At 35.4% G+C, this 243,793-nt stretch overlaps 1 protein-coding gene across 2 annotated transcripts; it reads right to left on the reverse strand.

Annotated features, from left to right (window-relative positions):
- Positions 1 to 10,606: 10,606 nt before the first annotated feature.
- LOC150104987 (trafficking kinesin-binding protein 1-like) lies at positions 10,607 to 242,570 on the reverse strand. 2 transcript variants are annotated; one of them, XM_090396090.1, is made up of 17 exons: positions 242,447 to 242,570; positions 202,732 to 202,942; positions 202,012 to 202,113; positions 197,198 to 197,299; positions 186,158 to 186,234; positions 180,870 to 180,986; positions 178,179 to 178,267; positions 172,027 to 172,114; positions 168,411 to 168,489; positions 146,660 to 146,790; positions 125,683 to 125,957; positions 117,844 to 118,050; positions 84,798 to 85,021; positions 55,234 to 55,383; positions 49,943 to 50,045; positions 38,415 to 38,529; positions 10,607 to 12,111 (listed from the first exon to the last, which is right to left on the reverse strand). In XM_090396090.1, exons 1-17 carry the CDS (start codon positions 242,459 to 242,461, stop codon positions 11,494 to 11,496), a joined length of 2,703 nt encoding a protein of 900 aa, XP_090252216.1. In that variant the 5' UTR covers positions 242,462 to 242,570; the 3' UTR covers positions 10,607 to 11,493. The 2 variants fall into 2 exon arrangements, with proteins under 2 accessions (XP_090252216.1, XP_090252215.1); XM_090396089.1 differs by having other exon boundaries at positions 38,415 to 38,535.
- Between the last annotated feature and the right edge of the window lie 1,223 nt (positions 242,571 to 243,793).

The following is a 243,793-nucleotide window of genomic DNA, read 5'->3' on the forward strand; positions in this document are numbered from 1 at the left end:
TTTTTTTGTTTAGAAAATAAAGTAACTGAAATCAGTTAAGTTAAAAAAACAGCTAACTCCTTTTATTTTCCCTACAGGGAGTAGGCGAGGCCATTTTTAGTCCTACCTAACTTTTGGAGACTGAGGGGAAATTTACTCTCCATCGGTAGCCAATCAGAGATAGCTAGCCCGAGACTATCACTAATTATACACAGAACCAGTGAAGATATGCATCTGACAAGTGCTGCCATCTCGTGGTCTCTAATCCTAACACTATTTTTTACCATCTGAAAATGGAACTCTGTATTCAACATGTCGGCCGACGATTGGCGGATTTTACATATTATCCTTCATAACACCCTAGTCACGTTCACTGAGTGTGGTGAGTCGTCCACTGGTGAAAAACGGGTAGCACTTGCAGTTGACTCCCTGAGCTTCCATCTCAGTATGATATCACTCACTGTTTATCTGCGATGGCCAATTTGTCAACAATTTGCTGAACCGATAGACCTTCGACATGGCATCCATCATAACGCCTCTTTCAAACTCTGTCAGTTCCCTCCTCGCAGCCATTTCACCCGAAAACACAATTGCACTGACTTGAGAGCATCATATTCTTCTAATTTGTTCCGGCTATAAACGTGACTCTACATGGCACGATGCATCTTGCCCATGGGGGGGGGGGGGTTCATTAACTTCTTTCCAAGCAGTGTATTTTTGAAGAATAGTTAGCTTTATTCAGTATTTTGATAGGTATGTGAACAATTTGTGAACAAAGGAAGATGACTTCACTGTCCAGCAACTGGGACTGACGGAATTCATTATTTAAGGAAAGATAAGCAAAAGGATCGAAAGTGAAATTTTAGTACATAGGAGCGAACATACACATAAATACTTCTTCGACACGAAAAGAGTCGAGCCGAGACGAGATGTTATTGGCAAAACTGAGATGAGTATTCCTTGAAGAAACTAAAATAATTTGAGTTTCTGTCAGGAAAAGTAGCTATGGTTTAACAGACTGGAAATGGATGTGAACATTGTTGAGGTTGAAACCAAGATCACACACATATATGGGATACAAAGGGCAACTCGATGTCTCGATCTCCATATAGAAGCAGCATAGTCTTGAAGATACTTCAAACACTGACTATTTTTATACACTGTGAATAAATAAATGAAAGGAAGGATATAGAATTTTTTGCCAAATATATGAAATGTTGGATACTATTGTTACATTATACACCCACGGAGTCATCGAGGGAAGCCACTCTACAACTTCACGTCTCCATCACATCACTACCATCATCTACACATAACGCCATCTACTGCTCGCCACCACTATTATTTTTTCTATAAATTGCGTGTGTTCTTCTGGCCATTTTGTCTATATGCAGGGGAAAAACTTGAGTTTTCTGAGAAAAATACCTTATTACCTATGTATGAGATCGCTTAACTGACATCATTTGAAAAAGCTCATATAAAGATTCCTCTCGTCACGACGAGAATCGAACTTTGGTTTTTTACCGTCGTTTTTCCAATTGCTACGGAGGCGCACATCAGAACAAATTAAACTATGAATGTATTAAGTCTGCTGATATTTTAGCGGATTCAAAACTAGCATCCTCAGAACGCAAAAGCACTTATCAGAAACATGAAGCACTGCTAGACACTGTAACCAAGTATCTAGAAGAAACAGTTCTAAGTTGTAGGAGGAAACTTGAAACATAGCAAACATCCCACAGAATTAGAGATGACTTATGATTGATGGGATGCAGGTAGTCCTTAAATTAGGTGGTGCTTTCCAAATTTTGTATAAATGAATGTATTATCTCGTTCATATTACTGACGTACACCCTCGCTGCTATTGATTTCAAAAATAGCCTTTGGATAGCATTGTTATGTCCTTCCATCTGTGGAGGAATGTTCCAAGTTCAATTGTGTTGAAAGACTTAGATGTTAGCTACAAGGCTGAACAACACTAAAGGAAAAAACTAATTAAATGATTTAAGTTGCTAATATTTTGATTGGTTTAAAAACTAGCATTTTCAGAGCACAAAAATAAACTTATTAAACAAATAGAACTCACTTCGATAGTTGTGGAAACTATTAAAATTGTAACTTTTTTTTAAGGAACTAATGTCCTTTCATGATATTGTCTATTGTTAGAAAAAGGAAGTTATTCATTGATGTTAGGTTATACCAGAAGTGGACTTGGGACTAAAATAACTAGGGAAATAACTTGAGAACGATAGAACCCACTGTTTTATATAAGATTGTTTAAAAATTATTTGTAATGCTGATTAGTTAAAAACATCCTCATTATATATTGTCTTTTTCACATGACATTAACATGATTAATGATGCTATACATATTCTAATACAATTTTCATATAAAATACATTGTTTTTAAAAACTTTGTTTGACAGTAGTTTATTAAAACATCATCGTTATTTTATGAAGTCTTTTTTGCATGATATTAACATGAACCACTCAATTGATTGGATTTTAACGGTATAGATGCGAACACAGATTGATAAGAAAATAACTGTTTATTAACTTAACGCTAATATTTCACTGTTATTATATCCAGCATCTTCAGAGCATACAAACAAAGTTTGTTTAGTAGCGAGACAACCGCAATCCGGTGTAACGGTGGGACCAGTATGAGAGTAATTGTAGCGTGCAACACAAAGACTAAAGTCCTAATTAGGCGCCAAGTAAGTTATTAAATATATATATATATATATATATATATATATATATATATATATTAAGTTGGTCTAGGATTACTCTCCCAAATCTTTGGTAGATTTATACAGCCATACTTGATGAGGTTTGGAGTATGTTTCAGGGCTTCTGTTGATTCCAGGAACAACCTCTCTGACTTGTAAAAGCTTCTGTGCAGTACTTTTGTTTTTTTCCAATTGATCCAGTGTGCAGGGGTATCCAAAGCATGGTCTACTAGTCATGACTTGCCATAGCGAAAGTGCCGGATATATTTTTTGTATTCATCGAGGCGGATGTCCACAGTTCTTCCTGTCTGTCCACAGTAGGCTCGATGACATGAACAGGGCATTTCATAGACTCCTGGGTGTGATAAAGGAGAGAATCTGTCCTTAGGTGAACGGATGAGAGCTGCCAATTTCACATAAGGTTTAAATACAGTGCGTATTTGGTGTTTGTTAAGCACCCTAGATATCTTTTCTGATGTTCCTGTAATGCATGGGATGGTTATAGTTTTGTTGTAGTCTTCTGTGGTAGTGGGGGGGGGGGGGAGCACTTAGTATTTTATCTATCTTATGGGAATTATAGCCATTGGTCAGGAAGGTGTGACGCAGGTGAGAAAGTTCAGCAGTGAGAGCAATGTCATTGGAACAAATTGCTCTAGCTCTATGGGTTAGTGTTTTTAAGATACCATATTATTGAGAAGGGTGCGATTGTGGTGTGATTGTTTGTGTAAATATCTCCGTGTGTGTGTGTGGGGGGGGGGGGTTCTATAAACCGAGGATGATAAGGAACCTTCTGGAAGACGTGTGATAAGTGTGTCCAGGAGGGGTAAACAGTCATTGGCATCTAGTTCCATTGTAAAGTGGATTTTAAGGTGTTGGCTATTTAGATGTACTAAAAATGTATTCAATGTATCTGACCATGATACATGGCCCAGATACATTGAATAAATGTATCTGGGCCATGTATCAACATAGTAGCCAGAGACTAGGTTTAAGAATGGCTGTATTGACAGCTAGCTTTTCCAGATGTTCTATATAGAAGTTGGCTAAGGGGGGGGGGATCCCATAGCTGTCCCATCTAATTGTTTGTATATTTTCCCTTTCCATGTAAAATAGAAAGGGAAAATTTCCATGCCTGTACTAGGAATTTAAATAGCTGAAATATATCAGGGGAAAATTGTGAATTTAATAAGTTAAGAGTTTCAGTTAATGATATTTTCGTGAATAATGAGGTGATATCAAAACTCATCATTAAGTCTGAACTTTTTAAGGTGTGGTTTTCTAAAATACTTTTTAGGTGGGTAGAATTTTTAAAAAAAGAGGGAGAATTTTTTTTTTTTGCAAGTGGCTAATAGTTTGGCTAAATGTTTAACAAGTTTATATGTGGGACTGTTTATACTATCTACAATAGGGCATAAAGGTGTACTTTGTGAATTTTTGGAGCTCCATATATCCAGGGTATTTTAACGTGGAGAGGTTAGACAGTCAACAATAAAAAATATATCCGGCACTTTCGCTATGGCAAGTCGGGTCTGGTAGACCATGCTTTGGATACCCCTGCACACAGGATCAATTGGAAAAAACAAACAAACAAAAGTACTGCACAGAAGCTTTTACAACTCAGAGAGGTTGTTCCTGGAATCAACAGAAGTCCTGAAACATACTCCAAACCTCAACAAGTGTAGCTGTATAAATCTACCAAAGATTTGGGAGAGTCATCCTAGACCAAATTAATATCTTTTTTTAAAAAAAAAAAAAACTTACTTGGTCCCTAATTAGGACTTTAGTCTTTGTGTTGCACGCTACAATTACTCATACTAGTCCCACTGTTACACCGGATTGCAGTTGTCTCGCTACTGTAACAAACTTGGTTTATATATGCTCTGAAGATGCTGGATATAATATAATACCAGCGAAATATTAGCGTCAAGTTAATAAACAGTTATTTTCTTATCAATCTGTGTTCGCATCTATACCGTTAAACTCCAGTCAACATGTGTGATGAACACATAGCCTTTCCACACGAACCACTCAAGATGCAACTGTGTAAAGACAATGCCTCAATCTGTACGTATTAGAACGTATTTTAGATTTCGAGAAATACCTCTTACAGGATAACTTGAAGATAAGGTATGCCAATAATAGCATGGCAAGTAGATTTTGCAGGAGTTATAATTTTCAAAAGAGGTAACAGGAGAGTGGATGAATGTGTGGAACACATTGCCCGAGAGTGTTATGGGGAATTTATAGTCCGACATGATAAACTTGTGTGCAGGTGTGACCAGCTATGATGAGTCTTTTGACTCCATGGAAATTTGATAAGTTTCATCTAAGTGATCATTATCAATTTCAATAGTTCCGTATCCAAAAGCTATAGATGAACTACATTTCTTATCTGTATATAAAAAAAAATTTCATGACTACAGCCAAATATAGTCATAAATTTATTGCCAGCATACTAATAAATTATATTACACACACACAAAAAAAAAGTGTTATTAATTTGTTACAAATTAAATTGCAATATGTATTGGCAAAAGTTACAAATTTCCTAAGGACGTAATTAAGGAATTAATGTACAATGCCTACAGAAAAGTATGCGTACAGACATTGCAGTATGGAATATGTCCACTCCGAACTGCGATGCAGCTCTCGCAACATCGTACCATGCTTAGCACCAAGTGACTCAGGAGTTCTTGAGGCAATCTGGTCCACTCCTCCTTCAGCGCAAGGATTAAAAACCTTTTTGATTTTTTTTTTGGAGGGGAATTTCAAGCAGCAACGTGTCTCCCTATTGCGCCCCGAACGTGTATTGGATTGGGATCTGGAGAGCATGCTGGCCAGTCGATTCGATATAATCGAATATATATTCGATATACATGCTGGCCAGTCGATTCGACAATATATATCGAATCGACTGGCCAGGGACTATGAGTGGTGAACGATTTGCAAAATCGTTCACCACTCATAGTCCCCTTTTCCAGCACCTGTAGCTCGGTGCGTCCATTAAGCATAAGGCTTCTCCACACCATGATCCCAGCACCGCTGTATCTATCCCTTTCAAGAACATACTCGCGATGGTAAGCAGTACCACTTTCACGCCATATCAAGTGTCGTCTAGAATCGGAGGAAAGACTAAAATGATTCTCATCTACAAAGAGTACATTAACCCAGTGATGCCTTGTCAATGGTTATGGATACAACGCCGCTGAAAACTGCTCTACAATGAGCTATGGATAAATGGACGCAAACTGCAGGTCTTCGGACATATAGGCCTACTTTGAGCTCAACTTGCAAACTGACCTGCCGTGGTGCATCGATTAGGTTTTGCTATTAAAAACGAAAATCTGTCTTCAGGCTCTTTGTAGAGCGAGGGCGTCCTCTTAGCAAACGTCCATCGGTTTGAAATGCTGCTCAGTTTGGATATAACGCTGAGATTCCAAATTCTCTGGCAATATTAGTAATTCTGCAGTCTTCTTCAATCTTTCCAATAATTCTTTCACGCGTAAAATCCTCTAGATGATGTCTTTGAAATAGTGCAAAACATCCAAGTTTGCAATTTTATTCCTTCACGAAAAGAGCTTCTTCCAACCAAAATTTGCTTGGCGCAGCCTTTTCCCTTTTAACCTATTGAGTGCTACTAGGTTATTCCTTTGCGCACAATTCGAAAATTTCAATGTGTACCCCCTTACTACTCAACATTATGTTATGCAAATTGTACCACAAGTTTATTCGTCAGAATTTGCGGTTGCAATTTTCAGAAATAGTGTTCTCCCTTAGGTTTTGGACACCAGTGTGTGTGTGTGTATATATATAAGCGCCTCCATCGCACTGTTGGAAGAACGACAGTTGCATTGCGCCTCGAGTAAAAAGAACCGAGTTCGATTAATGTCGTGACGAAAGGAACATTTATATATAGGCTTTTTTAAGCTGAGTTATACGATCCCATACGGAAGTAGCAGGGTTTTTCCTCCCCGAAAGTCTGATTTTTCATCACGAACAAGTAAATTGATCATGGGAAGACACAAAATTTACACTGTTGGTGGTGGGTGGTTCACATTAAGGTTCTGTAATATGCTATGCACCTCCATTTCATTTACCTCAATTCCTATATACATTTTATTGATTTTTTTTTGGAGGGGAATTTCAAGCAGCAACGTGTCTCCCTATTGCGCCCCGAACGTGTATTGGATTGGGATCTGGAGAGCATGATGGCCAGTCGAATACGGCTTTGGTCTCTCTCTCTTTCATGCAATATCACCATGCAAAGTGTTCACTTAGATTCTACTATTTTGACTGATTCAGTTACTTCCCTTACTTATGATTTTAAGCATTCCTTAAAATCATTCTGTCATATGCACTTTCTTTTACTTGCAGCATATCAAAAGGACTGTTTGAGATTCTCTTTAGCCTGCATTGCTTTCTTTCATAATCTGCTTTGCCTTTCTTATCACACTAGTTACCCTTCTGGCCTGTGCTTTGTATTGTTCAAGTGTCTGCAGATCGCCTTTCTCCTTAAATTCCCTCCACAATTTTTTCTTTTTTCTTTTTTTTTTTGCAGCTGCAGCTTAATGATGATATTCATCCATTTAACTCCAACTTGATTTACTCTCCTGACTAGGTAGGTAGTCTGCCATTACTTCCTTCAAACACTCTTCTACCACTTCCTATGCACTATCAACATCCAGCCCTTGCAGTTTTACATGCCATGGCACTGATCCAAGCAATTCCTAAGCTTGTCATACTTACCAGCCTGGTAATTCCACATATACCATGTCTTAACTGAAAATTCCACACATTTAGCCACCTCCCAGGTCAAGACCATATGATCACTCTCACCAATTGGTGGCAACATTAGAAACAAATTCTCAAATGCAGTTACTAGATGATCAAGCACTCTCAAACCCATAGTATATTCCATCACATGCCATCTCAGGTAATTATCCCTTAGTAACTACATAAATTCCATTTCCCTCTTCCCATGTGTCCTCTCTTCTTTCTAATCTATGTTCTGAAAGTTGAAACCCCTCCCCCCATAATAATTACTTTCCCTCTACTCATTCAGTCTATTTGCTAATGCATACTATTCTCATCATCTTTTCCATCCCCTGGTCTACAGCAGCATCCAACAGTATATTTTGTTTTTTGTTCTGCTGGCCTCTATTTCACACCAGATAGCCTCAAATGTGCTATTTTCCCTTGCCTGCAGTTGAACTTCTACTCTCTTTGATTGCAGTTCATCAGCTATCATCAATAACAATCCCCCTCCCCCTATTCTTTTCTCTCTATCCTTCCTGAACACACTATACCCTTCACATTCTATCCCACTATATATCATCTTCTGTCAGCCATGTCTCACTAATGCCTATACCCTTTGTTGTGGTATGATCAGAACAATGGCCCATGAAGGTATAAAAGGAAGCATGCCATCTTGTAACCTTCAGAAAAACATTAACAATAAAATGGACCATACTGAAGAGCTCAATGACACTTTCACCATGGCACTATCATAAGATGTCACTTTTACAGCAAGTCGAATCATGAAATATTTGCCCTGATCAACTGTAAGTGATGTTATTTTGAAGTGGAAATGCCTAGGAGCAAAAACAGCACAATAGTGACTTAGTAAGCCACATAAAATCACAGAGCAGGACCTAGTCCTGAAGCATGTAGCATAAAAATATTGCGTCCTTGGTTGAATGCTCACTGCTGAGTTCTGAAATGCCTCTACAAGCAATGCCAGCACTATGACTATCATTGGGAGCTGAAGAACATAGGTTACCAAGGCTGTTCAGCCACAAGCAAGCCTAAAATCAGCAACTGCCTCTATATTAGTGCTGTGAGGAACTTGGAGTGGGATATGGTTGTTCACAAGGATGGCAACTTCTCCATAGATAGAACCATCCCCTATCTTGCTCTTATGAAACATAGGATATTCAGCAGCTTTTAAATATCTCTTCTGCAGGAGGGCTTTGATCAATATTTTGATAGAATTCATGACAATTCCACCCAAAACAAATGTTTTGGTGAAAATGTGATTTGCATCACATGCTTCATTATTTTTGGTTGATAAACTGGACTTCACTCTTGTAAGATCTTGTTATCAGCCTTGGAGTTCCTTTTTGAGGAATGGATGAGTAGTGTTCATCTCTTCCTCAGAAAAAGTATTCAAGATGTAAATTTAACTCCATCCAGGATACTGGATACTTTATAGTTTTTTTTTTTTTTCTCCTCTAAGGATATAAAGGTATCCATCTCACCAATATAATTAAGTGGGTCTAAAGGCAAGTTCTTAATTCTTTCAGGTGCACATTCCATTAATTTTTTACTGACACATTTTGATGCAATGGAATCATTTTTGGTGTATTTTCAGGAGTAAGGTCATATTCATTTTTCTTCTTTTGCATTCACTTCAATGAGAATGCAAATAAATCCTACTGTTCAGGGATGACATAATTGTAAAAAGGTAGGACAGTCATGCATGTTAATGCAAACTTAATTTTTTTTTTTTTTTTACTGTTACTTTTCTGTGCAAGAGAATTTCCAGTAGATGTTATGGTATACTTCTTCTTTGCCTCCTGATATGTTCTGCTCTGTCTTGATTTTTTGAATTTCTTTCTCATCCTTCTACCTCTAGCATGCTCAGGAGTAGGCTCTGATCTCCCTCACTGTAGTAGTGTTTTGCTTTTTCAATCTTCATGTTCATGCTAGGTACTATCACAATGGACACAGATGACAGGTCTAGCACAACTGTATTATTTGACACTTAAAGTAGTGCAAACAATTCAGAATGTGCCTGGCAGTGGAGTTAAGATATCCTACTTTCACTGTTTTTTTTTTTTTTTGGACTTTAAATGTGAGGATGATATTCTTAGTCAGTACCAGGATATTATCCCTACATATAAGACTTTTTATTTTGACTGCCATTCCTTAACTTAGGCAAGTCTAACCAAGAATATCAAGGAAGAGGAAGTCCTCCCACTGCAATATTACTCCTCTCAAAAATAAAGTTTTGTGTGTGTGTTGGGGGGGGGGGGGGGTGATGGGGAGTACCATAACTAGTATTCCTCCATTTGATGTTGCACAAAAGAGTTTATCTGATTGTAGTTGAAACAACTTGCCAGAAACAATGTCTCATGAAGATTTTTTTTTCCCCAAAAGATTTTGGAATCTCTCAATCCTTCTGACAAAGGATAACATTTTCCCAATAGGACATTCCCCTGTTGAATGTATTCAGAAAAATGATGGCATGCAGCTGTAGGTGTTGCTGATGTTCTGTTTCTTATTTTTGCTATTTGATGTTACAATGGTTTCTGAAGTTAGTTGGGGCTTGTTGAGGGGGGGGGGGATTGATAAACATGAGAATGGAAGACATTGACGAAAAGGAAGGATTCAGTACTGGGACTCCCAGCCCACCACAGAGTCATACATGGAAGCTTATTATCTGGTAAGTAATGACCTTGTAAACTGAACACCACAAGATAAGCTACCCTAGATGCCATACTGGTACGGAAACCTTGAGTCTCCTTCCTCAGATCATTGGGAAAGAAACTTAGTGCATCATTGTTGATCCTCGCAGGCAAATCCACTAGCTGATCCTAGCTGAGCTAACGAGGACTATCTTGCCAAAGCAGCGCAAGACTATCAGAATCACCTCTTTATGGACGTTTGTGGATCATAAGCCACAGCAAACATGGCAATCATTGATGATGCAGTCATTATCTGCATCATCAGTGGATGGAGACAACTGCTACTATATATAAGATGAACTGATTAAATAAGAAACAATCTTTTCATAAAGCTTTAGTTCATCATCACAAGAAAGGTAGTAACTTTTGAACCATTTGGATATAATATGCAATACTGAAAAAAAAAAATTAGAAACGAGTTTTTTTTAAATCTCATTTTATTTTATACTAAATAAATAAATTATACCATGCTAATTCCAAGGTGGCAGTTCTCCATTATAACAAACACTGGTCTATATCTTTTTATCTAACAAATTGCAGAGATATGCACAAAAATGTATAGGTTTTACATTTGTGCAAAGGCTTTTCCACTTATCTAGAACTGCTACACTTCTAAGATTTCACAACTTTTTTTAAAAAATATATCATCAAATACCCGTATAGACATCCTAGAATTTTCTACATTTCTCTGACATGTATATACTTGTGTATATCTTCCCCTTCGAATATAACAGCTAAATATCTACAAAACTAAGCTTGCAAACTTAATCACATAAATTATCCAAACATAATTGGAAACTAGTTATGTACAACTTTTCACAACTATTTACATGATACATATCTACAAAAAACTTAAGTAAAAATTTGCATTGCACTTTTAACAGACATAGCTTGTTCCATCATTTTTCTTTCAAAAAACGGAACAAAATATAACAGGTTATTTTACTCCACAGGAAAACGTTTTTACATCACATTAATATTCATATCACGAAATACTCGTATTATGCTAATACAAGCTTAATGTTGAACATTATCACAGACAATATAACCATGAAAGTTTTAAAGCAGTAGTGTGCAAGTGTAAATTTGTTACACAATTTCATTAAAGCCTCTTTAAAACCAATTATATAAAAAAGCATTTTGCATCCATTTAAAGTCTTTATGATAACCTACCATTAAAATTACATTCTATCCAAAAGGTTTAGAATATAAAATGTGCAAATGCGGATAATGCTAGCTACTACTATAACTTGAATAAATCAAGTTAAGACAGCTAAACTAAGCTGAAATATTTTATGATGATTACAATGAAAGTTTCAAAGGGCATATCCTCCCTTTCTCAATGAATGAAGCGTTTTCAATGGTCCCACTGTATTTAAACTTAAGTATCGAAGACTATTAAGTTGCAAAATGGGATTAGGCATATGAGAAAGTGGTGGCGATACAACTGGCGTCATATTTCTATAGCATTCCTTTTGGATTACCAACTTTGGCACAAATCCCCAGGGATGCTGCAGAGCAGACCTCTCATTTCTTTGATTAGTAAAATCAGCACACTGTGCATGAATGTTTTGATTTTTAATGGCATTTGTTCTAATCATTTGTTCATTGATTGTGGAGTGCCCTGATATACCAAGGAATGTATGAAGTGCAGGAAAAGTATTATTTGCAGAATAATTGCAGCTGGTAACATTAGCTAATATATATGCAGAATCAGATCGCATTTTGTTTGAGTCACTTCCTGTTTTGCTTTCTGATATATTAGAGAATTTTCCAAAAACGGAAGCAAGTCCAATTGTAGGATTATATGAATGATGCAAAATACTATTTCCTTTTGGGATTTTTAAGTGCTGGATCAAATTAGGAATGTTAGAAGAACTAGGAATAGGTGATAAACTTCTTTCTGGTGAAGGAGGAGGAGTTTTAGGAGTTTCCTAAAAATAAACAATAAATAAGTATATGTTAACTGAAAAATAAATTGAAAAATAATAACATACTAAGTAATAACATTTTAAAAAGATACCTAAAGTGATGACAGTTTCCTATGTTGAAAAAAACTTCACAGAAAAGAAAGATTATGAAAATTACATTTTGTTAATGAATAGAGAAGAATGCATGAAAAGTGCTAAATATGCAGAAGAGGAAGGGAAAAATTTTCATGGAATTTCTTGGTGCATAGAAATTTTATTTATTTTTTTGATAGGCATTATTGCATAAATTAATGACAATATAAAAATCCTCTAACACCTTTTTTATTCTTTTAAGTAGATGGGCAGAACACTTTTAGCCCTAACTACTGTAATTTGTAAGCAGCTGATTTCCACCTATAACTTTCACCAATGAGTGAGCCTCTATCTCCATGATTTTGAAGACTTCTAGACAAAAATACAATAGACAACTGCTGCCATCTTGGAATCTTAACTCTTACCGCTATTACTTTTGAAATAATGAGCTTCATGGTAATTTTTCTAAGTTACAGAGTTTAAAAACTCAAGTTTCTGAGAGAAAAACTCACTTCCCTATGCCAAAGATTATCTAGGAAACTGGCTGATAGAAAGGTGTAGAAAAGTTCTAGTGGAAGCTCATATATAATCAAACCTATAATTTTTTATTTTTATTTTTGACAATTCAGCATTATGGAACCAAAAATGTTACAGGACTATGCATACATGCACTAATATTTTTAGGTACACAACTGCTGCCATCTCAGAATCTTAACTTTCACTTTATTTATTCATATGGGGTTCCTCCCATTCGGCCGCTGTCCCTTAAGACTGGTTGTGCGCTCCTAAACAGGGATTAAGTATGTATTTTATGACTGCAGACATGTGTGTTCATGGACCGGTTTGCCTGTTCTGAGGGATAAAAAACCCAAGTTTCTGGGTGAAAAAACCCTCTATCTTCGTATGAGACCTTTAGTTGAAAGGTCTCATACGAAGGTCTCATATCGTAGACGGGAATCAAACCCAGGTCTTTCCAACCAAAGGGCTTCATCTATACTGACTGAGCTACAGAGGCTCTGGTCACTGACTAGCTGCTATTACTTTTGAAATAATGAGGTTCATGGTAATTTTTCTGAATTAGAGTTAAAAACTCAAGCTTCTGGGAGAAAAACTTACTTCCCTATGCTAAAGATTATCTAGGAAACTGGCTGATGGAAAGGAGTAGAAAAGTTCTAGTGGAAGATTTTATTTATATATATATATATATATATATATATATATAAGCAAACCTGTAACATTTTTATTTTATTTTATTTTTTAGCATTGTGTATTTAGACAATTTAGCATTATGGAACCACAAATGTTATAGGACTATGCATACATGTACTAATATTTTATTTATAACATTTAAAAAAAAAAAATTATTAAGTTTTAATCTGTATTAATTTTGTGTACTTTATTGTACACTTCTACAAGAGAACAAAGAAATTAAACTGATATTACTTAGGTGAATTTTGCAAGCAAGCTAATGACAGTAATACAAAATATTTGAAACAAATTAACAATGTTGCATGTGCAAGTAATTCATACTGTATTATGACTAGTGATGTGATGCACAGAATGTCTGAGATCCAGGTCTTGATGAAAGATGACCAAACTTGATGTAACATATACCTTAATTCTTTGAATGTTCTGATAAAAAAAATTTAATTAATATAGGACTTTATATATACTGCCATATTGTGCTGCTAGTCCTGATTTGCATTTTCATTTTTTTACTCCACATCTTTGATATGTTCTGACATGCATTGTGCTTCACTGGTCTGTTTGCTCCACATGAACATCTGATTTTTTGAGATGGGTTTGGAATGGCAAAGGAGATCAGAGATTTTATTTACTAGAGAGAAAGCCATTTTTATTTCTTGTTACCAAGCTTTTTATCCATGAGGTGTATATAAGAGTAATACTGCTCCTCTATATTCCTGTTTTTCTGTTCATTTGCTAGGAGGCTCTTTTAGGATGTTCTCTACTATTTTTTGATATAGCTATTTAGTGGAAGGATAAGGGATGTTTGAGTTTTTTAGTACTGCTAGAAGTGTATAAATGCTTTACCTCAAAAGGTTTTTATAGTACAAGTTGTTTTTGTGTGTGTGAGATGAATTATGGTAGGATATTGCATGGAGGTATCTTCTTGTGTGCATTGTGATTTTCTATAGACCAGGTAGTTAAATTTATAATTTATTTTGTTCAGAGACGTGCAGGAGAATCTCTAAAAAAAGATGAGAAATCTGTTGTTTTCTAAGTTGATAGTGAATAAATTTATGCAGGGATGAATAAGCAAATTAAATGATCAGCAAAATCAAATAATTATCTTGACAAACTGGGCCATATGATTAATACATTATCCACATAGCATTGTCAAAGTTCAACTCATAATTCATAGAAGGATTCTTGAACAGGTTGGCTAAAAGTAAAGATAGTGACAGTCCACAACTAGGCATTATTTCTACTAGTGGTGTATCTTTTATATCGAAAAACTTGTTGATGAAGTACTCACGTAACTCTTAATAATCTGGTGATAAAGCTAATATGTTGGATATTTATATCATCTAAGGAAAGTATAATGCACTTTACATATTACTTAGAAAAAAATTTAATATTTCCAGTATTTCAGCAGAGTCAAATTCCAGTTTATTGTTCCCAATCATCAGGGAACAATAAACTGATATGTGTATGCAGGTAGTATACTGGGTAAGTAAGACTGAAGCAGAACAACAAAGGCAAGCTAAAGTCCTAAAATGTGTCCTCTAGGGATTAGGATAGGATTGGTTTTCGGGCTGAAGTTCTAAGAATGAGCCTCCCAGATTTGAGACAATTTCAAGGGACCAAATTTGTTTGCAGTTTGAGTGGTTCCTTAAGGCTCAGGTAAATTACTGAAAAATTCTTTTGTAATTTGCTCTGGTGAAGCAAGGTGTCCCCCCCCCACTATCTTATGGTGAGTGTCCATCAGTTAGCCTTGACTGGCTGTAATGAAACTACATGTAGTCCTTGTGTTCAGCAATTCCAATGCTAGCTGTCCTTCCCATCTGACCATAGTAGGACAGCTTACAACTACATGATACCTGGAAAGCCTGGGGATTGTGGCTGGTCTCTGGGAAAGCAGAGATAAGGGATACCAATTTTTTATGTGGTCTGCAAGTGGTTATAAGGTTGTATCTTCTTAGAATTTTTGTCAATTTTTCAGATGTGCTTCAGTGTAGTCTGTTTTCAAAGTGGGAAGTGTAGTTTTAGGATTTTAATATTTTTTGGATTTAGTGGGGATTGTAGCCATTGGCTAAAAATGTGCTGCAAATGTGTTTAAGTTCAGTGGTTCCTTGATCCTAAAAAGTGTCGCCCCAGGACATTTTTAGGACTTTAGGATTGTCTTTGTTATTTTGCTTTGACATTACTTATCCAATGTAGTGTAACAATTTGGCTTTGCAGAATAGTGGAAATATTAAGTTTTTCAATATATATATATATATATATATATATATATATATATATATACATATATACACACAGTAGGCCCCCCTCTATCCGTGGGGTTTAGTTCCATCGTCTTCTGCGGATAGTAGCGAACCCTATATATATATATATATATATATATATATATATACTATGTTTTTTCCTATGCATAAATACCTATGGCAAAGTTTAATTTATAAATTACGCACAGTAAGAGATTAACAACAATAACTAATAATAAAACAGAACAATTATAACCACATACTGTAATAAAGCTATCTGAATGTGAATGGAATCTTAGCAACCTCAGATGTGTGTGTAGCTTTCTCCAACTTTGCAATGAGTTGCCCTGGTGTTGGACAATCTCTGCGATCAGCCGAACTGTCTATTACTAAAAGAAAAAGCCATACGGCTTCATTTCGGCAATGTAAAATTACATAAGCAAAGTGGATATTAGATCCAACATTATTTCAAAGCTGAATGTTTGTAGACACTATGAAAGTTTTGTAAGTTGACCTTCCGTGTGTTAATATCTTCGGATCAGGGTTGACCGTGGATACGGGGGTCCTACTGTATGTATGTATGTGTGTATATATATATATATATATATATATATATATTATTAGGGTTACCAAGTAATTTTATAAGCTTGGTTATTTAACTCCTAATCCCAAGTATGCAAACAATTAAGTTGCGTCTGAAACATAGTTCAAGTCTAAAGATGGTACAACACCAGGGCAACTCACTGTAAAGGTGGATAAAGCTCTGATCACTATTCTTAGTATTTTCCCATAATGTAAAGTACATATCACTAAAAGATGTATACTGCAATACATTATGGGTGGGGTCACTACCCAGACCAGTTTCAACCTTTTTTCAGGTCTCCTCAGTGAGTAGCTAGACCCTAAATACCAAGGTTTTAGTAATACAGAGCCTTATCAACTTTACCTATAGAAGTTGCTGCAAGGTGTTTTTATTTTTAATAAAAAGGAAGTTAGGAAGTTAGTAATGATGTAATTTTTTTCATGTAGTACTATCATATCCTGTACATCCCTTGAGGGTACATGGCAGGAATTTGATGATGATGGTTATTTAACTCCTAATGTATTGCGGTATACATCTTTTAGTGAGATGTGCTTTACATTATGGGAAAATACTAAGAATAGTGATCAGAGCTTCACCCACCTTTACAATGAGTTGCCCTGGTGTTGTACCATCTTTAGACTTGAACTATGTTTCAGGCACAAACTTAATTGTTTGCATACTTGGGATTAGGAGTTAAATAACCAAGCTTATAAAATTACTTGGTAACCCTAATAATATACAGTATCCTCAAGTTAAAAAAATTAATTACATACACTATATATATATATATATAGTGTATGTTGTAATTTCCTTAAATAATGTTATTATAGTGATATCTAGTGGTGGAAATAGCCTATCGGAAATAGCTCTCTTACTTCAAGGTACATTTGATGAACAGGTTGATGGCATCCAGGCTTGCTAGCATGTCACAGTTGGTTTTATTACAGTATGCTTTGATATTTTCTGTGAAGTGTACAATGTTGTTTTATGTAAGTTTCAGACTTGTCTATAAACAGAACTACCCAGCTGTGCAAGATATTTAGAGAGAAGAGGATGGGTGAATAAATCTCTGGCATCCACTATGGGCTGCTTATGCATCTTTGGAACTCTAAAATTCTGAGAACTAGTGGATGTCTAGAATCAAGATGTTTATTGGCATTCTCAAGCCGGTTCACAAGGCTTAAGCAAATTGCTAGTCATGTGGGCGTGCCAGGTAGGATCATATTCTAGTAGAATGTTTGCATTATTAAGCAAGTTCTGCATTTTAATAATATGATGTTTCATGTCATTTTTTCCTCCCTTCAGCATTCCGGACATTAACTTTCAATAAATATTTATTTACAGAAATATTGCTTTATTAATGAACTCAGAAATATGCTATGGTTTGTGTCTTTTATATCACATCTCTCTCGTTCAGAACCAAATTTCAAAAAAGATATAGGTTTTATTTTGCAGTATCTCTTAGCAAATGCTGACATGGATGAAGAGATGAGTCTTATAAACTTGGACACTAGCCCAAGTTTATAGGACTACTGTCATCCCATATGGTTACAGGACATGGACAATATACTTGAGACACCTAACAAATACTACTAATGTTGCTTTTGAAGAACCTTTATTAAATGGAAAGACAGGTGCACTAATACCGCATTCTGACTCAAAGTGCATAAGCATTGATCGTCTACTACCAACTTCGCTGGCTGGTCATGTCACCTGTACATAAGATGCTCATCCCCAAAAACATGTCTCAGCAATGAGGAGGGCAAGATGCTAAAAAACAAAAGGAAACAAAAGTGCTTCAAAGATAACCTCCAATCAAATATGAAAGAAATACAATATCAACATAAATCTCCTCTTGACTAATTGAAATTAAGCAGTGTAGTATCTACATGATTTCAGTATTGAAACTGTGTAGCATGCCAGGCAAAAAAAGAAAAAGAAAGAAAAGAGTATCAAGTCAAATGGGAAAATGTTTCTTAACCAAACTGGCATACATTCCCCACACTTTTGCAAATGCATGCCATAACAGTAAATCATCTGAACAACATATCTGGAAGACTCTATCAAGAATGGATTGAGTTGTAAGTTACAAAATTTACACTTGAAACAACAGAAGAAATTTCAGTTTTAGGGATAGGAAGGAGGAAAGGAGTCACCACTGGAATTTGTGCAAGAGTATGGTTAGCAGTGACCGAGATTTTATTTTTGTTTGAAGAGTAGAATGGGTTATTAGATGCAATCATAAGCACTTTTATCAGTGAATGATTTTAAGGACAGGTATGATAGGCGTAGTAATTCCTCATTTTATTCAAAATTAGGCTTACCTACAATCCAAGTCTTGGATTTTAGGTGAGATTGAGTATATCTGTTAGCAAGTGTGCTAAGGCAGCATCCCCCCCCCCCTCAAAAAAAAAAAAAAAAAAAAAAAAAAAAAAAAAAAAAAAAAAAAAAAACAGAAAAGAAAAACATTTTGTCTCAAGCCACTTAAGACAAAACTTCAGTTTTATTTTCAGCCTAGACCAAACATATAATAGCTAGCAAAAAATCAATCCATATAAAGCTCTGAAGGGATAGAATGCAGAGAGGCTGGCTCCTGCTCAAATGGTAGCCATATGCTCTGATCTCTTGCCATGTCTACTGGATGACTGCTCTTTTTATACTACTCCCTCTCTATATATATATATATATCACACAAAACATTCTTCATAACATCACTCAAAGAAAAAGTTCAGCTCCTGGCTTTATTCTCCTCTAATTCCTGTATGGATAATTGACAAATCACTCTTTAATACATCTGGAATTTTACACTGCATATTACCTCTGATCAATCAACAATAAGCCTTCCTGATCCTGATGGTATCATGAAGACTTGTGTTCTGAAATTAACAGCCCTCCAATGTCATATCTACTGTATACACTTCCTTATTTATGTAACAAATACCTTACAATGTGGAAGCAAGCCTATATTCAACGAATTAAAAAAAAGAAAAAGGGCTGAATGGTAAGCTGTCATTTCACTGTCTTCAGTCCAGTTCTCTCCGAAATAATCAAGGTCAACAGCCAACTTAACTGTGTGAAAGCCCAACAAATTAACTAACAACCATAGTATACCATCTACCACTCTTAATCCAGAACAGATCTCCTAGCCCACATTCACTTCAGGACATAAGCCATTGAAATAAATTTTTCTGATGGGAAAGGTTTGGAGAAACCCACACAGTCACTCTTTGAAATTTCTTAGGCATCTGATCAGCTCTAGCACACAGAGACCTGCTTACTGAACTACCATCTTATGGTCTGCCTTTTTCACTTGGGTCACCAAGAAGCTGGTGACCCAAGTGAAACTTCACTGAGTGTTAGTGGATAGTTTGTTTCCTTCAAATTTTCATGTAAATACTGGAAAACTCATAGCTTTGTATTTCATCTTTCTCTTCCTGTGGACATTAATGTTTCATCTCAGACTAACTTCAAATCCTACCCAGTTTTGCTGAATAATACACTCCATTCTACTTTTTCATTCAGTAAGCCTTGGAGAGGTAAAAGATTGAAATTGAAATCTTCCATAAACTTCTTTAAATACTGACCTCCTTACTATTCTCTAGTATAGTAAACATAGTCTGGCAAACACTACCAGAACACATTATTTCTCAGAGGATCTCACTTTCACTCCACTACCCATTACCTGTGTTGATATTTGGATCTTCCTTCAATCAAAAATTTGATTTTTGTTTTTCTTCTTGGATTGAAATGTACCTCCATTCATTCCTGTTGCAAATGTTAGACTGAGTCTTCTCAGCCCTCCAATAAATTCCAAATTTACCTCAAATTTAATGTATCCCCTATATTATTAAATATGTGATTTAAAAAAAAATAAAATCCACCAACACCTTTAATTCTCTTATAGGGAGTAGGCAAGGCTATTTTAGCCCCATCTAACTTTTGGAAACTGTGTGGGCAGTTCAATCTCCACCTTTACCTAATCAGAGATAACTGGCCCAAAACTATCACTAATTTTAAGCAAAGAGAGAGATGTCAGATAAGCTGCTATCTCAGTGTTCATAACACACTGTTATTGTCTGAAATAGTGTGGGTTCAATGGATCGATTTTGAGTTTATGGGAAAAAAAGAAAAAGAAGCTTGCCTGTGCCAGAGAATGACTAACTTGGAAATGATTGAACTTAGGTCTTTCTGCAGACAGCTTAGTGCTGTGGATGCAAATACACACACACACACACACACACACACACACACACACACACACACACACACACACACACACACACACACTAGGGGGTTCTGCCCCCCTACGGCACCCAACCCTCTGTGTTCCAGACTGGTAGGCCGGTTCTCCTTGAATTCTGATGACTCGAATTTTGAGGACTCTACACTCAGGGTAGCCCTTGAGTGTCGAGTCTTCAAAAAGGGGGGGTAGCACCCCCTGGCACCCAACCCCCCATGTTCCAGACTGGTAGGCCAGTCATCGGACTTGAATTCCGATAACTCGAATTTTGAAGACTCAACACTAAGGGTAGCCCCTGAGTTTCGAAACATTTCAAATAACTTGACAAAAACGTTACATAAAAACGTTACAGCCTACATCTGTTTCAAGCTGAAGTCACATCCGTTTCCAATTTCAGCTTTTCATTTTATAGTACAGAGTAGATATATTGTTGTAACACTATTCATCCCATTAAATAATATCGAGAGGAATATTAAATTATGCAAAAAAACAGATAAAAATTGATCTAGGACATGAATCTTTATATAGACTTTTTTAACTGAAGGCAAGTTAGTTGGCTTTATAGAGTGGCAGGATTCTTCCTTCCTGAAATTTGGGTTTTTCATCCAGCAAAACAGGCAAACCAACTACAAGTGCACATGCATTTAAGAGACATGGTATGCTGGCCTCAACTGTTACACTTCCTTATTTATGTGCACTCAATGACTTTAAGGAAAATGAAGATTAAAACAGTATAGATGCTATATTTCTGAAAACTTTCAGAAATATATTTATGTTCTGAAAACCTTTTTCAGAAAAAAATGTAGCTCTGCTGAATAACAATCAATACCATATAGCAGGCCTGCACAACTTGATTGTCTTTGAGGGCCAAACCCAACTTCAACCACCTGAGCAGGGCCAGACCACTTTGGACCTATAATCTTAGACTAGTCCACTGCAGCTAAACTATAGTAAATTTGTTAGTAAGTCTACACAGTAAATAATAATAACAGTAAATACTAATTAATATGCATATTTAAATTTTTTAGAGAGTTACAATTAAAATTATAATCAAAATTATTTACAAACAGATATAATTGCAAAATTTCTCAATAAAAAACACTTAAACATAAACACAAAGTTTACTAATAATTTCACTGAGAATATCACACTTATTCTCAGTGAAATATCAGTGACTGAATGTCACAATGTGATACATTGCATTTCTTTGTTGCCACTATTTTATCAAAGTTTGGTGTCATGTTTGAAGTGGCCATTCTTAATATGGCCTCTAAATTGATATCACTTAAAGATGAACGCTGTTTGGTTTTGTTCAAGTTCATGACCAGTTCACGACAAGTTCCAGATCGGCTGCTAGAGGGCCAGACGGTTGGTCGTGTTTTCAGGGAGCTCCCAAAAGCTAAGTATAATTTTGAATGAAAATTAGAATATAAGTTAAAATCATAACGTAATATTGTCTAATTTTGGTAGCTTGTGGTGTCTGTGTGATTTTGGTGCAAATTCCGTTATTTAATTTAGTATTTAACAATACGTTTCATAGATTTGAATATGGCGCCAATGCGACGTAAGATAATGGCGTCCAAAAATACGACGGCATTGTTCAAAAACTATAATGTGAGAGAATTTGTCCAATGTGCTGTGTGTGGAATGTATGCATTCCCGAATGAGGTGGGAGTTTGGATTGAAAGTGATAGTGGTGGGAGAATGTGCAGAAAGTGTAAGCAAAGTGAGGAGTTGAATTATGTGTCAGGTTGTGAGACAGCTATGGTTGAAGAAAGCCAGAATGTGAGTGAAAATAGTGGCATGATAAGGAATTGTGATGTACAAGATGGAAATGAGAGCAGTGATCTAAGAAAGAGTGAGAGCAACTATACAGAGAGAGAAAATGGTTTGAATGATAAAAAAAAATGAGGAATTATTTGTAGGAAGTGAGATCGCTAGGTTGCGCGCAGTGATACAAAATGCGCAGTGGCAATTGGAGCACCTGCAAAACTCTTTCCAGAGTGATTCGGCTAACGTAAATAACCAGCGTAAGAGTGGGCAAATTTCTGAAATGAAGGAAAGAGTGTTGCATGGTGACTCGTTATTAAGAGGCATGATAGATGGGAGTGTAACTAAATCATACTTACCGGGTGCGAAATTTAAGGATGTAAGTGAGAGTATTAGAGTGCAAAAACAGAGGGTGAAAGAATTAATAATGTGGTGGGTACGAATGAATTGAAAGGTGATAAATTTTTTATGAGAGAGGACTTGAAAGTATTGTTAAAGGTAGTGAAAGAAAAGAGTGACAGAGTTAGACTGGTGAGTCTGTTGCTGCGGTATGACGGAGAGGAGTTTAGAAGGAGGACCATAATCGCAAATGACATTATGAGAAGGTTATGCAGACAGTGTGGTGTGGAATTCGTGGACGTGTGGAATGAGTTTGATGGGCGAAAGGACTTATACAAGATGGATGGCTGGAATTTGAATGGATTTGGTGTGCGTAGACTGGAAAAAGTGTTGCTGAATGAAGTGAAAATGGATGTGCAGAACCAGGGAAACTAGAACTACCAAGGATGGGGGGGGGAGTGGATATGCAGACATCAGTGAGACAGTTGAGTGTAAAAATGTATATAATGTACCTGAGCCAGCACTAAGGACAAAAAATGGGAATGGGACATTTAGAATAACGCATCAAGATAGGGGTGGGACAAAGGGATCACTGCATTTCATGTATACTAATGCCAGGAGTATTAGGAACAAGAAGGAAGAATTTTTGGCCTTGATTGGCTCTTCCTGGCCACAGGTTATTGGCATTAGTGAAACATGGCTGACGAAAGATGATATAGTTAGTGGGACAGAATGTGTAGGTTATAGTGTGTTTAGGAGGGACACAGAAAATAAAATGGGGGAAGGGGTTTTATTGATGATAGCTGATGAACTGCAGCCAAGGAGAATTGAAGTTGTATTGCAGGATAGTGAAAGGAGCTCATTTGAGGCTATTTGGTGTGAGATTGAGACTAGGAGAATAAAATATACAGTTCAGTGCTGCTATAGACCAGGTGATGGAATAGATGGTGGAGATAGTATGCATAAACAAATTGATGAAATGAGTGGAAGGAGGGTAATTATTATGGGGGATTTTAATTATGGTAACATTGACTGGACGGAGGAGAGGACACATGTGAGGAAGGAACTGGATTTTATTCAATTATTAAGGGATAACTATCTGAGACAGCATGTAATTGAAAATACTAGGGGTGAGAGAGTGCTTGACCTGGTAATAGCATCTCACAATTTGACTAATGAATATGACCATGTAGCCACCTATTGGTGAGAGTGATCATAAGGTCTTGACCTGGGAGGTGGCTAAAGTGTGGAATTTTTGATTAAGACAGGGTATATGTGGAATTACCATGCTGGCAAGTATGACAAGCTTAGGAGATTGCTTGGATCAGTGCCATGGCATGTACAACTGCAAGGGCTGGACGTCGATAGAGCATAGGAAGTGGTCAAGGAGCATTTACAGGAGGTTATGGCTGATTGTATATACCTAGGATCCGAATAGTAAAACAAGTAGTGGTTAAATGGATGAATAACACCATTAAGCTTGAGCTGCAAAAAAAGAAGCTACTGTGGAAGGAATTTAAAGAAAGGGGTGACCTGCAGGCACACGAATGGTATAAAGTGCAGGCCAGAAGGGTAATGAGTGTGGTAAAAACAGCAAAAGCAGATTATGAAAGGAAACTAGCTATGCAAGCAAAAGAGAATCCCAAACAGTTCTTTCAATATGCTGCAAGCAAGAAAAAAACTGTACATGGAAAAATGATTTTAAGGAATGATGATGGTAAGGAGGTCACTGAACCAGTCGATACAATGGAGTGTCCAGGTGGTAACATTGAAAAATTGAAGGAGCCATTAGTTTATAACGGGAATTGTGATGAATGAAGTGGAGGTGAATTACAGAACCTTAATGTGAATACATCTGTGGGATTGGATGGTATACCAGCACGGATCTTGCGTGAAGCAGCTAAGGAATTATCAGTGCCCTTGACCATGTTGTTTAATCTGAGTCTCGGGTCTGGTTTAGTCCCAAAGGCATGGAAAGAGGGGGAAATAGTTTCACTGCATAAAGGAGGATCCAAGACTATGGTTGCAAATTACCGACCGATCAGCATATCAGGAGTTGTTGTCAAGGTCTTGGAGAAAGTAGTCAAGAGAAAAATACAGGAATGGATTGATGAAAATGAGATACTGTACAGGGGACAGCATGGCTTTGTAAAGGGTAGATCATGCCTGAGTAACTTGCTCAAGTTTTATAACAAGGTGACGGCTGAACTGGATAAGGGAAATGGGTTTACAGTGATACTGCTGGACCTGGCAAAGCCGTTTGACAGGATACCACATGGAATTCTAATCCATAAACCACAACATATGGGAATGGATATAGGGTTGGTGAGATGGATAGATGGGTGGTTGATGGAGAGATATCAAAGAGTGGTTTATTCAGGAGTGGAGTCCAAAAGACGGCCTGTGACTAGTGGTGTGCCGCAGGGTTCTGTTCTTGGACCACTGCTGTTTAATCTGTTTATTAACGATATAGGGAAGGATCTAAGTGGAACAGTTCATTTGTTCGCTGATGATGCAAAGTTCGGGAGGGCGATAGTGAATGCAGAAGATGTCAAAGTCTTGCAGGATGACTTAGATAGATTGGAGTTCTGGGCTAAGGAGAATGGATGTCAATTTAATGTGACAAAATGTAAGGTTATGCATTTTGGGGTGAAAAGATTAGCAGCAGTATACCACATGGGTGGAACTGTACTCCAAGAGATTGATGAGGCCAGGGACTTGGGAGTGTTGGTGGATAGGGAGATGAAGTTTAGGGGGCACATTGCGAAAGTAGCTAAATCAGCTCATCAACTCACTTGGTTGTTGAAAAATACCTTAACGAGCAGAGACAAGCAAGTTATTGTACCTCTGTACCGAGCCTTGATAAGACCTCATCTTGACTACTGTGCCCAGATTTGGTCACCTCAGTTCCTTCTTGATGGGGAGGAGGTGGAGAGGATCCAGAGGCGAGTGACTAAGATTCAACCTGTTCTCATATGGTTCATTCCATAGCAGGTCTACGTAATGAACCACATGAGAACAGGTTGAAGATTTGTGGGTTGCAGAAACTGGTTGATAGGCGGAAAAGGGGAGATATGATTGCGACATTCAAATTGCTAAAAGGATTCTATAAGATTAATTCAGAGGATATTTTTGAGATCAGGACTGGTGGTGGGAGAACTAGGGGACACCTATGGAAGCTGGGCAAGAGTGTGGTTAGCAGTGGTGTTAGAGTTGGGTTCTTTACTTTTAGAGTGTTAAATGAGTGGAATAAGCTGCCAGAGTCTGTTGTGGGTGCTATGACAGTGAGCGAGTTCAAGGCAGGGTATGATAGATACTGTGAGAATGTCATATAGTCGTGTGGACATGATCTTAAGGGCCTCCCTCGATGAGTCTAAGGACTCCTTGGAGTAGCCCGAAAATAATAATAATGACCGAAAATGTTGTTTCACAAGTAAATGTCCTCCCAAACATACAAAATACTTGGTAGGCAGTATCTAACAAACTTTTAAATTTATCCTGATCCACAATAGAATAAAACTCTTGTAAAGTACTCTCCATATGCTTGATCGGATAGTTTTCAGAACACTGGAGATCAATAACTTCCATCCGGAGTTCGACAGAAAATGGATCCTCAATCACTTTTATGCGGACTTCGTCTTCATTACTCAATGGCATTCTTTTCTGAAACTCCTACCTTAGAAGTGATATGTATTTCTTATATTTTCCACCTATCAATGAATGATATTCTGATGGAATATTCTGTCGACAAGTTAAGAAATGTGACATATCCCCCTTAGCAAATTGATTTTCAAACATTCATTTCATTTTGAATGCCTTTATAAGAGATGTTAACTGAAAAACAAACTTATTTTTTCCTTGAAGCTGTAAGTTAAGGTCATTCAAGTGACCCAAAATATCACACAAGAAAAATAAATCTTGATTCCATTCTTCATCCATTATTTCTGGGAATTTTTCCATATCTTCTTGAGATTCCAAAAATTCAACTAGTTCATTTTTTAGAGCGACAAAGCATGACAAAATTTTATGGCTCAACCAACGTACATTAGTGCGGTATGGTAGATCCCCATACACGGCATCATTTTTTTCTAGAAACACCTGAAACATTCTGTGTTTCAAACCACGAGCTCAAATATAGTTGACCAGAGCAAATACTACTTTAGTCACATGATCAAACTGCAAAACCTTTGAACATAACACCTGCCGATGTATTAGGCAGTGAAATTTTGTCAATGGTTTACCTGCATACTGTTCAATAAATGTTACAGCACCAACATTTTTTCCACACGTAGATGAGGCACCATCAGTGAAAACTGCTACTAAATTGTTGAAATTTAAGGATAGTTTTTCGGTTACACACATCTTTACATTATCTGCGATCTCCTTTCCAGTTATTCCTTTCATTAAACACAAACCAGCAAGCTCCTCTGTCACCTCAAAATTCTTATTAACGCCTCTTACATATATTAAAAGCTGTGCAGTATCTTTCACGTCAGTACTTTCATCCATAGCAAGCAAATAATAGACAAATTCACTAGCCAATTTTTGCAGGTTATCTTGAAGATCCTCGGCAACATCAGCCACCCTGCGCTGAACAGTCATGCAGGACAAATTGAAATTTTCAAAATTATTTTTCTTATCAGGACACAATTCGGAAACAGCAATCATCAGACACTTTTTTTTTATCAACTCTCCCTCAGTAAATGATTTGCCAGCACAAACAAATGCTCGATGTTCTGAATCTATTTTACGCTTTTTACTTGTGATATTTTTAAGCTTACCTTTGTGGCAACTTTATTTGAAGATGTCACCACTTTTTTAAAGGCTTGTTGCTCACTGCTAAGAACTTTCAATACCTTTGCTGCTTTTATTTGCTTTTCACTTGCATCCAACTTGCCAAGGTTAGGATGTTTTGATTCAAAATGACATCTCAGATTGTACTCTTTCAGCACAGCGATAGATTCCCGGCAAACAGTGCACACTATTTTGTCCTTAAACAACGTAAAAAAATATTTGTTTGTCCACTCAGGGTTAAATGCTCGATGTTCCAAATCTATTTTACACTTTTTATTTACTTAAGCTCATTGTGTCGAGATTGACAATATTAATTACAAAAATCTAATGATGAAAAACTCACAATAATGCAAGTTATGGTAACAGTTATGTAATGTATTGCTCCAGATATCACATTATCACAGAGATGTAACTTTGAATTTCCCTGCAGCAACACTAGCGCTAACAAAATATCGAAGCGATTGTAATAATTTGTTACTAAATACGACAGTGGGAATAACTCCAAATGCAATTTATTGTCGAGTTGAAAGAAACCTGGTTGTAAAATTAATCCCATGAATGTAAACATGCAGAGTCTTAGTAAAAATTTAATTCAACAATAGGAAAAAATAGTCTAATTTCATATTCTCCCATATGATTAATAATTCAATCAGGCAGACGGGTCAAATTAAATAGCATTGCGGCCATATGTTGTGCAGGTCTGCCATATAGCAATGCCTATTTTCTTAAGGAGCTCCTTAAAAAAATAAATATTGCTATATGGTATTGATCAGTACACTATAGTTTAAATAGTACCATATTTAAAGCAATATATAACTTAAATTTGTCAGCAGTTTAGATATTATATGGACATCTCTATGGATGTCCAAAGATATTCCAGGAGACACACATACACTAAACATTATTCACACACCTTTCATACTTCTCCTTAAGCTCATTCACTGACAAAGCAATCTAACTGCCTCTGCAATCCATTCCACTTATCCACTAATCTCTCTCTCTCTCTCTCTCTTTCTCTCCCCCCCCCATGTTCTGTATTAAAAAATTTCTCTGCATCAAATCCTATTAAAAACATTTTTTCATTATACGTTCCCTTCTGCCTATCAATTAAATTTTGTAACCCACATGCCTTCAACCTATCCTGAGAGGGTATAATTACACATCTCATCCTCAAATCCAGGCAACCAAATTTGCGCATCACAGAAGATGTGATTGTATCAGTCCTCATAAAAGCAAGATAACCTCCTTATTTACCTACTGCTCAGTGTTTTTATTCAAATGATCCTTTTGAGCTATCGTGCTGAATTTTGTAAAATGTCCTCTGAACTGCAACTCCCCTATCCACCAACTCTATGAAATTACCCTCATCAATTTTCTGCAGTCCAGTTCTGTCAGTGTAATACACAGTTCGTAATTTTTTCATTCCCAAGTACATGACCTCACGCTTTGTTATATCAAACTGAAAAACATTATCCTCCACTTAATCTTGCAAGATTTCTACATCACGATTATTAACTATTCTGTTTCTAGTTCTGCATCATAAGCAAACAGATGAATATTCTCCCTCAAATCATTCCATATATCATTAATTATAGAGAATGAATAAAATGTAAAGCAGAGTAAATAAATTATACAGAAACTGTACTGGATTATCATGGTATCTACACATCTCTTAAAGGTATGTAATAAAAAGAAAGTCATTTGATATGAACTCATGTGAATGGCAGGCTGATACATTATCTTTATTGTTATTTACAATCTATATAGATCATGTCATTAAGGAAAGGAATAAATCCAGCTCTTTATATGCAGATGAATAAGTTCTGCAGACTAACTAAATTGAATAACTACTGAAAAAAACTGATATGAAAATCAGTATGATATGACAGTTTTAATACTGATTTTCATACCAGTTATAATAAAAAAGGTGAAATACAAAAAAAAGTTAACAGAAATCCATTCTGAAAAATGATGAAACCTAAAAGTCAATAACTTAATTTTATCAACACTCACAAATGCATAAACAATCTAATTAGGGCAGTCATTAATTGGAAAGCAATTAATCATTAAGCAAAACTGGAAGAAAACCCATGAGATAGATAGATGGACACAATTAGGTGTGCTATAGAAGCTAGTAATACATAATTAAAAACAGTCTGAGAAATAAAACAAAAAAAAAATTGAAAAAAAGTAGTAAATTGTATTAGATTATCAAGGTATCTGCACATAAAATTTTATTTAGATGATAGATGAATTTCATAGCTTAGTGAGACCATCACTTATTACATTATATTAATGTACTATAGGCTAATAGCTTTTTGTGGGTGAGATTCACATTAAAAAAACTATTGTGAAGCTATTATGAAAATTATAAACATTCACTTCTCTACTAATATTCTTTCAACTCTACACACTTGAAATTCAGGAGAAATAAATGTTGTAATCCACAGGTAGTGCCTGTCTTCATGGCACTACCTATGGATTACAACATTTTGCATTTGTATAACTACAAACCTCTAGATAGTTATACACGGTTATAGCTCTACTTCTAGATAGCTATACATACTTTCACGTTATAATTTTTTTAATTAAACATTTTTACATGTTGTAAGGCTATAAATAATCAAGTTTTGGATGACTTCAATTTATAACTCTTTTATTTAAGTATTAATGCAGACAAACAGAAATCCTATGTATATGCATATTCATTGAGACTAGAAAAGAGGAAAACTGAGAAAGATAACCTTATTTTTTTTGTTGTTTTTGCTTCTGATATTTCCAAATATATCATTTTTTAACACTTTGTAAAACTAGCTAAACAAAAGTCATGGGAGGACTTTGGCAAGAACATAGAAAATAAATATCAAGAAGGTGTGCAAAATATTCTGGACGTTGTTGAAGAAGCTTAGAAATGGAGGAAAGAGTGCTGTAAAAGGAGTTAGAGATGATAAAGGTGACATAAAAATGGGAAAAAAAGATATCCTTGGAGTATGGAGTAATTACTTCGAAAAATTGCTAAATGAAACAAGCAGTGATAGTACAGTGGTAAATAACACTCAACAGGCATACATTTCTACTTGAAATAGAAAATGTTACATTTCTACATACTTTTTCTACTTGAAGTAGAAAAAGCCATCAAAGGCTTGAAATGTGGAAAGGCAGCAAGCGTAGATGATATTCGATCAGAAATGCTGAAGTATGGTGGTACAAAAGTCTTACAGTGGCTGCACTGCATAGTTCAGAAGGCCTGGACAGAGGGGCCAATTCCAGATGATTGGAGTAGAGCTCTCATAGTACCCATATATAAAAAGAGAAATAAAACTGAATGTCAGAATTACAGAGGTATTTCTCTACTGAATGTTCCTGGTAAGATTTATGCTATACTTGAGAAACGGTTGAGAAGAATTGTGGAAGATAAGTTTGGTGAAGAACAACCTGAATTTAGGCCAAATAGAGGCTGTCAGGATCAGATCTTCACTTTATGACAAATAGCGGAGAAATCATGGGAATATAACAAAGATCTGTATTTAAGTTTTGTTGATCTGGAAAAGGCATATGACAAAGTGTCAAGAGAGAAGCTATTCAATATGCTACAGTTATATGGTGTCAATGGGCATTATATCAATAAATACTCAGTCTATATTTGAGTTGTAAGTCAGCAGTTAGAATTGAAGGAAGTACAGGAAAATGGTTTAATGTTAAATCTGGTGTGAGACAGGATGTACATTATCCCCTCTGTTAATCATTATCTATATGGATCACATTATGAAGGAAAGTGGTATTAAACATGATATCAAAATTGGAGATGTTAACGTCAGCTCTTTGCTTTATGCGGAAGACGTTATACTTCTAAATAAATCCGCTACAAGTTTGCAAGATTCCCTGACTAAATTGAATAACTGTTTTAATAGATATGGTATGAAGGTCAGCAATAAAAAGACAAAGACAATGAAAATAGGCAGAATCATTGAAAATGTCAACTGCCAGGTTGGCAGGAAAACAACCCAGAGGAAGATCAAGATATAGGTGGATTGATACAGTACAATGTGCCTTAGACGATAGAAATATAAGATCTGATAATGTTGGAGTCTTGACAAGTAACAGACTGATTTGGAGGAAAATTGTAGATAGGAAGTTAGTAATGATGTAAATTTTTCATGTAGTACTCTCTCATATCCTGTACACCCCTTTGAGGGTACATGGCAGGAATTTGATGATGATGATCATTTTTTAACTTATAGCATCTTAACACTGTGAATGGATTGAGGAAGAAAAAAAAGTCATTAACATTGTATTCAAGTATCTACAGACTAATTTAAAAAATATTCTTATATAGAAAGCTTATTCAAAACTACAGAAGGTGAGGTATGAAAGCTGGTGTAATGAGTTTGAAACTGAAAAGGTTTAGACAGTGGCATAGCAATGGGGGAGGGGCAGGTCTGCCCAGGCAGCACTTTTTTTGGGTCTCACCTGAGAACACAATTTTATTTGTCGATGATTCTTTTATTTATGTTAACTTAGTAGTTTTTATTACTTAATTAATAATTAGTTTTTAACAACTATACAACTAAAATAAATAAAATATAAATATAACAAAACTGTTACATTTCCCTATCATACTATAATTCAAATTCTTAAAAATAAAACAATAAAATTCATGGCAAGGCTATTGCTTTATTGGTTTATTGCCTATACTGTGGTAGCTGCTTCTCAGCAGCGGGCACCGCACAGTCAGTACACATTTGCGGAACGTAATTTTTATTTTTTTTTTCTTCTCCTAATTTTGCTTATAACAGGCGATCGACAGGATTTTAGGATCCCTGGTAATAATAACATCTCTGTGTTTCTCTATTATATCAGGGTTTTTGCTTAATCCCTTTGATGCGTTTATGCAGTGTATAAAAATTAACAAACATGATTTCATTTTTACCCTAAAAATGCTAAAATGCCTGATTCATCATCATTAGTTTTTTTCTAATCTGTTACATTTATATCATTTGTCTTGTTATTGAAACCGTTGAAAAAATATTTATTATATTCTTTATGTATGGTTAGTCTTGAGCAGGGGTGACAACCCTTAACATGCCTGCCAAACATGGCACGTCAACAACTTTCTTCCGGCATGCAACCCAGGGCTCATCTTAAAAAATAATTAAATAAAAAAATACATTTTAAACATCTTCGCTCATACATATTTTAACTTAATATAATACAATTTTATTAAGTACAGCGATACCAAATAAAAATGCAATAAATAATTAAACCCAACCAACTGTTTTCAGTAATAATAAGTAATAAGAAAATTAGAAACAAACATCCTATTTCTAAGCTATCTATATCTCTGCGATATACTGATGTACAAGTTTTGTCCAGTTCAGTTGTTGCATCAATCGTCAGGCAGCCAGACTTGGTGTGACTCCTTTACCATCATTTGATATATCTTTTCATGTTTCGTAAAGAACATATCCGTTTTCTAAAGTGTATTTGGATTTTATTAAATCATAAATCATTAAAATATGGATTGGAAGTATTTATTGTCAATTAATATATTTAACTTATTAGATATAAAAGCAAATTTCCTCTACATTGCCATAAACATACTGTATTTACTCGATTATAATTCACACTTTGTTCCCCAAAAATTAAAGCTAAAAATCGTGGTGCGAGATATATGTAGGGATTTTTGGAAACTAAAGTTTTCAGTTTTTTTCGTAAAATCCCCGCATATATTGCAATTGCTATTTCCTGCCTACAGATCAGTTTCCTTGTGTGCATCCTTCCCAAATAACACTATCTGCTTTTCCATTATTTCAAGCAAAAATTACCAGTAGTTTACAAGACTTGAGATACTTAATGAACAATCCTTCACGAATGACTAATGAACAGACAGCTATAGTACTAGGCCAGTAAAGATATGTGCATATGATTGGTGCGGTATTAACAAAAGATCGCACGAGCCAAAGATAAAAGTCAGCAGACAATTTTTGAATTGAAATGCTAATTCTCCTCAACCAAATTCAATATCTGAAAGTGCCATAACAATATTCACTACATATTTCTTAGCTTTAACACGTTTATGAATTTTAACACTTTCTGTTGATTTTTATTGTTGCTCTGCATTTGAGCTGGGGGACAGACTCCCACACATCTAGTTTTTAGTGTTTGCCAGTGCAGCATAGGGTTTTGCTTGAGGCTAAATAGCATAGGTTCTGTGGGAAGGGGACATGTGATTCATTTGTTAGTGCCATTTTTATTCCAGCTGTCTCTAATTGCACTATTTGTTGAGAAATATATTATACAGACTGCAAATGTTTGTACCTTATTCAGTGATACAATAAAACGACCTGGGTCTGCAGACATATTGGGTAGTAGGGAGTCACTATTGCCTTGACGTGAACGTGATTAAACTTTTGTTTTCTGTGCGAGGTATAAGCGAAACTTTTCAATTTTTTTTTTCCGCAAAGTAAAATCAGGTTTTGCAAAACAATATCAAGTTATACACGAGGGCCAGTTATATTCCAGTAAATATGGTAAGTTATTTTTAAAGCTATGTGAAATGTATTAACAATATTCAGGATTATGAAGTGTTGTCTGCACGTGGTTAGATTGCATGTGTACCCTTCTCTTTCATTTGAATGTGTATAGGTCGGCTTATAATTCTACTAATTTTTGGTTTGCTTGAATTTAGTTGGTATATGCAGAGAGTGATTATGATGAGATCGAGTCCAAATTATAATTTTTGTTAGTGTCTAAATGTTTCTGTCCACATTTTTATACCCCATAATCCGATTTTCATTAAAGTTATAAGCTGTATGAATAAAGCAATTATTTAATTGCTTCCTTATATATATATTTGCTTCCTGCTCTTTACAGATTGAGCACAACCACCTGCAAAGAAAGATAGACATTCAAATGAAAAGGATATTAGACAATTTAAAGAATACTGGACTGAAAAAATGTGGCATGATTAAGAAAGATAATAAAGCATTATGCATTTTATGTCCCGAATCAGTTGTTTGTAATACTTCTTCTGTAAAGAGACATTTTGAAACTGTTTATAAGAAATTAAGTAACAAAAGTGAGCCAAGAATAAAGAGAATTAATTTCTCATGAGCTGAGCAAGACAAAAAAAAAGTCCTATACTTTGATGAAATTCATTTCAGGTAGGCCTAGTTCCAATTTAATTATTGCTAGTTTTGAGGTTTCAAAAGTTATTGCCCAATGTGGAAAACCTCAGTAATGGGGAGTATATTAGGGAAGCATAGCTAGAATGTGCTCTATTCCTTTTTGATGATCTTTCAGAAAAGGTAAAAATTATTCAGCGCATTAAAGAATTGTCTGAGTAGAAAAACAATTAAGGATAGAACACGTAAGTTGGAAAGGAATACAGCAGAGTAATTAACAAAAGATTTGGCTTCATGTAAGTTCTTTTCTATTTGTGTTGATGACAGCAAAGACATTATATCATCAGCTAGGCTGGCAATCTTTGCTCGATTTTGTAGGGATGACGAATTATGCAAAGAGATGATTAACTTTATAACACTACATGAGCGTACATGGGGTTGAAATATGTAAAGCAGTTAGGAACGAATTATCTATTCGGCAAATTGATATTTCAAAAGTGGTATCCATTACAACAGATAGTGTGCCCAGCATGATTGGTAGGGAAGCAGAATTTGTAAATCTGTTTGCAAAACATGTTGATCATACACTAATAGGTTTTCATTGCATCCTACATGAGAAGAATTTATATGCAAACGCTGGCCTAAAGGAACTTCAAGAAGTGATGCAAACAGTAACCAAAGTTGTTAATTACATTTCTGCACTTGCTTTGAATAAAAGACAATTTCAGTATCTATTGAACGAAGTGGATTCAGTGTACAATTGACTAATAATGTACAACAATGTCTGTTGGCTTAGTCGAGGTCTTGTTCAGAAACGATTTGTTGAATGCCTGGATGAGATAAATCTCTTTTTGACTGATCAACAAATGTCTTATAAAGAAATGTATGACATCGTGTGGGTTTGTAAACATATTTATTACAGATTTTTGTGAACATTTAAATAACTTGAACCTCAAAGTACAGGATACGAAATTATCTTCAAATAAACTTGCAGATGTTTTCGTGGATAAATATGGAAGATTTTGAAATGCAGTTGATTGATTTTCAAAGTAGCTCAATTTGGAGGCAGAAATTTGTTTTCAAAGTTGACTTAGAAAATATTGTAAAGGATCGATTAGAGACGGGAGTAACAGAGAGAGAGAGAGAAGTGTGGAAAAAGGGAAGAATTCTAAGAATTGGAATCCTATTCCCGAAAGTTTTGTATGTTTAAACATCCTTGCAACAGCATTAATAACAATTTTTGCATCTACCAATTTTTGCATCTACGTTCTCAGTGATGATCTTTGTTAAGTCTTGTAAGTCAGGAGTAGCCTTAGATATGAAACTAGTAGTGCATGTATATCTCTAAAGGTTATAAAATATAAACCTGATATAAATTAATTGTCATTAGTGATGCAGCAGCAACAGCAGAAGTCTCATTGATGCTAAATAAATAAAACGTCCACTATTTTTCTTTCTCTAGTTTTGATTTGATGTTTTCTGCTAAAAATAGTAAAGATTAACTTCTGTTTAATATAATATAATATGTAGGTAAAATAAAATTTATTTTCTTTGTATTTTTATGTATTACTCATAAGGGATTAAGAAATAATACAATTTTTATTTTCTTTTATTGTGGTTTAGTCAAGTAAAACGATTATGAGATTGTGCACTGCAATATATTGGAAAAACTTGAAAAAAACTTATGTCTGATTGATCTCTATAAAAAAAGCAGAATTATTGTTGACTCTTCTGCTGATTAAAAATTACATCTTTAAATTGTGTGGCTTTACATGGCAGCTAGAATTACTTAAGTGCAAATAAAAAAATATTCATACTAACAACAGGATAGGACTTTTAAGTAAAAATTCTGTCACTAATTTTTTTAACATTCATTCAATCTTTACAATAATCACTCTTACAACATTCTTTGATTTTACCATTCTAGTGTGATTTTTGATTATTTGAAAAGGTCTTCTCAATACTTAAAAGTCACCAAATAATAATATGTTCTCCAAAATTTCGGTTGGCACGTGAGAAAATTTTGCATCAAAGATTTGGCGATTTTGGCATGCACAAGTTGCCCACCCCTGGTTTAGAGTCTAGATTTAAACAAATCTATCATACTACTGCTGCGCATTTAGGAGTTTACGGTGATCAGGGAGCTGTGGCGAAAACGCCAGCTAGTCTTACCAGCGGTGACGGTGACTAAGCCTCAGATTGTCAGAAATGCTACATGCAGTGGCGGCCCGTACATAAGTACTGCGACACTGCAGCACCCCAAGGAAAAATTGAAAAAATTAAATTTTGTTTGCGTTTATAAATAATAACATGCTTATAACATTATATAAATGCAATACAACATGTTAAAGGTTGCAGCTTATGTTTTGACATTGATTGAATAGTTAATAATTGGAATTGTTCGATTAACGCTTTAGATTACAAAACAAATGCACTGCGATCTAACGCCGATATTTGTTCGCGCTTGTCATTGCACGTTACGTCATTCCCACACTGCTCAAATGGCAGTGTATCTTTAGTATGCTTACGTGCCTTTTTTCTGTGAGAGATGAAACGTTTATTATTGGTGTGTGTGCGTGGTGAATTATTTTTTGTAAATCTTATTTTATTTTGTTAAAATAACATAATTATTTATTTATTATAGATACAAGTCTCATCATAATTCAGCCTTTCTGTATTATTACAATATGAAATATAATTCTTTTCATATTGTCATTGTTGAAAATATTAAAAGAATTATATTTTTTCATTTGTTTCATGTAACGATAATTGTGATCGAAAGCTGATAACAATGCTTATTGTTATCGGCTTGGTGAGGATGAAATATTTTTAATAAAGCAATTTTTAATATGGAAATTTATTAATTACTAAATTCGTTACTGATTAGAGAAAAAAAATGTTTTTGTTTTTTTTTTGTATATGCAGCACCCCCCCCCCACTTAAAATTTTCACTGGCCGCCACTGACTATACATCTTTTTGACTTTTTTGTAGTATTTTTGGTGTATCTTGAGAAGGGCAGCAAACTCAGGGACCATCCCAGGCGGCAAAAGCTCTAGCTACACCACTCAGTTTAGAATACAGCAGGAAAATTAAAAATTGCCAATATAAATTAAAATTTCATAAAACATGCAATACTGACTCAATATAACTGGAAAGTGCAGTGAATTAGCTTTAGAACAGTCACTACTTAAGGTAATTCAATGCCATGACAGAGAGCAAGTGTCCCTCCCTTCTCCCACCAAAAAAAAAAAAAAAAAAAAAAAAAAAAAATCAAAGTGAAAAAGTCATTTTTAATGCAATTAGCAAAAAAGTCAATTTTGTTTTGTTTCAATATTTCTTACATGTTTTAACTATGCTTAATTTAAGAAAGAATTTACCAAAACAAAATGCCTTCTTCATCCAAAGAATGAAGAATGTTTTGGTGGGGTATATCTTGTGTTTCTTTCTGCTTTAAAATTGGTTGGACTGGCATGGGGAAATACTCATAAGCATACAACATATATAAAAGATAAATGAATACTGAGATACCATGTTGTAGCCTGACAGGAAAGATAAATGATGGGGGGGGGATTACTTAAGGATAAGAAAAATATAAAATGAGAAAATTTAGAATAAACTGAAGCAGAATTAGAAAAAAAGAGAAATACAATTAGAGAAAAATATATAGAGAATATAAGTGGAAAAATTAATTAGTGAAGGAAGACAAGTTCCAGAAAGGAAAAATATAGAACTAATTGGAAAGTAAATATGAAATGAAAATTATAATGCTAGGAGTGGAATTGAAGATATGATGCATGGCAGTTGATAGAGGAAAATAAAGTGTATAAAAGCCATAAATACACCACCCCCCAGGTTAATTTATTTTCGAACAAAAAAAAAAAAGTCAAATCTGTTAATGTATAAATACTTCATTATAGAGTTCATAAAATCTCACCTTTAAGTCATATGAACTGGTTGTTGGTATTGCACCATGAATACCTTGGTCAGCAAGGAGTTTATTCAGTCTAGAGGACAAGCTAAAAATACTTCCAAGATGCGAGTTTCGGGAACTGCAACTTAAAAAGAAAAAATACTTGAAGCATGTATTAATAACTTCTCATTAGTCTATCAAGAGTAGGTTAATCTTTTTAACATTAACCATTATTATAATCATGCATATATAAAAGAAAACATAATACACAGAGGGCTAATTTGTGTGAAACCTGGTACTGACACTAATATTCACCATATCACTGAAATATGAGCTTGCACAAGAACAAATGATCATGAATGACAATCTAATGATACAATCTGCACTACCACTGCTGTTTTTAGAGACATACAGCTGCAAAATTTGAAAAATCTATACTCGATATCTCAACTAAATTTTATAATAGGTGACTAATGTTTTGGACAGAGGAGATGCATATATACAGTGTTTTTTCTGGATTTTGCAAAAACACTTCATAGAGAACATGCTGAAAGTGAGCAAGGTGGAGATGGATAGTCAGTTGATAGCTTGGTAACTGGAACAGCTGACTGACAGAACCCAGCAAGTTGTGTATGGAGTGCAGAGTCTCATGGAAAGGGATAAGTGGGATGCCACAGGATTCTGTTGTATGGACTACTGTTATTTAATTTATATATCAATGATACAGTTTAAAATTTGAAAGGAGATATTCAACTGTTTGCTGATGATGCTAAATTAGAAAGAGCAATGTCAGTAAGTACTGACATGATATTGGAAGACGATTTGAATAGGTTGATGCTTGAAGCTGAAGAATGTGCCCTCCATGGAGTCGGCAGACTCATCGTGGGAAGTTCATTCAACTTGCAACATATTTATCATACTGACTCTTAAAATCCTTAAAACTCCTCGCATTAAGAACACATTCTGGTAATGCATTCCATTCACTGACAATTTTCAACGTAAAAAATCTACTCCTCACACCCTCCTCTTCACCACATTTTTACATAACTTCCAGGAATGACCTATGGTTCTTCTCTTCTCACCTTCTATCATCATCATCATCAAATTCCTGCCATGTACCCTCAAGGGATGTACAGGATATGATAGTACTACATGAAAAAAATTACATCATTACTAACTTCCTATCTATAATTTTCCTCCAAATCGGTCTGTTACTTGTCAAGACTCCAACATTATCAGATCTTATATTTCTATCATCTAAGGCACTTTGTACTGTATCAATCCACCTATATCTTGGTCTTCCTCTGGGTTGTTTTACTGCCAACCTGGCAGAGAACACTTGTTTTGCTAATCTTTCTTCGCCTATTCTGTTTAAGTGACCATACCACCTGCGATTAGCTCTGCTAATGCATTCTTGGATGCTGACGTCAAGTTCTTTCCTAAAATCCTCGTTTTTAATATGATATTGCCATTGATGCCATCTGTTCACGCCTCTAATCTTTCTTGGGACTCTCATATCTGCAGTCTCTAGTCTTTGGTCAAGTGTTTTACTTCTGATCCAGCTCTCAGATCCATAAGTTAAAACTGGTTTGAACACTGTCTTGTATACAGCTAATTTAGTGTTTAGACTAATTTCTCTCTTATTCCATATGAATTTATTCAGTTGACTTCCCACCATACCAGCTTTGCTGATTCTGTTATCTATTTCTATATTTAATTTACCATCTTCAGTAAAAATCGTGCCTAAGTATCTGAAATGATTTACTTGTTCCACAGGTTCTCCATTCACAACACAGTTGACATTTTCAATGATTCTGCCTATTTTCATTGTCTTTGTCTTTTTATTGCTGACCTTCTCACTTTCTACCCTTTTTATAATTCCCTCTGGATTATGATTATAAAATTTCAATTGGAACACTTCAGGAGGTTATTATAACAGCATTTTCTAGAGTGAGTGTTGATTGTATCTTTCTGTATGAGGTATCTTTCTTGAACTCAAAATGATAAGACACTGTTGAGATGCTATATTAATTTGATTTTTATTTTCTTGTTTTATGGTAATCTATATTCTAGAATGTTGGCTACTAAGATGAGAGAGAGAAATATAACGAGAAAGTTCGCAGTTTCTATTTGTGTGCAAGTTTTGTTTTTCCAGATGGCACTTTATCATCACTATTGGATCAACTGTCATTTTAAATAACATAGTTTGCTACTTTGTAATTAATAACAGTACATTTTAACCCTTATATCACCATCACAAGTACAAATATACAAGAATCAACATAACCAGACAAGAAATTATATTCTTATTTTAATCCTTTACCTAAGCATAGGCAAACGAAGTTTGCATGTGAAGTATCTTCACAATTGGTAGTGGCTGTTGACTTCACATTGCCTCAGTATCCCATAATGCAAAGCACACACTTCTGAAAGGAAGTGTATATTTTTCATATACAAGTAGTAAAACTCTAAATAAACTATCATTAAAATACTCTGGATCAGAGATAGCTGTAGAAAGTTTTTCTGCTTTGTAAAGAAGTAAATTATAATAGACACGAAATTATATTCTTTTTTTAAATCACTTACACAACCATAAGCAAAGTCTGCACATGAAATATGTTCATGACTGGTCTACTTGATTTAACATGAATTGCCTTAGTATCCACAAAATGAAAAGCACACTTCCTTTCAATGCATCCAAAAGGAGGTGTGCTTTGCATTATAGGATACTGAGACAATTAATGTGAAGTTAACAGCCTCTATATATACATGCAAACAAAGATACTTCAGATGCAAACCTTATTTGTTTATACTTGGGTAAGGGATTAAAACAAGAATATAATTTCTTGTTGGAGGGGAGGAAAAAAGGAGATATGATAGAGAACTTCAAGTTAGTTAAGGGATTCTATCAGATTATGCAGAAGATATTATAAAAAAGAGTGAATGTTAAGATGGGGAGAACGAGGGGGTGGCCATCCCTGTATAGGGATGTGGTGAAGAAGGGAGTGAGGACAGATTTTTAATGTGGAGAGTTGTTGGTGAGTGGAATGCATTGCCTGAGTGTATTGTGGGTGCAGGTAATGTAAATAACTTCAAAGCTCATTACAATAAACATTTTGCTGGTTGAGTGGACTTCCCACAATGAGTCTGTTGACTTCATAGAGGTTACCAAATAATAATATAATTTCTTAAAAAAAAAAAAAAAAAAAAAAAAAAAAAAAAAAAAAAAATCAATGCCTTTTTATTCCCATATAGGGAGTAGGTGAGGCCGTTTTAGCCCTATCTAACTTTTGGAGACTGAGTGGGTAGTTCAATCTCCACTGGTACCCAATCAGAGATAATAGCTGGCCTAAGGCTCGCACTAATTAAGCGGCATGCAATGATGAAAGATGGCTCAACAAGTGCCACCATCTCGTGGTCCCTAACACGATATATTTAATGTCTGAAATAATGTGGGTTCTACAGTCAATTTTCTTGAGTTTACACGATGAAAAACCTGAGTTTCCGGGAAAAAAAACCCGCTTGCCTGTACCAGAGATTGACCAACTTGGGAACCAGTTGAAAAAAGGCTTAGAAAAATTTCCTCTAGTCGCCGACTAGATTCGAAAGCAAGTCTTCCTTTGTGCGGTCAAGTGCTGTGGTGTGCAAACGCCACATCCACTGAGCTACACAGGCTCTTATATAATTTCTTACCCATTATAATTTACTTCTTTACCAAGCAGATAAGCTTTTGCTAACCATAAAATTTTAACTCACTCCACTAACTACTCATGGTAAAAATACGCCAAGTAGAATGACAGAATGACTTAGCCGCAATGCCTACACATCCACATGATTTGACTGCCTAGGCCAAACTGAGTTATGCAGCATAGAAATGTGAGCCTTATAAATGCTTAGAAGCAGCAGTGGCACATAAGCAAATAATGGTTTTTCGCTTTAAAGCATCAGTGGCATTGAATGCACTAACCATCCTCTGATAGCATGTTCTTATGAATTTGACACAAAAATGTTGACTTGGAATCTTAATGAAAAATTAAAAACATCCAATAGGATTAAGAAATACATGCTTTCAGGTGGAGCTGTCTGAACGACCCAGGTGTTAGTATGGACTTGAGGTGTTAGTAAATACTTATAATACTGAAGAATATGTGGAAAAAGAATTAACAATGCTATGTAAATTATATTAAATTTAATTTATAATATAACATAGTTTTAATTCAAGTGTGCAATCTTTTATTGTTGAGTTGGCATGTTTTTATTTTATGTTTTTATATTTACAAGCTTTATTTTTATATATTATGGTGAAGCTAATGATTCCCAAGTCTAACACAATGGCAGCAGACATTCAGAGAATTCAGTATGAATGAGATAATGTGTGCATGTGATTTGTTATTGAAAGTGGGAGGTTTATCAGTGATAAGCATAAAGGATGAGAGAGAGTAGTATTACGAAAGTGAATGTCAGAAGTGTTCACATCAAAATTGAAACAGCAATGTGAAGAATGATTGTGGGAGAAAAGGCAGAACACAGAGGAATATAGAAATGGGCAAAGGTGAATTTACAAATAATAAAATTGAGTAGGAAGAAAAAACTTTGTTTGCTTACACTCGGATAAAAGATAAAACCAATAAGATAATTTCTTGGTATCTTTAATTTATAGTATACCAAGTGAAAAGCACTTTCAACGGTGTTTTAACAAGTGAAAACGAGAGTAGGGAGACAATACTGTATGGATGATTCCAGAGTTAGGAATATGTCAGATGAGTGTAATGAAATCATGCTCTTTAGTGATGCTGATAGAATGTAAAAAGGAAAAAATGAAAGAATAATTTTAGCAGGTAAACATGATTTAAGATGAGTAAGGAATGCAAAAAGATGTTGGCCTAGCTGCACACAATGCTTTAGTGTTACATGTGTAGTGAGGCCACTTTTTCCCCCCCCCCCATACTTTGCTCTGGCATTTTTTTTAAAATGATCTCGGAGCTTTCTCCAGTCTGTCCAACATAAGCTTTGAGGCAGGTATGTGGCATCTGCTTTACCCAGAATGCTTTGCAAAATGCTGTCTTTTGGTGAGCGAAGAAAATTCTTGTAGGATGTGAACAGGTTTAAAAGTAATTTCTAATACTGACTTGGCTTAGGAAATGAGCTAGATATCTTGTAACTTTGCAAACGTCTTCTTCCAATTCCTATCATGGATTTTAGGCTAAGTGGCTTGTCCTGGTCTCATGCCATTGCTTTCTTGGTCTTCAAATTCTTCTTTTCCATTTTTGTTTATATTTACTTATATAGTGGTTAATTGATTTTATATTCAGTGATTGTAAAATTTTTTTCATTTGTTTTTATGGTCCCACTTGGTATATCCAGCTGTTTTTCTGAGAAATTTCATTTCTGCTGTTTGAATCCATTTTTCATTCATTTTTATGGGACATTTCACTTCCACATAATAAAGTTGGTTTAGACAGAATATTATAGACTGATTCTGGTGTGTTTTTATACCAATGATGGCTTAAATATACTTTAACAAAATTTGATATATTTTAATGTTTATATCTTTTTCATATTCATATGATAAGCTGCATCCCAGATATGTTAAAGTATTTACTTGTTCTAATATTTTATTATCTATCACTATTTTACTTCTTATTGGGTTTTCTCCTTTGAAAGCCATTATTTTGTATTTACTTTTGATATTCTTATATTATGTTGTTCTGAAATTTCATTGAATGATTTTACTGATCTCTGTAGATCATCTTCTGATGTAGCTAATACAATCTGATCATCTGCAAATAATAGTATATCAAGTATCAATAGCATATACTGTTTCCAAATTGCTATTATATATATATATATATATATATATCAGGTGCATAATAAATAGAAGAAAAAAGAGACACACACACACACACACAAAAAACATTACTTAGGTACATCACTAAAGATTTAAATTATTAATGGATTTGTAGACCAGCTGTGTTGCTGTTCTTGTGCACAAGGACGTGGTCTTGAGACCGCCATAGCTGAATAGCAGAGGAGTACCAATCAGAAAGGTTGAGGTCGATTAATTGTTAATTCCAAGGTTTTTCTTTCAACTTCATCATAACATTTATAAATAATTTTGGATCTATCCCAGTTCACAATGTATAGTGGACTGATGGTGATTTGGATCAGAAGAATTAATATATATATATATATATATATATATATATATATATTCATATATACTGACTATAACCGAGACTAGAATAACAATTAAATTTATTCAAAACGCAACATGCTTCATCGGATTGTCTGACTTCTTCAGGCATGGGAACATAGAAAGCAAGTAAACACTATAAGAAACATCGTATCACTATAAAACGACTATTATAAAATCAGTTATAATGTGAACATATCCCAGTACCGATTTAATACTACAAATTGCTATATATATATAATATATATATAAAGGAGAGGCGATAGGGTACATCCTTGCCATACTCTCTTGATATGTCTTTCCATTCTGTTATTTGTTCTAATTTGACTGCTGTTTTATTTTCTGTGTATATTTCTTGAATAGACTGTAAGAGCCGGTTTGGTATCTTTAGATAGGTTAATATTTTAATAACTTTTGTCTGTTAATTTTATCAAAGGTTTGTTCATAATCAATGAAGGTCATGTGTGCTTCTTTTTTTGAAATTCTCTTTCACTTTTCAATTAATATTTTAGATTGAAAATTTAGTCTATGCAAGATCAGCCTTTTCGGAATTCATGTGATAGTGATGGAAGAACAAGAGGTCATCTCTGGAAATTAAAGAAGAGTGTGGTTAACAAAGGTGTCAGAACAAGGTTTTTTGCCTGGAGGGTGGTGAATGAGTGGAATTCATTGCCTGACTTAGTTGTGAGCTCTTCGTCTGTAAATGAATTCAAGAAGAGATATGACAGATATTGTTTTGTTAGTTTGGGTCTCCCGTGATGAGTCTACTGACTCCATGGAGATACCCGTAATAATAATAATAATTCCATTGTAAAAGTTTACTACAATACTGTTTAGTTTCGCTTTTAATATTCTGTACCCTGCATTTAGCAGACTAATTTCCCTATAGTTATTGCAGTCATCTTTATTATCTTTATTTTCTTTTTTATAAATTGAGATAACCAATGCTTTTTTCCCAAGAGTTTCGAATTTTTCCAGAAATCCAGACCATGTTAAAGAATTTCAGAAGTCTTTCATTCAAATTTTCACATTAATTTTTGTACAGTTGCAAGTTTATATTGTCTTCTCCTGGTCTTTTCCTATTTCTCATCTTATTTATTATATATTTTAGTTCTGACATGATAATATTTTCTGCTAAATCATTCTTTGTTCTATAAAAATTTACTTTATTATCAGAACAGATATTTTGAAAGTAAGTTACCCATTTTTCTAAATCTATTGTTTATATTTTTATCTTTTCCTTTATTTCTTTGTTCATGTATTTTATAGGTTTTTGGTTGTAGCTTTTCTAGTTCAGTCACAAAATTTTTCCTTACTTCTCATTTTGCAATTGCACTATTTCTTTTGTACTCTATTTTTGCTCTACTGTCTTGGAATTGAGCCAATTCTGATAACTCGCTTTTTTTGTTTTTCCTACCTTTTCTATTTCTTTGTCCAAGTTTTGTAGTACTCTTTATCTATTCCATTTTCTCTTTATTCCCAAGCTTACCTTTGCTGTTTTTGTCAGGATTTGTTTCGTATTTTCCCATTCCTCTTCTATGTCATTTGATTCATGTATGGTTTTTGTTCATTTTGGAATCCTTTCTTTTAGTGTTGCATGGTGATCAGCATTCATTTTGGAAATTATGAACTTTACTATTGTTTTTGTCTTTAAATTAGCAAATTTCTGATATTGTTGCCTAGTCTGAGGATCTTGTAATGAAGAAATTTTTTTAACTCGGTTGATAGTTATTTCCAACTTTATTTATTATTTTGTTATTTTGGTTTAAAATGAATTTTTGCCAATACCATAAAATGATCCGAGTTTATTCAAAGCCTTCATATACTAGGATTAACTCGGCTAATTTAAAATTTGCAATAATATAGTCAATAACTGACCATGTATATATATGCATTTCTTTATGTTTAAATACAGAGTTCATTATTCTCATATTATAAATAAAATCTTGCACTTTGTGTCCATTTTGATTGTAAGTATCTTCACCAAATCTCCCTAAGTTTGTTTTATATTTCCTGTTTCCTATTCTGGCATTTATATTCCCTGCTAGTAGTAAACAGTCTGATTTATTTGTCTCATCTATGACTTTCTGCAGTTCTTTGTAAAAGGTTTTACTGTCTTCTTTTCCCTCTTCTGGTGCATATGCCCTGATTTATTGCCATGTGACCTCTTAATATTGAATCTAATTTCTATTAGTCTTTCAGACGAGTAGTTATACAATATTGTATATTTTCTTTCTCCTTTTTTAACTCCATTATAGATTTGTGTATAGTTATTTCTTTCTTTGGTACCTTTCTTCTGTTTCTGTTTCTTTGTTTTTTACTATACATATCATTACATTGGCTTGGAAAATCATTCCAAGTTATGATTTTCATTATGTTTCCTCCTTCCAGTTTCATTTACCTTTTCATGAATCACGGTCATTTTCCTGATAGTCCATCTAGCTTTTCTTTGGCTGAGATTTGAAAGTATATTAAATTTTCCCCAGGACAGGTTACTAGCCTTTCGCTGTGTAAGTCCAGTGGTAGGGTTACTACCTAATGCCTCTGGATAGACAGTTCTAACAGCATTTGTTCTGTTAGGATTTTACTGCCCACACCAGGTCATAGTGCTTTGTTTGTATCTTTAGAATGGGTTGGATCACAAGTAGGTGAAGTTAGCATTTGAGTGGGAGAGGCTATTGCATCTATTTGAACAACAGCGAGTTGGTTTTTCAGAAAATAATAATTTAAAGACCATTTCTTTACCTAATGTTGGCAAAATTTCAAGATATGCAGCTAATTTTCTAAGACCTAGTGATAAATAAGCTTTCAACATCTTTCTCTAAATCCAGAGTAATTTATTAAAAAAAAAAAAAGGTGGCAAACCTTTTGGCAACTCCTATAGGTAAAGATGACCTTGCTACTGCTTCTACCTGGTATCTCCAACTCTGGGCCTGGCTCCCACTGAAGAGACCTCAATAAAGGTTGAAACTAGTCGGGGTAGTGGCCAATCCCTTAATGCATAACAGTATACATATCCACAAGGAGATGTGTTTTGCATTATGGAAGAGACTGGGATAGGAGTGTTGGTATCTTGCTCCACCTTTGCTACGAGTTGCCTGGTGTTGTACTACTTACCCAAGTAAGATAGTACAACACTATATTCAGTCCTGAAGATATTTTCAGGTGCAAACTTTGTTTGCTCTCACTGGGATAAATGATTAAACTAAATTTATCATAGAACTGGACTGTTTGCACCCTCCAGAATTTTCTTTGTTTGCCAACAGACAGCATTCCTTTTGAAAAATATACTGGGTATAAAAGAGTATATGTTCTATGTACATATGGCAAAGCTTATGTCAGACAAACTGGAAAAAGTTTTGAGATCCATTTAAAAAAAAAGGCAGAGAAATATTCAGTATCGAGGTAGGGAGTGGCCTCACTGACCCTTAAAAAAACAGGAAGATAAATATAAAATAAAATTAAAAATTGCTTCATTGCACACATTTCCACAGAACATCATGAAAAGTATTAGTCTTCTATCTTAATAGATGAAAATCTTTTTTCAAGGACTTTTGTTTTTTAACCTTATATATATATATATATATATAAAAAATCTTCTTCTGCAGCTTCTCCCACTTAAGTGTGGTCACTGTTGATGATGAGTCTCCTCCACATCCTCCTGTCTTGGGCTGTCACCACATCCAAGTTCTTCATCCTCAAGTCCTCTTCTACCAGCTCCCTCCATCTCTTCTTTGGCCACCCACGCTTCCTCCTTCCTTGCAAATCTATCTGCATGACCCTTCTTCCCACATATTCATTCTCCCTCCTCATCACATGACAAAACCATCTCAACCTTGTCTCCTGTATCTTCGCTCCTGAGTTCGTAATTTTAACTGTTCCCCTCACATAGTCATTTCTCAGATGATCCTTTCTGGTCACACTGCACATCCACCTAAGCATTCTCATCTCTGCTACTTCCATCCTGCTGATGTTATTTTTCCTCAGGGCCACAGTTTCTATAGCATACGTCACAGCTGGCCTCACTACTGTCCTATAGATTTTGCCTTTCAGATTGATCGGCACCCTCTTATTGCATAACACTCCAGCCATCTCCCTCCAGTTCCTCCAACCCGCTTGTATCCTGCATCCCACTTTCTTCTCAGCTCCTCCATCTTCTTCCACTGTTGAACCTAAATATATAAAATACTGTGTCAATGGATTACAAGGAAATATTTAGTTATTTGCAGATGATGTGCAGTTTGGCAGTGTTATTGGTAACAGTGACAATGTTGTGATCCTTCGAGGAAGATTTGAATATTTGAATCTGGACAGGTGAGGAGAATAAATGGGGATGTCAGTTTACTGCAATTAAATAGAAGATTTTGAAATGTGGAAGTTCACTGATGAAAAGTTACACATTCTAATGGTCAAATTATATTAGAGGAAGTGGAGGAGGCAATGGATCTTGGGGTGATGTTTGATAAAAATTTGAAGTTTGGAGGTTTGTTTTCACTGGCCAACCAACCGGTTCAAAACAGCTATTTTGAACTGGTTGGCTGTCTTCAGAGGTCAGGCAAAAATCTTATGAGGGAAAAAAACCTCATTCAATACCAATGCAATACTATGTCAGAGAGTTGTATATTTCAAATGCACTAAGAAAAGGTAAATATATGGATGCCTGGACAGCGCTCGTGTCAAGTAGTGCAAGCTAAGGCAACTCTGATGCTGAGGATTGTATTCTCATAAGCTCATTAGTCAATTTTCAAAAAACTTTCAAAGTTTCTACATATTCAGCTTTAAAATAAGGTTAGATCTTTACTATCCCCTATTACTATTTATTTTACATTGCTGAAATGAAGCTTTATGTCTCTTCCTTTGACAATTACTGCTGAACACCAACCAAGAGTTCACTTATGAAAAATACAAGTCTCTAACATAGGATTGCTTTAGTATATTCAATAAGGCTTTTGTTTTTGCTTAAGGTTTCTGCCTGGTCTCTGAAGAGAACCAATAAGTTCGAAACAGCTGTCAGACCAGTGAAACCTTTATCAAAGGCACTAATAAAAGGTGAATATACAAGGCAACTTCAATGGTGAAAATTGTATTCATATAAGCTCTCTGGTCAAAATTTTAAAACTTACCAAGTTTCTACATATATTTACCTTTAAAAGAAGGTTGGATCTTTAATATTCCCTATTTCTATTAATACCATATTACATTATCTGTTTACTGAGTTTTTGTTTCCTAAATGAAAAATTAAGTTACCTTATAATACATCATGAAATATTTTTCTACATAATAACACTGTAAATTTAACTGACAATGCAATTCATGGATATAATGATAAGTAAAATTAAATATGAAAACAAATGCTTACAAAGAGTAATCAGCATCATCAGAGGAAGGATGCAAGACTGTAGTGTCTGTGTAAGTGTAAGAATAATTGGTCTCTGTAAAACTCTTCACTGGCAAAGAGGGCTCTGGAATAATAGAAAATTAAGAAACATAATTCACTATTATTTGATAACAAAAATTAAATTAAAAATTTTTGAAAGAAAAAGAAAAACATTACACATTACTCATTGTTGTCATTATAAGAATTATAATTAATCGGGACAAAAATAACATCCCGACAGAAAATTCTTTAATAAGGAAGGTAAATGAATAAAATAGGGAAGGAAGACACTTTTAGGGAGGAATAAGAAGATTGGTTTTGTTTATTTAGATTTACAGCTGAAGCAACTCAGGCAATGAGGCCAGTGTATTATGTATGTATGTGACCAGTTAACTCACCTTCATTGAAAAGCCTTGATAAAGGTTCTTTATGTCCTAGATGGGATTTGAACCTAGGTCTTTCCAACCAAAGGTAACTGTTGAAATCGAATCAGCATTCATGGTTGAGAATTTAGGGAGACAAAACACGCTGTTAAAATGCTGACCACCATGTAACCTTAAAAGAAAGAATTGTCATAATACATGGAGATTTGATTTGACCCACAAGCAGTGCAGCCTCTACAGTAAGATGAAGATATGTGTGTCTATATTAATTAATTGACTAGCCTTTCTAAAATGACGTAGAGACAGCAACTTAATACCTAACTGCATTAAACTAAAAAAGAAGTTTACTTCAGTTAAAGCACTCCATATTTATGCCTGTTTAGAAAAAGCTTTGTTAAGAGAACAGATCCACGAGGCCTGCAAAAACTTAGCAGTTATCCAAGCCAATATGTTACAACAAAAATTAGAGCCATCAGCTACATTAATCCCGATATTTGGGATATTCTAGACAAGATCACAGACGACTCGGCCAAGCACATTTTACTTAAAAACAAAGAAAAACTAGTAGCAAAGTTCCAAACATTAAAACAACAAGAAAGCAACAGACAATCAGGATGCCATATCCAGAGGAACAGCTAATGACAAACCAACATTATTAAGAGCAATCAGTCACCCACAAGCGAAGTCAGAAGCAATCAATCACCAACAGACCAGAGCCAAGTTATTAACAAATCAAGCTACAATCTCAACCAAGGAGAACTCTCTGCTGGAAAAAGATTTGAACTACGTCACTGCACCGAAGTCATTTAACAAATTAGATTTCATTTATCATATTGAAAGAGGTTTAAGATCCCCTCCCCCTCCAATCTAGCTGACAAAATATGTATGGAAACATCATACATATTAAACTCAAATAAAAAACTAAGTTGCAACCTTAACAAAACAGAGAAACCTGCCATCAAATCCTTAAAAAATAACAAAGATATCATGATCACAAAAGCAGATAAAGGTAACGCTACCGTTTTCCTAGATCAGACAGCCTACCTAGAAAAAACGAACCATTTGGTATCGGACCACAACACTTACCAAATGGTGAACTACAACCCCACTAAACGCATCAAAAAGAAAACAACAGAATTAATTAAATCCGTGATCACATGGTCAGAAGAAATAACAAAAAAAAAAATAATAATAATACGTCATCATGGCTGTGCTCCCAGAATTTATGGCGTCCCAAAAATACACAAAACAAATACACCACTATGTCCAATAATTGAAGGAATTGACAGTCCAAATTACCACTTAGCCAAGTAATGAGCAGCCACACTCAAGGAGTTGGTAGGTCATTCCCCCTCCTACATAAAAAATACACAACATTTTATAAACAAAATCATAAACATCACACTCAACAACCAAGATTTATTAGTCAGCTTTGACATAACTGCCCTTTTCACCAATGTCCCGATCAACGATACTATTATTCTCCTACAGAACATATTTCCACCTGACATCACAGCTCTCTTTGCCCACGTACTCCACTCCTGGTATTTCATGTGGCAAAACAATCTTTACCTACAAAAAGAAGGTATGGCTATGGGCTCACCCCCCCCCCCAATAGCCAACTTTTACATGGAAGACTGAGCAACGAGCTCTAGATTTGGCCACCCTAAAGCCCAAAGTCTGGCTAAGATATGTCGATGATATTTCTCCATTTGGCCCCACAGAAGCGAAACACTAAATACACCAAATCCTCAGCCACCTGAACAAAAAACATAAATGTATCCAATCCACCATTGAAATAAAAAACAACCACTCCTTTACTTCTCTAGACACACGTCACGTCTTCCCTCAGGCTGTCTCTCCTTCTCTGTTCTACTGCAAACCTACACATTCAGGCCAGTACATACACAAAAATTCATACCGTCACCCAACACAAAAACTAGGAGTCATAAGCACCCTCAAACACAGAGCACTAACTATTTGTTCGAATGAGCAAGCACTAAACCAGGAATTCAAGATCATTAATCATACTTTATAAAAAAATGGCTATAATAAAAAAACAATTCACAAGATACTCCACAAAAATACCACTAAAAACAAAAAAGATTTTAAGGATGTGATATCCATACCATATATCAGAGGCATTTCAGAAAAAATAAACAGAACACTACACAAATACAACATCAAGACTATCTTCAAACCCCTGACAAAATTAAGAAGTCTACTCAGTTCTTCCAAAGATCCTCTTCCACACCTGGCCCACCCTGGAGTTTACAAAATCCAGTGTGCATGTAACATGGGAAACAGGATGCACTACACCAATCAGGAAAGAACACAAACGACAAATTAAATACCTCCATTATGGAAAAACTGGCCTATCGGACCATGCACACCATATATACCATAGAATCGACTCGAAAGGCACCAAGACCCTACCTACACTGCACCAAAACATGATTTGAGAGGAAATTTAAAAATAGCATGTGAAATGTTTAAGCACAATCCAGACCTGAACAAAAATAACAGACTAATCATTCCAAGAATGTGGAGGCCTCATCTGCAACCATTATAGTAACCGGAACAAGCCCAGAAGGAAATCTCAATACGAGAGGACTTTAGGAATCTTTATTCTAGTTCTGTTTATAATTTTTTTTAACTTTATTTTATTTTATTTTAATTAATTTATTTTTTTAAACTTTGTTTTATTTTATTTTATTTTTCTCACTAGAGGTCAGGCTAGATTACAGATTGATAAGCAGCTTAGATTCATTTTACCTTCGTAGAGTACAAAAGCATGTAGCTTGTTTTCTTATACATACATATTTTTCTGATGATGACCTCAACACAGGGATCAAAACGTCAATTGTTACTTTCTTAGTATTAAGTATTTATTTTAACACGTGTTTTGTCTCCCTAAATTCTCAACCATGGATTCCTCTGGAAAGGTTTCAAGTTGTTTGTGTGTGTGTGGTGGTGGTGGAGGGGAGACAGTAATTGGTATTTCTCTCCAATAGATGTTGCATGAAATAACTGTTCTGACTGTCTTAGTTCATGCTTCAATAAGTATGGCTGAATGTATTATTAAGAAAAGTGATTGATTGCTGCCTCTGATGTTTTGTGCTTCTTATTCTGATTTTCTGTTGGTGGTTTCATGACATGGTTGGCATTTGTTGAGGGATCCTAATAACCAAGAGGTTGAAATAATGTTCATTCTCAGGAGAAGTTTTGTTCGGCACCAGAGCTCTCCATCTACCATGCAGCCACAAATGAATGACCACTCTCTAGCAAGTAATGACTGCACTCAGGAATAGAATACTAGGACTACCCCCTAGAAAGTCTTGGGTCCTGTTCCCAAACCATTGGGGAAGGAGACTTACTACAACATCCTTGACTGTTGCGGAATCCTCCTTTTCAGACGTCCAGGAATCATATTGCATGGCGAACATGACAGTAAGGAGGTGATGGTGATCCGAAGACAGGATAGTAAAAAAGAGTCAGAAGAAATAGAATAAAGAATATAGGAAGAAAAGCAAAGAAGAAGGAAAGGGGGGGATACTATAGTATTATAACTGGAAGCTCCCTCCACCACAAACAGGTGTGCCATGAGGAGAGGATCTTTGACGTGGACTAGTGATCGTGTTACCCTTTCCATTTGATGGAAAGCACTGTTTTAGAAGATGATTAGGGAATGCCTTATGCCAGAGAAGCTCAAGACCATTACTTACCATCAAACTTCACATTCACATTTGGGATGATATGCAACTTTTGTACTTCAAGAAGAATGAATGACAGCAAATATGCATCGCTTATAGATAACAAAATGCATTATATGTTGTGGAAATTTTAGACCCATGCATGACCATGGGTCTAAAATTTCCACAACATATTATACTGAAATGTTATTGCAACACATTGTAGAAAATTATGCAAAAAATTATTATTATAATTACGGCTATTTTGCCTGCTTCAGTTTAGGAGTGCCCCAGGGATACTCCTAAACTGAAGCAGGCAATATAGCCGTAATTATAATAGTTTATTAAGAGGAGTAACATGGGAGTTTTCCCAGAAATAATATACATGCAAAAAATATTAACTGGGTTACAAAAGATCCCATCCTTAACCCTGGAAAACACATTGGAATGAACTGAAACATCAGATGTGAGCCAGGCCAGAGTGTTCAGCAGCAATAAATTTACTTGTGGTCAAGTGGAATGAAGAATGGCTCAAAATACCCAACTCATTATCACAGACTGGTGGGGAAAGCATATCTAGAAGGTGGAAAGTGTGTGTGTGTGTGATCAGGACCAAAGAAAAGTGCACATTACTGAATAAAAAATTCATCAGTCTGGTTGGCTGAGTGATTAGCATGTTACTCTCAAAACAGGATGCAGATATTGAATCCCACTATGGGCATGGATGTTTGCCATTTTCTTTAGGCTGAATTTCACTGCCTAGTGAGAGACCGCTGCCTCACTTAATGTAGATCTGAAGTGGCTTGAATAAAGTTCCATGTTTGGTCTCTAGAACAGGGTTTCTAGATTATGAGTATGTAAAAAATAAAAACAAAATAATATAAAATCAATAAAAATAGAAAAAAAAAATCCTTAGTGCACCCACAGCACTACAGTTTGCCTTTTTTTTTTGTGGTTCAGATTCATATTAAAAAGAAAAACTTAAACTTTGTAACTTGTATTTATTAAGGGAAAAATATTTCACATGGGATATAACACAGAATTATCTTAAAATATTAAGTAGCAATTGCAGAAAACTGAAACCACAATTTTTGACTTCAACACCATGATAGAAGAATAATTAAGTATAATTTGCATCAATAATAAAATGTATAAATTTTGTAAAAATGTACAAGTAGCAAAGCCAAGGGATTATTACCTTCATCCTCCTCAACATCAGCAAGACTGTATACCTCATCTAAACAATGAACTTTCTGCTGTCCTTTCACTTGTATACCACTTCGCTGTTCAAATATTTTGTTCAAATCAGGAGCTGCTAACCTTTGCCAATGATGGAGAGTCTGTGATCCTATAAAGTTTTAAATCCATGCTTTACACAACTTCTACAATATTAATGGCTTAAATAAGCCATAATATTACAAAAACAAAACATAAAACAAATAAATAAGCAAATAATTTTGATTTGAATAAAAAAATTCCAACCAATCATCATAATCAATTTTCTGATATAAAGCAATGGACTTTATATCAGAAAATTGATATAATCTCCTATCAACAATTTTCCTCCAACTTGTCTATCAGTCAGCACTCTGATATTAGCAAATCTTATATTTCTATCACTAGACATTGACAAAGACATGCATGTTACATACAGTACAATGCTTTAAATAATGGCTTCATCCTTTTAACAGAAAACTGAAAAGAATTTATTACTTCTGTATAATTTGTTCAGTATGTCCTGAGCTTCATTCAGGGAGACAGAAGAATTGGTTATGACATTTAAATTATGAACACAAGAATGAGTCATACAGCATGTGTATAATATTATGTGTTTTGGTCACAGCTATTATGCAGGCAGGAGGAAACTATTACAGTTCAGAGAAGAAGGTATAGATGTATATTTTAAAAAATATATATAGACAATTAACGGTAATCACTTCCCAAAACTTAGAAGCATACAATCTGTATGATTAAGATTAGGACAGTGGTGTAGGGCTTCAAACAACTGTAGCGTAACATCCTGGTTTGGTTCTAGTGAACTTTGTGTCTAGTGTTGACGGCAAAAGAAGCAAGATCTGACTGAACCTTCATATTCCAGAAATCTTATATAATCCTGATGTTCATGAATTCCAATTGTAGCAGAATGGCCAGTCTACCCAAAGCAGCAAAGATGACAAGAACAGGGTATTTGGTAAACACCAGGCAGGGAGAGAGGTGACAATGTATCTTTAATAGGCAGTAAGAAAGATGACCACTTCTGGGCTGGTTTGAAGATAGTATAGAGATTATATTTACAAAGAGTCCTTGGTATTTGTTCATATATTCCTTTAAGGTAAGGTATGCAGATCCTTTTAATATCAAATTGCATTCTTGGAGAGGGATGATAATTATCAGTTATTTTCTATATCGAAGCCTTCCTAGAGTGCACAAATCTGGAATTGAATGTAATGTTATCCGTTACATTCAATAGTTGATTTCATAGGATCTCTTACTTATTATTTGGCAAAATATCTTTCAAGACTTTTACAAAACTTTACTAGAAAAACCACCTCTTATATCAAAAATAGTTTTCACTTCAATGAAAAAAAAATTAAAGATCTTCATCCTCAAGAACCTAAAATGATGGTTTCCTTAGGTGTAGTTTTACTATTTAAAAATATACCACTTCAAGAAACTTCATCATCATCTGACAGTTTTTACTAATAGATTTTCCTGATGACAGATTAATCAAGTTTACTATCAATGCTGGTTATTTTACTTAGTGTAATAAATTGTTTCAATAAATTGAGGGTACTATAATGGGTAAGTCCATTATCATCTGTTTTGGCTGATTATTTTACGGAGCATTTAGAGGATCAGATTTCTAACACCTTTCTCTTCAATCTCTCATTTAGCTAAGTGTTGTGGATGACATCTATGCAATCTGGTTTCACTCTGAAAAAGAACTACTTCAGTTTCTAGATAAAATTAACTCCTTATAACTCACATCAAGTTCACTATCGAATAAGAATCTAACAACAAGCTTTCCTTTTTGTATAATTTAATAGATTGTAACTTTGCTGGTAATATTGAATTTTCTGTTTACAGGAAGCCATCCTTTACAGGCCAATATAGCTATGCATCTTCAAATCATCATCCTACACAAAAAATAGGTATTATCAAAAGCCTTGTACACCAAGCACACACACACACGTTCTTCTGAGTCTCATCTATTAGAATTAAATAAAATAAAACTTACTATATTTCTTAATAGGTACAGCAAAACATCGATACAGAGAATAATTGATAATTATCATCCCTCTCCAAGATTGCAATCTGATATTAAAAGGATCCTCATATCCTACCTTAAAAGAACATCTGAACAAATAGCAAGGACTCTTCGCAGATATAATCTGTATACTATCTCCAAACCAGCTGGGGAGTGGTCATCTTTCTTACCAGCTATCAAAGATACATTATCACCTCTATCCTTGCCTGGTATTTATTAAATACCCTGTTCTTGTCATCTTTGCTACTTTAGCCATTCTACTATGATTAGAATCCAAGATCATCCAGATAATATACATTTTTTTGTAATTTGAAAGTTCAGGTCTGCCTTCTCATGCCATCGACACTAGACACAAAGTTCACTAAAACCAAACCAAGATGCTAGAGTGGGTTCAAATCTGATCATCTATTTTTTGATGATCAGATTTGTGAATCCCTATGCTATTGTCCTAATCTTAATCGGATAGATTGTTTTGAAGCAAGTTTTAGGAAGTGATTGATATTAATTGTTTATATTTAAAAAAAAAATTAATTGTACATCTATACCTACTCTCTGAAACTCAAATAGCATTTTCACCTGAAATGTGACTGAAACACGCATGCTGTATGACTTGTTTTTGTATTTATAATTTAAACATTGTAGCCAGTTCTTCTGTATTCTCCCTGAATGAAGCTCATGATATATTGAAATATATAGGAGTAATAAATTCTATTTAGTTTTCTCTTACATATGTGAAGCCATTGTTTAAAATGTTATATTTATACAGCAATCCCTCGATTGGTGCGCCTAATGCATTCTTTAAAACAGGCGCATTAATCAAAAATGCACTAATCGAATATAATAACCTAGGGGAAAAAGTATAATTCATTCCTCAAATTTCTTTTTTGAACCTTAATTTTTTTATAAAAGAATTAAGGTATGTCTCAGGGCCTAGTTAAAGGAAAACCATGAAGCTGAAAGACAATAAAACATATTCAGAATATAAATTTTATTATTCTACTTCTTAACAAAGAATTGAGCTAACGTAGTTTGGGGGACATTTTGTTACTTTTTTTTCATACAACCGATGGTACAGTCCTATTGCCTCTTCTACGCTTCTGCAAATTTTACTGCTTCTCTCTTCATCAGGCTCAGCCTCTAAGTATTGCTGCTTAAAAACTTCGACTGTACGAAAAATATTTTCAAACTGTTTCTATGAAATCTGATTTGGCTGACTATCAGTGGTTAAATTTTCTTCATATGTATAGGGGATTCCTTAGTAAGAGGTGTGTTAGTTGAGAGTTTAACAAAATAGTACCAACCCAGTGCGAATGTAAAGAATGTAAGTGAGTCAATTAGAATGCAAAAACAGCGGGTGAAGGAATTGCTAGTAGTAGCGGGTACAAATGATTTGAAAGGAATGCTATGAGTGAGGATGTGAAGGAATTGCTTGAGGTAGCAAAAGAAAAGAGTGAGAGAGTTAGGATGGTGAGTCTGTTGCCACGGTATGACAGTGAAGAGTATAGAAGGAGGGCCATAACTGCCAATGACTTTATGCGTGAATTATGTTTGATGAGTGATGTGGAATTTGTGGATGTGTGGAATGAGTTCGATGGGCGAAAGGAGTTATATAAAATGGATGGTTTGCATTTGAATGGATTTGGTGTACGGAGACTTGAAAAGGTGTTGTCGAATGTAGTGGAAGTGAATGTACAGAACCAGGGAAACTAGAGTTATTAAGGGGGGGGGGGGTAGATATGCAGATTTTAGGGAGACAGTTGAGTGTGTGAATGTGTGTAATATGCCCAAGCGAGTGAATCAGAATGGGATAGTTAGTATAGGGCATCAGAAATAGGGATGGGACAAATCGGCTTCTGCAATTCATGTATACAAATGCCAGAAGTATTAGGAACAAGAGGAAAGAATTTTTGGCCTTGGATGGCACTTCCAGACCACAGATCATTGGCATTAGTGAAACATGGCTGACAGAAGATGACACAGCTAATGGGATTGAATACGAGGGGTATGGTGTGTTCAGGAGAGACAGGGAGAATAAAATGGAGGGAGGTGTGTTATTGATGATAGTGGATGAGATACAGCCAAGGAGAATAGAAGTCGAACTGCAGGATAGAGAAAAGAGCACATTTGAGGCTATTTGGTGTGAGATTGAAACTAGCAGAACAAAATATGCAGTTGGGTGCTGCTATAGACCAGGTGATGGAATAGATGGTGGAGATAGTATGCATAAGCAAATAGAGAAAAGAAATGAGTGGAAGGAGGGTAATTATTATGGGAGATTTCAACTATGGTAACATTGATTGGAAGGAGGAGAGGACACGTGGGAGGGAAGAATTGGATTTTATGCGGTACTTATGGGATAACTAACTGCAACAGCATGTAATGGAAAATACCAGGCGGGGTCAGAGGGTGCTTGACCTGGTAATTGCATCTGAGAATTTGGCTGTAACAAATATGACCATCTTGCCACCAATTGGTGAGAGTGATCATGGGGTCTTGAATTGGGAGGTGGCTAAAGGTGTGTAATTTACAATTAAGACAGGGTACATGTGGAATTATCAGGCTGGTAAGTATGACAAGTTTAGGAGATTGATTGGTACAGTGCCATGGCATGTACAACTGCAAGGGCTAGAAGTTGACAGTGAATGGGAAGCGGTTAAAAAGCGTTTGCATAAAGCAATGGCTGACTGTATACCTAGAGTCCGAATAATAAATCAAGTAGGAGTTAAATGGATGAATAACACCATTAAGCTTGAGCTGCAAAAAAGAAACAACTATGGAGGGAATTTAAGGAGAAAGGTGACCGGCAGGCACGTGAACAGTATAAAGCCCAGGCCAGAAGGGTAATGAGTGTGGTAAGAAGAGCAAAAAAGGATTACGAAAGAACATTGGCCATTCAGGCTAAAGAGAATCCTAAACAGTTTTTTCGATATGTTGAAAGTAAAAGAAAAAATGTATATGGCAGAATGATTTTAAAGAATGCCGATGGTAGGGAGGTAACCGAATTAGTTGATATAGTTGAATTACTGAGCGAGCACTTTGCAAGAGTAAATCATCCAGGTGGTGACATTGCAGAAATGAATGAACCAGTAGATTATATGGGAATTGTGGTGAATGAGATGGAAGTGAGTAGTCTATTGCAAAACCTCAATGTCAATACACCAGTGGGACTGGATGGTATACCAGCTCGTGTCGTACGGCTGAAGCAGCTAAAGAATTGTCAGTACCCTTGACCATTTTGTTTAATCCGAATCTCGGGTCTGGGTTAGTGCCAAGGGGGTGGAAAGAGGGGAAAATAGTTCCACTGCATAAAGGAGGTTCTAAGACTACTGTTGTAAATTACCGACCGATTAGCATATCAGGAATCATTGTCAAGGTCTTGGAGAAACTAGTCAAGAGAAGAATACAGGATTGGATAGATGTAAATGGGAATGGGATACTGTATGTGGGGGGAGGGGGGCAACATGGTTTTCTGAAGGGTAGACCATGCTTCAGTAATTTGCTCACGTTTTATAACACAGTGACGGCTGAACTGGATAAGGGTAATGGGTTTACAGTGATTCTACTGGACCTTTCCAAAGCCTTTGACAGGATACCACATGGAACTCTAATCAGTAAACTGGAGCAAATGGGGATGGATATAGGGTTGGTGAGATGGATAGGAGGGTGGTTGATGGAGAGATACCAGAGAGTGGTTTATTCAGGAGTGGAGTCTAAAAGACGGCTTGTGACTGGTGGTATGGCGCAGGGTTCTGTTCTTGGACCGCTACTTTTCAATTTGTTCATTACCGATATAGGAATGGATCTGAGAGGAAGTGTTCACTTGTTTGCTGATGATGCAAAGTTGGGTAGAGCAATTGTGAGTGCTCAGGATGTCAAAATTTTGCAGGATGATTTAGATAGTTTGGAGGACTGGGCTAGGGAAAATGGATGTCAATCTAATGTGGCAAAGTGTAAGGTTATGCATTTTGGAGTGAAAAGATTAGCAGCAGTATATCACACTGGTGGAACCATACCCCAGGAGATTGACAAAGCCAGGGATTTGGGAGTGTTAGTGGATAGGAAGTTAAAGTTTAGGGGGCGCATTGCAAAATTAGCTAAATCAGCTCATCAAATCACTTGGTTACTGAAAAATACTTTAACAAGCAAAGCAAACAAGTTATTGTTCCTCTATATCGAGCCGTGATAAGACCCCATCTGGACTACTCTGCCCAGATATGGGCACCAGGGTTTCTTCTTGATGTAGAGGATGTGGAGAGGATCCAGAGACGAGTGATCAAGATGGCAGCAGGTCTGTGGAATGAACCTTATGAGAAAAGATCGAAGATTTGTGGGTTGCAAAAATTGGTTGATAGGCAGAAAAGGGGTGATATGATTGGGACATTTAAATTCCTGAAGGGTTTCTATAAGATTAATCCAGAAGAAAATTTTTGAGAATAGGACTGGTGGTGGGAGGACTAGGGGGCCATACATGGAAGCTGGGCAAGAATGTGGTTAACAAGGGTGTTAGAGCTAGGTTTTTTACTTGGCGAGTGGTAAATGAGTGGAATAAGCTGCCAGAATCTGTTGTGGGTGCTATGACCGTGAATGAGTTCAAGCTAAGTATGATAGACACTGTGTGAATGTCGAATAGTTGTTCTTGACATGATGTTAGGTCCTCCCTCGATGAGTCTGTCGACTCCTTAGAGTTGCCCGAAATAATAATAATAATATTCTTCGGGATCTTCTCGCTGTGCATTTAAATTTAGCAGGTCAGAATCACTCAATTCTTCAGAATGAGATTTAATTAACTCTTGGACGTTATCATTGAAGGGGAGAAAGAAATGAAGGACGTATGAATTGGTCACCAACACGCAAAATCACGTGCTTTAAAGATAAAATTTCCTAACTGTTATATGAGCAAAAGTTTTTAAAGTTCCCACTTTAAAAACTACAATGATCATAAAAGAAAAGTTAATTTTCCGATGTGTAATAATAAATAGCTCATCCCAGAAGACTGACTGATTACCCTATTATCGAATGGATTCTCCTTTTTGTGACATGCGCAGAAGTGTTGAAGGATCTCGAATCTGTGGATGCACTATAGCAGACAACATAAATTTTGGCGGCAAAAATTTGGAATGTAGTATACATAGTGGACATGGAAGTAGTGTAGAATGCCATTAAAAATAACTTTGTAAAATGTTTTAAATCGGTAACTAAATTATTTTATCCTGGTGAGTGATTTTTTTAAAATAGTTAGCCATAAAAATAGAAAATATATAGATAGAAAATTTTTAAAATCTGTAACATTAATTTTTAAGATGTATATAGACGCACTAATCGAATTTGGGTATCGAAAAAAAATGACGCACTACTCGGTGGCGCATTAATCGAGGTATTACTGTATTTCTGTCTTCTAGGAGAATGCATGTTATGCATAAGTTCACCCAGATTCTTGGTTTTCCATTGGATCTTATTCCTGACATCTTGACATTAAACAGCTGTTCTGCTAACCTTTCCTATCCCACTCTGTGACCATATCACCTTAGATCTGCTCACACATTCTCCAATACTACAATGTTAAGTTCCTTTAGTATTTTCATTTTGTAACATCTGTGAAAAGCATATGACAAGATGTCAGAGAAAAGCATTTTCAGAATACTATTTGAAAAAATGGATCATCGTACAGAGCAATACATAGTCAATATTTAAGTTGTAAGTCTGCCATTAGAACTGAAGAAAGTACAGGAAGTCAGAACATATGTGTGGTCTAGTCTTTGATCAACTATGTTTTTCCCTAACTCAACTCTTGAATCTAGATGTTAAGATTGGTTTGAACAATGCCTGATATACTGCTAGCTTAGTGTTTTGACTTATTTCTCTCTTATTCCATATAAATTTATTCAGCTGCTACCCATACCAGCTTGACTTGTTCTACTGTCTACTTCCATAATTAATTTACTGTCTTCACCAAAAATTGTGTCTAAAGAGCCGAAATATTTTACTTGTGCTACAAGTTCCCCACTGAGAATAGATTTGAAATTTTCCATGTTCCTGCCTATTTTCATAGTTTGATTATTTTGTTACCGATTTTCATGCTGAGTTTGTTACAGTTGTTATTCGATTTAATTTAAAAATTTCTGGAGATTTTTAAATTAAAGTGAATTTGCTTAGGTGTACAACATTCTCTTCATAAAGCAAAATGATTCATATATATGATGAATAAGAGTGGAGATAGTGTGCATCCTTATCTTACACCTGATTTTACATCAAACCATCTTCCTGTACGTCCTTCATTTCTGATTGAGGACATACAACTTAAATATTGACGATGTATTGCCCTGTATAATGTTCCATTTAATATAATACTGAACCTTTTTAAAATGTTTTTCTCCTGGCACCTTGTCATATGTTTTTTACAGATTTACAAAATATTAGTAAACTATGATTATTATATTCTTACGATTTCTCAACTATTTGTCATAAAGTGAAACTCTGATCTCAACCCCTATGTTGTTTGAATTCTGCTTATGCTTCTCTTTTCCAAGTTTCTCTTCTACAGGTTTTTTTAGCCTCTTCAAGTATTCTTTAAGTCCAAATTATTAGTGGTAAAACTTATGACTCAATCAATCAGTTGTCTATAATGATTTATCTTAATACTTTGACAGTCACAGACAACATACATAACCCATACACAGCATTGTCCATAAAGCATCATAAATGATATATCACTAAATATGAGGGACTTGTTTAGATAATTTCAGAATGAAGCAAGAACCACAGTTATCTTCTCACACTATGTTTCAGTATGACTCTCCAAACTTTGTTATTAGTAGGATTCTTTTTTTTAACGTTTTTCTCTAAAAGAGAAACTGGATTTTCAACAGCAGTGCTCACATAACTCTTGTTTACAAAATCAATGTGAAAAGAATGACATCGGTACTGTTAATACTGCAGTCACCACTTTAAAAATGGCTGGTCAGAGTAGAAGATGCTTGATTTTTTATAACATCAAGATACATTTATACGATTCTTTGCAGCACAAACAACATATCAAAAGTGATGTAGATATTTGTTGAGTTTACAGGAGTACCATGGTCAGAACACTGATAGCACTTTGTAACCATCACTATTTGCATCTATGATTTAATTAAAAATGGTGTCCTATAATAAAAGAAATAACAATAATGGCTGCTCTCAATCATCTCCTTCTAAAGGATCCAGTTTATTTAATCTTAAAGATCCAATAAACAAAACTCCAAAACACTGGCAGAGCATTGCCTATCAAATGTACCCCGTACTGAGAGTGAAGGTTTTACAGGGGAAATGGGATATTGCCTGTGCAAGAAACAATATAAGAAAAGAATCTGAATATTGTCTTGAGTGCAATGCTGAATGTGTAAGCCTCATGTTTTGACTTATTTCCTACAAAAATCATAAAGGAATAAAAAAAAAAGGATATTATTATTATTCAGGCCTCCATGGAGTCAAAAGACTCATCGAGGAAGGTCCTTCCTAGGAAACACAAAGTCTACCATACCACTCCTTAAACACATTGACGGTTCTCGCTCTCACCACTCTATCAGGCAATGCATTCCATGGTTCAACCACCCCCAATGCAAAGAAACCACTCCTCACCCTCTTTCTCACAGTTTCCTTTTGTAACTTCCAGGGATGGCACCTTGTCATGACTCCTTCCACTGTTCAACCAAGTGAAAGAACTCCCCAGTGTTAACCTTGTAACCACCTCTCAACAGTTTACAAGTCTCAATCATATCACCTCTCCTTCTTCTATCCACCAAACTCTACAGTCCACACTCCCTCAGGCAATCCTCATAACTAACATTGTACAGTCCTAACACCATCTTTATTATCCACCTTTGTACCCTTCCCACAGTTAATTTATCCCCATCAAATCCCGGGGACCAGATCTGAGAACAATAGTCTAAGTGTGGTCTGATTAGAGTCTTATACAACAGAATGATAGCCCTTTTATCTCTGTAGGTCAGTGTCCTTCTCATCATTGCAGCAATCCTCTGTGTTACCTTCACTACCTTTGCAATATGTCCCCTAAATTTCAGGTTTCTATCAATTATCAACCCCAGATCTCGTCTCCCCTACTTCCTCCATTTCAACTCCTGCCATAGAGTATGCAGCGTCCCATCAATGTGTCCCAAACCTAAAGACCTTACATTTTGCTGAATTAAACTGACATCCCCTTTCATTTGCCCATCTATCTAGCTTATTCAAATCCTCTTGCAGGTCTACCACATCTGCACTAATACTAATATCCCTTCCCAGCTTTGCATCATCCGCAAACAGCTGAATATCCCCTTGCAATCCATGGACAATGTCATTGATATAAAGGTTAAACAATACAGGTCTCAGTACTGAACCCTGTGGAACCTCACTTGTAACCTTCTGCCTCTTTGATATTGCTCCACCATACACAGCTCTCTGATACCTATCGGACAGCCAATCCTGAATCCAGTTGACCAATCTGACATCCAGACCCATGTGCTGCAACTTGAATATCAGCTTTTTCTGTGGCATCCTGCCAAATGCCTTTGCTAAGTCTAGGAAAATGGCAGTATATGCCTTTCCCTCATCTAATGCTCTTGTAACTTTATTATAAAAGGCTAACATATTACTAAAACATACCTTAACAAATCCATGTTGACTCTCACAGATAACATTACCCTCATCTGCCCAATGCTGTATACGATCCCTCACTACTTTCTCCAAGATCTTACTAACTACTGATAACACACAAACTGGGCTATAATTAGACACTTTCAGTCTGCTACCACCCTTATTCAATGCCTATCTTACCTTCCTTCCATTCTATGGGCACCTTTCCCATGGCCAGACTTTCATTGAAAAGCCAGGTCAAAGGCACTGTCAGTTCCCTAGCACATTCTCTCAAAACTCATGGTGAAATACCATCCAGTCCCACAGCTTTACTGACATCCAGAGTACTCAGTATTTGGAACACACTCTCCTTCTGCACCTCTAAAACCTCGAACCTGCCCTATCCCTCTAGTATTCAAATTGACTCCTCCAGGATGAAATACTCCAATAAAATGTTCATTGAACAATTTCACCATGTCCTCTGCATCAGTCACCCTATTCCCATTTTTATCCGACAAGTCATTTTTTCCTCCTACTGGCCATATAGCTAAAAAATTCCCTAGATTTTCCTTGGATCTAAGGGCCAATCTTTTCTCATATTCCAGTTTCGCCTTCCTTATCATACTAGTCACTCTCCTGGCTTGTGTCTTATATTCCTCATGCAACTGCTCTTCACCTGTCTCCTTATATCTCTAACATAGCTTCTTTTTCGCATACAGTTCCTGTTTAATATTGTTTGTCATCCATTTTACTCCAAATTGTGTCCTCTTCTTCACTCGTGGAATACAACTTACTATTGCTGTTAAAAAATATCCTTCACAATTTCCCAAGCACTAACGATATTGTTGGATCATATATCTTACTTCTTCGCTGTTTTTACTTTACTATTATTGGTTGATGCTCATCTGAATATAAGGAAATTTATATTATACTGTGCCACCCTATATTCAGATTAGTCTATATAATATAGACGAACCAATCACCAACTATGCTCATATTATCACATTATCTTTAGGCCGAGGCTATTACTAATATTTAAGGCTTCTGCAAAGGTCCGATTAATTGTTATGAGCGGTGCAATGAAAGAAAATCAGGCAAACACCAAGTTTAACTCAACAAAAGAAAACATTTAATGTGGAAAAATACAATATATACATTTAAGTATAACTATCTGCAAAAGGTTATCCAATTAAAATATTATAAGAATTCACATTCATACATTAATAACTTCTCAATTAGGTTTGAGGATTAATATTTCTCTTATTTCAGTATTTCAATTAGTATTTCTCTGACATATTTCACTCTAACCAATTGGATGAATCATATCATAAATATATGTGAGATAGTTGAGTTACTGAGTGAGCACTTTGCAAAAGTATATCATCCAGGTGGTGACATTGCAGAAACGAATAAGCCAGTAGATTATACGGGAATTGTGGTTAATGAAGTGGAGGTGAGTAGTCTATTGCATAACCTCAATGTCAATACATCTGTGGGATTGGATGGTATACCAGCTCGTGTTGTACGAGAAGCAGCTAAAGAATTGTCAGTACCCTTGACCATTTTGTTTAATTTGAGTCTCGGTTCTGGGTTAGTCCCGAGCAGGTGGAAAGAGGGGAAAATAGTTCCACTGCATAAAGGTGGTTCCAAGACTGCTGTTGTAAATTACCGACCGATTAGCATATCAGGAATCATTGTCAAGGTCTTAGAGAAATTAGTCAAGAAAAGAATACAGGATTGGATAGATGAAAATGGGATATTGTATGGGGGACAACATGGTTTTGTGAAGGGTAGATCATGCCTCAGTAACTTGCTCACGTTTTATAACACAGTGACGGCTGAACTGGATAGGGGTCATGGGTTTACAGTGATACTACTGGACCTTGCCCAGGCCTTTGATAGGATACCACATGGAACCCTAATCAGTAAACTGGAGCAGATGGGTATAGATATAGGGTTGGTGAGATGGATAAGAGGGTGGTTGAAGGAGAGATATCAAAGAGTGGTTTACTCAGGAGTGGAGTCTAAAAGACGTCTTGTGACTAGTGGAGTGCCACAGGGCTCTGTTCTTGGACCACTGCTTTTCAATTTGTTCATCAATGATATTGGAAAGGATCTGAGAGGAAGTGTTCACTTGTTTGCTGATGATGCAAAGTTGGGTAGAGCAATTGTGAGTGCACAAGATGTCAAAATTTTACAGGATGATTTGGATAGTTTGGAGGACTGGGCTAGGAAAAATGGATGTCAATTTAATGTGGCAAAGTGTAAGGTTATGCACTTTGGGGTGAAAAGAATAGCAGCAGTATATCGCATTGGTGGAATCATACTCCAGGAGATTGATGAGGCCAGGGATTTGGAAGTGTTGGTGGATAGGGAGTTGAAGTTTAGGGGGAACATTGCAAAAGTAACTAAAACAGCTCACCAAATCACTTGGCTTCTGAAAAATACTTTAACATGCAGAGACGAACAAGTTGTTGTTCCTCTGTATCGAGCATTGATAAGACCCCATCTGGACTTCTGTGCCCAGCTATGGGCACCAGGGTTTCTTCGTGATGGGGAGGAAGTGGAGAGGGTCCAGAGACGAGTGACCAAGATGATAGCAGGTCTGTGGAATGAACCTTATGAGAATAGGTTGAAGATTTGTGGGTTGCAGAAATTGGACGATAGGCGAAGGAGGGGTGATATGATTGAGACATTCAAATTACTGAAGGGTTTTTATAAGATTGATCCAGAAGACATTTTTGAAAATATGACTGGTGGTGGGAGGACTAGGGGCCATGCATGGAAGCTGGGCAAGAGCGTGGTTGACAAGGGTGTTAGAGCTAGGTTCTTTACTTGGAGAGTGGTAAATGAGTGGAATAAGCTTCCAGAGTCTGTTGTGGGTGCTACGACCGTGAATGAGTTCAAGGCAAGGTATGATAGATACTGTGTGAATGTTGAATAGTTGTTCTTGACATGATGTTAGGGCCTCCCTTGATGAGTTGGTCGACTCCTTGGAGTTTCCCGGAACAATAATAATATTAGCTCAGCTTAAAGTATTCAGAATATTTATAATCCATAAATTATTAAACACTCATTTATCAGTTCTTTATGTTCAGTCAATCAAGTTGAAAACAGTTCTTAAAAGTTCGACCTTCCAAATGTGACAATAATTAATCCTATGAGCTACACTATAATTTTTCTCAGTCAGCTAACTCTCAATAGAACAACATGAGACTTATTATTTCGAGGGGAAAGTACTTTAGTACATCTAACATCCGACCATTAATTGACATAACACCACAGCTAAGGTCAAAATATATCTGACGGAGTTAACAGTTATAGCTTCACAGGTTACAGAAAGGACAACTCTTACCAGGCTACTGCTTTTACACTTCGAATTCGCAAAGGCACATTTGAAATTCCTGTTGACATATACTTTATGGCAACACAATTCTAAAGAAATCTTCCACTATAATAACTGAATTATAGACACATAAATATACAAGTCTTGATACACTTGGTTTGAGTTATCTACTAATTCCTTATTTTTTTCTATGTATTAACTTCAGTTCTGCACTGTTCTTTCACTAACCATTTGGAATTCATAGTAATATCAGAACTCCCATAGAAGTAATTCAAGATGCCTATTAATTCCTTGTCCTTTTCTCATCGATTTACGGCATATATCAACTCCCCTTCTTCTACACACAACCGGTCTCGCTGCTCTCTCTCTAAGGCTTCTCCTTTAATTACTTTCGTTTTTCCAATCAACTACGTTCTTTCTTCCCGCCAAAATCTGGTTTTAACCAGTTCAGCTTATATCAACTGGCTTCTCTGTTTATACACAGTAGCTCACGTTCTCAGCATGAGCTGACTAAAATAAACTCCGTTTCTCCTTCAGTGACCAATCAAATCTCATTAGCAGAATTGCTTAAATTTACTTTCACTTTCATTTACAATAATAAAAAACATATCACAGTCCATTTAGGATACATTTACAAATTATATAAAGAATTTATACAGAATAAATAACTAAAAAAAATTACAATTATTATTTAAATAAAAAAAATAACAGTAAGTATTTAAATTAGAATTTACTTAGGAGTAAAATTAGCTCAGGACATGCAATTTATGTTAAATCATGAATGAAGTATTAATAAATCATAAAATTCTTCATTCACAATTTAACAATATCCAGGCCTTTCAATTCCTTCCTCCACGAAACTTCTCTAAGTTGACGTCTAAGACTATTATAATCACCTACTTTATAATTCCACATACGTTCCAGTCTCTTTGATACTCCTGCATGTTTATTCATTTTCTCCAACTGGTGGGAGAGATGTCATCTCAGTTATTATCAACTCTTCTGATGCTATAACCAAATATAACTCTTGAATGCCTAAGATATTTGTCCCTTAAGAATTCTAGAAATTCCATTCCCTTATTGCTACATGCATCTTCCTCTCCCCAATTTATACTGCTGTAGTTAAAATCTCCCATAACAATCATTCTTCTTACACTTGCCATGCTCAACTGTCTCAACATCTCCTGGTCCTCACCCTCTGTGCTCCTCGGTCTGTAGCAAACCCCGCTAAATATCCTGTCTTGCCCACCTCCACCTCACACCATATGCTCTCAAAATCATTAGTGTCACAGCCTTCCAAAGCCTCCACTCTTAGAGGACATAGGTCGTCACTTATCATAAGCAGTACTCCACCACCACGCTTTCCCTTCCTATCCTGCCAAAAAAATGCTGAACCCAACAACTTCTATTCCTGTTATTATATTCTCTTCTGTCTCGGTGATCCCAATAATCTTTGGCCAGGCTGATGCTATCGGTGCCACCAATTCCTCTCCCTTATTCCGAATACTCCTGGCATTAGTATAAAGCATAAAAATGTCATTGTTTCTATACCTAGCATTATCCCCTCTAGACTCCACTGGGCTCAGCATTACCTGATGTCATCCCCCTTCTCCCAAGAGGCTACCCCTGCTACCATCCACACTGGATGGTAGCAGGGGTGGCCTCTTGAACACTGACTCGTTCAGCACAGCAATCTCTCCAGACGCCTACGTCCTTCCTCATTCAAATGCAAGCGGTCTCTCGCATACAATTCCTCTCTGTTCTCAAATGCACTCCAAGCATCCACATATCCCAATTCTCTCTTCTGACACATTCTCGCTATTATGCCATTCAATATCATCGCTCTTCTGCTCAGCTCGTCACTATCGTACCTAGTACACACACGCTCTCTTTCCTCTCTGTGTCTTCTTTCGTACACCCTCAAGCAAGAATCTAATATCTCTCGCTGCCCCACTTACATTACCACTCAAGCCATTTGTTCCTACCTCTTGAACACCACAGATCATTGAGTCCCCATACATTACACCTCTTACCACCCTATTCCTCAATTGCTCACATGCACCCCCCCCTCTCTCTCTCTCCTGTAACACTTTCTCTGTGCTCCCCTACTTACCTGCCTTCCTGACATCACTCTATCCTTAGTCCCTGTGCTCCCTTGCATTCCTCTCGTTCCCTCTCTCCTGCTGTTTCCATTCTTTCCTCTTCTATCATTCCTATATCTGATACTCATTCCCTCTCTTCCGCTTATCCTATTCTTACCTCTTCTATCATTCATACAACTCTCTCTCATTCCCTCTCTTCTACTGTTCCATTGCATTTCTCTCATTCCCTCTCTCTTGCTGTTTCCATTCTTTCCTTTTCTATCATTCCTATATCTGATACTCATTCCCTCTCTTCCACTTATCCTATTCTCACCTCTTCTATCATTCCCATAACTCTCTTATTCCTTCTCCTCTACAATTGTTCCTATTCTCTCTCTCTCTCTCTCTCTCTCTTCTTCTACCATTCCCATAACTCTCTCTCATTCCTTCTCCTCTACAATTGTTCCTATTCTCTCTCTCTTCTTCTACCATTCCCATAACTCTCTCTCATTCCTTCTCCTCTACAATTGTTCCTATTCTCTCTCTCTTCTTCTACCATTCCCATAACTCTCTCTCATTCCCTCTCCTTTACTATTGTTCCTATTCTCTCCTCTTCTCTCACCCCCTCCTCTGATTCACCTTGCATTCGTCTCTTCCATTCGCCTAATCTCATCTTTCACACTTCTCATCTAATTACCCAGGCATTCCACCTGCTCTTTCAGCTCATCTATCTCTCTCTGTAAGTCAGCCTCTTTTGTCTGCCATTCATCCTCCCAATTGACCATCTCCTAAAACTTCAGAATCATTTAACCTTTCCATACTCCCCACTCTTATTATTTTATTCATACTTCTCTCGCCCTCTATCATACCAGTCATCTCTCTACGTGGAGAATCTCTCTTCTCTGACTCAACGAGGTCAGTTATGGTCATTTCTAAATCATTAAGTTCTTCCCATTGCCTGCATTTTGCGCATATACGTTTTCCCCCTTCTCTCTTTCCTGCCACATATACAATCACTGGGATGCATACATTCCACAAGTCCCGCATGCTACAAAATCCTGTATGATATTGTGCAAAATGGAGTCTTTAAATGGGGGGGACTTGCGCATGCTACAAAATCCTGTATGATATTGTGCAAAATGGAGTCTTTAAATGGGGGGGACTTGCAATTTTAACTGCCGCTGCCGCCATTATTCAAAATAGTGTCGCTAATTAGCGTTAAAAAAAAATGCTAAATAAGTATTAGGGAGTATAACTATAAGTAAAAGTACAAACAGAACATTTAAGTACACTAGATATAAATAAATAAAATGAAATGAAATAACTAAATAATGAAAACTTATCCTTCGTCTTGTCTTCCACCATTATGCATTCGATTCCGACCCCGTCTTCTCGGTAACCAAAATGCACAATATCGTGACAACAACTAACTTCAAAAAATAACTACTGAAGGACACTCGCATTCCAGAAAACAGCTGACTAGATTCGAAACCAAGTCTTCCTTCATGCAGTTAAGCACCGTGGTGTGAAAATGCCACATCCACTGAGCTACACAAAATGTTCCTCTAGTCGGCGACTAGATTCAAACACCTTTTGTCGTGCAGTCAAGCACCGTAGAATGTAAACGCCACTTCTACTGAATCACCCCATTTCTCTAAACATCCATGCCCACAGCAGGATTCGAACCTGCATCCTTTTTGCTGGAGAGCAGATACGCTAATCACTGGCTGGCTGAATTTTATAGAAAGGTTTTTTTTTTTCCCACTTAGTTATAAAGTAAATTATACTTACCAAGGAATTATATTCTTGCTTAATCCTGTACCCAAGTGGAAGAAACAAATTTGAATGTGAAATGTCCTTCACAACTCTTGTATGCAGAGAGTGTTGACTTAATATCAATTGGCTTAGTATCCCATAATGAAAAGCACACTTCCTCTCAGACATGTATACTGCTTTGAATTGCAGGTTGGGTTATTTATTGAGATCTCATCAGTGGGAGCCAGATTCAAAACCAGACTATGTGGTTGAAAGAATGATACCACTGTACATGAAGTATCTTCACAACTAGATACAAACTTTGTTGCTTAAACTTGGGTAAAGGATTAAATAGGAATATAATTTTTTGGCAAACAATTTGATTTAGAAAGGAATTACTTAACTAAAAAAAAAAAAGCAAGACTTCATTCATAATAAGCCAGAGTCCAGCATTCTTAAAATTCAAAATTGCTGACAGGCCCAATTTTGAAAACTATTATTAGCTGAATTTAATTTTTACTTTAGAGGATATGTTTATGATTATGTTTGGAGAGAGTTAAGGTAAATTTAAGAATTAAATTAATCATGTAATGACCTAGTGGTAGGCAAAGAATAATCACCTCCTATGAATTTGTTAAGAAAAATGAAATCCATCAATATTATTTTTTGAATTATTATACATACTTGGACTAAATATTATCAGTGAAATTTGAAAAAAATTATATCAATAAAAAAAAAAAATAAGAAAATTTAGAAGTTTGCCACTCTCCATAAAATCTGAACAGCCCTGCTTTATATGTCTCTCCCCATCAAAAAAAAAGTCTGGATCCACCACAGAATAGTCCATAAATCGATAAATGAATTTCACTGACTGGTGTGAGACAAACATTATGCTTACTGGAAATCTGCAGTGGGATTGAAAAAGTTTTGTTCCTACAGCAAAATGTACAAAACATCTAATCCTTAGGCCCAAGCCATGGTATAATGTGTTAGTACTACAACTTCTGTGGGTGGAATTCACACAAAGAAGTTAATCCCTAAAGTAATTATTAAAAATTACTAACTGTTATAATAATGGAATTAACTCACATAAATTATTCTTTATGCTTAGCCAGGCCCAGATGTGGAGATACCAGGCAGAAGCAATAGCAAGGTCATCTCCACCTTCTGGGTCTGGCTCCCACTGAAGAGACCTCAATAAAGGTCAAAACTAGTCTGGCTAGTGGTCCTTCCCTTAATGCATAACATTATACATATCCGCAAGATCTGTTTTGCATTATGGGAGATACTGAGAAAGGAGTGATGTAAGCTTGCTCCACCTTTGCAACGAGTTGCCCGGTGTTGTACCTTACCCCAGTCCTGACGATACTTTCAGACGCAAACTTTATTTGCTCACACTTGGATAAAGGATTAAACTAACTTTATTATAGTCTAACCACGTTAAAAAATAAACTTTCAACATCTTTCTCTAAATCCAGAGTAATTTAATAAAAAAGGTGGCACACCTTTTGGCAACTCCTATAGATGGAGATGACCTTGCTATTGCTTCTGCCTGGTATCTCCACATTTGGGCCTGGCTCCCACTGAAGAGACCTGTTTTCAGCGGCCCCGAGAGAAAGCTCCATGCTCCAGTCCTGCTTCAAACCTGTTCCAGCAGATTCCAGCAACAGTTTAGGAGAACCGAAAAGAGAGCTCCAATTGAAGTCCTGCTACCAACAGGGTCCTGGTAAGATTCCTTTGTTCTTTTTTGTGAGTTTTTTAGGCCTATACATAGAATCCTGCTATTTTACAGGAATAGACTATCCTTGGAAAGTCTTCTTCCTTTCTTTCGTTAAATAATGTCTTCGGTTTTACCGAGGGTAAGAACCCTCGGGTTCGAAATAGATACTGGTATTCACCAGAGGACGTTTGCGAGGGCTATTATTGACTGCGTCAGGGCAGACAATATTTCCAGATACATAGAATCCCGCTATTTTATAGGAATAGACTATCCTTGGAAAGTCTTCTTCCTTTCTTTCGTTAAATAATGTCTTCGGTTTTACCGAGGGTAAGTACCCTCGGGTTCGAAATAGATACTGGTATTCACCAGAGGACGTTTGCGAGGGCTATTATTGACTGCGTCAGGGCAGACAATATTTCTGGTTTCATCCCTTATGGGGAGGGGAAGGTTTCAAGTTGTATGCAAAAACACTGCAACTAGAGAAAAACTTCTGAAAGGAGTCGAGTGCGAGGCATAAATTTTTCAACCTTTTGTGGTAGGAAGCTTTGCGAAAAGAGTAAGAATAGATCGTTTCCCGCTTGAATACCTAGAAGAAGAAACTGACATCATAACTAAAGTCCTCGAAATGGGGAGCCGTGCGGGATATCGAAATTGGCACGGACACTGAGATCCCACAATGGAAATCTGGTGAAGTCACCTTTTCCATCATGATGAAGGCAGAAATTCTGAATTTCGTCAAGATAGGATCAGCCAGGGTAATGGTGAGTTACCCGGGAGTAAAGAGGCAATGCTTTAGATGCGGCGCCCTCACTCATCTAGGGGCCCAGTGCCCAAAGTTAAAATGCAAGAACTGCCTAACAGCAGGCCATACAGTAACACAGTGCCAGTCAGCATGCCTAAAATGTGGCACTAACGGCCATAAGATGGACACCTGTCCAGACAGAAACCTGGCCGAAAAATTGGGAGGCAGTATTATGCCCAACACGGAAGCAACAGCCAAAAATATCATTGGCACAGAACTGAATATGTTCCCTACCCTGAAGGCCGCGCATGAGAGAACAACAAAGAATCATGCCGCCACGTCTGAAACACTGTCGAATACACCAATAGAGAAACCTACAACCAGGAAAGATAAAAGGCAGAAAGAACCAGCCACCGAGCAAACCGCCACTACAAATGTAGCAACCGAAAATAACCAGCAGCACCAACAAAAAGGAACTATCACTGCAGTCACAATAGACGAGGACACAGAGGCAGTAGATATGGAAATCAACAATGAAGAAACTACACAAAAGAGGCCAGCCAGCCCTGAAGAAGTAAATATAAAAAAACCGAAACCAGCTGAAGTTGGAAAAATAAAGTCAACTTCAGAACCCACAAAGTTCCCTCACGCAAAGGCCAATGCACCTATATTGCATCTCTTAAAAGACTTCTCCGAGGAAAAGATGATACTATGAACAGCAATAGAAACATTCAGAGACATTCAACTGATACTCACAGGACAAAACGGGCCAAGCATCGTCAGTGCAGAATGGAACGATGTGTTTGTCGATAATATAGATGAAATCACTCCTGAAGAGATCAATGATTTTATCGATGCAGAGGACGACGTGGAACTAGCACTGCACAGAGGCCTCTACATGCTAAACCACGTCTGTGGAGACAAATTAGCAGATCTCATCATGAAAACCCACAACAATAGACAGCAGGAGGATTTAAACCTCGCCTAACAAGTCAGTCGACTCCTAGTATCGATCTACCAGGAAAAAAAAAAAACTTTTCCTTTAAGTTTTGTTTCTGTTTAAATTTTGTCCACACAGGAGGGGAGTATCCTGAGAACCTGGGCTGTGAAGGCTTACACCAAAGCGGTGCAGCTTCTTGTGCGCTGCATCATCCAGGCCAGGCTCTTTCCCCACTCTCCTCAGTTTAAATTGGTCTTTCATGTCACCCAGTTGTTGTTGTTGTTTTTCGTTTTGTCTTTGCTATTAGTGATATGTAACTTCTTGTGTCCTTTCTCAGTTCTTCTTTTTAAGTGTCCTCTTTCATTTGTTTTTCACTCCTTTTGCCGGCAGACATCTGAAGAGATGACTGGCCGTCGAGAGCTGAAAAGAACGGATGGAGGGAGGAAATGTCAGAGATCTGCTTGGCGATGACTCTTGAGTGTGGCCAAGTAGATCGACTGAGGCCTCTTTTAACTACCTACTACTATCAACTCTATCTTTTCTACTCCTCTCTTACTATCAAAGCTGGCTCTCAGCACAACTTTTTGACTCTAAAGAGGCCAATGATGATGAGATATGAACTCCCATTCTACCTCAATAAAGGTCGAAACTAGTCTGGCTAGTGGCCCTTCCCTTAATGCATAACATTATACATATCTGCAAGGAGATGTGTTTTGCATTATGGGAGATACTGAGATAGGAGTGATGTAAGCTTTCTCCACCTTTGCAATGAGTTGCCTGGTGTTGTACTACCTTACCACTCCTGAAGATACTTTCAGGTGCAAACTTTGTTTGCTCACACTTGGATAAAGGATTAAACTAAATTCATTATAGTCTAACCAAGTAAAAAATAAACTTTAAACATCTTTCTCTAAATCCAGAGTAATTTAATAAAAAAAAAAAGGTGGCACACCTTTTGGCAACTCCTATAGGTGGAGATGACCTTGCTATTGGTTCTGCCTGGTATCTCCACATCTGGGCCTGTTTGTTTGCTCACACTTGGATAAAGGACTAAACTAAATTTATTAAAGTTCAAATACTTGATGTAGGAAGCATACTGACCAAGTACTCATAACAATCTCAACTAAGCAAAAATCTACCCTGGCTCACCACTCTTAAACAACTTTCAGGGGTGACTCCTTGTTCTTTTCCATCCAGTGATGCATTGGAAAAATTCCTTCAGCATCTAATCTATAAAACCCTTTTATATTACCTTATGTTTCTATTATATCACCTTTTTTCCATCTGTCAGCTAAACTTTGTAATGCACACTTTTATCAGTCTATCCTCGGGGGGGGAGCACTTACAAACTAATCATCTTCACTCACCTGCAGATCCTCTCATCACTACCTCACACCCAAGAAAATTAAGAGACCAAATCAATATAGTATAGACGTAGAGGTGTAAAAGCCTTATAAAGTGGGACACCCATATCCTTACTTGTCAGTGATTTTCTACAAATAGCTCAAAGTGATTTTTTGAGCTATTTTGCACACTTTTTGCAAATTCCAAGCTTCATCATCTGATTCCATTGTAAAATCTCTCATGATATGTGATTACAAAACTTATGTTCGTTTTTACATGTTTTTTTGTTTAGGAGAATGTACTCAAGAGTAATGTTAATTTTTTTGACTGAAATAATCTTTTCTGTAATAATATTGTATTGAACCTTTATAAGAATAATGTGGCACATGGCATTATCATGTTAAATCAGTAAGTCTAATGCTAAGATTAGTGAAGAATACTGAGAATTGCTATAGATAGAAATTTCCAAAGACCCACATCATGAATGACATCATCATGTCCAAAGGTCAATATGCGACCATAGTTGCCATGGATAGAGAATTTCAAAGATGCGCAAAAAATGACGTCAGCATGTCTGAAGGTAAATTTGTGACCAATTTCGAGAGATGCACAAGGAAGGTCCGGGCATATATAAGGCAATTCGTCGGGAAGGATTTTTGTTTGAGGATTTTCTAAGCTTTCTCTTACCTGAGTCCCCATCACGCAAGAATTGTTGGAAATCTAAAGAGAAGTGTCGAGGATTCCGAGTCTACTACCTGGGTACATCACCACAATGCAAGAATTATTGTGTTGTTAGTTTCGAAGGGGAAAAGCTGTACATCGCCACCATGTCAAGGGTCCTACAGGGCAAGACATAGTCAACAACTTGGACAAGGAAGAAATTTAGCAGGGAAAACAGGAACGAGGCAAGCAGAAAGAAAGACAAGAAGACTTACATGTAAACAAAAAAGTTAATGTGAAAGACAGTATGCTGAACAAGAATTGTAAATAGTTATTATTATTATTATTATAATTATTATTCAGGCCTCCATGGAGTCAAAAGACTCATCGTGGGAGGTCCTAAGAAACACAGAGTCTATCAAGACTCATCGAGGGGAGGTCCACCCCCCCACCCCAATAAGAAACACAAAGTCTATCATACCACTCCTTGAACTCATTGACTGTTCTCACTCTCACCACTCCATCAGGCAATGCATTCCATGGTTCAATCACCCACCATGCAAAGTAACCACTCCTCACCCTCTTTCTCACGGTTTCCTTTCATAACTTCCAGGGATGGCCTTTTGTCATCACTCCTTCCCACTGTTCAACCAAGCGAAAGAACTCCTCAATGTTAACCTTGTAACCACCTCTCAACAGGTTAAAAGTCTCAATCATATCACCTCTCCTTCTTCTATCCACCAAACTCTGCAGTCCACATTCCCTCAGCCGATCCTCATAACTATCATTGTACAGTCCTGAAACCATCTTTGTTATCCACCTTTGTACCCTTTCCACAGTTAATTTATCCCCTTCAAATCCTGGGAACCAAATCTGAGAATAACAGTCCAAGTGTGGTATGATCAGGGTCTTATACAACGGAATGATAACTGTTTTATCTCTGCAGGTCAGTGTCCTCATTATTGCAGCGTTACCTTCACTACCTCTGTGTTACCTTCACTACCTTTCCAATATGTCCCTTAAATTTCAGGTTTCTATCAATCATCAACCCCAGATCTCTCGTCTCCCCTACTTCCTCCAGTTTAACTCCTCCCATAGAGTATGCAGTGTCCCATCAATGTTTCCCAAACCTCAAGACCTTACATTTTGCTGAATTAAACCGATACCCCCCATTCATTTGTCCATCTATCTAGCTTATTTAAATACTCTTGCAGGGCTGCTGCATCTGCACTATTATAATAATCCTTTCCAGCTTCGCATCATCTGCAAATAACTGAATATCTCCTTGCAATCCACTGACAATGTCATTGATATAAAGGTTAAACAATATAGGTCCCAGTACTGAGCCCTGTTGGACTCCACTTGTAATCCTCTGCTTCCTTGAAACTACCCCACCATACACAACTCTCTGATAACTATCGGACAGCCAATCCTGAATCCAGTTGACCAATCTGACATCCAGACCCATGTGCTGCAACTTAAATATCAGCTTATCATGTGGCATCCTGTCAAATGCCTTCACTAAGTCTAAGAAAACGGCAGCATATGCCTTTCCCTCATCTAATGCTGTTGTTACTTTATCATAAAAGGCTACCATATTGCTAAAACAAGAGTGCCCCTTCACAAATCCATGTTGACTCTCACAGATAACATTACCGTCATCTGCCCAATGTTGTATATGATCCCTCACTACTTTGTCCAAGATCTTACTAACTACTGATGACACACAAACTGGTCTATAATTAGACACTTCCAGTCTGCTACCGCCCTTGTAATAGTGAACAAGAATGTATGTCAAGTGGTTATGTTTATGAGATAATGTATATTAATGTTGAATTAGGCTTAAACAAGGTATGCCTTATATTCAGTTGATGTTATGCGAGATTGTGAATTAGATTAGAAAGGATTGAGAGTAGCAAGAGAATTGTAATGACATTATATATTTGACAGTATATATATTTGTGAAAGTGAATCATTCCATAAATATTTTCCCTTTTGACTTAATTAAATGAATTGTAAACAACATGGACTGACTCTGTCAATGCATTATCCTAAAAAATTCAAACCTGCATAAGATAGCAGTTTATATGAATTATATTTAAGCCACAACTAGTTTAAGGTATGAATAATATAAGTGAGGAATATAAACGATATCTGCTTTGTCTTTGATTTAAGATCTTATCCCCTTCTTTAAGATCTTATAATCTTACACTCAATATATAGTCTAATTGGCGCAGTTGTAAAACAAATAAATTTGTTAGACTATAGAGTGAGAAATAAGATACAGTAGAAATAGAACGCAGTCTTAATTATAACACCATCACTGATTACTTCATCAATAATCACTTTGTAGTGATTACTCCCTACAAAGTTCTGGGAAGTGATTGCCATTATAAGTTATACAAGTCATTTAATTTTGAATTATAGAATCTGTCTATTTGGTTCCTTTGAATTCTCCTGTTAACTCAGCTGTGACTGAGAGATGAGATTGTAAGCACATGCTACATGAAATAATGTCGTGTGATTCATGTTTTGAATGTAGTTAACTGTTCTTCTCTTTCAAAATCTATTGAGTTTTAAATTCTGGTTTTCTGGATATGTATTGATGTAATAAATATATAATAATTTGCACATTAATGATGCTGAGGATAGCCTATGGGTGATATCCAACTATTTGCTGACAATGATAAGTGATAAAAGCTGAGAGAAAGAGGAATTATGGTGAATGGGAAAGAACTAAATCACCTATGATTTGCTGATAACAATGTTCTTTTTGGAAAACTCTATGGAAGAGCTTCAACAAATAATGATTGAATTGATCATTAGTTGAAGTAAAGTAAAACGAAAGGATTAAATATAAACAAAGACAAAACAAAAATAATGTATAATAAATACACTACCAAAAAGCCAGTACAAATGGAACACCACCAGGAAATTGATATGTTAACCTCTTATATTTACTATGACAAAAGATCACAGTATAGGGTGACATTAAACAAGAAATTATACATAGCATTGAACTTGGTTGGATAGCCTTTGGAAAAACACTGTGAAGCACTCAAAAGAAACAACCCAACCTGCCTTAAAAGAAAAAATATTCAACAGTTGTATACTTCTGTTCAATCATATGGAAGTGAAATGTGGAGTGATTAAAAAATTCACCAAGTTGAGGATTACCGAGAGGAAAATGGAAAAATCATTACTTGATATTACTGTTCTGATAGAAAGCACAATACTTGGGTCAGAACTCAGACTAGGGTGAGAGACATAACCAGCCATTAAAAGATCCAAATGGCAATGAGCATGTCACATTATTGCAAGATGTCACACTCAAAAATGGGACAAAGCTGATATCAGAATGGTACCCTAGAGATTGAAAGAGAAGGCTGGAACACAGCAGCACAGAAAGGCTCTAGATAGGAATGAATGGAGGACTTTGGGGGGGGGGGGGACTTAGTCCAACAGTGGACAGAAAATGGCTGATGATATGTTGGGTTATCACCTCTGCTCTTTGCCATCTATATCACTGACATCTCATACACACAGTTGCCACCACAACAGCTCTACACGTGAACGATACTGCAATAATGGTATGCTACCTCAGACCTCAATTAGCAACTGGAAAACTGCAATCTCTGAACTAAAATAGTGGTTCAAAAAGTGGTGACTGAATACTAAAACAGAAAAGAGAACTGTAGTGCTATTCACAAAAAGATGATTATCACCAGTGGAGGAAGTGATAATGGTTGACACTCCCATTTCATGGCAACTAGTAGCCAAATACTCAGGGGTATAACTATGAGGGTTGTTTGAAAAGTTTGGTAAAAAAATAAGTTAAACACATTTTTTTTGGAAAAAAATCACTTTTATTTCTCAACATAGTCTCTTGAGGTCTACACATTTGGTAGAGTGAGTTTCCAATTTTTTCATCCCATCTGAAAAGTAGGATTTGTCAAATTGTGCAAAATAGTCATTGACAGCCTTGATGACATCCTTGTTCTAAGAAAAATTTTTTCTCACCGAGCCAAATTTTTAAGTTTGTGAACAAGAAGAAGTCACACGGGACCAAGTCCAGAGAATACGATGGATGTGGAACCAATTCGAACCTCAATTCATGCAATTTTGCCATTGCAACGGCCTATGTATGAGATGGTGCATTGTCTTGATGAAAGAGCACTTTTTTTTGTTTTTTTTTTTCTTTCTTAAAAAAGGCCAATCTTGGCTGTTTTTTCTCCAGTTCTTCTTTTAAACAGTCAAACAATGATGCATAATAGACTCCTGTTATTGTCTTACCCCTTTCCAAATAGTCTATCATGATAATTCCTTGGGAATCGCAAAAACAGTGGCCATCATCTTCCCAGCTGACAAAACGGTGTCAGCTGGGAAGTGTCAGCTTGTGATTAAACATCACCAAATACTGTTGAAATGTTTTTTTGCATGCATTTTTGATTGATAGTCAACAATCGCAACACCCATTGTGCGCACAGCTTTTTCATGTGTAATTTTTCATGCAGGATATCATACACCCATTCAGTTGAGATGCTTACAATCTCACACACTTTCATTCAGCAGTCTTCCATAACGATACCATGGATTTTGTCCATCATTTCCTTTGTAGTTGACCTCAGTTGGGTGTCCAGAGCATGCTTCATCTTCAATGTACTTACGATCACGTTTAAACTCATTTATCCAAAAATAAATAGTCTTTAATGCTGGTGCAGAGTCCCCATGAACTGCAGCTAACTCAGCTTTCATCTGTGCAGCCGTCCACTTCTTCAAATAAGTGTTTTATCATTGCACAAAACTCGTTTTTCTCCATTTTTATGAAAAATGTGAACACGGTCATTTTAAATGTTTGCCAAACGAGAACTACGCATCGCACATGGCTAAAATTTTTCCAGGGATCATGAAAAAGATGACGTGCCGACACTGGTATGAATGAATGAATTGTGTCGCTATCTATTGGAAATTTACCAAACTTTTCAAACAACCCTCATAGATAAAGGACTTCACTTCACAACTTATGTCGATCATGTTTTCTCAAAAGCAAATAGGGCAACAGGACAGCCATATCCATTACTAAACAGCATACCTAGCTAAACATGGAACTTAAACTACTCCTATCTAAGATGCTGATCAGACCATGACTCACTTGCCTGGAATCACACAGCAGATTCAAAACTTGAACAAATTACAGATAATCCAAAACAAATGTTTACAAATAGCATTCAGTGCAATGTGGTTTGTATAAAACAGCTTCACTGAGAAGCTACTATCTCCGAGATCAAACCTACATGAAATAGCTGCAAAATTCTTTGTAAATGTTGTCATTCACCCTAACCCATTAATCCATCAAGTGGTAGACCTACAGTGAGCATGACTCTGCAAAATACAACCATACTGAACATGTAAGCTTTTTAAACTCACTGTCACAAGCCTAACTTGGTCAAGCCAAAGGCTTAATAATCTTCAGTCCTTTGTGGTCTACAGCAAACAAATATCTCATGGCAAACATCCAAAAAACCACACTGAACAAGAAGTGCCCCCCCCCCCAACTTATCGCCATAAGCCCACTCAATGATGAACCAAGTGCTCAATAATCATCCTTAATACAACAATTTCTATGTGCATCTAATAAAGGGATAAGGGACCACAGGCCCAATGAATGCATTGTGTCAGAACAGTTATCAGTAGAAGCCAGACTCGGTATCTTTCCAAGTCTGGCTTCCACGGATGAGATCTCAATAAAAGTTGAAACAGGTATGGATAGTGGCCATTTTCCATAATGCAAGATACACATCCAAAAGGGATGTGTGTTTTGCATTGTGGGATACTGAGGCAATTGATGTAAAGTCAAGAGGTCTACATACAAGTGTAATTTCTTGGTCAGTATAATTCACATTGTAACCAAGTTCCATAATGAAACCTTGTTTATATGCTGCTGTATATAAAAAAAAGTTATAACCTTGTTTATAACCTCTAAATAGGTTGGTAAATTTATAGATTATTCAGGGAAACAATAGGAAATGAAGATTACAGTATTTGCATGTCTTTTGTATACATTTTATAACCTAAATGAAGACTACTCTCATTATACCAACACCATTCCTGTGAAATCATTATTAACAAACTAGTGAAAAATCCTGCTCAAATCTCCACAGCATCAGTGCTGTAGTCACTATAAAAAACTTTCCACCATTTCTTTGGATAATAGTTAAATACAGAGAGAATTCAACATATATACTTTTGAAACACATGGTAATAATATTAACTTTTCATAGTTTGAAATAATTTACCTTCCAGTGGTTTAACAATCTGCAACTTTTCAGGAATACTATAATGCTTAATCATACTTGAAGTCCGAGACCCACTACCACTCCATAAATCAGCATGCTGACTGTAAGAAAAAGATGTTCTACTTTCTGAAGGAGTAGTTATGCATACATTTTTAAGTCTTTTCAAGGCAATATCTAAATCAGAAGTTCCGGGAGTTCCTGGTACACCTAAACTACCTAAAGATCTTAAAAAACAAAACAAAGCATCCATTAACTATAAATGTTCCTATTATTATGCTTATCTATTTAGCATGCATTATAAAACTTAAATCCATATATAACAGAATGCTCTTTATAATTTAAGTGATACATCAATTTATCTTAATAAAAATTCTAAACTGGAAGAAAAACAGAAACATTACAAGATTACCCAAAAGAAGTGGCCAAAATAACAAAAAATAATCATTCTGATATATTTATTGTAAGCCACAGGTTTACTTAGAGAGCAGCACTGCTTCCAGCAGAAATTTAATGAAGATGTTAGTGTTGCAGGTCTTAGGCTGCAATTTCATTTGCAATACCACGTACCAGGTCATGGCCTGCTATTCTTTCTAAACATAAATATTGGAGTCTTACAGCCTCTGTGAATGTGTTAAGCTGTACACTTAAGATAGAAATTATAAACTGGATTAAGACTGGATTAGAGAGCATCATGACAATAGGTATCATGAAATTCTCCATGCCCTTATCCAGTTTTATATATCTCCCAGATTTTTGATAAAAGAGTAGTCATTTCACAATTGATATTGCATTAAGGCTTCGAAGCCATCTTTGAATAAAACATTCAAATTTAAAATGACTATGGATTTAGGCATGTCTCTGGACAAAGGAGTCAATGATTTGTTGACTGTGCTGAGCAAGACCCGATTTATGGATTTCCAATAGTGGACATAGTACTGATATTTATGAAGTCTCTTTTCATCAGAACATTTAGACATATGAGAGATGTTCATAAGGCAGTTGATGAACATCAGAGAAAGATAATGGTGAAGCTTATCTTTTGTGGATAGTAAAAATGCAGTTTGATGGGGGAAAAAAATCATAGGCATAAGGTTATATTTCTTCGGGTTTCTTCAATTGGAAATAGAGATGCAATAATCTTAACCCTATGTTCAATCATCATTTAGCATTGGAGTTACATAAAATCTAATTGCAGGATATGTATGATGTCTTGTACTGTTTGGAGATTAAACAACCAATTAATTGCACGATCATTTTAATGCATCCACTTTTTACTGCAAGTTAAAGGAGGAACAAATGAAGTGAGTTTTGTAGAGTAGAGTCTGATGATGCTTTGAATCATAAGGGACACTGAAATGTAAAACAGTGTCTTTTTGCCAATCATCAACCTGGTATGACTCGTTACAAAATGGACAGTAGTGACTGAGTATTACCAGTATAAGGATAAATCTGTGGTAGTAGGATATACTAACAACTGCTGTACTACTTAGTACACTCACAAGAGGAGTAGTCAACTTCACATCTGAATCTGGCTTAACCGTTTAAACTGGATCTGATTATAGCTTTGAGTTTGAATATGCATTATTAAACTGACTCAAAACATTATTGAATTGATAGGCCTGATAGTTACTGGACTCTATTGCTTCTGAAAGAATTGCTAAACTTAAACTGATGTGTCATTGACAATTAGCTTAAGTGGCTTCAGCTAAAGGAGTCAGATGATGGGTTACTGCCTGATACCTGTGATGAAGGGGCTCATTCTTCTCTATAAACTTAGTGACAGGGACCGGAAACACAAAGACAATGAACCTCCAACTTGTTCCTGTAAAATTCTTCAGTGAAAACAAGAAGGAAATATCTATCAAGTGAGACAGACAAGTAAAGATAACATCCATATACTTAGGATATGAGAAGAGCAAACATTTTAATGTAGGACTGTTACTAATAGTAATGTTAATAATACTCTTCTTGGATATAACTGCATTAATTCCTCAACCAGCCATGATGTCTATAGACATCAAGCTAAATCAGGGTATGATTCTGTTACACCGGTTGAATATCATGGATAAGAAGTGCAATTTGGTCTCACTATTTCATCCACCTAGCTGGTAGGGAGGTTAATGAAAAGCAAACTGCTAAAATTTAAAACTGGGATTAAAATTTTTGCTCACATATCAAGAACATCTTCAGTATGACTTTCAAATTAAAGAAGTAGAACTACAACTTTAAACAAGATGTGAATAATAATAACAATATATTGCCTACAGAACACGTGGAGAAGCATTATTTTCCATAATAGGGATAATTTCAGTCCATCACTTCTGTTCACATTCAAATGGTGTAGTAAAGTTGACCAACTTTCTTTTTATAATTATTCCATAAGATAATTACTTTTGTGAAGGAAAATAATCTTCCTCCAAAGGATTTGATGTTTGATGGAGATAGCATGTTCTGTAAGTCACAAATGTTCAGTCTCATGGAATTTATCTTAATGGAGTTGCTCATCATGACATGTTGCTACTGATCTACTAGTTTTTCCAAAATATGATAATCCACACTAATAAGGAATCTGATAGACTCCACGATGTGTCAAAAGTAGAAGTTTTTTTGTTTGCAGTACCTAAAAAAAGGCAGAAGTCTTGTTAATAAGGCAAAAGGACACCTATACACCAACAGATGTAAGCAGTTTGGCTATTCTTTCAGAGATACCTTTAACATAAGAAATGTTAAAACAATGGACGATCTCTCATGAAGCAGATGACAAGGACATGCCCAAGGTATTAATGAGTTTGTTCACTAAGAGTTGGTAAAGCCATTATTTCTAATAGTGGAAGGAGGACTTCACATAATTTATTTCCTGAGACAGCAGCACTTCAACAGAGCACAGAGTAAGCTTGATGTACCAGTCTTAATGATGCCAGACTTTTGACAAAAATAATGATGTGAAAGAGTATGATGAAGTCAGTAAGTGTTTTCTTTATAACAATGGAAAGGTGAAGGCTGCCATCTGGTTGAGAAGGAGATCTAGAAAGGCAATCTGATCTACCTCAAGAGTGAAATGAATGCAATGGTGGATTCTGCTGATCTTAGTGACAAACTCTTGAAGTTCAGTAAGGGAACCATGCCAAAGCACAAGAATATCATCCATATATCTGTACCATAAGGATGGTTTGGTAGAGATGCTGTCAATAGCATTGGTCAAATTGCTCCATGAAGTAATTGTTGGAGAATGAAGATTCCCCATTGCTGTACCCTCGCAGTTTGCTGGTAGAGCTTATTTTGGCATGTGAAGTACCCAGAATGAATAACAAAGTCAAAGAGGTGAACAATATCCACAGAAAAGTCTTGCCTGAGGAAGTCCAATGTTTCATCTACGGGAGCGTGATTGGTGAACAAAGACAATATCTAAAGTGAAACGGAGATCACTGAAAAGAAGACAAAGCTGTCAATTTTTTCTCTAAAATGAGACATGCTCCTAATAAATGAACAGGATTTTCTCATTAATGTTGAAAGTAATTTAAAAAGGTGTTTCGTGATTTTGTAGCAAGGAGAGCCATTGCAGATTAAGAGGATGTAATGGAATATTTGTGTTGTGGATCCCAGGAAGTCCATACAATTGAGGAGGATGTCTATGATAGGTTTCAAGTTCTTTTTTTTTGATTTTCTCATCTCAGGAAAAGGACATTATCAATGTGTATGTTTAAATTTTTAATTTGGCTAGGAGTAGAATCATTAGTAAGAGGGCAATATGTGGAATAATCACAGAGAATTAATGTTAGCTTTCTGTAGTATTCATTCCGATCTTGAACCATTGATCCATTTCCTTTATTGACCTTAGTAATAATAAAATTAACATTTCACCCAAGAGAGAGAGAGAGTAAAGCCTCATGGATAAGACAAATGCAGGGGAAAAAGATTGGACTTGAAAAGAATTTATGCAATTCAAAAATGAAAGTGGTCAGCTGTAAAACATTTAAAATAAACTTGATTATCGTTTAACAATGGGAGATATCAATATCGGAATGAATATTGGAATATTCATTCCAATATTCATATAATATTGGAATGAATGGTGAAGCCATATGCAATAAAAATAGATTTCTTTCCATGTATGATGACTTGAAAAAAAAAGTGTTTATAATTGTTAAGCATAAAGAATGCATTTCACTTGGGAAACAAGATACCTATGAAGTATAATACACTATATAATTAACAGAAAAACAGCATGATAATACTGGATTGTTCAGAGAAATAAAAATAGAATACAATCAATCATGAATTAGGAAAACTGAGTGAGAATACTCCAAATTGATTTAAAATTAACCAAATAAAATCAGTTAATCCCTTTTATTCTCCTACAAGGAGTAGGTCAAGGCTGTTTTAGCTCTATCTAACATTTGGAGACTGAGGGGGGGGGGGAGTTCAATCTCCACCACTAGCCAATCAGAGATAGCTGGCCCAAGACTATCACTAATCATACATGGCATTCAGTGAAGAAAGACAGCTGCCATGTGTCACCATTTTGTGGTTCCTAATCCTAACACTATCTTTACTGCCTGAAAATAGCGTGGTTCTATGGTTGATTTTCTTGAGTTTACAGGATGAAAAACCGGAGTTTTCCAGAAGAGAAAAACCTGCTTGCCTGTGCAAGAGATAGATGAACTCAGGAAATGGTAAAAAAAAAAAAAGAGGCTTAATAAAAGTTCCTTTAATCAGTGACTAGAATTGTACTTACAATACTCTTTATTTGGGCAGTCTAGCACAGTGGATGGCATACGCCACTTCCACTGAGCTACACAGGCACTTATTAACCAAATGAAAGCAAAGAAAAATCCCCAGAAATCTTTTAAACTTAGTGTTTTTGTTTACTTGGTTATAAATTAAACTTGCCAAGATATTATATTCTTGTTTAATCCTTTATCCAAGTGTAAGCAAACAAGGTTTGCATGTGAAGTATCCTCCTGACTAAGTTATTTGTGCATATACAAGAGTGGGGTGGTCTGAAAAGTTCTCAGCCTAACAAAAAAAATTATTTTTAAATTTTAAATTTAAAAATAATTTTTATTTTTCAACATAATCTCCCTTAAGATTAATGCATTTATTCCAGCAATGCTCCAGCACCATTATCCTGTCCCTGTAGTAGTTCTCAGTAAGATCTGCAAAATACCCCTATACAGCTGCAATCACCTCTTGATTCGAAGAAAAACAGCAAGGAAGAGTTAGTTTGAAGGAAGAGATAGAAGTCAGAGGGAAGTCAAATCTGGGGAACAGGGTGGATGTTCCAACAATTCATAGTGCAGATGCTTTAATTTTCCCATTGCCAAAACACCTTTGTGGGCAGTTGCAGTGTCTTGATGAAATATTTTTTCTTCTGCAAACCGGGTTCTTTTCTCACGAATTTTTCTTCTAGTCTGGTTAAAAGATCGGAATAATATTCCCTGGTTATTGTTTTACCCTTTTCAAGATAATTAATAAACAGAATGTCTTTAGCATCCAAAAACACCGATGCCATGACCTCTCCTGCTGATGGAACAGACTTTGTCTTCTTTGGCGCTGAACAACCAGCTTTTATCCACTGCTTTGAACACACAAAATCAGTTTTATTCTTGTTAAAATGCTCCAAGCACTGTTCAGAGATTTTCATGCGAGTGCATTTTTGATCTGCTGTGAACAAGCAAAGCTTTTTCATTTGCAATTTTTCATGCAAAATATATCCTACACGTTCTTTTGAAATGCCTATAGTCTCAGCAATTTCACGCACTTTGATCATCCAATACCAAATTTCAATGATTTCTAGTGTTATTACACTTTTTGAACATCCTTTGGATCATCTTCAAGGCTGGTAAGGCCACGTTTAAACTCGGCAGCCCATTTCTTAATTGTCAGAAATGAAGGTGAAGAGTGTCCATAAACTTTTATGAACTTCGAAGGAATTCTTTTGGCATTAAACCTTTTTTTTACAAAGAATTTTATAACCACATGATACGCAATTTTATCCATTTCAAGGGATACAGACAACACTTTTGCTTCAGACAGCTGTATAAAACAAACTACTTCATAGAATGACTTGCAATTTCACATGGATGCTTAGGACAGATGTACCAAACTTATATAAAAAAAAATCTTGCCGATATTGTTGCCATCTATGGTCGAGGCAGAGAACTTTTCAGACCACCCTCGTGTACATATAGATAGATGCCAATGACACATTAATTGCCTCAGCATACCATAATCAGTGAGTAAAGGAGAAATGACAATGGAAGGATGACTTTAAAAAAGTGGTGATGACGGTGGGGAGGTAACTGAAGCAAACCAAATAGTTGAATTACTGAGTGAGCATTCTGCAAAGGCACCCAAGTGATGATGTTGCAATGCCAGATGTGAACACCTGACTGATGGGAGAACAGAGGTTGAAGAATTGGAGATGCTACTCTGACTAAGTTATTTAATTTAGCTTCAATACTGGAAAGATGCTAATGTCGTGGAAAGAGGGCAAAATAGTCCCATTGCATAAAAGAGGCTCCAATAAAGAGGTAGCAAATTATAGGCAAATCACCATCTGAGGAGTGGTCGTTAAGGTATTTGAGAGATTGGTGAAACACAAAATTCAGGACTGGGAGGATATAAGTGACAACGTGGTTTTGTGAAGAGTAGATCTTGCCTTAGTAATGTGCTTACTTTTTATAATCAAGTGACAATGGATAACACAGTCCAACACAATTTTTGCTTACTTTTATATGAGACTTGTTTTTTACTAATTTGGGTGCGCCGATTTCAAATATCAAACCCACTTTTCTCTATCACGTCAGGTTTTTCCTCTATGGCATTTTCTTTTTGCTAATTTGCAAGTTTTGATAGTTTTAAGGAGGCAGTACTATTTAGAGGATCAAAAAAATCGAATTTTTAACATTCTTTTCTGAAAGTATGTACTTTTAAAAATCTGTTCCTAACTTTTTATCAAGAAATTCAAAAAATTCCCAAAGATATAGCCTATTATTCAAAGCGATGCGCAGAACAGAATCAGAGCGCTCATTTGTTAGTAAACGAATAAATGCGTAAGAACCTGCAACGGCACGTACTGGCGCTTTGAATGCGAGAGAGGCCGATAATTAGATACATAACTACTTAACAATATTCATTAAAATTTACAAGAATATTTATAAAAAAATAATAATTTTACTTACGCATGAGTTTCAGGGAATAAATTTTTGTTTGTAGCAATTTCTGCTGTGTGTTCTGTTTTGGCAATCCCTTTGAATACTCCAACAGTAGTCGGCCATCATGTGAGAATCCTATCTTCCTTGGTACCGATCTTCCATAGTTTTTAAGTCTTGATGAAATCTTTCGCCTTGTTCATCGCTTACAGCACCTAAATTCTCGGGAAATCTATCAAGATGACTGTATAGGAAATGAAGCTTTATGCTCATGTTGCAACCTAGGCGCTGGAAATTTTCAAGCATTGTTTCCACTAGATCTTTGTAATTGCACGCTTTTTTGTTTCCAAGAAAATTATTTGCAACCATTGTAAATGAAGTCCAGGCCTCTTTCTCAATTTCGTTCATAGAGTTGATGAAATTTGGGTCTCTCATTAAAGTTCTAATTTGCGGTTCATCAAATACACCGGCTTTAATTTTTTCATAACTAAGTCGTGGAAATTTTTCACATCATCATCATCATCAAATTCCTGCCATGTACCCTCAAGGGGTGTACAGGATATGATAGTACTACATGAAAAAAATTACATCATTATTAATTTCCTATCTACAATTTTCCTCCAAATCAGTCTGTTACTTGTCAAGACTCCAACATTATCAGATCAGATCAGGAAATTTTTCACATATGTATTGGAAACAGTCACCTTGTAAATCTAAAGCTTTAACATGCTGCTTCATAAGACCTAGTTTGATGTGTAGAGGTGGAAAAATGATTTTTTTCTCGGTCGATTAAAGGTTGATTTATAACATTCTGTTCTCCAACATTTAAGGATATTCTAAGAGGCCAATGTTTCTGACTCCAGTGTTGGTTTCTAGCTCGACTATCCCAGAAGCATAGAAAACATGGAAACTTTGTATATCCTCTTTGAAAGCCAAGTAAAAAGTTCACCATTTTAAGATCCACACAGATGATCCAGTTATGATCTGTATATTTTAATAACTTCAGAACCTTTTTAATGTCCTCATATGTTTCCTTTAAGTGGACTGAATAGCCAACAAGAATTGAGCCATATACATTCCCATTGTGTAGTAAGACACACTTGAGACTTCTGCTTGAACTGTCAATAAATAAACGCCACTCATTTGGATGATATTGTACAACACTCATTTCAGTTAGTAAACCTGACACACTGTTACAGTAAACAAACCCACACTCATTTTTAAAATATTGTACAAGATTACTTTCCCTGCTACGATAAAAAGTTATCTTCGTATCTTGCTCCAGTAAGTTTTTTTCACTTAATCTTGAAGCTAACAATTCCGATGATTCCTTTGATAGGCTCAAATCTCTTACTAAGTCATTCAATTCCACTTGAGTAAAACGTTGTGGTCCAGAACTAGAAATTAAATTTTCATTGTCTAAATCAACATCCGGGTCTTGCTCCTCAAGAACATCTGGCATATCCCGATCATGCTCGTTCTCAAGTAAAGGAAGTCCTTTATAAATTGGCACGGCTATTTCATTGGAATGAGCAACTGGCCGAATTGCTGAGTCGAGATTTGGATACACAATTTTTTCTTATTCTTCTTATTATAACCAGAAGTCTGAACTAAACAAAAATAGCAATCATCTACGTGATTTTTCGGTTCACACCAAAGCATTGGGATGCCAAAAGCTAATTTTTGGCGTTTTCCCTTGCTCCACTGTCGTAAATTTTCTACACGACTTACACACGTTATTTGGAGCCCATGAATTGTCCTGATCTGAAAGTTTTACGTCAAAGTATGCAAAGTACACTTTCTTAACGAAATCAGTGATATTTGTCCTTTGACTGGGAACAGTAAAGCTGCCACAAATGTAGCAGAAGGAATCTACACTATTGACACATTTTCGAGTAGTAGACATGATGTATTTTCTTCACTGCTGACTAACATGCAATTAACAAGACAAAAAAAACCAGAAACTTTATTGAAACGTTATAAGCGCTCATCATACTTTCACGATCGATTAACAATCGACTGATTTCGATCGGTCTTTGTCTGCTATGACCCATATAGTATTCATTTGTTTTAGGCAGTTGTCATCGCCTACTTTTCATCACCTAAATGTATTAGGTCGGTTATCGGCCTCTCTCACATTCAAAGCGCCAGTACGTGGCATTGCAGGTTCTTACGCATTTCTTTGTTTACTAACAAGCAGGAGTAGTGAGCACTCCGATTCTGATCTGCGCACCGCTTTGAATAATAGGCTATATCTTCGGGAATTTTTCGAATTTCTTGATAAAAAGTTAGGAACAGATTTTTAAAAGTACATACTTTCAGAAAATAATATTAAAAAATCGATTTTTTTTTGATCCTCTAAATAGTACTACCTCCTTAAAACTATCAAAAACTTAAAAATTAGCAAAAAGAAAATGCCATAGAGGAAAAACCTGACGTGATAGAGAAAAATGGGTTTGATATTTGAAATTGGTGCACCCAAATTAGTAAAAAACAAGTGTCAGATCATAATCAGCAGAAATTTTTTTTTTTTTTTTTTGTTGGCCAGTGTAATTAATCACTGAGTAGCCATTTCTTGGATAAAGACATGGCTACTCAGTGATACTGCTAGAGTTTGCAAATGCATTTAATAAGATTTCACATAGAACTCTATTGCATGAATTGGAGAAAATGGGGATGGATATGAATCTGGTGATTAGAGGGTGGCTGATGGATAGATATAAAATCTTCCATATGGTTGAAGGTGTTGAATCCAGAAGGCAGGTGAGAGGACCAATTACTGAGTACAGGGCTTCAGTACTTGGTCATCTGTGTTGAATTTGTGCATCAATAATATAAGAAATGAGTTGATGGGAAATAATCAGTTATTTGCTGATCATGCAAAACTGGTGAGAGTAATAGTAAAGTAAAAGTGATCTAGAAATCTTGCAAAATGACAGACTGGATGTATGGGCAAAGGTGAATGGCTGCCCACTTTAATGTGAACAAGTGTAAGGTGATGCACTTTGGGAAGAGGAGGAGATCACAAACTATTTGCTATATGTACAACATAGTCCAGATGTAGCTTTATTAAAGCCTTATAAAGAGGAACAATAACTTCTCCATCCTTGCTTGCTAGTTTGTTGGGGAGTATGTGCTCAACAACCACATACTCCCCAAGTCTTGCGGATGACTGCAGACAGGAAGTTGAAATTTAGAAGACATTGTTATAATTAAGACTGGGCCATTTGTTATATTTATATACATTCTGTCGTTTATTATGTACTTCTACTACCTGCTTTTTCTTTAATTTCTTTACTTAATATTCAAGCATGATTGGCTGCCTTAACTTTCGACTGCCGCCATTTATCTATTTCTACTGTTATCTTATTTTTCAAGCTCAATAGTCTAACAAATTTATTAGGTTTTATGACTGCACCAGTTAGAATATATATTGAGTGTCAGATTATAAGATCTTAAACCAAACACAAAGCAGATATCATTATTCCCTGCTTTTATATATATATATATATATATATATATATCCTTACCTTAAATTAGGTGTGCCTTAATTATAAATCATCTAAACTTCTATCTTATACAGGTTTGAATTTATTTAGTATAGTGTATTGACAGAATCAGTCCAATGTGTTGTTCACAAACCATTTAATTAAGTCAAAAGGAAATAATTATAGAATGATTCACATATATGTACAAAGTCAACTTTGTTCAACTTCGTCAACAAAGTCAACTTTGTAACTTAGTTCTAAGTTTAAAGCTTTTCGTCACAATCTAGCATAACGTAAATTGAACATAAGGCATACCTTGTTGAAGCCAAATTCAACATTAATATACATTATTTCATTAACATAGACCATAGGTTCCCAAACTTTTTTGGGCCACCGCCCATTTTGCAAGACATAAATTTTGTAATGCCCCCCCTCCCATTATAACAGTTTTCCACTTTTTGATATTTTTGACGTAAATAGCAAAAGATGTTGACTTTCTGGTCTCTTTGCATTTATTTTCGATTGCTTTTGCATTCTCAAGAGGTGAGAAAAATTTATTAATCTTACAGCCAGTCAATCACAATTTAAATATAGTAAGGGTGGAAATTAATTTTTACATTTTTGAAATTGAAATTTGAAAATTGAAAATCCAGAGTAATTTATTAAAAAAGGGTGGCACATCAATTGGCAACTCCTATAGGTAGAGATGATTTATTATTAGACGTAAATAGCAACTAATGATACATTACTACTTATGCTGTTAAAGTTTTAAAAAGAAGTGGCCAAAATGTGCTTCATCTTGAACACAGTTATTGCTATACCGATTTTGGTGAAACGTAACCCATATGTAAAGATTGCAAAATGTATGCTCGAATAACATTATGCACAGTTTCATACGATGGTTTAAATATGAAAATGTGGAATACAATTAAGAGATTGCATTAGTAAGAATCTTATTGTAATAATTAAAACGCCATTAAATATATTACAAAATTGCTTATTCTAACTTAAAAAGTAAAATTACAAAGCAAACATAAATTAATGTGAAGTTTCATACAATGGTTTAAATATGAAAATTCGGAATACATATTAAGAGATTGCATTACATTAGTAAGAATCTTACTGTAATAATGAAAACACCATCAAATGTATTAGATGGTTTATTTTGAACTTACAAAGTAAAAATACAAAGAAAAAATAAATTGATGTGAAGGATGAGCCTGGTGCATTTTTAAAAGTTTGTTAATATCGAGTTCAACTTTCATTAAAAACAGTCGTAAATCGCTCAGTTATATCCAATCGGTTCCTTTTCTTAGATAGTAAATTCACTACAGCTCTAGACCCACGCTCAGCCAAATAAGAAGATGGAAATGCAATTAAAAATTTCTGCACTATTTCCCATAATCCAGGGTACAGTGTCGGTATTGATTTTTGAAGCCAGAACTCTTGGTATCCAGTTTTGAATTTTATTTTTAGTTCTTCATTTGTTGTGAGTTCTATGAGTTCCATTTCTAAATTTGATGATCCTGCTGTGCTTACATGTGAGAAAGGATCTAGAACCCAATTTGGTATATTCATGTTTAGAATATCCTTGAATCGCTCATTGAAATCAGCATGGAGAACCTCCAAGTGTTGGCAGTATGCAAGTAAATCTTCCTTTTTGAGAGACACTGCTGATAAATTTGAAAAGTGGCTATATTCCCCTCGGCCCATATTCCGCTTGAACAGAAGAAAGTTTCCCTACAAAAGTAGCAATAACGTTTTTTGTTTTAATTAAATTCAATTCATCACCTTGTAGTTGTAGATTGACTTCATTAAATATTTTATAGAAGTCTGTCGAATAAGCGATGTCATTTTTGGATGTATTCAGGTTGGTCCGCAATCCATCGTCTCTGTTTTCTAGGAACTCTAGTACTGAATCAAACAAATTGTAAAATCGATTCAGACAAATATCTTTTGAAAGCCAGCACACTTCTGTGTGAAGCAGCAAACGATTGAAATCTTCATCGTTTTCACTACAAAGTTGGCTAAACAATCTGTCACTCAATGAATTGCTTCTTCTAATCTTGTTGACTACTCTAATAACATAATGGAGCGACGTGTGCAGGCGTTCACTTAAATTTTTCGCAACCAAATGTTGACGATGAAGAACACAATGTATAGAGAGTACATTTGGTAGTGCTTGTTTCAAATGCACTATGAAACCCTTGTGGCACCCTGTCATTGCTAGAGCACCATCAGTAGCAGCAGACAAAATATTACGAATAGGAATGTCTTTCTCTTGGAAAAAACTTATTCATGATATTAAATATGGATTCTCCCTTTGTATCCGCTTAAAAGTTTTTAGCAAATAATACTTCTTGACAAACTTTTTCTTCTTTTATGAATTGTATGCATGATAAGAGTAGTGGTTCATTATTTGGGAGAGTTGATTCATCGAGTTGAATGGAAAATTGGCATGTCTTCAAATAATCGCACAATGATTTTTCAACGTCTTCAGCAATTTCATCGAATCTTCTTTGCACTGAATTATTGCTCAAAGGAATTTTCCTGATGATATCTGACGCTGGCTTATGAAGCACATTGTTTATTACTTCTTACTGCCGGCAAGATTAATTCCTCACCAATTGTGTGTGGTTTTCCTGCTTTTGCGATTAATAATGAAATATTAAAAGAAGCTTGTAATCCGTCATTATCTTGTTTAGTGGATGACGTAAAAAGTTTTGATATAGTTAGACGTTTAAAATATTTTTCTTTTAGTACTTGAAAATAGGACAAATCTTTATTCTTTTTATCAGCATGCATTTTAGGCAAATGCTTTTGTAGCCTAGAAGGCTTCATTGCTTCATTTGAAAACACTTTTTGGTAATAATTGGTTCACAGGAGACTGAATAAAACCATATTTCAAATAATCAATACTGTACTGTCGACATTTCTTCTTATATTCAGACATAATGAAGTATAATAAATTTAGTTTAACTCCTTTATCCAAGTGTGAGCAAACAAAGTTTGCGCCTGAAAGTATCTTCAGGACTGGGGTAAGGTGGTACAACACCAGGGCACACCTTGCAAAGGTGGAGCAAGCTACCAACACTCCTATCTCAGTTTTATTATACTCGAACCAAGTGAAAAATAAACTTTCAACATCTTTCTCTAAATCCAGAGTAATTTATTAAAAAAAGGGTGGCACACCATTTGGCAACTCCTATAGGTAAAGATGACCTGCTAATGCTTCTTCCTGGTATCTCCACTTGGGCCTGGCTCCCACTGAAGAGACCTCAATAAAGGTCGAAACTAGTCTGGGTTGTGGCCCTTCCCTTAATGCATAACATTAGACATATCTGCATGGAGATGTGTTTTGCATTATGGGAGATACTGAGATAGGAGTGTTGGCAGCTTGCTCCACCTTTGCAAGGTGTGTCCTGGTGTTGTACCACCTTACCCCAGTCCTGAAGATACTTTCAGGTGCAAATTTGTTTGCTCACACTTGGATAAAGGAGTTAAACTAAATTTATTATACTTCATTATGTCTGAATATAAGAAGAAATGTACTTATTACATTGACTTGTTTGTGATACCATCGTACTCATGCTTTAAACAAGTCACTGCAAGCACCCATATTATTGTCAAAACATGCTGAATTGAGTGAATTACCTATGTAATAGTTGACTGACATACTACTAGTTAAGACTCGTCTGCTGTGTGGATAGATTGAATAAATTTTTTAAGTATATAAAAATTACAAAATAGATTTTGCATGCAAGAGCATTTTGTTCGTCCGACCACGATATCGTTGGAATAATTATAAATAATAATTAATAAATAAAATAATTACACAAGATATAAACAACAAACCTACAAAACATAACCAAAGAAAACAGTGTAATAAGTTTCGAATAATATTTGCTTTGTTTTTTCCCCTCTAGTTAGCAATATAAGTTAGTATTAACTAGGCTAACTAAAATTTACGATTTCATTTCTTTCTTGCCATTATTATTTTTACTCGTAATATTAAATTATGTAAAATTGGGTTTATTTTTGTACAAATCAATTACAAAATGGTTTTATATATATTTTGAAATAAAATATAACGAATATATTTGCTACTGTAAACATAACCTATTATACACACATATATACATGCTCTATTTTCTCATTGACACAGAAAATTGATAAAAAATTTATCGTGTAAGACGGGCATAAGATGAATTAAAATGCAATATTTAAATTTTAAATGATTATCTAATCGCAAAATCACGAAAATAATTAATTTTTAAATATATATTATTAATTTCTTCTATAAAGAGCCACTGACCTCTAAGACCACCTGAACGCCCCCAAATGCTTCTGATCCCACTATAGCTCCCCCCCCCCCTAGAAAGCTTCAGTGCCCACTGGGGGGGGGGGGTACCGCCTGCTCTGGGAACCTATGACGTAGACACACTTGATATACATTCTTGTTCAGTATTATCACTACTTACAATTCTTGTTCAGCACACTGTCTTTCACGTTAATCTTTTGTTCATAGTTAAGTGCTCCTTCTTGTCTTTCTTTCTGCTTGCTGACTTGTTATTGATTTCCAGCTAAATTTCTTTGTCCGAGACGTCAGACTCTGCCTTTGCCCTATAGGACCCTTAACATGGTGGCGATGTGCAACTTTCCTTTCAACACAATATTTCTCACATGGCGACAGACCAAGGTAGGAGACAGAACCACTGATGCTTCTCTTTCAACTTCCTTTGTGTGAATGCACAGGACTCTTGAAAATGGTCATATATTATTGACCTTTGGATATGATGATCATTTTTCATGAGTCTTTGGAAATTTCCATCTATGACAATTACTGGAATTCTTCACAATTTTTATAATTAGACTTACTGATTTAACATGAGTTAATATCGTTACATGATGATGTCATGAGCCACATTATTTTAATTAAGGCCCATTACAATATTATTACAGAAAAGATTATTTCAGCCAAAATTTAACATTTCTCTAGCCAAAAACAGCACATCAGATTATGTGGTTATGTGTCCAACAATAACTTCGTCCCTGCTAACAAGCAGGGATAATGTTATTGTTCCCCTTTATAAGGCTTTAATAAAGTTACATCTGGACACAGATTCCAGGATCGATGGGATGAATTGTTGAGAGGATCCAGAGGCGAGCAACTTATTATGGCATTTCTATGGAATGTTCCCTATGAGAATAGATTGAGGGTCTGTGGGCTTCAAAAACTAGCTGATTGGCAAAAAAAAGAAGTGTCATGATAGAAGCATATTATAAGTTATTAAAGGGGTTTTATAAGATTGACATTGAAGACTTTTTTTTTGTACATGGCAGGAAGGGAAAGGATGAGAGATCATCCATTAAAATTACAAGAGTGTGGTTAGCAAGGATGTTAGGACTATATTTTTTGCTTGATGATTGGTGAATGGGTAGATTGAGTGGCCAGAGATTGTTGTGAGTGCTTTCTCAGTGAATTAGTTTATGGAGCAGTGTGATAGCTATTGTGCGAGTGATGGCTACCTTGAATACTGGATCTCCTGCAACAAGTCTACTGACTACATGGAGATTAGGCTGTATAATACTATGCATGACACACTATTGGTCTGGCTCCCACCAATGAGACCTCAATGAAGGTCAAAACCAGTTTGGATTATGGCCTTTCTCATAATGCACAGCATTATGTTCAAAAGGATATGTGTTTTGCATTATGGCAATTAATGTGAATTAACTTAGGCAATTAATGTGAAGTTTATATCCAAGTGTAAACAAAGTTTATTTGCTTACATTTGGATATAGGAATAACAATAATATAATTTTGTGGCAAGGTTTAATCTTTTCAACTTTTGGATGACAAAAGTATTAAAGTGACACCAAAATAGAATGGAGTAACTTAACTATATTAAATAAGTGTAGCAACAGAATGTCATGGGAGAAAAAAAGTAAAGGAACAGGAAAAGAGGAATAAGGAGTTAGACTGAGAAAAATGAAACATTAATCAGAGACAAGCAGCACATTAAACAATGGATCAATACAAAAGCACTAAAGAAGTAAAAATTATAAACACAAAAGCAAATGACAAAAAAAGTATGGAAAAAAGAAACATGGAATTGTTTCATCGTGAAACTGGAAAGAGATTTTACAGTGAAGAAACTAGACGCATTCCAAAGAAACATGGATAAAGAGGTAAAAAAAAACATAAGAAATCCAACAAGAAATAAATATAGGACTTATTAAATATGCAGACATTTTGTTCATATGACTTAAAAGTACTTAAATGTGGTTGCAAGGAAAGTTAGCATAAGGTCATAATCATTCGAATATATATATAAAAAAAAGGTGATGAATGTTGCTGCGAAAACTATAGAAGAGTAAATCTCCTCAATTCTGCTTTATAAGGTATAAACATGAATTGACTAAGCTTTTGCATTTAAAATCTTAATGGACAAGCATTGGATTCAGCTTACATACAGCATTTGTAGATTACTGCAATACCTCTGACTTTCATAAGGAACATGCTATGGATCCTAATCAAGAAGTTAAACATTCCAAATCAGTTAGTCTGAGCAATATTCAACATGCACCAAAACAATCAAATAGCAGTAAGAACCAGTGAACAAGCTATAGAATGGAAACTAATAAACAGGAGTTTGTCAAGGATGCCCAATGCAAGCATTCTTATTTACAGATGACCAAATAATCGTAGCAAGAAGTGAAGATGAACTCCTAAAGATAAACATTTTTCTTACATAATTGTTAAAACATTTGTAATGGAAATATCAACAGATAACAAAAATTATTGCTTTTCAAGATGATCTTCAATATGAAACAACACCATGATTGAAAAAAAAAAAAAAAAATAGAACAAATTAACTTCTTCAAATATCCTCTATGTTCTATATCATATATAAAAGAAGACACTGATACCAAAATTTCAAACTTCCTAAAAATAAACAAGAACAATGAATAATATTTTCAAACCTAATAAAGTTCAAAAGCCTACAAAAGGAAGGGTTCTGGCAAGACCTCTTCCATATGGAATTGAAATATGGACCATAAAAACTACAGGAAGAAAAAAAAATAAAAGTAGATATTAAATCCCACATTATTTCAAAGCCGAATAAGAAACTCAAAGATAGGAATCAAAGAGTAATTTATGGGTGCACCTTTTTGACAACTCGTATAGCAAAGTATAAAATTCTCTTCGCTATAACCTCGGTATTACCTGGTCTACCTACTCACTGAGGAGACCTCAAAAAAAGATCGAAACTGGTCTGGGTAGTGACTTTCCACCATAATGTGTAACATCAAAGATCTCCTAGGAGATGCGTTTTACATTATGGGTAATACTAAGAATAGTGATCATAACTTTATCCACCTTTGCAATGAGTTGCCCTAGTGTACAACTATGTGCTTTAGCTTACGCTACAGTCTGCCGAAACTTTTATAGTTTGCTATATTCGGCATGAAACAATTTGATTCCTATCTTTGAGTTTCTTATTCAGCTTCGAAATAATATGGGATTTAATATCCCCTTAATTAAAATAATGTTACATCGCCGAAATGAAGCCTATTGGCTCTTTATTTAAGTAATAGAAAGTAGAGTAATGAAATTGTTATGCAGGATAGCAAGCTACAAAAAGCAGCACAGAAATAAGTAAAGAACTAAAAATACTAAGTAATAGATAATATATAAATGCAGAAAGAAATGGATTGAACATATTGATAGAATGGCCAAATCGATACTACCAAAAGAGATACTCTAATACCACAAACTTAAAAGACAGAAGTAAGAAAACAGCAATAAAGATGAAATGAGACTAGAATAGGTCACCTGGGCCTAAAATTGATGAAAGGATGATGATTATTCCCTTGACTTCTGTTTAGTTACTTTTACAGATATCTTAGCTTTCTTACATTTTTAAAGTCACATGCTGACTTACTTGCCAGGAACATCTTATGTGATTTCTTCTTTACCAATACTACCTCTTACTTCTTGAGGTCCAAATTGAAGTTCAGATCCTCCTGTTTTTGCAGATAACTTCACATACCTTCTGGCCGAATCATTCACTGCTTTGTCAGATTTTGTTATTGGGTCACTAAGTTTAAAACAAGAAACAAACTTTCATTTTTTCTCCCTCCAATAATATTTGTATATTTGCTATGCATACAGTTCATCTCTGAAAATTGCTGGAATTGGATTATTTTTTTCAAACATTCATATGTATCTTTCTTTTCAACATGATATTCATTTTTCATCTTGCTCAAAACTAAATAACTTCAACAATAAATCAGTCAGTAATACTTATTTCATATGTTTTTTTCTATGCTAACTCTGTGTGTCTTTATGCTGAAACAGTGTTAGTAATGACTATTTCACTTCCTGATTGAAAATCGCAGGCACTTACCATTATTAGCTCTAAACAATGTCCTAAATTTTTTGAAATTTTGTCTGGGATTCAATTCTGACTCTGCTGTTTAAGTTTTCCACAAGAACTAGGTTTCTTTTTTTTTTCTTTATGCTAGATGTTCTCTGCTAATGACTTGAAAAATACAGAAAAAGCAGAATTTTTCTGTGGGACCATAGGCACAAATAAGTAGACAGTAGTCCTCTGGAAAGCCAACTTTCTGATGATGTATTTGCAAGTCTGGTCCTACTATGAAACAGAATTAATTTACGCAATAAAACATATGATATGGCATATGAATACATCACTACTTGAAATGCATATAGTGACCGATAGAAGTCACTATTGGCCTATCAGCATTCACGTATTATGACAATTGGGAAGGACAATCTCGTTGATTTTCCATGGAATAACTTCATGATCCAAATAAGAGCTATACTGCAAATTTAACGGAGCTGATGCTAGGATTTAATTCTAAATTTCTTAATAAATAAAAAAAAATAGTTAAAAGAGAAATTGGAGACCACATCATGACTTTACCTTGTTTATAAATTTTTATTCCAAGTAGTGTCTTGGAACCACATGACCTGGAAAGAATGAAGAGGGATGACTCATTAACAAAACATAGCCAGATACAAGTCTGAGAAAAAATGGTGTTAAAATACTGGAGGCAATTGATCTTTAGCAGACAGTAGTCCTCTAGTCCAACAGCACATCTGGAAAGCCAACTTTCTGATGATAATTTAGTTTTTGGTTTTTGGACAGAACAAACTGCTTATACAAACACATTAAGTGTACTATTGAACATGAATCCAACAGCAGTCTTCCCTTCTTGGAAGCTTTAGTAATCTAATAACTCTATAGGCAATATTGAATTTTCCCATCAACAGGAAGAGTTCCTTCACTAGCAGGTATATTCACCCAGCTTCACATCATCCTTCGCACAAGAGAGGTATTATCAAAAAGTCTTATACATAGAGAATGTACAATTTGTTCTTCAGACTCCCTTCTTTCAGAATTATTAAATAAAATACAAATTTTTTGTTGTCTAATGGATATAAGGAAACCACAATCCAGAAAATAATTGACAATTATCATCCTTCAGCCAGACTACAATATGATGTGAAGAGGATTTTCATACCCTACCTTCTGAGCAAATAGCAAGGATTGTGCAAGCTGTAGATCCTTACTTACCTGGTGTCTATCAAGTACCTTATTCATTTCATGTTGACTTTGCTATTTTGGGCAAACAGGCTGTTCTGCTAAGATCAGAATCAAAGAACACCAAGATCCCATAAGATTTCTGGAATCAGAAGATTTATGCCTTGCCTCTCATGTCATCAACATGACAAAGTTCACTGGAATTAGACAAAGATGTTACACTATAGTAGATTTAAATTCGATCCTCTACTCCTTGAAACATGTGAAACACTATGTCATCACCCTAATCTTAATCAAACAGACTGAATACTTATCTCCAAGTTTTGGGAAGTAATCACTATAAACTGTTCATAATTTTTTCTAATTATTGATTTTTAAATTACACAACTATACTTGACCTGGTTTCTTGGAACTTTAATAGTGTTGTCTCCCTCACTTAGCTGAGATCAAGAGATGAATGCATGATTCATGCTCTGACTCATTTTTGTGTTTTGATTCTTAATACTTTGAATGTCATAACATTTTTTTGCTTTTTCCTTGAATTATGCTTATGTTACAGTGAGTGAAATATATAAGAGTTGTAATAAAATCTAATTTCCTTTACATGTATTAAACTATTTTTTAGATGATATCTAAAAAACGGTTATCAGGAAAAAAGATATCAGGAGAAAACATCTAAGGACTGTAACTGGTCTTTAGGGGGTGCATAATGGATGCTAATGTTTTGCATCAGTAAAGTGTTGTGAATGTGGTCAAGTTATGTAATGAGGGAATTATTATCAGAAATCATTTCTGCTCTGCAAGAAGGTTTTTAAAATTCCATACTGTTGGCTTGAAGTGGGGGGGGGGGTGATATGACTGTTGGTAAATGCATCTACCGGTGTGTATGTGTGTGTGTGTGTGTGTGTGTGTGCGCGCGCACAATTCTGGGTTTGCTAAACAGAGATACCAAGAATTCATCAGGCTGGTGTCTAATCAAGGTATCCAGGTAGTGCAGACTGTTGGAGTTTTTTTGATACGGTTCAGATTATGCAACATTTATTGTTTAGATGTTTTAGAAAGGTGTTGAGAGCATCTTAGCCACATGGTCAGCGGAGAACATATCTACATAGCATAAACAACAATAGGCCTTCGTGGAGCAGAGTTTAGAGTTTTATCTTCAAAGGTCTCCATGAAGTAGTTAGCTGAATGAAAAGGGAGTAGAAAGCAGAGTCCATTGTCCTTTTATGTTTATAGAATTTTCCTTGCCAAATGAAATAACTCTAGTTCATGGAGAACTCAATAATTACCGAGATATCAGAAGGGAATTCAGCTATGGACTTGCACCTAGAAAAAACTGATGAATGAATGAATTTATGATGCAGATTGAAAGATGGCTCCACAGCCTCACTACTTATATTTCAAACCATATTAGACTGGATGTAGCCAATGTTTTAAAACTGGAAAAATTGCCAACAAACAACCTTTTCCATAAGGAGACGTGTGGCATTATTAGAAAAAAACAAAACAAAACAGCAAAAGAATATTAATTATGAAAGCAGATAAGGGTAATAATAAATATAAAAATGGAGGAAAACTCAGATTTAAAAAAAAAAACTAATTTAATGTAAAATTTTTCACCTAAGTATCATAGACATCTTCAGTACAGGATGACAATTAAACAATAAGACAATTCTAAAAAGTGCCACCTTAGTGTAATACAGTGTGTAATGCAAGATAACTAAAACAGTCAATAATTTCTTAACTAAAATGCATGCATGCACGTGCGCGCGCACACACGCACGCACACACACACAAATAAAGTTAGGAAAGATTATTTACATGTATATGTGCGTATATATAAAGTTAGGGAAGATCAGCAGATTTAAAAACATACTATCTCAAAGGGGTGGTAGATGTAGACCATTGGATCAGTTTAAGTAAGAACAGTAAAATAAAGTTTCACACGTTTCTTTATAAAAGATGTTTTATGAGGAGACAACTGAGATAGCATGCTCAGCAAGTCCAGACTGTTCAGGCTCATGATATTAATATAAGAGACTTGTGTTCTTCTAGACAAATAAAAACAGATTTTTCTAGTTTACCCAAAATAAAATAAGCTGCAAGAGCAAGGAATCTGGTAGATGCCTGGAAAACCGAGAGTTATAAGCTTACCCTTAGGAGAAATGAGAAAAGTGGAGTTTGCTGATGGGATAAAAGGTAACAAAAATATTCAATGGTTTTAAAATTTTTGCTATGCATTCAGAAATGCCTTGCACATAAGGGATAGGAATATCAGTAGTTAATTCTCCTGAATTGAGGGGGGGGGGCAGAGATACCATAACTTTAAAAGCTTTTCTGATGAAAGAATCCTTAAACATATCAGAAAAAATGGTGGATTTAATATGTTGCAATTCTTTCTGTAAAAGTTCATCTGCAGAACATAAAGAATGGACACAATGTACTGAAGTCATAATAGTTCCAGCTTTTTGACTAGAATGGTAGCGAGATGAAGTGTGGATATAACAGTCTGTATGAGGTTTCTTCTGAAAAACTGAAAATGAAGAATTACATCTAAAACTCAGAGGAAGAGCCATTCCAAATTGCAAAAATATCATCTACTTATCAATACAAATGATAGACATTTTATTATTATTGCTATTACTTGACACCTCGAATGAGTCCAAGGACTCATCACAGGAGGGCACTCTACTCCACATATCTAACCATCAACACCATCTACTGCCCATCACCAACAGTGTTTTTTGTCTGTAAATTTCACATGTTCTGAAGGCTGATTTGCCTGTATGAGGGATGAAAAACCTGAGTTTCCAGAAGGAAAAAACTCTACTACCTCTGTATGAGATCAGCTAATTCACCTTCAAATGAAAAAGCCTATATAAAAATTCCTCTCATAACAACAAGAATCGAACTTAGCCCTTTTCCAATCATAGGGGGCGCAATATACTATCATTCTTCCAACTGCACTGCAGAGGCTTGTGTTCTCTTTTATCCTGAACAAAAACAGCCATTCCCTTGTCAACTTTAGTAATAAGTAAATTGTTGTTATTCTTCAAAAACTTCATCACTTTAAATTCAGAAAAAGATCAGGATGAGGAGGCTTCACATTAAAAAGAATTTTTGCACATTCAAAATGATTCATTTTGAATCCTGTTAGTTGTTTTAAGAGATAAGGATCAAAGGCCCCTGTCTATGCTATGAAAAATGCCCATAAGAAGTACTTTATTGGGAGAAATGGTGAAATCATGCCTTTTTGATAAAACACAGTTCATCCTGTGTTAGTGGATGGCCAGATATATTGAAGATGAGCTTATCAGTGTCACAGACATCATTATGAGTAATGGTTCGAAACTGGCTTACAAGTGAATCAAACTTATAAGCCACTTGTAAAACACAAATGGTAAGAGGTTGATGAAATACAAAGAAGAATGTTAAAAATTTCAGCCACTAACTAACACAAATTCGATAGCAATCTTGATAGAATCAAGAATTTACCAATCCCACTCAATGTATGACTATTAAATAATTTAAGGAATTTGCAGCGTAATATTCCAGTATATATACTGGAACATTAATTAAAAGAAACTTTAATGAATACTTCCTATATTTCGGCAATGTCACATTGCCGAAATATAGGAAGTATTCATTAAACACTTGCATTACACACTAATGCCCCCTAGCAGGCTATATTGGGTTGTCTTGACCATTGGGCTGATGTTCTCATGATGTGAGTCTCCCAAATTTGGGGTAGTCTCATGCACCCAAATTTGTTGAGGTTTGGAACGTTTTTTAGAGCTGAGGCTGATTCCATGAATAGTTTTTAATACTTGAACTTACTGTGGTGTATTATTTTGGCTTACAATAAAGATTACACTAAATCTATCACCATTCCCTACATCCGGGGAACCTCGGAAAATATAACCAAAATCCTTAAAAGATATGACCTGACTTCTTGTTACGAACCATATAAAAAGTTGGCATCCCTTATCCACTCTACCAAAGACCAACCACTTTCCTTGGACCTACCTGGGGTATACCAGGTCCCTTGCAGCTGTAAACTGTCCTACTTTGGCCAAACAGACAGGACAGCGAATATCAGGATTTCAGAACACAAGGATTACATCCGGTTTCACCAGTACAGCCACTCTGGGATTGCAGACCATGCTCTGGATACCAGCCACAGAATACGTTGGAAGAAAGCCAAAATAATACACTGCAGCAAGTTCAGGTACGAAAGACTATTCATAGAATCAGCCTCAGCTCTAAAAAATGTTCCAAACCTCAACAAATTTGGGAGACTTACATCATGAGAACATCAGCCCAACAGCCAAGACAACCCAATATAGCCCGCTAGGAGGGCACCATTAGGACTTCAGGAACAAGAGTAGTTTCCTATCTTCTGCCTCATTTGCTTTTTGTAGTTCCTATGTGCACGTCATATTTGTATGTTCCCATGAAGATGGCAATGTGATATTGCTGAAATATAGGAAGTATTCGTTAAAGTTTCTTTTAATTAATATTCCAGTATACGTTAGGGATCCAAGATACGTTGGAAAAAAATACGGGACATTTATGACTGAGGATGAAAGTTTAGTATGCACATCTATCACATATGCCAGCCTTACAAATTTGGAAGCACCATGGTTTGAAGCGTCAATCAGGATAGATATATAATTTGCTTCCTCCATTTCCAGTTTGAATTGCTTGATTGCAAATGGAGCCAAAACATTTACAATTAACGCTTGTGTTTTTGTTTGCCCACACGTAAATTTTCTATCATATAACTTGTGTATTATTTAAATGTACAATCCATTGATTGAAAACTCTGGTTGTGAAAACACGTGATACGCGAAAGTTGCTTCTTCTGCAGATTCTTTTCCACTTCCCCCATCTGTTTCTTGTTAAAGAAATCACTGACTTTTGCACTTGTACTAGCTCGAGATGCAAATTTATGTCTTTCCGTAGCAAAGAGCTGGGTAATGTCGGACTCTCTGCCATGCTCGATGCTAAACAAGCCACCACAAACCATACACTCCACTTTATCTGTCTTGCCTAATTTAGTAGATTTTTTTAAAAACGGAAATTGAGTTTTTAAAGCATCTGTATAATCACACTTCCTTTCAGCATTTTCAATGTTCAACAAGGTCACAGGAGAATTGAAAAACCATACATTTTAACAGCAGCCATACAGTAATTAATACTCTGCAAGCACCAACTTGTTTCTCTCGGAGCAAGCTTCTAAAATGGCATGGGTCGAGCGGACCGTTCTGTGCTATTTAAAGCAGATCCAATATCACAGCACACGCCAAAATATCAATGTGCATGAGCACTGTTCTAACGAACTTATCGTTGCTGCAGTGTTGGCATCGCTCGGCTTGAGAAAATAACACGGAGAGAGATGTTTATAATAGAATAGAAATTGTAACTCATCAATTTTGTTATGCAGTCTTGAACTCTAAAATACAGGACAAAAAGCTGTCCCGAAGAGTTTTCTCTGGATAATGGGATGCATTAGCCAAAAATGGGATGTCTGGGAACCCTAGTATATGTTGCAAATTCCTTAAATTATTTAATAGTCATGTATTACCAATGCATAAGCCTTTCTACAAGAATTCCCACTCAATGTATCGATCAAACACTGCACATTCTCCTTAAAAATGTCACCTCCTGGTAGTTTCAGTCCTACAGAAAATGCCAATAAATTAAAATCATACAATTCCATACCCTCTCTCCTCCTAGATATATGAGCCAAAAATCCAATCCAATACATAAAATGAGACTAACTGTGGATGATATCAATTCACACACACCTACAACTTAGCCAAATATTTAGCCAAAGTGCTCTTTTAGTATACTGGCAACACCTGTTTGCACATAAGTCCAGGTATAGAAAACTTTACCCTACATAATGGTCAATCTAATATCGCCTCTCTGTTCAATATTCCACTTAAAGACATGATGGCCCTTATCCAAGCTGAATTTCCTCCCAATACCTCTGAAGTATTTCAGTTCACCACGAACTTGAGTTATTTCATTCAACAAGAAAAATTATATAAAAATTAGTGGGGACAGCTACTTGCCATTTGCTTTTACCTACCTCCCTACCTACAGACAATGCAAAAAAGTTGGCTTCCTTAATCTGTTCTCCAATGACCAGCTATGATCCCTAGACCTATCTGGTAATACCAAGTGGCCTGCAGTTGTAAAGTGTTTTAAAGTGCCCTGCAGTTGTAAAGTACCCTCAGTCAAACCACCATGCATACTCAGAATTCACAGCCCACTCTTGAGGCACTCAAGAATTTACCAATCCTGCCCAATGTACTGATCAAACACTGCCCATTTTCCTTTAAAAAAAAATAAAATAAATAAATAAAAAAAGATGGATTTTAAGCCTACCCCCCCAGCCAATCTGTTCAGTCTCACTTATCCAATGTAGTCCTCAAGCATATCATGTTCTGTACATCATGGAATGATGTACAGAATTGGATTTTGCCAAATACTAGAAGTATTAAAGAAATCTAATTAGTATATCTTCTGTGTTATTAAAAATACCAGAATACTTTCATACATTAGGATGAATAAGACAACATTTCCATTGCAGTAAGTTTTGTTAATGTCATTAAGAATGAAACAGAACAGGATCTAAATAGTAATATGCATGTCGCTACTTCCAGTCTACATTCAAGTTGAATGCATGCTACAAGTATTCTTCTGTAATGATGCAGGAACAAAAAAAAATATGTAATATTGTTTGCTGCATACTCCAAAAGATATTAATCATGAGATATGTTGAAACTGCATAAAAAATTTATTATTCAATTACTTATAAAATGTTATTACAACTGAGTCACTACAGCAAACATCACTATAACTACTGAAAAGTTCAATGTTAATGGAAATTCATAGCAAACTACCTACTTTAACATACAATTCACATCATCCTTTCAAGTTTGCTATAGTCAGAGTTCATCATCAAATTCCTGACAAATACCCTCAAGACATGTACAGGATATGATAGTAATACATGAAACATTTACATCATTACTAACTTTCTATCTACAATTATCCTCCAAATCAGTCTGCTACCTGTCAAGGTTCCAACATTATTAGATCTTATATCTCTGTCTTCTAAGGCACTTTTTACTACGTCAATCCACCTACATCTTGGTCTTTTTTCCTGCCAACCTGGCAGAGAACACTTGTTTTGCTAATCTTTCCTCTTCCATTTTGTTTAAGTGACCATACCACCTGAGATTAGCTCTGCTAATGCATTCCTGGATGCTGACAACATCAAGTTCTTTCCTGATATCCTCATTTTTAATATATTGCCATTGATGCCATTTGTTCATGCACTAATCTTTCTCAGGACTCTCATTTCTGCAGTCTCTAGTCTTTGGTCAAGTGTTTTACTTCTGACTCAACTCAGGTTCATAAGTTAAAATTGGTTTGAGCACTGTCTTGTATACATATACATAGGGGTGCTTAAGGGTCAAAGCTGTATAACTGAGAGGAGATCCACATAGCTTTTAAAGGAATGCAGAGAAACTGACAGGGCTTCTGACCTAATGTCCAATCTCACCCTTCTCGTGATGCACCCTGTTAGGAATCTACTGGATACTGAACAAACAGAAATGGGTGATGGCAATTTGGGATTTAGCAGACCAAACTGAAATCTTATTAGCTTAAACCAAAATATAAAATATAAATATATTATATAGTCAGAGTTGAATATACTAATAAAATATTACAATTGTTCCATAACATAATTAATAATGAGAATGCTCTTTGGTCAAAAAGACCTGGATTCAAATCATGTATGGAATATGAAGAATCGTCATAATTTACTTGGTACTTCCACAGTGGTTATCATTGGATTTACCATGTTTGACAGCGTGGCACAATGAAATGTGAAAGGAAAGAAACCATGCTTCTTCCACATGGTTGCCCTCTTCTAAGATTAGTCTTGAACTAGATCTGTTTATAATTTTTGAATACTAATAATTATTAGTACTTCAGTAATAATGATTCAATTCAATAAATACTAATAATATCAGAAATTAATAGTGATAGCATAAAATAACTGATTAGAATCAAGTTTCCTTCTAATATCTTCATTTTTAATATGCCAGCACCACTGTTGCTATCTGTTCAGTTCCCTTTTTTTTTTTTTTTTTTCAGAACTTTCCTATCAATTGTCTAGTCTTTGATCAACCATTGCATTTTTCTAATCTAACTCTAAGATACATATGTAAAAATTGGTCATGAATTTTTTTTTTTTTTATTTACTTCTGGTTTAGTATTTTGACTACTTTCTCTGTTGTTCTATATATATTTATTCAAATTTATCTTCATTGCCTGGAGGGACCACTACCTTGTTTAGCAAAGGTCTTAAGTAGCTAGAAAAGGGCAATGTTTGGTCTTGGTCTCTTTGAGCGAGAGACCCAGTTATCTGACTTAGACTACTCACAGGGGTGCTTAAGGGTCAAAGCTGTATAACTGAGAGGAGCCCTCCACATAGCCTTTAAAGGAATGCATAGAACAGACCAGGGCTTCTGACCTAATGTCCAATCCTCACCTTCTCGTGGTGCACCATGTTGGGTATCTACTTGAATACTGAACGAACGAGGATGGGCTGGCAATTTGGGATTTAGCCAACCAAATTGTATTCTTATTGGATAAACCAAAATACAAAATGATGGTACAACATGACAAAATTTCATGCCGGCTGGGGCATAGACCGGTTAAACAAGGCCCCCATTGTCTTTGCCAGGGAACCAGGGTACGAACAGCGAAAAGTCAGCTACTGGAACAAATCTGAAAACACAGCCCAACTCAACATCACCAGAGTTAAAGATCGGTACTATCAACATAAGAAGCCTGAATGGCAAAGAAATGGAGCTAGCTGAGGAATTAGATAAGTACCAGATCGACATAATAGGGGTGACTGAAACAAAAAAGACAAAAACTGGAGATCTTTCTGAGCAATAAATACAAAATGTTATATTCAGGAAATGACAATCAAGGAAAAGAAGGAGTAGCCACAGTATTCAACACAAAATACGAGGCCAATCTTCTTGAATGGCAGGCAGTCTCAAGTAGAGTAATGTGAGCAAATATGAGAATGGGGAATGAGACTTATTTGTGCCTATGGTCCCACAGAAGGATATACTAAGGTAGAAGTGGAGGAATTTTTTGAGGCTTTAGAAAAAAGCAACTGACACAATGAAAAAGGAAAAGTTGGTCCTTGTTGGGGATCTAAATAGCAGAGTAGGAAATGATTGTCAGACATACAAAAATGTTTTGGGAAAATTTGGAGAAAAGAGCAAAGCTAATAATAATGGAAGATATCTGTTGGATTTCTGCTCAAGAAATGGACTGGTTATTACTAACACCATTTTCCAACATAAAAATGTGCACAAATTCAAATGGAGAGAAGAGGCAAGGAATAAGAAAAGTCTCACTGACTAAGTTATTGTTGATAATGATGTTTAATCCCTGGTGCAGAACACCAGAGTGTACAGAGCATTAGAAATTGGAAGTGATCACGATTTAATCTTGAGCAGGATAAAATTGAATTTCATATTGAAAAGAATAACATGTAAGAAAGTTTTAAAGCGAATAAAAGTTGAGCAGCTCTCAGATGTGAACTGTAGACTAAAATACACAAAGATTATTGAAGAAAAAATGAAAGCGTTTGAGAACAGGAACCAAACCTTGGAGAATCAGTGGCAAGCCTTGAAGAAAATCCTGATTGATTTAGCTAGAGAGGCATAGGGTGAAGTTGTCTGCAAGGATAGAAAAATTAGAACTCCATGGTGGACACAGGAAGTTGAGGCAGTGAAGGAAAAGAAGAAAGCATATCAAAAGTTCCTGGCAAATATGTCAGCTTGTGCTCTTAGAGAATACAGAGACAAATGTATGAAAGCTAAACACTGTGCAAAACTAACTAAACAAAAGTCATGGGAGGACTTTGGCTAGAACACAGAAAATAAATATCAAGAAGGTGGCAAAATATTCTGCAGGTTGTTGAAGAAGCTTAGGAATGGAGGAAAGATGCTGTAAAAGGAGTTGGAGATGATAAAGGTGACATGAAAACAGGAGAAAAAGATATCCTTGAAGTATGGAGTAATTACTTTGAAAAACTGCTAAATGAAACAAGCAGTGATGATAGCGCAGTGGTAAAAAAACACTGACCAGGCATGCAGTCAGAAACATCACCAGAGTTAATAGGAATACATATCCATACCTGAAGTAGAAAAAGCCATCAAAGGCTTGAAATGTGGAAAGGCAGCAGGAGTAGATGATATTCGACCAGAAATGCTGAAGTACGGTGGTATAAAAGTCTTACAGTGACTGCACTGCATAGTTCAGAATGCCTGGACAGAGGTACGAATTCCCGATAATTGGAGTAGAGCTCTCATAGTACCCATATATAAAAAGGGAAATAAAACTGAATGTGAGAATTACAGAGGTATTTCCCTACTGGTTGAGATATATGCAAGTATACTTGAGAAACGGTTGAGAAGAATTGTGGAAGAAAAGCTTGGTGAAGAACAAGCTGGATTCTGGTCAAATAGAGGCTGTCAGGATCAGATCTTCACTTTACGAGAAATAGTGGAGAAATCATGGGAATATAACAAATATCTGTATTTAAGTTTTGTCGATTTGGAAAAGGCATATGATAAGGTGCCAAGAGAGAAGCTATTCAATACGCTACAGTTATATGGTGTCAATGGGGCATTATATCAAGCAATACTTAGTCTTTATTTGAGTTGTAAGTCAGCAGTTAGAATTGAAGGAAGTACATTAAGATGGTTTAATATTAAATCTGGTGTGAGACAAGGATGTACATTATCCCCTCTGTTATTCATTATCTATATGGATCACATTATGAAGATAAGTGGTATTAAACAAGATATCAAAATTGGAAATGTTAATGTCTGCTCTTTGCTTTATGCGGACAATGTTATACTTCTAAATAAATCCGCTACAAGTCTGTAAGATTCACTGACTAAATTGAATAACTGTTGTAATAGATATAGTATGAAGGTCAGCCATAAAAAGACAAAGATAATGAAAATAGACAGAATCATTGAAAATGTCAACTGTGTTGTGAATGGAGAACCTGTGGAACAAGTAAAACATTTCAGCTACTACTTAGGCATGATTTTCAGTGAAGATGGTAAATTAAATATAGAAATAGACAACAGAATCAGCAAAACTGGTATGGTAGGGAGTCAATTGAATAAATTCATATGGCATAAGAGAGAAATTAGTCTAAACACTAAATTAGCTGTATACAAGACAGTGTTCAAACCAGTTATAACTTATGGATCTGAGAGCTGGGTCAGAAGTAAAACACTTGACCAAAGACTAGCAACCGCAGATATGAGAGTCCTGAGAAAGATTAGAGGCATGAACAGATGGCATCAATGGCAATATCATATTAAAAACGAGGATATTAGGAAAGAACTTGATGTTGTCAGCATCCAGGAATGTGTTAGCAGAGCTAATCTCAGGTGGTATGGTCACTTAAACAGAATGGGCAAGGAAAGATTAGCAAAACAAGTGGTCTCTGCCAGGTTGGTAGGAAAACGACCCAGAGGAAGACCAAGATATACATGGATTGATACAGTAGAAAGTGCCTTAGAAGATAGAAATATAAGATCTGATAATGTTGGAGTCTCGACAAGTAACAGACTGATTTGGTGGAAAATTGTAGATAGGAAGTTAGTAATGATGAAAATTTTTCATGTAGTACTATCGTATCCTGTACACCCCCTTGTGGGTACATGGCAGGAATTTGATGATGATGACTACTCACAGTCCTAAATGTGTGATAATATAATATAGCTTCTTAATGTAATCAGTGAGATTTACATAAAAATAAATAAAAATAAGAACAGCATGTACTTAAATTTGATATGTAGGAAGAAGTTTGTATCTGTCAAATCCCATATAAAAATAATCCTTTTGTTATTCTTACAAGGAAAAAAAAAATAAAAATAAATAAAAAATTATTTTCTATGTGGGAAAGTATATGGAGGGATAGTATATACCGAGCAAGCGGGAGGGTGGACACACACTAAATGCATTTAATGAAAGGTGTTTGATAGTCATAAACGCAAATAAATTTTGTACTCTAAAATTCATTACAGAATAACTTATATTAGGGAAAATATTTATCATTAGCAGAATTTTTAGCCTTATTTATTATTTAATGGCCATTGTCAATGCACAGAGGAAAAGAGATAAAAGAAATTAGAATAATAGTTGAAATTGAAGCACATGTCACAATGCACAATATTACTGGAGAACTCCATTTATAAATTACCAGAATTCAGTGAAGCACAAAATAATTATCAAAAAATATATCACTTGACACAAAAATAAGAAGTATTGCTTAGGATAACTTAAACAATAACCTTTTAATTTCAACTGTTATTCTTATTTGTTTTATCTCGTTATGTGCATTAAGAATGATAGCAAATGCAGATGAAAATTCTGAAAAGTGTCTTCTGATAATTTTTTCCTAGTGTTATTCCATAATTTAATCTTAAGATTATCTTTGCTTACATGTCAATGTTTAGCAAAAGTTGTTATAGTGAATTTGCCTTCAGACTAGTATAAATGCTATGGCATTGGGTTATAAAAATTTTCAGCAGTAGTTGGAATTTGCTAAAACAGTTTTCTTTATGAGAGTTAACTGGAACTGTATTAATATACAAAATGAACAATGCAAAATAATTTGGCTTGAAAATGTTTATAATGGAGTCAAATTGGAAATGTGCTAATCTTATAGCTATTCAAAACCAAAAATAGTACATACGAATATTGACTATCATCATCAGCATGGTATGTTTCTTCACAACTTGGTTCTGTGTCAGAATTCTCAAGTGACAACACTGATGAATAGGTTGATAACTGGCTAAGAGAACCGCGTGGGCTGGAAAATAGAGGAGAACTTGTAACTGAACTTTCCAAGCGAGGTCGGTTACCAAATCGAACAGTTTCGAAAACTTTTCTCCTGTGAGAGCTAGATGTAAAAAAAAGTTACTTTATTAAAAAGAGAGTTTATACACTGTTATAAACATTGTGAATATAAAAAAAAAAAAAAAAAAAAAACTAATGGAAGAATAAATTGCCATGACGGTGTGTATCATAGTCAACCAACACAAGTTAAACTTACCTGTAATGACTAAATATTATTTAAGTGAGTGTTTAAAGTGAGGAATTATTTTAGAAAAATATAATTATGTTATATTCAAAGTTTCAACCAATACATCATGGTCATCACAAGCACAGTAGATGAGTATGTTACAGATGTGCTAGGATAAGAAAGAATATGAGCTTTAGCTAATTATCACTTTACCTGATATCTAGTGATAAACTATTAAACCTAAGTATAGCATAGAAAAGGCAAAAATGAAGTGAAAATTAATAAATACTAGTCTAGAAACCTGATTAAAGAACAATATGGGATTTCCACCAGCGAGCTGAGAATCATGCAACTACTAATTGGAGAAGCCCTGAAAGTGGCAATTGGCACTATTGTAGTTAAATTGGATTTAGATAATAATTTAATATCAGATCTCCATGGAGTAAGACACTATAGGAGGTCCATACTCTCATGCAAAAAGATCAAACCATGTCTCATTCACAGTTTCTGCACTCACCACACTTTCAGACAATGCATTCCACTCACAACCAATTTCCATGCAAAGAACCTGCTCCTCACTCCCTTACTCACACTCTCCTCATATAGCCTCTAAGGATGGTTTCTTGTTTTATCCTTGTCTCTATCAACTCTATAAAAAATCTCCACATTAATCTGGTTAACCCGCCCTCCCCTCACCAAAGTATAAATCAATCATATCCGCTCCCTCTTCCATTCACAAGATTCCATAAGTTGTTGCATTTCCTCAATCTATTCCACAGCCCTAAAACACTCAGCTAACCTTCTCTGGACCCTCTCTAATATATCCTCATCCCCTTGAAACTGGTCAACCAAATCTGTGTAGAGCAGTCCATATGCAGCCTGACCTTATTATGCAGGGAATCATAACTGCTTTGCTTCTGGATGTTAATATCCTCCTCATCACTGCCATAATCTGCTGTGATGTTCTTACAATTTTAGCAATATGATCCCTAAACTTCAAGTTTCAATTTACTTCTACCTCCTTCAAAATTTCTCCATTAACTGTATACTCTGCATCCCAATCTTACATTTCAACAACTCACGCTTTGCAACATTAAACTGACAGATCCACTGAAGACAGAACACTGATGCAAGGCCACATCTGCTCTACTCCTCAGTTCTTCCAAACTTTGCAACATCAGCAGCAAATTGCTGCGTATCTCCAGTTAAGCCTGTCCCAATATCATTAACATACAAGTTAAACAACCTCAAAACAGACCTCTGCTAGTGACCATCCTCTTTAGGATACCCCCCCATAGGATACCCACTAAATTAAAAAAATGACAATATCAAGGACTTTTGAAAAAGCTAAGCATACCATTATATATGTGCATCTCCCTTATCCAGTGAATTCATCACCTTATAGCACATTAGAAAAATGCTAAAACATGACTACCCCTCCAAACTCATGCTCACATAATAGAGAATACTTATTGTTAACCCAATTCTGAATCCTAGTCCTCACCAACCTCTCTAAATATATCCAAACACAGATTGGCCTATAACTTGCCATCTCAGTTTTATCCCATTTGTGAAGTGGAATAATTTTTCCCATTTTCCTTCTTTGGGACTTTACCTGTTGCAAGACTGTTCCAAGCATGCGGTTAATTCCTTGGAGCATTCCTTCAAGACACATGGTGATATACTGTCAAATCCTACTGCCTTATTAACATCAGTTTTACTTAATTCCTCATATACTTTCAGCCCTTCTACTATACTGTCTACACTCCAGCTTCTCATAATGTCACCTTCATAAGGATGAAATATTCTGATAAACTGCTCACTAAATACTTCAGCTATATTCTGTGCATCAGTTACCTAGCATAAAAAAAAAAAAAAAAAAAAAAACCAGATGTATCTTTTATCATGCAATATCAAGAGTATCATACTTTTGAAGGCTACCCAAATAAAAAGCTCATCTGAATCATTGGCATAATTGTCTGAATTTGCCAATTAAATATTAAAGGTATTAGCATGGCAAAGTGCAACTACCTCTCCAGATTTCTTTCTGAGGGTACTGATATACTGCTTCTCGAGGAAACCCATGCAGCTTCAGAATTAAGTCCCTTCTTCGGAAGGGACATAATTTCCGGTTTCTATATTACTGGAGCAATATATCACCAGACATATGGAATAGTGACATATATTTGAAATGATGTCAAGAAATCAAATACAGAAAATGACATCCACACTGTTACTATCAAGATGAATGATATTAATATCACCAATGTGTACACGCCTCCAGCCTCTACATGGCCAAACCAGATCCTTTTAAACCACAGATCACTTATCAATATATGCAGGTGACTATTAGCCATCATGAGTACTGGAAATATTCCAGAAATGATGATTCTTGTATTGCTTTAGGTCAATCGGATGAAGAACATAACCTCCAATTAATCATCATCAAATTCCTGCCATGCACCCTCAAGGGGTGTACAGGATATGAGAGTACTACATGAAAAAAATTACATCATTACTAACTTCCTATCTACAATTTTCCTTCAAATCAGTCTGTTACTTGTCAAGACTCCAACATTATCAGATCTTATATTTCTATCGTCTAAGGCACTTTGTACTGTATCAATCCACCTATATCTTGGTCTTCCTCTGGGTCGTTTTCCTGCCAACCTGGTAGAGAACACTTGTTTTGATAATCTTTCATCACCCAATCTGTTTAAGTGACTATACCACCTGAGATTAGCTCTGTTAACACATTCCTGGATGCTGACAATGTCAAGTTCTTTCCTAATATCCTCATTTTTAATATGATATTGACATCTGTTCATGCCTCTAATCTTTCTCAGGACTCTCATATCTGCTGTCTTTAGTCTTTGGTCAAGTGTTTTACTTCTGACCCAGCTCTCAAATCCATAAGTTAAAACTGGTTTGAACACTGTCTTGTATACAGCTAATTCAGTGTTTAGACTAATTTCTCTCTTATTCCATATGAATTTATTCAGTTGACTTCCTACCATACCAGCTTCATTGATTCTGTTGTCTATTTCCATATTTAATTTACCATCTTCACTGAAAATTGTATCTAAGTAGCTGAAATGTTTTACTTGTTCCACAGGTTCTCCATTCACAACACAGTTGACATTTTCAATAATTCTGTCTATTTTCATTGTCTTTATCTTTATATTGCTGACCTTCATACCATATCCATTACAACAGTTACTCAATTTAGTCAGTGAATCTTGCAGACTTGTAGCAGATTTATTTAGAAATATAACATCGTCTGCATAAAGCAAAGAGCTGACATTAATACCACTTTCCTTCATAACGTGATCCATATAGATAATGAATAACAGAGGGGATAATGTACATCCTTGTCTCACACCAGATTTAACATTAAACCATCTTCCTGTATTTCCTTCAATTCTAACTGCTGACATACAACTCAAATAAAGACTAATTATTGCTTTTTATAATGCTCTATTGACACCATATAACTGTAGCATATTGAATAGCTTCTCTCTTGGCACTTTGTCATATGCCTTTTCCAAATCGACAAAACTTAAATATAGATCTTTGTTATTTTCCCATGATTTCTCCACTATTTGTCGTAAAGTGAAGATCTCATCCTGACAGCCTCTATTTGACCAGAATCCAGCTTGTTCTTCACCAAGCTTTTCTTCCACAATTCTTCTCAACTGTTTCTTAAGTATATTTGCATATATCTTACCAGGAACACTTAGTAGGAAAATACCTCTAATTCTCACATTCAGTTTTATTTCCCTTTTTTATATATGGATACTATGAGAGCTCTACTCCAATCATCGGGAATTCGTACCTCTGTCCAGGCATTCTGAACTATGCAGTGCAGTCACTGTAAGACTTTTATACCACCATACTTCAGCATTTCTGGTCGAATATCATCTACTTCTGCTGCCTTTCCACATTTCAAGCCTTTGATGGCTTTTTCTACTTCAAGTATGGATATGTATTCCTGACTGCATGCCTAGTCAGTGTTTTTTACCACTGTGCTGTCATCACTGCTTGTTTCATTTAGCAGTTTTTCAAATTAATTACTCCATACTTCAAGGATATCTTTTTCTCCTGTTTTCATGTCACCTTTATCATCTCTAACTCCTTTTACAGCACTCTTTCCTCCATTCCTAAGCTTCTTCAACAACCTCCAGAATATTTTGCCACCTTCTTGATATTTATTTTCTATGTTCTTGCAAAAGTCCTCCCATGACTTTTGTTTAGTTAGTTTTACACAGTGTTTAGCTTTTTATACAGAGACAACTGTTTAGCTTTCATACATTTGTCTCTGTATTCTCTAACAGCACAAGCTGACATATTTGCCAGTAACTTTTGATATGCTTTCTTCTTTTCCTTCACTGCCTCTTTAACTTCCTGTGTCCACCATGGAGTTCTAATTTTTCTATCCTTGCAGATAACTTCACCCCATGCCTCTCTAGCTAAATCAATCAGGATTTTCTTCAAGGCTTGCCACTGTATCTCCAAGGTTTGATTCCTGTTCTCAAACTTTATCTTTTTTTCTTCAATAATCTTTGTGTATTTTAGTCTGCAGTTCACATCTGAGAGCTGCTCAACTTTTATTCACTTTAAAACTTTCTTACATGTTATTCTTTTCAATATGAAATTCAATTTTATCCTGCTCAAGAATAAATAGTGATCACTTCCAATTTCAAATGCTCTGTACACTCTGGTGTCCTGCACCAGGGAGAAAACATCACTATGAACTAACATAGTCAATGAGACTTTTCTTATTCCTTCCCTCTTCTCTCCATGTGAATTTGTGCACATTTTTATGTTGGAACATGGTGTTAGTAATAACCAGTCCATGTCCTGAGCAGAAATTTAACAGGTATTTGCCATTATTATTAGCTTTGCTCTTTTCTCCAAATTTTCCCAAAACATTTTTGTATGTCTGACAATCATTTCCTACTCTGCTATTTAGATCCCCAACAAGGACCAACTTTTCCTTTTTCATTGTGTCAGTTGCTTTTTCTAAAGCCTCAAAAAATTCCTCCACTTCTACCTTAGTATATCCTTCTGTGGGACCATAGGCACAAATAAGTCTCATTCTCATATTTGCTCACATTACTCTACTTGAGACTGCCTGCCATTCAAGAAGATTAACCTCGTATTTTGTGTTGAATACTGTGGCTACTCCTTCTTTTCCTTGATTGTCATTTCCTGAATATAACATTTTGTATTTATTGCTCAGAAAGATCTCACCAGTTTTTGTCTTTTTTGTTTCAGTCACCCCTATTATGTCGATCTGGTACTTATCTAATTCCTCAGCTAGCTCCATTTCTTTGCCATTCAGGCTTCTTATGTTGATAGTACCAATCTTTAACTCTGGTGATGTTGAGTTGGGGTGTGTTTTCAGATTTGTTCCAGTAGCTGACTTTTCGCTGTTCGCCCTGGTTCCCTGGCAAAGACAATGGGGGCCTTGTTTAACCGGGCTATGCCCCAGCCGGCATGAAATTTTGTATTTTGTATTATCCAATAAGAATACAATTTGGTCAGCTAAATCCCAAATTGCCAGCCCATCCTCATTCGTTCAGTATCCAGGTAGATACCCAACAGGATGCAGCACGAGAAGGTGAGGATTGAAGCTCTGGTGGATTCTCCGCATTCCTTTAAAGGCTATGTGGAGGTCTCCTCTCAGTTATACAGCTTTGACCAATCTTCAATGCTAAAGATCAAGGAACATTCAGATTTCTTACTTGAAACAGGGATTTACCCTTACGTAAGCTTTGTATCAGGCAATAACGGAGGTTATCCTTCATCCAACTACAAGGAAAGTCCCCGCATAGCCAACAGACCTGTAATACTTGAGATTGGTTGCTATTCCTCTGATTAAAAGGAGTATTTTCAATAGAATCAACTACATCATCATGAATCAAATACATATAGAACAGGTTTTAAGTCCAAATGCAGCTGCTATGATTAGGGCCTATCTTTGACATTATTTATGGAAGAAGGCTTTCAAAAACAACTGAAAACAGCTTCGGCATTCATTAATCTCACAGCAGCTTGACACCATTTGCAGGGAGGATCTAACTAAATTTAACTACAAACTACCAGTAAATGATATGCTTAGCAATCTTTAAAAAGGTACCTGTGCCATGACTATAAACAATAAATTATACAATAACCACAGTAGTTAACTTTAATGAAAGTACAGATATTTCATACTGAAAATCACAGTACATCATCAGTGCATAAAAACAAGCAAATCAAAGAAACAGGAATACAAGGTACATAAAGCAGTCGGTAGTTTACATTAAAAACTGTTGCAGCATGCTAGAAATTAGTATAAATAAATAATATTATTAAAAACTATTTTTGATGGTTACATAAAATAAGAATCTCCCAAACTTTTGGGCAAGAGAGATAATCTTTTTGATTCAGATTTGGTCAATGTAAAAGGGATTGGCAACTTTCTTTACAAAGGCGTTCATATTTAAACCTGCTTCTATTTTTCTTTGATTTGCTTGTTTCTACTCACTGATGATGATGTACTGCGATTTTCAGTAAGAAATATCTGCAGTTTCATTTCATCAAAGTTAATTACTATGGTTATCGTGTAATTTATTGTTTATAGTCATGCCACAGTACCTTTAAAGATTAGACTTGGCCATCTTGTCAAAGCGGGGGGGGAGGGGGGCGTCTCGCCTTTCCAGATGTTCAAGGATTGCACTGCACAGCAAGTATGGCAGCAGTTTGTGGATCCCAGTGATTGATGTATGGAAGAGAAGAGTAAAGATTAAAGCAAAAATACAGGAAGTAAAAAAAAAAAAAAAAAAAATGACAATATCATCACTAGGAAATCTCCTCTGCCATGAATAGCTACACCACATGAAGGGCTCTAAATGGAACTTCCTCCACTAGGAAAGTTGGATAAAGTGTCAACTTTCTAGTTGATTTCACCACAAGGTTGACAAGGTTGACTAGAATAGTATTCTTTTCATCTACCCAATTAGTGGTCCATCCACTTATAGTGCTTAACCTCACTTTAAATGACCTCCAAATGAAATTTATTTTTAATTTGCTAAAATAATGCAATGATGTAATTGTTTCATTTTTAACATTTTTCCTCCTTTAACGAGTTATTTTTCCATTAATATTTTATACCAAAGAAATACCATTTCTGGGACTGCTTAATAAAATAAAATAAAATAAACCAAGTCTAAGTTGGTTTATTTTCCAATGCAAAATAATACAAGCATGCTTTGCATTGGAAATTTTGCATCATGTTTCATTTTCAGGTAGTAGTTGATTGTCAATATCTAGTAAGAGACTACTCACTACCTTGTTTATGGAAGGCCTGAAGTGGCCTGGAAACCCTTCTCTAGAAACCAGATATGGTTTCTAGAGAAAAAACTAAAAAAAGAAAGAAAACAAGAAAGAAAGTAATTAACTTTAATTTTAACAAAAAATAAAACAAACTTAGGAACAGCAGTATAATTTAGAGTTCATCATTACCTTTTATAAGAACGTGGAATGGGCTCTTGTAAAGAACTCTCAAGTTCTGAAGCAAGAGAATCAGGTGAAGTATATCGATTACAGATTCCAAGGCCATATTTTGTTACACTGGGAGAATAACTTTGTAGTTTCCTAACTTTTTCTTGAAGTTCCAAAAAAGCCTCATTAAGTTCTTTATATTTCATTTTCATATCCATCATTTCTGTGGCCAGCTCATGTTTGCACATTTCTGCCTTCTGAAGTTTATTTTGTAATACAGAATTTTCTTCCAACAGCTGTTAAAAAAAAATACAGAACACATTAGAGAAACAAAATTTAAAAGAAAAGTTGAAATATGTCTGCTCATAAAAAGAAAACATCTAGGTGTATACAGCTGGAATGACTGATGAAAGGACATTTGCATAGTTCATACCCTGGTGGTTGCCAGCCATGTAACAGTTTTAGTAAGGAAAGGATACATGTGAGAAAGTAAATCAGAAATGGATGGGTGATAAGATTGAGTGCATAAAAAGATGTGATGAAAATATGGTAAATGAGAAGCAAACACATGAACATTTCAATAACAAACAATTATGATAAGGAAATCAAAGATCAAATCAGAAACAAGAATAGCAGACCAACAGAAATTGCACATATTCTTTAGTTAAAAGGCAAAGTAAAAGTAATCGATAAATGAAGGGATACCTGAATAACTTAAATGGGTAACGAGAGTAAGACTGTATAACTTAGAGTTCATCTAGTTTCCATCCTGGATGGATAGCTGATGATAATGTCATCAACTCTCACTGACAAATGCTGTTATAGCAAACTTGTTCATTTATAAGTCTTGACCAAAGCCTCATTTCAATAATGCTATTTTAAAGCATTATTGTTTGCTATAAGACAGTTGTTACAGGAAGTTTATTATAGCAAACTTCCTAACTTTTTTTTTTTTGGCTTTTATGAGTTTGCTATAATGAGAGTTCACTGTAGTACTTCCATGAATATAGATGCCACATTCATGAAATATGGATTAAGTTACTCAATGACTCAAAGTTACTCATTTCAGAATATATCATTCAAGAAGAAATGAAAAACTGGCTGTATTTCAGAACTGATTAATTTATATCTTAAAGAGAGAGACATATAACTGAATATGAGTGTCAAAAAATAAGGTAACATGCACGCTTATATGAAGAACTAATTAATACAGATGCATTTATGATACATGAATCAACTTTGGTATGCATCACTTTTCTCACCAAAGCTGTTTATGCATTTATTCTGCCAGCTACTTTAGCCCAGCATAGATGAAATCTGTCAAATGTCTAACCCAGTAAACAAGCATGCCATACATCACTATCGAAAAGGATGATCTTTATGCAGTCTAAAGAGATAGAAATTATGACGAAAATCAGATGTGCAAGATTACAGTTAGCTAACTACGCTGCAGTTTGTGACAGCGTTATCATGCAGCATGACTTGCTGTAATTACTCAATAAAATGTTAGTAATAGTAACTGATTGCTATTATCAAGCTGATCCAGCATTCATATTCTTACTTTCTCTAGCAGTGCCATGTTGTAGCAGAACAGAATATGGCATCTGTTTGGGTATAGGGGGTGTATAGGATGTTGAGGAGAGATAGTACCCCTCCACTTGGACGGTCACATATAATTGTGATTTAGATGGATTAGTTCTCACTGGACACTCAACTCTCACTTATGGCTCCAAGAAGCTACTGTAAACTGGTAGCGGCCACACCCCAGTAAACTGTGTCGACCCACATGCTAAACCAAGTGAGGATAGCCAGATATGGTGATCTCAAGCAGCGACTGTATTCAGTGAATTGACTGCAAACAACATCTGTGCTCCATGTTAGGAGTGGTTGAATTCAGGTCAAGGAGTGGTGGTGGTTGATGCTTGACGAAACTTAACCATTTAAACTGAATGAACTCTAATCAACCTAAAGATGCATGCCAGCTCGACCATTGCCCGGTCAAACAAGGGTCGTGCCCACTATTAGAGAACCAAGATAGTGAAGGCAAAAAATATGTTACTGGAACAAAACATCACCTAGTAGATAGGAAAAACATAACAAGCATAGGAACATGGAACGTAAGAACCCTTCAATAGGAAGGAGCATTGGAAATACTACTGCATGAATTAGACAACTACAGATGGGAAGTGATTGGACTCTGCAAAACCAGATGGACTGGAAAAGGAGAATTTCACCATGGACAGTACAAAATTTTAACTTCAGGCAGGGAGGACAACAAACACCAAGAGGGAGTAGCACTTATATTAAAACCTAAGGCTCAAAATTCTCGATTGTCTTACAATCCTATCTCACCTAGGGTAATTAAAGCAAGATTTAAAACTTAAAACATCAATTGGATCACTGACTATTATTCAATACTCACCAACTTCAACATAATCAGAAGAAGACATTGAGGAGGTCTATATAGATTTTCAAAAAGCAGTACAGCAGACATCAAGTCAAGATCTCCTAATTGTAATGGGGGACTTAAATACAAAAATAGGCAAAGACTGGGATACCGGCCTGGCCAAGAGTAATCAGACAGTTTGGGTGCGGAGAAAGCAATGAACATGGCAAAAGACTGCCAAACTTCTTCTCAAATAATGGAACAACCAAAACCCAAAGAAAATGGACATGCATATCACCAAACAGACAAACCAAGAATATGATAGACTATATTATTGTAAACCAAAGATGGAAATTAAGTATCCTAAATTGCAGATCATTTGCTGCAGACTGTGGGATCAGACCATAAGTTAGTATTAGCAAATCTAAGAATAAAGTTAAAATCTGAAAGTACTTTTAGAGTCAAAAGGAGACTGAATGTAAAAAAAATTACAAGACAACAATATTCTAAGAAAATATCAACTAGAATTAGATAAAAATCTAAAGGAACTACCAAAACAGAATATAAACATCGAAGAACATTGGTGCAAATTAAAGGAAATAATACTAAAATTAGCAGAAAATACAATGGGTTACACAGAAAGAGAAAGTAAAATGGATTGGATCTTGAATGAAGTAAAAAGGTTAAGCGATCAAAGGAAAAGCATGAAATTAAAACAGAACTACAACAGAAATGACTATAATAGATTAATCAGAGAAATTAGAAAATTAGTTAAAAGGGACAAGAATAACTGGTTAGAAGAAAATGCAAAATGGCAGAGAAGCTATCAAAAGAAAATACCCTCAATGGATTATATAAACAAACAGACCAAATTAGTAAGACATGGACAACAAAAATGATAATGATCAAAAACAAAGAGAGACAACTAATTGAAAATAAAACAAAAAGAATGGCCAGATAGGAAGAATACTTGAGACTTATATAATAAAAACAGCTCTTAGGATATTACTATTCCAGCTACTGAAATGGAAGAGGAAATAAATATCTTTACCAAAGAAATAATAGCACACAACATAGATAAACTAAAACTAGGAAAGCACCTGGTATTGATTAAATATATGCCGAATCTTAAAAGCAGGAAAGGAACAACTTTTGGAACCATTAAAAACATTATTTGAAAGGATCTACAAAAATTAAGCAATGTCTACTGATTGGACCAAATCAGTTGTAACTCCTATGTACAAAAAGGAGATAAAACAGAATGCAATAATTACAGAGGCATTATCCTCCTCAATATTCCAAGTAAGGTTTTTACAGAAGTACTTCAAAAGCAAATTAAGCCATATATAGAACTAGCATTAGGAGAAGAACAAGCAGGTTTCAGACCACAACTGATCAACTATTCACTTTAAGATAGGTAATAGAAAAGACACTAGAGTACAACCAAAGTTGCTATATACATTTCATAGACCTTCATTAGGCATTTGATTGTCTGTAGAAGAGAACTATAGAAAACTATGAAAGAATTTGGAATTCCCAACAAAACTATAAGAATAATAAAGAAGCTACATGAGAAATCTGAAAGTACAGTACGGTGGAGGACACCTTAACCACACAGAGAGTGGAGTAAGACAGAGATGCAATCTGTAACCAGACCTGTTCAATCTTACAATAGAAGAAGCAACCAGTAAGGCCTTAAACAAAGAAGATGGGAAAAATATAAAAAATTTAAAATTTGCAGACAACATTGCATTACTTGCAAGCATGGAAGAAGAGCTGCGAATTTCTGATAAAATAAAGGAAGAATGTATAAAATTTGGATTAACATAAATGTAGACAAGACAAAAATTATGCAAATAGGAAAAAGAAACACCCATCTGAAAATTGAAACTGATAGTAAGAATCTAGAGCAGGTAGGAAACTACCTACCTCAGAGGAATAATTGAGCACAACAGTGAAATTACAAAAGATATAAACAGACGAATCAGGCAAGCATCCCAAACTTTTGGACGACTTAATAAAATATGGAAGTTAAGAGACATCAAACAAGTAACAAAAAGTAAGAACTATGAGAAAATGGTCTTCCCAATACTCCTCTATGGAAGTGAATGCTGGAATCTCAAAAAAGCTGAAGAGAAAATATTATTAACTACTGAAATGGGTTGGCTAAGAAGATTACTTGGAGTATCTCTGCTGGATAGACTAAGAAATGAAGACATAAGGAAACGACTAAAACAAGAAATAACAGTAATAGAAAAATCCAAGAAGAAGACTGTGATGGGTTGGCCATGTGACCAGAATGGGAACAGAAAGATTACCAACTAAAGCCCTGAATACTGCAATGGAAGGTAAAAGATCCAAAGGACAGCCCAGAATTAAATGGATAGACAAAATAAAAGAGAACCTGAAAACCAAATCACAACAAGCGACACCATACTGGACAGAATTGTTCGGAATCTCCAGGGACAGAGACAAGTGGAAAGAGTTCATTCGGACTCATCATCATCCACATAGATGATAGAAGAGAGAAGAAGAAGAAAGGTGTGTTTCTCATTGAGTTCTTTATTGCAAATAGCACTGGTTTAAATATTTTATAGAGTTAAATAATGGTATTTCCATGTCAAGGTACACTCGATGCATCCAAGTCACACAGGGTGATACATGTAAGAAATGCACTCCACCACAGTAACTTAACCAAAAGCATGAGAAAGTCTCATCTGAACAGCTTTATAAACAGCAATAATTTTTTTTTCTTTTATTTAGGAAAGTCAAACACAAATTTTTCTGTATTCAAAGTCATGAATGATGTCATGAACACCGCTCTTGATTTAATATCTTGTGAGCTCTGGAACAATTTAAAAATTAGATCACAGTTATCTCTCTATATGACTGTTTTGGGTCATTCTGCCATCTTGCTACTTATGGTGTGATCATACAATATTGCTGTCATCTCATGATTACATGCAGAAAAAGACAACTGAAAAGGTTTCTTCAACCATATTCGAATATATTCATTCCCTCTGCCTATGAAAAGTGCCCTTTCAGTGCAATATACTATTACCATATTTTTAGAAATGTACTTATAGTTTTATAATGATTTAAATAATATTCAATATGCTAATATATACATACTCTTTGAGACAGAATAAAACATTTCCAGCAGTAGAGAGAAGCCAAAATCTAATAACTCAGCCTCTTTCCAAAAATTGGTTATAATAATTTTATTAATCAGAGGATTCTAAAGAAAGTCCTAGGACAAACAGATGGACAGAAAAGAAACAAGAATATAGAATAGTGTCACTCCCTTCATGGACAAGATATCAAAGACATTGCATCAACAAGAAATAAAAGTTGCTTTTTCCCTGCAAAATAAGACCTCAAGTCTCTTTCAACTGCTAAAACTTCACCCATTCACCACTCAAAAAACCTAAGGGTATATAAGATTGCTTATTCATTTGGAATTTGCTATGTTGTACAAACAAGCCAATTAAGGAAAGACAGATTACGTCAGAAGAATGTATCAAGGGTATCACAAGACTAGAAGCACATAAAAAGTACAGATCAAGTACTCTATGGAAGCATAGAAAAATAACCTGCATTGACTTCAGAGCATTCAAAGCATCAATGGAAATGTTAAAATCCCAACTCAATCCAACAAGAAACAGGTATGACCTTACATCAAGTTTGGTCATCTTTCATCAAGAACCCAGAGGCTGCAAATCTCATCTCTGCCATTCTATTTCAATATGAATTGAAATCTCACATGGTTGGTCTTTCTCAAGCACTGTATTACTATTACCATTAATTTGCATGTTGTTTAAACTCGGTCAGTTTTTATTATTATTATTTCACTCTCTTGATGAGATGTGCTATAATGCAAAACTAGTAGAGGTTTATACTCGATAAAATAATTGTTCAGCAATGTCTCCATGTGGAATTTATTTTTATTGCTTTTGAGACCACAGAGGTTTCACTGTTTTTTGTGACTGAACATCCATACTAGTACATTATAAATATTTAGTCACAAAAACAAAGTAATATATATATTTTTATGTGACTTCTACCTGAAAGGCCATAAACCAATAGTACACTGGTATCATGGTAAGACTAGTTTTTTTTTTTAATTTTATATATATATATATATATATATATATATATATATATATATATATAAAATGTTTAAATTTAAATGATAAAAATAATGAGGAATTATTTGTAGGAAGTGAGATCGCTAGGTTGCGCGCAGTGATACAAAATGCGTAGCGGCAATTAGAGCACCTGCAAAACTCTTTCCAGAGTGATTCGGATAACGTAAAAAAACAGTGCAAGAATGAGAGAGTTTCTAAAATGAAGGATAGAGTGTTGTATGGTGACTCGTTATTAAGAGGGGTGATAGATGGCAGTGTAACTAAATCGTACTTACCGGGTGCGAAATTTAAGGATGTAAGTGAGAGTATTAGAGCGCAAAAACAGAGGGTGAAATAATTAATAATTGTGGCGGGTACGAATGAATTGAAAGGTGATAAATTTTTTTATGACAGAGGACTTGAAAGTATTGTTAAAGGTAGCAAAAGAAAAGAGTGACAGAGTTAGAATGGTTAGTCTGTTGCCGCAGTATGACAGAGAGGAGTTTAGGAGGAGGGCCATAATTGCAAATGACATTATGCGTAGGTTATGCAGACGGTGTGGTGTGGAATTCGTGGACGTGTGGAATGAGTTTGAAGGGCGAAAGGACTTATACAAGATGGATGGCCTGCATTTGAATGCACTTGGTGTGCGGAGACTGAAAAGAGTGTTGCTGAATGAAGGGAAAATGGATGTGCAAAACCAGGGAAACTAGAACTACGAAGGAGGGGGGGGGGATGGATATGCAGACATCAGTGAGACAGATGAGTGTAAGAATGTATATAATGTACCCGAGCCAGCACTAAGGACAAAAAATGGGAATGGGTCATTTAGAATAACGTATCAATATAGGGGTGAGACTAAGGGATCACTGCATTTCATGTATACTAATGCCAGGAGTATTAGGAACAAGAAGGAAGAATTTTTGGCCTTGATTGGCTCTTCCTGGCCACAGGTTATTCGCATTAGTGAAACATGGCTGACGGAAGAAGATATAGTTAGTGGGATAGAATGTGAAGGTTATAGTGTGTTTAGGAGGGACAGAGAGAATAAAATGGGGGGAGGGGTATTATTGATGATAGCTGATGAACTGCAGCCAAGGAGAATTGAAGTTGTATCACAGGATAGTGAAAGGAGCTCATTTGAGGCTATTTGGTGTGAGATTGAGACTGGTAGAATAAAATATACAGTTGGGTGCTGCTATAGACCAGGTGATCGAATAGATGGTGGAGATAGTATGCATAGGGAAATTGATGAAATGAGTGGAAGGAGGGTAATTATTATGGGGAATTTCAACTATGGTAACATTGATTGGAAGGAGGAGAGGACACATGTGAGGAAGGAAAAGGATTTTATTCAATTATTAAGGGATAACTATCTGAGACAGCATGTAATTGAAAATACTAGGGGTGTGAGAGTGCTTGACCTGGTAATAGCATCTGAGAATTTGACTGTAATGAATATGACCATTTTGCCACCTATTGGTGAGAGTGATCATAAGGTCTTGACCTGGGAGGTGGCTAAAGGTGTGGAATTTTCGATTAAGACAGGGTATATGTGGAATTACCGTGCTGGCAAGTATGACAAGCTTAGGAGATTGCTTGGATCAGTGCCATGGCATGTACAACTGCAAGGGCTGGACGTCGATAGAGCATGGAAAGTGGTCAAGGAGCATTTACAGGAGGGAATGGCTGATCAGTACCTAGGGTCCGAATAGTAAAACAAGTAGGGGTTAAATGGATGAATAACACCATTAAGCTTCAGCTGCAAAAAAAGAAACAACTGTGGAGGGAATTTAAAGAAAGGGGTGACCTGCAGGCACACGAACGGTATAAAGTGCAGGCCAGAAAGGTAACGAGTGTGGTAAAAAAAGCAAAAGCGGACTATCAAAGGAAACTAGCTTTGCAAGCAAAAGAGAATCCAAAACAGTTCTTTCAATATGATGCAAGCAAGAAAGAAACTGTACACGGTAAAATGAGTTTAAGGAATGATGATGGTAAGGAGGTCACTGAATCAGTCGATATAGTGGAGTTACTGAGCGCGCACTTTGCAAAAGCATATCATCCAGGTGGTGACATTGAAAAAATGAAGGAACCATTAGTTTATATGGGAATAGTGATGAATGAAGTGGAGGTGACTAGTCTATTACAGAACCTTAATGTGAACACATCTGTGGGATTGGATGGTATACCGGCACGGGTCTTGCGTGAAGTGGCTAAAGAATTATCAGTGCCCTTGACCATGTTGTTTAATCTGAGTCTCAGGTCTGGCTTAGTCCCGTAGGTGTGGAAAGAGGGGAAAATAGTTTCACTGCATAAAGGAGGATCCAAGACTACAGTTGCAAATTACCGACCGATCATCATATCAGGAGTCGTTGTCAAGGTATTAGAGAAAGTAGTCAAGGGAAAAATACAGGAATGGATTGATGAAAACGAGATACTGTATAGGGGACAGCATGGTGTTGTGAAGGATAGATCATGCTTCAGTAACTTGCTCAAGTTTTATAACAAGGTGACGGCTGAACTGGATAAGGGAAATGGGTTTACAGTGATACTGCTGGACCTGGCAAAGGCGTTTGACAGGATACCACATGGAATACTAATCCGTAAACTACAACATATGGGAATGGATATAGGGTTGGTGAGGTGGATAGGTGGTTGGTTGATGAAGAGATATCAAAGAGTAATTTATTAAGGAGTAGAGTCCAAAAGACGGCCTGTGACTAGTGGTGTGCCGCAGGGTTCTGTTCTTGGACCACTGCTGTTTAATCTGTTCATTAACGATATAGGGAAGGATCTAAGTGGAACAGTTCATTTGTTCGCTGATGATGCAAAGTTGGGGAGGGCAATAGTGAATGCAGAAGATGTCAAAGTCTTGCAGGATGACTTAGATAGATTGGAGTTCTGGGCTAAGGAGAATGGATGTCAATTTAATGTGACAAAATGTAAGGTTATGCATTTTGGGGTGAAAAGATTAGCAGCAGTATACCACATTGGTGGAACTGTACTCCAAGAGATTGATGAGGCCAGGGACTTGGGAGTGTTGGTGGATAGGGAGATGAATTTAGGGGGCACACTGCAAAAGTAGCTAAATCAGCTCATCAACTCACTTGGTTGTTGAAAAATACCTTGACGAGCAGAGACAAGCAAGTTATTGTACCTCTGTACCGAGCCTTGATAAGACCTCATCTCGACTACTGTGCCCAGATTTGGTCACCTCGGTTCCTTCTTGATGGGGAGGAGGTGGAGAGGATCCAGAGGCGAGTGACTAAGATGATAACAGGTCTATGGAATGAACCATATGAGAACAGGTTGAAGATTTGTGGGTTGCAGAAACTAGTTGATAGGCGGAGGAGGGGAGATATGATCGAGACATTCAAATTGCTAAAGGGATTCTATAGGATTAATTCAGAGGATATTTTTGAGATCAGGACTGGTGGTGGGAGAACTAGGGGACACCTATGGAAGCTGGGCAAGAGTGTGGTTAGCAGGGGTGTTAGAGCTGGGTTCTTTACTTTTAGAGTGGTAAATGAGTGGAATAAGCTGCCAGAGTCTGTTGTGGGTGCTATGACGGTGAACGAGTTCAAGACAAGGTATGATAGATATTGTGAGAATGTAATCACATAGTTGTGTGGACATGATGTTTAGGGCCTCCCTCGATGAGTCTAAGGACTCCTGGAGTCGCCCGAAATAATAATAATAATAAAATAATAATAATTTTTTTTTTTTTTCCAACATCCGAAATCACTGCTCTAGAGACCAAATATGGAACATTTACAAGCCATTTCAGGCCTCCAGTATGAAGGAATAGCTAACACCATGTGATGAAGTTCATCTTCCCCCTAAAGAAATTCATAAACATCCACTACAGGATTCAAACATGCAACTTATTGGAAGGTACAGTTCCTTTAATGTAGCACACTCTTGTAATCTTTTCATTCCAAATACACTGTCAATTTTTCACTTTTCAACATTAAACTGGCATACATTATATTTTTTGCTCATACTGTCAACCTATTTAAATTATGTTACCTTAACTAAGGATCTACCCAATTCTGCATCACTAACAAACAACTCAATATATATCTCTTCAAATAATTTCCTATATCACTGAATCCTTTATCCAAGTGTAAGCAAACAAAGTTTGGCCTGAGGCAACTCGTGGTAAAAGTGGATCAAGCTCTCATCACTCCTTGTCTCAGTATCTCCCATAATGCAAAACACATCTCCTTGCAGACATGTATAATGCTATGCATTAAGGGAAGGGTCACTACCCAGACCAGTTTTGACCTTTGAGGTCTCATCAGTGGAAGCCAGACTCAGAAGTGATACCAAGGTTGAAGTAATGCAGAAGTCATATTTTCATATAAGAGTCCAAAAGGTGTCACCTTATTAAAATACTCTGGATTAGAGATAGATACTGGAAGTTTTTCTACTTGGTTATACTATAAATTACAGACATGTATAATGCATAGTTTAGAGATAGATACTGGAAGTTTTCCTACTTGGTTATACTATAAATTACAGACCTGTATAATGCATAGTTTAGAGATAGATACTGGAAGTTTTCCTACTTGGTTATACTATAAATTACAGACATGTATAATGATATGCATTATGGGAAGGGACACTATCCAGTGACCCTTCCCATAATTTACTTAGGTCTCATCAGTGGGAGCGAGACCCATGGGTCTGGCTTCCACTGATGAGACCCTTCCCATAATACATAGCATTATACATGTCTGTAAGGATATGTGGTTTGCATTATGGGATACTTAGGCAAGTGATGTGAAGTCATTAGCTTCTATATACAAGTTGCCCAGTCCTGAAATTACTTCAGGTGCAAACTCTACTTGCTTACACTTGGATAATTTATTATTAATATTATTATTACATGACATTTCCAGGGAGTCTAAAGACTCATTGAAGGTACCTAGAGTACCTATTCTACAACTCTCCATCTCCGCCACTCAATCCACTAACTGCAGTGAACTGCATCATCTACACCAGCGCCATCTACTGCCCACCACCACTAGTATTATCACAGATAATCACAAACATCTATGCCCACGGCAGGATTCAAACCCACAGCCTTTGGGCTGGAGAGCGAATATGTATACCACTAAGTTGGCAGGATAAAGGATTAAACCAAGAATATAATTTCTTGGCATCTTTAATTTATAGCATAACCAAGAGGAAAAACTTCCAACTGGTGTACAAATTAAACAGCAGTGGTCCAAGAATAGAGTTCTTTGGCACAATAGTCATCTGACATCTCCTGGATTCTGCTTTTTCATACACTATTCCATATCCACAGGCCATCCTTTTATCTATTCCCATTTGCTCCAATATGTGTAATAGAGTTTATGTAGTATCCTGTCAAATGCATCTGCAAAATCCAGGAGTATCATCATGCAAAAATTCCCTCTATCCAACTCAACTGCCATTGTTATAAACTGAGTAAATTGCTAAATTTACTCAGTTTATGATACTCCGTGGGGACATGTTGTCCCCATGGGGTATCATAATTTTCTCCAAATTTTCCTGAATTTTGTCTTTGACCAACTTCTCCAATAGCATTACAACCACCCCAGGGAAATATTTATTGCTCTAAAGAGGCTGCTTGGAAGGATAAAAGAGAATAGTGTGACAGGAAGGGTAGTCAGTGTGTTGCCTAGGTAAGACTATGGTGAAACGAGGCAGAGAACAAGGATTATGAATGATATGCTGGCTGAAATGTGTGAGGAGATGGGACTACAGTTTGTTAATGTGTGGAATGAGTTTGAGGGACGAAGTGAGCTGTATGGGAGCGATGGGCTGCATTTGAGTGGTTATGGTGTGAGTAGCTTGGAGAGACTGCTGCTGGAAGATAGAGAAGTGAATAGAGAGAATGAATCAGATCGAGAGGGGAGTGATGTGGAAGAGCAGGAGAGTAAGACGGGAGAGATTGAAGAAGTGAATATGAATGGGGAAGTGAGTGGTATGAGTATAGAAAATGAGAGAATGGGTGTGCAAAAGGAGCAGGGAAATGGGGAGGCTCAGAGTGGACAGGGGTACACAGCGCGAGAAAGGTGGATGCTCCAAGAGGAGGTGAGAGCATGTGTAGGCAGGAAAGGAATGGGATGACCAGGGATCAAGAGGAAAGAGTTGGAATTGAAAAGGGTTCTAATATGAAGAAGGAGAAAGGGAAATGGCCTCAGTCTAGCATGCAGAGATCATATCAAGTGAGAAGTATCAGTGGAACTAGCTGCTGTAGATCCAGAAATGAGCTGTTGTGTTTGTATACCAATGTTAGAAGTATAAGAAACAAGGCAGATGAAATGGTTGCACTAATTGCGTCTGTTCACCCAAAGATTGTCGGAATAAGTGAGACATGGTTGGAAGAGGATGACATCCTGACAGGAATAGAGATGGAAGGGTATGATGTGTTTCGTGAGGATAGAAGGGGTAAAAAGGGAGGGGGGAGTGCTATTGATGATAAAGAAAGAGTTATGTCCATACAAAGTAGAGCTGCAAGATGGAAATAGTGCCAATGTTTTTGAGGCAGTATGGTGTGAGACAGAGGTGAATAGAATCAAATACTTGGTGGGATGTTGTTATAGACCTGGTAATGTGGATGGTGGTGATAGTGAAATGTATAGTCAAATTAGCCACGCAAATAAGAAAAGGGTGATCATTATGGGTGATTTTAATTATGGCAATATAGACTGGAATGATGAGATAGCAACTGGAACTAAAGAAAATGAGTTTCTTGAGTTTTTGAGTGATAACTACCTCAGACAGTATGTAACAGAGGGCACACGAGGATTAAGGGTCTTGGATTTGGTCATCTCATCACAGGATGTAATTATAAATGAGATGTCAAATCATCCACCAATTGGTGAGAGTGACCATGAGGTGATTACCTGAGTGGTTGCCAGCAGTGCGAGGACCCCTGTGAGAAAAGGGTATATGTGGAACTATGGGGAGGGGGGTGATTATGAAGAGCTCAGGAGATAGTTTGCAGGTGTGGTGTGGAATGAGAAGTTAGCTGAAAAAGAGATCAATGCAGATTGGGGGAAGTTCAAAAACTATATAGTAGATGCAATGTCAAAATGTATTCCAAGGGTGAGAAGGTTAAATAAGGTAGGTGTGAGATGGATGAATAAAGAGATTAAGCATGCGATACAGAGAAAAAGGTCATTGTGTAGGCAGCATAAGAAAAATGGAAATAACCAATTTCATGAGGTCTACAAAGACCAGGCAAGGAGGGTGACTTTGTTGATGAGAGTAGCTAAAGAGAGTTTAATGAACAGCAGTTAGCTAATGAAGCCATAAGGAATCCTAGGGAGTTCTTTCAATATGTAGCCAGCAAAAGAAAGAATGATTATGGAAGGATGACATTGACTGGAGAAAATGCTGTTGCAGAACATGTGGTGGAGATTCTTAATGAGCAGTTCATAAAGATCTTTCAATCTTGTGAATGTGACCTCATGGAGAGATTGAAAACAGTTGATGATGGGGAGGAGAGACTGACTGTAAGTGAGCAAGAGGTGTTTGGGGAGGTGAGTAAACTAGATGTAAATAAGGCTGTGGGACTTGTAATATATCACCGTGTATTCTGAAGGAATATGCCAGAGAGTTGACACCTGCCCTGACATATTTTTTTAATATGAGTCTTGCACTTGGTCAAGTTCCTCGGGAGTGGAAGGAGGGCAAGATTGTGCGACTTCATAAAGGAGGTGATTGAACTCAAGCATCAAACTATAGGCCTATCTGATCAGGTGTTGTGGTTAAGTTGTTGGAGAAGCTTGTGAGAACTAGGATCCAGAGTTGGGTTGACAACAATGGTATAATCTTTGATGGACAGCATAGATTTGCTAAAGGGAGGTCATGTTTTTGTAATCTACTTACTTATTACAATAAAGTGACTGCTTCCTTGGACAGAGGAGAAGGATACATAGTAATATACTTGGATTTCGCAAAAGCTTTTGATAGAGTACCTCATGATAAGTTGACAGTCAACCTAGAGCAGATGGGGTTGGATATTAGATTAGTGCATTGGATTGGAGACTGGCTATCTGATAGGTATCAACAAGTTGTGTATGGGGGGGGGGGGCGATATCCAGTAAAAGGAAAGTCACTAGTGGAATGCCTCAGGAGTCTGTTTAAGGGCCACTACTATTTAACTTGTATATTAATGATATTGGCAAAGATTTGGATGGAGATATTCAGTTGTTTGCAGATGATGCAAAGTTGGGACAAAACATAAAGAATAGTGAAGATGTTGTGGCCTTGCAAGAAGACTTGAATAAATTAAGTGATTGGGCAAGCAAATGGGGATGTGAGTTCAATGTTGCAAAATGTAAGGTTTTAAAATATGGAAAACAAAGATGGGATGCAGAATTTATGCTTGGTGAGAATATATTGTTGGAGATAGAGGAAATAAGAGATCTGGGGGTGATAGTAGATAAGGATCTAAAATTTAGGGGACACATTGCCAAAATTGTGAAGACAACACAAAGGCTTCTGGAAATGATGCGGAGGACACTGACATGTAGAAGTAGGGAGATTCTTGTTCCGTTGTAAAAGGCTTTGATTAGGCCACACATGGACTATTGTGCCCAGATTTGGTCACCGGGTTTTCAGAAGGATGAAGAGATGTTGGAAAGGGTCCAAAGGCAAGTGACTAAGGTAGCTTCTGACCTCTAGAATGTTGAGTATGAGGAAAGATTGAGAAGATGTAAATTGCAGAGTCTGGTGGAGAGGAGGAAGAGGGGAGATATGATAGAGACCTACAAGTTGGTAAGGGGTTGTTATAAGATCAATGGTGGAGAAGTTCTACAGAGAATAGTGGGAGATCAGGGGAGAACCAGGTCATCCCTGGAAACTGTATAAAGAGGGTGCGAGTAGGGGAGTAAGAGGCAGGTTTTTTCCAATGCAGAGTTGTGAATGATTGGAATGCCTTGCCTGAGAGTGTGGTTCTGCAAGGAGTTTGAGTGTGTGTGATAAAAGGACCTCCCAGATGAGTCTTTGACTCCATGAGGTCTTGGGGTAATAATAATAATAATTCATATTTGAAAATTATGGAGACAACTACTGTGTTTGAATAAAAACTTTAGTTTACTATAACTAAAATCTTAAACTAAAGTTTTTATTCAAACACGGTAGTTGTCTCCATAATTTTCAAATATGCATTCGGATCACTGTGTAAGCTTAAAAGAAAGGAATAATAATAATAATTCACCACTTCTGTCAAAGCCTCCTTTATGCAATGAAAGTATTTCACCTTCCTTCCTTCTAGAGGAGTGGAAGGAGAGCAAAGTACTTCCATTGCATCAAGATTTTAGCTCTGGTAGAAGTGATGCTAATTCCTTTGCATATTTTCATAACATCCAGAATAATACATCATTCAATCCCATTGCTACAGTTTTCATTGAAATTTTGCAATATCTTAGTACTTACAATTCATCAACCTCTATTTTCACATCATATCCTGTCACTGCAATATCTTCACATCTGGATAAAAGAAGTAACTGAACTATTTTGTCTCTTTCTGTCACCTCCCTACCAGCACTCATTATTCTTCCTTTACTTGTCACATAATAAAATAACTCTTTGGGACTTCCTTTGGCCTGCTCAATTAATTTCCTCCAATGATACTGAAATCCAGACAAATAGACCAATTTGGGGAAAAAAATATGCTGACAGTGACTGTGTAATCTTATTACACAGTTCTATTATATTATCCTGAACATCAGTTTAGCATAATTATCAGGAATTTGATAATGATGGTGTATAGACAGTGAATGTCAAAAGTATTCAAAATAGAATGACAATTTTAATTTTTGATTTATTCTGCAGTCAATAACAGCTTAACTTTGTAAAGCTGCTTCCTGTTAAGCATCTTGCATGATATTTGGCTTCTCTAATTTACTTCAAAAATAATTTTAACAAAATGATTTAAGTATGTTAAGAAAAATCTCTTGATTAACATTTATCATATATTAAAAACAACAAATTTCAAAGAGCAAAGTGGTTAAAAATAAAGTGATGACACATAAACCAGATATGAAGTGATTCATATCTGGTTTATGTAGTTTATTCATTTATTTCATTTTGCTGTGGTTTCCTCATGATGAATTATTAATCACTTTAATAAGAAGAAAATCTCATTCATTCAGGTACTAAGACCAACCAAGATATGTCTAGGACACAGAGCAAAAGCAAAATCCAGATTACAGAGCAACACAAGACAGGAAAAAAGTATAAAATTTTAGCTACTAAACTCCAGATTGAAGACATTCTAATAATCACATGTCCTAAGAATTTCATTTTCCTCTTCCTTATCTTATTCAATAAACATTTTTGGTTTGCTCTTTCAAGTCTTTCAATGTTTCAATTGAAACAACAGTGGGTAACAGACATCCTCGTTACACTTCTTTTTATATCTATTCATTGTAAAAATGTGTTTATTTTTATTGCAGATATACATGCAACATGTATATACAGATGTAAACAAATCAAATATGTATGAAAATGGTGCTGTTTGAAGAGAGATTCTAGTATATTTCTCTACCAGTGTTCTAAACACCAACATTCAGATAATAGAGAAGATCAAGAAAATCAACTGTAGAATAAAAACCATAAACACCAAGATGATCATCAGAATGCCAATGAGCAGTATAAAACACAAACAAGAAGGATAATTAATATGGTAAGAAGGCTAAATCAGATTTCAAGAGAAAATTAGCTAAATAGGCCAAAGTAAATCCAAAAGAGTTTTTTTCAATATGTAGCAAGTATGAGAAAGAATGATTATGGAAAGATGACCTTACTCAGTGTTGATGGTAGGAAAGTGACAGAAGCAGAAGAAATAATTCAGTTACTAAGTAATCACTATGAAAGGACATATCATCCAGGCATATACTCAATAAATAATCAGAATAAAAACATTAAATTAATTGCTGTCTATGTGTTGAACAATGTTAGTTAGTTGTCGCTGCCATGTTCTTCAGAATCATACATATTTTATCCTAGGTCAGTGGCAGTTAGATTAGACTTTGCAGTTATTTAAGTGACAGAGTGATGTTAGCATTGAGATAGACGAACTGGAGGTACTCAGTATATTGAAAAATATCGATGTGAATACAGCAGTGGGCTTGGGTCAGTTCATGTGCTATGAGAATATGCAAGTGAACTGGCAGTGCCTCTGACAAAGTTGTTTAATACAAGTCTCAGCACTGGCAAGGTTCCAAGGAAGTGGAAAGCATGTAAGATAGTTCCATTACATAAAAGTGGCTCCAAGACAGAAGTAGCAAATTACAGACCAATTAGTATCTCTGGAGTGGTGGTTAAAGTACTGGAAAAGTTGGTTAAAAGTAAAATTCAGAAATAGGTGGATAGGATTGTGACACTTTATAGGAGGCAGAATGGCTTTGGAAAAGGTAGGTCCTGGCTCAGTAATTTATTCACATTTTATAATAAGGTGATGACAGCAGAATTGGATAAATGAAATGACTACACCATGATACTGCTGGACTTTGCAAAGGCATTTGAGAGAATACCGCATGGAAAACTATTACATAAGTTGAAGCAAATGGGAGTGGAGATAAGGCTGGTGGCAAGAATAGGGAGGTGGCTGACAGACAGACATTAGAGGGTGTAGGTGGATTCAAGGTGAATGATGGTGACTAGTGGAGTGCCCCAGGGCTCTCCACTAGGACCACTACTCTTTAATTTGTAGAGATGATGCAAAATCAAGAAGGAGAATAGTTGATAAAGGTAATGTAGATATCTTATAAGATGATTTAAATAAATTGGAAGTGTAGGCAGATGACAATGGTTATAAATTCAATGTTGTAAAATGTAAAATGTCACTTCAAGATGAAAGATTACACGCTTTGTATCATATTGATGGAACTATTTCACGGGAAATTGCTAAGGCTAGGGATCTGGGAGTGATGCTGAATAGATATTTGAAATTCAGATGACATATTGCAAGAACTGGCAAAATAGCTCAGAGGATTACTTGGATGCTGAAGAGCACATTGACAAGTAAACATAGGGAGGTTATTATTCCTCTTTATAAAGGCTATGATTCAGTCAACTAAATGTTGACTACTGCAAACAGATTTGGTCACCTGCATTTCTTGAGGATCGGGAGATTGTGGAGAGGATTCAGAGACAAGTGACCAAAATGGTGACAAGTCTGTGAAATGTTTCTTATGAGGAGAGATTGAGGGTGTGTGTGTGTCGCAGAGTTTAGTGACAGGCAGAGGATGTGATAGAAACTTATGAGTTACTAAATGGATACTATAAGATTGAGACAGAAGAAAATTTTTAATACATGGGGAATAGGGAGAAAATAAGGGATCACACTTAGAAGCTGTCTAAGAGTGTGGGTTAGTAAGGGTGTGCAGACTAGGTTCTTTATTGGAGAGTAGTGAATAAGTGGAATGGATTGCTAGAGGTAGTTGTGAGTGCCCCAACAGTGAATAGGTTTAAGGAGATGTTTAATAGGTATTGTATTAATGAATAGAGTGGGTCTCCAGCAATGAGTCTTGACTCCATGGAGTGCCCATATAAATAATAATAATAGAAACCCACACTATTTCAGACAATAGATGAATCCATAAGTTTCTGTGGTTTAGCAGTTCTGTAAATAGCTTCCAGTATTGAGATCACGTTTTAAGATAAATAAAAAGTTTAATAAAATATAACCCTACAAGTTTCATAAATTATCAGACATTGTCAGGAGTATTAACAAAGACTGTACAGAAAAGAGACAGCTAGAAACTATTAATTAAACACATTACATGTTATCAGAATTTCACAATTCGTACATATAAATAACCACAATAAAAACATTAAATTAATTGTTGTATATGTGTTGGAGGAATGTTAGTAAGTTGCCGCTGTCATGTGCTTTAGAATCGTGCATATTTAATCCTAGATGGGTGGTAGTTAGATTTTTAATGAAAGCTGACCAAACTTGGTGTGGGATTAATCTTTGATTTTTGTTACACTGTGTGCAGATCCACAGCATTTCAGAGGCTTTCTTGACTTTCTTGAAAAACAATCACAATTAATATATGACATTTTTTATAAGTATGTTATTTTCAACCACATAACTAATGTAATAAAAATAACTAACACTGGGTTTATTGGTCATAAAGATTTGATACTACTAGTTTTGGCACATAGACTGGCAGCTTCATCTGAGTTCGGATGAACATGCAAACATAAATAAACAACAAGCTTTGATTATGAATCAATACATTACTAAAAAAATGCCAACTGTGTAGGAACTGTTACACAAGTACAACAGAAACGCGTGGATGCTGGCACATTGTTCAGCAGATGCATCCAATAGGTACCTCCGATGTGTTTAGAGATCTGATGAGTGACTTCCAAATGTCACACAGAATCATCTCTTGGTTTCTGTTCAGGGTACCATAAATAAGTTATAAGTTACATGATAAATAATCCTTTATTACTATGGAGGTCACTGAAGAGCACTTAGGCACAATCATGCTTTATGAGTTCAAAAAAGGGCAACGCTGCTGCTAACACTGTAAAAAAAATTGGCAAGACGTATATGACAATAACATTTTGAATGTGCGAAAGTGCCAGCAATGGTTCCAAAAATTTCAACAAGGGGACTTTAGTTTGAAAGACTCTCCTCACTCTAGGTGCCCTGTCTCTCTTGATAATGATATGCTGGAAGCTGCTATTGTCAGAAATGCCAATGCAGCTGTTGAAGATTTAGCAAAAGATTTATCATCATCGACCATCCATCTTGGAATAGTGTCTAAGCTCAGCCAGTGGGTTCCTCATGAAACTGACAAACAACAATCGAATAGAGCATGCCAACAACTGCACTGTTCTTATTCTCAAGAGGTTCAATCTCCATGGAAATGGTTCATGTAAAGATACCTCTCATTACAATGAGAAATGAAATCCAGCCTTTCCCAAATGAAGAGACAATGTCCCATTGTTCTTTCAACTACACCACAGGGATGCTAACAGCACACTGCAAATTACAGTTCATTTAATAGAAAAAGTTGTGAATCACCACACAGAGACAAGGAAGTATGAGAATGACATTGATGAGTGGAAAACAATCATATCACAAATCACAGCCATAGCTTATTTTCTAACCCTCACTTTCATTCTCAAACATCCTTCCTTTTTTTTTTTTTACACATAAATATTTATACATAAAAAATATTTACATGATTATAACATAATCATGTAAATAAATCATGTATAATTATTATATATAAATTTATAATTAACCTATCCTCTAGTAATGACTAATTTTTTTTTAAATTTATCAAATTCACAACTTCTATAACATAGTACTGAAGGCCATTTCACATATTTTCAATCCTAGAGTAATGAACTTACTTTTAGGGTTGAAAACATGAAAAGACAGTCAACAACAGATTGAAGAGGCACTGAATTTACACAAAGACATACAGCTAATGAGTTACAACTTACTCACATTTTTAAAACATATATTCACATTTGCCAGTTGAGAAGTAAGTTCTGAAATTTCCTGTTCTTTGTTCTTGACTTCATCTTCATTTTTCACTTTTTCTTCTTGAAGGATTTCTATTTGTTCATTGATTTTATCTTTGTAACAAAGAAAACAACTATTTTTCAATATCAGAAGTACTAACATTCTTAACTGAGAGTTATCAAGACTTCACAAACATCTTATGCTTTTACAAAATGAATACCTAATTCTGATATCCACATAGTAAATTTTTAAGCTGATAAAATGTTTATGACATGTTCATCATAAAATAAAATGCAGATAAGTATCTAAGCAAGATTACTGATAAAATAAATTCTGTTTTGTTAATAAATTTATCTTAATGCTGTGCTAATTAAAACACTAATGAATTTATATTTCTAAATTAATTTATAAGGATATATAGAATAAATAATACACAATATATGAGATAAGAAAAAAAAAAAACAAAAAAAAAGCACTATCACTTCTATACTGAAACTGCAGAATTTATATATCTCCTGGTAAATACACACTAGCAGACTAGGATGGTAAACATAATAGACTGGCAATAAGATTAACTGCCTTATGATCAATGGGCTTGAATATAGTCTAGTCAAAATATCAACACTCCAATTATCAGCTATTCCATCTTTCAGATGGCACTCATATAGTGAAAAACCGTGTATGTGAAATTGGAGAAATATTCATCCACAGCTGTTGACAGACTTCAAAAAAGGATTGTATGGTACTGGTTGAAGGGTAGCCAATATACAGGAAACTACTCATATTGTAGGTTGCTGGCAGAGTGCTGTAGTTAAGATGTTTCATGAGCGGAAGGATAATGAGCAAAACAGTAGTCACCATGCCAATGGCCTGTGATTGATTGATTGATACTTGTGGTGAATGCAGGTTGTATCATATTATACAAGCCCATAAACTGTGTATGGCTGATCATGGAATTTAACCAAGAGATAATTGGCAATGTTTTCTAAACCACAACCTAATATACCCTTCTTCATAATGGGCTTCTGAAGTAGGTGCCCAGTCAAGGTACCCATGCTTACACCTAATCATTGATAACTATGTCTACAGCTTGCATCTGACAGACATTGTTGGACCAGACTACTGAAGACTGGAAAAGTTGCCTTTTTGAATCTTCTTTCCACAGTGGACAGTGGGTGGAGTGTTAACTGAAAACCTGAGGAATCACCATAATGTCATGGTCCAGAAGAAATAAGCAGGAAGCAGCAGCATTATGGTATAGGAGATGCTTTCCTAGGAATCTGAGTCCTGGTATCTATAGACCACACTACGAATGCTACAAAATGCCTATCCATTATGGATAATCAGGTACATCTCTTCATGGCAACTCTTTCCAGATGGTATAGGAAAGAGTTGCCATGAAGAGCTGCCTGTATTGTTCAAGAATGATTCACCAAAACATGACAGTGACTTCCAGGTGTTTATTACTATGGCTGCCAAATTCACCAGCTTTGAATCCCACAGAGTATCTATGGAATCATTACCCTAAACATGCTTCTAAGGGAAGTAATCCAGACAAATATGATACAGTATATCTCTTTCAATGTTCTCAGAATCCAACATGCAATATAGCAGCAATTTCTGGCAGCAAGAGCATATACTGTATTTCTAGTTATAATTTGGGTGAAAATACCTGGCTTTTAGTGAATGAATTTAGTGGGAAAGAGAATTCTAATAAGTTTGGCTGTATTGGACACGAATACCATTATCACTGCTGGTATTGAAATTTATAGTGATTCTGTAGGTGAGTTGAATATCACTGATTTTACTATCAGATCTTAATGACTTATTAACATGATCTATACAGATTAATAATAACAGAAACAGAATCAAATGCTAGACAAGTTGCACATTAACTGCTGACTTCCAACTAAATAATAGGCTATATACTGTTAAGCATAATGTCCTATTTATAACTGTAGTGTTTTAAATCTTTTCGATTGGCAACTTACTTGTCATATACTTTTTTCCAAAAACAGGTAGTCCCCAAATTACATAGATTTGGACTTGACAAATTATCATGTAAGGGGTAGAAAATAGTGAACTATAAAATTTTATTTAACCTATCTGTGTTATTTGCATGCCACCTGACGGAAATCTTCTGCAAGGCAGATAGCTGTATGTAGCACCTGCAGGCAATTTCTTTAATCTCTCTCTCTTTCCCTCCCCCTTTCAAAACAGTTATGCTATATAACTAGTGTTTCATGGATCTTAACACCTCATGGTTCTTGAAAGTCTCAAGGGGAAATAGATAATGAATTAGCCTTCTATGGAGTGATTTATAAAGAGAAGAAGCAAGCCATGTATAGTCATCTCTTGATGATATCATAAGGTCGAATAGCCAAATTAAACTTTTTTTTTTATCTTCTGTTTTCTCATACTACTTGGATTAATAATAACATATTGAAATTAATTTGTGTGTGAATTCTGGACAAACTAACAAATACTCTTTTAAAACATGTCAATATACTAACACATACATCATTATCAAATTCCTGGTATATACTCTCAAGGAGTGTACAGGATATGATAATACTACACGAAAAATTACATCATTACTAACTTCCTATCTACAATTTTCCTCCAAATCAGTCTGTTACCTGTCAAGACTCCAACATTATCAGAGCTTATATTTCTATCTTCTAAGGTACTTTTTACTGCATCGATCCACTTGGTTGGCATCAATGCTGGCCTGGTTGGCCAAGCAGTTAGCATATCCACTCTCCAGCCAAAAGGCTGCAGGTTCGAATCCCACCGTGGGCATGGACATTTGTGTCTGTGGAAGTACTAGTGGTGGGAACAGGGGGTAGATGATGTAGTTGGTGGACTGAGTAGTGGAAACAGATGTAGAGTAGCTGCCCTCCCTCAATGAGGCTTTGGACTCCCTGGAGGTGTCACATAATAATAATAATAATAATGATGATGATGATATTGCCATTGATGCCATCTGTTCATGCCCCTAATCTTTCTCAAGACTCTCATATCTGCGGTCTCTAATCTTTGGTCAAGTGTTTTACTTCTGACCCAACTCTCAAATCCATAAGTTAAAATTGGTTTGAACATATACAGCTAATTTAGTGTTTTGACTCATTTCTCTCTTATTCCATATAAATTTATTCAGTTGACTTACTACCATACCAGTTTTGTTGATTCTGTTGTCTATTTCCATATTTATGTCTATTATCATCTTCACTAAAAATCGTGCCTAAGTAGCTGAAATGTTTTACTTGTTCTATAGGTTCTCCATTCACAATACAGTTGATATTTTCAATGTTTCTGCCTATTTTCATTGTCTTGTTATTGCTGACCTTCATACCAAATCTATTACAACAGTTATTCAATTTAGTCTGGGAGTCTTGCAGACTTGTAGGGGATTTATTTAGAAGTATAACATCATCCACATAAAGCAAAGAGCAGAGATTAACATCTCCAATTTTGATATCAGGTTTAATCCACTTTCCTTCATAATGTGATCCACATAGATAATGAATAACAGAGGGGATAATGTACATCCTTGTCTGATACCAGATTTAACATTAAACCATCTTCCTGTACTTTCTTCAATTCTAACTGCTGACTTACAACTGAAATAAACACATACATGTACTGTAAACACATCAGCAATAGGGTATGACAAAGGGATTAAATCCAGCTTACATTACAAAATTCAATGTTACATAAACAGGTAACTAGTGGTGTGTCACAAGGTTCAGTGCTGGAACAATTGCTGTTTAATTTCTACATAAATGATATAGGAAATAACTTGAAAGGAAATATTCAGTTGTTTGCTGATGATGCCAAATTAGGTAGAGTTAATCAAGGCAATGTGGAAAGCTTGCTGAAGATGATTTAAATAGACTGCCATTATGGGTGTTAATGGAAGTCAGTTTAATGTTGAGAAATGTCAAGTTATGCATTTTGGGATAAATAGATTACAAGCCGTTTATCACATTGATGGCACTGTACTCCAGGAAATAGATGAAACTAGAGACTTAGGGATGGTGGTAGACAGAGTTAAAGTTTAAAGGACATACTGCCCATAAGATTATTTGGTTATTGAAGAACACACTAACAAGTAGAGATAATGAAGTTGTTATTCCTCTTTATATGGCCTTGATACATCCACATCTGGATTACTGTGCTCAAGTCTGGTCTCCTGGGTTTCTTGGAGGATGTGGAAGTGGTGGAGGCAAGTGACCAAAATGGTGAGTGGTCTGTAGAATGTTCCCTATGAAGATAGACTGAGGATGTGTGGATTGGAAAAGTTGGTTGATAAGAGAAAAATAAGGAATATGAAAGAAACATTCAAGTTGCTTAAAGGGTTTTATAGGATTGATGCAGGGGAAATGTTTTAGCACTTGGTTGGAGGGGGGGGGCAGAACAAGGTGTCATCCCTGATAGTTGAATAAAGGTGTGGTCAGTAGGGATGTGAGGACTAAATTTTTTTGCTTGGAGAGTTGTGAATGAGTGGAATGGGTTGTCAGAGTCAGTTGTGAGTGCTTTGTCTGTTAATGGGTTCAAGGAGAGGTAAGATAGATTGTGTGGATAGTTTGGGTCTCCTGCGATGAGTCTTTGCATTCCATGGAGGCACCCGTACAATAATAATAATAAAGTTTGTGGAACATACCCTTGTGTACATCAAGAACTGCCTGTATTTACAAAACTTAAATACAGATCCTTGTTGTATTCCCCCATGATTTCTAACCTAGTAAAAATAGGAAGCTGACAACCACTATTCAAATAACCTGAACCTAGTTTGTATTTCCTTAAAGTTTCTCTTGCATTATTTTTTTACATAAAGAATCATGTAAAATGTAATTTGGATAGATGATGTGGACAGCAGTTGTTGAGAATGGCAGTTGATGTGTTTCAAGAAATAACATATCAGGTTTTGATGCATATAAGTGGGGGAGAATGAGCATCATTAATACTGATGCATAAATTATGCAACAGCATAAAAATGTTGCTCAAGCAGATCTGGATTTTATTTTTTTTTTTGAGATTACTAGATGTATTTTTTTATATTTCAACATTTTTTTTTATGGATTTTCTTGGGAGAAGATTTTTTTTCTGAACTGCAGTATCACTTATTATTGTTAACATGATATCAGAAACTTATAGATCATGGCATAAAGTTGGGGGGGGGGGAGAAAAGATTAAACATAACTCCAATATAAGAAGTGCCCAGTATCCTGTCCATGTGTCATCAACAGTGTTCCCTGCATATCGTCACAACTCCATCTTGTTCAAATCCAGCTGGTACGAAGCCAAAAATGCTACCATCAAAGTTCAGTCTCATCTGTCTAGCAACTGGCCTACTGTTACTGCTGTACCCTGCAGTGATAGTGACCAGTGTGGTTTGGTTAAGGGTAAACTTCGCAGTAGAATGATTTTTTATGAAAAGATTCAGAAACCTATGGTGTTAAATGTGCTGTGGCATGCTGCCTACAGATAAAGTTAAAACTGAAATAGATAAGTCAAATGGATATCCTATGATATTAAAGGACTTAATTGAAATGGAAAGTAAATTAATGGCATGGATAACAGAATATGTTACAAATTGGTATCAAAAAGCACAGAGTCCAAGAGAATAAAGAGGTACACCCAAAGAGATTGGCAGATAATACAGTAAATACCAAAGCTCTCCCCTGGGCCCATTACTATTCAATTCAGCCAATGGCTTATCATCCAGTCCTCTGTCATTTAAGTACTACATTTTACAGTATACTATGGACCAGCGATTTTCAACCGGTATGCCGCGAGATTTGTGAAATCAAATTAATTGAAAGAAATAATGTCGTAATTTGTGTATTTATTCCCTTGAAGCTCCCAAAAAGGATAAGTAATTACTATTATTAATATCTTCTGTATGTAAATCAATCAAATTTATGTCTATTTTTTGCCAGATTGTCAAAAAAATTAAAAGAATATATTTTTAGTGTGCCGCAGAATTTTAATAATTAGTCTAGGTGTGCCATATTATGAAAAAGGTTGAAAATCACTGCTATAGACCACTTCTTCTTGCTTTACAACTCTATGAGTTTTAGCTTGCAAAACAATTTTCTGTGCAATATTCTTCCAATTCTTAATGTTTAAAGTTGTAAGATTTTTTTGTACATCATCAATCCATCTTTTTCTTTGTCTACTTTCTTCCTTTGTCCTAATGGTTTCCATTCAAATATATATATATTTTTTTTTTTTTTTTTTTAATTCCTCTATCTTTTCCCATTCTTTCTATATGCCTCAATTTATTCAAATTCATTATTTGTTCTAATTCTCCATATTCTTCTTTTATTGGTCCGCATATTTTCCTTAATATTTTCCTTTCAAAGATTCTCAGTCTATCTATATCTTTTTTTTTTTTTTTTTGCATTAATGGCCACATTTCACGTCCACAAGTTGTTATAGGTCTTATAACTGTTTTATAAAGTTTTAATTTAGAATTTTACGATTAAGAATCTTATTACTCATTAACTTATTATAAATATAATGACACTTATTTCCAGCCATGATTCTACTATTAATTTCTTCGGATATATTATTGTTTGCTGTTATTAATGAATGTAAATATTGAAAACTATCTACAACTTCAAAATTGTACTCACCTATATTATATCTTGTAATATTTTTATTTACTGTCTTTCCACATTGTATATATTTAGTCTTCTGTTCATTAATTTGTAATCAACTTCTTTAGCATTTCCATTAAGTTCCTGAAATTTCTCTTCTAAATCTTTTCTCCTGTGACCAACGTTCCCTCTAAGCTGTGCCCATGTACACGTTTTACAACTAGCGCACAAAGCAAAAATTATGCGCACACTAGATTTTCAAGATGAAATTAAAATTTATTAATTAAAGAAGTTCCACCTAAACATTACCCTATAAATTCTTTAAAAAATATGGTAACTCGGCAACTCAAGCCTATAACCTCGCATTTTTTTATTACATTCTCGAAGTTGCACAAAACTTATAAATTATTAACAGTAACCCTATTTGAGGCTAGCGATTTGATGCCAAAGTGAAAGGGGTGTGGCTTAAATGTGTAATTTTTAAGTAGCATATAGAATGGCACGATTTGTTTACATTTCCTAACTCATGGAAAATTCCCAAACGTGATTGGCTGATCAAATTAGTTCAAGATCATGACAAATTAAAATGGTTTCATAATTTTAATAAAAATAATTAAATACTTTTAAAAACTTAAATTAGAATACAATTAAAAATATTGTAGTGTTTCAAAATGCTCTAATTTTTACAAGAATTTTAAAATAGTAGACTAAATAATAACATTCATGTACATGCATAGAGATACAACCAAGTTAATTAAATCTAGCCTCTAGGCATATCTTTCAGTTGTTGTGTTGCCCTTGGCAATGTTTAGTGTTGGTTCAGCATTTGCCTTGCCAAGTTATTCCGTGAATAGCGTACATTTGTAAATTTATAAAAACAATAAAAAACATTCTTCAAATAACAAAATTGCAAAAAACTGATGCACCATGTTAAATTCAAAGCAAAAGATGTGAAGCCAGGGATGTAGTCCTAAAAGAAATAGTGCCAGGGTCCTAAAACAGTCCTAAAAGAAATAGCTGTACCTTGGAAACAAAAATCCAGAGCACGAAGTGCGGCATTATTATTATTGCGACGACCATAAGGCAGAGTAGTGGGCCTGGATCTAAGAGGAGAAGAAGGCTTGTGGTATGCCCTACGAGATAAGAGAGAGAGAGATCGTGTGGTTAAGGCCTGACCCAACTGGGTGGGATAATCTGACAGACTAACAGAGAATAACAAAAAATAACAGTGGGCAAAGGATTACCCTAAATATGTGGTTAACCAGAACCCAGACAGTACCGTACATAAACAAAAATTATTATTATGCAAAATTATACCATGCCATTATGTAATTCTTTCATTGTTTTCATTGGAATAATTTTAATTATCCAGCAGCCTGCATTGATGGTCATTTAGGTATTACTTCAATTAAAATTAAAATTATAAATAATACACTATTAACATTTAGGCTTAACTTGTCAAAATAATTTCCAAATTTCCCTGCTCTCATCTTTCTTCTCTGCTACATGTTGCAATTGTCAATCTTCAGCTGAGCAGTGATGCACTAGCCATGACTTGACGTAAGGAAGCGCATTCCATGTGGAAAGTGGTGGTCCATTAAGCTTGATGAACATCACAGCAGAAACGTTTTTCATTAAGAATTTTGTGTGTAACTTTGTAATTATAACGTTCACAGCACTAAATCCTCGTTCACACTCAGCCATGCTGCATGGTATAGTTGTAACTGCATTTGACAAAGAGGCCAAAGCAATGGGCATCTTCTTCTTCTCTTCTTCGTTGAAATACCCTCGAAATCCATGTAAAATGGATCGCACATTTTCAAGGCAGAATCTTGTGCACATTCTTCTAATATTTTCTTCGCCATATCGTAAGTTTTTTTTTCCATCTTCAGGCCATGTGTTAGGATTTAAAATTTCAAAGTCACCAACATTTGCTTATAACTTTCAGTTTCATAGTTACCATCTTTACTTTTTCGATGTGATGCACCAGTGGTAAAGCAACATCTTTCAAGATTATTAATAATGCTTGTAAGGAACTGAAGTCTATCAATACTTATTATTCCTCAAAGAGATCCCAAGATAATTTATGCTCTCTGATGCTTTCTCAGCTTCTGTTTCCTTTTCTCCTGGCTTTTCCTTCAGTGATCCTATATAATTGTTCTTTTGATCAATTTGTCTGCACGACTTATGGTGCAGGTTCTCTCTTCAAGCTGCAGAGACAAGTTTTTCAGTTCTTCCAAAACATCATGCATTAATGCTAAGTCCTTCAGGAACTCAATAGACTCCACGCATTTATAAAGCCCAGTGAATTTTTTTCTTTCATTGGCTGTTTGTTTAGAATCAGAAGCTGCTTCTTTGAAATAAACAATTAATGCTATATATGCATTCCATACTGCAGACACAGATCTGAAACTACTAGCAACCCAACAACAATCTAGGACTCTTCCAATTTTAGTTAACTGGACACTCAAGCTTGAAGCTACTGTTTGCAACTCTGTCATAATTTTTGGTGATTGATTAAATAAGGCATAAATAATGTCAATGAAACTTCTGAAATGATTAATGGCATTCATATCAGCAATACAGTCAGGAACAGCCAATTCCAAACAATGATTAAAACAGTGCCAAATAATAATATTGGATTGTTGCAGTTTATTCTGAAGCAATTTCCCAACACCAGAGGATCTACCAACTAGGACACTTGCACCGTCACATACAAAGCAAATCAGGTTTCTCTTCAGGTAATACTTAGTGAAACCGTATAAGTAAAGGCATTTAAGAAGTTCATTAGTGATTGTTTCAGCATTTTGATTTGCAAGAGTAATTAAGTCAAGAAATATAATTTCATCTTTGCCATGAATGAAAGTTTTAATATAGACTATTAAAGCAGATTGCTTACCTAATGTTGTTGACTCATCTATTAAAATAGAAATTTTATGATCAGCACCTGCAAGTTCTGATATCAGTCACTTTTTAAATTCTGATGCAACATGTTTGATTACTTCTGCTGCACTGTGACGTGAATGAAGAGTTATCCCAACATCAAGTCCATTTTTGTTTTGCAATTGAATTAAATCTTCATGGTCACTGAATGGTCGATCATTCTTAACCAAGTGATAAGCAGCGTTAAAAAATTTTTCTGTTGCACTGATATGATGCTCTTTTTGTTGTAATGTTAAACTTTTTAACTGAGATGTTTTAGACTCGGCTAAAATTGACTCACATTTTTTGTGTGCTATAGATGCCTGATAGGTAGAAATTTTAGTTCTTAGGGATTTCAATTGCTGAGTTTTTTCTGTACCATTAAATGTAATTGGGCAATTCACCCATTCGTTACTGAGAGATAACCCCTGAGTTTTGTGAAGACCTAAGTACCCTACTGATGAACAATCACTACAACCTAAATATCCATTCTTTGCTATGAGCCACTTACGTTTGTCCTTACGTTCAAGCCACTGTTGCTCTGACCATACTGCCAAGTATTCTACATTTATAGAATTAGTGTCAATTGCATTACCTGCATGTTCTTGATGTCCTGTGATAGCTGAATACACTCTCAACATCGCACAAATGATCTTGCATTTCCGGTTTTTCTGAAAGCATCGAAGAAGAAACATGCTCGCACTCATTGTTCTTAATTTTCGGCAGAAATTTTGCATCATATTCTGAACTCGTACTAGAATTTTCATTCTTTTCAATTTTTGAGAAGTAATTGGGTAATTTGCTTTCATTGGTTCTCTTCATATTGTTGGTACACTGTTACACTTTTCTTCTTAAAATACTTTCTCCAACACCATATAGCAAACTATAATGAGGACACAGTTACACAGAGCACAATATAGTAGGCCCACAGATTCAAGACCCTTCAACACTTCTGTGCATGTGAAAAGAAGGAGAATCCATTCCGATTATAGGGTAATCAATCTGTCTTGTGGGATGGGTTGTTTATTACTACATGTCGGAAAATTAACTTCTCTTTTATGATCATTGTAGTTTTTAAAGTGATAACTATTTTGCTTGTATAACAGTTGGAAAAATTTTACGTATTAAACACGTAAATTTGCGTGTTGGTGACCAATTCTTGCATCGCCTCATTTCTTTCTTCCCTTAAACATGAATGGACTATTCTTGGCATGCTTGCCAACGACCATACTGTGGTCGGATTATACATGTTTTAACTTGTCAGGTCCATTGAACTTGTTAGGGGTGTAGGGATGACAAACGACCAACTGTGATATAGCACTGGGTGTGGGTGCAGTATTGTCAGTTTTCTTTGGTTTTGAAGCTTCTAAACCAAACATAGATGCAGGTCGTTGCCTTGTTTTCTGAAACAAAAATGACAAGAACAACAAGCTGCTATTTTTTGATTGAAAGCAGGAAATGCGTTATAAGTCTCATTATTATAATTCTTAATTTATTATAATGAATTTAAAAATTTTGATAGTTTTAATAAAGTACCAAGGCGTCATCCTGGTCCGACTACACCCCTGTGTGAAGCGAAAACGAACTGCTAGCTGCTTTAAAAGTGAATGGCTGCATGAAATAGTGAAAACTGCTATGCCAAAAGCTCATGAGTTGATAAACATTCAGCTGCGTGAAATATTTATGTATGATGCTACAATTTGTGTTGTTTGTATTTATTGTCGTGATGCAAAGGTTGCTGGGGATTTTGCTAATGGGCAGAAGTTTGATGTCACTTGGAAGTTGGACTTTTTGAAACGCCATTTGACAAGTAAAATACATCTGGATGGTGTACACAAACTGGGACGTCATTGAAACCAGAAGGTAAAGAGTGAACTAAAATCTTTTACCTTTTTTGCTTAAATGATCAGTATGGTGACTCGTATAGGTGCGCACATACTTTTCAAAAGAAGGCAAATTTTGCACACACACAAATGTCTGCGCACACTCACAGCAAAAAATTAGAGGGAACATTGCCTGTGACTTATTACTGCTATATCATCTGAATATGCACATATTTGTATTAATTTATTATTAATAAATCCTCTCATATTACCTTTCTTATTATTGCTTCACGTACCAAATTAAATAATCAAGCACATCTCTTTATTAATATTATTATTATTTGACACCTCCAGGGAGTCCATAGACTCATCGAGGGAGGGTACCTGCTCTACAGCTCTCTCCACCACTCAAATCCACCAACTACACTAACACCATCTACCGCCAACCACCACCACTCAAATCCACCAACTACAACTAACCGCAACTACACTAACACCATCTACCGCCAACCACCACCACTAGTTTTTCCACAGACAATCACAAACATCCATGCCCATGAAGGGATTTGAACCTGCAGCCTTTTGGCTGGAGAGCAGATACGCTAATGTATCCATTAACGTTAGCATAGTGGTTTATCTTACTAAACAGGTGTCCATTAATTCCCCTTGTATTTTAACCACTACTTTGGATCCTTCTAATGTAATTTTAATTAATCTAATTAATTTTCCTGGTATTCCCAGTGTTTTCAAGCTATGTATCATTTCTTGTCTATTTAATTTATCAAATGCTTGTTGGAAATCAATATATAAATTATGAAGTTCTATATCATATTCTAAACATTTTTCATATATATTTCATAGCATAAATATATTATCAATTGTGGATCTTATTTCTGAAACCACACTAGTAACTCTCCTATTATTGTTTTTATATATGGTTCTAATCTTTTATATATCATACTTGATAAAATTTTGTATGTAACATTCAATAATGTAATTCTTCTATAGTTCTGACAATTCATCTTATCTCCTTTTTTATATATTGGTTGGATTATTCCAATTTTCCAATTATTTGGAAAATTGGAATAATTTTCCAAATAATTTTCCAATTTCTTCTTTACATATATCTAATATCAAATAATAAATTTCTTAGATTTCATCTGAATTCTTTATAAGTTCTCACCCCCATCTACTCCTGGTGCTTCAAAACTTTTAATTTGTTTTATTATTTCCACTATTTCTTTATAAGTTGATTCTTGAATTCATTCTTCTATATTTCTACAATTATTTTGATCTTCATATTCCTTATTTTCTTCTGCTGTCATCATAAAATATTCCTTCCATCTTTCTTTAACTATTTTTTTCTCAGTTAATAATTTTCCTTCTTTATCCTTACGTCCTATCATTTGTGTATCAAAATTATGCATTACTGTTTTAATTCTTTATAAAATTTCCTAGTTTCTCTTTTCTCATTATACTGCACTATTTGTTCCACTTTCTTCTCCATCACTTATTTTTCTTTTTACAAATTTTATTTGCCTGCTTTCTTTTCTCTTCGTATTCTTCTCTATTATTTCTTGTGTTCTTTTGGAAATACTTGTTCCTTGCTCTGTTTTTCAGTTCAAGTATTTCCTTATATTCTTCATCAAACTATTCATTTCTACTTTTCCTATACCATCCTATTTCTTCTTCAACTTTAATCCAACAAACAATCATTTATGACTGTTTGTTGGATTAAATCCAATTTTTATTCTATATTCTTTCCTTTTTCTATTATTTTAATATTATCTTTTATTTTCTTCTGATATTTATCAATTATTTCTATATTTTGGAATGTGCAGTGTTCCATTTCTTTATCTTTTCAGTTTTATTTTGGTCTACATTTGATATTCTGTATATAAATTTAATTTTAACTAACATATGATCAGTCACAATTTGCTCCTCTATATGCTTGTACATCATTAACTGAACTTGCCCATCATTTTGAAATCAAGACATGATCTATTTGATTAATTACATTCTTTGGTTGTTGGAATAATCCAGGTCCCCAAATGTTTCTTCTTATGTTGAAAACATGTACTCATTATTCTAAGTTTATTTGATATTGCTAATTGTATAAGTCTATTTCCATTTTCACCGGTTTCTTCATGTAAACTGTACTTTCCAATTACTTCATGAAATATGTCTTCTTTCCCTATTTTTGCATTAAAATCCCCTAATAATATCATGGCATCATTTTTTCACGTTTCTAGCAAATCCTCATAAAATTGATCTATCACAATCTCATTTGGGGCATATACGTTAATATTTATTTATTTATTCATATGGCATGAATAACAAAACATGCAGTATAATACACTGTCACTTTAAAAACATATAAAATTAAAAGTCATTTTAAAAACCAATAAAATTAAAAGGTTACATCTATATTGGTCAAATTCATAGCTTCAGGTGTAGCACTTGAAAAGTCCAATTTGTCTCCTGAATATGCTCCGAGATAACATTGAGTCACAATATGGTCCACAGTTTGTCTTTGAACTCCACAATCACAATACGGGGATGGTCGTTTACCCCATTTAAAAAGCATGTCCGTACATACACCGTGACCAGTTCGTATTCTATTAAGCTGAATCCAGGATTTTTGTGGGCGGTGTGAGCAAGCATCAAAACTTTTTTGTAATTCTTTGAGAGAAAATTTTGTGTCATCTGTCTGACTTTTGCTTCAGGTCAAAGTTAGATTGTAGTGGTGGATGTCTTGATCTCAATCATTGTACACTTAAGTCTGGGAGATCTAAATGTATTGGTAGGGCTGTATTCTCCAAGATTTTCTTATACTCTTGTAAGACAGCCTTAGTCCTGCACAGATTCGTTGGGACAATGTTGCTAAGAGCGGGAAGCCAGTGTGTGGGCATTGATTTAATTGTGCCAGAAATCAGTCTCATTGTATTATTTAGTTGGTTATCAACAAGTTTAACATGTGTGCTATTTAGTCACATTGGGGAGCAATATTCAGCAACAGAGAAAACTAAACCAAGAGCTGTAATCTGCAGATTATCAGATGTTGCTCCCCATGTCATGCCTATTAGTTTTTGTATTATGTTGTTAGGGGTTCTTAACTTAGAAGAAATGTTTGTTAGGTATTGCTTGTAAGAGAGCATGCGGACCAGGGTCATGCCCAAGTACTTTGGAAACTTATTGTGTCGTAGTAAACATCCTTCGAAGAAGATATGTAAAGTGACATCTGCCATGTGATTATTAAGGTGACAGCTTGATACTCTGTTTTGTCTGGATTGAGCTGGAGCCTCCATTTTTTGTAATATTCACCTATTATTTTCAGATCTTTTGTAAGTACCTCTTCAGCCTGACTCATGTTATTGTGTTGAATGGCAATTACAGTGTCATATGTGTATAGGTTATAAAGTAAGAGTGCCAACACTGACCCTTGTGCAAGACCATTATTAAGTTTTTGTTGTCGGGACATTTTATTTACTAATATAACTTGAAAGAAACATTCAGTGAGCATGGAGGAAATTAAGGGTGCAGTCTGTTTACATGGGACAATGCTAAGAAATTTGTATATAAGGCTTCACCGCATACTGTATCATAGGCTGCTGTTAGGTCCAAGAAGACAGCTGATGTTTTTTCTTGCTTTTGAAATCCAGCTTCTATGTACGATGTTAAAGTGAGCACTTGATCACAGCAACCACGTTTTTCTCTAAATCCAGCTTGTTCAATCGGGACATGCTGCATAATTGGTATGGACAAACTGTTGTACAGAAGGTGTTCTAACATTTTATAGGTGCAACTCAATAAAGCAATAGGGCTGCAACTTTATGCCTCCTGGGGTGGTTTTCCAGGTTTAAGAATAGCAACTATTTTTGATTTCTTAAACTGGCTAGGTAGTCGGCCAGTCAATAATATATCAGAAAAGAATTCACAGAGCCATTTTATAGTATTTGGCACACAATTAATTAGAAATTCAGGATGGACACTGTCAAATCAAGGCCTGGGGCCTTGCCTGCTTTGATATCTTTTATGACGGCTTTTACTTCACCTATAGTGAAGATTGAGGCATATTGTGAGAAAGCAGAGGCATTTGTTTTTAAAGCTCTAAGTTCCTTCTTAACTTTCTTGGTATGTTCACAGTCCCTAGGTGCCCTTGACATATTAATGATTTGATTAGCTATTTTCTCAGGGGAGATAATTGTGCTTTTTCTTTTAGGTAGATTAGTTGTGGATAGTTGTTGGAGGATTCCAAGCTTTTCTACGTGATCGTTTGAAGTCAAGGTTTTCAACCGTATCAATCCATTTTGTTTTTTGAGATGAGTTCAGGCTATGTAGTAATTCATCTGCTATTTCAGGATCTTCACTTTTCAGGAACTCTCTATAGATGTTCACTCTCTTCATTCCATCCGGGGACATAATCTTTTCTGTAACCTCTAGGGATATATTTTTTCGCAGTTGATATGATTGCTCCTACAAATCTCTTGTACTTTGCAACTCTAGCAGGTATCCAACGAACACATTTATCCAATTCATTTGCAAAGTTTCTTCAATTTGCTTTTTTAAAATTCCAACAAAGTCATGGAAAGGATCTTGCTATAGGTAGTGTCATACCAATTTCCAGTAACACCGGTCGATGTTGACTGTATGGGAAGTTAGAAAGTACATATCGTCTTGCTAGTAATGGTTGCCCTTCTGTGTTTATTGAAACAAAACATAAGTCCGGACTTATGTTATGTTATGTCCAGAAACATTGAATGAGGGTAGTACCGCAGTTGTTGTTACTATGATGAAGAATATCCATTCTTCATCATGGCTATTAAACTCACCAATCCATACTGTTGGATGTTAATAAGTAGGTATCACATCTATAGACCATGATGTTAAAGGAGGTTTATACACACTGACTATTGTTATGTTGTGAATTTTCACACTCACAAGATGGGTATCGTTATCACGTCTCGTTGTCAGGACAGACGCATTTTCTATATTATCCTTGACATATGTTGCAATGCCATAATTCCAGTGGTATGTAGCACCAATCAGAGTGTAACCAGTTATTTTTCCTCTTCTATTAAGGTCATCTTCGTTTTCAGCATGCATTTCCTGAAGAAGCACAATGTTAATGTTATTTTCTTGTAGTATTTTGCAGAGATAGTCATATTTTGCTCTGTTAATTCCCTCGAGATATTCAGCTGACATATCTTAAGGCTAAATCCCAGTTTTTTGTCAGCATCATCAATAAAATTAGAAAAATCAGTATTGTTTGACTGCATGCCTTACCCAGGAGAACAAAGTGTTAGACTGGCTGCCAAATCACTCTAGCTCAATTAGCATTACCCAGGGTGCACCAAGAGGAGGCGAGCTAGGTTAATAAAATGTTAATAAAAGTGATATTATGGATTTCTTTTTAATTCATAACTTGCAAATTCTTTCATTTATTGGTGTGAATCCTAAAATTGATTTTATTATCTTTCTAATAATAAATCCTATCCCATGATTTCCTTGTTCTTCAGCACCACTATAATACATAAAATGTAATTTTTTATTTTATTTTTTTTTTTTATTCTTGCTTTTCCTCTCCATCTTATCTCCTGTAATTCTGTAACATCTAATTCATATTTCTTTAACTCTTCTGCCATACTTTGCATTTTCCCTACTTATAATAATGTTCTAACATTCAATGTTCTAAAATTCATTACCTTTTTCTTCTCATGTGAAAATTGAAATTGAAAATTGAAAATTGAAAATTAAAATTGAAATCTGGTCGATTTCAATCGATGGTGAGTTAGCCGATCTCATACGGAGGTAGCAGGGTTTTTCCTCCCGGAAACTCGGGTTTTTCATCCCGCATACATACAAATCGGCCCTTCAGAACACACGCAATTTACAGACAAAAATTACTAGTTGTGGTGGTGTTGGAGGTCGGTGGTAGATGGCGTTGATTCGTAGTAGAGGTAAGGTATAGAGACAGTTGAAGATGTCCTCCCGCGATGAGTCCTCAGACTCCTTGGAGGTATCAGGAATAATAATATTAATGTGTCATTTCCTTGAAGTCAGTACAGCTTTCAATTGTTTAGCTTTCTTAACAAGAGATATATATTTTTTTATTTTATTTATTTTTTTATTTATTTTATTTTTTTTTTTTTTTTTTACAGGAATGGGTTGTTAGCACACTGCCAAACCCCTAACCTGGAGGACCAGGCCCACAGATTTTTGTTCCCTGGAGGCAGGGTAGCCTAGCTATTCCCCCCCCCTCCCTCCCAGGTACTAGGCACCCATTTTAGTCACCTCTTACAACATGCATGGGCTACATTGGAACTATTCTTTAATCCCAGTCACCACATGGGGGAGTATACTATGGACTACTGTGCTCAAATTTGGTCCCCAGGATTTGAAAGGGATAAATTAACCTTGGAAAGAGTGCAGAGGTGGATAAAAAAAGATGACATCAGGATTGTACAATGTTAGTTATGAGGACAGACTAAGGAAATGTGGACTGCAAAGTTTAGTACATAGGAGAGGTGATATGATTGTGACATTTATTAAACTGTTGATAGGTTACAAGGTTGACACAGGAAGTTGAAATTGAAAGTTTATTTTTCACTTGGTTAGAGTATAATAAATTTAGTTTAATCCTTTATCCAAGTGTGAGCAAACAAAGTTTGCGCCTGAAAGTATCTTCAGGACTGGGGTAAGGTGGTACAACACCAGGGCACTCCTTGCAAAGGTGGAGCAAGCTACCAACACTCCTATCTCAGTATTTCCCATAATGCAAAACCCATCTCCTTGTGGATATGTCAAATGTTATGCATTAAAGGAAGGGCCACAACCCAGCCTAGTTTCAACCTTTATTGAGGTCTCTTCAGTGGGAGCGTTGGTAGCGAGATAGAGATAGAGAGCGATAGGTAATAAGATAGGAGTGTTGGTAACTTGCTCCACCTTTGCAAGGAGTGCCCTGGTGTTGAACCCCCTTACCCCAGTCCTGAAGATACTTTCAGGCACAAACTTTGTTTGCTCACACTTGGATAAAGGATTAAACTAAATTTATTATACTCTAACCAAGTGAAAAATAAACTTTCAACATCTTTCTCTAAATCCAGAGTAATTTATTAAAAAAGGGTGGCACACCATTTGGCAACTCCTATAGGTAGAGATGACCTGCTAATGCTTCTGCCTGGTATCTCCACTTGGGCCTGGCTCCCACTGAAGAGACCTCAATAAAGGTCAAAACTAGTCAGGGTTGTGGCCCTTCCCTTAATGCATAACATTTGACATATCCGCAAGGAGATGGGTTTTGCATTATGGGAGATACTGAGATAGGAGTGTTGGTAACTTGCTCCACCTTTGCAAGGAGTGCCCTGGTGTTGTACCACCTTACCCCAGTCCTGAAGATACTTTCAGACGCAAACTTTGTTTGCTCACACTTGGATAAAGGATTAAACTAAATTTATTATGTTGACACAGGAAGTTCTTTTGTTTGGAAGTCATGAGCAACAGGGTGAGAAGGGGTGAAGTTCAAGGAGTAGTATTGTTGGATCCTACTTCGTCTCAATCTATACTTTGGATCCGACATGATTACTATTACAATGTTCTTAACTAATTGATAAGTTGTAAGTTGATTTCTAATTCAAATATAAAGAAAATTTATATTTAAAGACTGCGCCACTCTATATCTGAATTAGTTCAAGAATTGAAGAAAAATCAACCTTCAACTATTTCTCCTTAAAATATATACTGGCCGAGTATATTTGACTTACTTAATTTACCCACTTTGGTTCGAATATTTTATGAATGGTGCAGTAAAAGAGATTCAGGCAAAATACAACTTTAGATAAACAAAAACAAACATTTAATTTAGAATCACAATTTTTACACTTAAATTCAAATCAGTAATTAAGATATCACAAACATTTCAACTCCTCAGGTAAATTCAATCATTCAACTCATACAACAGTAAATCTGTTATCTCTATAATGCAGTCTTCTGACAGTTCCTTAAGTTCTAAATACAACAAAAATTGCAGTAATACCTCTTCACAAACAAACACTTTTAAATTTACACTTTAGCTAACTTCCTCAATAGTTACCGTTAGTATAAGGAAATTCTAGGATGAAACTCTCGCACTTTTCTGTATAGGAATATTATCGGTAAGATTATTCCAACAGTTAATCTTTTTTCTTCATCTACTTATACGTAAATACTTTTTATAACTGTAAACACTTTTAACAATAAACGGCACTCATTAAAATAATTCTTCTAAGCAATAACTGAATTAATCATCGTCACAATACACATAAATAAACGTTGTTGCATAAAGTACTACTGATCACTCATGAAATAAGGCAACACATTATAATTCCTTAACTTGAGGTTTTACATGCACAGTTGTTCACTCTTCCGGCATTCAATTAATTCTTAGACACTACAATTCTAAACACATTCTATTTAGCTTTCATTTAGCATTCATATTATATAGCTATCGGTAAACTTCAACTTTACAGCTCTACTATTCTCTAGTAACTCTGTGCTTTATTTCAAGATTCTGTGTGTCCTTGACAGGTCGGCCCTGTAATTAAATCTCAACTCAAGTATTGCTAGTCTATTTAGTAGTCACTCAGCTGTCTTCCGTAGCTATAATTGTTATTCTACAACTTATTAGCTAACCGCCTCTCGACTAGTAGACTTTATTTAGCTGCTTGAGTGACTTGCCGACTCGCTATTATCGCACTCTGATTCCCGAATGCCGAATGCTCCGATTCCAACCTAATGCCAATCCTCTCCTTTCTCTCTCTCTAATCTATCTCTTAATTCCTAATTAATTAATAATTTCAGCGTTCATCGCTTATATATCTGTTCTTCCCACCTAAATTATTCTCGTGATTTCTTTCTAAAACTCTTTTCAATAAACCTTCTCCTCACGTGGTGTTCCAAAACGTGCTCGCTCACTTACATACGTCTTCATGACAACAAAACAAAACATAATAAAATCGAGGTATTGCATAACGCTAAACTTCTACAAATAGGAATAAATAAAGAATATTTACATTTCTATTAATGCGCAGTTAAATTATCAAATATAAATTCTATATTAACATAGAAATAAGCTAAATAGCTTGATAATATTTTAACACAGAGTTTTTCTACTATTAATACATATATGCTTGATTAAATAATTAAATATTAGATAAAATTAAAGGTAGTTATATGAATATTAAATTATAAACAAGTGATTTACATTAAATAATATTTACAAATGTAGCCTTTGCCATGGTGGATTATGTTGGATTCTGAGGAGAGTATTAATCATTTAAATTTCTCTCATTCAAAATCCAACAGTATGATAGGCTGTTTTCTAGGGTGGGCCTCATAAGATGAGTCTTGTGATTCCATGGAGGTCCTGAATCATAATAACATTAATACTCAGAAGTCACTATGCTTTTGACAAGGTACAGATATGCCTGCATCTGAAATACCACACTCAAACCTGTTTTCAAGCAAGGCAAGGGATAAGAAATGGTGGAGAATATACAGGAATGTGCAGCTAACCACATGATATTAGGACCATCAAATGTTAAATATGAGAATAGATTAAAGAAATATGGATAAAAATTCTCACGAACAGGAAGAGAAAAAATTATACAAGAGAGCAGATCTGTTGTTGGATAACATCTTTCAGTGTGTGTGTGTGTGTGTGTGTGTGTGTGTGTGTGTGTGTGTAGTTAGGAGCAGAAATAATTGGTCATTCCTAGAAGATGGGACAGCCTGGTTAGCTGAGTGGTTAGCATATCTGCTCTCCAATCAAGAGGCTGTAGGTTCGAATCCTGCCAAGAGCATTGATGTTTGTGATTGTCCTAGTAGCCATTTACCATATGTACTGCAGTATGGCCTTTGATGTCTTTGCACCATAAAAATCAAATCAAACCTAGAAGATGAGCAAGCATGGCATGAGATTTGCAAAGGTATAAGTATTGGTTTGTAAGCAGTGAAGAAGTGGATGAGTGGGAGTGATAAGTACATGATCCATGAATGAATATAAGGAGAGAGGTGATGAGTGATGTGTGCATGCACACATGCATGTTTGGATTTGTGATTGGGCTGTGCAGAAAGCCATAGCTAGTCAATTTCATTTTAAACTTTAAGCCTAACTGTACTTTCGAATTTCACCATACTGTTTCTCACTGTATTAACAAAATCATCATATCAATATTTTTTTCTGATACAACAAAAAAAGAATAAAGCAAATTATAAAGATGTTTTTAAAAAATACTCCTATTTATCAACATGAAGTAATAAAGCAGATAGAATATAACTATTCAAACCCTATCACAATATTTCTTTTATTAGTACATTTCTAATATGTATATTGCTACTCACTCAGTTGTTTAATTAAATCACCAACAAGCTGCTTTTCCTTCCTTTCTGCATGTTCCAAGTCAGCTGTTTGCAAGGCAGTCTGCAAATATTAAGTATGAAGATAAGTATTTGTAAAATAAAAATGGTAACTTTCACATATTTAATGAAGAACATGAAAGAGAATTTCTGGTGATTTTATTTTCAGAGGAAGGTGGGGGGGGGGGGGTCTCTATATCCTGCACATAATTATGAGTTAAACTAAAAAAAGGAGAAGTGGAAGATAACATTTTAGAACACTAAAATTCAAAGCTATGAAATCTATTAGCTATAAATGAAAACTTTTGCTAGTGTACTAGACTAATTTCTGATTATTCCTTATATTGCACGGTATTTTTAGTTTTAAGTTTACTGGATATTTGCAGCCAACTGCTTTACTACTTGGAGACTCATCAATTGCTTAGTAATCAATATGGATTTTGCCAGTCTAGCTCCACAGTTCATCTCCTAGCTACCCTTATCCACCTTTGGACACAGGTCATGGAAAAATTTAATGGAGAAGCAAGTGATTATTCTTGATATTTCCAGGGCATCTTGATCAAGGTGCCCTGGAAATCAAGGACCATCATGGCCTTCTGACCAAGTTAGAATCAGTGAGTGAATGAGCAGCTTCCACTTCAGTCGATCAACATATCATGGTAGATAGTTTCTTTTCAGATTTTTCAATCAATGTTGAAGTATGCTGGCACTCTGTGCTTTTACCTACATCAATGCTCTTTCTCTCTGATATTCAATGTTATTCATAGCTTTGCTAATAACAATATTCTCCATTCCTCTTTTATTCTCAAAACCTTGTAGTTCTCAGATGACTGAGGCTTCAAAATCCTCTATAAGTAACCTTAAACACCAATTCCCTTGCCATTCTCAAGTGAGGTGATGATAACCTGGTAAGTTTTAGTGCCATCAAAATGCAATCCAGTCTCATTTCCCCAGGAGAAAGACCGTGCTTCAGTCTTCCTCCCTCACTTTTGAATATTCTGCTTGCCAACACCAGGATCAGTTTTTTTTTCCCTTCTTGGGGATGACTTTCACATCTAGACTATCCTCACATAAGTATATATCAACAGTCTCATTTGTCTCCCAAAAGCTTGGTATTCTTTTTTCTTTCATTCTAAACAGTACTTTTCTCCTGCTCAACTCTCAATACTTTATAAATCTCACATCTGTCCAATACTAGAAAATTGTTCTCACTTAGGACTTCCCTCAGAATGCTTGACTGTATTCAGAAGAAGAGCAATTTTGTAAATGATAACCTTCCTCACTGACTTCTTCCAGTCACTTTCCCACAGATGCTTTGTTACTGAATTATGTCTTTTCTATAAGAATTTCCATGGATGCTACTCCACTGAACTGGCAACTTTTTTTCCTTGAATCATATATGAACATATGAACATGCGCAAGCAGCTGCTATTCGACACCCATATACAATTCAGCTCCAAACTTACTGAACTGACTTCTCATCCTCCTCCTTCATTCCTTATGTCTCTGAGCTTTGGAACAGTCTTTTGCATACTGTTTTTGTCCAATAATTACAACCCTCAAGCTCTTCAAAAAAACAAATTCCTTTTTTTCTCTCTAACAACTTATCCCCAATGTGGCACTGTCATGTCATAGACTCTAGGGACATCATGCATGGAACTGATAAACACTAACAGTATACATGCAATCATCACTGTTATGAGTTGTTTCTTTTCATTCAAATATCTCCATCTTTTTATATGTTTTGTAAAAGCATAAACCACCTACTACCAACACTGTCTAGAATCATAACTGAGAACCGTATATTTAGTGTGTGTGTGCCTGTTAAGTAATGAGAATGATTTTTATAGGACAGCCCTTTAAATAAAAGTACAAATGCATTTATAGTTTTGACCAATAGAATGCGTGTTGTAATCACAGGTGCAACTTTCCAGTCAGGTGACGCAGCAGTTTTTGTGTGGCAAGCGTTAATGTAAGAGTGGAGCATGTCAGAAGTTGTGGAGGCATGGAGCAAACAGCTGCAATAAAATTTTTACTGTAAATTAGGAAAAACTACTACAAAAATTTACGCTGATGACATGCATAGGTGTTCTGGCAGAAAAAGTCAGATTGCAAAAATCATGTGTCAAGACAAATGGTCACTGTTTTGTTCGACACTGCTGAATTTCTCCATCCCAAATTTGTTCCTGAGGGCACCACAGTGAACAGTCAGTATTATTTAAGGGTAATGCAAAGTCTGTACATCTGAATGTGACATGTCTGGAAAGAACTGTTCCACAACAACTGGTTTCTGTTGCACGACAATGCACCCGTGCACTGCTTGTAAAGCAGCTTCTGGCTTTGAAGTCTGTGTAATTGAACATCCTTCCCCCCCCCCCCAGATTTGGCTCCTGCAACTTTTTCCTCTTCCTAAAGAAGAAGCGTGCCTTGAAAGGGGAAGTGCTTCAGCAACTTTGGGCACATCCAACCGTTGACAGGGTGTAGCAAAGAGATAGCCTGCGCTCATGGTGTGGCTTAATAAGGGCGCTCGTTCAGTCATACTGTGGTAGGGCTGAATGATCTTAAGCTGATTAAAAATTATTTGCAAACAGCACTGACCCAAGAAAGATTGGTTGGTCTAGCAACTATATCGATAGAGGCAGACATAGCTTATAATTTAAATTTAGAAGAGCTTATAAACAGTTTTATTGCGTGATATCCCCACAGAGCAAACATTTAATTAATATTTTTATGTAATCGTTTTGCATTAATGTTTCTCTTGTAATAAAAAAAAATAGCAATTGGAGATTTTCTTATATTTTTGTCTTATAATCCATCAGGGTCGATATTTAATTTTGCCTCAGGGTGCAATCTAATCTGGCGACGGCCTTGCATCCAAAACAGTGTGACCCAGACACTGAAGGAAGTTCCCATTCAGGACTTCCACTGTGCCTTCAAACACCTCTATGACAGATGTAAATGTTATTTGTTTTCATATAATAATTATTGTTGTCTCATTACTTAACGGGCACACAGTGTATGGATACTGATAAAATTTTGCATTTAGTTGTTTTAAAACTTTTTAACATAATTCCAATTTTGATTTAAATTAGACAAGTTTCAACAAATAAGTTTTTTTGTTGCTACATCCATGTTGCTACATGGGTGTAGCAACATGAGTTTTACACAAACAGCAACAATCAGGTCATATGAAATGCATATTTAAGTCAATGTTCATATCAAATTTCTTATATCTTCTATAATTAAATCATCTCTAATTCTTTTTCTTAATCTTTTTTTTTTTTACTAAGAATAAAGATGTATATTAATGAAAATAATTTCAAACTAGTGTTAGAATAAAAGAACAAACCTTCTATAAACCTAACCCTATCTATTTATTGCAAAACTATCTCTCTCCCATAAAGTTCTGCTCAATACAAGTTTCTCACATTAATTATATTTCCACTATCTGTTGAGGACAGCATTCATGAGTAGAAAATATTCTACTCATACCACATTGGAAAGGAATCTTAATAGTCACAAAATACACAGAAATTCATTGGAGTTTTAAATTCTAATGGCAGAAAATTTCTTTTCAATTAGACAAAAAAAACAAACTAACTTTTGTCCTTAAATTGTAATTTTCTTGTTCTATAGCCTGTATCCGTCTATTTAGATCATCTAGATTTATGGTGACATTCACAGCTTCACTAAATTGAGAAACAATATGAATTACAAAAATTGTACCTTCACATATACAATTTTGCTTACCTAAAAGAATAATGTTAAAATTTGCATAAGCAACAGGAGCTCATAGTCACACACAATAATATGGAAAATAAATTATGAATAACACACATAATACCACAGATTTAGAGAAGTTTATTATAAAAAATATCACAACTGAAAAATGAGTTCTGTTTACCTTCAAAATATTTTCAAAATTATTTCACATTATGACGTCATTGTCCATAGCATCCTCTAGCAAGAGGTTTGCAGCAGATGAGCAACTCTTCTCCATTTTTCTCGGTCTGTTGCCTCCATCATTCTTAAACCAGTCTATTCCACGATGTCATTGAACCACTCTCTAGTTGGTCTTCCACATCTTCCCTTCCCCTCAACGTTCCCTTGTAATATAGTTCTCGTCAGGTGTCCCCAAGAACCTCTCAGAAGATGTCCTGCAAATCACGTCTTTCTTTGCATAATATTCTTGAGAAGTCTTCTTTCCATCCCAACTCTTCTTAAAACTTCTTGATTTGATATTCTCTCTGTATAGCTAATCTTTTTCCATCTTTCTATAACACCACATTTCCAACGCATTAATTCTTTCCATATCTCTCTTTCTGAGAGATATAGAAAGAATAATTCTCTCTCTTTATATTATGACATGGGAACTAAAAAATCATGAACTCAAAAAAGCATATGTGTAAATAGAAAAGTATGCAGCTAAAGAAAATACAGTCCATAAAAAACCAGCCTATATAAATACAAACTGAATTTGAATCAAATGATTTCATACACAGCATCATCAATGCATTATCATGAGGAAAATTGTTCCTCATGATAATCAGCAATTCTTAAGAATCTAACGCCACCCTTTTTTTAAAGATTTTTTTTAACGTCACCCACAAAAAGGTTATAAACCTATCACACATTAATACCGAAAATGGCCTAAGGATGAGATATCTCTTCAAATCAAATGTAAGCAAGTTTCTTCTCTTTTCTCAACTTTCTGCACATCTATGGTCCCAGTTTATTATGGAATGAACAACCTCTCATGTATGAAGTTATGAAACAAAGGGTTGGGGGGAGGGTATCCCTTTTCTTAGTTATCTTCAGTTGAGAAACCATTAATGTTCTAAATACTTTCAATGGTTTTGACAAAGTCTTTCCAGCCAAAAAGCAGCTATAACCTTTAAAAACTGAATGTAACCTAAGATGAAAATAACAATGAATAGGTAAACTAAAATAACAACAGTACAAGTAGAGCTAAGAATGATTAAAGTAACATAGCAATGAATGTAATTTTATAACTTAACAACATACTGTTGTTAATGTAGATATCTTGTATATCTAGATATAATTAAAAGTAAATTAACGCCATGGGCCAAGGAAATTATTGGAGAAGAAAAATGCAGCTTTATGAAAGGAAGATCTTGCACAGATCCCACATTTACACTCAAACAAATTATAGAAATAAAAGAATAGAATTTAACCTGCCAACATATATGGTCTTCCTAGATTATGAGAAAGCATATGATCAAATCAACAGAACAAAATTAATCAATATACTGTATGAATTGAAAGCTCCACCTCAAACCACAAAAGCAATAGCAAATATAATGGAAGAAAGCTATGTTAAAATTAAAATTAATAATGAAATAACCGAAAAAATTAAAACCAATAGAGGTCTCATTCAAGGAAGTGGATTATCACCGATACTTATATATATATATATATAAAATCAGTAGTTACATTGACTCGGTGATTGGATATGTTCATCTTTTTTTGACTGACTGAAACCGAGAAATAGATAAGTTAATTTAATGGAGCACACAACATGTTTTGTCAAGAATGACTTCTTCAGGTGTGTTAACACTTAAAGCAAATTAAAAAACATAAAAAAAACCATAAAAATACTGTGCTATTGCAATAACAGACTTGTGAACTGAAGTTAAGTTAAGTTTGAATTGTTGTTATAGTCCGTTCTGTAGTTCTATTGTTGTTCAAATGCGAGCGTATGAGATCACGTGTATGCTAGTACCTAATGGCAGAACTATGCAAATATAGTAGACTATAACTGAGATTGCTGTTGATATGAGATGAGTCTAGGGCAATTTCTCTGGACTCAACTATGTGCTGTTCCACTTCATCATGATAAATATAAACGTTCGATGTGGTATCCCAATCTACTCCGTGTTGGCGGCCTTCATCGTTTGTGTTCACTGAAAATAAGACGTGACTTGAGTGTGCTTACCCTGACTATCATATGAAATGTCTCTCTGATGTTCCTCTAGCCGTAGGAGGATTGACTTCTCAGTCTGGCCTCCCACAATCACATATTACCTTGTATACACCGGGGAACTGAAGATGGTTATGAGCTTGTTTTGGGTGGCTTAGAACTGACCTTAGTTTCGGAAGAGTTGAAAAACACATTTTAATATTAAATTTCTTCAAAATTCCTCCTCGTTTCCAGGAGAGCGAGCTGATGAAAGGTAAAGAAATATAACCCTTGGGGGTTGTTAGGGATCTCAGTATTGTTTCAAGGGCGCTAGTATAGTTGCCTCCTAATGTTTTTGGAAGAGTATCCAGTATTTAAGAAAGTTCTTTCTAGGTATGTTAGTTCATTTTTAAGCTCTTCTTCATTGGACAATACTGAACGAGCACAGTGAGTCAATGTGGAAATGATAACTGACTTTTGTGTGGGATAGTGATGCGAGGATGAATGTAGATATCTATCCGTGTGTGTTGGTTTCCTGAAGATTGAGATTTTTAAAGAATTAGACATCCTAGTAAGTTTCATGTCTAAAAATGAAAGGGAACCATTTTCTGCAATATCAATGGTAAATTTTATGTCTTGGTGGAAGTTGTTTAAATGATTTAGGAAGATGTGAAGATTCTCTACACCATGCTCCAAAATAAGGAATATATCATCTACATAGCAGAGCCATGTTCTAGGTTTCAATGTTTCTTTAGAGATGGCTTTTTCCTCAAAGTTCTCGAAGGAAATGCTGGCCAGTATTGGAGACAGAGGGCTACACATAGCTAGTCCTTTGTTCTGTTTGTAAATTTTGTCTTCGAACTTAAAATATCCCAAATTAATACAGTGTGAGAGGAGAGCAAAAATCTTTTTAGATATCTTGTTTTTTAAAATAATGAGAACATCTTGCATTGGAAAATTTGTGAAAAGAGCCACAGCATCATAGCTCGCCATAATATTGTAATTCTTTGTTTATGTGCTGAATTTTTTCTTGACTATTATTTATAAGACTATTACACTTTTTTTTATATAATGTTCGTCAAGTAGCTTTATTTTATTGTCCTACATGTTTCGCCAATTTTTTTCTATCGGCATCTTCAGGGAATACAAACTAGTAAGCTATATGAAGGTAACAGACTAGGTTATAACTGATGGTTCTAATTCATATAAAAAATTAGTATTGAACGAGGCAATGCGCGTGTCTTGGGTATTGCCTCGTTCAATAATAGTATCAACCTGTCTGTTTATAGAAAACCTACAAATACTGGACGTTACCTCCATTTCAACTCATCTCATCATATAGCTCAGAAACTTAGCATTATCCATATGCTCAATAAAAGAGCTATACAGTACACAACAGATAAGAATGACCTACAAATGGAATTAACTACAATATCCAGAGAACTATCTTTAAATGGTTATCCAAAAAGACTCTACAACAAGATTCTCTTGACTGATATACCACATAGACAATGTGATGACGTCCAATACATCAGTACTATTACTATTCCATTTGTCAGCAGCATTTCCAAAAAATTAGCTAACCTTCTAAAACCACATAATATCAGAGTAGTATTCAAGCCAATCAACACTATTCGGAAATTTTTAAGATCACCGAAAGATCCTCATCCATTCTACAAGTACTCTGGAGTATATAATATACCTTGCTCATGTGGTATTAGTTATGTAGAAGCTTTGAAACGAGAAAGAAAGAACACATAGGATATGTCAGAATCAACAGACAAGACATTTCAGGCCTTTCTTGCCACTTTGCCTCTACTAACCATCACATTGAGTGGGATAAGAGCCTTATGCCCTATATAGAAGATAACTACCATTCAAGAACCTTCAAGGAAGCAGCTACAGTCGCCCGTAAAACTGAAAACCTAAACAAGAATAAGGTCTAACCTTACCAGAAATTTGGATAGCTTTATCAGATCATTAAACATCAAAGAAATGAACTTTCATGACAATTACATCATAAGCCATAATGAATAAATCACGTTCCCGAGACACGCGCATTGCCTCATTCAATAATACTAATTTTTTGTATGAATTAGAACCATCAGTTATAACCTAGTCTGTTACCTTCATATAGCTTACTAGTTTGTATTCCCTGAAGATGCCGATAGAAAAAAATTGGCGACACATGTAGGACAATAAAATAAAGCTACTTGATGAACATTATATTATATATAAAAAAAAAAGAGTGTAATAGTCTTATTGAATGTTTATATTTGTCACGATGAAGTGGAAGCGCATAGCTGAGTCCAGAGAAATTGCCCCTAGACTCGTCTCATATCAACAGCAATCTCAGTTATAGTCTACCTGACTCGCATAGTTCTGCCATTAGGTACTGGCGTACGCGTGTTTTCATACGCTGCCATTTGAACACCAATAGAACTACAGAACAGACTATAACAATTCAAACTTAACTTCAGTTCACAAGTCTGTTATTACAATAGCACAGTGTTTTTATGTTTTTTTTTAATTTGCTTTAAGTGTTACCACATCTGAAGAAGTCATTTTTGACGAAATATGTTGTGTGCTCCATTAAATTAACTTATCTATTTCTCGGTTTCAGTCAGTCAAAAAAAGATGAATATATATATATATATATATATATATATATATATATATATATCTATATATATATCTATATATATATATATATATATATATCTATATATATATATATATATATACTGTATATATGGAAAAAATTTCAAGAGAATGGAGGAAAAACAAAATCACAGGAATTAAAATAGGAAATAAAGAATTAACCAGCCTATTGTGCTGACAATCAAGTTATTTCTGATGAAAATGAAGACCAATTACAGAAAAATCTACATGTATTGAACAAAACAATAGAACAGTATGACATGAAGATCTCAATAAATAAAACGAAATCAACAGCATTTCAAGGTAAGGAAATTAAAAGATGCAAACTAGTCATCCACAATGAAGTAATAGAACAAGTGAAGAAATTTAAGTATCTAGGAAATTACATAACCCCAATGTAGAAATCGACATTGCATATAAAAAGCAAAAATTCCTAGCAGTCATTGGAACTCTGAATAGACACTTCAGTAAACATGTGTCTAAAACAACCCAAATAAAACTATATAAAATAATAGCCAAACCAATTCTGAAATATTGCAGTGAAACATGGAGAACAAGATAAAAGACAAGTGGAAGTTGCAGAAATGAAGTTCCTAAGGCCACTTGCAAGCTATAAAAGAATAGACAAGATAAGAAATGAAGAAATAAGAAAACAGTTATCCATAATTAACATAACAGATGACATCACAAACTATAGAAAGAACTAGAAAAACCACATAGAAAGAATGCATGAAGAGAGATGGCCAAATATTGCCTGGAAATATAAACCAAAGGGACACCGATCAAGAGGAAGACCCAGAAGGAGATGGGCAGAAGACTTTTTAAACCCTTGAAAATGTTACAGGCAAACAATTGCCTAATATGGGAAGCCAAGAAGAACAACAACAACAACAGCAACATACTGATATCCTGCAATAGAGAAAAAACATTTTAAGTGGTCCATTACACAAAGACTGTTATTTTTATGTCTGCATAATTATATAAGGTACAACAACACACTGCTATATATTACTGAAGAAAATATTTTTATGGTATGCTTTATCTTAAGGTTTTGAAAAAAGAAGAGCAAGTTAAATACAAAAATTTAATCTTGACATTAGAAACTGAACTTTTCACATATCTCAGAATAAGAAAAAGAAGTACAGCCTGCATAAACAAAAATTCAAACTTACACTGGATAATCATCATCAAGTTCTGTATTTTCCGTATACAAGTGTAGAAGGCTAGATTTCTGTGCAAGTTCATGTTTTAACTGAGTCACCTAAAAGATGCAAATAAATACCTCATTAGGAAAAATATTTGGTGTGTGAAAGATACATACACAATAACACAATTCCTTACATTTTGAAGAAAATAACAATATATAATTAAGCTGAAAAACATTAACGAATCTACTAATGTAAGAAGTATTACCACACCATCACTGAGACTATGGCAATCACTGTCTGCTTTATTCATTTATATATCAAAAGAATATCCCAGATAAAGATCTTGATCCTGTTTATGGGACCCAGTCATATTTATGATTAAGCAATTATCAGTTATTTAAATATCCATTTCTTAATCTGAAGTCTAAATCATTGAGGAGGAAATATTTCACTCATATCAATCTATTCAAAGTGGGAATGGAAAGGAGGATATCTATGTATAAGGACAAGTTTTGTGTCCATGGCAAACAAACCCTCTGACTGGTACCCTCTACATATCGCTCAGATTTAAAAAAAATAAATAAATAAAAAAAAAAGATGGGGAAGCTATGTTTAGTTTCCTCATAGCATTGAGAACTAGACTATTTTTTGGATGGAGCTCCTTAAAGACTGGAGCCTACAATATTGTAATATGCCACAATAAAAGAGATATTGTTTTTAATTAATGATGCTGTATACTTTTTTTGTATATTTAGATTTAGTTTATAAATCATCAACTTCCCGATGTATACCCCCCCCCCCCCGAGGATACATAAGACATGATAATATTCCATGAAAGTTTACATCATTACTAGTTTTCTATAGACAAATTTCATCGAAATAAATGTTACCTGTCAGGACTCCAATATTGTCAGATCTTATATTTCACTCTTCAGATGCTAAGTTCAAAAACACTTGATCAAAGATTGCAGACCAAAGTTGAGTTCTGAGAAAGATTGGGAGGAGAGAACATTAAATGTAGAATTATATTAATAACAAGGATATTAGAAAGGAACTTGATATTCTTAGCATTTAGGAATGTATGAGCCGAGCTAATCTCAGGTATGGTAACTTAACCAGAATGAGAGAGGAAAGTTTAGCAAAAGTATTTTTTTGCCATGATGGTGGAAAAAAGACCCAAAGAAAGACACCAAGATCTAAGTGCATTGATACAGTAAGAAGTGCCTTCGAAGACTTAAGGTGCAGATCAAACATGTAATAGAAAAATTTACCACTCAAGCAGCAATTCTCATCTAATTCCAACTGCAGACCAACAACTTGTATAGTCTAAGCAAAATCTCTACTCTTCAAGAAAATGTACGATATTTCTTCTTGCCCACTACTACAAAACTTGTGATAATCATGCAAAGGAATAAAATTCAGAAAGTACATATCACCTACTAACTCAAATATCAAGCAGAATGAACTATTATATTTGGGTTCTACATATGCTAGTAATGTCTATAAAGCTGAAAATACCAAACATGAGAAGTTAGGCTTGTTGCTGACTACAGGAACTTTTTCCTAAGCATTTCTTCCACTTGTACCCAAGTTAGTCAATCTCTGGCACAGGCAAGTAAGGTCCCTCCCCAAGAAACTCGGGGTTTTAATCCCATAACTCAAAATTGACCATATAACTCACTATTTCAGAGAATAATATTATAAGTTAAGGTTAAAGACCACCAGATGGCAGCAGCTGTCTGTAATACAATCTTCACCAAAATGCATTGATTGGCAGCTATCTGATTGGCAACCTCTCAGAGTCCAAAAGTTAAATGTTCCTGGTCTCCCTTCTTCCTTTGGGGAATATAAATGAGTATTACAAGATTTAGCAGACAGAGGAACTGAGAAGTCCCTCACCTTATGTGGAACATCTACCTTGACATACTAAAGAACTGGTTATAGCCATGTTTGCTAAAAGCTATTACAGTAGAATTGTGCAACAAGATAGAGAAGTCCATGTCTCATACCACCAGAAATGCAACAGTTCTTTGATGACCCAACACCTGAATGCTGGAGTAGGGTGAATAGATCTACTGATGAGCTGCCAACTCCCAACATTAGCCTAGCAGACATTTTTGCATGGAGGGGGGGGGAATACATCAAGGAGCATGTTTAAAGTCCACAGACAGAAAGAACACCTGATGAACTCAAAGTATGCATTTGTCAAAAGTATCATATTTGCAACTGTGGATATGCTATGTCACTTTGAATACAAGTTACATATTTGCTATTAACAGAAAGTACACAGAATCCTTTTAACTTGTTCCTGCTAAATGACATTTGATTGTTTATCTCTAACATATCTTTAAGACTGACAAGTATTTGTAACCAGTCAAATCTTTAAGAAAATACCAAGTATGGTGGGCAGTTGTGGTATGCAGTTTATAAACTACATACTTGTTTATCTAGCTCCATTTACAATTTTTTAACCCATATCTTGCTCTTTTTAACTGAAAACATAATCTCAATGAGTGTACAAGTTACTATGACAGACCAAACTTAAGGCTTCATGACCAGGTTTCTAAGAAGACTCTTCCTTCAGATTATTCTAACTTTGTCAGGTCTCTAATATGCTAATCCCTAATTACATCTGTCACAAGGAAAAAAATTTTATATCTTTACTGTCTCGATGCACAATGAAAAGAGAAAAACATATATACAAAAGATAGTTACCATTTCCAAAGCTTCAGCTAATTCATTTTCTATTATTTCATTCTGCTCTCTTAATTTTTTGTTTTGTTCCAATAAGGATAAGCCAATGTGTGCTGCTAATTCACAGTCAGTCTCTTTCTAGAGAGAGAGGGGAGGGGGAACAATTATAGTTTAATCTATATAAAAAGGAATTTTTTTTTATCATATTAGGATTTACTCATATATTTTTAAATAAAATAAAAAAAAATCAAATTTCAAGATGAAAACTTGAAGTGTTAATCATTTACAAATATAGATGAATATAAATTACATATTTGCAAATAACACAAGTATAAAATAAGAATTAGCATATTGGAAATAATCTGTTAACACACTGTTTGACATGCCATGCTTAATTTTGGTTAGTATAAATAAATATACTGTAATTAAAATGTTATGTATTATTGCACAATGAAGAAAACGTATTAAATTCAGGGATATTGTTAAAAAGTAGTATATAAAAACAGACTCCAAACCTGATGAATGAGAAGTACATGCTGATGTATCTCTTATTTGGTAGAGAGTCATCACAATGAAAGTAATATCTCCATTGTAATAGCTCCCCACCAAAAAAAAGATACATCACACACTTGTCATTCACTAGGTGTTTTCAAGTCTATTTTCATATACTACTTTTTAACAATATCTGACTTTTAATACATTTTATCCATAGTAACAAATTTTTCAAAGCTGTTGTAGTAACTCTTCAAGTTATATTAGGAATGTTCGAACCTCTGCTTTGAAGTGTTCATCATTTTAAAAATTGGTACCCTTCAGATCCATCAGTTTAAGCAAGTTCAGGCTGAATGAAGAATGTTCTGCAACTTCAAAATCCAATCTCTTTGATAGCCACTGAAGTGAATGTGGCTGTTCTTCAGCACAAACAATTCATTTCAACTTTTTGAATCTTCATATAGATTTGCAAATTTACTCCATTCCTTTCGCTACAGTCTTGGTAAATAACACCTGCTGTGACAAAAGACAGTCAGCAGCATGCATTTTCCAGTCAAAGTTTGAGTCATAAATGCCTTTGGCAAAAGAATGGCAGCAATATTCCATAAAGGAATTTTTGTTTTGGGATCAATAATGATGGAAGCAATTTTTGTCCAGGCTGCTTGAACATTTTGGCAATGTTTAAGCAATCAGTGAGAGGCACACACATGCACACACTATCTCACCTGTTTCAGTTTCCCAGTCAACTGATAAGGAAAACCCAATGTGTGTAAACTTTATTGTGGTCCTTTTCTGCAATGATATGGTTGACTCATACTTATCCAACATTCAGTTTTAATGCTATGATCTCTCTCTCAATCATTTGATTTTCTAACTGCTCAGCTTTCTGCTTATAAATAAGCAGAAAATTATATATCCACTTCCTGATCAGTCTATTGCAATTTCTTATTCTTTGTGCCCAACCATATACTGTACTCACATCCTTTACCACAAATACCTTGATTGGTGATGAAGATGGATGCTTTTTCCCTTGTATTAGAATTTACATCCTACTTAACAGACTAAGATAAGTGAATGTAATAATCAGAATAGGATTAATAATTTGGGGATTTTTTTAAGATAAACAAATTCAGATACTACAAAAGAGACCAATTAATCATGGTATGGGCATATTAGGTGCAATAAAAAAAAAAAGTTTATAAAAGTTTCTTTTTAAACAACAGAAAGTCAAAATGTCTAGGGCAGCAATACAGCTATATGGCAAAGATGCTGGTATATACAATTTAGGTATGAACATAGAATAGAGAGAGAGAGATATGATTTATACATAACATATATATAATCACATAATCTGGAGGTCCTTATTCTCCCCTCCCCCAAGTTCAGCAAGGTAGTTTCAAAAGATTCTGTAGTTTAAGGTTAATTTAAGCAAATATGCAATCATTCTTTTCTAATTGAAGGTGTACAGCTGCTTTTAAAATGTGCAGTTTTTTTGTTTTTTTTTTAATGCTTGCCTACATGTTTGTTGTTGGAATTTGAATAATAAGTATTGAACATATAGGTAGGACAACTAATGGCATTTACAAGAGCATGCAGTACTACACCCCCCCCCCTTTTTTTTTTTACAATTTAACTACTAATGTCTTAACTCATAACTCCGTTAGAGTGATGAGCTGTACTCATGTGATGCATGAGTCTATATAGAGAGGACACTTTTTTTTTTTTTTTACACAAGTGTGTTGTTTCAAAATAAGGTTTGGGGTGGGCAGTATAACGATGTAAGGTTGCCTCCTACACTACAGTTTTATCATAGAAGCCTTAAGACTTTTCAGTAATAATAATTCATGTTACAAGGGAATGGTTATAAAGATAATAAAGAATATGCATTGGAACAATGCCATGGCAAGTATATAACCAGACCTGAATATAACAGAACACCTGTGGGATGAACCATGGAAGAATTCAGTTGTGCACAGTTTCATACTATGCCTAAGTTCTTTCAACAAACAAAAGTCAAAGTGGTCTGAATTGAATGAATAAAATACACGTGCAATCACAGAACCTGGAAGACATATAAGCTTCTTGAATAAAAGCAGAGAAGAGGTGACAGAAGATAGAACAGAATAGGGAGCAGAAGCAACTGATAACAGAGAAGCCTAGACCTGAAGCATGAACTTAGCAGACAGGGTAGAATGACAGAAATCTAACAAAGCTGCAAGTCATGTACAACTTCTAGAGTAACCTGGAAACAATGCTAATAACAAGGAAAATGTGCTTCCTATGTGGCAGTGAATGGGAAAAGTGAAAGGAAGAGCAAAACTTCAGGATGAAGATTTATTCATACCCTGGGCATCTGGGCATGGTTCAAGAATCCATAAAAGTTGAAAAACTGCTGAGAAGTCTGATGTTTCTTGTGATAGGAAAGTAATAATGTCAGCTCTAATGTATATAAGGACTTTCCAGAGACTGGTTTTGGACAAAAAAAAAAGCATTCTTCTTGAAAGAAAGAAGTTTCCTTCCTCGACCAAACTACTTGCAGTTTCAGCAGAATTGTTTGAAATACCTTACATATCAAGTGAAGTGAAGATAACATGACTTGGTATTAAGAAAAGAAATAGAGTAACATTATTAAATTTTAGTGTTTAAATGAAGAACTTACACAGTGAAGTATATACGTTCTTCATTACGTTAATATTTATGTTGATGGATTCGGTCGAACAAAGACTTGAAGACCAACTTGAAAGCTTAATGTTGTGACTATGTTTAGAGTCTGAGCTCTACAAAAATACAACTTATCAGTGACTTATAAACTCTTTAAATGTGCTTGTAATGCTAGATTTAAATGCCAGTTAAGTTGCTTAAGCATGTGTTATAAACATTAATTTGTTTCCATTTATTAGTTGTTTGAAGAATATATTGTGATCATTAACTTGTGTTTTTATTAAATTGTTATTACTAAGTATACCTGTCTCATGTCTGAAGTCTGAACAATCACCTTGCTATAGGCCACTAATAAAGAGAAAGCCTTTTAAATAAACAATCAGGAGACTGATTTGTTTCTATACCACTCAGCACATACTGCATTTATGCTTCACCTGGATCATAAACTGAAATGCAAAAACCTGTGCACAGCTAAGCTGGTCCTATTCATCAGTGACGTGCAATGTCACCAACTATCAGAAATTAGTAGAAAGTCTTCCATGGGATACTGAGGCTGTGAGTTATAGGCAAAAGAAGGGCATGTTATTAAAGCTGTTTTGTTTATATGTGCACATGCCCATGATTTGAATGCGACGGGAATAAAAAAAACTACATTCATTTAACACTCATTGTGACAGTCATTAGTTTTCTTCATAGTTTATGGGTTGGTTGTTTATTTAGATTATACAAAGCAACTAAAGCTATGAGTGGAGTAGTAAATCTGCAGTTCAGAGACATGGGAATGTCTCTGAAAAACTTCAATATTTTAGTAAGGAAACTACAGATATAAAATGAATTTTATTGCAGTATGGAAATGTTCCCTGTCTGAGTTCAAGAGTCTCACAACCGAGACACCTGATATTATACACATGCTGCATGATTTGTTCTTGTATTCAGAATTTAAATGTTGTTACCAGTTCTTCTGCCTTTTCCCTGTAAGAAGCTCATGACATATATATTGGATTACTAAATTATATTTAGTTTTTCTCTTATGTCTGAAGCCATTATTTAAAAATTACACTAGCTATTCACATAATACCTATCATACCTCTACTTAAACTTATTCACTGACAACTGTACAAAGAAAGCTGTGAAACTTTGCTGCAATATCCATCCAAATAGATTGAATGGGTTTAAGTTATCCTCTTTATGAAAAAAACTGTTCTTCATATGCCCCTCCCACACAGTTTTTTTGTTTTTTTATATACATATGAACACACAAAAATGAAGTTAAGACTTTAGAGAAGTTTGGACCTCACTACTCTAGTTTATTCACACACTATTTGTGCCTTGTTTAATTTTGAGTTCATGCTGAAGATGCCCTTGATACCTTAGCAAAAATTTTATGCCCATTAAATATCCAAACCTTTTCTCTTGTATTAATTTTTATCTTCAACAGAATGGATTTTGTTATTAGCTAATTTGTATTTTGTATGCATTTCTTTTTTCCTTTATTTCTGCAGTGGTAGTTGTTAAACAGCTAAAGCAATTTATATAGAAGAACTTCATGTTCCTAACTAATTAAGAAATAATCTTAAAATATTTGGTAATCTGAAAATAAATTCTGCCTGGGATGCACAGACTAAAAATGCTAGACAATTACATATGAATAGGAGAAGATATAAATATGTGCATAACAATTAATGCGAAAATGTATCCAATGTATACAACTTCTCAAATCATACTTTAGTTATGACTTTTAATGTAAGAAATAATCAAGCCATTCTTGCTTATATCAAAAATGTTGGAAAATGCTAACACTACTGCTCATTAGCTTACATTCCATCTTTAGAATTTTTCAATAAAGCTGAAATAGTTAATTTCTAAAGGAGATATCAAAATGAAACATTTTATTCAATCTGATTACAGAAAAAGAAAATGACACCTAAAAACATTCAAATGCAAAGGAGTGAGAATAATTCTTTTATTTCAATATAAAAATGTTTAAAACAGCAAGCCACACTCATATAGCTGCTCCTTCATACAAAATTAGACACTGATAAATGAAAACTATATGTAAAAATATAAAATTCAAACCACTAAGTTGCAATATTTTAGAATACTAAAAGGAAATATGAAAAAAAAAAAAAAATTCCAAGTAATGATTGCACACTGACCTCTCGAAGTAGGTTTTTTATAGCTTCTACATCATTGTAAGTCTTAGTCATCTGGGTTAGCCGATCTCCACATTGAACTAAACAGATAAGAATAAACAAAAACAAGCTTTGATAAGTGTTAAAAACTTCCCCGATTAGAAATGGAAATTGCAAATGACAATGCACATATACTATATAACCAACTATGATAATTTCATTAAAATGCAATATAACTATGATATTACCCTCAAATACTCTTATTCATCTAAATAAGTATTGTTTTATTGTTAACATCAGACCTCTCCATGGAATGGAGAGGTCTGATGTTAACAATAAATTGGGATACATATTATTAAACATAAAATTCTCAAAGTGTGCTTTAAACTCATTCAATGTGTCTGCATTCACCACACTGTCAGACAATTCATCTACTCACCAACCACTCTCTATATAAAGAATCCACTACTTGTGGTTTTGCTAACAACCTCCTTATAACAGTTTTCATGAATGACTCCCCTTGTTCTATTACCCCTCCCCCTCCTCTCATCCAATGAAAAATTTCTTCCACGTTAATCTGATAACATCCCTTACCAACTTAAACATCTCATTCATGTCCCCTTTCTTCCTCCTCCTATTCACAAGATTTTGCAAATTGCATTTCCTCCATGTCTTCATAACCCAAATTCCATTTGGGGTATGAAGATATGGAGGAAATTCCACATTAGCCTTCTCTGGACCCTTTCTAATACACTATCTACCAATAATTGTCTAGACAACCCTGTAATTTCAAGTTATAGAACATTCAAGGTCTGTTAATAATATAAAAACCAGTGTACATATAGTAGGAAGCAGTATTTCATCGTAGTAGTTGAATACAGATGATATGGCAACATGACATGAACTCATTGACTTTGAGAGAGGCATCATTGTGGGCTGTCACATTGGTGGCATGTCCATACATGCCATTGCTGCTCAACTGGAGCATCCAAAATCAACAGTTGACGATGCAATCAACAAATGGAGACGTTATGGCATCACTAGTGCAGGAAAACACCCAGGATGGCCACCAATAATGAGTGATGTTATATCCCCATCTTGTGTCTCTTATTTACTGTTAATATCTTTAATTGCCTTTACTTTCTTTTTACAGTTAACATTAAACTTTGTATCTCTTGCTATCAGACTTCAATTGCCGACAAATTTGTATAGATTAAAGGCTGTGCCAGCCGGCAACTAAATTCTGATACATTATCCAATAATACTAAAGGAAATGTAGGGATCAAGAAGTATGCAGTCATGGTCCTTATTCTCATATCACTATTGGTTTCCCCTTTAAATGCATGGTACGAAATTTTCCAAATGGTAATTCAAATCCGCAGAAGATATGACAAACTCAATTGATTATGTAAAAAGAAACACATTTATTATTTCACAAAGACAAGTATACATGTTATTAAAATTCTTAACCTTAAAAGAGTCTGGGTTCCCCTTACTTAATTAAACACATTTAAACTTCTGCACTATGATCTCTTAATGGGCATAAATTCCTCACTCCTGTACATATATCTATCCTCAGACTCTCACAATTAAGTTACCTGATAATATCATACATGAAACATTACATATGAACACTAGACAATTCAATAAATCTGACATGTAATTCTCTAGGACAATAGTACTTATTTCTACTTAATTCTCTCCCCCAAAATATCTGTTAACACTTAATCACTTTCTGATCATATGACATTACTTTTCTTAAATCACTTAAACAGTCCGGACCTCGGCCTCCTGTTCGGCTGGAGCCTAATATGCGTTCTTCTTAACAGTAGACAAAAGTGTCCAAATTGCAGACTGTTCCTATGGCACAACACGTAAATAGCATGTGTTCTTAAACTTCTGTTTCTGTACTCGTCCAGTACGGCGTCCAGTCGGCTGCCGCCGTATGCGCGACGACACCGCTGAGTGAGGGAGCTGTTTCGGAGTATAAAAGTTTCGGCGGGAGTTCGAATCACTCTCTTATCTCTTACATCTTATCGCTTGTGTCTCGTCTCCGAGGTTCGTCGGCACCAAGCTCTACATAGCTCTCCTACGGGAAACTTGGTGCCGACGAACCTCGGAGACGAGACACAACTGTCTTCACGTCTTAAAACTTGTACTTAGCTTATACATATTTATATGTTAATATTACATAACTTTCTACTTTAATTCATTCACAATTGTTATCTTAATAAACGTATGAGCTATCTTAACAATGTTTGGAATTTACACATCTTGATATTTACATTTTCTTGGGACATTATTTGGTACATTTCCCATCCGGAGGCATAAGCATGTCCTTATCCCTTCCTTCTGAGGTAACATAATGTTGGGTGGGAAAAAGGGACAACTCATCACTTTTTCCGACACAACACCGACAAGAGTGTTAAAACAGGTGGCACATGAAAAAAGCCAGCTACAATCAGCATAGGGCATCTGTGATGAGTTCTAGAGCACAGTATCACCATGGTGAGCACTAATACTGTATGAAAAGAACTCCATTTACTGGGTTTCCATGGAAGAGCAACGGCACACAAACCAAACATTGCAATAGCGAACAAGGCAGCTCGTCTGGCCTGGTGCAAAGAGTATGTGAACTGAACAATTGACTAGTAGAAAAAAAAAAAGGTTAAGAAACTGTTTTCAACTGATTTCAAACAGCTGCTAAACTCAAAATCCCAAAGTAACATTCCTATCCGGAATTTATTCTATTTATGAACGAGAAGTCAAAGAGCCATCATTTAGTGAAATAGAAACACGTATTAAAACTTAAAAATAATAAAGCTGCAGGATCTGATAAAATCACATCTGAACAAATTAATATGAAAGAAAAGAATTAACTAACAAACTGTTCACACTTGTTAGGGTTAGGTACCAAGAGATGACAGACCTCACTTGTTTTCCAGCCTCTTCATCAGTGGCTGCTATAATTAGTGATAGACATGGGCCAGCTATCTCTGATTGGCTACCGGTGGAGATTGAACTGCCCACTCTATCTCCAAATGCAAGGTAGGGTATAAAGGCCTCGCCTACTCCCTATAAGGGAATAAAAGGCGTAAGCTGATTTATTTATTTATTTTTTACTGTTCACATTAATTAAACTCATATGGAAAATTAATAACTGCCAGAAGACTGGAAAGAATCAATAATAATCCACATCCACAAAAAAGACAATCAAAGAAAATGTAAAAACTAGAGGCATCTCAATTTTAAATACTAGCTACAAAATCCTGCTTGATATTATTCTAAAAAGAATTTTAATCAGATTGGTTAAAACGTGTGTACAGGAAAATCAATGTAGAGTCCTCGCTAACAACATATTTTCAGAGACATTCAACATCTCCACAGGTTTAAAACAGGGAGATGTGATATCGCCTATATTATTCAACATAATTTGGAAAAAGTAATACAAGAAACAACTAAGAATACTGTATCATGCTCTGCATCATTCCTGGGATATGCAGACAATTTGATATCATAGGAGAAAGTGCACATGATATAATTGAAACTTTTATAAACCTTAAAACCTCTTCTGAAAAAATAGGTCTTAATATTAATCATAATAAAACAGAATATTTAAAAGTATCTAGAGAAAATGATCTCAATAAGCCATCAAATATTCAGTTTGCTAACATGATATTGAAAAACTCAAGATGATTTAAATATCTAGGCTCTATAACTAAAGATAATAAGATCTGAATAGAAATAAAGATGAATAAAGAAATAAAGAATCCAAGCAGGTAATAAATCATATTTTTCACTTCAGCACCTCCTCTCATCTAGAAATCTGTCATATGAATTTAAAATAAATATCTACAGAATACTCATTAGACCAGTTGTATTATATGGTGCAGAGACATGGAATATAACAAAAGCTGATGAAGATCAATTACAACGCTTCAAAACAAAATCTTAAGAAACATATTTGGCCTGATTAAAGATCCTGTGACAGATGAATGGAGAAGGTGAACAAATAAAGAACTCTATGAACTTTAGAAGAAGCTACTAATAATAAACATAATCAGAGCTAGTTGCATCAGATGGTCAGGTTGCCTGGAAAGAATGGAAGATAACGGGCTAGTGAGGAGAACCTTTTTACATCACCCAAATGGAAGACATCCTAGAGGAAGACTCTGCGGAAGATGGATAACATCAAAATAGATATGAAAGAGCTGAACCTGAAAAACTGGAAGAAGTTGGCTAAGAATGGAAAAATTGGAGAACTGTGGCGCATGCAACTAAGAACTTTAAGGGTTCGTGAAGCTTAAGAAGAAGAAGAAGGTTGGCGGGGGACCATGGCTTCATGAAAGTTCCTTTCATCAAGCCTTAATTTTCCCAATCATTTTGTTCCTTTCCTAATCCTAGTTATCCACAAATACCAAATCAGGAATCATCCACACATCAAAGGAAAGATCTTGTGTTTTAACCTTTATGCTATATAAAAACTTAAAGAAAATAGTCATAGAACCTCAAAAGATCAGTCAGTCAGTTTCTCTATTCCAGATTCAAGTGAAGAAACTTTAGAACGGCTGAAGGAGAGTAAGTGGGTTTCATACAGAGGTGGCTGGTAGGTTTTTTCTTTTTTAAACTCTCACAAGAAGGCAAAATGACCAGAGAATACACACAACTGACAGGCATAGCAGATTATGCAAATAGGATTAACTGCCCCTATGATAGCATTAAGTTTACATGAAGCCAAGTTGACTGACCATGACAGGTCACCAAACCTCATGCATTAAGAATATGAGAAGAAAACTCAAGAGTTAAAGCAGATTATTAATTCAACTATAAAGCTTTGTTTAAAATATAGTAACTCAACAATTACTAATAAAACTTTGAAATTAAAATTTTAGGTAATATCCATGAAAGACAGTGCTGGCTAAACTGTTTTATTGGCAATGATGAGGGGGGAAAAAACAGATAAAAACCTCTTGATGGCAGTCTGCATGTATTAATTATCTTCTCTATGCTAATTACTTTACTAATCATAATTTCACTAATGTGTCTTGGTATTATCATGACGTACTATTATAATCATTTGGACATCTGTAATTATAGTTTTGTACATCTTTGTGGCTAAGTGGTTTTGACACATGACACTTCTTGAGAAAGAAACAGGCCAAATTCCAATCTCATCTGTGAAGACATAAGGATTTTTTTTTTTGAAAGGGATATGTTAAATGAAAGTGTGTGACAACGCTATGCTAAATATTATTTGAATAATACACAGAATCATAACTAACAAGTGTAATATTTGAAATAAGAAAAATCATTTTTCTACTGCAGTTCTACAGAGAAATTCAAGCTTACAAAAGTCTATCTGCTCTTTAATATTCCTCATTAAATTTTAATTTTGTTTCAAAAGGATTTCATTAATAATTCTACATATCCCATCAGTTATCTTTTAAAATTCCACCTGCTATCACCTGCCACAAAAGAAAATGAAGAAAGTAGTAGATGTAGCACCAATCAATTATGAATGAATTTTCAGGTGAAGTACATGGAGATACCGAAAGAAAAGTAACATTTATATGGAGTCTTCAAGCCAAGAGTATACATATGATAGAACAAAATGAATAATGTAAAGAAGAAAAGATGTTAGCTTGTCATAGTAACCTGAAATGTCTTTCAGTAATAAGAAAGAAGTCTACTATTCTTATGACAAGCTAGCATTTTTGCTCCTTACAATACCAAAAGGAATTTTTTTAACAAAAGTCAAGTAAACAGCACTAACTTCTGCAATTAATTTTTATGAAAAATTACGTGGCAATAAGTATTTCACAATCAAATCTTAATGTTTCTTAGGATGACTAATAATCGGACTGATCAACACAATATCTAAGAAAAATTAATTCCTTTGAACATAAATCAATCTTTTGTGTTAATATATCAATCTTGAAAATTTCAAATGAATGATCAGTATGAATTCTAATGTAAGTCATAAATCTGCTTTATTTTTTAACAGTTAATGTTATCACTGCTTGTTCGCTTCAATGACAGGATATTACATCCATCGAGGATATATATCAGTTATTTCTTATAGTCCAGAGCTGGTATTTTTCTCACTAATTATCTGTCAATAATTTTCATCCAAAACTGCCTATTTGTCAGGCCTCTGATATGATCGGCCTTTCTATTCTCTCAAGTACTCTTAACTTCATTAAGCCATCTACATCTTGATCTTCAAATGAGCTTTTTTCTGGCCATTTCTGCATCAAACACCCATCTAATTATCATCTGTATTCTGTTTAAGCTATATCACCTTAGGCAAGCTATGCATTTTATTAATGCAGAGCTAATTCAAGAATGATTAATTAATATATCAAAAAACTTTTAACTCAGCCCTCATTGGCACTCCACACACACACACACACGGCACTGATGTGCCTGTAGTGTATGGGATCAATATATTTTTTTAAAAAATCCATATAAATTAATTTTCTATTCTGTGTTGTGTACATACTCCACGAAGAACCACCTTTTCTTTTATATTGGCTAACTCTTTTAATTACTTTTTTTCTTGTTCATTGATTCTTCATACACTGATGATGATTTATCTTCTAGTGAAGTTACTTCGTGAGATGGCTTTTCTCTTGCATAACTGGTATGATATCTGATTATGTTATACCATTATATATGTAGCTTCCCTAATGTCCAGCTTCCATCTTTGAGCAACACTTGTACATATTTTATTTTATTTTTTTCATATATGTTCATCATCAAATTCCTGACATATACCCTCAAGGGGTGTACAAGATATCATAGTACTAAATGAAAAATTTACATCATTCCTAACTTCCTATCTACAATTTTCCTCCAAATCAGTCTGTTACTTATCAAGACTCCAATATTATCATTATCAGATCTTATATTTCTATCGTCTAAGGCACATTGTACTGTATCAATCCACCTATATCTTGGTCTTCCTCTGGGTCGTTTTCCTGCCAACCTGGCAGAGAACACTTATTTTGCTAATCCTTCCTCGCCCATTCTGTTTAAGTGACCATACCACCTGAGATTAGCTCTGCTAATGCATTCCTGGACGCCGACAATGTCAAGTTCTTTCCTAATATTCTCGTTCTTAATATGATATTGCCATTGATGCATCTGTTCACTGATCTAATCTTCCTCAGGACTCTCATATCTGCGGTCTCTAGTCTTTGGTCAAGTGTTTTACTTCTGACCAGGCTCTCAGATTCATAAGTTAAAACTGGTTTGAACACCGTCTTGTATACAGCTAATTTAGTGTTCCGACTAATTTCTCTCTTATTCCATATGAATTTATTCAGTTGACTTCCTACCATACCAGCTTTGTTGATTCTGTTGTCTATTTCCATATTTAATTTACCATCTTCAGTAAAAATTGTGCCTAAGTAGCTGAAATGTTTTACTTGTTCCACAGGTTCCCTGTTCACAACACAGTTGACATTTTCAACAATTTTACCTATTTTCATTGTCTTTGCCTTTTTAATGCTGGCCTTCATACCATATCTATTACAACAGTTATTCAATTCAGTCAGGGAATCTTGCAAACCTGTAGTGGATTTATTTAGAAGTATAACATCACCTGCATAAAGCAAAGAGCTGATGTTAACATCTCCAATTCTGACATGTTTAATACCACTTTCCTTCATAATGTGATCCATATAAATAATGAATAACAGAGGGGATAATGTACATCCTTGTCTCACACCAGATTTAACATTAAACCATCTTCCTGTACTTCCTTCAATTCTAACTGCTGGCTCACAACTCAAATAAAGACTAAGCATTGCTTGATATAATGCCCCATTGACACCATATAACTGTAGCGTATTGAATAGCTTCTCTCTTGGCACACTATCATATGCCTTTTCCAGATCGATAAAACTTAAATACAGATCTTTGTTATATTCCCATGCTTTCTCAACTATTTGTCATAAAGTGAAGATCTGATTCTGACAGCCTCTATTTGGCCTGAATCCAGCTTGTTCTTCACCAAGCTTTTCTTCCACAATTCTTCTCAACCGTTTCTCAAGTATACTTGCATAGATCTTGCCAGGAACACTCAGTAGGGATATAACTCTGTAATTCTCACATTCAGTTTTATTTCCCTTTTTATGTATGGGTACAATTAGAGCTCTACTCCAATCATTGGGAATTTGTCCTTCTGTCCAAGCTTTCTGAACTATGCAGTGCAGCCACTGTAAGACTCTTATACCACCATACTTCAGCATTTCTGGTCGAATATCATCTACTCCTGCTGCCTTTTCACATTTCAAGCCTTTGATGGCTTTTTCTACTTCAAGTATGGATATGTATTCCTGACTGCATGCCTGTTGAGTGTTTTTTACCACTGTGCTATCACTGCTTGTTTCATTTAGCAGTTTTTCAAAGTAATTACTCCATACTTCAAGGATATCTTTCTCTCCCGTTTTCATGTCACCTTTATCATCTCTAACTCCTTTTACAGAACTCTTTCCTCCATTTCTAAGCTTCTTCAACAACCTCCAGAATATTTTTCCACCTTCTTGATATTTATTTTCTATGTTCTTGCCAAAGTCCTCCCATGACTTTTGTTTAGTTAGTTTTACACAGTGTTAGCTTTCATACATTTGACTCTGTATTCTCTAAGAGCACAAGCTGACTTATTTGACAGGAACTTTTGATATGCTTTTTTCTTTTCCTTCACTGCCTTTTTAACTTCCTGTGTCCACCAGGGAGTTCTGATTTTTCTATCCTTGCAGACAACCTCACCACATGCCTCTCTGGCTGAATCAATCAGGGTTTCCTTCAAGGCTGGCCACTGAATCTCCAAGGTTTGGTTCCTGTTCTCAAACTCTTTCATTTTTTTTTTCAATAATCTTTGTGTATTTTAGTCTACAATTCGCATCTGAGAGCTGCTCAACTTTTATTCACTTTAAAACTTTCTTATATGTTATTCTTTTCAATATGAAATTCAATTTTATCCTGCTCAAGACTAAATAGTGATCGCTTCCAATTTCAAATCCTCTGTACATTCTGGTGTCCTGCACCAGGGAGAAAACATCACTATCAACAATAACATAGTCAATGAGACTTTTCTTATTCCTTGCCTCTTCTCTCAATGTGAATTTGTGCACATTTTTATGTTGGAACATAGTGTTAATAATAACCAGTCCATGTCCTGAGCAGAAATCCAACAGGTATTTGCCATTATTATTGGCTTTGCTCTTTTCTCCAAATTTTCCCAAAATATTTTTGTATGTCTGACAATCATTTCCTACTCTGCTATTTAGATCCCCAACAAGGACCAACTTTTCCCTTTTCATTGTGTCAGTTGCTTTTTCTAAAGCCTCAAAAAATTTCCCCACTTCTACCTTAGTACAACCTTCTGTGGGACCATAGGCACAAATAGGTCTCATTGTCCAGTTCCCCATTCTCATATTTGCCCACATTACTCTACTTGAGGCTGCCTGCCATTCAAGAAGATTAGCCTCGTATTTTGTGTTGAATATTATGGTGGCTACTCCTTTTCCTTGATTGTCATTTCCTGAATATAACATTTTGTATTTATTGTTCAGAAAGATCTCACTAGTTTTTGTCTTTTTTGTTTCAGTCACCCTTATTATGTCGATGTGGTACTTATCTACTCAGCTAGCTCCATTTCTTTGCCATTCAGGTTTCTTATGTTGATAGTACCGATCTTTAACTCTGGTGATGTTGAGTTGGGGTGTGCTTTCAGATTTGTTCCAGTAGCTGACTTTTCGCTCTTCGCCCTGGTTCCCTGTCAAAAACAACGGGGACCTTGTTTAACCGAACAATGCCCCAGCCGTCATGAAATTTTGTCATGTTGTACCATCATTTTCTATATATGTTCGTTTATGTATTTATATATTTTCATTTTACACATTAAGTTCTATGACTCCATTATGTTCTGAAGCTAATAGTAATTATGACAAATTCATTAAACAAATACATTTCCTGCACTTCTAACTTTTTTCCATTTCAATTTTCATGGATCATTTACTGCACCCATATGGAGTTATTCAAAAACACTAATTTTATAGTAATTAATGTATTCTTATGTCAGTACTGTCATATTCATTGTTACAGACCTATTATATTCCATCTTTCTATAATGTATTAGATTCATTGCTGTCATGGCTATGTAACTTTGATTCATATAAACCTAATTAATGCAGTGATCTGAAGAGTCTACTATGGTCCGAATTTGTGTTCTCCCTGATCAGGTTTTATGTGTGGTCCAAAAATATTCTTGTCCCATTTATGCAATGCTAACTCAGCTGTTCTAGAACAGGTCCTTGTGTACGAAAAAGAATTTGAGTGCAAGTTTTTCTCAATCAAAAGGAATCATCACTAAATGTGCTATGGAAGTGATTAAAAAAAAATCCTCACTATGTTATATTACTTCCTAACTACTATTATGCTATCTTAATGGTGGAGAAGTATGAAATTTAAATTTAATTAACCTTGCATTTTAAAAGTGCATCAAAAGCAAGTTCTCTAATTTATTTTGGTTTCGTTTTACAATAACAAGTATACCACAGCTCTGGTATCATAAATAGCCATGTAAACTCACCATGAACTAAACTTAGTTAATATACAAATGCTTGAATCTCAGACCAATGTGTTAACTAATTTGTTAACACATTGTTAACACATTAGCATAATGTTTCCCCGAGTTTTCTAGTCACTATCAGTAACTGTCATTAGTCAGTCATTTCTTGATGATTGCATTATTAATGCTCTCCTCTGCTCCCCCCCCCACTATCAAAGCATTACTTGAATGATGAATTCTAATTTACAACAGTATAAGCATTTGGTTAAAATATACACAGAACAAAAAGTTTACCATTCTACTAACCAATTTTAATATTTCATTGACATCTTGCTTCCCCCACACACACTTTACACCTATTCCTGCCTTGCACATGACTAGTCACACAACGTCAGGGTGCATGAATGTGTATGTATACACACAAATGATTTTATATATAGATTAAGATACTTATAGAATACATTTATTCAATATCTACAACTTACTAAAATAATTGAAAGTTTCCCGGATGTATTCAGAACTAAGATCCCACACAGCATCAGGTTGAACAAGTGGAGTTTGTATGCTCCAATCCTGGTTATTGTATCCTGTAAGAAAGAAATTGTTATTATATCCTGAATGGTTAAAGAAACTAAAAACAATAAGAAATAAAATTAAAACAGCTAAAACCGACTAGATTTTGAGTGAATGTGGAAAGATTGAAGCAGAACTACAAAGGAACACCCTAGAAGTGCTTTCCAAATGATAGGTAGGTTAACAAAACTCTTCACTAATACTAATTGGTCAGGTGAGGATGAAAATGGCAGGTTTTTGACTGGAAAAGATGAAATCTTGTAGTGCTGGCATAATTACTCAGCTTACATTTTCTCAGAAGACAGTAGCCTTACCATTTAAAACCTTGAAGACAATACAAATGACACTGGATGAGGAAGACTTTCCTATTTTAAGAGAAGTAGTAGAAGCAGCAGTTAATTCTTTGAAGATGGGAAAATCACCAAGCATAGATGGAATAACTTCAGAACTACTGAAAGCAAAAGGAGAACCAATCATAGATGCCCTGCCTAAAATTTGTCAAGATGTGTGGAACAATGAATCATGGTCTAAAACTTGGTGCACCTCTGTTTTGATTCCTATTCCTAAAAAAACAAATAGTAAAAAATGTAGCAATTATAGAACTCGCAGTTTAATCGGTCATCCAAGCAAAATTTTCTTAAAAATCTTATTCTAGGATTGACAGGAAAATAGAAAGCATACGTTCAGAGAACCAAGCAAGATTCTGTAAAAACAACAGTATAATAGATCACTCATTTACATCTCATTGGAGAAAAATATAGTGAACATAATAAAATATTATGTCACAATTTTATAGATGTACAGAAGGGCATTCAATTCGGTATGGTTCAGTATTCTCCATCATTGTGGAGAATAGCGAACCAGTATGGAATAGATAATAAAATAGTACATCTTATTAAAACTTTACTGTTCCTCAGAAATATTAATGGAAATCAATGCCAACTATAGCAAGCTTTTCAAAATGGAAAGAGGTGTGTGTGTCAAGGTTACCTTGTAAAACAGTGATATTGGAACTACAGTTGACAGGGTGGGGGGAATCAATAATCTTAGATTTGCTGATTACACTGACCTAATATTAGAGAATGAACACCAGTTACAAGAATTGACAGACAGAATTTCTAAGGCACTTGTGTAGGCTTTGCTGTGCGGTTACATCAAACTAAGTACTGATTTACTTCTAAACAAGACCGCTGGCGCTATCCTCCAACTATAACTCCAAGATGAGTCTTTGACTCCATGAGGTCTTGTTTAATAATAATAAGATCAGCATCACAAATCAAAGTGTTTTCAGGCAATAAGCCTATGAAACTTTCAGTTAATGATGAAAAATTGCAAGTAGAAAGATTCACCTACTTGGGAAGCATACAATACAGAGATGACCAGTCTGAACATTATATTAAAGCATGCATTGCTAAAGCAACTATTGCCCAAGGGAGGTTACAGTCACATCAATACATTTGGTAACTCTTGTCTCATTATATGGATGTGAGAGTTGGACATTACTAAAAGAAGAAGAAGAAGAGAAAAGACTATTGGCCTTTGAGTGAAGTGCTACAGAAAACTTTTGAGGATACCATACAACTGAACAGATAACAAATGACGAGGTAAGAAGGAAAATCCACTCAACTGCCAGAACATAAGAAAATATCATTGCTAAAATATGCTGGAACATCTCTGCTGGCTAGCTGTGTAGCTAAATCAGATAGTTCACCTAAAATAGCACTAGACAGCTTGACCTGGTAAAAAAAAAGCACCAGGGTCAACCTAGAATTACCTGGACAGATATTAGAAAAATGGACTAATTATTCATTCTCTACCTTTTTAAGAAGATTCTAAGGCAGAAACACTTGAAGAGAGCATGTTAGGACTATCACCTTTATAGTGCCCCAATGGTCTACAGACTACTGGTGAAGAGAAGAAAGAATTCAATTTTTCTGACAGTCATCTCAAAACAATCCTAAAAGATGAGTAATGCATGCCATGAACCATGGGTGCTTCATTTTGATTATTACCAATGGCTTATCTGAATTCTGTTGTTTACTGTGTAATCCTTTATCCACCACCCTGAAGAAGCCTGGGTGCATGAAACTAGTCAGTATATAATCTGACTATAATATTAAATATAATAAAAATGTAATACCAAATGACTACTAAGCCCAGTATTTAATCAGTGAACTTTCAGTTATGAAGTTTACAAAAACAAGAATTTCAACTTATTCAAAGTTTTTGGTTTATCAAAAAATTAGTAATAATAATTTATAAATGACATTAGAAATTGTAGCATTAATTCTAAAACTCTAGGATAAGAAATAGTCCATAACTTAGGAATGAACATCACCCTTTATTTTACTAAAAAATGGCGAACTTGAAATTTAATGAAAAATGCATCTTTTAAAACAAAAATGAACATAAGTGAGCACAAACCCAACACTTGGTATTCTAACATATCTGAAATAGTTAATCCTGTTACTAGCCAATCCCAATCTGAGAAATTCTCTAATGCCTTTCATTCTCAAAATGGAACAGCATTTGGGCTGAATGGTCAATCAATCTCCACTCTTAGCTGTCACTGATAGCCGACCCAACACCATCAATTATCCAAGGGCACCCAGTAAAAGTACAACAGAGAACTCCTGCTGTCTCATTGTCTCTGATACCATATATTATTGTCTGAAATAATGCAATTTCTGTGGCATCTTCATGAGTTGCAGGGTTAAAATCCTTGGTTTCTGGAGAAAACAACTCACTCACCCACCCATACCAACGATCGACTAAATCAGGAATCAGCTGGGAAAAAAAACACTACAACACTTTCCTCTAGTTGGTGATGAGGAGAATTAACTTATAACATTCTTCTGGTAGGCTAATATTATGGAAGCAAACTCCATTTCCAGGGCTACATAGGTACTATTAGCTAAACATTGAGCTAAAAATATTACACTAACCTAAAAGAAAGTAGGAAAAGACATTGTATTTAATCAATCAAATGATTAAATACAGATATCAACTTGCTGGTTTACCTAATGTCCTATTTATTCATATTAGGCTTAAGCTATTAACATCTCGTGGGAGTGCTCTTGATTCAAAGTGCTTAACAGTAGAATTCTGGTCTTTGTTACTGACAAAATACCTAAAGTTCCATCAATATCTAAGGTTCTGTGTACAGAGTCCCATAAGATAAACAAAGTTCATAACATTTATGAGGCAGTTCCAATGGTCTGTATTTATAAATTTGAAACATGGTTAGTTAATTCAAATGTGTTAATTATATATCACATCTGTTACATCTTCAACTTCTATAACTCCTTGATTTATTCTTTTAAGTTTCCCTGAGCACTGGATGGTGATTAAAAGATAAATCAATAGTTGTGTACACAATAGTCTGTAAAATGTGTTAAAAAAACATTTTCAAAGAACTGCTCTCAAATGAATAAAACTATAAATGCAGTTTTTATATACAGCAATCCCTAGATTAGTGCACCTAATGCGTTCTTTAAAATAGGCACATTAATCGAAAACGCACTAATCGAATATTATAACCTATGGGAAAATGTATAATTCGTTATTCAAATTTCTTTCTTGAACCTTAATTTTTTTATAAGAGAATTAAGGTATGTCTCAGAGTCTAGTTAAAGGAAAACCATGAGGCTGAAAGACAATAAAACATATTCAGAATATAAATTTATTATTCTACTTAACAAAGAATTGAGCTAATGTAGTTTGGCGGGCACTTTGTTTCTTTTTTTCATACAACCGATGGTATGGCCCTATTCCCTCGTCTACTCTTCTGCAAATTTTACTGCTTCTCTCTTAATCAGGGTCAGCCTCTAAGTATTGCTGCTTAAAAACTTCGATTGTACAAAAAATATTTTCAAATTGTTTCTGTGAAATTTGTTTTTGCTGACTATCAGTGGTTAAATTTTCTTCATATTCTTTGGAATCTTCCTGCTATGCATCTAAATTTAGCAGGTCAGAATCGCTCATTTCTTCAGAATGAGATTTAATTAATTCTTGGACATTATCATTGAAGGGGAGAAATGAAGGACGTGCGAATTGGTAGCCAACACGTGAAATCACGTGCTTTAAAGATAAAATTTCCCAACTGCTATACAAGCAAAATAGTTCCCACTTTAAAAACTACAATGATCATAAAAGAGAAGTTAATTTTCTGATGTGTAATAATAAACAACTCATCCCAGAAGATGGATTGATTACCCTATTATCAGAATGGATTCTCCTTTTTTGTGAGATGTGCAGAAGTGTCAAAGGGTCTCAAATCTGTGGGTGTACTATAGTAGACAACATAAATTTTGGGGGTAAAAATTTGGAACATAGTATACATAGTGTACATGGAAGTAGTGTAGTATGCAATTAAAAATAACTTTATAAAACGTTTTAAATCGGTAAAACGTTTTAAATCGGTAAAACGTTTTAAATCGGTAAAACGTTTTTTTTTTAAAATAGCCATAAAAATGTATAGATAGAAAATTTTAAAAATCTGTAACATTTATTTTTAAGATGAATATAGGCGCAAATTGAATTTGGGTATCGAACAAAAATGACGCACTAATCGAGGGATACTGTATATTTTTGATTAAAAAAAAATGTAAAATACAGCGAGTCATTTATGTTATGCAGCATAATTCTTTTGATGAAGAAAAGAAGACTCTTGATGGAAAAAATAATAAATTACTGCATATAAATCCAAAATTATCTGTATCCATACCTGATAGCTCAGTTAAGGTATCAACTCTTAACTTATACTGTGGGATCTTCTCTTCAACCAGGGATATCAACTCTACTTCATCTTCGAATCTGTTGTATAAATCTGCACCAAACAAAATTTCTTTCATAGATAGCACACAATATTTCTAATAAATCAATTACAAAAATTTGTACACAGATTATGCTATATTTAGCTTAATGCTACATATCTGGGAATTTCCCAATTCATCTTTTTTTTTTTTTTATTCCGCAAGTAAACATTATAAAATAAATTCATAACTATATTTTATATTAAACAGTAATTACCTAGTAAATTCATCTCAAAGTCCATTTTATAACTCGTTTTCGATATAATAAAGTTAAAATTTTATATCTTAAATTTATTACTTAATAATAAATTGTGTTGGATCATAGAAATGTTTCAACATAATTTATAAAATTCAAACCAGTAGTATCTGTTCAATTTAATTATTTGTTTAAAATATCAAGGGAGGAACAAATATTAACGTGTGCTTTTGTAAACAAATGACTACTGAATCAAATATCAAATCCAAAGCATTTTTTTTTTCCCCTTGAAATGTGGATTCTGTTCAGGAAGTAGGGAATGAAAAATATAATTTACTTGTTATGAATTCTAAAATTCATTTTTAGCAGTATATAAAATTATGAAATTCCAATTTTGCAGAACTAGTGAAATGTGCAAATATTTATAGGTACACACCTGTCAATGTCGCTGCATCACACCATTCTGTTGTTTCATCACCATTCACTAATGGTTCTAAGAAATCTGAACTCTCACTTACTGATGAGCCTAAAACACTATCATCATAATCACTGAAAGATTCCTCAAAGCAACAACTGTCAGATTCCCAACTACCCTCGATTATTTTAGGCCAAAATGCAGCTTTTGAAGACCGATCATCTTTACAGTTCTGAAATGAAAATAAAGATACACTATCAGTAACACAGGCATGTTGATAGAAAATGTAAATACAGCTGGCTCTCAGCATAGTAAACACTGTGTAAATTTGTAATAAAGTAGGTTGCTACAACAAACCAATGAAGAGTTCTCTCCAAAACTAAAAGTAATTCATTATAACACTATCCATCATGAACTATTCTTGATATCTTATTGCTACAAGTTTATTATTATGAGATAACTGCATAACTCTAATTTTTTTTGGGGGGGGGGAACATTACCTGAACAGAAAATACTTCATTAGCCATTACTAACACTATTTTCCAACATATAAGGATGTGCACAAATTCACATGAAGAGAAGACACAAAAAATAAGAAGTCACACTGATTGCTATCATTAACAGTGATATCTTCGCATTGCTTCAGAACTCAAGAGTATGCAAGAGATATGAAATAGGAAGTAATTGAAATTTAGTTTTGAGCAAGAAAATTAGGCAAAGAAAATTTTATGCTAAATTTTCTTTGTCTAAGAGCATCAGATACTCAAGGACTGGCCCTGTGTATCAATCATTGTTTATTGAGCACATTATATAGTTTTTGGCGAAATGAAATTCTGGCAAGCTGAGCGAACTAATTAGGCTTTTCCAGATGTCTTTCAGAATCATTCCTTGATTTCTGTTTAGATTTTCTCCAGAGCAGAGATCAAAAACATTCTTTGTAGAAACTCTTCACAACAGCAACCTTCTGTCACGCAACATACATCGTCCTCCCTTATACAGGCTCAGTGTCAACAAAAATTGCCAAAACCTCAAGTCTTTCAACGTCAGAGTTGCTCTCAAACCTGTCAGGACAATATGCCAGATTTTAAGATCACCAAAGGACATTAATGCCTTCTTCAAATATGCAGGTGTATACAACATTCCATGTTCCTGTGGATTAAATTACATAGGGCACACATCGAGAAACCTGGAAATTCGAATAAAAGAACATGTAGGAGATGTGAACAGCAACAGAATAGATACTTCAGGATTAGCCCATCACTTCTAGATCTCTAACCATGCCATCGATTGGAATAAAAGCTCCATTTCCTATATAGAAGAGGATTTTCGATGTAGAATCTTCAAAAAAAAAAAAGCCGCCGTTGTACTCTGCTCTGGAGAAAATCTAAACAGAAATCAAGAAATGATTCTGAAAGACATCTGGAAAAGCCTAATAAGCTCACTCAGCTTACCAGAAATTCATTTCGCCAAAAACTATATAACACGCTCAATAAACAATGATTGATAACACCATGTCCCATGCTTATAATGTTACACTCCATTTTAATTTATTTAACTGTGTTACTCCATTCTTTTTTACTAGTAAATGTTAGTTCCATGTACCATTACACATGTCCTGAAGAAGCCAGACAGTAATGCTAGTGAACCTTGTAGACAATTCTTGTATATATTTCACAAATATCTTATCAACTAATAAAGCCAATATAAAATTTCAATTCAATATTTAAGTGACCAAATACAACACACAGATGAAAAGTGAATAATATTATTGAAAATAAAAGTGTGTAAGTTTTAAAATAATCAATAAAAATAGCGACTCCTCATAGTTTGTCCCAACCTTGCATCATCTGCAAACAACTGAATATCCTTATCCAAAATCTTCACCAATATCATTAACATACAGGTTAAACAGCAAAAACAGACCCCTGAGGCACACCACTAGTGAATTGCTTCTGGGGTCTGTTTTAGTACCATTGCTGTTTAACCTGTATATAACTTGCAGATAGCCAATCCTCGATCCAATCATTAGTCTAATATCCAACCCATCCACTCTAGTTTGACCATCAACTTATCATGCAATAATTCATCAAAAGCCTTTGCAAAATTTAAGTATGCTACTGTATATCCATCTCTTTTGTTCAATGAAGCCATCACCTTATAAGTAAGCAGATTACTAAAACATGATCTCCCTCTAGCAAATCCATGCTGTTCATCAAAAATAATACTATTGTTGTCAACCCAATTCTGAATCCTGGTTCTCACCAGTCTCTCCAATACCTTAACCCCATCAAATGACACAAAGATAGGCCTAGAATTTGAAGCTTTAATTCTGTCACCTCTCTTATGAAGCAGCACATCTTGCCTTCCACTCCTTTGGAATTTGACCCAGTGCAAGACTCATATTAACCAATATGTCAAGGCATATGCCAACTCCCTGGCACATTCTTTCAAATTACATGGTGATATATTATTCAGTCCCACAACCTTATTAACATCAAGTTTGCCCAATTCCCCATATACCTCTTGCTCACTTACAGTCAGTCTCTCATCATCAACTGCTCTCAAACTCTCCATGATGTCACGTCACAAGAATGAAAAACCTTCATGAACTGCTCATTAAATATCTCAACTATATCTTCTGCAGCAGTTGTGCTTATACCATTTTCTCCAATCAATGTCATCCTTCCATAATCATTCTTTTTTTTTGACTACATATCAAAAGAACTCCCTAGGATTTTTTTTTGGCTTCATTAGCTGTTCACATGCTGCTCATACTTCACTCTTGCTACCCTTACCAACAAAGTCACCCTCTTTATCTGTCTTTGGAATCCTCATGGAATTATTACCACTCCTCATTCTGCCTCCATAATGCCTTTTTCCTCCTTATTGCATGCTTAATCTCTTCATTCATCCATTTCACATCTACTTATTTAACTTTCTGACACAAAGCCTAAAACTTGGAATACATTTAGACATTGCTTCTACTAGATAGTTCTTGAATATCACCCAAGCTGCACTGATCCCCCTTTCCAGCCAATTCCTCATTCCAGGCTACACCTGCAAGCTGTCTCTCCTGAAGTTCTCATAATCACCAGCCCTGTAGTTCCACATATACCCTTTCCTCACAGAGGTCCTCACATTGCTGGCAACCACCCAGGTAATCAATATCAGACTGGATGTAGCCAGTGTTCTCACCAAAGCAAGACCACCAAAAACCAACCTATCCAAAGGAGAATATAAAGCTCTACAAAAAATGGAGAAAAACAAAGAAATAGTAATTACCAAAGTGGATAAGTGAAATGACACTGTGGTTCTCAACCAAACCGACTACACACATAAGCTTAATGCTTTATTGTTAGATCGGGCTACCTATCTCCCTATTGAGTATAATTCCACCAGCTCCCAAATTAGAACCCTCCAAAGGCTCCTTAAGAAGGTCGCTTCTTGGCCTGTGGAAGTTACCAACAAACTAAAACCTTTTAACTCTAGACCCCCTCCCCCGAATATATAGACTCCCAAAAATACATAAATAAAATGTGTCCTTACGTCCCATAGTGGATGGCATTGATTTCCTCCACATAAAAACTAGCCAAACATTTAGCCAAAGCGCTCGCACACTATACTTGCAACACACCATCCCACATAAAAAACTCAGCCCACTTCAAAGCCAGTATAGAAAACATCTCACTCCAACATACTGACATATGGTCATTTTTGACGTCTCTTCCCTATTCACAAATGTCACACTCAAGAAAACCTTAGAGCTCATCCAAGCCAAATTTCCTGCCAATATCTCACCCCTATTTTAGTTCACAATGAACTCAGGCTATTTCATTTGGCAAGGAAAATTCTACAAACAGATAGAGGGGACAATCATGGGTTCACCACTCTCCTGGCCAACTTCTTTATGGAGACTTTTGAAGAGAAAGCCTAAAACTCAGCCCCACAAAAACCCACTGTTTGGCTTCGCTACGTTGATGATGTGTTCGCCATTTGGCCACATGGCTCAGATACACTCTACTCCTTAACACACTTAAACAACCAGAATCCAGTTCACCTTGGAAAAAGAGGAAAACAACAGTCTCCCTTTCCTAGACACTAACACTCACCAGCCTGATGGATCCTTGGCTTTCTCTGTTTACAGAAAACCTACCCATACAGGCAGATACATTCACCAGCAATCCCCCTCATCACAACAATATGGGGTTATAAAAACACCATAGAACAGGGCAAAATTATTCTGTTCAGATGACAATGCCCTAACCACTGAACTAAACCACATCCTTAACACTCTCTTAGCCAATGACAACCCCAAAAAAATCCAAAAAAATATTAAAACCAGTTAACCACAACCCCCCCCCTCCTTCATAACAAAGATTACACTAAATCCATCACCATTCCCTATATCCAGGGCACTCTGAAAAGTTAACCAAAATCTTAATAAAATATGACCTGACTTCTTGTTACAAACCATATAAGAAATTGACATCCCTTATCCACCCACCAAAGACCAGCCGCTTCCCCTAGACCTACCTTGGGTATACCAGGTCCCTTGCAGCTGTAAACTGTCCTACTTTGGCCAAACAGGCAGGACAGCAAGTGTCAGGATTTTGGAACACAAAGACTACATCCAGTTTTACCAATACAGCCACTCTGGGCTTGCAGACCATGCTCTGGATACCCGCCACAGAATACGTTGGAAGAAAGCCATGTTAATACACCGCAGCAATTTTTAACATGAAAGATTGTTCATGGAATCAGCCTCAGCTCTAAAAAATTTTCCAAACCTCAATTTGGGTGCATGAGACTTCCCCAGATTTGGGAAGATTGCATCTTGAGAACTTCAGCCCAACAGCCAAGACAACCCAATATAGCCTGTTGGGGGGGGGGGGGGCACCTTTAGGACGCTAGGAACAACAGTAGTTTTCTCTTCTCTCTCTCTTCTGCCTCATTTCCTTTTTGTAGTGCCTGGGTGCACGTGTCATAGTTGAATCATCTCATGAAGATGGCAATGTGACACTACCGAAATATAGGAGATATTTATTAAAGTTCCTTTTAATTAATATTCCAATATACAGTGATATCTCGCTAATCCGAACTAATAAAAACCGTGCTCGTTCGGATTAGAGAAAAGTTCGGATTATCGAATTTTTCCCCAAGAGACAACAATAACTAGACAAAAATAATCAGATTCTAATGGTACATCAATTTAATTCTCTAAATAAATGAAGTAACTGATAGAAAAAAAAAAGCTACTGTTGTAATGTAAAACTTAAAAAATAATACAATACACAAGTTTATTTTAGTAAAATATTTAGTTTGTATGTACCTGTGTTGTTGAGGATTCTGATTTAATAAAATTGCATAGTTCAGTACATAACTTAATTTGCATAAAAAAATATCACTTTCTTGTACACAACACACAAAAAATAAGTTTTTTTTATTTCTTTGTAAAAAAGTCACTGATTTTCTTTTGCTTCTTGGAAGCTAAACTTTTTTTCGAATGCTGCTATTCGGAGCTGCATTAGCAATAAAATTTTGTGGAATGGCGTGTCATTCTACTTAGCCCATTCTATACACATATTAAAACTGTCAACTGCCTCTTCGTGTTTTACCGTAGTTACCTTGGTAAATTCTAGAAGGCCACAGTTTTTTCCTTGACGATCGAATTGCTTCAGGTTCGACGGCTTCCCAAGCAGTAGCAACTGAGACTGCTACATTCTTCAAACTTATATTTTTTATTGATGTGGTAAAGTCATAATTTTGGGAAATTACATTTAAAAGCATTTTGGATTACTGGAGGGTTCGGACTAAAGAGGTTCGGATTAGCAAGATACCACTGTACGTTGTAAATTTCTTAAATAATTTAATAGTCATGTATTAACAACGTATAAGCCTATCTACAAGAAAGATAATCACTTCATGATCACTCTCACCAACTGGAGGGTGATTTGACACCTCATTTATAATTACATCCTCTGATGAGCTGAACAAATCCAAGATCTTCAAATCCTCATGTTCCCTCTGTTACATCAGGATTGAGATAGTTGTCCCTCTAAAACTCATTTTCTTTATTTCCAGTTGCTATCTCATCATCCCAGTCTATACTGCCATAATTAAAATTTCCCACAATCACCTTTTCTTATTTGTTGGGCTAATATGATTATACATTTCCTAGTCACCACCATTCACATTACCTGCTCTTTAGCAACATCTAAGTATTTCACTGTATTCAGCTCTATTTCACACCATACAGCCTCAAAACCACTGGAACCATTTTCCTCCTGCATATCTACCTTGTATGGATATAACTCTTTCTCTATCATCAATAGCATTCCCCTCCCTTTTTACCCTCATGAAACATCATACTATTCCATCTCTACTCCTGTCAAGATGTCATCCTCGTCCAACCATGTCTCACTTCAATTCTTGGGTGAACAGACTGAATTAATGCAACCATTTCATTTGCCTTGTTTCTTACACTTCTAGCATTTGTATACAAACATAATTGCTTATTCCTGGATCTACAGCAAATTTCACAGATGCCAATTATTAGATGTGACTTGTCCATACTTAACTTGAGCCATTTCCTTTTCTCCTTATTTATCTTAGAACCTTCTTCAAATCCAACAATTTTCCCTTGATCCCAGGTCATCCCCTTCCCCTTGCAGCATCAACCTTTTTGACACTGTGTTCTCTTGTCCACCATTAGCCTTCCTTTGTCTTGCACAAACAAGGAAAAGGGGAGGCACCTGCTCTTACAATCACTTCTTACTTGATCAGATTCATTTTCTGCACTCATTTCTCTCCCTTCCAGCAGCAGTCTCTCTCTCTAAATGACTCACACCAAAACCATTCAGATGCAATCCACTTATACAGTTCAATTCGTCCTTCAAACTCATTCCACATATTAACACACTGCACTCCTTTCTCCTCACACATTTCCACTAACGTATCACAATCCTTACTCTCTTCCTCATTTCATCACTTGGCAAACATACTGACTACCTTTTCTATCACATTATTTCTTTTATCCTTCTCAACAATCTTCCAATATTCAATCTTACATGTGCCTTGTTCCAAGTCATTTGTCCCTATTACCACTACCAACTCTTTTGCTTGCTTACTCCTCATATCCAAAGCCTCAATCACTCTATTCATTTTCCCCTCAAGGAAAACAAACCTTTAACTACACATTTACTACATATTTATAGGGAAAGAGGGGTTATGAATTTGTTATTGCATATGAGTGGGTATAAAAATGTGAAACATTTTTAAAGAATTCTAATCACAATGTTCAACAGAACATCACTATTATAGCAAAGTAAGGCAAATATTCCAGTTTAAAAAATAACTGATTCCATGAGCAATACCACAAATTTACATATTTCATCAAACAGTGATTTTTATTTCACTTCATTACAAATTCAAGCAAATATATCACAATATGTTCAGTTCCTCATTTTCCTATTTATTCCAAGCTACTGATCTTACTGATGTGATTTAATAAGTACATTGTAATATTTCTGAAATATTCCTATTTGTATTATTTCCTAATTTTTAATTAAGATGGCTAGTATTTGTTTTTTCTTCTTTCTTTTTTTTTAAATAACAGAATTTTTTTTAAAAAAAAATTAATGGTTCTCTGCATAAATACTGGCTGTCTGGTATTCATTATCAGTCAGTATAGAAAATGTTCCCATCATACTGTGTTATCTCCAGCTTTTGGTCACACCCTTGGCACATCATTCTTGTAATTTGAGGTTTAACTCAGTGGCAGCCCGTACATATTTCATCAAACAGTGATTTTTATCCACTTCATTACAAATTCAAGCAAATATATCACAATATGTTCAGTTCCTCATTTTCCTCTTTATTTCAAGCTACTGATCTTACTGATGCGATTTTATAAGTACATTGTAATACAACAACAACGTTACTGGCTTGCTGGGCGAAAGATAAAATGCTTTTTTGTTTTCCCCTTTGTCTGTGTCGAGAAGCTTGATGAGGGAGGGTGAGCCTTATGCTCGCACTTTGTGAACTATGAAGTTAGCGCTGTTCTGCTGAGAGCAGGATTGCCTTGGGCCTTTTATGTTTGTGATAGTCATGTTCACTATAACTGGAAGCTTAATGGGTTGTCTGATTAATGGGTTGGGATGAGAGTGCCTTGATGAAGAACTTTTCCACATGGTCATGAAGGAGAGAATGGATGTCTGGAATTCCAGTTTCTCTGTGGATCTGCGTATTTCCGACGAACCATAGGGCGTCCAAGATCATCCGGAGGCATTTGTTTTGTATCCTCTGTAGTTTCAGGATGTTAGATTTGGATGTGTGACTCCATGCTGAGAATGCATATGTGATTACTGGTCGTATTACCATCTGATATAGTAGCAGCTTGTTGCGTGTATCCAATTTGCTATTGCGGTTGATCAGGGGATAGAGTTGGGCTATGGTTCTGGATGTCTTTGTGACTATGAGCTTGATGTGGCTGTTGAAATTTAGCTTTTTGTCTAGCTGTACTCCAAGGTATTTGGTTTCTGTCTGCCATGGTATCTTTTTTCCGAGGAGTGTTGAATGTCATCTTGGATGAAGGCTTTGTATCTGGTGAATAGTATAGCTGAGCTTTTGATGGGGTTTACTTGTTTATTATTTTAACGGTATATATTAGAACACAGAAACTAAGTAAATAATTAATTTATTAACTTATTGCTGATATTTCGCTGGTGTTATAACCAGCATCTTCAGAGCACAAAAACACTGTTTGTCACAATCACACCATCATCCTTCTCAACAATATGGCATATTAAAAACGCTAACCCATAGAGCGAGAGCTATCTGTTCCAATGACAAGGCTCTTACTGCTGAACTGATCCACTTACGCCACACCTTCTTGGCCAACGGCTACAATCCACATAAAATAAACAAAATACAAAACACTCTTAAGAAACCCCTCCCACCATCCACCACAGAGAACTACAACAAAACAGTCACCATCCCTTACATTAAAGGCACATCTGAAAAGATCTCAAGAATTCTCAATAAACATAAACTACGCACTACATTCAGACCATGTAGCAAATTAGCTACCCTCATCCGCTCACCCAAGGACAGCATTCCTCCTTTATCACATCCAGGAGTCTACCAAGTACCCTGCTCATGTAATCAAGCCTACTACGGTCAAACAGGAAGAACTGTGAACATCCGCATCAGCGAACATAAAAGATACGTCCGGAATTATCATTATGGGAAGTCGGGCCTAGCAGACCATGCTCTGGATACCCCTGCACACAGGATCAACTGGAAAAATACAAACGTACTACACAGAAACCCGTATAAATCAGAGAGATTGTTCTTAGAGGCGACAGAAGCCCTAAAACACACTCCAAATCTCAACAAATATGGCTGTATTAACTTGCCGAAGATCTGGGAGACAGTCATATTAAGAAAAAACTAGCACTTTTCTAGGACTCTAGTAATATGTGATAGCTTTTTTTTTTTTTGTCAGATAGAGGGCGCCAAAATCAGGACTCTAGTCTTTGTGTTGCTGCTACAATTTTGTTTAAGTACACCATATTGTTATAGTCTCGTGTATTGTGACAAACAGTGTTTTTGTGCTCTGAAGATGCTGGTTATAACACCAGCGAAATATCAGCAATAAGTTAATAAATTAATTATTTACTTAGTTTCTGTGTTCTAATATATACTGTTAAAATAATAAACAACATGTTCGACGAACACATAAGTCTGTCCACACGTTTAAGGGGTTTACTTGTATCCTCCAGTCTGAGAACCATTTCTCTAGTGTTGTGTCCCATTTTACGATTATTATCCTATCTAGTGAAATTATGCTTATCTATGTTCAACTATTATCTATGCACGAGATATCACCCAAAATACAAATATTAAAGTTATTTCTCCCCTTAGTGTCCCTAATATTTATGTTATGCTGCGCCTTTTGGGACATTTAGTTTGAGATATTAAATACAAAAACAAGGAGCAATTACTAAAATATGTCTGAATGTGAAACAATATTGCAGTCATGACACTTTATCTCGTTTCTTAACACATTAATTTCCCGTGTGATTAGGTTCGTACATTTTTCAAGTGGTGCATTGGGCAGCAATTTCAGACAACTGTTTTATCAATGAACAAAGGTTTATTAAACTCATTAGCATGGTACAATTCAATTTCTAATATAATTCAATTCAATACTAAGAAATTATTTACAAAATAACATTAGCTTATCACAAGTAATTTGGCTATGATCCTATATGGGTATTACGATCATGCCGCCATAACAAATTCAACACATAATATCATATGTATAATCCCAGATCTGATTAACACCTTAGTTAACCCTACATTAGTCAGAATATACGCTATATGCTGTAGCACATGGACATGTGTGATGATCAACTCACTCTATTTAAAACTGTAGATTAAATTATCCTTTCACTGTACTAACACATAACTTTGACATGCAAAGCTTTCTATACGTTACAATACACATGCATAATTCTCAGGACACGTAATTACTTATATAATATTAATATTAACAGGCATACTTTCATTATAATCAGTCATGTACTAAAGTCCTAGTATAAATTTCCTTAGTCTCTTCAACAGTTCAGTAATAGAATAATGATTACAATTGCAGACGATTTTCAGTTAACACGAGATTTTTACAGTACTTTTTTTCTCTTGAGTTTTTTTATATTGGCCTCTACCTTTTTCCGATTGTACTATCCTGGTATGATCTCTCCTATAATCTGTCACTCCTAAGTTCTTTTGGCGATAAACTGTGCTAACGCGATCTTAACCTTTCGTACTTGAATTAAGGACACTTTTAGAATCCTCTATACAATGGCTGTGAAACTCACCACGTGGACAGAGACTTCTTTTACAGATTTCCTTTTTTCATAGTTGTTACTGGATTATGAAACACATAGATAATACCTTCATTCCTTTGGCTAAATGGCATTCCTCGTTTCTTACCATAGGAAATACGGAATCGAAATCCCACTCACTTTTGTTTCCTTGTTGTGACGACGGAGATTAACTCCAATCCTGCCACTCAGGAAAACCACGTGAAACCTCTACGAAAAACTCGTGAAGAAACTCTCCGGGAAAAAGCCCTGTTGGGGAGGTTTCTAACCCTTTTGTACCTTGAATCCTAACGGCACCTTCTTTAATTTCTTTTCTCCGCCCCTTACTTGATCCAACTTCACCAACCAATTAGGGTGGCGTTTTTCTGCCAAACATCCTTTGGTTGGCAAGCCCTTCACGATGTCTCAAATCCGGGAATTGACCCTGAGCGATAGTCTATTGTTTTTTTATTTTTGCTAGCCTCTAAATTAATCCCCCTTCCAAATTTTTAAGATTTACTTAATATTTTAATCTCTAGCCTCTCACATACAATTTCTTATGACTAATCCTTTCTGTCTTACTTAGGTAAAATTTTTTTTTTATATCACAACACTAATATATTCCTTTTTTTTTTTTTTTTTTAGTTATTTCAACAAACACTTTTTTTGTTATATATTTTACTTGGATGCAAGAATATTTTTCTTTCTTTTAAATAATTCATCTATTAGCTTTTATACAGGGGTTTTATTTTATTTTCTCTTCATGTTACACCATGATAACTGGGAATTCTTAAGGTATCAGGGTGTAACACTAGCTTTGTAATGGTGTCCTGGAGATGACTGATCGCCAGGTGTGGGCGGAGAGATCTTGTCATTATAGCTGTGTCATCAGCATATAGGGTTGTGATGGTAGTCCTCAGGTTCTGTGGAATGTCAGCCACGTAGATTGTCAAAAGTAAAGGAGCCAACAGGGATCCCTGTGGTACTCCTGCCAGGATTTGGCACCTAGTTGAGATGGTGCCATTTATTTTTTATCTCCATGGATCTGTCAGTAAGGTATGATTTTATTAGACGGATAAGGTTTGTTGGAATGTTGGCCTGAATGAGTTTGTAGAGTAATCCTTGACATTGTAATATTTCTGAAATATTCCTATTTGTAGTATTTCCTGGGACACTGCAGCACCATCAAGGAAAAAATTAAATTTTGTAAGTAGTGTTATTATAAATAATAACACTACTTACAACATTATATAAATGCAGTACAACATGTTAAAGGTTACAGCTTATGTTTTGACATTGATTAAATAATTAATAATTGGAATTGTTCGATTAGCATTTAGATTACGAAACAAATGCACTGCGATCTAACGCCGATATTCGTTTGAACTATTTTTTCTAAATCTTATTTTATTTTGTTAAAATAACATATAATGCCGATATTCGTTTGCACTTATTGCTATTGATACGAAACTTTTATTATTGGTGTTTGTTCGTGGTGAGGTTGAAATATTTTTAATAAAGCAATTTTTAATATGTAAATTTATTTATTAATAAATTCGTTACTGATTAGGAAATTTTTTTTTTTTTTTATATGCAACACCGCCACTGGTTCAACTGCTCTGAAGAGGAGTGATGACTTATTTTATCCCGCCTTTTCTGTCTCGTGTCCAATTACAGTACGACCTTTAAACTATACGGCCATCACTACTCGTATTAAAACTTATGAGAGATATTACTAGTCAACGATCCCTTTATTTACCTATTGTCTGTTAATAAAGTCATCAAAATTTATGATTACGGCTTTATGGACCATTTTTATACGGATATTTTCCCTCGTCTAAAACTTTCTACAGCTTGTTACACATTTATTAAGCTGCACACGACTTTCGCTAGTAGTATACTGATAGTAGTATATGACAATACATACTGAATATAAATGGCTTACTTCCGTTAGTTTTGCAACTGCTATTCTGAGAATGTTTACAAAATATCTGCTTAAGCATTATTTCAGTTCAGTGCATGGCATTTTTTGTTATTTCATGGCAGTGGCTTATGAGAGATGGGCGAAGTGTTTGTTTATCAACAGAAAAAGACTAAAATTTTTCAAAAAAGCAGGAGGCAATAATAAACAAATTCATTTTTCTTATAATTCTGCAAATAATTGAATGTCCCATTTTTTTTCTTTAATATATGTCTGATTTTATTATTCACATAACACGTAGAACTTATCATTAATGCGAAGAAGTCATGAAGTATACTGTCGTGACGTTCTATTTTCATGTTAAGTTCTAATCAGCCATCTTGTTTCAAGTCACTCTTATTAATAAAACAACTAATTGCAAATTGATCACCGATCCAAAAGTAGGGAAATTTATAATTATACTGCGCCACCCTATTTTTAGATTAGTCTATATAAAATAGTAGGATCAATTCTTAATTAAGTTAGCAGTCTCCTCATTAGGCGTAGAGATACATTCCTTATGGAGGCAGTTGAATGTAAGAATGAATATAATATGCCAGAGCAAATAAGGACAACAAATCTGAGTGGGATAGTTAATATAAGGCATCAAGGTAGGGTTGGGGCTAATGGGGGTCTTAAATTCATGTACACTAATACTAGGAGTATTAGGAACAAGAAGGAAGAGTTTTTGGCCATGGTTGGCACTTCCAGACCACAGTTTATAGGTATTAGTGAAACATGGCTGACTGTAGATGATATAACTAGTGGGATTGAATGTGATGGGTATAGTGTGTTCAGGAATGACAGAGAGAATAAAATGGGGGGAGGAGTATTGTTGATGATAGCTGATGAGCTCCAGCCAAGGAGAATAGAAGTTGAATTGCAGGATAGAGAAAAGAGCACATTTGAGGCCATTTGGTGTGAGATTGTGGCTAACAGAACTAAATATACAATTGGGTGCTGCTATAGACCAGGTGATGGAAAAGATGGTGGTGACAGTATGCACAAGCAAATAGAAGAAATGGGTGGAAGGAGGGTGATTATTATGGGAGATTTCAACTATGGTCGCATTGATTGGAGTGAGGAGAGGACACACGGGAGGAAGGAACTGGATTTTATGCGGTTATTAAGGGATAACTATCTGCGACAGCATGTAATGGAAAATACTAGGGGTCAGAGAGTGCTTGACCTAGTAATTACATCTGAGGATTTGGCTGTAACAAATATGACCACATTGCCACCAATCGGTGAGAGTGATCATAGGGTCTTAACTTGGGAGGTGGCTAAAGGTGTAGAATTTTCAATTAAGACAGGGTACATGTGGAATTATCGGGCTGGAAAGTATGACATCCTTAGGAGTTTGATTGGTTCAGTGCCATGGCATGTACAACTGCAAGGACTAGAAGTTGATAGTGCATGGGAGGTAGTTAAGAAGTGCTTGCATGAAGCAATGGCTGACTGTATACCTAGAGTCCGAATAATAAATCAAGTAGGGGTTAAATGGATGAATAACACCATTAAGCTTGAGTTGCAAAAAAAGAAACAACTATTGAGGGAATTTAAGGAGAAGGGTGACCGGCAGGCACATGAACGGTATAAAGCGCAGGCCAGAAGGGTGACGAGTGTGGTAAGAAAAGCAAAAAAGATTACGAAAGAACATTGGCCATGCAGGCTAAAGAGAATCCTAAACAGTTTTTTAGATATGTAGTAAGTAAAAGGAAAAATGTACATGGCAGACTGATTGTAAAGAATGCCGATGGTAGGGAGGTAACTGAATCAGTTGAGATAGTTGAGTTACTGAGTGAGCACTTTGCAAAAGTATATCATCCAGGTGGTGACATTGCAGAAACGAATAAACCAGTAGATTATACGGGAATTGTGGTTAATGAAGTGGAGGTGAGTAGTCTACTGCATAACCTCAATGTCAATACATCTATGAGATTGGATGGTATACCAGCTCGTGTTGTAAGAGAAGCAGCTAAAGAATTGTCAGTACCCTTGACCATTTTGTTTAATTTGAGTCTCGGGTCTGGGTTAGTCCCGAGCGGGTGGAAAGAGGGGAAAATAGTTCCACTGCATAAAGGTGGTTCCAAGACTGCTGTTGTAAATTACCGACCGATTAGCATATCAGGAATCATTGTCAAGGTCTTAGAGAAATTAGTCAAGAAAAGAATACAGGATTGGATAGATGAAAATGGGATATTGTATGGGGGACAACATGGTTTTGTGAAGGGTAGATCATGCCTCAGTAACTTGCTCACGTTTTATAACACAGTGATGGCTAAACTGGATAGGGGTAATGGGTTTACAGTGATACTACTGGATCTTGCCAAGGCCTTTGATAGGATACCACATGGAACCTTAATTAGTAAACTGGAACAGATGGGTATAGATATAGGGTTGGTGAGATGGGTAAGAGGGTGGTTGAAGGAGAGATATCAAAGAGTGGTTTATTCAGGAGTGGAATCTAAAAGACGTCTTGTGACTAGTGGAGTGCCACAGGGCTCAGTTCTTGGACCACTGCTTTTCAATTTGTTCATCAATGATATTGGAAAGGACCTGAGAGGAAGTGGTCACTTGTTTGCTGATGATGCAAAGTTGGGTAGAGCAATTGTGAGTGCACAGGATGTCAAAATTTTACAGGATGATTTGGATAGTTTGGAGGACTGGGCTAGGAAAAATGGATGTCAATTTAATGTGGCAAAGTGTAAGGTTATGCACTTTGGGGTGAAAAGAATAGCAGCAGTATATCGCATTGGTGGAACCATACTCCAGGAGATTGATGAGGCCAGGGATTTGGGAGTGTTGGTGGATAGGGAGTTGAAGTTCAGGGGGCACATTGCAAAAGTAACTAAAACAGCTCACCAAATCACTTGGCTTCTGAAAAATACTTTAACATGCAGAGACGAACAAGTTGTTCCTCTGTATCGAGCCTTGATAAGACCCCATCTGGACTTCTGTGCTCAGCTATGGGCACCAGGGTTTCTTCGTGATGGGGAGGAAGTGGAGAGGGTCCAGAGACGAGTGACCAAGATGATAGCAGGTCTGTGGAATGAACCTTATGAGAATAGGTTGAAGATTTGTGGGTTGCAGAAATTGGACGATAGGCGAAGGAGGGGTGATATGATTGAGACATTCAAATTACTGAAGGGTTTTTATAAGATTGATCCAGAAGATATTTTTGAAAATATGACTGGTGGTGGGAGGACTAGGGGCCATGCATGGAAGCTGGGCAAGAGCGTGGTTGACAAGGGTGTTAGAGCTAGGTTCTTTACTTGGAGAGTGGTAAATGAGTGGAATAAGCTTCCAGAGTCTGTTGTGGGTGCTACGACTGTGAATGAGTTCAAGGCAAGGTATGATAGATACTGTGTGAATGTTGAATAGTTGTTCTTGACATGATGTTAGGGCCTCCCTCGATGAGTCTGTCGACTCCTTGGAGTTTCCCGGAACAATAATAATAATAATTAGGCCGAATCATTTATTATTATTCTACTTGGGGCACCCACAAGATTCAAATTTTTTTATGAACGGTGCAATAAAAGGGAGTTCAGGCAAACACAATATTTAGATTAACAAAATAAAACATTTAATATACGATATATAGCAAATACATGAATTCTACTTTTAAATGAAACAATACAAATAACTTAATACATCTTGCTAAGTCACTCATTCCAATTCAATGTTCTAAACTTTAACATAGAATTCACTGCTTCAAAATTATAAATTTTCTTAATTCAAGTTAATAAAACAAAACTTCTCATTTGATCAGTCTGCACACATCTATCAGTTGTACTTAATGTTTAAATTCACAGCAGGCACTAATCAAGGTAGACATTATTCCAAGCAATCTTATTTCGGACCTTGAACTTCGAAGATACGCTATAGTTAATGTTAGAATAAACAAAAATGTACGACTACTCTTACCAGATACAATCTTCAATACATCAATTTATTGCGAGCACACTTATGAATTAACTTATTTGAGCTAGCGGAACACATTAAATAAAATTCTCCAACGCTTTAACTGAACTACTGTTAATCGCGCTTCACTACTCTAAAAAAAAACAGCAATAAGGTACTGATATCCTTCCTTGTTTACTTTCCTGCAAGTAGTTAAATTCATTATAATTCTTCTCAGGGCAACATAGAATTAAGACGTAATCCTAAATTAATTGGAACTAATCAGAATTTCCCATTGAATGTCCAGTTCTTTATTTATCCGATTACGACATCAAATTTCCTCTATAACAACAGCTCTGATTTCACTTGCAGCTGAGTATAAGATTCGCTACGTTTCTTGCTTACTTCTAAACACTATGCTCTTGAATTTCTGCCCTAAAGAATTTACAATTTTCTTTCACTTCCTTGCTTATATCCTACTTTCCTTCAGGCTCCGCAAAACTCTTCCCTTTTCTTTCTACATAATTCTTATTGCCTCCCTTTCTCCTTTCTGGTTCCAAGGTCATGCACTCTTCGACTCGTGCTTGTTTATTTCATGCGTCTCCATGACAACGCATGAACGCAAACATTTCGCTAATGTAATATAATGCTCTACTACTACATAAGTGATTACATGATTATTTAGATTATTTGTAGGAGAGTCGGAACGGATTTTTGATCGCTTGTGATGGTGTCTCGCGTGTTAGTGTTTCGTGCCGTGTATTTTTGATGGTGAATTGTGAATTTGACTGATATGTTTTTTAGAGATTTATGCTCATATACATTAATAATATCAGTTAATTACTTGCTGCCATAAACAGGCACTTTATTTTCAACACTGGTTTACCAAGGTAAGTCTATTGAATTTACAAGGGCGATACGCTAGGCCTACTGCCGCTAGTATCGCCATTGTTGTATTTTATATCGCCAGATCTTATTGCTGGTAGACACCTTAGTGTGTCTACTGGATTTGCTAGTAGACTCTCAGTCTACAGGATTACCTGGGAAACTGTTAGTTTCTCTCAACTATGGAGTCTCCATATGACGAGCTTGACTTTAAACAGCTATTGGCTATCTTTAAACATGTAGGAAGCCTGCTACAAAGGAAATGGCCAGGTAAGGTGGCAATCCACCAGGTTGAGGAGGTAGAAACAGAGGACTGCCAATCCCCTGACCCTCTCCCCTGCACTTCTCAAGATAACATTAGAGAGATCATGTCACCGATTAATGATCAGACCCTAGTGGACTCAGATAACTCATTAGATTATCAGGTTGTCAGCAGGAAAAAACATAAGAAAGATTCGCCAGCAACAGAGCCTGAAATAGTCCTTCAATCCCTGGAAAAAACAACTCCAATGGAGTTAACAGCACAACCTGACGTAAGAATAGAGACCGAATCCAGGACACAACCTAAAGAGAGGATCCCACCTATAATCTTGAGAACCAAAGAAAAATGGTCATTAATAACAACCAAGATGAAGAACGTAAACATCAAATTTACATCAGCAAAGAGCACAGATGAAGGAATCCGAATTCAACCTGAAGGTATTTCGGACTACCGCCAACTCACCAGATTGCTGGATGATCTCAATGCTCCTTATCACACATTTCAGCTTAAAAGCGAAAAGAACTTAAAAGTAGTAATTAGAGGGCTGGCTGAGACCATTCCAGCCGAAGAAATAGCTACTGATCTGAAATCACAAGGCCTAGAGCCGATTAAAATTTCACGGATGTACCGATCGGACAAGCCCCCTATGCCTCTGGTCCTGGTTGAGATCAGTAAAGAGCATAAAGAGATTTACGATCTTAAAGTAGTTTGCAGTTTGGTCATCAAGATTGAGCCTCTCAGAAGAAAGGCTTCAGCTGGTCAATGCCATCACTGCCAAAAGTATGGACATGCACAAAAGCTATGCAAAGCAGAATTCAAATGTGTCAAATGCGGCAACAACCACCCTTCGCACACTTGCGTCAAGCCACGAACCACACCTGCTAAGTGTGCAAACTGTGGCGGCCCACACCCAGCAAATTACAAGGGATGCTCAATTTATCCACTCAACCTGCAGAAAACTAGAGAGGTTCTACCCATGCCCAATCAGAAGAGAATTACACCAGAAAGCAAAACGCGGGTTGTTACTCCTGAAAAGTCATATGCTTCTGCCGTCTATACTAATAATAAACCGGCATCTTGCAACCAAGCCACTGCAACAATCCTAGCTGCCACACTAGGAGAGATGTTGACAACCTTTAGCAAAACAAATCCCAGTCAGGCTGACACCAATAAATTCCTCAAAAGCACACAAGTCATCTTCTCTATGATTAATGGATAACATGGTCAATTTAAATAATTCACTACAGATTGCTTATTGGAATGCTAACGGGCTAAAAAACAACCTCCTAGAACTAAAAGAATTTACTGAAAGATACAAGATAGACATCCTTCTGGTCAATGAGACGCACCTTAGACCTTGTGACAACCCCAAAATAAAGTACTACACACTACTAAGATCAGATAGACTTAATGCCAGAGGGGGCGGAACTGCTATATTTGTTAAAAATAGCATTAGATACAATGAGATCAAGAAATCAGCAACCATAAACCTGGAAGAAACAGGAATTGAAATACAAACAAAAAACACAGGCAGTTTAAAACTATATTCAGTCTACAACCCTCCAGGCAAATCACTTCTAGCCTCAGACCTCTCCCAACTCCTTGACACAAACGAAGCAACAATAGTGGCAGGAGATCTAAACGCAAAACACCCTGCATGGAATAGTAGAAACACCAACAACAACGGGAAGAGCCTACACAAATTTGCTATGTCAAGAAACATCACCATAGCAGGTCCTGTCGAACCAACTCACTATGGATCAATGGGCAGGCCTGATGTGCTAGATATCGCCATTTTCAGAAACACCCCATATCATTTCAAGTTGCAAGTTATTAATGATCTTAGCTCCGACCACAATCCAGTTCTGCTTAGCCTTGGCGGAGAAGCAGTAACCATCCCCGAACAATCCTACATAAACCTCAAGAAGCTCAACTTAATTCTCAGTACCACCACAGGCCCTCTTCCAACTATCTCCTCACCCAAAGAAGTAGACATAGCGATCAATAAACTAGAAAGAACAATCCAATCTGGCCTTACAACAGCCTCCACCACCGTTCCAACCCAAACTAACCTGCTCCCTGAAGAGATCCTAAAACTTATCCGAAGCAAAAACAAAATTAGGCGACGGTACCATTCAACACTATCACCCCAGGATAAAAAAGAGCTTAACAGAGCAATAAACCTAGTCCGATATGCAATCAAAGACCATAAAAATCAGCAATGGGAGAGAAAACTAAGCTCCTTAAGTATTGAAGATAACTCGCTATGGAAGATGACTAAAGCCCTTCGCAGCGATCACCTCAACATAAAACCAATACATGGAGAAAAAGGTATAGTCTACCGAGACGATGAAAAAGCTGAAGCTTTTGCAGACTCATTGGAGCTGCAATTTCAACCAAACTATACTCATGCGGACTTGCGCTTCATTGAAAAAATCCACAAGCAAGTACGCTATGCACTTCGTCGTCCCGCCACCCGTGATAACTCAAACTACACTACACCAAATGAAATACACCAAATTATCAAGAACCTCAATAACAGAAAAGCACCAAGTCCTGATCAGATTTCAAACAAAATTATTAAAGTACTTCCTCATAAAACAGTAATGCATCTTGTGGCAATCATTAATGCTATGCTAAGACTCAATTATTTTCCCACTCGATGGAAGCAAGCAGATGTAATCCTTATACACAAACCAGGGAAGGCGCCCCAGTTCCCCCAGAATTACATACCTATCAGCCTCCTGTCGAGCCTGGGGAAAATAGCAGAAAAAGTAATTCTTAAACGCCTCCAAACTGAAACAGAGAACTAGGTGTAATCCCAAAAGAACAATTTGGATTTAAAACTGGACATAGTACAACCCAACAAATCCACAGACTCATAGAATACATCACTATTGGATACAACTGGAGACAGCATACAGGTGCAATCTTCCTAGATGTGGCAAAGGCCTTCGATAAAGTGTGGCACAAAGGCCTCATCCACAAACTAATTACTGCAAAATACTCACTAAACCTCATTCAAATCATAGACTCTTACCTAAAAGACCGAAAATTTCAAGTGAAACTTCGTGGACTCAGATCAACTACAAGAAGAATCACAGCAGGTGTCCCACAAGGCTCCCTATTATCACCACTACTCTTTAACATTTTTATCTCTGATGTCCCAAGTACGACATCAACCATCATGGCATTTTATGCGGACGACATGGCAATACTCACCAGATCGCTCAAACCATACCTGGCCACCCAAAGATTACAGACTGCAGCTAAAAATCTTGAAAAATGGTTTCGATTATGGAGAATAGATGTTAATGCAGATAAAAGTACGGCCATACTATTTACAAGGAAGAAAGCAGACCATCATGGAGCAATCACGATGTTCAACACGGTTATCCCATGGCAAACAGAAGTAAAATACCTGGGAATCATACTAGATAACCGTCTCAGTTTCAACTCCCACATCTCTCATGCTAGCAATAAAGCAAATTCAACAATAGCTCAGCTCTACCCTCTACTCAACCGCAGAAGCAAAGTCAGTCCAGAAAACAAATTAAGAATATACAAAACAATCATCAGACCTATACTGTCTTATGGTTCCCCGGCGTGGAGTCACACCTCTCCTAGCAACATCAAACGACTGCAATTAATCCAAACCAAATGCCTCCGAATGATCTTTGATGCCCCATGGTTTGTAAGAAACACCATTCTCCATCAAGATGGAAACCTGCAAGACATACCTACATTTCTCCTCCAGATAGCAACCAAGTACTTTCCTCAAGCATCACTCCATCCCAACCTACTCATTCGTGAGTCATCCAATTATGATGAAAATGACAGATGGAAACATAAACGCCCAAAGGCGGCCCTGATCACAGATTGAAACCTTTCAACACAGCCCTAATAAGGGCGAGCCAAGTGCTCAAAAATTTCTCCATTAAACAGAGAATTTCAGAGCGATGTAGGGAGTAAAGTCCACGGGACTGACATCCATCAAGCCACAGAAGATAAAAGATAAAAAAAAAGTGATTACATAACGTTAAATTTTTACAAATAAGAATAAACAGAATATTTGAGCTACTTAATCAGCTCTTTCATTACGTATACAATTATTTATAATAACACTTTTCGTTACTTTACATATATATTTTCGTTATCATAAATTTCTACACATATTATTATTTAATGAATTAATAGTAGGTTAAGTTTAGAATAAATACTTAAATAGTAATTCTTAATTAAGGAACAATAAATAATCTTTATACAAATTATGATTAATATATAATAAGCAATGTTAAATGTGAATGAAAAAAAATAAATTACACAACATAGTTTCATTCACAATTTAACAATACACTAGTGTTACATTTATCATTTTTTTAATAGCTCCACTGCTAAACGTGGGCGTGACTTTTAAACCGCATTGCCTTCTGTCTAGTTTGCTTAGAATAATAAGCGTATTTGACCACATGTCATCGATATCGTGTCGTTATTCACATTAAACTATGATCCTTCATTATTGTTATATAGCAAGGTATTTAATTTCACTTAAATAACAATCAAGACAAATTAACAAAATAACAATTAATCAGATGTCATGCTTTAACAAGGCCACTGCGGTGACCATGCTAGTCAAAGAACAAACGTGCAGCGATTCGATTTTATAAGTTGCAGATGAAAAACACAGCATGATGATAGGATAATACTGCAAATGAGTGGATTTGCAGCATTATCCTGTGGATTCGTATGTTCCAAAGCGACCGAACATGTGACACTAAAGAAAAATCACGATGTTTATCAATTTCGACAACCGATTATAAACAGTGAAGAAAACGGATGAGTACATCCGTTTTCTGCAAGTTTATTTTTGCACAGAAATACACTGTAGCATATTCTGAGTTTATTTAAATATTAATATATATTAAAGTTGCTTATTATACATCAGGCAATATGCAATGAGAAGCTTATTTTCCTTTGGTTGAAACCACTAATTATTTGTACAGCATAATCTCTATGAAGTCTACAGATTCAACGCAACAAAAAAAAAAAAAAAAAAAAATCCTAAATGTATTCAAAACTCAATTCCAACTACCCGTGAAGCCACACCGTTCCACTTCCTCCATTGTCCACTAATTCCTTTCTTGAACAACTTCGGAGTTTCCCTTTGCCCTACAGTCCCAACCTCTAGCCAAGAAAGCAGACAAGAAAATCATGTCAAAGTACAGATATGCCAGGTTTATTAGGTTACACGTAACCGTTAGTAAATAAACCTCTTTGGAAAGTGAAAATCTCTCCCCCCCCCTCATTTAGTTCTCAAAAACTCAACTCATTGAGACAGGTACTCCATAACGTGCTAATAGTATCCACAGAAGGATGCTGACTCATATAGTCTACTGCATCCAAGGACATCGTAACCAACTAAGGCAACAAAAACGGAGAAAACTGTATCTCAATCATAAAAACTTTTTTTAAGACATATGTTCTTGAATTTAGGGGCAGCAAAACAGTGCTTGCATATGGGGGGGAGGGCATGTACCCTAACAACGGTCCTGACTGTACCCTAGATGTAAACTGGGTACAGTCAGGACCGTTGTTAGGGTACATGCCCTAACAACGGTCAACCTAATAACATCAAGCTTTCGTTCCATCCCCCTCCTCCAGATGTTTAATTGTGTTAAAAATGTAATCTGCGAACAGGTCAACGAAATATGATACAGTCCCTCCCAATTCTACTGGAAATAATCCCAAGATCTACATAGCATATTATCCGGATAGAAACAGCCGTCACAATATGCATATCTGTAAACATGAAGGAATGTATATGGACAGCAATGTTCAAATACAGTTGCATTCAAACACTTCAGATATTAAAAAAAAAATCCACATCAAAAGCCTGCAGTAATTCCATTGGATATGATGGTTGCACCGATTCAAATGTCACTATACTTTACTCTTCATGTTAGTGTGGAAACGAGAATCAGGATCCAAGACATCCCCTCCCCCTTTTCGCACTCCTCAAGTGGTCGGAGCGATGAGCAATGATATAGACGCATGGGCAGCGTCTATGTCTTTTAAGTAGTCCACACTACGACAACTCTTGAATATCGAGAAATGTATTCCCGCAAGCTCTCTAGTGAACTCACGAAACTTTCATAGTTTCTGCATTCGGCTTTGAAATAATGCTGGATCTGATATCCACTTTGATTATGCAATAGAATACAAATATATGCACCCACCTCCAATAATTCAAATGAAGAAATTAACAATTTCTATGACAATCACTCCAACACTCTCAGAGATGGTCCACATCCCTCGCTTCGTTACTGGAAACCTGTAGTAAAATGAAACACAATATCGCCAAATCTTCGCCAGAAACCAGTAAAATCTTTCTGAAAAGACACATTTACGGCGCCTCCGTAGCTCAGTTTCTTTGAAGCCCTTTGACTAGAAAGACCTAGGCTTGAATCCCATCTACTCGTAAAGAACCTTTATCAGGGTTTTTCATAACAGAAGGCGACGAATGTGGTCACACGTGGAGATCATAGGGTTTTATTCTCGTAATAAGAAAAACAGACCAGGAGAATACGCATAAGTTGCATAAAAATGTATCTTTAAGAATTGTGACTAACTACTTTATCTTAAATTATGGTTAGGGAGGCCAAAAGTGCAGGTCATCGGCCTTAAAGGTCTAAGTAACGTGGATTTTTTATATCTGCACGTGTCCTGTGATTGTCAGACTAGGACAGTGAGCGAGTAAATAAATATGTAGTAGCTATCGCTACTACACAGGGTAAGTACAACAAGTATGTCTTATTCGTACTATACTTAAAGAATTATAAAAGTAATTCTCATCAAAGCGCACATTTGGTAGCAAAATGACGAGTAAAACTGTACATACGATCTCTGATTTTGATTCTCTGCTTGTAAATTGGGTTACTTTACAAACATAATAATCGCTCCTAGACAGTGGCGCACTCAGGATTTAATCTTGGAGGGGGCCGAGTGCTCAGGATTTAACCTTGGGGGGGGGGGGGGAGAGAGTTGAGTAGACGTTTTGCGAATACACACTACACATCGCATACGACCTATAACTGAGCATCTGCAGTGATCGCTAATTCATAAGTAGCACACAACATAAATAAAAAAATGAATTTTAATTAAGAAAAGATTTTTGGAAATTTTTCTAGTGTTTTTTCCTTTTCTTTGGGGTGTGCCCGGGCCCCTTTCCCTCCCCCCTCTGGGTGCGCCCCTGCTCCTAGAAGTTCTGTCATTACTAGCATCCGCTTCCACTATCATCCAACTATATTAATATCCCTGAACTAGTGTATACCCCACCCCGTCACTGTTGTCATTCTTTACGTAAAGAAAATTTTCGTTCGTTTGGTTTTAGATTTCTAGAAATTATTTCCATGTAGCTCCAGCTACATAATGTTTAGGCTTTTTTCTCTATTACTTAGTTCGTTTGTGTGTGTGTGTGTGTGTGTGCAGAAAGAGAGACAACCCTGTCTGCACTAATTACTTATAGTAGGCACCACTGAATGAGGTGTTCACGTACTCGTATATAGTCCCATACACAGCTGCTATCCTGAAGAGATACTATATATGTATGGAACTTTCAAGCGTGACAAAACTGCTTATAACGCCATCTTAATTGTCATATAAGGTGACATCTGAGTTGCTAGGCCACCAACTCATATTAGCTAAAGGGTATTAAGAGATACCTTGCTGATCTAAGCTGATTGTACTGAGGCAGAGTATAAGCTAAAGATCATTACCGATATTTAAAGACATTACCGTGGTACTTAATGCGAAAAGTTTCTCATGCAGTAAGAGATAATGGAACCGCAGGAATTTTTCAGTTGATTTTTTATTGCTATCAAAAAATAAGTCAGTGAACCATTAATTATTTTGGTATGCAGGTATTAAGATGGGAAGCGGTTCATACCCTTCTATGACGTTACACTACATACCTTACTATTTTATGTACCCAGGAACGGACAAGGGAAATTCTCTAAATTTCTGCGATGATGTGAGGATGCGCCTAATAAAAAGTTATATATCCACGAGAAATATATCGGTGCTCCTTTTCTAAAATTAAAGCGAAAATGAACTCCCAAGTTTGCATCCAGTCGAAATACTTTACGTTGATATGTTTATATAAATCGAACTGTTTAACCATAAAAAAAAAAATTGATTATAAGATCAATGTCGATTATATTAAAAGCAACAGCATGTTACATGTACGACAGTTAAATGAAATTACGTTGTCATTTTGTCTGGTCTATGAACAGTGGATCAATGTGTCGTTCCAAGGTCTCGAATTTAAGGAATAATGTTGACAATTGTATCATCTAAAAATAAATTAGATCATATAATGGGCATACGCGTATACAAACAACGTAATGTACGTTGAATATTAATAGTAAAGGAATAATAGTGAATGAATTTCGTAATTAAGAAGCCCTGCACAGTCATCCCAAAACATACAGCTAATACTGAACTGAGGCGTCATATTGTACTTATTAATAATTTAACAGTTTGGAAATTATGAAAAACATAGAAAGAAATGTACTTAAAAGAAAAATCAGTGCAATTTTGGGTTAGAAAAGCTTACTTATAAAAGTAACGTACAGTACACAATTAGATATTTTAAATTTTGGAGGATGAAAATCATACGTATTGGGTTAGGTTGACTGAAATTATGGTAGAAGTATTTGAAGTTGTGAGGCTATCGCGGGCAGGTTTGCCTTTGTTGCGTATTGAAAATCTGGAGTTTCTGGAAGTGGGAGATGGGGATGATTAAAGCGGCTAAGTAATTTTCATTTGAAAAGCCATTATAAAGAACAAAAGGTTCTTCGTTCTGGAGGTGATTCCTACCCATGCCTTTCCAACCCGAAGAACAAATATCGCAAGTACTTCGCAATTGTACTATGAAGGCGCTTGAATTAAAAATAAAAGTGGGACTACCTTGGTGGACCATCCTGTCAAGATCTGTTGACTGGATAGCGTTTCACCAAGAAAAAAAGTTTAGGGAAGAAGAAAATCGAGATAAATATATAGAGAAAAGATGGATGGGAGTTAAGATTAGTAGGGAAGGTGTTAGGTGAAGAGGTGAAAAAGTTTCCAATTTACTCGTAACTTCCTTTCCTTAGTTTTCTACCATAGTCGTTCCCTACTAAATTTCCTCCATCCTAAGAATATCCTAATTATCTTTTCCTCCCACAAAAAATATGGGAGGAAAAATGAAAAGCCAACAACATTATGTTGCTCTCAACTCAGGGGCGCGCCAGTAGTGTCCGGCGCCTGTGTGAAAAACTTTAGTTGGCGCCCCTATACGCCTTCCCCCTAAAAAAAAATCACTTTATAAAACGTATCAGTGAGTAAAAATGAAATACGAAATATATTAATTATAAGTTTATTGAACAAAAAGCAGAAATTTAAAAAAAAATGTATAAAAACAATAAACATACAAGGGTACAAAAACAACAAAAATAATTTGGAAAAAAATAAAGTAAATAAATAATAGTAACTTACAAGTATATAAAATAGGAACATATTAAACATTATTGGGTAAAGAAATAGTTAAATATTTAAACAGAAAAAAAAATCACTTAGTGAATTGAACTTTTCTAGTTTTCATTAATGAAAATTCTCGAATAATATCATGTATACCAAGTTGATCCAAAATATCTGACTCTATTGATATAATGGAAAGATCTGAAAGTCTGTCTTGTACCATTGTGGAGCGCAAGTAGTTTTTAATAATTTTAAGTTTAGAAAAGGACCGTTCCGCAGATGCTACAGTTACCGATACAAGTTTGGATAAACTGTGATTAAGTCGTTTGAATAAATATACTGAATTATCTGATATATATATATATATATATATATATATATACCGTTTTTAAAATTAGAAATAAATGGTTGACAGTGTAAAATTTCTTTGCATAAATCGTCTGCGGCAATGTCTGAATGATTCTCATGTGTTAATTTTTGTCGTAACTTTTTACAAAGATAATTATAGGGTGGGTGAGATGGATTGGAGGGTGGTTGATGGAGAGATATCAGAGAGTAGTTTATTCAGGAGTAGAGTCCAAAAGACAGCTTGTGACTAGTGATGTGCCGCAGGGACCACTTGGACCACTACTGTTTAATTTGTTCATTAACGATATAGGAAGGGATCTGAGAGGAACTGTTCATTTGTTTGCTGATGATGCAAAGTTGGGTAGGGAAATAGTGAATGCAGATGATGTCAAAATTTTGCAAGATGATTTGGATAGATTAGAGCAGCGCTTCTCAAACTGTGGGCCGTAGGTTTTGTTGAGGGGGGCCGTGAAATAATGAAAACAAATTTAAAATGTTTTAAGACTAAGTAGATTTTTTTTTAAAAGAAACGTATTTAACTTTTATTATTTCTTTTTTGTTATTTTTTTATATTTTAGTGGAAAAATTCACACATTGGTGTTGGTTCACAAACTTTGCTTCCTGCTTATTTCGGCGCTTAATGAATATTAATAAATATTGCTTATTCATATGTTTCATTTCAAAACAGTGGTTAATTGTATTTCCTTCGAATGCGCCAGGGAAGCCCCAAATCTTCCTGTCCCTTTCATCACATGTTCGTAATCAGGGACTGTTGATATTGACTTTATATACATATCAATATCAAAACTCGTTTTATATTATCACTGTCATACGAGCTAGTTTTCTGTTACCAATAAAAGCTTCGCCTATACTTCACACATGAAAAAAAGCTTAAACAAGTTCATGTGGGAGATATAGTTCGCCCACCGATTAGAGATCCTTCGCTTCTGCGCATCTCAGAAAAAGAAGATCCATTCCGATAATAGGGTATATGGGATGGGTTAGTATTTATCAGTCCGTATGTGGGATGGGTTGTTTATTATTACCGGTCGGAAAATCAACTTCTCTTTTATGATTATTGTAGTTAACTATGTTGCTTGTATAACAGTTGGAAAATTTTACCTATAAAGCAAGTGATTTCGCTTCGCGTGTTAGCGACCAATTTGGACGTCTTTCATTTCTTTCACCCTTCAGCATGAATCAGGGACCTACAAGCGGTGGGCGAACTATAGTAACTCACTTGCAGTGGTAAACAACACACCCTCCCTAACAGCCACTATACTGCAGAGGCAATAAAAACAAGTACTTTTATTATGCCAGTGAATAAGGTATGAGGAGTCTGTGTAATATATTTCTCAACAAATAGTGCAATTAGAGACAACTGGGATAAAAACACTAATTAATGAATCACATGTCCCCTCATACATAAACTATGCTGTATAGGCTGAAACAAAACCATATGTTGCATGGGCAAACACAGTATCTAACTAAAAACTATTGTTATTAATTAGATGTGTGCGAGTTCGATTTCCCAAGGCAGCAATAAAATTCAACGAACGTGTTAAAATTCGTAAAAGTGTTAAAAATATAATAACATTCATTATTATATGTTTCACATATAGAATTCGGTTGAAGAGAGTTAGCATTTCAACTCAATTGTCAGCTATGCTTTTATCTTTCGGTTGCGCGATCTTTTGTTAATACCGCACCAATCATATGTTTTAATAACCTGCCTTTGCTGTCTGTTTCGCGTTAGGCGCTTAATTACCGTAAAGGGAGAAAAGTCACAAAAGAGAAAAATGTTCCTGGGATTCCCTTATTCAGGTAATATTCACTAATTTCATGTTATCAGTCTGTGGTGTGCAGTGGTGATATTATTTGGTCTATTCTACGTTAAAAAATTTAACCCTGAGATGGATAAGTGGCTGATGAAAATTAAAAAAAATTCCCGCGAACAATCAGAAGCAGAAACAGATAAAAAAAAAAAAAAAAAAAAAAAAAAAAAAAAAAAAAAAAAAAGACAGTATTTCATATTTTACCAGAACAGCTCGCATAGTCTTCAGAACCAAACGGTAAGAGGGAAAAAATGTAATATATGCATTTGATTTTTGCAATATTCGCTGTGTATGTTTTGTATTGAATATAAATACAATAAATATTATAATAATATATCTCTCTATTAGATTTTTTTCGAGGGGGGCCGTGAAATATTTTAATTTTTGCAAAGGGGGCCCTGACATCCAGAAGTTTGGGAAGCATTGGATTAGAGGACTGGGCTAAGGAGAATGGATGTCAATTTAATGTGATAAAATGTAAGGTTATGCATTTTGGGATGAAAAGATTAGCAGCAGTATATCACATTTGTGGAACTGTACTCCAGGAGATTGACAAAGCCAGGGATTTGGGAGTGTTGGTGGATAGGGAGTTGAAGTTTATGGGACACATCGCAAAAGTGGCTAAATCAGCTCATCAAATCACTTGGTTGCTGAAAAATACTTTGACGAGCAGAGACAAACAGATTATTGTTCCTCTGTATCGAGCCTTATCAAGGCTCGATACAGAACCCTACCTAGACTACTGTGCCCAAATTTCGGCACCAGGGTTTCTTCTTGATGGGGAGGTGGAGAGGATCCAGAGAGACGAATGACCAAGATGATAACAGGCCTATGGAATGAACCTTATGAGAACAGGTTGAAGATTTGTGGGTTGCAGAAATTGGTTGATAGGCGGAAAAGTGGTGATATGATTGAGACATTCAAATTACTGAAGGGTTTCTATAAGATTAATTCAGAAGATATTTTTGAGAATGGGACTGGTGGTGGGAAGACTAGGGGCCATCCATGGAAGCTGGGCAAGAGCGTGTTTAGCAAGGGTGTTAGAGCTATTTTTAACTTGGAGAGTGGTGAATGAGTGGAATAAACTGCCAGAGTCTGCTATGGGTGCCATTACTGTAAATGAGTTCAAGGCGAAATATGATACACTGTAAATGTTGAATAGTTGTTCTTGACATTATGTTAGGGCCTCCCTCGATTGTCTAAGGACTCCTTGGAGTTGCCCGTACCACTACTACTAATAATAATAAATATTCTTTATTTTGTGAAGTACTTAACAAATACAAAAACTGAAATGAATTCATATGTTCTTTTAATAAAGTAAATCTTTCCTGCAAAGATTCTAATGTTTGATCTATTATGCAGAGAAAAAAAAAGTACTTTAAATGAAATTTCAGGATCACTATATTTTCATGTTCGTAATCAAATTGTGTTGTCTTTTTACGTCGACTTAGTGGTCTACTACTACAAAATACAGATTCTGCGTCAAATTTTGCTGCAATTAATTTTGAGCTTTCTACAATTTCTTTGAGTTTCATCAGACCTATAATCGTTTAAAAATTGATTTAGATCATTCAATGCATCTAAAGCAAGTTGGAGATTCATAAATGAAGACTGCAGTATTTTGCTGACAAAATTCACTTTATTTAAAATATCATACCAAATCTTTGGCGTCTTTACTACCCTGGCGCCTGTGTGCGTCGCACACATTCCACATATGGCCGGCGCTCCCCTGTCTCAACTCAAGAGCTCATATTCAGTGTCAAGTTCTTTCCTTCCCATCAACTTCTAAAATTTAAAATAGTGAAGATACTAGTACTAGAGTGCATGTCCGAACACTATCTTAAAATAACTACAAGAGTTAGTTGACTCTACAAGGGTTTGTAACACAATATCAGTTAGTAGTTAATTTTATGTGACTGATACGTAAAGAATCTTGCCACTTAGGGTGAAAAAAGAAACATTCTAGGTTATCTTTTGTTAAGCAACACCATTCTAAGTAGCTAGCTCATTTAGGGTTCATCTTTTTCAGAGGTAAATACAGGCTACAGACTAATCTTTCTTTTTTGTGTGTGCGGAGTTGAAAAGATCAGGTCAGTGTTTTCTCTCTAATCCTAAACAATAGCACCAACAATGTGAAGAAATATGGGAAACGTTTAAAAGGAATAGATGCATTCATCCCTCCGCTCCTCATTTTTCTTATCGGATACTTTGTAGTTCCCAAATCATTTCAGGTTAAAATTAATCATATATCGAGGAAATTATTTGAACAGTCTAAGACAGCGATTTTCAACTGGTGTGCCGCGAGATTTGTGAAAAATTAATTGAAAGAAATAATGTCGTAATTTGCGCATTTATTTATTAGTGTCTGGTCTTCCATCCGCACCTGAAGCTCCCTTATTTATATTTTACGAAACTTACGGTTGGTGAATCGGTTTAAAATTGTGTGTTAATTAGCTTTAATCTTTTGATAAGTGTGTTCATAAATAACTTTACAGAAAAGAAAATGCAGTAAATATGTTTGAACTAACGAAAAAGTGCAAACTGAATGAATGGAAATCTAATAGATCTAATTTTACAAACCTTAAGATTACTAAATACAAATATTGAAAAATATTTTCCTTCACTTGACATATCATCCTTTTGGATAAGAGATCCGTTTGTCTTAAGAGATGGTAAATCGGGAAATTTAAAGATTACAGAAGAGGACGAATTAACAGATATAAGAAATGACAGAGGTTTAAAACTAAAACATTCAACAATAGATACTACTTCGTTTTGGTGATCTCTAAGAAGTGAATTTCTCAATATTACCAAAAAAGCAATAGAAGTACTTCTTCCATTCTCCACGCCATATTTGTGCGAATCAAGCTTTTCCGCAATGAATATTATTAAGAACAAAAATAGATCGCGGGCTGGGAGCCTTGGACGATGATTTAAGAGTATGCCTATCTAAAATTCGACCTCGCACAAAAGAAATAACATCAAGCTCAGATATCTCATTAAAATTAACTGCAAGTATGTATATTATTTAATACATTTAATATTCATTTGAAAAAAATCAATAAAAATTTTAAAAAATAATTTTGAGTAATGTTTTTCTTACTAAAAATGTCAAAAATATAGTTTAAACATTTTTGGAGCAAAAGGGATAAGTAATTACTATTATTAATATCTTGTGTGTGTAAATCAATCAAAATTATGCCTATTTTTTTTCCAGATCGCGAAAAAAATTAAAAGAATATATTTTTAGTGTGCCAGAATTTTAATAATTAATCTAGGTGTGCCATATTATGAAAAAGGCTGAAAATCACTGGTCTTAGAGACCAAAGCACAGTTGGCTCAACTAATACAATTTCAAGTACAGAATAAAGTAAATCAATATATGTAACTCAACGGTTGTAATCAGAAACCGATGAATGAATATCCAATTATAAAATCATTCAAAATTTATTAAAAGACTTAATTACCAAAATCTCAAGCTGGCTATATAAACAAGCTTGTTCACAGCACTTACAAATATTTGTGCGTTGTTTGATGCGAAAACCTGTGGCTTTTGAGGTAAAAAAATAAGTAGCTTTTACTATATGAATTACCAACACGCATTCAAAGAAACAAGCAACCTAAAACAACGAATTAACTACCTTAATTCAGAACAGCCTGTCGTGACACGTGAACTACCGACCGAAACAAAAGTGTCGGTTCCTACGGTTAAGCAGAGCAAGAACACCATCGTCTTCAGAATGACTGGGGAGAGGCAGAATATATATCCGGTAACTAAATTTCTCGGAGAGGCGATAAATTAGTGCAACTCTTTGTTTACAAGAACTGCAATTTGGCTTTGATATGTACGTAATTCAGCCAATGTGTCCTGTGTGGGAAATGATCTAGTGAACTAAACAGTAACTAAGTTCTTTTCAACGAACTACTTTATGAACTGAAGTAGTCCCGAAACTGAACAAAACTTTCCACACAGTGGGTACCTAACCTGCTGACACAAAGCATTTCTAGTTCACTTTTTTTCATAACAGCTATTATATTGTTGGTAATCAGTCATTAAATCGCACACTTTTGGCATTTCAGAAATCTGCACTTCAACTCCGTAGTTTATTATGTGACACCTCCAGGGAGTTCAAAGACTCATCGAGAGAGGGCACCTATTCTACAGCTGTCTTCACTAACTAACTACACCACCGCCATCTACCGCCCACCACTAGCATTTCCACAGAAAATCACAAACATCCGAACCCGCAGCCTTTTGGCTGGAGAGCGGATATGCTAACCACTTGGCCAACCATGCCGGCACATATAAGTTCTCAACGTAATCAAGGCATGTATAGGTATACCGAAAACTGCAGTTTTTAATTACGTTACCTTTCATATTACATAATTTTCATAACTATATAATATACGATACCATATCTAATCTCAAAAGGAGTGTCTGCAAAGAAAAATAAAATTGGATGTCCTGATAACCAGCAGTCCCATCTATGAAAGGTTACAAAACAACCTTTCGTAGGTGAGACATACAACAGTATCGTGGAGATAAAGGTAATACATGAGGATTGTTTGGAACTGAAGCGACGATGCCCGTGTATTATTAAACCTAAGTTTTGATTTACAAATATATTATTTAGATAATTCCATTAAAATTAAACAAAATATCATTTTACACACCATTTAACACTTAAGGATTATAGAGAAATAAGAATGCTATTAACTAGCATTCCTGGAACATCAAGGCAGAGAGATTTTTCGCCTCTTGTCTGGATTTAAATTTAGTACTCTTCTGCCTTTCAGTTGTTCTCTTTAAATTAGCAATGTTAATACAAGACCTTTGTATAATTTTGTCAATTAGCATCAAGAAATTCGGATCTTTTTATTTTATTTTTTATTAGTATTTTTATTTTATTGTTTGCGTGTGGGTCGCCTCTACGTGAGTAGTACAGTAACAAATTCAGTACAAATATTGTTTCAGTTTGGAAAACTTTTTTTATTATAAAAATTGTTTCAATTCTAACACCTACACTTATTATATTTATTTTTTTTAATATAAGGAGTTCTCAAAATTAGCTTAAGGGGCTAAACATGGTACGTTTCAAGCAACTTCAGACTTCCAGTAAAAATGTAAGTATGGTGGTGATCTCACACTGAAAGGCAAAAATGGTCTACCACTCTCAGAAACATCCATGCCACAGCAAACTTAGAAACTAGAGCCTTTTGAGTGGAGAACAGTAGCACTGTTTATTCTACAAAAATTCTGTAAACAGTTAATTTTACAAAGACGAAATATTTGGTAGAGAAGTCAGACGATAAAATCAAGGCAGTAGTTCATTTCATCTACTTAGAATGAATTATTTAAGTCGCGAACGTGTGATAAGATGTAGATGATCGTAAACCAAGGCTGTAACGCTATTAAACAACTAAATTGTGTGCTATGGAGTCGACATATTAAATAAGAAACCAAGAATGATACTCGAAATGCTAATATTGTTCTGACGTATGGAGGTGGGGAATGCACTTTAAATGTAAGGCAGAAAGTTTATACATACGTTAATGAATTTTTAGTAAACATCGTCAACATTAATTTCTATCGGTGTCCAAGTAATGGTACTTAATTAATGTTTCAATACTCTATAGTTTTGGCTGGACTTTGTTTGCACTTTGTATCCTAATGAATTGGCGGCCCAAACACGACCGATACAGCCAATGAATTCTCTCGATGGATTATTTATAAACTGCAAGACTATACATTATTATGTGACAAGGGACTCATCACTGGAGGGTATTCTACTTCATGCAACCCACCGTTTACACACAACGCTACTGACACCATCTATCGCCCACTAATAGTAACTGTCCGTAAACTGATGGTTCTCTAGTTGATTTGCTTGTATGCGGGGTGAAAAACCAGAGTTTCAAGGAGAAAAATATCTGAATGAAACAAACTCTTCCCAACTGGAGGGAGCAATGTCTCGTCGTTCTTCCAGTTGCGTTACGGAGGCATACGGCTATCTAATCCTGAGAATAAGGTCCGTATCCAAACCAATGTTTATGTCACTATTTCAAATAGCATTAAATGTCACGATAGCATGCAGAATACTCTTAGTTTCTGATGAAGTAGATTTGTTTTCATTTACTGTACTACTTAACTTAACTTTACTTAACTGATAAAGACCTTAGAACAAAGACTACTAATCTCCAGAATTATCAACTCTGCAGCGGTAATTTCTTTTAAACCTAAATAGTGTAAGCAAGCTTTTAACGCCAATCCATTTTTTCCTTTAAGTATTAAGAACGAAGTTGTTTAACATTAGCTTAAACTATTCCATTCTATAGTTATGTTTAAATGCAAACCATTTTACACTAGGCTCATTACTGAAAAAGCTAAAAATAAAAAACTCTGAATTCTGTTAATTCATTACAAATTTTACATTTATGGGTAGTAACTCTACACGAAGTGTAATTTTCTCATGAAAAACTCTTTATGGCTCTACAGCCCAAATTCGAGCCTTGTCTCCTGAATTTGTTGCCTCCAATTAATTTCAGTCCATAACTTTACTTCTCCAGTTTGGACATTGTAATATGATATTGCTATCTTAACAAATGCTGTATCCATTTTGTTCTAGGTTTTCCTTTTGGTATTTTACCAAGAATTTTCCTATTTGTCTTTTTAATAATATTGTCATTTTTCATACGAAAACTGCAACTTTTTTTTTAACTTGATTATACTAGATATTGTGGGTTCTTTATAAAGTTGATATAACTCACAGTTGTATCTGATCCTCCAGATACCATTATCATTCACTGAGCCAAATATTTTTCAAAGGATTTTGCTTTCAAAAGATGAAATCAAATTCTCCGCCCTCGCCGTGAATATCTAAATTTTCACATCCATGAGCAACAACTATACACGTTATCGATTTATGTATTTTTAGTCTTCCAGTGAATATCTTTTGAACTGAGTACACGTGAGAGAGAGAGAGAATAGAAAGTCCGATTGGTTCTCTTTATTCGATTCTGCACCTCCAACATCTCATTCGGTTAGCTAGTGATCATCACTCAAATTGTTCCACTTTTTCTATTTCAAGGTTCCCAATTTTCACATTTGTATCCGTTAACTGATTCTGCCTGGAGTAACAGTTTTTTTTTTTTGGTTGAGTAATTTTTAGTCCTATCTCTTGTGCTGATTTTTCTAGTTCCAAATACGTTTCTCCTGCTTTCTGTTTCACATGTTAATATCATCTGCATATGCTACAATTTGCACTGATGTGTTTATTAGTGTCTTTAGTATTGTCTGTTGGCAGTGATCGGATAATGTATTCCAAAGCTTAAAAAAAAAGTATTGGAGCTAGACTATCACCTTGTTTTATTTCTTGAGTTACTGGAAAAAGATCTGTTAAATCATCTTGCATTTTAACCTGTGCTTCCGAATTTCCAATTGCTGCGAGTTTTACTAGTTTATATGGTATTCCCAAGTATCAATAACCTCATTGATTTTCCTCTATTAATGCTGTGTTCCTGTTGGAAATAGACAAAACTCTGATGAATATATCTAATTCTCAAAATTTCTCTAATAATTACTTAACTTATGTACTGTATGTATCTGATTGCTCTTCTTGAAATCTCCTTGGTATACACCAATTATCTTCTCCATAAATGGGTTTAACAAGTTCTTCAGAATAGACGTAAATATTTTTTATGTTGTACATAACAGAGAAATATTTGTATAATACCTCTCATGAAAAGCTCACTATCTTTAATCCTGAGACATTTATCTCTTTACAATAAAGTAAATATAATTATAGACAGATTTCGCATTATTTTATGAATTTAAATAGATTTCATCATCTTTGAAATTATCGTTAGCATCTCTAGTAATATGCTCTACCGGGTGAAACACCACTGATCTACCTATTGGGGCCTGAAGTTGCTGTTGCAATGTTTGGTTCCCAGAGCAGAGTTTCCGATTTCTTCTCCCCCCCCCCTTACGGATATGCTGAACAATATCATATGGAGGTTCCACTGATTACTTAACATTAAAGAGCCACAAAAGTCAACATAAGAATTATTTCAGTATTGCGAATTAAAGAAAATCGCCTCAAAAATATTTAAAAAAAAAAAAAAAAAAAAAAAAATCCATATCATCATCATTCGTGGTCTCAAACGATATGTACCACTTACAAACATTTAAACCTGACCTTTTATAACAGAACTCCAATTAGTAACATTCACTTCACTTCCGTAACTCCAGTCTGCATGATTCCTTTCGCTACACAAATCCTGTATCCTCCTTTACAATATGGAGTGGCCTAATATTTCCTTGTTCATTCATTTGCTCTCCATATTCTGACAATCACTGAGATAGCTGATTTCTTATCTCAGGTTCTTTATAAACTGCTCATTAGTCTCTAGTCGTCTTTAGACTGGAATTTAACAATTACTGGTGTTGTTTTTTTTTTTAATGCACTATTCGAGATATTTTTGAATTATCTCGAGCATTTGAGTGTATGTACTAAATATTCAATTTCTAAATTTCTGTCAATTGCCTATTACCTGCATATATCAACTGAAGTATTCATTTCGCCGATTAAATTAATCAAGTTCCTTTTCTTAAAAGAAACATTTGATTTATTTTTTTATAATTTAGTACTATAAGCAAATTAGCAGGAGTGCTCTGTAGGACAAATGAGTCAAATTCAAATGATAAATAGAAATTATACTTTTTTTTTTTCATTCAGTGTACACATTACTTTAATAAACAAAAATCAAGTAGGCTTACTTATGACTCGTTCAAATTTATTTTAGCATTCATTTTATAAAAATAAAGGAAAAAATAGTTAAAAAAAGACACCGGTATAAAATAATTCAAATGAAAGAAGTAATCTTTCTAAGCTGCCAGAGTTCGCAATCAGCCAATCAAGCTATGCGTAACTGCGGCACTGCACAACGCATATATATATATATTGAAATAAACTGAACTAGGCAAATAATTTTCGAAATTAATGTTGTGCTCATTTTTTGTATAATCTGGGATACTCTCAAACTAGTAGAAGAGCTCACCCCTTCTTGCCCTTTCCATATGGAAGTCACTGGTATAACTATAGGAACTTCCTCATAACTATAAGGAAGTTCCTTCAGATATAAGACAGAAGAATGTAAAAGATTATTTTTGTACTAATTCACAATAAGAGAAGGTTTCATTTATAATACATCAACACTTGATTTAAAAACATTATGTACAAACGTTTACAAGTAATCATACAATTTATACCAAATAAGTATATTACAATTGAATCATATGTAATGAAAAATAGTATAGGTCCAAATCAATCTTATTTCGAAATGAATATTCAGTTATTGATATTCTTAGGGGATGGTACCTTCGATTAGTTTGCAATGTTAAAATTAAAAACTTGAAACATAAAAGTAAATTTGGTGTACAAAGCAAGGAATCTGGTTCCTTTATTTGTAACTTACATTTATTTTCTTTCGTGGAAGGTGAAACAAATGTATTGGTGATATTCTTGCTCTTCAAATTTTGGACTCCTTGGGCATCGGCCCATTCTGATACCCAACTACCACAAATATTATGCCCTTGATTCTATTTAAATCGTTTCTTTATTAAGCTAAAGCTTTTTTTTTGTGTGTGTGTGTGGTGTTCCTTGTAAAATGTACATATTAATAAAGACTTTTGGTGTGCTATCTAACAATAGTTTGCTGTGAAGCTCCGTTTTTTGTTTTTTTTTTTGTAATAAACTGCATTTTATGTTTAAACATACGTCTATGCTGATTTATTATTTGGTGTGGATTTCATAAATTGACTAAAATGCTAATTAATGCTCTAAAAAACAATTATTTTGTTCGAGAATCATCAATCAATTAACATATTTTGGCATAATATCACTTGAAGAGACATTCAAATTCTAAACAGGTATTCACAATTTATATTTAATAGGTCAGGATCCGTTTCATTAAATGAATAATTTAACGGTAATAAATGAATATTTAACTATTTTAAATATTCATTTAATTAATTACTAATTTCTTCTCCATTTTAAAAGATAAAATGTTTTTAGAATTACTTCCTTCATCACTGAAAGGTGCGCTCGAACAGATTAACGCTGCAGAGAGTGAAGAGGAAGTTGTATAAACAAACACTTACGGGAAAAGTTTCCATTTCCGTTTAGAGTATTACAATTCTTCTAAAATATTATAAGTCACCATCATTACATTTGTATCGGAAGGAAAGCCAAACATGAAGCATCCTTGTAATCAGTGAATAAGCGAACACTGCCTGCACAGAAATGTGCCGTAGGCGTTGTCTAGATTGAACTTTATTTGTGCTGACTAGGCATGTACGCGTGCGAGTGACACCGGGTCAAAGCTAGCTGAACAAGTCAGCCAATCTACAGAACAGGAGAAAGTATAATACGGCGCGTACCTGCAAGAGATCTGAAAGTGGACAGGATGCATTCATTTTTCTTCACCCAGATTATCTCTTACGAAATTGGAACAGAAATACAAAACAAAGTTGCTTAGTGCAAGAGAGTAAGATATTTAATAAACGCGAAATGATAACAGGCGATTCAACAGTCCATTTAAAATAACAGAATTCTATTGAGGGATATATCAGGATTTGGAAAAATATAAGCGCAATTCCTCTAATATCAATTGGTTTAGCTATTATTATGAAGTGTCACTAATATGATCTGCGAAATATTAAGCTTCACCGGTTCATGCCACTGAAGAGATTTTTTTTTTTGTGGTCATAAAAAAACTCAGTTGAATCTAAATAAAATATAAAAACTAATCGTTTTGTCCTCCAATTAAGTTTAATATTGGATTAGCGTATAATATAATCAAAACAACGTTTAGGCTAAACTTTTATTGTATTCAGTATCTACCAGCAACTAATCTTAATAAAGCTAAAGTCGTCACGTTATAAACCTGAGTTATGACCAATAAGGACTTCAAACTCTCGCAAAGGTTTCGATGTCATATTACATTTCAGGATATCAGTGAATATAAATGAAAATTAAATACATTCATTTTTCTATAAGTAATTATCAAAAAGGGCATTTTGGCCGGAATTATATCATGTAGATACTGTATGTGTAATCAGCGCTGCATGAATGAGGTCAAGGTTCCCTAGGCTAATAGCTAAATTTATAATTATCAATTAAGCATCTCTTCCTCCTAGGATTGGAGGATCAAGGGCAGTAGCGTTAACTGTGAGTTTTCGCCTCTAATGATATACTTAAAGTGAGTCTCTCTGAAACCTTTATGGGGAGTCTTAACAGTTTTGGTAGGGTCTCGGATTATCGAGGCACTACCATAAGGGTTGCTTTAGCGACCACCTTTTAAACTACTCTCCAATAACCCTTGCTTACTGGAGGCATAAAAAGGGCATAATCAATACCGACTAGGTTACTGAGGCCCTTAGACAACGAAGAACATTTAAGATTTGGTTTTAGAAAATCCAGTTAGTTATATGAGTGAAATGGAAACT

The sequence above is a fragment of the Typopeltis vanoorti genome, chromosome 7 (assembly GCF_054136105.1).
Source record: "Typopeltis vanoorti isolate ZY-2024b chromosome 7, IOZ_Tvanoo_1.0, whole genome shotgun sequence".
NCBI classification, from domain to species: Eukaryota; Metazoa; Arthropoda; class Arachnida; order Uropygi; family Thelyphonidae; genus Typopeltis; species Typopeltis vanoorti.

Coding starts and splice junctions, on each gene's coding strand:
- LOC150104987 (XM_090396089.1), bottom strand. Junction 85,022..117,843: donor GATGATGATAGTCAATATTC/GTATGTACTATT, acceptor TTGTTTTTTAAG/ATCTTTAGGTAGTTTAGGTG. Junction 12,112..38,414: donor CCAGTTCATATGACTTAAAG/GTGAGATTTTAT, acceptor GTTTATTTTTAG/GAAACTCCTAAAACTCCTCC.